The sequence below is a fragment of the Ranitomeya imitator genome, chromosome 4 (genome assembly GCF_032444005.1).
Source record: "Ranitomeya imitator isolate aRanImi1 chromosome 4, aRanImi1.pri, whole genome shotgun sequence".
Lineage (NCBI taxonomy): Eukaryota > Metazoa > Chordata > Amphibia > Anura > Dendrobatidae > Ranitomeya > Ranitomeya imitator.
The window spans coordinates 554,719,971-555,008,328 of NC_091285.1; the positions used below are offsets into that span (position 1 = coordinate 554,719,971).

The window sequence follows — 288,358 nt, forward strand, 5'->3', positions numbered from 1 at the left end:
TCTATTGCTCCAGTCCCTGACAGCAAGCAGCTTGAATGGTAAACAGATCATTCATTCTCTGAGCTGAAATATCCTGCATGTCTATTGCTCCAGTCCCTGACAGCAAGCAGCTTGAATGGTAAACAGATCATTCATTCTCTGAGCTGAAATATCCTGCATGTCTATTGCTCCAGTCCCTGACAGCAAGCAGCTTGAATGGTAAACAGATCATTCATTCTCTGAGCTGAAATATCCTGCATGTCTATTGCTCCAGTCCCTGACAGCAAGCAGCTTGAATGGTAAACAGATCATTCATTCTCTGAGCTGAAATATCCTGCATGTCTATTGCTCCAGTCCCTGACAGCAAGCAGCTTGAATGGTAAACAGATCATTCATTCTCTGAGCTGAAATATCCTGCATGTCTATTGCTCCAGTCCCTGACAGCAAGCAGCTTGAATGGTAAACAGATCATTCATTCTCTGAGCTGAAATATCCTGCATGTCTATTGCTCCAGTCCCTGACAGCAAGCAGCTTGAATGGTAAACAGATCATTCATTCTCTGAGCTGAAATATCCTGCATGTCTATTGCTCCAGTCCCTGACAGCAAGCAGCTTGAATGGTAAACAGATCATTCATTCTCTGAGCTGAAATATCCTGCATGTCTATTGCTCCAGTCCCTGACAGCAAGCAGCTTGAATGGTAAACAGATCATTCATTCTCTGAGCTGAAATATCCTGCATGTCTATTGCTCCAGTCCCTGACAGCAAGCAGCTTGAATGGTAAACAGATCATTCATTCTCTGAGCTGAAATATCCTGCATGTCTATTGCTCCAGTCCCTGACAGCAAGCAGCTTGAATGGTATCTGAGTCATTCCATCTTCGGCATTGAATCCTGCATATATCTATATATGTTAGTCATCCTATTATGCATTTTTTGTGTTTATAGATATTTAATCTGACTTTGCATGTCCTTACTCAGCGAGATCACATAACTGTTTCAAAGTGGTCTATGATCCATGTAGACCTGGACATTTGTTTATCTGATCACTACATTTATTGTGTCCTGTTGTCTCAACTGAGTTTGATTGATTGCTAACGAGCTTTAACACAAAAAAAAAAAAAAAAAAAAAAGGAAGATCTAAGGGCTAGCCTTCTATAAATGTAGACTTAGCTTGGGGAAGCATTCATGCAGGGGTGCATTCGTGCACTTGTATTCGTGTATTTTTATTCAAAGTACTTTTTTTTCTAAGTACTCGGCAGTTATAACATGGCAGAATATAATCAAGCATCTCTTCTCTCTTCATACAGGTAAACAGATCATTCATTCTCTGAGCTGAAATATCCTGCATGTCTATTGCTCCAGTCCCTGACAGCAAGCAGCTTGAATGGTAAACAGATCATTCATTCTCTGAGCTGAAATATCCTGCATGTCTATTGCTCCAGTCCCTGACAGCAAGCAGCTTGAATGGTAAACAGATCATTCATTCTCTGAGCTGAAATATCCTGCATGTCTATTGCTCCAGTCCCTGACAGCAAGCAGCTTGAATGGTAAACAGATCATTCATTCTCTGAGCTGAAATATCCTGCATGTCTATTGCTCCAGTCCCTGACAGCAAGCAGCTTGAATGGTAAACAGATCATTCATTCTCTGAGCTGAAATATCCTGCATGTCTATTGCTCCAGTCCCTGACAGCAAGCAGCTTGAATGGTAAACAGATCATTCATTCTCTGAGCTGAAATATCCTGCATGTCTATTGCTCCAGTCCCTGACAGCAAGCAGCTTGAATGGTAAACAGATCATTCATTCTCTGAGCTGAAATATCCTGCATGTCTATTGCTCCAGTCCCTGACAGCAAGCAGCTTGAATGGTAAACAGATCATTCATTCTCTGAGCTGAAATATCCTGCATGTCTATTGCTCCAGTCCCTGACAGCAAGCAGCTTGAATGGTAAACAGATCATTCATTCTCTGAGCTGAAATATCCTGCATGTCTATTGCTCCAGTCCCTGACAGCAAGCAGCTTGAATGGTAAACAGATCATTCATTCTCTGAGCTGAAATATCCTGCATGTCTATTGCTCCAGTCCCTGACAGCAAGCAGCTTGAATGGTAAACAGATCATTCATTCTCTGAGCTGAAATATCCTGCATGTCTATTGCTCCAGTCCCTGACAGCAAGCAGCTTGAATGGTAAACAGATCATTCATTCTCTGAGCTGAAATATCCTGCATGTCTATTGCTCCAGTCCCTGACAGCAAGCAGCTTGAATGGTAAACAGATCATTCATTCTCTGAGCTGAAATATCCTGCATGTCTATTGCTCCAGTCCCTGACAGCAAGCAGCTTGAATGGTAAACAGATCATTCATTCTCTGAGCTGAAATATCCTGCATGTCTATTGCTCCAGTCCCTGACAGCAAGCAGCTTGAATGGTAAACAGATCATTCATTCTCTGAGCTGAAATATCCTGCATGTCTATTGCTCCAGTCCCTGACAGCAAGCAGCTTGAATGGTAAACAGATCATTCATTCTCTGAGCTGAAATATCCTGCATGTCTATTGCTCCAGTCCCTGACAGCAAGCAGCTTGAATGGTAAACAGATCATTCATTCTCTGAGCTGAAATATCCTGCATGTCTATTGCTCCAGTCCCTGACAGCAAGCAGCTTGAATGGTATCTGAGTCATTCCATCTTCGGCATTGAATCCTGCATATATCTATATATGTTAGTCATCCTATTATGCATTTTTTGTGTTTATAGATATTTAATCTGACTTTGCATGTCCTTACTCAGCGAGATCACATAACTGTTTCAAAGTGGTCTATGATCCATGTAGACCTGGACATTTGTTTATCTGATCACTACATTTATTGTGTCCTGTTGTCTCAACTGAGTTTGATTGATTGCTAACGAGCTTTAACACAAAAAAAAAAAAAAAAAAAAAAGGAAGATCTAAGGGCTAGCCTTCTATAAATGTAGACTTAGCTTGGGGAAGCATTCATGCAGGGGTGCATTCGTGCACTTGTATTCGTGTATTTTTATTCAAAGTACTTTTTTTTCTAAGTACTCGGCAGTTATAACATGGCAGAATATAATCAAGCATCTCTTCTCTCTTCATACAGGTAAACAGATCATTCATTCTCTGAGCTGAAATATCCTGCATGTCTATTGCTCCAGTCCCTGACAGCAAGCAGCTTGAATGGTAAACAGATAATTCATTCTCTGAGCTGAAATATCCTGCATGTCTATTGCTCCAGTCCCTGACAGCAAGCAGCTTGAATGGTAAACAGATCATTCATTCTCTGAGCTGAAATATCCTGCATGTCTATTGCTCCAGTCCCTGACAGCAAGCAGCTTGAATGGTAAACAGATCATTCATTCTCTGAGCTGAAATATCCTGCATGTCTATTGCTCCAGTCCCTGACAGCAAGCAGCTTGAATGGTAAACAGATCATTCATTCTCTGAGCTGAAATATCCTGCATGTCTATTGCTCCAGTCCCTGACAGCAAGCAGCTTGAATGGTAAACAGATCATTCATTCTCTGAGCTGAAATATCCTGCATGTCTATTGCTCCAGTCCCTGACAGCAAGCAGCTTGAATGGTATCTGAGTCATTCCATCTTCGGCATTGAATCCTGCATATATCTATATATGTTAGTCATCCTATTATGCATTTTTTGTGTTTATAGATATTTAATCTGACTTTGCATGTCCTTACTCAGCGAGATCACATAACTGTTTCAAAGTGGTCTATGATCCATGTAGACCTGGACATTTGTTTATCTGATCACTACATTTATTGTGTCCTGTTGTCTCAACTGAGTTTGATTGATTGCTAACGAGCTTTAACACAAAAAAAAAAAAAAAAAAAAAAGGAAGATCTAAGGGCTAGCCTTCTATAAATGTAGACTTAGCTTGGGGAAGCATTCATGCAGGGGTGCATTCGTGCACTTGTATTCGTGTATTTTTATTCAAAGTACTTTTTTTTCTAAGTACTCGGCAGTTATAACATGGCAGAATATAATCAAGCATCTCTTCTCTCTTCATACAGGTAAACAGATCATTCATTCTCTGAGCTGAAATATCCTGCATGTCTATTGCTCCAGTCCCTGACAGCAAGCAGCTTGAATGGTAAACAGATCATTCATTCTCTGAGCTGAAATATCCTGCATGTCTATTGCTCCAGTCCCTGACAGCAAGCAGCTTGAATGGTAAACAGATCATTCATTCTCTGAGCTGAAATATCCTGCATGTCTATTGCTCCAGTCCCTGACAGCAAGCAGCTTGAATGGTAAACAGATCATTCATTCTCTGAGCTGAAATATCCTGCATGTCTATTGCTCCAGTCCCTGACAGCAAGCAGCTTGAATGGTAAACAGATCATTCATTCTCTGAGCTGAAATATCCTGCATGTCTATTGCTCCAGTCCCTGACAGCAAGCAGCTTGAATGGTAAACAGATCATTCATTCTCTGAGCTGAAATATCCTGCATGTCTATTGCTCCAGTCCCTGACAGCAAGCAGCTTGAATGGTAAACAGATCATTCATTCTCTGAGCTGAAATATCCTGCATGTCTATTGCTCCAGTCCCTGACAGCAAGCAGCTTGAATGGTAAACAGATCATTCATTCTCTGAGCTGAAATATCCTGCATGTCTATTGCTCCAGTCCCTGACAGCAAGCAGCTTGAATGGTAAACAGATCATTCATTCTCTGAGCTGAAATATCCTGCATGTCTATTGCTCCAGTCCCTGACAGCAAGCAGCTTGAATGGTAAACAGATCATTCATTCTCTGAGCTGAAATATCCTGCATGTCTATTGCTCCAGTCCCTGACAGCAAGCAGCTTGAATGGTAAACAGATCATTCATTCTCTGAGCTGAAATATCCTGCATGTCTATTGCTCCAGTCCCTGACAGCAAGCAGCTTGAATGGTAAACAGATCATTCATTCTCTGAGCTGAAATATCCTGCATGTCTATTGCTCCAGTCCCTGACAGCAAGCAGCTTGAATGGTAAACAGATCATTCATTCTCTGAGCTGAAATATCCTGCATGTCTATTGCTCCAGTCCCTGACAGCAAGCAGCTTGAATGGTAAACAGATCATTCATTCTCTGAGCTGAAATATCCTGCATGTCTATTGCTCCAGTCCCTGACAGCAAGCAGCTTGAATGGTAAACAGATCATTCATTCTCTGAGCTGAAATATCCTGCATGTCTATTGCTCCAGTCCCTGACAGCAAGCAGCTTGAATGGTAAACAGATCATTCATTCTCTGAGCTGAAATATCCTGCATGTCTATTGCTCCAGTCCCTGACAGCAAGCAGCTTGAATGGTAAACAGATCATTCATTCTCTGAGCTGAAATATCCTGCATGTCTATTGCTCCAGTCCCTGACAGCAAGCAGCTTGAATGGTAAACAGATCATTCATTCTCTGAGCTGAAATATCCTGCATGTCTATTGCTCCAGTCCCTGACAGCAAGCAGCTTGAATGGTAAACAGATCATTCATTCTCTGAGCTGAAATATCCTGCATGTCTATTGCTCCAGTCCCTGACAGCAAGCAGCTTGAATGGTAAACAGATCATTCATTCTCTGAGCTGAAATATCCTGCATGTCTATTGCTCCAGTCCCTGACAGCAAGCAGCTTGAATGGTATCTGAGTCATTCCATCTTCGGCATTGAATCCTGCATATATCTATATATGTTAGTCATCCTATTATGCATTTTTTGTGTTTATAGATATTTAATCTGACTTTGCATGTCCTTACTCAGCGAGATCACATAACTGTTTCAAAGTGGTCTATGATCCATGTAGACCTGGACATTTGTTTATCTGATCACTACATTTATTGTGTCCTGTTGTCTCAACTGAGTTTGATTGATTGCTAACGAGCTTTAACACAAAAAAAAAAAAAAAAAAAAAAGGAAGATCTAAGGGCTAGCCTTCTATAAATGTAGACTTAGCTTGGGGAAGCATTCATGCAGGGGTGCATTCGTGCACTTGTATTCGTGTATTTTTATTCAAAGTACTTTTTTTTCTAAGTACTCGGCAGTTATAACATGGCAGAATATAATCAAGCATCTCTTCTCTCTTCATACAGGTAAACAGATCATTCATTCTCTGAGCTGAAATATCCTGCATGTCTATTGCTCCAGTCCCTGACAGCAAGCAGCTTGAATGGTAAACAGATCATTCATTCTCTGAGCTGAAATATCCTGCATGTCTATTGCTCCAGTCCCTGACAGCAAGCAGCTTGAATGGTAAACAGATCATTCATTCTCTGAGCTGAAATATCCTGCATGTCTATTGCTCCAGTCCCTGACAGCAAGCAGCTTGAATGGTAAACAGATCATTCATTCTCTGAGCTGAAATATCCTGCATGTCTATTGCTCCAGTCCCTGACAGCAAGCAGCTTGAATGGTAAACAGATCATTCATTCTCTGAGCTGAAATATCCTGCATGTCTATTGCTCCAGTCCCTGACAGCAAGCAGCTTGAATGGTAAACAGATCATTCATTCTCTGAGCTGAAATATCCTGCATGTCTATTGCTCCAGTCCCTGACAGCAAGCAGCTTGAATGGTAAACAGATCATTCATTCTCTGAGCTGAAATATCCTGCATGTCTATTGCTCCAGTCCCTGACAGCAAGCAGCTTGAATGGTAAACAGATCATTCATTCTCTGAGCTGAAATATCCTGCATGTCTATTGCTCCAGTCCCTGACAGCAAGCAGCTTGAATGGTAAACAGATCATTCATTCTCTGAGCTGAAATATCCTGCATGTCTATTGCTCCAGTCCCTGACAGCAAGCAGCTTGAATGGTAAACAGATCATTCATTCTCTGAGCTGAAATATCCTGCATGTCTATTGCTCCAGTCCCTGACAGCAAGCAGCTTGAATGGTAAACAGATCATTCATTCTCTGAGCTGAAATATCCTGCATGTCTATTGCTCCAGTCCCTGACAGCAAGCAGCTTGAATGGTAAACAGATCATTCATTCTCTGAGCTGAAATATCCTGCATGTCTATTGCTCCAGTCCCTGACAGCAAGCAGCTTGAATGGTAAACAGATCATTCATTCTCTGAGCTGAAATATCCTGCATGTCTATTGCTCCAGTCCCTGACAGCAAGCAGCTTGAATGGTAAACAGATCATTCATTCTCTGAGCTGAAATATCCTGCATGTCTATTGCTCCAGTCCCTGACAGCAAGCAGCTTGAATGGTAAACAGATCATTCATTCTCTGAGCTGAAATATCCTGCATGTCTATTGCTCCAGTCCCTGACAGCAAGCAGCTTGAATGGTATCTGAGTCATTCCATCTTCGGCATTGAATCCTGCATATATCTATATATGTTAGTCATCCTATTATGCATTTTTTGTGTTTATAGATATTTAATCTGACTTTGCATGTCCTTACTCAGCGAGATCACATAACTGTTTCAAAGTGGTCTATGATCCATGTAGACCTGGACATTTGTTTATCTGATCACTACATTTATTGTGTCCTGTTGTCTCAACTGAGTTTGATTGATTGCTAACGAGCTTTAACACAAAAAAAAAAAAAAAAAAAAAAAGGAAGATCTAAGGGCTAGCCTTCTATAAATGTAGACTTAGCTTGGGGAAGCATTCATGCAGGGGTGCATTCGTGCACTTGTATTCGTGTATTTTTATTCAAAGTACTTTTTTTTCTAAGTACTCGGCAGTTATAACATGGCAGAATATAATCAAGCATCTCTTCTCTCTTCATACAGGTAAACAGATCATTCATTCTCTGAGCTGAAATATCCTGCATGTCTATTGCTCCAGTCCCTGACAGCAAGCAGCTTGAATGGTAAACAGATCATTCATTCTCTGAGCTGAAATATCCTGCATGTCTATTGCTCCAGTCCCTGACAGCAAGCAGCTTGAATGGTAAACAGATCATTCATTCTCTGAGCTGAAATATCCTGCATGTCTATTGCTCCAGTCCCTGACAGCAAGCAGCTTGAATGGTAAACAGATCATTCATTCTCTGAGCTGAAATATCCTGCATGTCTATTGCTCCAGTCCCTGACAGCAAGCAGCTTGAATGGTAAACAGATCATTCATTCTCTGAGCTGAAATATCCTGCATGTCTATTGCTCCAGTCCCTGACAGCAAGCAGCTTGAATGGTAAACAGATCATTCATTCTCTGAGCTGAAATATCCTGCATGTCTATTGCTCCAGTCCCTGACAGCAAGCAGCTTGAATGGTAAACAGATCATTCATTCTCTGAGCTGAAATATCCTGCATGTCTATTGCTCCAGTCCCTGACAGCAAGCAGCTTGAATGGTAAACAGATCATTCATTCTCTGAGCTGAAATATCCTGCATGTCTATTGCTCCAGTCCCTGACAGCAAGCAGCTTGAATGGTAAACAGATCATTCATTCTCTGAGCTGAAATATCCTGCATGTCTATTGCTCCAGTCCCTGACAGCAAGCAGCTTGAATGGTAAACAGATCATTCATTCTCTGAGCTGAAATATCCTGCATGTCTATTGCTCCAGTCCCTGACAGCAAGCAGCTTGAATGGTAAACAGATCATTCATTCTCTGAGCTGAAATATCCTGCATGTCTATTGCTCCAGTCCCTGACAGCAAGCAGCTTGAATGGTAAACAGATCATTCATTCTCTGAGCTGAAATATCCTGCATGTCTATTGCTCCAGTCCCTGACAGCAAGCAGCTTGAATGGTAAACAGATCATTCATTCTCTGAGCTGAAATATCCTGCATGTCTATTGCTCCAGTCCCTGACAGCAAGCAGCTTGAATGGTATCTGAGTCATTCCATCTTCGGCATTGAATCCTGCATATATCTATATATGTTAGTCATCCTATTATGCATTTTTTGTGTTTATAGATATTTAATCTGACTTTGCATGTCCTTACTCAGCGAGATCACATAACTGTTTCAAAGTGGTCTATGATCCATGTAGACCTGGACATTTGTTTATCTGATCACTACATTTATTGTGTCCTGTTGTCTCAACTGAGTTTGATTGATTGCTAACGAGCTTTAACACAAAAAAAAAAAAAAAAAAAAAAGGAAGATCTAAGGGCTAGCCTTCTATAAATGTAGACTTAGCTTGGGGAAGCATTCATGCAGGGGTGCATTCGTGCACTTGTATTCGTGTATTTTTATTCAAAGTACTTTTTTTTCTAAGTACTCGGCAGTTATAACATGGCAGAATATAATCAAGCATCTCTTCTCTCTTCATACAGGTAAACAGATCATTCATTCTCTGAGCTGAAATATCCTGCATGTCTATTGCTCCAGTCCCTGACAGCAAGCAGCTTGAATGGTAAACAGATCATTCATTCTCTGAGCTGAAATATCCTGCATGTCTATTGCTCCAGTCCCTGACAGCAAGCAGCTTGAATGGTATCTGAGTCATTCCATCTTCGGCATTGAATCCTGCATATATCTATATATGTTAGTCATCCTATTATGCATTTTTTGTGTTTATAGATATTTAATCTGACTTTGCATGTCCTTACTCAGCGAGATCACATAACTGTTTCAAAGTGGTCTATGATCCATGTAGACCTGGACATTTGTTTATCTGATCACTACATTTATTGTGTCCTGTTGTCTCAACTGAGTTTGATTGATTGCTAACGAGCTTTAACACAAAAAAAAAAAAAAAAAAAAAAGGAAGATCTAAGGGCTAGCCTTCTATAAATGTAGACTTAGCTTGGGGAAGCATTCATGCAGGGGTGCATTCGTGCACTTGTATTCGTGTATTTTTATTCAAAGTACTTTTTTTTCTAAGTACTCGGCAGTTATAACATGGCAGAATATAATCAAGCATCTCTTCTCTCTTCATACAGGTAAACAGATCATTCATTCTCTGAGCTGAAATATCCTGCATGTCTATTGCTCCAGTCCCTGACAGCAAGCAGCTTGAATGGTAAACAGATCATTCATTCTCTGAGCTGAAATATCCTGCATGTCTATTGCTCCAGTCCCTGACAGCAAGCAGCTTGAATGGTAAACAGATCATTCATTCTCTGAGCTGAAATATCCTGCATGTCTATTGCTCCAGTCCCTGACAGCAAGCAGCTTGAATGGTAAACAGATCATTCATTCTCTGAGCTGAAATATCCTGCATGTCTATTGCTCCAGTCCCTGACAGCAAGCAGCTTGAATGGTAAACAGATCATTCATTCTCTGAGCTGAAATATCCTGCATGTCTATTGCTCCAGTCCCTGACAGCAAGCAGCTTGAATGGTAAACAGATCATTCATTCTCTGAGCTGAAATATCCTGCATGTCTATTGCTCCAGTCCCTGACAGCAAGCAGCTTGAATGGTAAACAGATCATTCATTCTCTGAGCTGAAATATCCTGCATGTCTATTGCTCCAGTCCCTGACAGCAAGCAGCTTGAATGGTATCTGAGTCATTCCATCTTCGGCATTGAATCCTGCATATATCTATATATGTTAGTCATCCTATTATGCATTTTTTGTGTTTATAGATATTTAATCTGACTTTGCATGTCCTTACTCAGCGAGATCACATAACTGTTTCAAAGTGGTCTATGATCCATGTAGACCTGGACATTTGTTTATCTGATCACTACATTTATTGTGTCCTGTTGTCTCAACTGAGTTTGATTGATTGCTAACGAGCTTTAACACAAAAAAAAAAAAAAAAAAAAAAGGAAGATCTAAGGGCTAGCCTTCTATAAATGTAGACTTAGCTTGGGGAAGCATTCATGCAGGGGTGCATTCGTGCACTTGTATTCGTGTATTTTTATTCAAAGTACTTTTTTTTCTAAGTACTCGGCAGTTATAACATGGCAGAATATAATCAAGCATCTCTTCTCTCTTCATACAGGTAAACAGATCATTCATTCTCTGAGCTGAAATATCCTGCATGTCTATTGCTCCAGTCCCTGACAGCAAGCAGCTTGAATGGTAAACAGATCATTCATTCTCTGAGCTGAAATATCCTGCATGTCTATTGCTCCAGTCCCTGACAGCAAGCAGCTTGAATGGTATCTGAGTCATTCCATCTTCGGCATTGAATCCTGCATATATCTATATATGTTAGTCATCCTATTATGCATTTTTTGTGTTTATAGATATTTAATCTGACTTTGCATGTCCTTACTCAGCGAGATCACATAACTGTTTCAAAGTGGTCTATGATCCATGTAGACCTGGACATTTGTTTATCTGATCACTACATTTATTGTGTCCTGTTGTCTCAACTGAGTTTGATTGATTGCTAACGAGCTTTAACACAAAAAAAAAAAAAAAAAAAAAAGGAAGATCTAAGGGCTAGCCTTCTATAAATGTAGACTTAGCTTGGGGAAGCATTCATGCAGGGGTGCATTCGTGCACTTGTATTCGTGTATTTTTATTCAAAGTACTTTTTTTTCTAAGTACTCGGCAGTTATAACATGGCAGAATATAATCAAGCATCTCTTCTCTCTTCATACAGGTAAACAGATCATTCATTCTCTGAGCTGAAATATCCTGCATGTCTATTGCTCCAGTCCCTGACAGCAAGCAGCTTGAATGGTAAACAGATCATTCATTCTCTGAGCTGAAATATCCTGCATGTCTATTGCTCCAGTCCCTGACAGCAAGCAGCTTGAATGGTATCTGAGTCATTCCATCTTCGGCATTGAATCCTGCATATATCTATATATGTTAGTCATCCTATTATGCATTTTTTGTGTTTATAGATATTTAATCTGACTTTGCATGTCCTTACTCAGCGAGATCACATAACTGTTTCAAAGTGGTCTATGATCCATGTAGACCTGGACATTTGTTTATCTGATCACTACATTTATTGTGTCCTGTTGTCTCAACTGAGTTTGATTGATTGCTAACGAGCTTTAACACAAAAAAAAAAAAAAAAAAAAAAGGAAGATCTAAGGGCTAGCCTTCTATAAATGTAGACTTAGCTTGGGGAAGCATTCATGCAGGGGTGCATTCGTGCACTTGTATTCGTGTATTTTTATTCAAAGTACTTTTTTTTCTAAGTACTCGGCAGTTATAACATGGCAGAATATAATCAAGCATCTCTTCTCTCTTCATACAGGTAAACAGATCATTCATTCTCTGAGCTGAAATATCCTGCATGTCTATTGCTCCAGTCCCTGACAGCAAGCAGCTTGAATGGTAAACAGATCATTCATTCTCTGAGCTGAAATATCCTGCATGTCTATTGCTCCAGTCCCTGACAGCAAGCAGCTTGAATGGTATCTGAGTCATTCCATCTTCGGCATTGAATCCTGCATATATCTATATATGTTAGTCATCCTATTATGCATTTTTTGTGTTTATAGATATTTAATCTGACTTTGCATGTCCTTACTCAGCGAGATCACATAACTGTTTCAAAGTGGTCTATGATCCATGTAGACCTGGACATTTGTTTATCTGATCACTACATTTATTGTGTCCTGTTGTCTCAACTGAGTTTGATTGATTGCTAACGAGCTTTAACACAAAAAAAAAAAAAAAAAAAAAAGGAAGATCTAAGGGCTAGCCTTCTATAAATGTAGACTTAGCTTGGGGAAGCATTCATGCAGGGGTGCATTCGTGCACTTGTATTCGTGTATTTTTATTCAAAGTACTTTTTTTTCTAAGTACTCGGCAGTTATAACATGGCAGAATATAATCAAGCATCTCTTCTCTCTTCATACAGGTAAACAGATCATTCATTCTCTGAGCTGAAATATCCTGCATGTCTATTGCTCCAGTCCCTGACAGCAAGCAGCTTGAATGGTAAACAGATCATTCATTCTCTGAGCTGAAATATCCTGCATGTCTATTGCTCCAGTCCCTGACAGCAAGCAGCTTGAATGGTATCTGAGTCATTCCATCTTCGGCATTGAATCCTGCATATATCTATATATGTTAGTCATCCTATTATGCATTTTTTGTGTTTATAGATATTTAATCTGACTTTGCATGTCCTTACTCAGCGAGATCACATAACTGTTTCAAAGTGGTCTATGATCCATGTAGACCTGGACATTTGTTTATCTGATCACTACATTTATTGTGTCCTGTTGTCTCAACTGAGTTTGATTGATTGCTAACGAGCTTTAACACAAAAAAAAAAAAAAAAAAAAAAGGAAGATCTAAGGGCTAGCCTTCTATAAATGTAGACTTAGCTTGGGGAAGCATTCATGCAGGGGTGCATTCGTGCACTTGTATTCGTGTATTTTTATTCAAAGTACTTTTTTTTCTAAGTACTCGGCAGTTATAACATGGCAGAATATAATCAAGCATCTCTTCTCTCTTCATACAGGTAAACAGATCATTCATTCTCTGAGCTGAAATATCCTGCATGTCTATTGCTCCAGTCCCTGACAGCAAGCAGCTTGAATGGTAAACAGATCATTCATTCTCTGAGCTGAAATATCCTGCATGTCTATTGCTCCAGTCCCTGACAGCAAGCAGCTTGAATGGTATCTGAGTCATTCCATCTTCGGCATTGAATCCTGCATATATCTATATATGTTAGTCATCCTATTATGCATTTTTTGTGTTTATAGATATTTAATCTGACTTTGCATGTCCTTACTCAGCGAGATCACATAACTGTTTCAAAGTGGTCTATGATCCATGTAGACCTGGACATTTGTTTATCTGATCACTACATTTATTGTGTCCTGTTGTCTCAACTGAGTTTGATTGATTGCTAACGAGCTTTAACACAAAAAAAAAAAAAAAAAAAAAAGGAAGATCTAAGGGCTAGCCTTCTATAAATGTAGACTTAGCTTGGGGAAGCATTCATGCAGGGGTGCATTCGTGCACTTGTATTCGTGTATTTTTATTCAAAGTACTTTTTTTTCTAAGTACTCGGCAGTTATAACATGGCAGTTAGACAGGGCAGGAGACAGGTAAGAAAAACTAAATCTATTCCCTATTCACTTGAAACAACACAAATACTCACCATATTTATTTGCATATTCTATATCCTGGCTGCTGCATTCACTCACATTCACCGCCCTTGCATTAACTCTCTACACTCCATCCATATCGGCCCCTCTGTCCTTGCCTCTCCTATGTATAGCACTCATGCTCTGTTCACATTGCTTAGCAGCGCAGATCCATTCAGTCCCACCATCCAACACAAGAGACGCTCTCACAAATCACTTAACCATCTGCTCACTCTTTCGATCCTCCTCCTCCTAGTTGCTGGAGACATCTCTCCAAACCCCGGCCCCCCATGTTATAGCCAGTCAAACCTCCCAATTTCTACACCCAGAAACCCCTCTAACCTTATTAATATTCCCTGCATGCCTTCTGTCTCTTTGAATTGTGCCCTTTGGAATTCTCGCTCTGTGTGTAATAAACTCTCCTTCATCCATGACTTCTTCCTTTCTAATTCTATTAACCTCCTGGCTCTTACTGAAACCTGGATCCAGCAGTCAGACACCACCGCTGCTGCTGCTCTTTCATATGGTGCACTACACTTTTCTCATACCCCAAGATCGGACAACAGAGCAGGTGGAGGCGTTGGTCTGCTCCTTTCACCAAAATGTACTTTCCAAGTTATCCCCCAAGTACCCTCACTTGTCTTCCCTTCCTTTGAGGTCCATGTGGTCAGACTCTACGTCCCCTTCTCCATGCGAGTGGTGGTGGTGTATCGTCCTCCCGGCCCCTCTCATCAGTTCCTGGATCATTTTGCCACCTGGCTTCCACACTTTCTTTCCTGTGACACCCCCACCCTTATCATGGGTGATTTCAACATCCCTATTGCCTCTCCCCTCTCCCCATCTGCTTCTCACCTTTTGGCTCTAACCTCCTCTTTCGGCCTCTCGCAGCATACTAACTCGCCAACACATGAAGATGGAAACTCCCTTGACTTGGTCTTCTCCCGGCTTTGCTCAGTGGATGATTTCACAAACTCCCCTCTCCCACTCTCTGACCACCACCTTCTTTCATTCTCTATCAAGAACTGCCATCCCGCTCAGGTCACCCCCACTTTCCACACTTATAGAAACATACAGGCCATTAACACCCAGGAACTTATGAAGAACTTGCAGTCCTCATTGGCCCCAATCTCCTCCATCTCATGTCCTGATTCTGCTCTGAAGCATTACAATGAAACCCTGCAAAGTGCCCTGGATGAAGCTGCTCCTCCTATACATAAAACAACTCGGCACAGACGGCAACAACCGTGGCACACGCTGCAAACACGTTTCCTGCAGCGGTGCTCCAGGTGCGCAGAACGTCTGTGGAGAAAATCTAATCTACCCGAAGATTTCATCCATTATAAGTTCATGCTAAAGACATACAATTCTGCCCTTCACCTCTCCAAACAAACCTACTTCAACACCCTCATCACCTCCCTGTCCAATAACCCTAAACGTCTCTTTGACACGTTCCAGTCCCTACTCAACCCAAGAGCGCAGGCCCCAACCACGGATCTCCGTGCTGACAATCTGGCCAATTACTTCAAAGAAAAAATTGACCATATTCGACAGGAAATCATCTCCCAATCTCTTCATACCATGCACTGTCCTCCCTCCCCCACTGCATCTAGTTCACTCTCTGACTTTGAACCAGTTACAGAAGAAGAAGTAAGCAGGCTCCTTGCATCTTCTCGCCCGACCACTTGCACCAGTGACCCCATTCCGTCACATTTCCTCCAGTCCCTTTCCCCGGCTGTCACCTCTCACCTAACTAAAATATTCAACCTTTCCCTCACTTCCGGTATTTTTCCCTCCTCATTTAAGCATGCCATCATACATCCATTACTTAAAAAACCATCCCTCGACCAAAACTGTGCCGCTAATTATAGACCTGTCTCTAATCTTCCCTTCATCTCTAAACTCCTCGAACGCCTGGTCCACTCCCGTCTTACCCGCTATCTCTCAGATAACTCTCTTCTCGACCCTCTTCAATCTGGTTTCCGCTCTTTACACTCTACTGAAACTGCCCTCACTAAAGTCTCTAATGACCTACTAACAGCTAAATCTAATGGTCACTACTCCATGCTAATCCTCTTGGATCTCTCTGCAGCATTTGATACTGTGGATCATCAGCTCCTCCTCACTATGCTCCGCTCCATCGGCCTCAAGGACACCGTTCTCTCCTGGTTCTCCTCCTATCTCTCTGACCGATCCTTCACTGTATGTTTCGCTGGTTCCTCCTCCTCTCACCTTCCCCTTACTGTTGGGGTTCCTCAAGGATCAGTCCTAGGCCCCCTCCTCTTCTCTTTGTATACTGCCCCTATTGGACAAACAATCAGTAGATTTGGCTTCCAGTACCATCTCTATGCTGACGACACCCAACTATACACTTCTTCTCCTGATCTCACGCCTGCCTTATTAGAAAACACCAGTGATTGTCTTACCGCTGTCTCTAGCATCATGTCCTCCCTCTATCTGAAACTAAACCTGTCAAAAACTGAACTCCTCGTGTTTTCTCCCTCTACTAACCTACCTTTGCCTGACATTGCCATCTCCGTTTGCGGTTCCACCATTACTCCAAAGCAACATGCCCGCTGCCTTGGGGTCATCCTTGATTCTGACCTTTCATTCACCCCCCACATCCGATCACTGGCTCGCTCTTCTTACCTGCATCTCAAAAACATTTCTAGAATTCGCCCTTTTCTTACTTTCGACTCTGCAAAAACTCTTACTGTTTCACTTATTCATTCTCGTCTGGACTATTGTAACTCTCTACTAATCGGCCTCCCTCTTACCAAACTCTCCCCGCTCCAATCTGTCCTGAATGCTGCTGCCAGGATCATATTCCTCACCAACCGTTACACCGATGCCTCTACCTTGTGCCAGTCATTACACTGGTTACCCATCCACTCAAGAATCCAGTACAAAACTACTACCCTCATCCACAAAGCACTCCATGGCTCAGCACCACCCTACATCTCCTCTCTGGTCTCAGTCTACCACCCTACCCGTGCCCTCCGCTCCGCTGATGACCTCAGGTTAGCATCCTCAATAATCAGAACCTCCCACTCCCGTCTCCAAGACTTTACACGTGCTGCGCCGATTCTTTGGAATGCACTACCTAGGATAATACGATTAATCCCCAATCCCCACAGTTTTAAGCGTGCCCTAAAAACTCATTTGTTCAGACTGGCCTACCGCCTCAATGCATTAACCTAACGATCCCTGTGTGGCCTATATTAAAAAAAAAAAAAAAAATTAATTAACTGGTTCATGCAGCTTTACATGAACACCCAAGCCTTACACTATGGCTGGTCCGAATAACTATAGCAATTGTTACCATCCACCTCTCGTGTCTCCCCTTTTCCTCATAGTTTGTAAGCTTACGAGCAGGGCCCTCACTCCTCTTGGTATCTGTTTTGAACTGTATTTCTGTTATGCTGTAATGTCTATTGTATGTACAAGTCCCCTCTATAATTTGTAAAGCGCTGCGGAATATGTTGGCGCTATATAAATAAAAAATTATTATTATTATTATTATTATAAACAAGTATTGCTTGGCACTGCAAGGGTTACGTCAGCCACTGCAGTACACATGGCTCAGACATCTGCCCTTATTAGGAAACACCCTGCAGTAAATTTCATCCAATCAGCAGCCTAGGCCACGTGGCAGGAATTAGTGTGGTGTTACTGGTGTATGATGGGAGATGGGCTTGGCCTGTGCTAGGACGTGCAGTTGCTAGGTGACCGCTAAATTGGTATGCAGGGTGTGGGGGCACTTGTGTTCCACTGCAATTTCTGCTTGTTAAAATTAACTCCTTCAATGCCGATGCAGCTGGCCTTAGTGCGTTGCTGTGGTACAGGATAAAGTGGGAATAAAAAGGGCTTGTTAGATTCAGATGTAAAGGAAAAACACAAAAAATGGTTCTATGGTGATCTGTGTTGTGTCACTAGAACCCCGCGAGGTCCAGGTTTTGCATCTGTAAGGCCATGTTCACACGGTCAGTAGTTGGTCAGTATTTTACCTCAGTATTTGTAAGCCAAAACCAGGAGTGGAACAATCAGAGGAAAAGTATAATAGAGACACGTCACCACTTCTGCATTTATCACCCACTCCTGGTTTTGGCTTACACATACTGAGGTAAAATGAGCAAATGCTGAATATGTGAATGTGGTCTAACGTGGAAGCATCACCGTCATCTGAAAGCAGATTTAGATTCTCTTTTATCTATTTTATACACATACAAATTGAAAAGAATGGCTAAAAAAAAGCCAGGTATCACATCCGTATCCTTGTGACATAAGCTGGGCCAGTGAGAATTGGCTTTAGAGATGGGCAAAAAGATTCGAGCTATACTGGTCCATCGTCATGGTTTGTCCTACGTGCTAGTCAAGAGCAATGGCATCTTCTCTAATCCTATGTCACAAATCCTGAGCACCTCTGCCACTTACTAGGCCCCTGCAATGTCACCTTGGGCACCTTTGCCACCTTATGACGTTCTGCCCTGTTAACTGGCTTAAGCGCCTAGGATGTTGGACACAGAATGGCCGGCTTACAAGTGAACTCTTTACAGAGAACCAGACTGGACTCAGGACGAGTAGAATATTTGCTTACCTCTAATCAACCTATTTTCATTATTTGTGTACTGTATTGGTAACTGCTGCCCTATCATAACATACACAGTACAAGAGGTGTACACCAGGGTTGGGGAACCTCAAGCCCTCAGGCAACTTCCCGCTGCAACGCGTGCGATGAAAGATTGTGTCTGGACACCAGCCATTGTCTGAACATACTCTGTAGATGGAGTTATTGCGTGATGTGTCCTGGTCTACATAAGAAGACAGCAAGTGTCTCCTGTGATGTCTATACAATAGCCCTACAGTAGTGTCTCCTATGTCAATGCGCAGCTCCAGTGCCTCCTTTGATATATATACTGCAGTCCCAGTGTCTCCTGTGATGAATAAACTGCAGCCCCAGCGTCTCCTGTGAAATCTATACCCCAGCTCCAGCGTCTCCTGTGATGTCTATACCTCAACCCAGCGTTTCTTGTGATGTCTATACCGAAGCTCCAGCCTCTCCTGTGGTGATTATTATAGTATGTAAACATTGAATAGATTACATTGAAATTGCGTTACTGCTGTAAAAAAATAAGTTAAAAAATGAAGGTACTTGACGCATAAAATAGCCAATTCATGTGAGTCCAACAGCCATCGGCAAGGTGTATCCTCTCTGTTGGGACCCTGACCTAATATGATAAATCTACCAGGCTAAAAGCCTACAATTTTGTGGGCACGTAGCCCAGCTCTATTTAAAACCGCCATAGACTAATGGGTGAAGTGCTTACGGTGATGTCTATTTCGCAACATCTCCTGTGATGATACCGCCACCCCAGTGACTCCTGTGATGATTGTACCGCAGCCCCAGCATCTGCTGTGATGTCTATACCGCAGCCCTATGTCTCTTGTTATGTTTATACTGCAGCCCCAGCATCTCCTGGCGTTCCTGGCCCAGAGAAGATGACAACAGCAGCAGCTCCTGTGATGTCTATACCGTAATCCCAGCATCTCCTGTGATGTCTGCACCTCAGCCCCAGCATCTCCTGTGATCATTATACTGGAACCCCGGTGCAGAAACCAAAACTCCTTATTAAACTTACATGTATTCTATTCAATACCGCTGTTAGCTGTCTTTAGTGTAGGGATAGCTGATTAAGAAGGGCTAGTAGTGCATTGCAGGCCTTGATGCACAAACCTAAAACCAAAATTCCTTTTCAGGCCTACATCTATTATATTCTAGTCCCTATTAATACTGCTCTTAGTTGCATTCCTAATATAATATGCATAAAGCGTGTGGAGTGCCCCCAGACGCAGGGCCGCGGGGTTCTCGGTACCGGTCCTCTCTGTCTCGGTCATGGGGTTGACACGGTGGTTGGACCCGGTCCGTGACCCTGCTAAGGGGCGTCCAATGAAAGGTGATGAAAGTTTGTCAAGGGTTCGTAACGCCACCTGTGGCACTCGGTCAGGGTGACCGACGCTGCCTGGGGGTCCACTTGGGTGATGCCGTGGCAGCGAGATGGTATACCTTCCCACAGGTGAAGTGCTTCCCCAGGGCTTCCCAGTAGTGTAGGTGGTGATGATGTGAGGCGCGGTTAATAACGAGGACGCAGGGCCGCAGTCTCTTTACCTTTTTACTGAAGACTTCGGGATCCGCAATCCAGAGCACTGCTAACAGGGCTGGCTGTGACCGGCCGGTCCGAAGGCACGTCCAGAGTTCCCTTTGCAGGTGGAAATCAGTGCCTACCAACTAGCGCCTGTGTGTTGTAGTCCTTCCCTGCTGAGCACCACGGGATAGTCCTCACAACTTTCGTATTCATTTGTTCTCTCTCTCTCCGTCCCCCAGTTTATCTGGCTAGGACGCACCCGTATGACGAGTAGGCCTGGAGTTATTCTGGGACCCTAGAGATGCCCCTCTCCAACATTTGTCTCCTATGTCTGCGTAGGGGATTTAAGGTAGACAGCCAATCTATAATCAACTGTCCTGCCGCTGTTTGAAGTAATGCTTGAAGTCTGTTACTTCCTCGGCGTTCCGGCCACCGGCTACGCACCTCAGTAGGATGTTGCCGATCTCGGGGCACGACTCCTACTGGTTCTACCTTCTTTGTGCTGTGATCTCATTTCTCACTTCTCCATAATATACTTCGCTTCGTGTCCTTCCTTAGGATGCCGCCGCAAGGTAGTGCAGGCGCGGCTCCGTAACAATCTGTCCTTTCTGCTAGGTACCTGCCAGGAACCTACCACTGACAGGTCCTCCCTGGAGCTCTCCCAGGCTGCTTTCTGACTAACTTCCTATCCAACCCCCAGTTTTACCAGAGTGTGAGGAGTGGCCTAATACATAGAGCCTTTTGCTCCCCCTGGTGGCCGGAGTGTGAAGTGTAATGTGTGACTGTGATACCTGGTCAGGTGAACTCCTTTAGTGCAATCAGACATAACATCACTCCCCTTAGTGGCAGAGCGACATTACTGCAACGACCAGGACTCTGGGGCGCTGCACGTGCATTCAAGAATGGGGAAGTGAATGTGCTGCTGATTGTGTATGCAGAGTCCATGGGCAAGTTGAAGCTGTGCCTGCTGTGGGAGCACAACGGTCACATGCGCAGGTGGTGCACGTGGTTCGTGGACCCATTGTCCCAAGGGTCCGGGCCGACCTAGGATAGCAGTAGCTAAGTGGTCACATGAAAGGCTGATAGCCAATATGTATATACAAACAGTAACATTTAAAGTGCTAGTGGTCAAAATTAGCCGTGCTCTAGATAAGAAATTGTTATAATAAATTAAATGTGGATTACATCCGCGCTGCTGCGACAAATAATAGATCCAGATATACTTGTAAGATGTTCGGGTGGTTTATTCAAAGCGTTTCGAAGCTCATGGCTTCTTCTTCAGGAAATTTCCACACAAAGATATCTGGATCTATTATTTGTCGCAGCAGCGCGGATGTAATCCACATTTAATTTATTATAATGGTTCTCAGAGGTCGCAGCGCCGACCTGTGGATCTGCAGCAGCTGACAAACTACACGCTTGTACTGTGTACCACCAGGTGAGCAGTTCTCTCACTATTGATTAGAAACAATCCTGGGGATAAGACCCTATTTGCGCTTTTTTTGTCTCCTATTTTTCTATACTAGACAAGAAATTGGTATGACCTCACCAACGTAGTATTTACTTCCTACAGGTGAGTTGTTTCACACGAGGAAAAATGAATTCTTTCCCTTTGATATTAGACAATAGGGAATAGAAAAAAAAGAAAGGGGGCAGTATTTCTTATTTCTTTTAAAACTCTGTGTCGTGCCCCCTGCATTGCTCCTGCCAATAAAGGTTATGTAGCCTCCCAACACGGATCTCCTTCCATTAGGGGGGTACGTCAGGGGGTGGGCGGAGAATTGGTATTTTATAGCAATGTCTCTTGCAGTGGCAAGTTATACCCCACAGACTGACTGTGTCAGCGCAACTGTCTGGGGGAAAAAAAATACCTATGTGGTATTACTTGCCACTGCAAGAATCCTTTAGAGACATTGCTTTAAATAACAAATCACCCCCCACGTTGTACCCCCAAACAGAGGAAGAAACGACTAGATGGGCCAAACATCTGGGTCCACAATCAGTGTCTGTTGGTCACACCACTGTCTCTTCCACTGTACTATGTGCTTGCGAATCCACTGTCCAAGACGTAGTTGCTGATGACTCCTGCCCTGGACCTGTCGTTGGACAGTCGCAAGCACCATCAGCAACCACGTCCGCTTCCTTGTCCCAGCGCAGCATTCATCTGTCTCTACCCCAGGTCTTGAAATGCAAGTGGATATACGCAGCTACCCACCGACAGGCCCAAACACTAAACAGCCCCATTTCCAGACTGTTTGTCCTGTGCTCTGCTTTACGGCCGGCGCTGACACAGTCAGTGCGGGAAGCTGACGGCGGGGGACGTGACAGATGTCGGAATGTGAGTATGTACTGTTTTTTTTTTTTTTAACTTTTACAATGGTAACCAGGGTAAATATCGGGTTACTAAGCGTGGCCCTGCACTTAGTAACCCGATATTTACCCTGGTTAAACTGAAGACAGTTTCAACGATGCCGAAGTCGTTCCCCTGATCGTTGGTCGCTGGAGAGAGCTGTCTGTGTGACAACTCCCCAGCGACCACACAACGACTTACCAACGATCACGGCCAGGTCGTATCGCTGGTCGTGATCGTTGGTAAGTCGTTTAGTGTGATGGTACCTTTATACACATCTTGGCCAATGCTGATTAACGACTGTTCACACTTCTCGACCCATGTTACAAAGAGAACTTTCCATCTCTCCTTTCTGCAGCCAGTTCCATCAGCGTCCAGGCCCTGATACACAGGGTACTGTGACAAAGAGGGAAAAGGTTTGTAAGATGATGGAGTACCTAGCCAACTGTACCAGCCTCCTCCATGATTCCTCTGTGCCATATAACCAGGGCCGCCATCAGGGCATGACAGCCGTGACTGGCGTATGGGGCCCGGTAAGCAGAGGGGGCCCGCATCGGGCCCCGTCTCATCTGGTCACCGGGCCCCTCCCGCAGGCGCTGCGGCAGCTGCACACTATTGACGTGCGGGCCCGCGCCCGCACGTCAATAGTTAACAGCCGCCAGCCAGTCTGAGGCTGGCAGCTGAATAGGGCCGCAGTGCGCACTCGCCGGCGTCGTCGGCGTCTGACGTCATTGTCAGCCGCCGGGCCCGGCGAGTGCGTCTGTGTGGAGCCTGGGGGGATCTTCGCCCGACGCAGGAGCATGGCCAGTTAAGAAGTCGTGGTTTTTTTTTTCTTTGAGAGCTGCGATCCAGGGGGGGCCGGGGGGCAGGATGATGGACACACAAGGGCAGAAATGCTGGACACAGTGGGGCAGAAATGCTGGACACAGTGGGGCAGAATGGTGGACACACAGGGGCAGAAATGCTGGACACAGTGGGACAGAATGGTGGACACACAGTGGGGCAGAATGCTGGACACACAGGGGCAGAATGGTGGACACAGTGGGGCAGAATGCTGGACACACAGGGGCAGAAATGCTGGCCACAGTGGGGCAGAATGGTGGACACAGTGGGGCAGAATGCTGGACACAGTGGGGCAGAAATGCTGGACACAGTGGGGCAGAATGGTGGACACACAGGGGCAGAAATGCTGGACACAGTGGGGCAGAATGCTGGACACACAGGGGCGGAAATGCTGGACAGTGGGGCAGAATGGTGGACACACAGGGGCAGAAATGCTGGACACAGTGGGGCAGAAATGCTGGACACAGGGGCAGAATGGTGGACACACACAGGGGCAGAAATGCTGGACACAGTGGGACAGAATGGTGGACACACACAGGGGCAGAAATGCTGGACACAGTGGGGTAGAATGCTGGACACAGTGGGGCAGAATGCTGGACACACAGGTGCAGAAATGCTGGACACAGTGGGGCAGAATGCTGGACACACAGGGGCAGAAATGCTGGACACACAGTGGGGCAGAATGCTGGACACACAGGGGCAGAAATGCTGGACACAGTGGGACAGAATGGTGGACACAGTGGGGCAGAATGCTGGACACAGTGGGGCAGAAATGCTGGACACAGTGGGGCAGAATGGTGGACACACAGGGGCAGAAATGCTGGACACAGTGGGACAGAATGGTGGACACACAGTGGGGCAGAATGCTGGACACACAGGGGCAGAATGGTGGACACAGTGGGGCAGAATGCTGGACACACAGGGGCAGAAATGCTGGACACAGTGGGGCAGAATGGTGGACACAGTGGGGCAGAATGCTGGACACAGTGGGGCAGAAATGCTGGACACAGTGGGGCAGAATGGTGGACACACAGGGGCAGAAATGCTGGACACAGTGGGGCAGAATGCTGGACACAGTGGGGCAGAATGCTGGACACAGTGGGGCAGAATGCTGGACACACAGGGGCGAAAATGCTGGACACAGTGGGGCAGAATGGTGGACACACAGGGGCAGAAATGCTGGACACAGTGGGGCAGAAATGCTGGACACAGGGGCAGAATGGTGGACACACACAGGGGCAGAAATGCTGGATACAGTGGGACAGAATGGTGGACACACACAGGGGCAGAAATGCTGGACACAGTGGGGCAGAATGCTGGACACACAGGGGCAGAAATGCTGGACACAGTGGGGCAGAATGCTGGACACAGGGGCAGAAATGCTGGACACACAGTGGGGCAGAATGCTGGACACACAGGGGCAGAAATGCTGGACACAGTGGGACAGAATGGTGGACACAGTGGGGCAGAATGCTGGACACAGTGGGGCAGAAATGCTGGACACAGTGGGGCAGAATGGTGGACACACAGGGGCAGAAATGCTGGACACAGTGGGACAGAATGGTGGACACACAGGGGCAGAAATGCTGGACACAGTGGGGCAGAATGCTGGACACAGTGGGGCAGAATGCTGGACACAGTGGGGCAGAATGCTGGACACACAGTGGGGCAGAATGCTGGACACACAGTGGGGCAGAATGCTGGACACACAGTGGGGCAGAATGCTGGACACACAGTGGGGCAGAATGTTGGAGACAGTGGGGCAGAATGCTGGAGACAGTGGGGCAGAATGCTGGACACAGTGACAGGGGCAGAAATGCTGGACACAGTGGGGCAGAATGCTGGACACAGTGACGGGCAGAATGCTGGACACAGTGACGGGCAGAATGCTGGACACTGGGGCAGAATGCGAGACACAGTGGGGCAGAATGCTGGACACAGTGGGGCAGAATGCTGGACACAGTGGGGCAGAATGCTGGACACAGTGGGGCAGAATGCTGGACACACAGTGGGGCAGAATGCTGGACACACAGTGGGGCAGAATGCTGGACACACAGTGGGGCAGAATGCTGGACACACAGTGGGGCAGAATGCTGGAGACAGTGGGGCAGAATGCTGGACACAGTGACAGGGGCAGAATGCTGGACATTGGGGCAGAATGCTGGACATTGGGGCAGAATGCGAGACACGAGGCAGAATGGAGATACGGGGCATGATTGGAGACACGGGGCAGGATGAAAGACATGGGGGCATGACTGGAGACAGATGGGGCAGGATTGGAGACAGATGGGGCAGAATGGAGACACAGGGGGCATGATGGGAGACAAGTGTCAGGATTGCAGACATGGGGGGCATGGTTGGAGACATAGGGGGCAGAATGGAGACATGGGGCATGATTAGAGACACTGGGGGCAGAATTGGAGACAGATCGTACAGGATCATGGGGTAGGATGGATATGATGGAGACAGATGGGGCAGGATGGAGAGATCACATGGGGCGATCATATGGGGCAGGATGGGGAGATCATATGGGGCAGAATGGATACTCATGAGGGCAGGATCGGAGAACATCTAGCTGACGCCAGGAATGAGACACACGGGGCCAGGCTGGGGGATATTATTAATACCATAGGGGCTAATTTAGGGATATTATTACTGCAGTGATGTATTTATTTTATTTTTTGAGTATACTGTTTTAAATGGGGGGCGGTCCTGTTACTGTATAGAGTGATACTATGTCGCCTTCTTCATGTGGTGTAATGTAGAAGTTGTGAAAAATTAAGTAATGTGTTCTGCAAGCGGAGCTCGAGATAACTGTGTTATTTCCTGCAGAGAGAAGTCCTGGCTGGATGAAATGATGGCGGTCTGTGCTGGATGAAAGATGAAGGACTTCACCTAGAGACGTCACTGGTGAGTCAGTGTGTTACCTATACACTGACACTATACACTGTATACAGAGCTCCTGTGTATAATTTCACTAGTGATCACTATATTATCTGTACACAGACACTGCATACTAAGTACAGATATCCTGTGTATAATGGCACTTATGGTGATAGTATGGTGCTTTTTTTAAATTACTGATCAGAATTGTAGTATTCAGTCACTATGTGGTGGTAATATGTGGTCTGGACATAGTGTTGTGGTATTTGTTCCTTGTATGTGATATTATTCGATCACTGTGGTGGTAATATGTGGTCTGGTCATGGTGTTGTGGTATTTGTTCCTTGTATGTGATATTATTCGATCACTGTGGTGGTAATATGTCATCTGGTCATGGTGTTGTGGTATTTGTTCCTTCTATGTGATATTATTGGTCATCTGTTGACATCCCCACTATCATCATGGGTGATTTCAATGTCCCCATTGACACTTTCACCTCAGCTACCTCTAAACTTTTATCACTGACTGCCTCCTTTGGCCTCACTCAATGGTCCTCTGAGGCCACTCACAAAGATGGCCACACGCTGGACCTCATCTTCACCCGCCTCTGCTCCCTTACTAACCTCACTAACACACCCCTCCCCCTGTCTGACCACAACCTACTGACATTCTCGTCCCTCTCCTCTCCTAGTGTGCAACCCCCACTCCACAAACTCACTCACCCTCGCAGAAATCTCAAACATCTCAACTTACAATCACTCTCTGAGTCCCTTCTCCCTCTCACAGACATAGCCTCCCTTCATGACACAGATGCTGCTGCCACTTTTTATAACACCACAATAACAACAACACTCGATTCGGCCACCCCACTCATGCATAGTAAAACTCGTACAATTAACAGGCAGCCCTGGCTGACCAGCCTGACCAAAGAATTGAGACGGGCTTCCAGGATTGCTGAGCGGAGATGGAAGCGATCCCACTCTGCCGACCACTTCACTGCATACAAGCAGTCCCTCGCCAGCTTCAAGTCTGCGCTCACTGCCGCAAAACAAACTTACTTCTCATTCCTCATATCCTCCCTGTCCCACAACCCTAAACAGCTTTTCAACACTTTCAATTCTCTACTCCGTCCCCCCGCACCTCCTCCCTCCCCCCTCATTTCTGCTGATGACTTCGCCTCTTTCTTTAAACAGAAGATCGATACGATCAGAGAAAGCTTTGGCCCACAGCGCCCACTGCCCCTCTTAGCTGCTCAACCCTGCTCCTCCAAAACCAGCTTCTCCACCATGACAGAAGATCAGCTCTCCACCCTCCTGTCAAGATCACACCTCACCACCTGCACGCTTGACCCGCTCCCATCCCACCTCATCCCTAACCTTTCCACGGTCTTCATCCCAACCCTAACACACCTCTTCAACCTCTCACTCACAACAGGTGTCTTTCCCTCATCCTTCAAGCATGCCAAGATCACACCCATCCTCAAAAAGCCCTCCCTCGACCCATCCTCTGTGTCTAGCTATCGCCCAATATCTCTTCTCCCTTATGCCTCCAAATTGCTGGAGCAACACGTCCATCTTGAACTGTCCTCCCACTTCTCCTCCTGCTCCCTCTTTGATCGGTTACAATCAGGCTTCCGTTCCCATCACTCAACTGAAACTGCCCTAACTAAAGTCACCAATGACCTACTAACTGCCAGGAGCAAGCGACACTACTCTGTCCTCCTTCTCCTGGACTTGTCTTCTGCCTTTGACACTGTAGACCACTCCCTTTTGCTACAAATCCTCTCATCCCTTGGCATCACAGACTTGGCCCTTTCCTGGATCTCGTCATATCTGACAGACCGAACATTCAGTGTCTCCCTCCCCCACACCACCTCCTCACTTCGCCCCTTGTCAGTCGGTGTTCCTCAAGGCTCTGTTCTAGGACCCCTACTCTTCTCCATCTACACTTTCGGCCTGGGACAGCTCATAGAATCCCACGGTATGCAGTACCATCTCTACGCTGGCGACACGCAGATCTACCTCTCCGGACCTGACCTCTCCTCCTTGCTTACCAAAATCCCGCACTGTCTGTCTGCCATTTCAGCCTTCTTTTCTGCTCGCTTTCTACAACTGAACATGGACAAAACAGAATTCATCATCTTTCCCCCATCTCACTCTACCCCTCCACCAGACCTATCCATCAATGTCAATGGCTGCTCACTATCCCCAGTCCCACACGCCCGGTGCCTCGGGGTGATCCTCGACTCTGCCCTCTCTTTCAAGCCACATATCCAAGCCCTTGCCTCCTCCTGTCGTCTCAAACTCAAAAATATTTCCCGGATCCGTGCTTTCCTTGACCGCAACACTGCAAAAACGCTAGTGCATGCCCTTATCATCTCCCGCCTCGACTACTGCAACCTCCTACTCTCTGGACTCCCCTCTAGCACTCTGGCACCACTCCAATCCATCCTACACTCTGCTGCCCGACTAATCCACCTGTCCCCCCGCTATTCCCCAGCCTCTCCCCTGTGTCAAGCCCTTCACTGGCTTCCTATCGCCCAGAGACTCCAGTTCAAAACCCTCACACTGACATACAAAGCCATCCACAACCTGTCTCCTCCATACATCTGTGACATGGTCTCCCGGTACCTACCTACACGCGACCTCCGATCCTCCCAAGACCTCCTTCTCTACTCCCCTCTCATCTCTTCTTCCCATAACCGCATCCAAGACTTCTCCCGTGCTTCCCCCATACTCTGGAACTCTCTACCCCAACACATCAGACTTGCGCCTACCATAGAAACCTTCAAAAAGAACCTGAAGACTCATCTCTTCCGACAAGCCTACAGCCTGCAGTGATCCTCAACCTACTGAACAGCCGCACAGCCAGCTCTTCCCTCTCCTAGTGTATCCTCACCCACCCCCTGCAGACTGTGAGCCCTCGCGGGCAGGGTCCTCCCTCCTTATGTACTCGTGTGCCTTGTTATCTGCTCATGTTTAATGTATTTGTCTATATTTGCCCCGTATTCACATGTAAAGCGCCATGGAATAAATGGCGCTATAAAAATGTATAATAATAATAATAATAATAATAATAATTTTAAAAATTGAAAAATAAATAAAAATATACCTAAATTGTATTGCATATTTTAACAAATATTTAATAGGTTACAGTAGAGTAGGGCCCGGCCAAAAGTGTCTACCGTGTTATGGTGGCGGCTTAAAAAATCTTTTGGCCAAAACAAAAGCTGCCTGCTATGTATGTGATCTGGTGATGGGAACTGTTAATGTGTGATTGGTGAGAAGTGGAGTTTTTCCAAGAGAGAGCGGTGGGACTGTGGACAGTTCGAGGGGTGGAGCCTGGAGGCGGGGCTGGGGTGGAGCCTGGGCGGAGTCTCAAGGGGGCCCCGAAAATTTTGCCAGTATGGGGCCCTGAAATTTCTAGTGGCAGCCCTGCATATAACTATTGGGTATCCAAGTTGGACACCTGGCATGAACTGTCCCTTTACACCTTGAAGGTGCACTGCTGCTAGCGTTTTGTCAGTGTGGGTTTTTAATGCAACCGGGGGCATAATAACTGATAGGTGCGTGCACTTATGAAATGAAAAGGCTGAAAAGTTGACTCTTATCAAATTGAAATGAAAAGGCTGAAAGGCTGACTCTTATCAAAATGAACAAGAGCTGGATTAGCTCTTTTTTCTCAACCCCACCGGATGACAGCGGAACATAAAGCCAAATCAAATGATTCTTTTTTTTCTGATGTATTTTCATGCACCCCTTCCAACCCAAACATGGGTATACGGTTCATGGTTTATTCTTTTTTTGTGACCTCCTCCTCATCCATCAAATCAACAGGGTGATCATGTCATGAGACTCTCGCTCCTAAGTTTGTATGATGCCCTCCTTCATCATTTTTTGAGGCCATCCTCTAAAAATCTCATTTATATAGGGATCTCCTGCCTCCTGGCATCCTGCTCGCTGGACGGGGGCATTGCATTCCTAAAGATGGACAGTGATGTTTGCACAACTGGTTAGGCTGGTTAGTTCACACTTGCATTCGGCAGCCCTGCGTAGGGCTGCGTACTTCCTCCCTTAAGCTCCAATGCGGTGTTTGGACCTGCAGACGAACACAAGAAAATGCAGCATGATGCCTTCGGCCGCACATCAAAACGCTGCATGCGGACGCATCTGCATACAACTGCATGTCCCTGCGTACCCAATGTTAAAAATAGGTACGCAGGACGATGCAGGACGCATGCCGAAGTAGGCGGAGCTTAAGGGAGGAAGTACGCAGCCCTACGCAGGGCTGCCGAACGCAAGTGTGAACCCAGCCTTAGAAGTCAACGCTTGCCATTGCTATTAGCAGAAACAGTGTTGCCTCTATAGCAGTGAAAAATCACAGGGACAGTGAAGCCTGCAAGATCCCACCAGCTTCAGAGCATCATTTGCAAACTTTAAAACATAGAGCAAGTGTGTTCCTTTCCTAGGGAGCTGCCTACCTCTGAGACTGCAGAGGTAGCTGGTGACCTAAGCTTCAAGCAGTACACATCAAAATTCCTGTAAATAAAGAGCATTGAGAACAGAGAACATTTTGACCCTTTCACGACCTATGACGTATACGTACGTTCATAGCTTGTGTCCCTGTATTTGATGTGTGCTCCGGCGCAGAGCCCCCATCTTTCCCAGCACATGACAACTGATTTGAACAGCAATGCACTTGTGGCTGTTAATATGTTAAATGCCGCTGTCAATCTCTGACAGCAGCATTAAACTCGCGCCTCGGCGGAAGCAAGTCACAAGACACGCCCACTGTTGCCCTTGTCATGTCATGCGCTGATGGGTTGTCATGACAGCCGGGGGTTTGCAGAAGACCCCCGTACTTGTCATTGCAGATCTCCTATGATTTATCCTACACATAGCAGAGTTGAAGCCCAGTTATTTGTAGCACAAGGTATCAGATGATCACAGCTTCAAGTCTAAGGAGACTATTGCAGCAAGTAAAAAGTATAAAATATTTAAAAAATATAAACATTCTAATCACCCCCCTTTTGCCCACTTCAAAATAAAAAAACATTTAAAAAAACCTATATATTTGATACTGATGCATTCGGAAACTCCCAATATATCAAATTATAAACAAAATTAATCAGATTGGTAAACGGCGTAATGAGAAAAAATATCAAAAAGCCAGAATCATGTTTTTTGGCTGCTGCAACATTGCCAGAGATTCAATAAAAGGCAATCAAAACATAGTGTCTACCCCAAAATGGTATCAATAAAATCGTCACCTCGGCTCACAAAAAATAATCCCCATATCACAGAAAATGGAGACGCTACGGGTCTCAGAAAACGGCACCATTTTTTTTCTTAGAAATTTGGGATTTTATTTTTCACCACTTAAATAAAAAAGAAGCTATACATGCTTGGTATCTGTGTACTCGTAATGACCTGGAGAATCACAATGGGAGGTCAGTTTTACCATTTAGTGAACATGATAAATAGAAAAAAAAAACTATTGTGGAATTGTTCTTTTCTTGCACTTTCACCACAGTTTTTTTCCAGTACAATATATGGTGAAATGAATGTTGTAATTTAAAAGTAAAACTCATCCCACACAAAACCAAGCCCTCACATGGCCATATTGATGGAAAAATACAAAAGTTATGGCTCTGGGATGAGGGGGAGTGAAAAGCAAATCGGGAAAATCGCAAGGTAGTGAAGGGGGTTAAATAAGGTGTAAATGGCAAGATGAATGTTTTTAGGAGAGGAAACCTCCATAATATTTTTTTTTCTTGTTGGATTCTTCACACAATCAAAGGCAACAGGTTGTACAGAACTGTGATACTTCTATGTGCAGGAGTAATTACCGTAATATGATTTCCCATGTCATCCTACTACAAAATATCATGAAGAAATTGTGTTATAAAAAGTTGGATGCATTACTGAGTATGACCAAATTACACATATAACATAGTATGAAATATTATAATTTGAAGTCCATTATGCAAATATCATAGGAACACTATTCTTTTTAGCAAAGCACTGCAGCAATCAGGATGCCATCAAAATGACCACTGCAGCATCTCCACCTTTTCAGACTATTTATCACTGTCAGGCAAAACATTGGTCAATTATTTTAATTTTAAGTGAATAATTGATACGTTTTGCAGCTCCCTTTCAACAAGATGAGAGGTTCTGTTACCCATCCTTATGTTATTATGGTGCACCTAATTGCGGTAGTATCTTTATTACCTATGTATTTAGCTTTTTCTGACTATGGTATACTTCAAAATCAAATAAAAGTGACTGAAATATGAAAGCTGAATACAAGCCTCATGCAAACCCCAAACTGCCTAAGCTGACATGTGACAAAACACTGTGTGCAGTTCCAGCCTTATTCTTGTAATTGTTTGGGACATAGATATTTTCTTCTTTTCCCTTGATAACCTACAAAAGAGGACTGCTTTGTTATTACCTCGTCTACTGCTCTTTGGGATACCCTGAAGAGTATTGGCTTGTCATAAGCATGGGAAGAATAACTATAGTAACTGGAAACTTATTACCGTATATATACTCGAGTATACGCCGACCCCAGTATAAGCCGAGGCACCTAATTTTGCCATGGAAAACTGGGTAAGCTTATTGACTCGAGTATAAGCCGGGTATGCATTGTCCCCTCATCCCTGTCCTGCTATGTGTGGCTCCCCCAGTCTCCTAGTTGTATGCAAGGCTCAGCGTCCTCCCCATTCTCCCCCTTCTATGCATGGCTCAGTATCCTCCCCCTTCTATGCATGGCTCAGCGTCCTCCCCTTCTATGCATGGCTCAGCGTCCTTCCCTTCTATGCATGGCTCAGCGTCCTTCCCTTCTATGCATGGCTCAGCGTCCTCCCCTTCTATGCATGGCTCAGCGTCCTCCCCGTCCTCTGCCTTCTATGCATGGCTCAGCATCTTCTCCCTTCTATGCATGGCTCAGCATCCTCCCCTTCTATGCATGCCTCAGCATCCTCCCCCTTCTATGCATGGCTCAGCGTCCTCCCCTTCTATGCATGGCTCAGCATCTTCCCCCTTCTATGCATGGCTCAGCGTCCTCCCCTTCTATGCATGCCTCAGCATCCTCCCCCTTCTATGCATGGCTCAGCGTCCTTCCCTTCTATGCATGGCTCAGCGTCCTCCCTGTCCTCCCCCTTCTATGCATGGCTCAGCATCTTCTCCCTTCTATGCATGGCTCAGCATCCTCCCCTTCTATGCATGCCTCAGCATCCTCCCCCTTCTATGCATGGCTCAGCGTCCTCCCCTTCTATGCATGCCTCAGCATCCTCCCCCTTCTATGCATGGCTCAGCGTCCTCCCCCTTCTATGCATGGCTCAGCGTCCTTCCCTTCTATGCATGGCTCAGCGTCCTCCCTGTCCTTCCCCTTCTATGCATGGCTCAGCGTCCTCCCTGTCCTTCCCCTTCTATGCATGGCTCAGCGTCCTCCCTCTTCTATGCATGGCTCAGCGTCCTCCCCCTTCTATGCATGGCTCAGCGTCCTCCCCCTTCTATGCATGGCTCAGCGTCCTCCCCCTTCTATGCATGGCTCAGCGTCCTCCCCCTTCTATGCATGGCTCAGCGTCCTCCCCCTTCTATGCATGGCTCAACGTCCTCCCCCTTTTTATACATGGATCAGCATCCTCCCCTTCTATGCATGGATCAGCATCCACCCTGTCCTTCCCCTTCTATGCATGGCTCAGCGTCCTCCCTGTCCTTCCCCTTCTATGCATGGCTCAGCGTCCTCCCTGTCCTCCCCCTTCTATGCATGGCTCAGCGTCCTCCCCTTCTATGCATGGCTCAGCGTCCTCCCCGTCCTCTGCCTTCTATGCATGGCTCAGCGTCCTCCCCCTTCTATGCATGGCTCAGCGTCCACCCCCTTCTATGCATGGCTCAGCGTCCTTCCCTTCTATGCATGGCTCAGCGTCCTCCCCGTCCTCTGCCTTCTATGCATGGCTCAGCATCCTCCCTGTCCTTCCCCTTCTATGCATGGCTCAGCGTCCTCCCTCTTCTATGCATGGCTCAGCGTCCTCCCCCTTCTATGCATGGCTCAGCGTCCACCCCCTTCTATGCATGGCTCAACGTCCTCCCCCTTTTTATACATGGATCAGCATCCTCCCCTTCTATGCATGGATCAGCATCCACCCTGTCCTTCCCCTTCTATGCATGGCTCAGCGTCCTCCCTGTCCTTCCCCTTCTATGCATGGCTCAGCGTCCTCCCTGTCCTCCCCCTTCTATGCATGGCTCAGCGTCCTTCCCTTCTATGCATGGCTCAGCGTCCTCCCCGTCCTCTGCCTTCTATGCATGGCTCAGCATCCTCCCTGTCCTTCCCCTTCTATGCATGGCTCAGCGTCCTCCCTCTTCTATGCATGGCTCAGCGTCCTCCCCCTTCTATGCATGGCTCAGCGTCCACCCCCTTCTATGCATGGCTCAACGTCCTCCCCCTTTTTATACATGGATCAGCATCCTCCCCTTCTATGCATGGCTCAGCGTCCTCCCTGTCCTTCCCCTTCTATGCATGGCTCAGCGTCCTCCCTGTCCTCCCCCTTCTATGCATGGCTCAGCGTCCTTCCCTTCTATGCATGGCTCAGCGTCCTCCCCTTCTATGCATGGCTCAGCGTCCTTCCCTTCTATGCATGGCTCAGCGTCCTTCCCTTCTATGCATGGCTCAGCGTCCTCCCCTTCTATGCATGGCTTAGCGTCCTCCCCCTTCTATGCATGGCTCAGCGTCCTTCCCTTCTATGCATGGCTCAGCGTCCTCCCCTTCTATGCATGGCTCAGCGTCCTCCCTGTCCTTCCCCTTCTATGCATGGCTCAGCGTCCTCCCCTTTCTATGCATGGCTCAGCGTCCTCCCCCTTCTATGCATGGCTCAGCGTCCACCCCCTTCTATGCATGGCTCAGCATCCTCCCTGTCCTTCCCCTTCTATGCATGGCTCAGCGTCCACCCCCTTCTATGCATGGCTCAGCGTCCTCCCCTTCTATGCATGGCTCAGCGTCCTCCCCCTTTTTATACATGGATCAGCATCCTCCCCTTCTATGCATGGATCAGCATCCACCCTGTCCTTCCCCTTCTATGCATGGCTCAGCGTCCTCCCCTTTCTATGCATGGCTCAGCGTCCTTCCCTTCTATGCATGCCTCAGCATCTTCCCCCTTCTATGCATGCCTCAGCATCCTCCCCCTTCTATGCATGGCTCAGCGTCCTTCCCTTCTATGCATGGCTCAGCGTCCTCCCTGTCCTTCCCCTTCTATGCATGGCTCAGCGTCCTCCCTGTCCTTCCCCTTCTATGCATGGCTCAGCATTCTCCCTGTCCTCCCCATTCTATGCATGGCTCAGTGTCATCCCTGTCCTCCCTCTTCTATGCATGGCTCAGCGTCCTCCCCCTTCTATGCATGGCTCAGCGTCCTCCCCGTCCTCCCCCTTCTATGCATGGCTCAGCGTCCTCCCCCTTCTATGCATGGCTCAGCGTCCTCCCCGTCCTCCCCCTTCTATGCATGGCTCAGCGTGCTCCCCCTTCTATGCATGGCTCAGCGTCCACCCCCTTCTATGCATGGCTCAGCGTCCTCCCCCTTCTATGCATGGCTCAGCGTCCTCCCCGTCCTCCCCCTTCTATGCATGGCTCAGCGTGCTCCCCCTTCTATGCATGGCTCAGCGTCCACCCCCTTCTATGCATGGCTCAGCGTCCTCCCCCTTCTATGCATGGCTCAGCGTCCTCCGCCTTCTATGCATGGCTCAGCGTCCTCCCCCTTCTATGCATGGCTCAGCGTCCTCCGCCTTCTATGTATGGCTCAGCGTCCTCCCCGTTCTCCCCCTTCTATGCATGGCTCAGCGTCCTCCCTGTCCTCCTTCTTCTATGCATGGCTAAGCGTCCTCCACGTCCGCGCCCTTCTATGCATGGCTCTGCATGGCTCTCCCCCGTTCTCCCCCATCATACTCACCCACCTTGCGTGGTCCTGCACGTCCCTGCATCTCTGTTGTCCGGCGCCGGCAGCTCTCCTCGCCTCTGCTCAGCGGTCACGTGATACCGCTCATTAAGGTAATGAATATGTACACAAAGAAAAGGAACTACTACTAACTGCCACCGCCAGTTGTGTATACAGGCCGATTGGACACCCGTTACAGGTAGCATATGGCTTCAGGGGTACGGTTTACAAAGCAAGAGGAGCAGAACTATTACATTCTAGATATTTAATCCAGGAAGATAGGCAGTGTTTATAAAAAATATACAAGATTATACAAAACTAGATGGTGGCCCGATTCTAACGCATCGGGTATTCTAGAATTTGCATGAAGACGTAGTATATTGCACAGCCCACGTAGTATATTGCCCAGTCACGTAGTATATTGCCCAGCTACCTAGTATATTGCCCAGTCACAGTAGTATATTGCCCAGCCACGTAGTATATTGCCCAGCCACGTAGTATATTGCCCAGTCACATAGTATATTGCCCAGCGACGTAGTATATTGCCCAGCGACGTAGTATATTGCCCAGCCACATAGTATGTTGCCCAGTCACGTAGTATATTGCCCAGCTACGTAGTATACAGCACAGACACATAGTATATTGCCCAGCTACGTAGTGTATTGCCCATCCACGTAGTATATTGCCCAGTCACGTAGTATATTGCCCAGTCACGTAGTATATTGCCCAGCGACATAGTATACAGCACAGAGCCACGTAGTATACAGCACAGAGCCACGTAGTATACAGCACAGAGCCACGTAGTATACTGCCCAGTCATGTAATATATAGCACAGCCCACGGAGTATATAACACTGCCTATGTAGTATACAGCACAGAGCCACGCGGTATATAACACAGCCCACGTAGTATACAGCAGTGTGGGCACCATATCCCTGTTAAAAAAAATGAAAATAAAAAATAGTTATATACTCACCTCCTGGGATCCAGCGGAGCTCCGGCGAAATTACCCAGATGACTTAGCGGTCTCTGCTTTACGGCCGGCACTGACACAGTCAGTGCAGGGAAGCTGACGGCGGGGGATGTGACAGACATCAGAATGTGAGTATGTAGTGTTTTTTTTTTTTTACTTTTACAATGGCAACCAAGGTAAATATCAGGTTACTAAGCGCGGCCCTGCGCTTAGTAACCCGATATTTACCCTGGTTACCCGGGGACTTCGGCATCGTTGAAGACAGTTTCAACGATGCCGAAGTCGTTCCCCGAATCGTTGGTCGCTGGAGAGAGCTGTCTGTGTGACAGCTCCCCAGCGACCACACAACGACTTACCAACGATCACGGCCAGGTCGTATCGCTGGTCGTGATCGATGGTAAGTCGTTTAGTGTAACGGTACCTTTACCTCTGAAGGTGTTAGATTTTCCACTTATCTGCCCCCTGAATATACAAATCTCTGTGGTAATTACATGGTCACTGCAGAATGTCTCTGCTTGAAAGTTAGAGTGTCAGCTCTTCTCTAGTTATAATTAGCTTTCAATCTTCCCCATACAGTAGGTTTAATATGAATTGGGTGGGGGTGAAATACGTCCTCTCCCTGGAGATGTCTGTATTGATTTTAACTTTCTCTGACACAAACTATCCAGATTATCATCCAGATACACAGTCATATATAAAAAATCTAGGAGTTCGGCCCCTTTCACACATCGGTTTTTTGCCATCAGTCACAACCCATTGACTCGACGGATCGACTGATCCATCACAGATTGTGGAAAACTGATGCGACAGATTCGTTTTTTCGACGGATCCGACTAGCGGATCTGGCTAAATAAATCGGAGCATGCTCAGTTAAAAAAATGGAATCCGTTGCCGGAATCCATCATTTGATGGATCCGGCGCCCATAGGCTTCCATTCGAACAAACGTTCCCCGATTTTGATGATCGACCTCAAGAGGTTCAGCAAGAAATTTGTAAGTACCATCCTTTATGCAAAAATGGGTTTTTATATTGGGTTCATGATAAAAAATAAGCATGAACACATCATATGTGGTGTGTTTATGAGTGAAGTAAATGATCCATGCTCTTGGTTGAAGATGCAAAAACATTACCAAGACACACAAATATGGATGAAATGTAGTAGCTATTGTCCTTTAATATATTCCCCAAGGAATTTTATGTCCCCCTCGGCTCCTGGGCCCGTGTGTGATTGCAAACCCTGTTTGAGTTATGTGCGTGATATTTATATACCAAATGTTGTATCTTTGCAGTCAATGATGTCACTAGACGCTGGCGGAGTTGCCGTAACCAATACCGGCGTGAACGACAACTTCCTGGGCGGAGTAGTGATGCAGCCACAAAAAAAAGAAAATACCTATATTTTGATCGCCTTAATTTTCTTGCACCGGTGATAGAGCTCAGACCGTAAGTGCATGCATGTCTCAAAAAATGTGACACATCTTATTACGTGAATATGTATGTATTTTTTCTAATTAAAAATCTTTTGTGAAATACAGAACAGAGTCAAATCTGACAGAAAGGGAGACTGCATCTGACTCTGAGTTGGTGATTGACCCTGTTGGTGAAGAGGCAGAAATGGCTGGACCATCTGGGCAAACAACAGGCAGCAACCAACCACCACCACCACAACCAGCAGCAGCGTCTTCTGCCACACAGGAGGCAAATCCAGAGGTGGAGGAAGGAGCCCAGAGCAGCAGTCCAACCTTGGCTCTGGATACCTCACCACAGCCTAATACCAGACCAAACCGTGGTCGGCGCAGAAGGGTGGCTTCGAACATTGGCACCAGGAGGCAAGTGGATACAGGGGTGTTGGACTATTTGTCCAGAGCTGCCCATGACGATGGGGAGGAAGCGTACTTCCGCAGTCTTCCCGCTATTTACGGCCCATTCCACGCTCGCTAAGGCTGCGGACCAGAGGTTGTATCCAAATATTGATAGATGCAGCCACACCCCCAAACAACCCCACTGATGTTTTTAATTATCTGGAACGGTGGCAAATGTCAGCTACCAACCTTCTGGCGGTGCAAGACCTTCCACAGGACCAATCACAAACTGTCGCAGCACCAACCCCGCAACCTATAGCTCCACAACATCAGCATGCCCAAAGCACCCAACAACCCCAAAACAGGGCAATTTATGATTATCCTGCAACTGCCCAATATGACCACTTGAACAGACACATGTTTGGAGGCTGGTCCCAACATGTGTCTGCTCGACATGGCCATATTGGGGGGTCTGACCAAATGGGACAAGCCGATACCCAGGACTTGATGCCCTTCTACCCTCAACATCAAGTGTTAAGTCATACACATGATCGAAACTTGCCACAACAACCTCAATTTAGATCAACACTAACACAGGTTGACAGTCTGGTTGGTCAACCACCCAGGCAAAGTTCCGCACATGCTGGACACCCGCCATCACCATCACCACCCCCAACCTACCAGAACCTGTAATTTTGTTTAAAAATTTTTGGCCTGTCATTTTGGCTGTTGTATGGCCTAAGTTTTTTTTTACCTTGGCATGTAAATCTGTTGTTCATATGGCTCTAATTACATATGCTGATAATATGTTTGGAGAATATATAAATATATACTATGAGCAGTAAAAATTTGTTTGCAAATCGGAGTGTTATGTATTGGTCAAACTACATACATGATTTGTCAACTTAACACACTTAGCTAATTTCTGGTTGAGATACATAATACACAATAGAATCCGGAAAATTATGGTATTTATTAACTTACAATCTAATTTAACTTTACTGCAAAACAGCATTGTCTTGCCAAACAGTCGATCCCTCTGGTGACACAAAATAATTTGTTAAAACATCACGAACTTTAAGGCCTGAGGGCTGACGACGTGAAGGAAGAACACGTGTAGTTGTCAAGACAGTATTTGCAGAATCAATTTCATTGGAAGCAGATGATGGGCAATCATGGTATCTTGTAAAGTTGTGAAGAACAACACATGCTTTTATCACGCCATTTACATTGCCTTCACTCAGTTGGATTGCAGACTGAAGTACCCGCCATTTTGCACTGAGAATGCCGAATGAACACTCGACCAGACGGCGGGCACAGGTAAGACGCAAATTAAAAATTCTGCGCCGGTAGTCCAGCCCTCTTCGTGGATAGGGCCTCATGACGTTCCTTGATAATTGAAACGCCTCATCTGCTACCATCATGTAAGGCACCGCATCCAAATTAGCACCTGGTATGTGACTTGGGGGTGGGAGATCCAATTCATTGTTGCGCAGCCGCCGACCCATAATGGAAGAACTGAAGACTCTAGAGTCTCCACTTCTCAGATAGGCCCCAATGTCTACAATTATAAACCTGTAGTTGCTGTCGACTAGGGCCAACAGCACTACAGAGAAAAACTGTTTATAATTATAGAATTGGGTCACTGAACCTGGCGGCTTACGCACACGGATGTGCTTTCCGTCAAGTGCCCCAATATAGTGCGGAAACTGGCAGGTGTCCTGAAATCCTTGAGCAATATTGAACCAGTCTGCCATTTTGGGTTCTGGCATCACCTCTTGATGGAGTCTTCTCCAGATTTCCGTGCATGTATCCCGCACAATACCAGAAATTGTAGATTTGCCCAGTAGAAACTCTAAATGCAGTTCCGCATATGATAGGCCAGTGGCAAGGAAGCTAAAAGAAAACAGAGTATTCTTTAAAAATATAAAGTGAAAACAATACAGTGTCATATTTGCAACAACAAAAATGTTTAAAAAAATGGCATGCTTATTAAATCATTAAGGACATGCGATGGCTTTCATCTTTGACAAAATTAAATATTATCTAAGAAGGCCAAATGATGTTGAAGTTACCTAAACATTTAATTAGCTACTTTGAATAAGGGGGAACAACATTACAGTGTTAAATAATTTTGGACAAAGATTATTTAGACATACCGTAAGGTAAGGATAAGGCGCTCCTCTGCTGAAATAGATTTGCGCATCCTGGTGTCCTTCTTCGTGATCCCTGGTCGCAAAATATCCAACAAAATATCAAAGGTTTGAATCCTCATCCGACAATAGTTGAAGAACTTGTCCGGATTTGACCTCAGAGCAGCATACAGACGGCTGAAATGGCCTTTATTGATCCGTTGCTTTATAAGTGGATGTACCCACATCTGTCTCCGCCTCCTTGGATCTACAATAACTGGGTATGGCTGGCCAAAACGCTGGGAAAGTACCCAGTTGTAAAGCACACGCTCTGTGGTGTTAAAAGTCAGTAGATCAGACATGTTGCTCATCAATCCGAAGTGCACCAACACAAGCAGGGACTCTACTGCATAGATTAGTGTGTGGCACCTGTGTTTAGGGCCATTAAATAATGTTCTTGGTGATGATTTAAATTTTTTCAGGTGGAAAATCCGTTATATGTCCATTTTGCAAGCCTGCGAGAAAATCTCGCCATACGGATGCCATACGGATGTCACACGGATGTCAAACGGATCATTTGTTGCGAGAAAATCGCATCCTCGCACTGCACACGGATCACTGTTTTGGTAACATTTGTGCGATTCTCGTCCGACAAAAACGGACCGTTTTTTAATAAGTTGTGTGTGTCCCCGGCCTTACAGAGATACTGATGTTCGTTTTTCCATGGTGCACATCATCAAAAAGTTTACAACCCATGGCACAGTAGCTAATTTCCCTGTAGATGGATGGCTTAGAAAAATTGATGAAAGGATAGTCTGGATGGTGAATAAGCAGCCTTAACCCTTTCACGACATGCACAGTAATAGTACGGCGCATGTCGTGTCTCCCCCTTTGATGTGGGCTCCGGCGGTGAGCCTACATCAAAGTTGCGACATGTCAACTGTTTTGTACAGCTGACATGTGCGCGCAATAGCGGCGGGTGAAATCACTATTCACCCGCCGCTATTAACCTGTTAAATGCCGCTGTCAAACGCAGACAGCGGCATTTAACCGGCGCTTCCGGCCGGGCGGCCGGAAATGATGTCATCACCGACCCCCGTCACATGATCGGGGGTCTGCGATGCATCAGGAAGGTAACCATAGAGGTCCTTGAGACGTCTATGGTTACTGATGCAGGCCTGCTGTGAGCGCCCCCCTGTGGTCGGCGCTCACAGCACACCTGCATTTCTGCTACATAGCAGCGATCTGATGATCGCTGCTATGTAGCAGAGCCGATCAGGCTATGCCAGCTTCTAGCCTCCCATGGAGGCTATTGAAGCATGGCACAAGTAAAAAAAAAATGTTTTTAAAAATATGAAAAAAATATAAAAAATATAAAAGTTTAAATCACCCCCCTTTCGCCCCATCCTAAATAAAACAATAAAAAAAAAAACCTATACGTATTTGGTATCGCCGCGTTCAGAATCGCCCGATCTATCAATAAAAAAAAGCATTAACCTGATCGCTAAACAGCGTAGCGAGAAAAAAATCCGAAACGCCAGAATTAAGTTTTTTTGGTCGCTGCGACATTGCATTAAAATGCAATAACGGGCGATCAAAAGAACGTATCTGCACCGAAATGGTATCATTAAAAACGTCAGCTCGGCACACAAAAAATAAGCCCTCACCTGACCACAGATCACGAAAAATGGAGACGCTTCGGGTATCGGAAAATGGCACTTTTTTTTTTTTTTTAAGCAAAGTTTGGAATTTTTTTTCACCACTTGGATAAAAAATAACCTAGACATGTTAGGTGTCTATGAACTCGTAATGAACTAGAGAATCATAATGGCAGGTTAGTTTTAGCATTTAATGAACCTACCAAAAAAAGCCAAACAAAAAACAAGTGTGGGATTGCACTTTTTTTGCAATTTCACCGCACTTGGAATTTTTTTCCCGTTTTCTAGTAAAAGGCATGGTAAAACCAATGGTGTCGTTCAAAAGTACAACTCGTCCCGCAAAAAAAAAGCCATCACATGACCATATTGACGGAAAAATAAAAAAGTTATGGCTCTGGGAAGGAGGGAAGTGAAAAATGAAAACACAAAAACGAAAAAGGGCCGCGACTTGAAGGGGTTAATCAAGCTCCAAAGAAATTCAATCTGTCCTGAATTCTCAGGGTACATCAGTATCAGCAAGAACTATCTATTGACATATGAATGAAATTAAATGCTATGGCAGGAGACCCAAGAGGACCCCACAGCTGACACAGAGACATGAAAAAAATAGACTTCAGTTTGCCAAATGTACATGAGTAAGTCAAGATTCTTCTGGGAAAATGTCTCATGGACAGATGAGACCAATATCGAGTTTTTGGGCAAAGCACATCATTCTACTGTTTATCGAAAACAGAATGAGGCCTACAAAGAAAAGAATACAGTACCTACAGTCAAATATGGTGGAGGTTCAAAGATGTTTTGGGGTTATTTGCTGACCCTGGCACTAGGTGCCTTGACTGTGTACACGGCATCATGAAATCTGAAGATTACCAAAGGATTTTGGGTAGTAATGTAGTGCCCAGTGACAGAAAGCTGGGTTTGCATGCTAGGTCATGGGTCTTCCAGCAGGACAATGACCCCAAACCTTCAAGAAGCACCCTGAAATAAATGGAAAAAATTGCTTGGGAGATCTGAATTGGCCAGCAATGAGTCCGGATCTAAATCCCATTAATCACCTGTGGAGAGATATTAAAATTGCTGTAGGGAGAAGGCGCCCTTCAAATATGAGACCTGGACCAGTTTGCAAAAGTTAGTTGACAAAAATTCCAGTTGAAAGGTGTTAGACGCTTGCTGATGGTTACATGAAGCAATTGATTGAAGTTATTTATCCTGAAGTGTGCAACCAAATATTACGTTGAGGGTGCCAACAATTTTGTCAGGTCCACTTTGGGGGCTTTGTGTGAAATTATTTCCAATGTGCCTTTTTTTCCTCAGTTTTTTTGTGTTGTTCCAATACACACAAATGAAATAAAAATGTGTATAACTTAACATATGTAATTGCAATAAATTTCTTGAAGAAATATTTCATCTTCTGGAACACCTTCAAGGATGCCAACACTTTCGGCCATGGCTGTATGCATTACGAAATAAATAATGCTGTATGTAGTAAAAGTAGTGATGTGATCACTTTAAAGCAGTACTGAGTAACTTGTAGCCCAGAGGCTCCTGACTTTTCTATCAGACTATTTTATGTGACACAAAGCTGTATACTTGGACAGTGCTGTGAGGATTGTAAGGACTGTGTCGAATCTTGGTCAGCTAAAAGCTATTCCTCCTAACCTAGTCTCTTCTAACTCCTCCACAAACTCGGTCAAGCATATTTTCTCCAATGGAGAGGGGTATTATCCACTGCAAGTCGCAATTCACCAGGGGGGGAACTTTTTTTTTCTGCCAAGGGCCATTTGGATATTTATACGATCCTATGCAGACAAAATTATCAACCTAAGGCCGGGATCACACATGCGAGAAACACGTCCATGTCTCGCATGTGAAATCCAAGCTCTGGTGCCGGCACTCCAGAGCGGAGCGTGCGGCTCCATGTGTTCCTATGCGGCCGCACGCTCCGCTCTGGAGTGCCGGCGCCAGAGCTTGGATTTCACATGCGAGACACGGACGTGTTTCTCGCATGTGTGATCCCGGCCTAAAACATACCCTGCTATATTTGGTCAAACATTTAATTACCTCACCTCTAATGCGATGGCTTGAACTGCTTCTCTTTGGTGGGGTTGTGATGTTAGGTGGTATGGATGATGTTAGTACTTATAAATGAGATTTGTCTCAGTCTGGAGCGCAGGCGAATCTTTGTGATAAGTTTTGTAAAGAACTTGCAGCAGTGAGGCTAGGTTCACTGTTATGATCCGGTGACCTAGGAGCTGCATGAGAACTTTCACTGGAGAAAGTGGCCACTGTACTGACCGCAATCCTGAACTTAACACCGCAACTAGTAGTAGCCGTGGAGTGTACCTAACACACCTAGACACCTCGTCACAGCCGGAGAACTAAATACCCCTAAAGATGGAAATAGGAATACTATCTTGCCTCAGAGAAAATCCCCAAAGGATAGACAGCCCCCCACAAATATTGGCGGTGAGTCGGAGAGGAAAAAACATACACAGGCAGAAAAACAGGATTAGCACAGGAGGCCACTCTAGCTAGATAGGACAGGATAGGACAGAGTTCTGTGCGGTCAGTATAAAAACCCTTCAAAACATCCACAGCAGAATATACAAAAACTTCCTACATCTTTACTAAAAGATGTAGGAGCGTAAATCTGCAACTCCAGTGAATCCTACAATCAGAACAGGAATAAAACTGAAACAAGCACACTGGCAGTGTGCCACAGAAACAAAAACCAAACACTTATCTTTGCTGAAATAGGCAGCGAGCAGGAGAAGCCAGAAAATGATCCAACACTTCACAAGGAACATTGACTACTGGCAAGGGCTAAAGGATCCTGCCCACTTAAATATCCCAGTCAGAATTGTAATCATCCGATACACCTGGCCAGGTCTGTGACTCAAAGACAACTGCATTCCCACCTACAACCACTGGAGGGAACCCAAGAGCAGAATTCACAACAGTACCCCCCCCTTGAGGAGGGGTCACCGAACCCTCACCAGGGCCCCCAGGACGATCAGGACGAGCCAGATGAAAGGCATGGACCAAATCAGCAGCATGGACATCAGAGGCAAAAACCCAAGAATTATCCTCCTGGCCATAACCCTTCCATTTGACCAGGTACTGGAGCTTCCGCCTCGAAAAACGGGAATCCAAAATCTTCTCAACAACATATTCCAACTCCCCATCAACCAACACAGGGGCCGGAGGATCAACAGAGGGAACAACGGGCTCCACATATTTCCGCAACAAAGATCTATGGAAGACATTATGGATAGCAAAAGAGACCGGAAGCGCCAATCGAAAAGACACCGGATTAATAATCTCAGAAATCCTATAAGGACCAATAAACCGAGGCTTAAACTTAGGAGAAGAAACCTTCATAGGAACATGACGGGAAGACAACCAGACCAGATCCCCAACCCGAAGCCGGGAACCAACACACCGACGACGATTAGCAAAACGTTGAGCCTCCTCTTGAGACAACACCAACTTGTCCACCACATGAGCCCAAATCTGCTGCAACCTGTCCACCACAGAGTCCACACCAGGACAGTCAGAAGGCTCAACCTGCCCAGAAGAAAAACGAGGATGAAAACCAAAATTACAAAAGAAAGGCGAAACCAAGGTAGCAGAACTAGCCCGATTATTAAGGGCAAACTCGGCCAATGGCAAGAAGGCCACCCAATCATCCTGATCAGCAGACACAAAGCATCTCAAATAAGTCTCCAAGGTCTGATTAGTTCGCTCGGTCTGGCCATTTGTCTGAGGATGAAACGTGTTGTGAATTCAGCTTTTGGGCTCCCTCCAGTGGTTGTAGAGGGTAATGCAGTTGTGCCTGGACTGCAGGAGTGGACATGTGTATCTACTAATTGCAAAACTGACTGGGGTTTGTGGCTTTGCAGGACTCTTTAGTCGGTGCCAGTTGTTCATTGTTTTTGCAGGATTCACTTCCCTGCTGGTCTCTCCAGTTTGCTGTGCTTTTCTACAAAGATAAGTCCTGGCTTTGTTTTTGCTGTCCACCTGCTGTGGACCTTATAGTTCTGTGCATATTGATGTTTTTTTGTCTTGTGCAGTTTTGTCTGTGAAGGATTTTTTGCAGTCTAGCTATTTCTCTGGAGATGCAGATATACCCCCCATGTCTTTAGTCAGATGTGGTGATTCGTATTTTCTGTGGTGGATATTTTCTAGTGTTTTTTTACTGACCGCATAGTACTCTGTTCTATTCTTTCTTTTTAGCTAGTATGGCCTCCTATGCTAAAATCTGATTTCATATCTGCGTATGTTATTTCCCTCTCCTCTCACAGTCAATATTTGTGGGGGGCTATCTATCCTTTGGGGATTTTCTCTAAGGCAAGATAGGTTTCCTGTTTCTGTCTTTAGGGGTAGTTAGATCTTAGGCTGTGCCGAGGGGTCTAGGGAGTGTTAGGTACCCCCCACGGCTACTTCTAGTTGCGCTGCTAGGTTCAGGGTTTGCGGTCAGTACAGTGACCACCTTCTCCAGAGTCCATCTCATGTGGCTCCTAGGCCACCAGATCATAACAGAAACGCAGAAGAAAAAGACAAATCAATGCCCAGTCTAGCACAAAAGGCCCGCCAAAACCTAGAAACAAACTGGGAACCTCTGTCGGACACAATATTCTCCGGAATACCATGCAAACGAAAACCACATGCTGAAAGAACAACAGAACCAAATCTGAAGAGGAAGGCAATTTAGGTAAGGGCACCAAATGAACCTTCTTAGAGAACCGGTCACAAACAACCCAGATAACAGACATCTTCTGGGAGACCGGAAGATCAGAAATAAAATCCATCGAAATATGCGTCCGGGGCCTCTCAGGGACTGGCAATGGCAAAAGCAACCCACTAGCACAGGAACAACAAGGCTTGGCCCGCGCACAAGTCCCACAGGACTGCACAAAAGAACGCACATCACGTGACAATGAAGGCCACCAAAAGGACCTACCAACCAAATCTCTGGTACCAAAAATGCCAGGATGACCGGCCAACACGGAACAGTGAACCTCAGAAATCACTCTACTCGTCCATCTGTCAGGAATAAACAATTTCGCCACAGGACAGCGGTCAGGTTTGTCAGCCTGAAATTCCTGACGAACCCGTCGTAAATCAGGGGAAATGGCAGAAAGGACCACCCCCTCTTTCAGAATACCGACCGGCTCTAAGACCTCAGGAGAATCAGGCAAAAAACTCCTAGAGAGGGCATCAGCCTTAATATTCTTAGAACCCGGAAGGTACGAGACCACAAAATCAAAACGGGAAAAAAACAAGGACCATCGAGCCTGTCTAGGATTCAGCCGTTTAGCTGACTCGAGGTAAATCAAATTCTTATGATCGGTCAAGACCACAAGACGGTGCTTAGCTCCCTCAAGCCAATGTCGCCACTCCTCAAACGCCCACTTCATAGCCAACAACTCTCAATTGCCGACATCATAATTGCGTTCAGCAGGCGAAAACTTACGGGAAAAGAAGGCACACGGTTTCATTAAGGAACCAACAGGATCCCTCTGAGACAAAACGGCCCCTGCCCCAATCTCAGAAGGGTCAACCTCAACCTGAAACGGAAGAGAAACATCCGGTTGGCGCAACACTGGAGCAGAAGTAAATCGACGTTTAAGCTCCTGAAAGGCAGAGACAGCCGCAGAGGACCAATTCGCCACATCAGCGCCTTTCTTCATCAAATCGGTCAAGGGTTCAACCACGCTGGAAAAATTAGCAATGAAACAGCGATAAAAATTTGCAAAACCCAAAAATTTCTGAAGGCTCTTCACAGATGTGGGCTGAATCCAATCATGAATGGCCTGAACCTTAACCGGATCCATCTCTATAGACGAAGGAGAAGCCCAAAAAAGAGACTTTCTGCACCCCAAAGAGACACTTAGACCCTTTCACAAACAGGGCATTGTCACGAAGGATCTGAAATATCATCTTGACCTGTTGCACATGAGACTCCCAATCATCGGAAAAAATCAAAATATCGTCCAAATATACAATCAAGAATTTATCAAGATAAGTCCGGAAGATATCATGCATGAAGGACTGAAAAACAGATGGAGCATTAGAGAGTCCGAATGGCATCACAAGGTATTCAAAATGGCCTTCGAGCGTATTAAACGCAGTTTTCCATTCATCACCCTGCTTAATACGAACAAGATTATATGCCCCCCAAAGGTCAATCTTCGTAAACCAACTAGCTCCCTTAATCCTAGCAAACAAATCGGAAAGCAAAGGTAAAGGGTGATTTTATTCAAGAGGCGATAATCTATACAGGGTCTCAAGGAACCATCTTTTTTAGCAACAAAAAAGAACCCCGCTCCCAACGGTGAAGAAGTTGGCTGAATATGCCCTTTCTCCAAAGACTCCTTAATATAGTTCCGCATGGCGGTATGTTCAGGCACAGATAGATTAAAAAGTCGACCCTTAGGAAACTTAGAGCCTGGAATCAAGTCAATAGCACAATCGCAGTCCCTGTGCGGTGGAAGGAAACTGGACTTGGGCTCATCGAATACATCCTGAAAATCAGACAAAAACTCTGGAATTTCAGAAGGTGAAGAAGAGGAGATTGACATCAAAGGAACATCATTATGAACCCCCTGACAACCCCAACTAGTCACAGACATGGACTTCCAGTCCAACACAGGATTATGTACCTGCAACCATGGAAAACCCAGCACGATAGCATCATGCAAGTTATGCAACACCAGGAATCGACAATCTTCCTGATGGGCTGGCGCAATGCGCATGGTCACCTGTGTCCAAAACTGGGGCTTATTTTTAGCCAAGGGTGTAGCATCAATGCCTCTTAAATGAATAGGGTTCTGCAAAGGCTGCAAGGGAAAACCACAACGCTTGGCAAACTCAAAATCCATTAAATTCAAGGCGGCGCCTGAATCCACAAACGCCATGACAGAAAATGATGACAATGAGCAGATCAAGGACACAGATAACAGAAATTTAGGTTGTACAGTACTGATGGTAATTGAACTGGCGATCCTCTTTGTCCGCTTAGGGCAGACAGAAATGACATGAGAAGCGTCACCACAATAATAACACAACCTATTTTGGCGTCTGAAACCTTGTCGTTCCGTTCTAGACAGAATCCTATCACACTGCATAGGCTCAGAAATTTGCTCTGAGGATAACGCCACAGCGCGCACAGTTCTGCGCTCCCGCAGGCGTCGGTCAATCTGAATGGCCAGAGACATAGAATCACTCAGACCGGAAGGCGTGGGAAACCCCACCATAACATCTTTAACGGATTCAGAAAGCCCCCTTCTGAAAATTGCCGCCAAAGCATCATTATTCCATTTAGTCAACACAGACCATTTTCTGAATTTCTGACAATACAATTCTGCCGCCTCTTGACCCCGAGACAGGGCCAACAAGGTTTTCTCAGCTTGATCCACAGAATTAGGTTCATCATATAATAGTCCTAAAGCCTGAAAAAAGGAGTCAATACTAAGCAAAGCCGGATTCCCAGATTCCAGGGAAAACGCCCAATCCTGCGGGTCGCCACGCAGCAGGGAGATTACGATTTTTACCTGCTGAATGGAATCACCAGAGGATCGAGGTCTCAGGTCAAAAAACAGTTTACAGTTGTTTTTAAAACTCAAAAATTTAGACCTGTCACCAGAAAACAAATCAGGAATAGGAATCTTCGGTTCTAAAGCAGGAGTTTGAACAATATAATCAGAAATACCTTGCACCCTAGCAGCAAGCTGGTCTACACGAGAAACTAATTCCTGAACATTCATGCTTGCACCAGGCTCCTCAGGCACCCAGAGACAAAGAGGGAGGAGAAGACAAAACAGACTGGAGAAAAAAAATGGCTCAAGAGCTTCCTTCCCTTCTTCTTAGATGCATTTAACTCATTGTTGGCCAGTAGTACTGTTATGATCCGGTGACCTAGGAGCTGCATGAGAACTTTCACTGGAGAAAGTGGCCACTGTACTGACCGCAATCCTGAACTTAACACCGCAACTAGAAGTAGCCGTGGAGTGTACCTAACACACCTAGACACCTCGTTACAGCCAGAGAACTAAATACCCCTAAAGATGGAAATAGGAATACTATCTTGCCTCAGAGAAAATCCCCAAAGGATAGACAGCCCCCCACAAATATTGGCAGTGAGTCGGAGAGGAAAAAACATACACAGGCAGAAAAACAGGATTAGCACAGGAGGCCACTCTAGCTAGATAGGACAGGATAGGACAGAGTTCTGTGCGGTCAGTATAAAAACCCTTCAAAACATCCACAGCAGAATATACAAAAGCTTCCTACATCTTTACTAAAAGATGTAGGAGCGTAAATCTGCAACTCCAGTGAATCCTACAATCAGAGCAGGAATAAAACTGAAACAAGCACACTGGCAGTGTGCCACAGAAACAAAAACCAAACACTTATCTTTGCTGAAATAGGCAGCGAGCAGGAGAAGCCAGAAAGTGATCCAACACTTCACAAGGAACATTGACTACTGGCAAGGGCTAAAGGATCCTTCCCACTTAAATATCCCAGTCAGAATTGTAATAATCCGATACACCTGGCCAGGTCTGTGACTTAAAGACAACTGCATTCCCACCTACAACCACTGGAGGGAACCCAAGAGCAGAATTCACAACAGTTCACATTGGCGTTTCTGTGCATAGCGTATCATCTGCATGCGCAAACGCATACAAATGCATGCTTACGCCTCCGCATCATCTTACACATGACTCAATCCCCCCCTGCGTGTGCATTTAAATGCGTTTTGGCATGCATTTGAATTAGTTATGCGCATGGTGGAGGTGTTGACATCATTTCCTGGACATGCACAGTCTGAAGTATGCATGCATATCGAACGCATGCGTACGCATGTCCTTGCGTACCAATGCGTTCTCATAGACAGTAATGCATTTTTGACGCACTCATCCGCATACGCATGATTGCGCAATATTTGATGCCTCAAAAAATGCAACATGTTGCGTTCGCCGGACACCTCCGCACACCACGAAATGACACATACGTACGCATGTTAAAGATATGTACGCATGACGCATGCGGATCTATTTGGATCATACGCTGCACACAGATACGCTAATGTGAACCCGGCCTTATTCATACTGAACATAGATGAATATTACACTGCAGGTCTCATCACAGTGGGAAATTCATTAATCAGAGATCTGCAATATAAATAACTTTTGAGACACAAAGACTGCTGTATACACATCACATAGGAGACACAGAGAGTGAATGTTTATATACATCACCAACGAGACACTGAGACTGCCATATATATCACATAGGAGACACCGAGACTGCCGTGTACATCACATAGGAGACACCAACACTGCCTTATACCTAACACAGGAGACACCGAGACAGCTATATATACATCACAGGAGACAAAGGGCTGTGGCATATACATTACAGGAAATATGGGACTGCGGCATAAACATCACAGGAGACATGGTGCTGTGGTATAGACATCACAGGAGACATGGGGCTCTGAAATAAGCATTACAGAAGACATGGGGTTGAGGTATAGGCATTCCTGGAGACATGGGTCTGCAGTATAGACTTCAAGGAAAACATGGACATTACAGGAGATATGGGTCTGTGGTATAATCATCACAGGAGAAATAGGGCTGCAGTGTAGACATTACAGGAGATGCTGGGCCTGTTGTATAATCATCACAGGAGACGCTGGGGCTGCGTTATAGCTATCACAGGAGACACTGGGTTGTGGTATAGACATCACAGGAGACGCTGGGGCTGCAGTATAGACGTCACACAAGACATGGGGCTGTGATATAGACATCACAGTAGGCATAGGGCTGTGGTATAGGCATCACAGGAGACATGGGGCTGCCGTATAGATGTTGTAGGAGACATGGGGCTGGACTACAGACATCACAGGAGACATGGTGCTGTGGCATAAACATATGTCTTAGGAGATGCTAGAGCTGTGGTATAATCATCACAGGAGAGGCTGGGACTGCGGTAGACATAATAGGAGATGCTGGGTTGCGGAAGACATCATAGTAGATGCTGGGGCTACCGTAAAGACATCACAGGAGACACGGGACTGCAGTATGGACATCATAGGAGATGCTGAAGCTGCGGTATAATCATTACAGGAAATGCTGAGGCTGCGGCACAGACATCACAGGATACATGGGGCTGTGGTATAAACATCACAGAAGATGCTTGGGCTGCGGTATAGACATCACAGGAGACATGGGGCTGCAGTAAAGATGTCACAGAAGACATGGGGCTGTGGTATAGACATCACAGGAGACATGAGGCTGCAGTATAGGCATTACAGGAGACATGGAACTGCTGTATAAGGAAAGGCAGGAGATGCTGGGCCTGCATATAGACATCACAGAGACGCTGGGTATCTCCAGTAGACATCACAGGAAATATGGGGCTGCATATAGTCATCATAGGAGATGCTGGAGATGTGGTATAATCATGAAAGGAGACGCTGGGACTGTGCCATAACTATCACAGGAGACGCTGGATCTACAGTAAAGACATCACAGGAGACATAGGGCTGCGGTATAGACACCATAGGACACGCTGGAGCTGCAGTATAATCTTCACAGGAGATGCTGAGGCTGCAGCGAAATAATCAGAGACACTGGAGCTGTGGTATAGACATCACGGGAGACGATGGGACTGTGGTACAGACATCACCGGAGACACTGGGGCTGCAGTATAATCATCACAGGAGATGTTGAGGCTGCAGTGAAATCATCAGAGACACTTGAGCTGCGGTATAGACATCACGGGAGACGCTGGTGCTGTGGTACAGACATCACAGGAGACGCTGGGGCTATGGTATAAACATCACAGGAGACGTGGGGCTGGGGTATAGACATCACAGGAGACATGGGGCTGCGCTTTAGAAGTCACGGGTGATGCTGGGACTCTAGTATAAGCATCACAGGAGATGCTGCTGCTGTAGTATAATCCCCACATGAGATGCTGGAGCTGCGTTATAGACATCACATTAGATGCTGGGTTGCAGTATACAAATCACAGGAAACACTGGGCCTGCGGTATAGACATCACAGGAGATGCTATGGCTGCGGTATAGACGTCACAGGAGACATAGAGCTGCGGTATAGACAACACAGGATATGCTGGGTCTGCGGTATAGAAGTCGTAGGAGACATGGGGTGTGGTATAGACATCACAGGAGACATGGGGCTGTGGTATATACATCACAAGAGACGTTGGGGCTGTGGTTTAGACATTGAAAGAGAAATGGGGCTGCCTAATGGAGATCACTGGAGACATGGGGCTGCAACATAAACTTCACTGGAGATGCTGGGGCTTAGACATCACAGGAGACGCTGGAGTTGTGGCTTAGGCTATGTGCACACGATGCGTTTTTAATTTTTTTTACGCGTGTAAATGGTCCAAAAATGCAATGGAATACTTATGCAAGGTAATGCAATCCTGAAGTGTTGTACACACGATCAGTAAATTTCCGTCCGTTTTTTCAGCGTTTTATTTTCTGCAGCATGTCAATTCTTTTTGCGTTTGTGCAGTGTTTTTGACTCATTGACTTCAATTGCGTCAGTCAAATCTGCAGCAAAAAAGCAGGTGTAAAAAGGTTTGCGTATTTGCGGCTTATTTGCTGTACATTTGCTGCCAAAACCGCTGCCATTTGTCAAAGGAAATGATGTCAGAAGGAGGAAGAGTGTGTGGGCGGAGAATAAGTGCGTGTGTCTCCATGTGTGAGCGGAGAACATGTATGTGTGTCTCTGTGGGTGAAGAATGTGCGTGTGTCTATGTGTGTCTGTGTGTGTGTACCCATGTGACGCGCATACCCAGGTGTCGTCTGATGGGACTACTACTCCCATCTGGCTACGTCTTTTGTCACATATAACAGACAGCATGAGCGGATGATGGGACAATAGTCTCATCATCCAGTGCCTGTGTTCAATTGTAAAAAAAAAATCTAACTATTTACATAAGTACATACATATTCACAAACAAAATACATACTCACCGAATGCCTAATCCCCGATGCCCTTGTCTCATGCAGTCATGTTGGTCAAAAATAATAAACCAACATGTACTCACCTTTCCGCCGTAGACCATTTAACACCCATGTCGATCTCACCCACCCTATCTGTTGATCTGCTCCGGTGCTCTCACTTTTGGCATCAGAGCTGATGAACTCCACTGAAGTCTCACGGTGGCGCAGTGATACACTGCGGGAGCGATTGCCTCCTGTCAGTGTATCGCTGGAGGCCGGGTAGAGCGGTCACATCTGCCATGAGATCGACGTGGGACACTCGATATTATATGGACTATGTCAGACAGGATAGTATTATATGTTGGTCCGTTTGTCTCCACATCCCTCCCTGCTGTATCACTGTATGTCCGAATAAAGGTATGACACTTCTACTCCACTCCAGTGCGCTCCACTTTTTTTGCTCTTTTCATGAACTGTTGTGGATCTCTCTTTTTGGATGCAGCACCCGGGTTGTATATGGGGAAACGTCATTACGGCTAAAAAACAGCAAAAAAAAAAGAGTTTGAGGCATTAGGGTCTAACGAATCACAGCAGTGTGAAGGTGTTTTTTTTCTCTTATTTGGTTTCAGAAGTATAGTATTATATGTTGGTATGTTGGTTTATTATTTTTTGATTGTCTGCAGGAGATGAGGGCGCTGGGGATTAGGCGTTCAGTATGGTAAATTTAGATTCAATAAAGGAGTCTGTGTGATTATTTCAAATAAAGGACTTTATTCTGTGTGTCTGTGTTTTATACAATATCACTATGGGGTTAGTAATAGATAGGTGTCTTGTAGATGCCTCTCCATAGCGTTTCACAGCGGCATTTAACTAGTTAATAGCGGCGGGTGAATCGCGATTTCACCCGCCGCTATTGCGGGCACATGTCAGCTGTTCAAAACAGCTGACATGTCCCGGCTTTGATGCGGGCTCACCGCCGCAGCCCGCATCAAAGTGGGGGTTCTGACCTCGGACGTACTATCCCGTCTGAGGTCAGAAAGTGGTTAAAGAGATGTGTTATAAAAGGTCCAATCCAATTAAGGATTCAGTCTCTGAGCTCAGTTTGTTTGTTCAAATGTTCATTTATTATATCATGCCACGTTTTTTGATGTTTATTTGTGCATGTATTTGTGTTTCTTCAGAAACTTTTGTTATACCATGCCTGAGGACAGGACCTAAGTCCCGAAAGCTTGCTTTGGAACATCATTTATTTTATTTTTGCTACCCATTAAAAAGTATCTTAAATACAAGATTATCTTGTTTTTCAGACTGAGAGCATTGTGTTTGAAGAGCACACTTAAAAACGTGGGGGCTAGGTAACAGTCCAATCATCTGAGGTAGTGCATGCCAGAGAACTGGCGCAGCACAGAAGAAGTAACATAGTAACATAGTTAGCAAGGCCAAAAAAAGACATTTGTCCATCCAGTTCAGCCTATATTCCATCAGAATAAATCCCCAGATCTACGTCCTTCTAAAGAACCTAATAACTGTAAGATACAATATTGTTACGCTCCAGGAAGACATCCAGGCCTCTCTTAAACCCCTCGACTGAGTTCGCCATCACCACCTCCTCAGGCAAGGAATTCCAGATTCTCACTGCCCTAACAGTAAAGAATCCTCTTCTATGTTGGTGGAAAAGCCTTCTCTCCTCCAGACACAGAGAATGCCCCCTTGTGACAGTCACCTTCCTTGGTATAAGCATATCCTCGGAGAGATATTTGTATTGTCCCCTTAAGTACTTATACAGTACATGGTTATTAGATCGCCTCTCAGTTGACTTTTTTCTAGACTAAATAATCCTAATTTTGCTAATCTCTCTATTGTAGTTCCCTCATCCCCTTTATTAATTTCATTGCCCTCCTTTGTACTCGCTCTAGTTCCATTATATCCTTCCTGAGCATCAGTGCCCAAAACTGTGCACAGTACTCCATGTGCGGTCTAACCAGGGATTTGTACAGAGGCAGTATAATGCTCTCATCATGTGTATCCAGACCTCTTTTAATGCACTCCATGATCCTGTTTGCCTTGGCAGCAGCTCCTTGACACTGGCTGCACCGGGTAAGTTTATCATTAACTAGGATCCCCAAGTCCTTCTCCATGTCTTGCCTGAGGAGGTGGTGATGGCGAACTCAGTCGAGGGGTTCAAGAGAGGCCTGGATGTCTTCCTGGAGCAGAACAATATTGTATCATACAATTATTAGGTTCTGTAGAAGGACGTAGATCTGGGTATTTATTATAATGGAATATAGGCTGAACTGGATGGACAAATGTCTTTTTTCGGCCTTACTAACTATGTTACTATGTTACTATGTTACATGTCAGATTTATCCAGTAATTTCCCATTCAATGTGTAATGGTGATATTGATTCCTTCTTTCCATGTGTATAACCTTACCTTTACCATGTGTATAACCTTACCTTTAACCTTTCCCTTTATTAAACCGCATCTGCCACCTTTCGGCCCAAGTTTCCAACTTATCCAAATCCATCTATAGCAGAATACTATCTTCTCTTGTATTGTGTTTTACATAGTTTTGTATCATCTGTAAATATCGACATCTTACTGTGTAAACCTTCTGCCAGATTGTTAATAAATATGTTGAAGAGAATAGGTCCCAACACCGACCCCTGCGGTACCCCCCAGGTCACAGCGACCCAGTTAGAGAATATACCTTTTATAACCACCCTCTACTTTCTGTCACTAAGCCAGTTACTTTATTATTATTATACATTTTTATAGCGCCATTTATTCCATGGCGCTTTACATGTGAAAAGGGGGCAAATATAGACAGGCTCGGACTGGCCCATCGGGAAATCGGTGGATCCCCCGGTGGGCCCCTGACTGACAGTGTCTGGCTTCTCAGCATCGCTGAATGCACGATTTAAGCCACGCCCATCCCCGCTCAACAGAAGAGGAGAGAAAAGCTGAGCCCCTGTATTGCCATGTATAACGTAGGGTGGGAATCAGAGGCTCAGCTACAGCATAGGAGTGTGCGGGCTGGATGGATCTCTTCCCTCTCTGGCTAGGATGTAGGGGGGAGGGTCAGCACAGCCATTCCCCCATCTGCACTCACTACGCTGTTCCTGGAGCTTCACAACATTAAGCCCCGCCCACCAGCACGGACTGGCCTGGGTCAGGCTGATGGAGCATGCCTGCAATCACTGCTCCTGAAGAAAGTGCTGCTGGAAGTGAATGATGACCTCTGTCTGCGGCACTGCTGTCAGCCAAGCTCTGTCGTCGGCACTATCAGGAGGGGGAGGGGAGGCTCAGGAGGAACACTGGCCTGAAGTGAGTACTGGAGCTTCCTGTTTATGTCTCTATTCTGACTTTATCCTGTCCTCCATCCCAACAAAAGCTGCTTTTTCCTGTTTGCCCCACACAGCTTTGCTCTCCCTGCCTAATCTACCCTGCCTTGTAGTTAATGATATCACAATACCTTCCTCCACTGCTATTCTGTGATAGTGACTGGGGGTTCCATCTTCTTCATGGCGCTTGCTGCCAGAGATCCATCTTCTGTGCGTAGAAGGGTATGTTTCCACGCTCAGTATTGGCAGCACTTTTGTACGCACGGTGATTCCGCATGTGTTCATTGAACCGTGCGGAATCACCGCATCTGCGCAAGCTAAATAGACATGCTGCGTTCTGGAAAGATGCGCCACATGTCCGTTTACGCAGGTAAGCCGGAGGCGTCCCTGCATGCATAGTAGAGATGAGATTTCCTAAAATCCCCTCCACTATGCTGTAACATCCGGAGGCTTTGGATATACGCAGCCTCCAACCCGCAGCATTTCCTGACCATGGAAACATACCCTAAGGTGTACAAATCGCAAATATACACTATAAAACTAAGTACAGTGTATGTCTGCAATGCATTTATGTGCATAAGTGAATGTGAATACTTGTGACATTTCTAGTGATAGTCAGACATTAAAAAGCATACATGGTTTAGTTAAAAGCGCCACAAAAAATGTACCTTTAAAAAAAAATACCTGCCATTTTTATATGCAGAATGAATAATTAATATATCTATAATGTTATGTATAGCAAAAATATAATCGGAAAAAAAATTGTCACCTCTCATGCCCCAAGAAGTTAATAAAAGTAGATAATTAAAAGGGTTGTCCCATTTCAAAAATTACTCCTCCATAAGCTCCGAGGCATAAAAAAAAAAACAACCCACAGACAACTGAGGCTATGTGCACACGCTGCGGATTTTGCTACGGATCCGCAGCAGTTTTCCATAAGTTTACAGTACCATGTAAACCTATGGAAAATAAAATCCACAGTGCACATGCTGTGGAAAAAACTGCACGGAAACTAAGCAGTTTATATTCCGCAGCATGTCAATTCTTTGTGCGGATTCCGCAGCGTTTTACATCTGCTCCTCAATAGGAATCAGCAGGTGTAAAACCGCAGGTGAAATCTGCACAAAAAACGCAGAAAATCTGCGGTAAATCCGCAGTGCGGTTTACCTGCGGATTTACTAAAATCAATGTCGAAAAATTCGCACACCATTCCGCAGCGTGTACACATACCCTGAGATTTAGGCTATGTGTACACGCTGCGGAAAGGTGTGCGGATTTTTCCACACTGATTTTGGTAAATCCGCAGGTAATCCGCACTGCGGATTTACCACGGAATTGCAGCAGATATTCTGTGCTTTTTGTATGGATTCCACCTGCAATTTTACACCTGCGGATTCCTATTGAGGAGCAGGTGTAAACCGCTGCGAAATCCGCACAAAGAATTGACATGCTGCGGAATATAAACCGTTGCATTTCCGCGTGTTTTTTTTCCACAGCATGGGCACTGCGGATTTTGTTTTCCATAGGTTTACATGGTACTGTAAAGTCATGGAAAATTGCTGCAGATCCGCAGCAAAATCCGCAGCGTGTGCACATACCCTTACTCTCTTTAGCTTTGTTGATTGGCTGCACCAGTGAAATTGTCTGCAGCGCTGCAGACAATCACTGAACCCAGTGTCTGATGTAGCCGTCACAATCCACTGAGTTCGGTGATAGATTACAGCACGGTAGACATTTTGTCTCTGTCTTTTTCAGGAGTAGTTTGCTTGGAAAACGGCTGAAAAAAAACAACAAAAAACTAAGTGATCTGCAATGTGAGGCTGCCGTCACACTAGCAGTATTTGGTCAGTATTTTACATCAGTATTTGTAAGCCAAAACCAGGAGAGGAACAATTAGGCCGGGGTCACACTAGCATATTGCATCCGATGCGAGAACATCGGATGCAATATGCTAATGACCCTCGGCTCCTGCTCGCAGCAGAGCAGGAGCCAAGGGTCATGCGTCTGTGCTCCGATTCTCTCGCACAGGGAGGATCGGAGCACAGCTGCGGAGGAGGCGGAAAAATGAATTTCTCCATCTCCTCCATTGCTGGGGTCCGCTTATAGCGCACATCACTCGGATGATATCCGAGTGGTGTGCGCTGTCTCACTCGCACCCATAGGCTTATATGGATGCGAGTGAGCCGAGAGTTTTCCTGGGTCCGAGACAATCGCAGCATGCTCCGAGGAAAACGGCCGACAAAAAGTCGGCTGGTGGGAGCGGCCCCATATGGTAACATTGGTCCGAGTGCAATGCGATTTTTTTATCGCATTGCACTCGGCCGTATTATGGTCTAGTGTGACCCCGGCCTTAGAGGAAAAGTATAATAGAAACATATGCACCACTTCTGGATTTATCACCCACTCCTGGTTTTGGCTTACAAATACTGATGTAAAATACTGACCAAATACTGATAGTGTGACGGCAGCCTAAAAGTGACTTGTACATAAGTTCACTCATTTTCAGCTTCTCCTAACCGCTTTAGGTTTTCAAAGATGTAAAATGGTTGAAAGAAGTCAGCAACAAGCTCACTATTAACCCCCGCAGTATGTATGTGTGTGTGTGTATGTATATATATATATATATATACATATATATATATCTATAGAAAAACAAAGAAAATCTTAAAAGACGCTTCAGGAAAAACATCTCTGTTGTGTTCCTGAAAATTCTTCTTATACCAAAAAGAATGTGGGCAGGCTGGCTTCTAAAAGACTGCGCACACCCTAGGAGCTCAGTTTTTGTTTTGTGTCCCTGAACCTACAGAGTACTAATCTTTTAGGCCTGTCTCACACATCCAGATAATTCCGGTACCGGAAAAATCGGTACCTGAGTTATCCGTGTCCGTGTGCTCACGTGGCACATCAGTGTGGCACACATGCGGCAGCCGTGTGCCGTCCGTGTGCCGACTGGGTACCATACAGGCCGTGCAGTAGACAGCGCTAGAGTTAAGCGCTGTCCCCTGCTTTGGGTGCTGAATCCAGAATTCATTCCTTCTTCCCAGCAGCGTTCGCTGGAGAGAAGGAATGAAAAATCAGGGGGGGGGGAATTTGTGTGTGTTTAAAATAAATATCCCGGTCAGCTCCCGCCTCCCTCCCCCTGTTCGCCCGCCTGCTGGCATTAAAATACTTACCCAGCTCCCTCGATGCTTCCTCTCAGCGTCGCAGCTTGTCCTGTATGAGCAGTCACGTGGTGCCGCACATTACAGTGATGAATATGCGGCTCCACCTCCCATAGGGGTTGAATTCTGGATTCAGCACACAAAGCAGGGGACAGCGCTTAACTCTAGCGCTGTCTCCTGCACGGTCCGGGTGGTACCCAGTCGGCACACAGACGCCACACGGACAGCATCCGTGTGCGGTACGTGTTTACACGGACCCATTGACTTTAATGGGTCCGTGTGATACGTGCGCTCCCACGAACACTGACATGTCCCCGTGTTTTTCAAACAGACACACGGTCCGTGAAATCACGCTGACATGTGCAGAGACACATTTATTTTAATGTGTCTACGTGAGTCAGTGTCTCCGGTACGTGAGGAAACTGTTACCTCACGTACCGGAGCCACTGACGTGTGAAACCGGCCTTATACAGGACAACCCATTTAAATTATATGCATCCTCTGTTGTCGGCATTGTCAAAATCAAGCCCTTATGTAAACTTAAAAATAAAAAAGATTGGTCTCTGGGAAACTAAAAAAAAAATACTGAACCTTGACGGCCTAAAAGTGAACAGGTGTAGCTAGGATCACATCAGTATGCAGGTTTTTTTTTATTTTTAATAGTAGTAAAAAAATTAAGCAAAGGCCACGTTCACACGTTCAGTATTTTACCTCAGCATTTATAAGCCAAAATCGGGAAAGGATCAATCAGAGGAGAAGTATTAATAGAAACATGGCACCACTTCTGTGTTTATCACTCACTGCTGGTTTCGGCTGCCAAATGCTGATGTAAAATACTGACAAAACACTGAACGTGGCCTTAAAGAAATGGATCTGTCACATAACAGACAAAAATGGCGACGGACAGAACCAATTAAATACAGTACTCAGGTCTTTGTTGTTTCTGTTACAGTGTCCATCTTTTTAGAGGACAAAATGTGCTTGTTGGACCTGTTTTTGTATTGTATATAAATGAAACTTACTACTGAGCCTCCTAACCAATACTACAACATAAAAATGTACCTAGCCTGAGCATTGAAATGTAGAGTGGGCCCCTGGAGTCAGTTCCACTGGTGGGCCCTAGGCACCCCAGTCCGACACTGAATATAGACAAATACATTAAACTTTAAACTTACCTATTTACAGACATTTTCCCCCAGACCCAGGATTCTCATTTTGTGTACCAACCTCTTGTGTAGCACGGTAACAAACGCTTTTGAATAATCAAGATATACCATGTCCAATGACTCACCTTGTTCCAGTATATAGCTTACCTGCTCTTAAAAACTGATTAGATTGGTTTGACAGGAGCGATTCCTCATAAACCTATGCTGATATGGAGTTAAACAGTTATTCTCATTGAGATAATCCAGAATAACATCCCTCAGAAACCCTTCAAATATTTTACCAACAATAGAGGTTAGACGTTACTGGCTTATAATTTCCAGGTTCACTTTTAGAGCCCTTTTTGAATATTGGTACCACATTTGCTATGTGCCAGTCCTCTGGAACATTTCAAAAACCTGACCGGCACATCCAAACATAGACTCAGTGTGAACAGGTGCTGAACCTAGAGTCGCCAACTCGTATATAGTTAAGTAAATAAGGCAGCACACTGCAGCGCTAGAACATACAAACTTGAAAAACGAAATTTGAACTGCATTACTGCACTAGAAATATGAAAAATGAGAGCTTTTAGCGCATAAAAATGGCCAATTTTATGTGTACCTGGTAGCCCCGTTACGGCATCTCTCTTATACCAGGTCCTAAACTTGCCTTACCTCGCTGAGAATAAACGTCTTCATCTGAATGGGTACATGTGAAAACCTCTTACTAGACTAAAATTCTCTCTCTCTGTGGAGGGGTATTGGACCTGCTGTAATTAAAACACCTGAAGCTAGGAGGCGGAGTGCACGATCAGAAGGCTAGAGAATACATTTCAAAAACCTGACCGGCACATCCAAACATAGACTCAGTGTGAACAGGTGCTGAACCTAGAGTCGCCAACTTGTATATAGTTAAGTAAATAAGGCAGCACACTGCAGCGCTAGAACATACAAACTTGAAAAACGAAATTTGAACTGCATTACTGCACTAGAAATATGAAAAATAAGAACTTTTAGCGCATAAAAATGGCCAATTTTATGTGTACCTGGTAGCCCCGTTACGGCATCTCTCTTATACCAGGTCCTAAACTTGCCTTACCTCGCTGAGAATAAACGTCTCCATCTGAATGGGTACATGTGAAAACCTCTTCCTAGACTAAAATTCTCTCTCTCTGTGGAGGGGTATTGGACCTGCTGTAATTAAAACACCTAAAGCTAGGAGGCGGAGTGTGTCATGATCCCAATGGCAGGGGATCACAAAAGGACAAGCACAAAAACAAAACAAGCTCTAGGGTGATGGAACCTGAGCTGACCGCGATCCTGAACCTAAACACACAACTAGCAGTAGCCGGGGAACGTGCCTACGATGATTCCTAGACGTCTCGCGCCAGCCGAAGGATTAACTTCCCCTATTAGAAGAAACACAGACCTCACTTGCCTCCAGAGAAACACCCCACAGAAATAGCAGCCCCCCACATGTAATAACGGTGAAATGAGAGGAAAGCACATACGTAGTTATGAAAATAGAATCAGCAAAAATGAGGCCCGCTAAAGCTAGATAGCAGAGGATACAAAAGTGAACTGCGCGGTCAGCGAAAAACCCTTCAAAAAACCATCCTGAAATTACTTGAACTCATGTGCCAACTCATGGAACATGAGGAGTAATTTCAGCCCACTAGAGCAACCAGCAGCAAGGAATCACATATCTGCAAGCTGGACAAAGACAAAAATTAAACAAAACGTGGAACAGGAAAATCAAAACTTAGCTTGTCCTGAAGATAACAGACGCAGGGAGAAGAGGTAAAAAGACACGCTGATTACATTGATAGCCGGCGAGGAAATGACAAAAAAGCCAGGTTAAATAGGAAACTCCCATAACCTGATGGAACAGGTGGACACCAGAGACCGCAGAGAACACAAGTCACCCAGTACCATCAGTAACCACCAGAGGGAGCCCAAAAACAGAACTCACAACAGTACCCACCCTTGAGGAGGGGTCACCGAACCCTCACGAGAACCACCAGGGCGACCAGGATGAGCCCTATGAAAAGCACGGACCAAATCGGCAGCATGAACATCAGAGGCAATCACCCAAGAATTATCCTCCTGACCATAACCCTTCCACTTGACCAAATACTGGAGTTTCCGTCTGGAAACACGAGAATCCAAGATCTTCTCCACAACATACTCCAATTCACCCTCCACCAGCACCAGAGCAGGAGGCTCAAGCGAAGGAACAACAGGTACCTCATACTTCCGCAACAACGACCGATGGAACACATTATGAATAGCAAACGATGCCGGGAGATCCAAACGAAACGACACAGGGTTAAGAATTTCCAAGATCCTATAGGGACCGATGAACCGAGGCTTGAACTTAGGAGAAGAGACCTTCATAGGAACAAAACGAGAAGACAACCACACCAAGTCCCCAACAAGAAGTCGAGGACCCACGCGGCGACGGCGATTAGCAAACTGCTGAGCCCTCTCCTGGGACAACTTCAAATTGTCCACCACATGACTCCAAATCCGATGCAACCTATCCACCACCATGTCCACTCCAGGACAATCAGAAGGCTCCACCTGACCAGAGGAAAAACGACGATGAAACCCCGAATTACAAAAGAAAGGAGAAACCAAGGTAGCAGAACTAGCCCGATTATTAAGGGCAAACTCGGCAAGCGGCAAAAAGGAAACCCAGTCATCTTGATCAGCAGAAACAAAACACCTTAAATAAGTTTCTAAAGTCTGATTAGTTCGTTCCGTCTGGCCATTCGTCTGGGGATGGAATGCAGACGAAAAGGACAAATCAATGCCCATCTTAGCACAGAACGTCCGCCAAAATCTAGACACAAACTGGGATCCCCTGTCAGAAACGATGTTCTCCGGAATGCCATGCAAACGGACCACGTTTTGAAAAAACAGAGGGACCAACTCAGAGGAGGAAGGTAACTTAGGCAAGGGTACCAGATGAACCATCTTAGAAAAGCGGTCACACACAACCCATATGACGGACATTTTTTGAGAGACAGGGAGATCCGAAATAAAGTCCATGGAAATGTGCGTCCAAGGCCTCTTCGGGATAGGCAAAGGTGACAACAATCCACTGGCCCGAGAACAGCAAGGCTTAGCCCGAGCGCAAACTCCACAAGACTGCACGAAAGAACGCACATCCCTCGACAAGGAAGGCCACCAAAAAGACCTGGCCACCAAGTCTCTAGTACCAAATATTCCAGGATGACCTGCCAACACAGAAGAATGGACCTCGGAGATGACTCTACTGGTCCAATTATCCGGAACAAACAGTCTTTCCGGCGGACAACGATCAGGTTTATCCGCCTGAAACTCCTGCAAAGCACGTCGCAAGTCTGGGGAGACAGCCGACAAAATCACCCCATCCCTAAGAATACCAGTGGGCTCAGAATTTCCAGGGGAGTCAGGCGCAAAACTCCTAGAAAGAGCATCCGCCTTCACATTCTTTGAACCTGGCAGGTATGAAACCACAAAATTGAAACGGGAGAAAAACAGTGACCAACGAGCCTGTCTAGGATTCAGACGCTTGGCAGACTCAAGGTACATCAGATTTTTGTGATCAGTCAAGACCACCACACGATGTCTAGCACCCTCAAGCCAATGACACCACTCCTCAAATGCCCACTTCATGGCCAAAAGCTCCCAATTACCAACATCATAATTCCGTTCAGCGGGCGAAAATTTTCTAGAAAAGAACGCACATGGCTTCATCACTGAGCCATCGGAGCTTCTCTGTGACAAAACCGCCCCCGCTCCGATCTCGGAAGCATCAACCTCAACCTGAAAAGGAAGTGACGTATCTGGCTGACGCAACACAGGAGCAGAAGAAAACCGGCGCTTAAGTTCCTGAAAGGCCTCCACAGCCGCAGGAGACCAATCAGTAACATCAGCACCCTTTTTAGTCAAATCCGTCAAAGGCTTAACAACACTAGAAAAATTAGTTATGAAGCGACGATAAAAATTAGCAAAGCCTAAGAACTTCTGTAGACTCTTAAGAGATGTAGGCTGCGTCCAGTCACAAATAGCCTGAACCTTGACGGGATCCATCTCAATAGTAGAAGGGGAAAAATATACCCCAAAAAAGAAATCTTCTGGACTCCAAAGAGGCATTTAGAACCTTTTACAAACAAAGAATTGGCCCGCAGGACCTGAAACACCTTCCTGACCTGCTGAACATGAGACTCCCAGTCATCAGAAAAAACCAAAACATCATCCAAATACACGATAATAAATTTATCCAGATATTCACGGAAAATATCGTGCATAAAAGACTGGAAGACAGAAAGAGCATTAGAAAGTCCAAAAGGCATCACCAAATAATCGAAATGGCCCTCAGGCGTATTAAATGCGGTTTTCCACTCATCACCCTGCCTTATCCGCACAAGATTATACGCACCCCGAAGATCAATCTTAGTGAACCATTTAGCCCCCTTAATGCGAGCGAACAAATCAGTCAACAATGGCAAAGGATACTGATATTTGACTGTAATCTTATTCAAAAGACGATAATCTATGCAAGGCCTCAAGGAACCATCTTTTTTGGCCACAAAAAAAAACCCTTCTCCCAAAGGGGACGAAGATGGACGGATATGTCCCTTTTCCAAGGACTCCTTAACATAATTCCGCATAGCAGTATGCTCTGGCACTGACAGCTTGAACAAACGACCTTTAGGGAATTTACTGCCAGGAATCAAATCTATAGCACAATCGCAATCCCTGTGAGGAGGAAGCGAACTGAGCTTAGGCTCCTCAATAACCTCCCGATAATCAGACAAAAATACCGGAACCTCAGAAGGAGTAGATGAAGCGATAGAAATCGGAGATGCATCATCATGAACCCCCTGACATCCCCAGCTTAACACAGACATTGTTTTCCAGTCCAGGACTGGGTTATGAGTTTGTAACCATGGCAGACCAAGCACTAAGACATCACGTAAATTATACAGTACCAGGAAGCGAATCACCTCCTGATGAACGGGAGTCATACGCATGGTCACTTGTGTCCAGTACTGAGGTTTATTCATAGCCAAAGGTGTAGAGTCAATTCCTTTCAAAGGAATAGGAACTTCCAGAGGTTCCAGACTAAACCCACAGCGATTGGCAAATGACCAATCCATAAGACTCAGGGCAGCGCCTGAATCCACATAGGCATCGACGGAAATGGATGATAATGAACAAATCAGCGTCACAGACAGAATGAACTTAGACTGTAAAGTACCAATGGCAACAGACTTATCAACTTTTTTTGTGCGTTTAGAGCATGCTGATATAACATGAGCTGAATCACCACAATAAAAACACAATCCATTTTTCCGCCTATAATTTTGCCGTTCACTTCTGGACTGAATTCTATCACATTGCATTATCTCAGGTGCCTGTTCAGAAGACACCGCCAAATGGTGCACAGGTTTGCGCTCCCGTAAACGCCGATCAATCTGAATAGCCATAGTCATGGACTCATTCAGACCTGTAGGCGCCGGGAACCCCACCATAACATCTTTAATGGCCTCAGAAAGGCCATCTCTGAATTTTGCAGCCAGAGCGCACTCATTCCACTGAGTAAGCACCGACCATTTCCGAAATTTCTGACAATATATTTCTGCTTCATCTTGCCCCTGAGAGAGAGCCAATAAAGCTTTTTCAGCCTGAATCTCTAGGTTAGGTTCCTCATAGAGCAAACCCAATGCCAGAAAAAACGCATCCACATTGAGCAACGCAGGATCCCCTGGTGCCAATGCAAATGCCCAATTCTGAGGGTCACCCCGCAGGAAAGATATAACAATCTTGACCTGCTGAGCAGGGTCTCCAGAGGAGCGAGATTTCAAGGAAAGAAACAACTTGCAATTGTTCCTAAAATTCAGAAAACTAGATCTATCTCCAGAAAAAAACTCTGGGATAGGAATTCTAGGTTCAGACATAGGCGTATGTACAACAAAATCTTGTATATTTTGAACCTTAGCAGCAAGATTATTCAGGCTGGAAGCCAAACTCTGGACGTCCATGATAAACAGCTGAGGTCAGAGCCATTCAAGGATTAAGAGGAGGAAAGAAGCAGCCAAGCTGCAATTAAGGCTAGGCAGCAAACACTGAGGAGGGGAAAAAAAAAAAAAAAAAAAACTTCCTCAGACTACTTTTCCTCCTACTTCAGCCAAAACGATGACCCATTTTTTTTTTAGGCCGGCTATACTGTCATGATCCCAATGGCAGGGGATCACAAAAGGACAAGCACAAAAACAAAACAAGCTCTAGGGTGATGGAACCTGAGCTGACCGCGATCCTGAACCTAAACACACAACTAGCAGTAGCCGGGGAACGTGCCTACGATGATTCCTAGACGTCTCGCGCCAGCCGAAGGATTAACTTCCCCTATTAGAAGAAACACAGACCTCACTTGAATCCAGAGAAACACCCCACAGAAATAGCAGCCCCCCACATGTAATAACGGTGAAATGAGAGGAAAGCACATACGTAGTTATGAAAATAGAATCAGCAAAAATGAGGCCCGCTAAAGCTAGATAGCAGAGGATACAAAAGTGAACTGCGCGGTCAGCGAAAAACCCTTCAAAAAACCATCCTGAAATTACTTGAACTCATGTGCCAACTCATGGAACATGAGGAGTAATTTCAGCCCACTAGAGCAACCAGCAGCAAGGAATCACATATCTGCAAGCTGGACAAAGACAAAAATTAAACAAAACGTGGAACAGGAAAATCAAAACTTAGCTTGTCCTGAAGATAACAGACGCAGGGAGAAGAGGTAAAAAGACATGCTGATTACATTGATAGCCGGCGAGGAAATGACAAAAAAGCCAGGTTAAATAGGAAACTCCCATAACCTGATGGAACAGGTGGACACCAGAGACCGCAGAGAACACAAGGCACCCAGTACCATCAGTAACCACCAGAGGGAGCCCAAAAACAGAACTCACAACAGGAGTGCACGATCAGAGTCTATGTTTGGATGTGCCGGTCAGGTTTTTGAAATGTATTCTCTAGCCTTCTGATCCTGCACTCCGCCTCCTAGCTTCAGGTGTTTTAATTACAGCAGGTCCAATACCCCTCCACAGAGAGAGAGAATTTTAGTCTAGTAAGAGGTTTTCACATGTACCCATTCAGATGGAGACATTTATTCTCAGCGAGGTAAGGCAAGTTTAGGACCTGGTATAAGAGAGATGCCGTAACGGGGCTACCAGGTACACATAAAATTGGCCATTTTTATGCGCTAAAAGCTCTCATTTTTCATATTTCTAGTGCAGTAATGCAGTTCAAATTTCGTTTTTCAAGTTTGTATGTTCTAGCGCTGCAGTGTGCTGCCTTATTTACTTAACTATATACGAGTTGGCGACTCTAGGTTCAGCACCTGTTCACACTGAGTCTATGTTTGGATGTGCCGGTCAGGTTTTTGAAATGTATTCTCTAGCCTTCTGATCGTGCACTCCGCCTCCTAGCTTCAGGTGTTTTAATTACAGCAGGTCCAATACCCCTCCACAGAGAGAGAGAGAGAATTTTAGTCTAGTAAGAGGTCTTCACATGTACCCATTCAGATGGAGACGTTTATTCTCAGCGAGGTAAGGCAAGTTTAGGACCTGGTATAAGAGAGATGCCGTAACGGGGCTACCAGGTACACATAAAATTGGCCATTTTTATGCGCTAAAAGCTCTCATTTTTCATATTTCTAGTGCAGTAATGCAGTTCAAATTTCGTTTTTCAAGTTTGTATGTTCTAGCGCTGCAGTGTGCTGCCTTATTTACTTAGTCCTCTGGAACAGACCCCATCGCTATAGAGTCCCCAAATATAATAAATAACGGTTTGTCTATTGCATTACTTATCTTAGGACTCGTGGGTATATGCCATCCGGACCCGGAGATTTATTAGCTGGTTTTGCACCTCTTCTTTGGTTAGATTGGTGACCCTTAATATAGGGTTTTCTTTGTCTCCTGGCATTTAACCTAGCATATTATTTTCCACTGTGAATACCGTGGAGAAGAAGGTGTTTAATATATTAGCTTTTTCCTCATCATCTACAACCATTCTTTCCTCAAAATTTTTTAAGGGGCCTACACTTTCACTTATGACTCTTCTACTATTGATAAAGTTGAAGAACAGTTTGGGATTAGCTTTACTCTCCTTAGAAATGTGCTTCTCTGTTTTCTTTTTGGCAGCTTTAATTAGTTTTTTAGATAAAGTATTTTGCTCCCTATAGTTGTTTTAGAGCTTCAACTGTGCATGCTGCTTTAGTAGTTTAAATGCTTTCTTTTTACTGTTAATTGCCAATCTTACATCTTTGTTTGGCCACATTGGGTTTTTCCTATTTCTTGTCCTTTTATTCCCATAAGGTAGAAACCGCTTACAGTGCCTATTTAGGATGTTCTTAAACATTTCCCATTTATTATCTGTATTCTTATTTCTGAGGACATTGTCCCAGTCAACCAGATTAAGGGCATCTCTAATTTGGTCAAACTTTGCCTTCCAAAAGTTAAAGGGAACCTGTCACCCCCAAAATCGATGGTGAGGTAAGCTCACCGTCATCAGGGGCTTATTTACAGCATTCTGTAATGCTGTAGATAAGCCGCCGATGTTACCTGAAAGAGGAGAAAAAGAGGTTAGATTAAACTCACCCAGGGGCAGTCCTGCTCCGATGGGTGTCTCAGGTCCGGAACAGCGCCTCCCATCTTCATTCCCTGGCGTCCTCTTCTGGTCTTCACGCCGCAGATTTGGCGCAGGCGTACTTTGTCTGTTGAGGGCAGAGCAAAGTACTGCAGTGCGCGGCCGCCGGAAAGGTCAGAGAGGCCCGTTGCCTGCGCACTGCAGTACTTTGCTCTGCCCTCAACAGGGCAGACATAGTACGCCTGCGCCGGAGCAGCGGGATGAAGACCAGAAGAGGACGTCATGGAATGAAGATAGGAGGCGCCGGAGCGGACCTGAGACACCCATTTGACCGGACTGCAGCGGGAACGCCCCTGGGTGAGTATAATCTAACCTCTTTTTCTCCTTTTTCAGGTTACATCGGGGGCTTAACTACAGCATTCCAGAAAGCTGTAGATAAGCCCCTGATGACGGTGAGCTTACCTCACCATCAATTTTGGGGGTGACAGGTTCCCTTTAATTCTTTTTGTGACTCCCTGACAAGTCCCCCTGGCGAAAGACAAGTGAAACTGTACAATATTGTGTATGTCTTGGAGACAGAGGTGCAAGGTTTGGATTTTAGAGGATGCTAGTCTTAGGTCAGTTTATACTGGGTATATTGTGCATGGGGAGCTTTGCAGATTTTCTCTGAGCCACTGAGAAGTTTGTGGATCTGTATAAAAGAATGCAGAGGTTAAAGGGGTGGTCCAAAACCAAATTTGAACTTTGCCCTAAATGTCAATTTAAAGAGGACTGGGCTAGTCCCTGATCTATTGAGCATGCGCTGGTTGTCAATTCCAATGCATGCTCTGTATGAGCTCCCTGCTCACAGTGCTGTTCCTTTGAATGCACAGTTACAGTGCACTCCCTTGCCGGCTCTAATGAGGACTGACGAACCTGCAAAAGATTGCACTGTCAGGGCGCATTGTAAAATGAGAACTTGGCAAGCAGAGAGAGGAGAGACTAGCCTAGCTACCAAAGCAGACGTCTCTGATGACAGGGCTGTGATGTTTGCGTTGGGGACTGTCTACAGTAGTCTCTGTTCTCCCTATTTTCCACGCTCTCTCCCCTTCAATGTGCACTGAGAGTGCGCTCTCTTCATTGGAATGCTGACACTGCGCATTCAAAGTAATATAGCGCTGGAAGTACATGCTGAGCATGCATTGGAGTGACAACCGTTGCTTACTCTGTAGAATAGGGACTAGCCCAGCCCCTAAAATGGATGCCACTGATGACACTTCATTTTAGGGTGGGGAAAGTTGCTGTGGCAGTGACCGCTATCCTGGTCCCCTTATAACAGTTCATTTGAGTATCCCAGCATATCCCAGTATCCTCAGTATACCTTGGAATTCTCAGACAAAATGTCTTCGGAATGGAAGTAAAACAAAAGCAGGGCTTTACAGTAGAGAGGGGAGGTAGGAAATTATTATCCAAAGAATTTTAGAAAAGTGATTAAATTAATTTAGAGATCAATCCCAAGGTAGGTGCTCTGAAAAGCTCCATCCGAATGGAGTAGAGGTTGAGCATGCGCAAATCCGATCTATTTTCAGTGTGAGTGCCAGAGCGCAAAGCAGTTTATCTACTTTATTAAATTATAAAAAATAAATTCTCTGTTTTGGTAAGTGACCAAGTTAAGCGAAAAAAAAAAAAATTGTATAAGGGTGATAATGTATGCGGACTGTTGTGGTCCATCCTTGAATTGTACACTTGTGTTTGGGGATGGTGTGTGTGCAATAGTGTGGTGTGAGGATACGTGTGGTTGCAAAGGGTTGAGTGTAAAATGATATCCTGATGTTTGGGGCATAGTTACTAAGTCTGTAAGGAATCCTGCATTACAGAATTCCATTTGCCATCTTTGTTTTAGGAACAGACAACTGGAATGAATGCGCTAAATCGATCGTTTGAATGAGGCTTATTCACATGTCCATGTGAAGAACGGTACCAGTGTATTGGATGAGTGTGAAGGGATAGCAGCCACAGGATAGTATAGGAGCATAGCCATACGGTGACGGTTCGCCCTTGTTGTGCATAGTCATGGCTTATGTATACCTGCGTCCATTCCCTACGTACCATTCCACCATCCTTGGGGTCTCGTGCTGCCATGTCAGCTCACACACTTCACCTATGGGTGCAAGCCTTCCCTTAGGCACTAGCCTTGTATACTATGGCTTGTTCTCCTTTTGTTACACCCTAGTCTGATGAAGGTCGGTCACAAACCAAAACCTCATTTTTGTGGCATTATTCCTAATTGCACCTTACCAAAGGCAGCTTTTCTCTGCTTCATACATGGTGGTCCTGGTCCCTGCACTGTGATGTGTCTTCCTACCTACTGGAGTGGGGTTTACCTCCCCCTTTTAGGAGACATTTTAGAAACCCTTTCCTCACAAAATGGCTTACTTCCTGCCCTGAGAGGAAGTGATGTATCCCAAGGACTGCAACGTTTACTGAGGCGATGGAGACAAAGGAGCCTTGTGGGCTGCAGTGTGTGTCCGGGGCAGGGTGCAGAGCCCGGTCCGGGGCCCCTCTGTGCCCCCGGGGTGCCCCTTCCTAGGGCTGTGGTGATGGTGGCGAGGAGGGGGTGGGTCCTCAGTGCATCACCTGAGTTCTGGGGTAAATGTACCGAGTGTCAATCACAGGCAGAGCTCAGAGCTGGGAAGGAGCTACAGATGGCGGCTGTGCCTTAGAGCCTCCGCTCCGCGCTTTCCCTCTCACTTCAGGGGAACTTTGTGGAACTTGTGCCCCCTCCTGGGCGCCCCCTCACCCGCCGGGACCCCGGGAAGGACCGGACTCCCCGAATTTCTGCGCTTTTCTCCTCTTTTCCCCGCCGCTCCGGAGCCGAGGAGTCTCGTTGTTTTCCAGCTCATGGCGCACCTCCATATTTGTGCGCTGTGATCGGCTGCTCCCTCCTCTGCCGCCGCCGCCGACCCCGGGATCGCGCTCTCGCCCCGCTCCCTCCTCAGCGCTCGGATTTTGCCCCGTTTTGCTCGTTCTTCAGCTTTTATATCGATTTTGTGTTAGTCTCGCGTTTTCCCGATCTCCGCAGTGTTGTCCGGAGTCCGCTCCCCCCGGTGTCGGCTCAGCCCATGTTCTGTGACCACAAATCTGCGGGCGGCCGGTGTAGATGTGCCGCCGGCCTGATGGCAGGGAGTGTATTCTCTGTGGGTCTGTGTACATGTGAGGGGCTGCGGATGAGCCCACCGTGTGCCCGGCGCTGCCGCTTCTGCACGGGGGGCAAATACCTGGGCATCCCCGTACTGGCAAGGTCGGCAGCCTGTCCCGGGCACAAAGATGATGAAGAGCACGGAGGAGGAGGACGGCGGCGGCGGCTCAGCGCGGAGCAATGCATCCAGGTAAGGGGCTGATGGGGGTCCTCTCCTGGAGCACAGCACTGCTGCCCACAAGGTGCCACATTAATTCTCCTCTAGATTTCTCTATCCCCGAGTGAAGAAACTACAACTCCCAGCATCACTAGTTGCAGACCCCTAGGTGCATTTTGTACCTTTATCCCAGCTCTGACCTTGACTCTCATTGCCACACCCTAATTCTCCTGGGCAGTATAGAGGCCCAGAGCCCCCCAGCCTGTGCCCCTCCAGGGTTCTGTTACCTGTGCAGCCATGTTTGGGGGGCTGCTGCTGCTGCTGGTTACATGACCTTGTTACATTGGTGGTCTCTGCTGCATTGCACCATTTCTTCTCAGTATTTTACCTCGTGTATTTGTGAGACAAAGCCAGGAGTGGGTGCAAAATGCATTAATGGCGACATTTCTTTGATAGGTCCACTCGTGGTTTTGGCTTCCAGACACAGGTAAAATACTGATCCAATCCTGACCGTGGCCTGGATGTTAGTACACAGCAGGCCACAGATGAAGCCTGGGACGCCGTGTATGTGGCCCGTGCAGATGAGGGCTTTCATCATTTAGTGCTGCTTATTGTCTGACATACATCCGCCTCTTCGTAAATTTACTTTTGGCTCATGTTTGAGATTTTTTTTTTTAGGACATTAAATTATCTAAATAAATCACACTAAAGTATGTGTAATTATATACAATTATATGTCTCCGATTACCCTCATTTCTAAATGTTGTAGTTTTATTTTTTCATTATATTTTGCCATAAAACATTTCATTTAGTATTTATTTGTATCTTAATATGTAGCCGAAATATAACACCGCACAGCCTTGATAAATGCCAAAGTGGTTAATCATCCAGTTCCATTTATTTTCCTTTTGCCCATGGGTACAGGGATGAGATACAGTCCTGTGTGTCTTATGGTGCATTTCTATGATATCTGCTGATAACTTTTTCTTTGAAAGAATGTATTTTTTTTTTTTCTTTAAACGAAGAAACGCTTATTTAGCTGTTCATCAAGAGTAACAGCAAGCATTTGGAGAAAAATACAATTATACGTCTCGTACATATTTAATGTGCACAAGCATGCGCATGCCCCTCAAAGAGAACACAAATTTAACCCACCACCCCCCTCAACTCCGCCGTCTGCCCCAACAAACTTCTCCCTTTCTGGTGCTCAATAATTTAATTTTTTAAGTTCATTTTATGTGAACTTAAAATATCTCCGACATACGTGTGCTCGTTTTTATGAGCGTTACTGGTGTACGTGTGAGTATTGTTATACTGCTATTATAGAGATTAGTATGTTATCAGTGTATTATGGCTGAATATTGCTATTATAGAGCTATTAGTATGTGGCGGTGGTGTATTTTATCGGTATATGGTGCCATTACATGAAGCACACAGTGACTAGCTGTGCAGCCGTGCTTCTTATGCTACAATTCCCCTAATGATATATACACTTTTATACACTGTCGCTATCGGCAGCTGTGATAAAACACCTGAGTTATTATGACAGACGTATACGGGACATATCTGAGGTAATGTTCTGTCATGGAGCCTGCACATAAAATGCTGGGCTTTCTTTCCTGCGGTGAGAGCCCTCGCCCTCCTCTGTCCTTGGCGTACATTTTGTGACTGGCAGCCATTTTAGAGAAATGCCTCAGATGAAGCTGTAGCAGTTTTCATTAAAAACATGTGTTTTCTGTGATGCATGAGGAGAAAAACAGACGTATGTGAAGGGGCATTGTTATCAGGGGACATATGTGAGAATGCACATTAAAAAATATTAGGTTTTCCTTAACATAATTCCAATATTGCCCCATTAAAAACAATACACACAAAAAATGTGCCAGTGACCAAAAGGAGCTCCGGGTAGAGCAGTAGGTAACACCTAGGGCCTATTGCTACAGAAAACTCTGTTAAAGGGAACCTGTCACCTCGTTTTTTGAGATATAAATACTGTTAAATAGGGCCTGCGCTGTGTGTTACTATAGTGTATGTAGTGTACCCCGATTCCCCACCTATGCTGAGAAATAACTTACCAAAGTCGCCGTTTTCGCCTGTCAATCAGGCTGGTCAGGTCGGGAGGGCGTGTTCACAGTGCTGGTTCTTCCTCAGCTTTACGTTGGTGGCGTAGTGGTGTGCGCCTGTTGAGGTGACTAATCCACTGTGGGCACGTGAACAAGCAGCGCGCGATCTGCGCTGTCATCCCTTTCGTCGGTGGGGGCAGCCATCTTCCTGGGGCCGCGCGTGCGCAGATCGAGTGCTCTGCTGCACGGGGCTTCAGGAAAATGGCCGCGGGATGCCGCGCGTGCGCATTAGAGATCGCGGCGGCCATTTTCCCAAAGCCGAGATGCAAACTCGGCTTTGGGAAAATGGCCGCCGCGATCTCTAATGCGCACGCGCGGCATCCCGCGGCCATTTTCCTGAAGCCCCGTGCAGCAGAGCACTCGATCTGCGCACGCGCGGCACCAGGAAGATGGCCGCCCCCACCGACGAAAGGGATGACAGCGCAGATCGCGCGCTGCTTGTTCACGTGCCCACAGTGGATTAGTCACCTCAACAGGCGCACACCACTACGCCACCAACGTAAAGCTGAGGAAGAACCAGCACTGTGAACACGCCCTCCCGACCTGACCAGCCTGATTGACAGGCGAAAACGGCGACTTTGGTAAGTTATTTCTCAGCATAGGTGGGGAATCGGGGTACACTACATACACTATAGTAACACACAGCGCAGGCCCTATTTAACAGTATTTATATCTCAATCTCAAAAAACGGGGTGACAGGTTCCCTGTAAGGCCCTAAAGATAGTCGTCCGCCTGACTGTGAACGATGGCGCTCTGTAGATGCAAATGGCGGTACGGCTCCGTGTCAAATCTCCCTCGGGGTCCCTATCGGCCCCTATGCTAGGGAAATATTCCCCTTCACTTACCAGACCAGTAGGGAAAAATACAATATATCCTAATCAATACTTGTCTGGATAATCGGAGTACTATAACGGTAATCTATCACCTGGTTTTCCCCATATATACTAGGGCCAGGACTTGTGCCTCTTCATTTACAGCACTCTAGAATATTGTATGCAAGTGCTCCTTGCGCTCTTCATAGCATAAGAGAGGGCTTTTCTTATACTCTCCTATGGCACGGTCCGATGGATGTCTCTGGTGCCTCTTCTCTTGCAATCGTGTGGATGACACATCCTACATGATTTACAGTGTTCCCCATCGAGCTCCTGGGCAGGCACACTTGTGTTTGCCCTGCCGAGGGCAGAGCAATGTATTCTAGTGCGCCGGCACGCTTTGCCTTTTCCTTGTGCATGCGCACTGCAGTACTTTGCACTACCCTCGCCAGGACAAAGAAGTGTACATACACAGGAGTGCGATGTAGGACACATCGTCTACAGGAAGCAAAAAGGAAGATGGCGATGACAAGAAGAGATTAGGCACCGGACCAAGACCAGAGATTTCAATTGAACTGTGCCTTAGGTGAGTATAATAAGAATGTATTTTGTGTTATGACAAGTGTTTTGGGCACATATACACAATACTTGTATCATGTAACAAAGGGCGTACAGGTGCTGGCTCTACTTTTAATGGGGAAAAACCTGGTGACAGATTCTCTTTAAAGGGAACCTGTCACCAGGTTTGGCCGATATAAGATACGGCCATTACCTTTCAGGGCTTATCTACAGCATTCTATAATGCTGCATATAAGCCCCCGATCTGACCTGCAAGAGAAGAAAAATAACTTTCATTATACTAACCTGTGGGGCAGTCTGGTCCGATGGGTGTCGCAGGTTCTGGTCCGGCGCCGCCCTCCTGCTTGCTTCACAGGCTCCCCGGCATCGCGCTCCTACGCAGGTGTACTTATCGGCCCTGTTGAGGGCAGAGCAAAGTACTGCAGTGCACAGGTGCTGGGAATGGTCAGAGAGGCCCTGCGCACTGCAGAACCTGCAACACCCCTTGGACCTGACTGCCCCGCAGGTGAGTATAAGTTATTGTTCTTCTCTTCCAGGTTGGATCTGGGTCTTATCTACAGTATTATAGAATGCTGTAGATAAGCCCTGAAATGTGGTGGCCTTAACTCATCAGCCAAACCTGGTGACAGGTTCCCTTTAAAGAAATTATATGATGTGGACCATATCAAGTAATCCCATCTGAGGGTATGTGCACACGTCAGGATTTTTTCCTGGCAAAATCCTGAGAATTCTGCCAGAAATCCGCGTGCTTTTTTCGCGCGGATTTCTTGCGGATTTTTTGCGTTTTTTTTTTATTTTCCGGAATGTCCTTTTTGATAGGAAATCCGCAGAAAATCCGGAAAAAGATAGAGCATGTCCGGATTTTTTGTGGTATGCGTTTTTTTTGCGGAAAAAAACGCTAACATATGCACAAAAAATACGGAATGCATTCTAAAAGATAGGATGCATAATGTTAGCGTTTTTTTACCGGATTTATAGCGTTTTTATGGCGAAATTCCGCAAAAAAAACCGCTAAAAATCCTGACGTGTGCACATAACTTAACACTTATCAGCGCCCCTTATATCCCTGAAGCCAAGATAAGTAGTATCCTGTAGCACATTGTTCATAGTGCAGTACATTTAGCACTGTGTTTTCGCTGTTCACTACTGAGGAAGATCTCGCGTAGGGGGAAACGTTGAGTAATCTGAGTACCGTTAGTGGTGCTGATTGGAACACCTATGCCATTATATATTCTCACTGTGATCTGGTGTTATATTAATACCCATGTGATTACATACTGTTACAGTGTCTCTGCCACACTGTACTGTTTATATGCTCACAATCTTCACACAGTAGCTATGGTTTAGCTATCATTATTGCTGAATCTCCTTTTTGATTTACTTAAACATGCTATTTTCAAAAAGAGACAGTATTTGACACCTTTATATAATGTGCAATTGCTGAATATCCTCTTTGGTTTATTCCATAGTGTTATCTAATACTGGTTAAGGGCATTAAGTGCTAGATGGGGTTACTTGATCTGGGCCACATTATAATATCATTTCTTTAAAGGGAATCTGTCAGTAGGATCCACCCTCCTGAGCAGTCTATCTGGGCATGTAGGGAATAACAATAATACCTTGAAGTCTGCGATCCAATGTCTTATTCCAATCATATCAACATTTTTCTCATATGTAAATGCCCTCTTCCAGGCTATTAGAATGCTGCCTGGAGGATAACTCTGCCTCCAGAGATTATTTTACATGAAGAGGTGAGTCAAGTAACTAACACAGAACAGGAGAAATTACATTTTGTTTTGTAAATTCATTTTTCCAGCTCTTGATCTCTGCTATATTACAGCACTGTCTGCCTGTGAGATAGAAGCTGAGAGGAACCTGCCGATGTGTCAGGTATAATCACACTGGTAACTCCCCCTTCATGTAAAATAAGCTCTGGAGGCAGAGTTATCTTTCAGGCAGCATCCTCCCCGGAGCCAGGAAGAGGCTTTTATATAAAGCGATAAAAGATGATTTATCAGCAACAAGGCACCTGATATGAGACACACAGGGATCATTTTCCTCAGCAGCCTATAACCTGTATGCATCTGCATATTTCCCATAAGGGATGGGGGCAGTGTTCTGGAATCACTGCGTTGAGAAACACGTGATGGTGTCTCCGCGGTGTTGGATGTTTTGTTCTCCCCGAGGCCAATCATCTGTGCCTTTATAACCTGTATGTCATTATTAATTATTATCCAGAGAAGCATTGATTAGGATATATATATATATATATATATATATATATATATATATATATATATATATATATATATATATATATATATATATTTTTTTTATTTATTTTTTTTTTTTCCCCCTCCTGGTTTGCTAAGTGAAGGGGGATATTTCCCTAGTATAGGGGCTAATCAGACCAGCAGGGATATCTGAGAAAATTAACATTGAGCGGGGGCGCCATCCTCCAAGGTCAGGCAGGCAACTATTTATAGGGCCTTAACAGTGTTTTCCGGAGCAATAGGCCCTAGCTGTTTACTCTGTATGGTTAGTCTTTGATTCGATATGTGAGAATGCCGTGATGATTTGGGCAGGAAAGCGGCTAGCTTCAGTGTTTTCTGGATTTCTATTTCAGTCACAAAATGGCTATTCCTTTGTGCTGCAGCACTGGGCTGCCATTCTGTGCTGCACTGAGCTCTCCACACGCAGGAGGAGGAAGTTGCTTTCTAGGAGTTCAAAGGCCATTTTGTGCCTGCTGCTGATGTGATTGGTTCCTGGGCCTCCTGGTAACGGAGGCGTCGGCAGTGCAGGGTCCTGCCCTCCGTGTGACGTCAGCTGTGCCCGCCTCTCCCAGCTCAGGCTGCCTGTGTCTGCAGGGTTATTACACGTACATGTATCGCAGGGACTAGTGCACACATGGTGCGTGTGTTATTATACACAAGGTATAATTGTTGCTATTCTCTATCTAGCTTTCATGACCCATGTTTGATTTTTAGATATTTTTTATTCCCTAAACGTAAGTTGTCCATGATTGTTAACCCTTACCACAGCATTAACGCTGAACATGTTTAAAGGGGTTGTCCGGTCGAAAGTGAAAAGTGTAATCAAGTGTGTGTGGCATCTAAAACGTTGCTTTCTACGGTAGAAGCAGTGTATTGGCTTTATAGAAATCCCATGCCCACTGTGCTTGTATTTACCGCTGCGTAAACTGATCTGCAGTGTGGGTTTACGAGCCGCAGCATGGCCATTTCTCCCTTGCGGGTTTTGGCCAATTGAATGGTGAATCTTGACAAACTAGTGCAGCAATTAGAACACAGCAAAAATACTCTGCGTCCAAAACGTTGCTGTTCCTAATCGTGAGGACAGAGCCTTAAGCTGAAAAACGTATCTGGACATTTACTTAATTCCGTATGCATCCCCGGGAATGCGCTTATTATGCAGCATGATGCTGCTGTGCTGCAGGCAATACTCCAACCGGTCCTAATGTCATGCAATGTGTGTTTTCACAGGGAGTGGTGGAATGAGTGACCTTGAGGCTCCATACTGAGAATGCAGTGGGAACGGACTCCAGCCTGATTCCTGACCATCTATAGCAGTAAGTTTAGAATATGTCCAGCTAACAGTCATTTTGGGCTTTGTAAAACACCGGAAATAAATGTTAATAATAAATACAGGGATATTGCACACACTGCCTCTTTGGCAGAGCGCCGTCCTCCGGGGTCATGTGATGGTGACGTCAGGGAGGCACTCTGTCATTAGCATGTTGCCGCTCTACGTTGATAAGGAGGCAGCACTGTTCGGAGAAAACAGAAGTGCTGAGGAGATGGAGGAGGATGCAGCAAGATGGAGGGTGGAGAGAAGGGCAGTAAACACAGGCACGGAGCCCCAAGTTCTCAGTGTCAGAGTGGGCGACTGGGGGTGAGGGCTCAGGAGTAGACGGTGGGGGCTGTTTGTTTAGGGGATAGTGGGATTTCACTCCCCGGCTGCCTGTGAGGCAGAGGACGGCATCACATAATGGCGCTGGAGAAGGAGGCAGCAGCCTTTGTTCACAGCTCCACGCTGGATAGCCCGGGTGCTTGGTCTGGGGGGTGAAGGCCGACCCTACCCAGAGCCCAGCCTCTTGACCCTACATATAATTCTGCACATGTCATACATGGAGGGGAGGCTGCTTTAATTTTTATGTAGTGAGGTAAGATCCAGGGGTGCCCCCCAGTTTTGTCTGGGCTCAATTACATAATAGAACCCCTAGTATCCCTGGCTCTGGGGTTGGGGGGAGGGGAGTATATCATTTTAGCCTTTGGATAATGAATTTGCTGCTTCTGTTTTAGAAGAATTATTTTATAAAGGCTGGTCCAGATTGTTCTGTTTTGTGTCTCCTATTCCTATGTCGTATATATTATTAATGTGATGATTATTGTGAGATGTTGTGTTTCTTCATTATATAGTTATAGATGGGTTGGACACTTAATATTCCAAGTATTGTATAGACGATCCCCCACCCCCAGTGCAATGTTTCTGTATTTCCTTGGACAGACCAGTGATATGTATATTTATAGGATTTTTTTTTCTGTTTTTCAGGCGGATGCACATTCCTGGTCTTTATTTATGGAAGTGAGTATGTGCTAGTTCTTACTACACCTTTTATTTCTTCTTTGGAATAAATGATTTTGGATGTCTCTGCTTGACATTAACAATGACTTCTTTATTCGCAGGTAATCAAAAAATAGATGTATGACCGTCTGCAGAGTGATGCCTGTTACCAGGTATGTCTGCGTTCTAGAAATGACAGATTATCTTTGCAATACAAAAATGTATTTTTTTATTTACATTTTATACAAGTTAATTATTTTGAAAAAATACTTTTAAACTGCTTTAATTTTTTATTAACTTAGTATAAATAAGGCTTTATTTGGTAATGTTTAAAAATGTTCAATTAGTGGTTAAAATTATTGTTCTATGTAGAAGTCTTATTACTCGCATAGTGTGTTATACAGATCCTCAGAATAGTAAGTATACATTAAGATCTGTATATTATAATAATATAATTTATAATATTTATAATTATACAGGCTACTACTGTTGGGGTTTAATTTCCACGATTATACGGGATGTCATAAGTTTAGATTTGTGTTATTTCATACAGATCTGATAGCTTACCCTTTTTTTTTAAGATATTTTCTAGAATTTATATATTAATGTACTAGGGCTTGGCATTAACATTCCCAGCAGAAACCATACGACTGCAAAATGATCCAAAGTCCAAAAACTATAGTCATTAGTTGGGGATGTGGAGCCATCGGCTGTAGTTTGTACAAAAATACCTGTAGTAAAGTGAACACATCAAAACTGGTAAAATCAATAATTGCTTTGCGTTCATGCAGACGACCACTCAATATTTGTTCATACGTGTGTGATAGAAATATATATTTTTATTATTATTATTTAGAAACATCTGTTAAGAGTTCTTGAAATATATATTGAAATGTTTGTCTCAATTCTCTAAAATGACTTTAATTGTCTTAAATATACTGTCCATTAGTGTATTAAATTATATAATGCAAATTGCCAGGCTATCCGTTGCAAAGTTAGGAGGTACAGGGGAGGGACATGAAAGGCTTCATCCATCTAACAAAAAATATTCTGATACCTCACATTGTGTAATCTGCCAGACGCCCAGTTTAATTAACAACCTTTTTTATACAAAGTGTCTCTTCAGAGAGGAAGAGGACTTGAACTGTAGAGCCACCTATTGGAAGTGCCAATCCTACAAGTCACTGTTAAGTCACCTTTAACAAGCCTTGCCATATGACTTTGGATAAAAATAAATCTTTGCAGACAGTGTTTTGCGTATTGGCGCTCTTCAGTGCAGCGTACGAGATCTGATTTGGCTGTATGCAAATTGAGATTCTGGTTTCCCTTTTATCTTTAATCATATGGCAAGGCTCATTAAAGGGTTGTAAGTGACTTTTTGGATTGCTGCTTCCCATAAAGTTTTCCTCTGAAGAGGCAATTTGCATATTTAATTTCCCAGAGGAGCATTGCAAGGCTTATAAGCCTCCTCACTTATGAGCCTCACACTCCCCTCATCGGTGTCATTATATGAATTTACTAGTGATGAGCGACTGTACTTGTTGCTCGGGTTTTCCCAAGCACGCTCGAGTGACCTCCGAGTATTTGTTAGTGTTCGGGAGATTTAGTTTTCATCACGGCAGCCTGTTTAATAGCTGTAAATCATACAGCTGAGTACATGTGGGGGTTGCCTGGTTACTAGGGAATCCCCACATGTAATCAAGCTGGCTGATAGCTGTAAATCATGCAGCGGAGGCGATGAAAACTTAGTCTCTGAGCAGTCATAAATACTCGGAGACCACCCGAGCAACAAGTACACTCGCTCAGCACTAGAATTTACCAATGTGTTTTTCCATGTATGGATCTCGCTCACACTTTATGTACCTTGCAATTATTTGCATTTTGTTTCTTTACTTTTCTAGACTACATATTTAGTTTGTATGCAACTCCAGCTAGGAACTTTAGGGACACTTGTTTCATGCGTTTATGAAGCATTACTTTGGTATTGAGTTTAAACTCTAAACTAAATACAGTAAGTGTTTAAAATACAATAAAATGTTAAAAAAAAACTTATTAAATGAAATTGTATTTCTAGACAGATCAATGTTTGCTCATTGCCTACTAAAGAATCAAATACCTGAAACCTTTTGTGAAGAATGTCCCCTATTGCCCCTGGCATAAGGCCACTAGCTGTGTTTCTCACTAATTTCACACAACAGGTTTTCATCTTGTCCAAAACTGTTGTGCCTCATTACAGTGAGTTTTGTCATAAACTCTAGCTATAGATTGTCGGGTCACGGGAGGAAGGTGGACCTTGGGAGCAGCAGTTTTTCAACCCACTAGCACCATTGTATATAAAAAGGGGGGTTAGCCTACAAATAAAAAAAAAAATTATAGATAGATATATTATATTTTTCAGTCAAAATTCTCCCCCTTTAAGCTTCATTCATCCCTCTACAATTTTGGTCTCTTCCTGTGGTGAGAACAGCTTGTCCCATGTGAACAGGAAACAGCAGAATTTCTCAGCAGTGGATTGTTCTCTTCTGCCAACTCCTGTGCTCCTGTCTTCTCATTAGAGAAAATGGTGCTCACACCGCCTCAGTGATCCCAGTAGTGAACAGTTAATCGATGTAGACGTATAGGTATTTATCTCGATACTGTAATTCTCCACCTATTATGGGCCTCTGACAGTCACATCACTGCAGCATGAGCAGGGAAGCTCCTGAGCATGTTAGTCCACCACTGTGTCCCTGCCCTCCAGACTCCGGAGAAACTGCAATACACTACTACAAATAGTAATGGATCTACAAAACCACACATTATTTATTCTTTTTGAAAAGTACTTATATTGAGATAACCACTGTAAATGAATCTAGACCTACTGCTACCATCAAGCTCTCTACGTGAGCCAGTCAACAGTATCTGGGATATCATGGAAAAAGTTGAGATTGCAATGTTTTTAAGTCTGCTCTGGTGAAATGCTGCTGCTATCAGATGGTTAAGCTGCATTAGACCTGTGCAATTTTAGATTAATGCCTCACATCAGTCCTTCTAATGTCTTCCTTTTCAAGTACCTCAATCCTTACTGTGCAAAATCTCTTGGAAATACCCATGAGATTACCAGATGCAATGAAAACGCATGAATTTGCCAAGAATCAACAGTTAAATATCATGTCTATGGCCATCTCCTAAATTCTGTAGTGGTCAGCAAAAGTGGGGAGAACCCTTTAAAACCATGAAGCTGTTAGGACTGCTATTGACAATGTTTCCTCTACCTGCTTAACCCATTGAGGCAGATTTGTCAATACTAATACTTGGATGACAGTCTTGACATGTTTCTTATCATTGTGGGTCATGCTGATGAATCTGTTTAGTGTTAGTTCACACCACTTTTAGTTAGCTTTGCACAAGAAATCTGTCACAGTTCGTCTGCGGGTTTTTTTTTTTTTGCCACATACTGGGCGGTTCTCCTCCAAGAAGTCACACCCTTTTATTTATTTTATTTCATGCTGAAAGTGTGTAAACCATAGCAAATGTAGTGCAAGTCCTAAAATAAGGGGCTGTTAAAGTAAAAAGTGATATTTTTTATTTTCTTTGTAAAAAAAAAAAAGCATAAGTTCAAATTACCTTCCTCTTAAAATTAAAGCAAACCAAAAAAAATACAAATGCACAGTTGGTATCACTGCTTTTTGTAAAAGTCTGATCTATCAAAGTATAAAATAATTTAATCAAATCGGTAAATTGCGTAATGAAAAAAAGAAATCAGAATAGCCAGTTATGTGTTTTTTTGTTTTTTTTTGCCGACTCAGCGTTGCAGTAAGATCGCAAATGCCATCAGTAAAAAAAGTCAGCTCAGGGTGCAAAAAATATGCAGTCACACAGCCCTGTATCCTGAAAAATTAAAACGTCAAGGGTCTCTGAAAATGACAATAAAATAAAACATTTTTTTTTTTACAAATTTCTCAACTTTTTTTCACCCCTTGAATTTGAAGAAAAAAACAACCAAACTGTTTGTTTTTTACGTACTCGGACTGATGTGCAGAATCATATTAGCAGGTCCGCTTTACCATATAGTGAATATGGTAAAAGAAAACAATGTTGGAATTGAAATTTCAGCTAACTTGGAATTATTTTCCCGCTTTCCAGTGCATCATGTGATAAAATGAATTGAATCCAAAAGTACAACTCGTCCTGCAATTAACAAGCTCTCATATGGCTATGGGGACAGAAAAATATAGTTGACTTTTCAGAGAAGGGGAGAGAAACTGGAAATTGCCATGACTTGAATGGGTTAATAGCAGCGTGCGATGTCTTCAGCACCAGACTTGTGAATGTCATGACTGCCAAGGTCAGGAGCAGAGGAGATGCAGTGGCTAAATGTCGCCATAAAGAGCAATAGTTAATATAGGATAGGTAGGAAAGCATTACCCCTGGATAATCAGTTGTGGAGATTTGGCAGTTATGTACTCTAAATTTTTCAGGAAAGTTTTTTTTTTTTTTTTTTACTTTTTCCTGCACCATTTAGATATTCATGACCGTGCAGGGCCTGTTCCCACACACGTGGCTTGCTGTATGTCGGTGCAGATGAATACATGCCAGTATTCTGCAGAGCTCCATGCAATCTAATCTTCAGGCTGAATTCAGACCAGTGATATACACGTCTGAATGAGGCCTTGGTGTTTTCACTTTGGGAAAAAAATTATTTGTGCTCATCTGACAAGTATCAATAGTTGGTTCCTTGCTCCCTTCTAGCTTTAAAGGGAACATGTCACATGATAAACACTGTTGATCTGCAGGTTAATGGCGTTCTGAACCTGCCCGCTGGCACTTAGCTCCCTGCTGCCGTGAGGAAACGAACTCCACCCCTACCAGTAGTGTTCAGGCTGGAGTCACGGGGGTGGCGCTGGCGCGATTTCAGTCACCCCTCTGTGTATAGTGAGCAGCTGCTGTAACTGCACCTCAGTATTAGTCATGCTGGGTGTCGTTACTGTCGGGCTGAAAGGTGGCAGATGAGGTTTAACAATGATAAATGTAAGGTTATACACATGGGAAGAAGGAATCAATATCACCATTACACACTGAATGGGAAACCACTGGGTAAATCTGACAGGGAGAAGGACTTGGGGATCCTAGTTAATGATAAACTTACCTGGAGCAGCCAGTGCCAGGCAGCAGCTGCCAAGGCAAACAGGATCATGGGGTGCATTAAAAGAGGTATGGATACACATGATGAGAGCATTATACTGCCTCTGTACAAATCCCTAGTTAGACCGCACATGGAGTACTGTGTCCAGTTTTGGGCACCGGTGCTCAGGAAGGATATAATGGAACTAGAGAGAGTACAAAGGAGGGCAACAAAATTAATAAAGGGGATGGGAGAACTACAATACCCAGAAAGATTAGCGAAATTAGGATTATTTAGTCTAGAAAAAAGACGACTGAGGGGCGATCTAATAACCATGTATAAGTATATAAGGGGACAATACAAATATCTCACTGAGGATCTGTTTATACCAAGGAAGGTGACGGGCACAAGGGGGCATTCTTTGCGTCTGGAGGAGAGAAGGTTTTTCCACCAACATAGAAGAGGATTCTTTACTGTTAGGGCAGTGAGAATCTGGAATTGCTTGCCTGAGGAGGTGGTGATGGCGAACTCAGTCGAGGGGTTCAAGAGAGGCCTGGATGTCTTCCTGGAGCAGAACAATATTGTATCATACAATTATTAGGTTCTGTAGAAGGACGTAGATCTGGGGATTTATTATGATGGAATATGGGCTGAACTGGATGGACAAATGTCTTTTTTCGGCCTTACTAACTATGTTACTATGTTACATCCGCCACTCTATACATAGAGCGGTGACTGAACCCTTGTTGGTGCCGCCTCCATGACTGAAACCCGAAAGCTACCGGGAGGAGTAACGTTCATTTCCTCCTGGCAGTGGGAGTCTACGTGCCGGCACCAGACAGATTGAAATAGTTTGCACACAGCTTATCACTTGTGATTCTTTAGGTTCACAATTGCGTAGGGCAGAGCTGCTGAGGGCGGTGTAGTTCCTCCGCTAAGCTCCGCCTATGTCGGCATGCGTCCTGCATACCTATCTTTAACACTGGGTACGCAGGCCATGCGAATGTATGTGGATGCCTGTGCATGAGTCATTTGGCGCTACGGAGGCATCCGCATACATTCGCATGGCCTGCGTACCCAGTGTTAAAGATAGGTATGCAGGACACATGCCGACGAAGTCAGAGCTGAATGGAAGAGGTGTGGCAGTGGGCGGGGCTTAACGAAGGAACTACACAGCCCTCCGCAGCTCTACCCTACGCAAATGTGAAGCCAGCCATATTTTCATTGCTTCACCACACTGAATAAAATTGCTGTGTTCTAATGGTCATGTTTCTAACTTTTTTTTTTTTTTTCCTCTCCCCCCTCATTAGACAAACGTGGATCCTCTTATATTTCGGTGAGTTTCATTTTCTTGTCTACAGTTTTATAAGTTGCTGTCTGTGTTTTTGAGCTGTGACTTCCTTTTTTACCAGTAACTTGAATATTGGGGCAGATTTAGACTAACTCCTCAGAATGTGACATTGTCTCTTCTTGCATTGTTCTTCCTTCTACATGTTGTGTCCAGCCCCTACACTGCAGCAGCTGGGGCGATGTTACCCCTCCCCATATGGCAGCAATTGTCCTTGTACTCTACCTTTATGACCTTTCTGCTAATCAGGGCGTTGGTTAGCACGCTCCGTCTTGTGACTAAAAGGCCCTGGTTGAATGGGAGAGACTCAAATTGGAAATGAAATCCTTGTTTGTTTCCAGGCTCATGATGTATCCATCCCCTCACTCTTGGTGTAATTGGGGTCCACTAAGTAATACGTTGTAATGGAGTTGTTCTTTGACCACATGCCTCGATACATAATCTACGATTTCTATGTTAGATTGCTGTAGCATTGAAATATCCTCTATTGTAGCGTGAGTAAGGGCTGCCTATCGTTTCACTACACAATCATGGTTGAAGATGATTTCACCAAATGCAAATGAAGCTGGAGTCGTTGAGCTCAGCAATAGGTTGGTCTGATATGTAGAGTCCATGCTGAACTGTGTGATCGGGAGTCCTTTCAGTTCTGTTACTAACCACAAGCTCCAGGAGAACTGGCCTGTGCTGGCAGCTGCTGCTCTGCAGTTTACTAGCTCCGGCTTCTCATGTGAATCCCTGGGCCCTTGCTCCAGGTTGTCAACAGCATAGTGGTAGTGTGATGCCTAGTTACCCTTTTGCTTTTGTATGTCTCCTAACGGAGAATTGGCCAAGGTACTTAAAACTTTATGTAGTGCCGGCATACTCTGCAGAGTTTACAGACTGTCCCCAGTGGGGACTCACAAGTTCTGTATTGTGTGCAGAGTGGGGCCACGTGTCAGACACATGATTCTTCCAAGCATCTTCCTGTACTTGGGTTCTGGTTTGCCTTATATTTTGCTAATAATGTTAGTGCCTGTGAAATGCAGGCAATTGAGAACTGAAAACTAGCAGTGAGCTGTTGGTGGCTAAATGCCATAGACTGGCAAATACTCAATTTATATGGGCGCTAAAGCTGCAGTGTGCGCCCTTGACTCTACAGACACCAAAGGTGCCCAACACACTGATAACTTATGGGTACTGCCAAGGTGCCCGACAGACTTTCATGGAGCCGATATGACTAGTGTCTTACAAAATCCACTGTGTAGGCTCAAAGTTCTTGTGAGTTCTTCAAAGGACTGGGGACTTCTTAATGTGGCAGTGATTGAGGCAGATGTTATCATTTTCTCTGACACATTGCCACTTCTGATCTCTCATGTTGTAGTAACTCTTCTAAATTGTAAAGGAACTGGGAGGAAAATGATCCCAGCAGCTCCTCATCCTCCTGTTATCTCATCCTGCCTAGTATTTCAGTTAACTTTGAGAAATCTATTTTATATGTCCCAGGAGTCTGGTTCTTTCCTCCAGTCCTTCACAAACATGAGATAAGAATTGGTAGTGCAAAACCTGCACCTCCACTGCTAATCTGAACAAAGCCCACCAAAAATGGAGGTTTAATGTTACCCTAGTGTCCTGTAGAAAGACTTTTTTTTTTTCCTAGATATGCAATTTACCTTTAGCCTCCTTCAAGCCTGAAATGGATGTGTTCAGAGAACAGCAGACGCATTTATGTGCACAGGCGAAAGGGTTAAAATATACCTTCTTTAGAGTTGACAGCCATTTAATTTGTGCTCTTTGTGAGTTTTGGCATATGTGGATTTTTGGATGTTCTATGGTTTCTACTACATTCGTGACAAGATCAAACTTTGGTTTCTTATATAATTGTTGGTGAGCCTAAAGATTTTTGCCTTGTAAATATTGGTCAGCCATGGTTATGCAGTCCTTTCTTTTAGAAGGTAGCTTGCTACATTTTCCTAAAATTTAATTGAAAAGACCAATGTAACCTGAAGTTGATTTCCTATAAATATCCCACGTGCGGGCTCATGTTCTCGCAGCATTTCCCATAGTTTGTGTGCACACAGTGACTCCAATGGGGAGATGTGTCCTTGTGTCCCATTCTTAGACTATCTGAATGTCAGTGGTTTGTGCTATTTAAGAAATCTGTCTGATTTTAAGACTGCTCAGTATGGTTTTGTACCATATGTTTCCGTGCGGTCACCGCACACCACAAATCGCTGAATGCGGACACATCTGCCTACAAAGCATGTCCCTGTCTACCCAATGTTAAAGATGGGTATGCAGGGCAACGCATGGAGAAGTAGGTGGAGCTTCAGGGAGGAAGTACGCTACCGTCCGCAGCCCTCCCGGATGCAAATGTGAAACTAGCCTTACTTTGTGCCAGAAATGTGCACCACAATTTTGGCGCATGGTATAGCACATTAAGCCAGGCCCCCTAGGGAGAAACTTTCAAGTGTCTAAAACCCCTCATAAATATGTTGCATGTCATTGAAAGTTGTTGTGTTTTTTTTTATTTTTGTGTGCAGCTTTATCAATGTGTATTACTATACCAAGAAACTGCAGCCATGCAAGTTCTTAAAGGGGTTGTCCACTGCTAGGACAACCCCTTCTCTCTATTTGGCCCTGTTAGAAGAAAAACACCCATACTCCCCTCCTGTTCTGGTGATGTCGGCACTCGCATTCCCGATGCTCCCGTGAGGTTATTACGTGAGCCCTGCCTCCAATCAGCACCAGCTTCACTATCCAGGCCTTCTGACGTGTTGAACATCAACAGGAGATCAGGGCTGAGGCCGCTCACGCTTCCTCTTGATGATCGATTTGTCTGAAGGCGGAGATGGTGACGACCGTGCTGATTGGGCGCAGGGCTCATGTGACATAAGTTCACTTCATCCCCGAGAGAGCGAGTGCCGACATTACTGGGCTAGCGCCGTGTTGTTTTTATTTTTTTGTACAGGGCCAAAGATGAAGAATGAGAAGGGGTTGTGTCCTAGCAGTGGACAACCCCTTGAATTGTTTGGCTGCATTGTCTTGTAGGTTGCTAGAGTTTGAAAACTGGTTGCTTTCATGGCTACCTGTGTGCTCATATCTTTAGTACTTTGGCAAGATATTTTCAGAGTTCCTGTCTACAGCTATAATCGTTGTTCGGTTCATAGAAATTTCAAAGCAACATGAAGTGGCGCAGTCATAGGACAATATTCACGATACTGCTAGCTGGAAGAACCAGATGTTGGCATTAAAGGCGCTACACATTTTAGTGGTTCAGAAGCTGTTGTTTCAGCATGAATGATGTTTTTGGCCCTCCAGGATACTGTAGTTTGAATGTTCATGGGGGGAGGGGATGTGGGTGAAATAGTGGGTCTGTTGGATTTCATACTCTTCAGGTGTATGTGTCTCTTCACAGTACTGTGATTGGCATCACCAGGAATGTTCTTGGCAGTGCTGCTTGCTTGGCATTTTCCTGCTTGATATCCCCCCCCCAGATGGATACCTGGTTCTGTTTTTGTGTAGTGGTTTTGAAAATGCAAGTTTAACTCGTAGTGTGCATTGTATGAAAGCTTTGCCTTATGAACTTCCAGTGTTCTGCCTGGTGAGGTCTTTTTGGAGCATATTGGTTGCAACATTCACACTTTAATGCAGATTTTGTCCGTGAGGCCATTGCAAGGCTAGCAGTTAGGCTACGTTCACATTTGCGTTGTGCGGCGCTGCGTCGGCGACGCAACGCACAACGCAAATATGAACGCATGCACAAACGCTGCGTTTTGCGACGCATGCGTCGCTTTTTGCATGGTTTTGGACGCAGGAAAAACTGCATCATGCAGCGTTCCCTGCGCCCTGACGCATGCGCTGCAGCGACGCATGCGTCGCAAAACGCAAATGCAACGCATGTCCATGCGCCCCCATGTTAAATATAGGGGCGCATGGCACGTGCGTCGCCGCGGCTGCGCCCGACGCAGCCGGCGCAAATGTGAACGTAGCCAGGCTGAACCCTCTTCCAACCGTAATGATGCGTATTCAGCCGGCTTACGAATCAGCTTGTGCGGGGCACGCATCGCCTTCATTGAACACATCTCTAGCATGTTTTGTGCTCCATTTTGAGGTTACCATGACTGCTAGTCTCCAAGATACATGCATATATCTGCATCTAGCTAAACGGCTTGTTTGGTTTATTGTTACACATTTATCTTATTCCAATACACAAATATAGTAGCATTAAAGTTTTAAGACGTAATTTATACCAATGACATTTTATGGAGCTGGTGCATTGTAGTTGGACCTTCAGTTGAGAATGTTCTGTACTACTGATTACATGGCTGCCTCACTGGCTGTGGATTGGTGCCATGGGTATTCCTGTGCCCACACTGGGTTGTGTGGAGTTGCAGTCTTGTACTGGATCACCCCCCAGCCTCTTGTGTAGATGCGCTCCTGCATACTCTCCTCTTTATTGATGAGTGAATATACTCGTTACTCAAGATTTCCCGAGCACGCTTAGGTGTCCTCCGAGTATGTGTTAGTGCTCGGAGATTTAGTTTTCATCACTACAGCTGAATGATTTACATCTTTTTAGCCAGCACAAGTACATGTGGGGGTTGCTTGGTTGCTAGGGAATCCCCACATGTGATCAAGCTGGCTAACAGATGTAAATCATCCAGCTGCGGCGATGAAAACTAAATCTCCGAGCACTAAAAAATACTCGGAGGACACCCGAGCGTGCTTGGGAAATCTCGAGTAACGAGTATATTCACTCATCACTACTCATCTTCAGTTCAGTACATTTTAGCTCAATAGTTCCTAAAGCTACGTACACGCATTGTTTTTGCTGCGTTTTTTTTTTTTTTTCTTCCATACAGGTTTGTCACCATGCCTAAAGTAGTCCCTGATGCCAGCAAAGTGAATGACAATCCTGACGTCTCATGCACATTTTACAAATTTGTGACTTGCCGATTTTGGTGCTGTTTTTAAATCTACCACATATCGATTCTTTTAGCATTTTTTGCTGCTGATTTTGCCCATACTAATGAGTGGGGAAAAATTTGCATCAAAAACACAAGTAAAACGCAGCAAAATCACACATTTTTGCCGCTGGTTTTTTTTCTTGCCAAGAGATGCAGCAAATTCTGCACCAAATAGTGTACGCACATACCCTAGTAGTCAATGTGGTCACCGATGACTTGGAAAACTGCTGCCAGAGCTTTGGAAACAATGATGGGTGTGTGATAGAGCTGAACTCTGTTGTGCCAACTTGCTGTCAGCTGATCTCTGTTCAGGACCCCCACCACATATACCTGAGTGGGGGTCACGACAGGAAGGCGGCTGCTATTTTCCCTGCCCTTCAGCAAGCTAAATATTTACATTGTTTCAGCAGGAGAGCAAAACAAGGTGCTAATAGGCATTGTCCTGTCCACAAAGTCCTGTCCACTTCTCACAATTATTATTTTTAGATTACTCTGGTAATGGTATTCTTGTTTGAGATTCGGGCATTGTTAGCCTGCAAAAGTCTTTGTATGGAATGTGCATTAGTTTGAGAGTAAATCCTATTCCTTGGCCCAATATCTAATTCCTGGCCTTGTGTTGTGGTCAGATTGTATACACCTAAAGGGGTTGTGCAAGGTTGGAGAAACATGGCTGACCTTCTCCAGAAACTGCACCGCACCTGTGCATGGCAGATCAGTCATACAACCTGTGGACAAATGTGCCACTATTTGTCAACCAACATTTCTGTTCAGTTTATATTCTTTAAATGCCTCTAGACTGTTGGAAGAGCGTTTTTTAGCTTGTGCATTTGTTTGTCCGTTAAGGATGAAAAATAAATATTACAGAAGATTTAAAAAAAAAAAAAAAATCTCTTGTGCCATGTGTTCATGGACTGTGTCTGATATTGCAACTCTGCATCAATTATGCTGTATGGTGATTTATTACATTAGAGCTATATAGATGATTTCTGAAGGCAAGAACTACACTGCTAGGTTTTAGGTTTGGCTTTGCCATATGAAACCTGACTACCACTGTGTATGTTCCATATTCACTTGCCTCTTACGTTTTATTAATATTGTATTTAAAAGCGTTAACTTATACTGACCAGACACGTGGCCTGCCGAGAACACATTTGCCATCTTTGGCTGATAAAAAAAAAAAAAAAAGGTCTCCACACTGGATCCACAAAATAAATATTCCGGCTGACTGAGCCATTTCCAATGTTCTGGACTGAGGATGTGAATGCTTTAATAACAGGTAGAAATGTATGGACAAACTCTCCATAAGTTTAGGTAGAGTATTCCGGCCATCTGACTGCTCTTGTAAGTTTTATTCTTGGCTGCAGTCCTCATGTCACCCCAACAGGTCATGATTTACCCTGTCCCACAGGTACATTAGGGGCAGTTATTTGTGCACTGATTTTATATTCCCAGTGCGATCTTACGGAAGTGCTAAACACGGGACTTGCTCATCTTAATAATTATATAGCCTAGAAAGTGTACACTTTTTTTTTAACCAATCATGATCGGAATTCTTCTTCTGTAGCTGAAAACTATGTATTAAAGACAGGCTGGACAGTGGCCAAATTGCTAAAGATTCAGCTTCATTTTGACAGAAAATAACACCAAAATCTGGGTGGACCTCAATGGATGCTGCAAAAAGAATAACATTATAGACCACACCCCTAATTTTCACTTCCAGAATGGAGGGTCCTGAGACCCACATCTGTGGCCTAAAACAGATCTGAATGGTGCTCCTGTAGGCGTGCACAGAGCAGTGTATAGGGCTCGTCCATCGCTCTGTGCGTGTGCTTATGTAGGAACTTGGCACTTCTGCTTACTGAGTAGCATGCACCAGAAAAGTTTTAGAATTCTAGAATGATCAGTGGGCGTCTCAGGTCCAGGACTCTTGATCCGCTGCTCATGTGAGGAGAGATTGATATATAAAGAAGCACTTCAATCAAAGTTTTTAATACATTGCAATCGTCATATTATATGGCATTGTGTGCTTACAATTGCTCATTTTGCTTTTCTACCCAGTAGATACTCCTCTTTTCTCAGCGCTATGTAGAGACAGGAAGTCTCTTTTCCCTGCAGAAATCATTCCCCTCTTCGACTCCTGACCCAGCTGCCTCCCACCCCCACCCCTTGCCAGGGACCTTTGCAGTGACTCATGCAGGGAAAATAGACCTCCTGTATCTGCTTAGAAGGATTCAGGTCACTTTCTAATCACATGATGTCATAGACCTAATGCAAAAGAGAAGAATTAACTGGGTAGAAAAGCAAAATGAGCAATTGTAAGTACACAGTGCTATAAAATACAATCACTGCACTATATTAAGAGGCTACAAACTTTGGTGGGAGGAGGAGTGCTTCTTTAATGTACTTGCTTTGTTACATCTTTAAAGGGTATCTGTGATTGGTATAGGTACCGTAATGTAACTTAGGAGAAACTTCCTAATGTGTTGAATTCCAACTCTACTGTACATTAGTTTTTGGATAATCAGTTATCAAATTTCGGCAGTTAAATCTACAACTTGAGCATTCATCTTTAAGGGTTGCTCCGGTGCTGATTATATCTCAATAATGGATGTATGCATGGTTGGCTCCTGTCCAATTAGACTGTTGGTGGGATGCCGTCCGCAAAGCTCATCCCTTGATGCTGAAGAAAGCCACTGCGAAGCATACCCTCTAATGCTGCATATACCAGTTATATGGCTTCTTACACTGATTGCCAGGAGGGTATGGTATATTTCAGCAGCATGGACAAAACTAATTCTTGTAAGACTTCTTCTGGAATACATTTCTGTGCTTCACTTACACTTGTCTGATGGCTGAACAGACAGGCATGTTGAGCCAATAACCGTCTGCTGTTGTTGGAGCTAGCTATAGTCGTGATCCATCACCTGTCATCACCCCTGCTATATCGCATTTATTGCAGGTGGATATATCACAGCTAGTATCATGGATTCAGGGCTTCATTCATTCATTCATTCATTCATTCATTCATTCATGTAATGAAATCACTTTTATTTGTGACCTATATGGGATTGCTTGGTTTTGGTTTTCTACTGTTTTGTTTTTTTCCATGTACAGTGTTTGATTTCTAACTGAAGGTGTGGCCTAAATCTGGCTGTAAATATGAAGCATGCTGTTGAGGGTCTCTTGCAGAGTAGTGTCTTCCCCAGTAGGGAGCATTTATGGCACAAGTTTTCGTTTACTAATGCCCCAGGGCAGATGGAAAAGACTGAGGACCAAGGCTTAACCAGTTTCTGAAAGTTTCCATTTTCTTGAGCTGCCTATAGGTACTAACTTATATTCAGCTGGAAGCCCAGAGGTGTAATGAAGCTTCTGGCCCCCAATGCAACATCTGTACCTGTCCCTACAATGCATCATTTATAGACAATGTATTGGCTGATGAGCTTTTAGGATTAGGCCCGGGAGAAACAGAAAGCCTTGCACCCCTTTTATATAGCTACACTACTCTTGAGTGCTTCAAAGATGGCCTGTTGTCTTAATGGCGTTGTTTGGTGCCACTCCCGCATCAGGAGGTGAGTGTCCCCACTTACCTCCCAGGACACTTATGATTGCTGCTCTTCTATGTGGAAATGAGTGCCACTTGGAAGGTGCAGAGAGGCAGGTCTTACAGGGGGTCTGACTGCAACCCAAAGAAATGTCTGAAACTGTCCTATGAGTTACTTGTCCAAGGTAATACCCACATGCCAATGGCCTTTCTCTTTTTGATTTTTAAAGACCTCCGAGTCCGTGTGCAGTTGTGGAGTCTACTGATGAGACGTGAAGGACTTGTACTTGGGTCAGCTCCTTGGGACTAAATGGACTCCATAAACTCCAAGACAAAGTGAGCTTCTCTGCCGAAGTGCCAAGAAGGTGGAGACCTGGGCCAATAATACCTGCCAGGACCTTATGTTGTAAACACTTTCTTTTTGTTATTGCTGACTGTCATGACTGTTCAATAAAGAGAAACTTAATTCACCGTAGCTGTCTGGTCTCTTTGTTGGAATGCGTGCGTTGGCCAGTGTTGGACACCATTACTACATTGGTCTTCAGTGGGTCAGTCTTGGTTTTAGGGCACAATGTCTTAATTGGTGCACTAATTTAGAAGTTATGTGGGAATAGATGGGCACTGAGCATCTCATGGGTGTAGACAAACTGTGGCCAGTAATGTTCAGTTCTACCGCAAAACATTGGGGAGCAAGAACCAGGTGACCGCATGCGAGCGTGTGAAACGTCTGAACGTGCTGCCTGTGTCTTCAGGAGGCACCAGTACCATCGGCCTCCTGAGAAGATGAACCTGTACTGCCCCACGTTGGCACCTTGTGCCAATCCTCAACCTACTGTGGTCAACTTCATTGGATGTGGCCATTACTGGTTTTCCAGGGTCTCCTCACAGATTGGGTTGGTGGCAGAACTATTTCGATGTTCTTCAAGGTGGGCGCTGCTCCATTAGTATGGCTCTGCAGTACCCCATGGGATGGCTGCCCATTGTGGCTTGACCACCCTACCACACTGGCCCAGCATGACTGGGGGGTGGTTATAGCTCCTCCCACTGGTGCCCATTCTATACCCATGCCCCATCCATTACCTGGAGTGGGGTTTACCTTCCCCTTTAAGGAGACATTTTAGAAACCCTTTCCTCACAAAATGGCTTACTTCCTGCCCTGAGAGGAAGTGATTTATCCCAAGGACTGCAACGTTTACTGAGGCGATGGAGACAAAGGAGCCTTGTGGGCTGCAGTGTGTGTCCGGGGCAGGGTGCAGAGCCCGGTCCGGGGCCCCTCTGTGCCCCCGGGGTGCCCCTTCCTAGGGCTGTGGTGATGGTGGCGAGGAGGGGGTGGGTCCTCAGTGCATCACCTGAGTTCTGGGGTAAATGTACCGAGTGTCAATCACAGGCAGAGCTCAGAGCTGGGAAGGAGCTACAGATGGCGGCTGTGCCTTAGAGCCTCCGCTCCGCGCTTTCCCTCTCACTTCAGGGGAACTTTGTGGAACTTGTGCCCCCTCCTGGGCGCCCCCTCACCCGCCGGGACCCCGGGAAGGACCTGACTCCCCGAATTTCTGCGCTTTTCTCCTCTTTTCCCCGCCGCTCCGGAGCCGAGGAGTCTCGTTGTTTTCCAGCTCATGGCGCACCTCCATATTTGTGCGCTGTGATCGGCTGCTCCCTCCTCTGCCGCCGCCGCCGACCCCGGGATCGCGCTCTCGCCCCGCTCCCTCCTCAGCGCTCGGATTTTGCCCCTTTTTTACTCGTTTTTCCCCTTTTATTTCGGTTTTGTATTTTTCTCCCGTTTTCCCGATCTCCGGAGTCCGCTCCCCCCGGTGTCGGATCAGCCCATGGAATAGACAGGTGAGCGTCCGATCGCTGCTGCCGCTGGGAATCGCTCATTTCTGCACATTTTGGGCGATTTTCTGGCTTTTTTCTCACTGTTCCGTGTGATGACGTAATCGCAAATCTCCTCTCCGGGCGGACGGGCGAGGCGGCCGGTGTAGATGTGCCGCTGGCCTGTGGTGCCCGGTGCCCGGCCTGCTGGTGTTTCCCATCGCAGGGAGTGTATTCTCTGTGGGTCTGTGTACATGTGAGGGGCTGCGGATGAGCCCACCGTGTGCCCGGCGCCGCTACTGCTGCTGCACGGGGAGACTTCACCTTTTCTTCAACTTTTGACAGCAAATACCTGGGCATCCCTGTACTGGCAAGGCCGGCAGCCTGTCCCGGGCACAAAGATGATGAAGAGCACGGAGGAGGAGGACGGCGGCGGCGGCTCAGCGCGGAGCAATGCATCCAGGTAAGGGGCTGATGGGGGGCCTCTCCTGGAGCACAGCACTGCTGCCCACAAGGTGCCACATTAATTCTCCTCTAGATTTCTCTATCCCCGAGTGAAGAAACTACAACTCCCAGCATCACTAGTTGCAGACCCCTAGGTGCATTTTGTACCTTTATCCCAGCTCTGACCTTGACTCTCATTGCCACACCCTAATTCTCCTGGGCAGTATAGAGGCCCAGAGCCCCCCAGCCTGTGCCCCTCCAGGGTTCTGTTACCTGTGCAGCCATGTTTGGGGGGCTGCTGCTGCTGCTGGATACATGACCTTGTTACATTGGTGGTCTCTGCTGCATTGCACCATTTCTTCTCAGTACACGTTCTAGACGTTACTACACACCAGGCCACAGATAAAGCCTGGGTGTAAAGTAGCTGCTAACCCAGGCCCTGCCCTGTCTCCTGGGAGCGTCGTGTACCTCCATCTCCTCCCGGGGCTGACACTCTACCTGCCTGCATGTGGCCTGTGCAGTGGAGGGTTTTATTGTTATTAATGCTGCTTATTGTCATTTTTGCACATATTGTGATGGCATTGACATGCATACATACATACATACATACATACAGCTTGTGTTATATTTACTTCTGCTTCATAATTGAGGGTTGTTTTTTATTTGAGAACATGGAAATAATATATAAATGAATCACACTACGTATGTTTGTGTGTATATATAATATTTGGATTTGTGTATATCATTTTCATGTTCTCAAATAGAGTACACACAACATTTTAGTCTTTATGTCCTGAATATATATGTGTATGTACTCCGCGTGATGTTTATTAATGTACGGTAGTTATACACATCTCCCGTTACCCCTATTTCTAAATGTTTTGTTTTTCATGTATAATATTTTCAGCGTTTATAGTATTTATTTGTATGTTATTTTGTAGACTGTAAATATAACACTGCACATCCCCGACAGTGTTTATCAAGGCTTTTGGCCCAAATACAAACATGATTAACCATCCAGTTCCATTAACTATTTATTTTCCTTTTGCCCAAGGATGAGATGCGCAGTCCTGTGGGTCTTATGGTACATTTTTATTATCTCAGCTGCTTCTTTTTTCTTTGAAAATAGCTTTATATTAAAAATGAAGTTAATTTCCTGTGATCCCAAAGTATCTCCAACGTACATGTGCTCTTTGTAATAGTTATCGGTGTAAGTGTTATTGACATAGGCCTGAATATTGTATATTATAGCGCTTAGGTGGTATTGTATTTATATTAAAAGCGCCATTAATTCCAGGGTGCTGTACATGTCTTGCATTATGGTCATAAAGTAAAACGGACAGACCGGTACTGAGGTAAGAAGTAATATACACTTGGGGCACGGTCAGTATTTGACCTCAGTATTTGACTTCAGTATGTGTAAGCCACACAGAAGTGGTGACGTGTTTCTATTATACTTTTCCTCTGATTGTTCCTCTCATGGCTTTGGCTTACAAATACTGATGTAAAAAACAAACCAAATAACTTGTGAGCGTAGTCTAACGCTGAATATTGTACTGCTATTTTATAGATTAGTGCGATATTGGTGTAATAATGGTATATATTGGTATATTATACTGCTTTTATAGAGGTGATAATGTGTTACTGGTGAAGTAATGCTGCTAGTGGTTGTTACACGTATACATATGTAATGTTAGTATGTACGTGTTACATGTGTAATATTGGTGTATGGTTGAGTATTGTAGATTATAGCGCTATCAGTATGTTGTTGATGTAATATGGCTAAATACTGTTGTTATACTGCTATTATGGGGATATTAGTTTGTGGACCTGGTGTATTATGGCTGAATATTGTTACTATACCGCTATTCTAAGGATATTAGTATGTTATCGGTGTATTATGGCTGAATATTGTTACTATACCGCTGTTCTAAGGATATTAGTATGTTATCGGTGTATTATGGCTGAATATTGTTACTATACCGCTATTCTAAGGATATTAGTATGTTATCGGTGTATTATGGCTGAATATTGTTACTATACCGCTATTCTAAGGATATTAGTATGTTATCGGTGTATTATGGCTGAATATTGTTACTATACCGCTATTCTAAGGATATTAGTATGTTATCGGTGTATTATGGCTGAATATTGTTACTATACCGATATTCTAAGGATATTAATATGTTATCAGTGTATTATGGCTGAATATTGTTACTATACCGCTATTCTAAGGATATTAGTATGTAATTGGTGTATTATGGCTGAATATTGTTACTATACCGCTATTCTAAGGATATTAGTATGTTATCGGTGTATTATGGCTGAATATTGTTACTATACCGCTGTTCTAAGGATATTAGTATGTTATCAGTGTATTATGGCTGAATATTGTTACTATACCGATATTCTAAGGATATTAATATGTTATCGGTGTATTATGGCTGAATATTGTTACTATACCGCTATTCTAAGGATATTAGTATGTAATTGGTGTATTATGGCTGAATATTTTACATTATACCGCTATTCTAGAGATACTCGTGTCTGGCAGTGGTGTATTTTGGCTGAATATCGGTATATGGAGCCGCCATTACATGAAGCACACAGTGACTAGCTGTGCAGCCGTGCTTCTTATGCTACAATTCCCCTAATGATATATACACTTTTATACACTGTCGCTATCGGCAGCTGTGATAAAACACCTGAGTTATTATGACAGACGTATACGGGACGTATCTGAGGTAATGTTCTGTCATGGAGCCTGCACATAAAATGCTGGGCTTTCTTTCCTGCGGTGAGAGCCCTCGCCCTCCTCTGTCCTTGGCGTACATTTTGTGACTGGCAGCCATTTTAGAGAAATGCCTCAGATGAAGCTGTAGCAGTTTTCATTAAAAACATGTGTTTTCTGTGATGCATGAGGAGAATAACAGACGTATGTGAAGGGGCATTGTTATCAGGGGACATATGTGAGAATGCCGTGATGATTTGGGCAGGAAAGCGGCTAGTTTCGGTGTTTTCTGGATTTCTATTTCAGTCACAAAATGGCTATTCCTTTGTGCTGCAGCACTGGGCTGCCATTCTGTGCTGCACTGAGCTCTCCACACGCAGGAGGAGGAAGTTGCTTTCTAGGAGTTCAAAGGCCATTTTGTGCCTGCTGCTGATGTGATTGGTTCCTGGGCCTCCTGGTAACGGAGGCGTCGGCAGTGCAGGGTCCTGCCCTCCGTGTGACGTCAGCTGTGCCCGCCTCTCCCAGCTCAGTCAGCCAGCCGGGAGGGAGGCAGCCGGTGGGCGCTGCCTGTGTCTGCAGGGTTATTACACGTACATGTGGTGCTTGTGTTATTATACACAAGGAATAATTATTTTTCCGAATCTAACTTTCATGACCCATTTTACATTTAGAGATTTTTTTTCCTTACCGTACCGTACCCATGACTGTTAACCCTTCCCTCCGTTAACCAGGTGCAGGCTAATGCTGACCGGCTGCTATGATTTTCTCTATTTCCTGTGTGACACGACTTCCGTTTCCTAGAAAGCATTCTCCATTTGCATCTGGTTTAGTATAAATTAACCCATTAACCTCTTTGTTTTCACTCACTTTAACCCTTGAACTGAACCCATTTCCTCACGTGTGCAATTCCATTTTTTCCCCACACTGAATTGAGGGTTTGTTTTTTTGCAGCATTTTTTTAATTTACCTTTTGATAAATCATAAAACGAATTCAATTATTTCTGAGACTCAAACTAGCACTGAAGTTAGGCGAAGCCAAGAAAAACCAGGTGTAATTTGTGATAGACTAAACGTAGCGTTTGCAGCTTGGCTCTGTCAGTAGTGGGCGACCAGCGCACATCGCCCACGGTATGTACGGGCACACAAAGGTAGGTACGGGCACAGTCTGTCAGTATTCCAAGAGAAGATGCCTCAGAACACATCAGCATTTTAGGCTTGAAATTTAACTTTTTGCTTGTTTCTTAAATGCTGGTTTATTATTTTTGACTGGCGTTTTTGCTAGCAAATTTCCATAGTTTTTATTTTGTAGTGTTTTTTTTTTTTTTTCTCTCTTTGCATTTTTGCTTGCATTCTCTGGCCCTTTTTGTTTTCTCCATTCAGCATTTTAAGAAACTGGTAGGGGGTTCTGAATCGAAATCTCTCTCTAAAAAAAAAAAATAATAAAAATGTATGGGTGTCTTCTGAGCGGAGACGCCTAAAGAATACCCGCTCTCTTTCTGTATCTGCTTGGTATAATTTGCAGATTATTATTATTTATTATTCTAGCGCCAATTATTTCATGGTGCTTTACATGTGAAAAGGGGTGTACATAAAAAACAAGTAGAATAATTTTAAACATTACAAGTCACTGACTAGTACAGGAAAAGAGGACCCTGCCTGCGAGGGCTCCCAGTCTACAGGGGATGGGTGGTGAGGATACAGTAGGTGAGGGTGGAACAAGGGTTAATGCAGCTTCTAGGCTTGTCAGAAGAGGTAGGTCTTAAGGTTCTTTTGAAGGTTTCCAGATGCACAGCAAGTCGTTTACACTTAGAACTGCTGCATATGTTCATTCTTTTGAGTGTTTTACGAGCAGATTTTGGCCTCGTTTACAGAGGGAGTCCACCTGTATATGATTGTGGGAAGAGGAGATAATAGGGGAGTAGAGAAGGAGATCTTGTGAGGATCGGAGGTTGCGTGCAGGAAAGTACCGGGAGACGAGGTCACAGATGTATGGAGGAGACAGGTTGTGGATGGCTTTGTATGTCATGGTTAGGCTTTTGTACAGGAGTCTGGGTAATGGGGAGCCAGTGAAGGGATTGACAGAGGGGAGAGGCCGGGTAATTGCGGGGGGACAGGTGGATTAGTCGGGCAGCAGAATTTAGAATAGATTGGAGGGGTGCGAGAGTGTTCGAGGGGAGGCCACAGAGCAGGAGGTTACAGTAGTCGAGGCGAGAGTTGATGAGGGCATGGACTAGGGTTTTTGCAGATTCTTGGTTTAGGAATGTATGGATCCGTGAAATATTTTTGAGTTGAAGGCGGCAGGAAGTGGAAAGGGCTTGGATATGCGGTTTGAAGGAGAGATCAGTGTCAAGGATTACTCCGAGGCAGCAAGCTTGTGGGACTGGGGAGAGTGGGCAGCCGTTTACTGTAATGGATAGGTTCATGGGGGGGGTTCGCGTGAGATGGGGGGAAAGACCATGAATATCTACATGAAGCATCAAAACATCACTAAACAGGATGTGTTTAGGTTTCCTGGTCCAAATTTGTTTTCTTTGGAACTACTGCTCTTGGGGGCTTTGAAGTTTTCATTGAGGTGCTTGAACCCTCTACTGCCGTCTGATATAGGTACAGGTAAGCATGCAGACAGTGATGGCATTATGCATGGTCTGGGCTCTTTTCTCCAGTCTCTAACCCCTTGTGCATATTTGGTATTGCCGCGTTCAGAATCGCCTGATCTATCAAGATATAAAAATAATTTATCCGATCGGTAAACGGCATAGCGAAAAAGTCAAAATGCTAGAATTACGTTCTTTGGTCGCCGCAACATTGCATTAAAATGCAGTAGCGGGCGATCAAACAAATGTATCCACACCAAAATGGTATAATTAAAAACGTCAGACACTCAAAAATTAGCTCTCACCCCGGATTCCGAAAAATGGAGGCGTACTTGGAAAATGATGCATTTTGTTAAACTCAATTTTTTTTAACCACTTACGGTAAATAAAAAAAGAACCTATACATGTTTGGTATCTACAAACTGGAGAATCATAATGGCAGGTCAGTTTTAGCATTTGGTGAACATGGTAAAAAAAAACGGTGTGGAATTGCACTTTTTTAAAAATCTTCAACACACTTTGATTTTTTTTTTCCCGTTATCCAGTACACTATATGGTAAAACCAATGGTGCCGTTTAGAAGTAAACATTTCTGACATGCAAAAGCAAAATTTGTGCTCAATATAGCCACCTTTCTTTATGATGACACTCAACAGCCTTCCATCCATAGTCAGTTGCTTGATCTGTTTACGATCAACATTGCGTGCAGCAGCCACCATAGCCTCCCAGACATTTTTCCGAGAGGTTTAAGGCCCCATCACACATAGCGAGATCGCTGCTGAGTCACAAGTTTTGTGACGCAACAGCGATCTCAGTAGCGATCTCGCTATGTGTGACACGTACCAGCGATCAGGCCCCTGCTGTGAGATCGCTGGTCGTGTCGGAATGGCCTGGGCCATTTTTTGATCGTTGAGGTCCCGCTGACATCGCTGAATCGGCGTGTGTGACGCCGATTCAGCGATGTCTTCGCTGGTAACCAGGGTAAACATCGGGTAACTAAGCGCAGGGCCGCGCTTAGTAACCCGATGTTTACCCTGGTTACCATCGTTAAAGTAAAAAAAACAAACGCTACATACTTACCTACCGCTGTCTGTCCCCGGCGCTCTGCTTCTCTGGTCTGGCTGTGAGCGCCGGTCAGCCGGAAAGCAGAGCGGTGACGTCACCGCTCTGCTTTCCGGCCGCTGTGCTCACAGCCAGACCAGAGAAGCAGAGCGCCGAGGACAGACAGCGGTAGGTAAGTATGTAGCGTTTGTTTTTTTTACTTTAACGATGGTAACCAGGGTAAACATCGGGTTACTAAGCGCGGCCCTGCGCTTAGTTACCCGATGTTTACCCTGGTTACCGGGGACCTCGGGATCGTTGGTCGCTGGAGAGCTGTCTGTGTGACAGCTCTCCAGCGACCAAACAGCGACGCTGCAGCGATCCGGATCGTTGTCGGTATCGCTGCAGCGTCGCTATGTGTGACGGGGCCTTTACTGTTTTCCATCCCTGTAGATCTCACATTTTGAGAGACCACAGGTTCTCTATGGGGTTCAGATCAGGTGAACAAGCGGGCCATGTCATTATTTTTTCTTCTTTGAGACCTTTACTGGCCAGCCACGCTGTGGAGTGGTTGGAGGCATGTGATGGAGCATTGTCCTGCATGAAAATCCTGTTTTTCTTGAACTATACAGACTTCTTCCTGTACCACTGCTTGAAGAAGTTGTCTTCCAGAAACTAGCAGTAGGTTTGGGAGTTGAGCTTCACTCCATCCTCAACCCGAAAAGTTCACACAAGTTCATCTTTGATGATCCCAGCCCACACCAGTACCCTACCTCCACCTTGCTGGCATCTGAGTCGGAATGGAGCTCTCTGCCCTTTACTGATCCAGCCTCTGGCCCATCAAGAGTCACTCTCATTTCATCAGTCCATAAAACCTTTGAAAAGTCAGTCTTAAGATATTTCTTGGCCCAGTCTTGACGTTTTATCTTACTTTTCTTGTTCAAAGGTGGTCGTTTTTCAGTCTTCCTTACCTTGGCCATGTCCCTGAGTATCGCACACCTTGTGCTTTTTGTTACTCCAGTAACGTTGCAGCTCTGAAATATGGCAAAACTGGTGGCAAATGACATCTTGGCAGCTTCACGCTTGATTTTCCTCATTTCATGGGCAGTTATTTTGCGCCTTTTTTGCCCAACACGCTTCTTGCGACCCTGTTGGCTATTTGCCATGAAATGCTTGATAGGTGATTGTTACGGAGACGCGGGGTCAGTGGGTGCTCTTGTCCGCTGGCCCGGCTGTCTTTAGCAAGACTGCATGGACCACGGCTCATACCACTGAACGCCCGCTCTATCTCCCAGTGGGCAATGCACTACACAGACAACACAGGGTTAAGGTAAAACAGTGCGGCGATACTTTATTGAACCACAGCACACAATAGCGGACGCTGGCTGGAATCGCTTGGTTACATGGGCGCATATAAAAGATCACTGCGTCTCCACGTGTTTCCAGTATGACATGTCAGAGCTCCCAGGGTCGCTACTCCATCTGTGGATGAACGCACAGAGAAGGGGCAACGATAAGCATAGGGAGATGACTAAGAACTGTCCATAGAGTCCATACAAGGTCCAAAGCCAGTTGACACAAGAGTCACCACCTGTCTTATCGGACCAGCTCCATGGAACCAGGCGACCAGCGGGTCCCAACCCTGGCTTTCTACAAACATATCCATGGTGCAGAGATGGTCACTGGATCCGATCTGTGTCCTTTCAACCGGAGCCGAAAACCCCTAGGTTGTATCCTATAGAATCCTAGATCAGTGTCCCTCGTGATGGTGCCATGATGAATTGCTGCAGTACGTTCTCTTGTCTGTTGGGTGGTTTGCAGAATGTCCGGCTGGTAGCTCTGTTACTTCAGTCTTCCAGGATGTGATCTCTGAGTCAATTTATGCCCAAGGCATGTAAGCTATTTTTAGAATTGCCCAGTGTCCTTTAGTTCAACATCAAGATATGGAAAACAATGGTGATGAGATTAAGTAGCACTATTAGTATATAAGCACACATCATTAAACAAAGCTTAACCCACTCAATGTACAGTCTCTATTACAGACTTAAAGGGAACCTGTCACCCCAAAAATCGCGGGTGAGGTAAGCCCACTGGCATCAGGGGCTTATCTACAGCATTCTGTAATGCTGTAGTTAAGCCCCCGATGTTACCTGAAAGAGGAGAAAAAGACGTTATATTATACTCACCCAGGGGCGGTCCCGCTGGGCGTCTCTGGTCCGCTGCGGCGCCTCCCATCTTCATTCCATGACGTCCTGTTCTGATCTTCAGCCACGGCTCCGGTGCAGGCGTACTTTGTCTGCCCTGTTGAGGGCAGAACAAAGTACTGCAGTGCGCAGGCGCCGGAAAGGTCAGAGAGGCCCGGCGCCTGCGCACTGCAGTACTTTGTTCTGCCCTTAACAGGGCAGACAAAGTACTCCTGCGCCGGAGCCGTGGCTGAAGATCAGAACAGGACGTCATGGAATGAAGATGGGAGGCGCCACAGCGGACCAGAGACTCCCATCCGACCGGACCAGCAGCGGGACCGCCCCTGGGTGAGTATAATATAACGTCTTTTTCTCCTCTTTCAGGTAACATCGGGGGCTTAACTACAGCATTACAGAATGCTGTAGATAAGCCCCTGATGCCGGTGGGCTTACCTCACCCGCGATTTTCGGGGTGACAGGTTCCCTTTAAGGTACCGTCACATTTAGCGACGCTGCAGCGATCTAGACAACGATCCCGATCGCTGCAGTGTCGCTGTGTGGTCGCTGGAGAGCTGTCACACAGACAGCTCTCCAGCGACCAACTATACGAAGTCCCCTGGTAACCAGGGTAAACATCGGGTTACTAAGCGCAGGGCCGCGCTTAGTAACCCGATGTTTATCCTGGTTACCAGCGTAAACGTAAAAACAAACAAACACTACATACTTACATTCCGGTGTCTGTCCCCCGGCGTTCTGCTTCTCTGCACTGTGAGCGCCGGCCGGAAAGCAGAGCACAGCGGTGACGTCACCGCTGTGCTTTCCGGCTGGCGCTCACAGTCAGTGCAGAGAAGCACAGCGCCGGGGGACAGACACCAGAATGTAAGTATGTAGTGTTTTTTTTTTTTTTTACGTTTACGCTGGTAACCAGGGTAAACATCGGGTTACTAAGCGCGGCCCTGCGCTTAGTAACCCGATGTTTACCCTGGTTACCAGTGAAGACATCGCTGAATCTGCGTCACACACGCCGATTCAGCGATGTCTGCGGGAGTCCAGCGACGAAATAAAGTTCTGGATTTTTTGCTCCGACCAACGATGGCACAGCAGGATCCTGATCTCTGCTGCCTGTCAAACTCAACGATATCGCTATCCAGGACGCTGCAACGTCACGGATCGCTAGCGATATCGTTCAGTGTGACGGTACCTTTACACAGTATGTTAGATAGTATATCAGTGGGCAGTCTGTCTTTTTGACCCACCAGACATAAACACTTAAAGGGACACTGTCACCTGAATTTGGAGGGAACAATCTTCAGCCATGGAGGCGGGGTTTTTGGGTGTTTGATTCACCCTTTCCTTACCCGCTGGCTGCAATATTGGATTGAAGTTCATTCTCTGTCCTCCATAGTACACGCCTGCACAAAGCAATCTTGCCTTGCGCAGGCGTGTACTACGGAGGACAGAGAATGAACTTCAATCCAATATTGCAGCCAGCATGCAGCCAGCAGGTAAGGAAAGGGTGAATCAAACACCCAAAAACCCCGCCTCCATAGCTGAAGATTGTTCCCTCCAAATTCAGGTGACAGTGTCCCTTTAAATTCACAAGCCAATATACAGATAAAAAAAACAGTTCTTTTGTTTATGCAAAAACGTAGCTGTCTGGGTAATTAAGATACAATCTGGTTTCTTCACAGTGATCATGCTTCAAAAGTTTGGCAATTTCAAGAATGCTGCATCCCTCTGCAAGACATCTCACAATTTTGGACTTTTCAGAGCCTGTCAAATCTCTTTTCTGACCTATTTTGCCAAAGGAAAGGAAGTTGCCTAATAATTAAGCACACCTTATATAGGGTTTTGATATCATAAGACAACACCCCTCCTCAATACAGAGATGCACATCACCTGCTTTACTTAATTGGTAGTTGGCTCTCAAGCCTGAACAGCTTGGAGTAGGACAACATGTATAAAAAGTATCATGGGATCAAAATACAACTTGCCTAATAATTCTGCGCACCGTGTACAAGGACAGCTAAGGGGGGAGCCACGCATACCAGAACAGCTACGGAGGGAGCCACGCATTCAAGGACAGGATGGGGGAGCCACGCATACAAGGACAGCTGGAGGAGCCACGCATACCAGAACAGCTACGTTCTTTTCCCTCTCCTCTCCTAGTGCGCAACCCCCACTACACAAACTAACTCACCCTCGCAGAAATCTCAAACACCTCAATTTACAATCACTCTCTTGAGTCCCTTCTCCCTCTTACAGACATAGCTTCCCTTCATGACACAGATGCTGCTGCCACTTTTTAAAACACCACAATAACAGCGACACTCGAATCGGCCGCCTCCCTCTTAAATAGCAAAACTCGCACAATCAACAGACAGCCGTGGCTGACCAGCCTGACCAAAGAACTGAGACCGGCTTCCAGGGTCGCTGAGCGGAGATGGAAGAGATCCCACTCTGCCGAGCACTTCATCGCATACAAGTAGTCCCTCGCCAGCTTCAAGTCCGCGCTCACTGCCACAAAACAAACTTCTCATCTCTCATATCCTCCGTCTCACAACCCTAAACAGCTTTTCAACACTTTCAATTCACTACTCTGTCCCCCAGCACCTCCTCCCTCCCCTCTCATTTCTGCTGTAGACTTTGCCTCTTTCTTTAAACAGAAGATAGTTACTACCAGAGAAAGCTTTGGCCCACAGCGCCCAATGCCCCTCTAAGGCCTCTTTCACACTTACATCTTTTAGCTCCTGTCATAATCAGTTGATTTTTTAAAAAACATGATCCTACAAATTTTTCTGCAGGATCCTGTTTCTCTCTCGATCTCTCTCGATCTCTCTCGATCTCTCTCGATCTCTCTCGATCTCTCTCGATCTCTCTCGATCTCTCTCGATCTCTCTCGATCTCTCTCGATCTCTCTCGATCTCTCTCTCTCTCTCGATTCTATATTCTCTTGGAATCACAGACTTGGCCCTATCCTGGATCTCCTCATATCTAACAGACCGAACATTCAAGTGTCTCCCACACCACCTTCTCACCTCGCCCCTTGTCTGTGGATGTTCCTCAAGGTTCAGTTCTAGGACCCCCACTGTTCTCCATCTACACCTTCGGCCTGGGACAGCTCCTAGAATCCCACGGTTTGCAGTATCATCTCTAAGCCAATGACACACAGATCTACCTATCCGGACCTGACCTCACCTCCTTACTCGCCAAAATCCCACAGAGTCTGTCTGCTATCTCGGCCTTCTTTTCTGCTCGCTTTCTAAAACTGAACATGGACAAACAGAATTCCTCATCTTTTCCCCTTCACTCTCACTCTACACCTCCACCAGACCTATCAATCAATGTGAATGGCTGCTCAATTTCCCCAGTCCCACATGCTCGGTGTGATTCTCAACTCTGCCCTCTCTTTCAAGCCACATATCCAAGCCTTTGCCTCCTGCCGTCTCAAACTCAAAAATATTTCCCAGATCCGCGCATTCAGTGACCACGAAACCACAAAAATACTAGTGCACTACTGCAACCTCCTACTCTCTGGCCTCCCCTCCATCACTCTGGCACCATTCCAATCCGTCCTTCACTCTGCTGCCCAACTAATCTGCCTGTCTCCCTGCTATTCCCCAGCCTCCCCCCTATACCAAGCCCTTCACTGGCTTCCTATCGTCCAGACACTCCAGTTCAAAACCCTTACTATGACATACAAAGCCATCCACAACCAGTCTCCTCCATACATCTGTGACATGGTCTCCGAGTACTTATCCCCACGCAACCTTCGATCCTCTCAAGATCTCCTTCTCTATTCCCCTTTTATCTCTTCTTCCCACAACTGCATACAAGACTTCTCCTGTGCTTCCCCCATACTCTGGAACTCTCTACCCCAACACATCAGCCTCTCGCCTACAATAGAAACCTTCAAAAAGAACCTGAGGACCCACCTCTTCTGACAAGCCTACAATGTTCCTCAACCTACTGAACTGCCGCACAACCAGCTCTTCCCTCTCCTACTGTATCCTCACTCATCCACTGTGGACTGTGAGCCCTCGCGGGCAGGGTCCTCCCTCCTTCTGTACCTGTATGTGCCTTGTCTTTTATGTTTATTGTATTTGTCTAGATTTGCCCCCTTTTTCACAAGTAAAGCTACAGGGTCCAGTATAAACTCATCTCTCACCCACAAAGCCCTCCACAATTCTGCACCGCCTTATATTTCCTCTCTCATCTCTGTCTTATCACCCTACACCTGCCCTCCATTCTACAAATGACCCAAGACTAACATCCCCTGTAATCCGAACCTCACACCTCCATCTCCAAGACTTCTCCCTTGCTGCGCCAGCTCTCTGGAATGCACTTCCCCAGGCGATCAGACTGATACCTAGCCCTGAGCTATTCAAGCGCGCTTTAAAAACCCATCTCTTCAAACAAGCCTACCACATCAACTACTCAGTAAACCAACTTTGCCCTGTTCCCTCCTTCCAAATATTATTCTGAATCTGCACCCTACTATTCAACTGCACTTGATACTTGACTATTGCACTTAAACACACGAGCTGATGACCGGATCATGCAGCTTTGTATGAAAATCCCTATTTATTATAATTGCCAGACCTGAAATAGCAATCACTTTTCACCTATTGTGTCCCCCCATTTCCTTGTAGATTGTAAGCTTGCGAGCAAGGACCTCACCCCTAATGTCACTGTTTAAATTGTCTACTGTTAGGGCATGTTAGGGTAGGCTATGGGTTGAACTAGATGGACTTAGTCTTCCTTCAACCTTAATAACTGTTACTATGTTAACTTGTATTGAATTTGTCTGTACATGTCCACGCTTAATTTTAAAGTGCTGCGGAATATGTTGGCACTATATAAATAAAAATTATTTATTATTATAATAATAATAATAATAAATGCACCTTTACATTCTGACGTTGGGTTGTGATTGAACCTGAAAACACACTGCATGTTTTGCTACAATTTCCTGCAGTTTTCAAAGTTTGAGTTTTTCTGAGTGAAGCATTAATTTTACATTAAAACTTGATGTTTTTTTCTTTCATGCAATTTTTTTTTTTCAACTACACCTCATCGTCTGAATATACTCCAAAATTTCTCACACAGCCAGGTTATTTCCATACCTCAACGCTCCCTATCTCTATTCTCTTTATTCCTCTCTGAGTTTTATTTAAGGCCAGAGCTGCAAATGCTGCAATCATCGCATTTAGTGCCAAGTGTGACAACATAAATAATAGTATTGCATACGGACAAATTAATTTTCTTAGAGAACAGTTTGCATTCTGTAAGGCCCCTTTCACACATCAGTTTTTTGGCGTCATGCACACTCCGGCAAAATTTTTTCTCATAGACTTGTATTGGCGACGGATAGCCTCACGTTTCATCCGTTTTTTGCTGGATCAGTCTGAAATCCGTTTTCTGGCGGCTGGAGAAAACTGACATAGAGAGGTTTTTTCTGTCCGTTGAATAAATGGCCAGTGATGGATCCGGCAAAAAACTCCCTCTCCCCCTCACAATGGTAGATAACTACCGTATTTTCCGGCGTATAAGACGACTTTTTGACCCCTAAAAATTGTCCCAAAAGTCGGTGGTCGTCTTATACGCCGGGTACTGCGTGTGCAGGGAGCGATTCTGCATGTCGGCGTGTGGTTCCCAGGGTCTGGAGGAGAGGAGACTCTCCTTCAGGCCCTGCGATCCATATTCATGTAAAAAATAAAGAATAAAAATAAAAAACATGGATATATTCACCCTTTGATGGCCCCTGGCTCACAGCGCTGCTAGCGTCTCCCTCCGTTCCTAAGGAATGCAGTGAGTGAAGGACCTTCGATGGCGTCGCGGTCACATGAACGGTCAGGTGACCGGTCACTTCACCGTGACGTCATCGAAGGTCCTTCACTCACTGCATTCCTTAGGAACGGAGGGAGACGCTAGCAGCACTGAGGGTGAGTATATCCATGTTTTTTATTCTTTATTTTTTACATGAATATGGATCCCAGGGCCTGAAGGAGAGTCTCCTCTCCTCCAGACCCTGGGAACCACACGCTGTATATGATGACTGGGCGAATAAGATGACCCCCGTCTTATACGGCGGGCATATCCCAAATTCCATATTTTATATGGAAAAGTTGGGGGTCGTCTTATACGCCCAGTTGTCTTATACGCCAGAAAATACGGTAGTTGTCACTGAGTTGTCACTGGTTATTTGTGTCCCTATCAGATTTGATAGCTTACCTGCAGGTTCAAAAGATCTGTCTGCAACTTTTCAAAGGCATTATCCAGTGTGATCTACAGGTAAGTTTCTCTGAAGTCAATCTGAAGATGGATCCTAAAGGATATTGTTTTAAAATCTTCTGAAACTGGCCTCAGGGCAGTCCCACACGTCCAGACAATTCCGGTACCGGAAAAAATCGGTACCGGAATTATCCGTGTGCCCCTGCGTTTCTGTGGCACATCAGTGTGGCACACGTGTGCCGCCCGTGTGCCCACTGGGTACCACACGGAGCGTGCAGTAGACAGCGCTAAAGTTTAGCGCTGTCCCCTGCATCGTGCTGAAACCGCGATTCATATCTTCTGTGCAGCAGCGTTTGCTGCAGAGAAGATATGAATAATCTCCCATAGGGGTGGAGCCGCATATTCATTACTGTAAATGAGCGGCCCCACGTGACCGCATACAGTAGAAGGTGCGGCCTGGAGCGGAAGCAGCGACAGCCAATGAGGGAGCTGGGTGAGTATTTTCAGAGCAGCGGGGTGGGGACATGGACCTTTATTTTATACACGATAAACTTAAAAAAAAGGATTATTCATATCTTCTCTGCAGCAAACGCTGCTGCACAGAAGATATGAATCGCGGTTTCAGCATCATGTGGGGGGGACAGCGCTTACTGGAGCGCTGTCCCCTGCACGACACACGGACTGCACACGGACAACGTGTTTTACACAGACCCATTGACTTTAATGGGTCCGTGTAATACGTGCGCTCCCACGAACACTGACATGTCTCCGTGTTTGGCACACGGAGACACGGTCCGCAAAAAATCAATGACATCTGCACAGATGCATTGATTTTAATGCGTCTACGTGTGTCAGTGGCTCCGGTACGTGAGGAAACTGTCACCTCACGTACCGGAGCCACTGACGTGTGAAACCGGCCTAAGGCTGTGTTTGACATGTTTGGGCAGTAGAGTTGCCCATCCGATATATGGGAAGTGTTAGTGTATAGCACTCACATTTCATGCACAGTTAGGCTACGTTTACACGTTGCGTTTTTTTTTTTTCTGCAGGCAAAACCTGCTCTCTTGGCAATAAAGAAGTTGCTTTAAAAAAGTAGGTTTTGCGTTTTTGCTGCATTTTTGTTCCTTAGTTTTCTGCCACCAAAACGCAGCAAAAAGTGATGACTGCGCTTTTTTTTTTCTGCTTTTTTGCACTTACTGCTTTCTATGGGTGTAAAAACGCTGCAAAAATGCTGAAAGTGACATGCTGCAGTTTTAAAAAAACGCAGCAATTTTCCAATTCAGTCAGGAAAAACAAAAAATCTATGTGCTTGAGATTTCTGATATCTCATTGGTTTTTGCTGGTACTTTAAAACACAGCTTTTAATTTGCATAAAAAAAGCAGCAAAAACACAACTCGTGAACATAACCTTAGGCAATGTTCAAACATATTCAGCATTTGCTCAGTATTTTACCTCAGTATTTATGAGCCGAAACCAGGAGTGCGTGAAAATGCAGATTTGGTGACGTGTTTCTATTATACTTTTCCTCTGATTGCTCCACTCTTGACTTTGGCTTACAAATACTGAGGTAAAAAAAACTCCCCAAATACTGAGCGTGTGTACGTGGCCTCGGAGTACTTGCACATGGAGGTTACTTACGGTAGGTGGTATTGGCTGCAGGTCCGCTCTAAAAGCCCTAAAAATTACTTGTTAGAATGACTCTTCCTATTTAGGTAATTTCTGTTGTAAAACTGCTTTGTTGGTGACGTGTTCAGTCTTTGAAGTGTTCTTTTTCATTTATGGTTTTGATAAACACCTGGTGTCAGAAAAGAAGGTGCCCATCACTTCTTTGAAGGATCTGCTGAAGAAAAACGCTCTAAACTAGGTGCAGCCCAATCAAAAGGCTGCAAATCTACTGAGGAAAAAAAACCTGCAAAACGCTTCAAAATGTCTTTGAAATCCCTTCAGGAGATTAAAACAAAACCAAAAACTCCACGAAGATGGAATGTTTCCAGAAATTGTTTTTGTTTAAAAAAAACCTACTGTTTTTGACCACCACAAAAAAAATCTCCACATTCACATACCCTTATGTTGCACAGAGCTTTTGATGGAGAAAAAAAAGTCCACAAATAATCTGGTTGTGTACTGCCAATCAAGTATGTGACACAAATTTATAAATATGTGATTATTCAGAATTGTAGTCTTTGCCTGATGAAAGGACCTGTGTAGTCTCGAAATCTTGCAATTTGTTACCATCTTTTCAGTTAGCCATTAAAAGGTATCAACCACTGAGGACTCTCAATTCTAAATATTTTCCTATCCACTGGCTAACACACTACCATGATATATATCTTTCCTATAAAGAGAAAAATCATACAAACTGAACATTTTGCACTGGTCTCTTAATTTTTGCCAGAGCTGTATTTTTTATATATCATAAATGTCTCTAATAGCAATGCCTTTTTTTTTTTTTTTTGTGAGCCTTGGAAGTAGTTCAATCTAACTATGTGACCCTCAGATTACAAAAGGTTATGCAATGCTGGAATATACCGGTATTGTGACAACAAACATTAGGAGGAGTTGTGTGTGCTCAATATATTTCCTTCTAAGTCATCAAGACAGTCATTCCCATCTGAGCTGAACGCGTCTCCTCAATTTTACAGAAGTTTTTTTAACTGGATACTCTGGTCAGTATTTCACGTCATTGATATCTCAGTGAAGATCTGGAGCGGTGGACACTCATTCCTGTGTAAACCGCTACAAGTGGAAGAAATGATACAGGCAGGAATTTAATATGAGGATAAAGGTAGAAGTCATTGGTGAGCACATAACACAAATGGTTGGTAGATGGACTGGAGATGTAAGGCGAGGGTTGATTACGGCCAGGTTTAGTTTTAGTGCTGAAACTAGAAGAAAAAATGGATAGTGCTTTATGCTAAAGGAACATGAAGTGGCAAACATATTTGGAGATCTTCAGTAAAACAGGTTCACCTGTTGCCACATATTAAGTGCTAAAATCATTAAGTTTTACTTTTTGGTAATAGTTTTTAAAAGTTTTTCCTATATGAACTACCCTTTGAAGTCCAAAGTATAAAAGTAGTAAAATAGGGTGCGCTCTATATTAATTATACAGGCAGCCCGTCATCTGAGTGGATAGCTTTCCTGAGGAGGCATGCAGTCCATTCCCTAAACATGCCCCTCCTGGCTTGTTTGACATATCGCACGCCATGATATGCAAGTCAGAGCGCCATCTGACACGAGTGGTGATGAAGCTGAGACTAATTATTATTTTATTATTATTTATATAGCACCATTGATTCCATGGTGTTGTACATGAGAAGGGGTTACATACAAATCACAGATATCGCTTACAGTAGGCAAACTTAACAATGACACACTGATGTAGAGGGGCGAGGACCCTGCCCTTGCGAGCTTACATTCTACAGGATGGCGGGGAAGGAGACAGTAGGTGGGGGGGTTGCATCATCTCCGATGTTGGTGAGGCGGTAGCTCAGATTGTGGTGAGGAGGCATCGGGGTCAGTGCAGACTGTAGGCTTTCCTGAAGAGGTGGGTTTTCAGTTTCCGTCTGAAGGATCCTAATGTGGTTGATAGTCGGACGTGTTGGGGCAAAGAATTCCAGAAGATGGGGGATATTTGGGAGAAGTTTTGGAGGCTGTTGGGAGAGGAGCGAAGTGTAGAGGAGAGAAGGAAGTTTTGGGAGGACCGGAGATTACGTAAGGGGAGATTAGTTCAGAGATGTGTGGAGGAGACAGGTTATGGATGGCTTTGTGGGTCAGTATTAACGATACAGGAATTAGTCAGTATTAGTAATTTGGACTGGATACGCTGAGGGATTGGGAGCCAGTGAAGAGATTTGCAGAGGTGGGGAAGCTGTGGAGTAGCGAGGAGAGAGATGAATTAGTCGGGCAGCAGAGTTAAGGATGGATTGGAGAGATGCAACGGTGTTAGCAGGAAGGCCACAGAAAAGGATGTTGCAGTAGTCGAGGCAGGAGATGTTGAGGGCATGCACAAGCATTTTAGTAGATTGAAGGTTGAGGAAAGGACGGGTTCTGGAGATATTTTTGAGCTGGAGGTGACAGGAGGTGGAAAGAGCTTGATGTGCAGTTTGAAGGACAGGGCAGAGTCAAGGGTTACTCCGAGGCAGCGGACTTCCGGTACGGGGGAAAGCATGATGTCGTTAATTGCGATAGATAGGTCTGGTAAGGAAGATCTATGAGATGGAGGAAAGATGATGAGTTCAGATTTGTCCACATTGAATTTGAGGAAGCGAGAAGAGTAGGAGGAGGATATGGCTGATAGACACTCCGGGAATCTGGACAGCAGAGAGGTGACGTCTGGGCCAGAGAGGTAGATCTGAGTGTCATCAGCATACGGGCTCATACTCACTTGCGAGAAACTCGGATGAGTCTCTGACGGCAATACCTGGCACTCAGGAGTGGAGCGTGCTGCTGCATGTATTCCTATGCGGCCGCACGCTCCGATCTGAGTGCCGGCAGAAGCGCCAGGTATTAACATGCGAGACTCATCAGAGTTTCTCGAAAGGGAGTATGAGCCCTAAAGGTGGTACAGGAATCATGGGACTTTATGAGACTAATATACCAGTTGGGTACTTCCTTACCTAGATTGTAAAGGCAGGGTTCCCAATTCATCAAAGTATTTTTGCCTTTGAAAGGTCACAAAAGCGGTGCACAACTTGAAATTTGCACAAAAATGTTGAAACTTTTGGCATTTCCACACCTAAGGCTGGTTTCACATTTGCGTCTTTGTGCGCAGCGTTTGATCCACATGCGTATATATATTTAACATTGTGTACGCATGGACATGTGTTTGCATGCTTTTGCTTATGCATGCATTGTTTCGCGGTGGGGCACGGCGAACACATGTTGCATCTTTTGGAGGCGTCAAAAATCCGTCAAATATGCGCAGGCATGCGCATAAGTGCGTAAAAAATGCATTACTGCTTATTTGAATGAATGCGCACGCAAGGACATGCGTTTGATGCGCTTGCGTACTTCGGACTGCGCATGTCCAGGAACTGTTTTGAAACGCCCTCCTGGAAATATCAAACGAATGCGCGTAAACAACGCAAACGCAGGCAAAACGCATACAAACGCATGCGCACACAGTGCTTTTTTCTTTTTTGCCGTCATGCGTAAGCTGATGCAGATAAGAAACGCTGCGTAAACATGCATTTGCATGTGTTTTGGCATACGTATGCAGATGATACGCTGCCCACATGTACACAAATGTGAACTTAGCCGAAGTAAGCACGACATGGCTGGGCCTCGCAAACCCCACACTACAATTCCTTAAACGTTACCCCACAGATGTTGCTAAGTGGTCCCAAGTACTTTTTTCTGATGAAAGCAAATTTTGCATGTCATTCGGAAATCAAGGTGCCAGAGTCTGGAGGAAGACTGGGGAGAAGGAAATGCCAAAATGCCTGAAGTCCAGTGTCAAGTACCCACAGTCAGTGATGGTGTGGGGTGCCATGTCAGCTGCTGGTGTTGGTCCACTGTGTTTTATCAAGGGCAGGGTCAATGCAGCTAGCTATCAGGAGATTTTGGAGCACTTCATGCTTCCATCGGCTGAAATGCTTTATGGAGATGAAGATTTCATTTTTCAGCACGACCTGGCACCTGCTCACAGTGCCAAAACCACTGGTAAATGGTTTACTGACCATGGTATTACTGTGCTCAATTGGCCTGCCAACTCTCCTGACCTGAACCCCATAGAGAATCTGTGGGATATTGTGAAGAGAAAGTTGAGAGACGCAAGACCCAACACTCTGGATGAGCTTAAGGCCGCTATTGAAGCATCCTGGGCCTCCATAACATCTCAGCAGTGTCACAGGCTGATTGCCTCCATGCCACGCCGCATTGAAGCAGTCATTTCTGCCAAAGGATTCCCGACCAAGTATTGAGTGCATAACTGAACATTATTATTTGATGGTTTTTTTGTTTGTTATTAAAAAACACTTTTATTTGATTGGATGGGTGAAATATGCTAATTTATTGAGACAGGTTTTTTGGGTTATCAGGAGTTGTATGCCAAAATCATCAGTATTAAAACAATAAAAGACCTGACAAATTTCAGTTGGTGGATAATGAATCTATAATATATGAAAGTTTAATTGTAATCATTACATTATGGTAAATAATGAAATTTAACACTATATGCTAATTTTTTGAGAAGGACCTGTATATTGGCTCATCACTATTGAAAAGTACTGGTTGGTCGATAGCCCTCCATCAGTAGACTAGGCAGGTTGGTGTCTGAATTACATAATATTAATGGAATAAAAGATTTAAATGAAAAGGAGAGCATATGGGCAGCACGGTGGCGCAGTGGTTAGCACAGCAGCCTTGCAGCGCTGGAGTCCTGGGTTCAAGCCCCACTAAGGACAACATCTGCAAAGAGTTTGTATGTTCTCTCCGTGTTTGCGTGGGTTTCCTCCGGGCACTCCGGTTTCCTCCCACATTCCAAAGACATACTGACAGGGAATTTAGATTGTGAGCCCCAATGGGGACAGCAATGATAATGTGTGTAAAGCGCTGCGGAATATGTTAGCGCTATATAAAAATAAAGATTATTATTATTATTAATGGCTAAATTTGGTAAATTATGGGGTAAATGGACTGGATATCCATTAGTTTTATCTAAGGAGCTGGCAAAAGATGGAGTTTTCAACCAATTAATACTTGGCTAAAAACAGCCTGTTTGGTGGATTGCACACCAGGAGTAGGAGGGTGGGGTGTAGTTGGAGGGAGGGAAAGTTGCTTATTGTAAGACATTATTTTGATAGGAAAACTTGTATGATATTTGAAAACTCATGTATATGTGCTGTATAATGATCATGATTGTTATAAATCATGTAATTTTAATTAGTTCAATAAAAGTTTACTGATTTAAAAAAAAAAACTTGGTGTATTTGTCAATAAAAGTGTAAAAAGATCTAAAAACATTGAAGCAGCAAACTTTGTGAAAACCAAAATTTGTCAGTCTCTAAACCTCTGGCCACAGTTGTACACATGGGTCCATATGCATTATGCGATGCGGAGCATTAAACAATAGCCGTTTAATAATCTGTTTCTATAGGTCAGCGATGCAGAACATATTTTGATCTAATGGCCACATTTCTATACTGAACCTATACAAGGGGACGCAAAAAAAATGTACAGGGGTACTTGCATGAATACAACACTAGAACCACCATCAGTACATTAATACAACACTACAATCACTGTGATGAGGGAACAGCCGCCATCTTGGAACAGGCATACTAACAGATTGGCTTGACTCTATTTTGTCTCCTGGTCACAGGTCTGCAGCGAGTGCTTCTGGCCCCCACCTTTTCTAATGAATAAAGTTCCTATTAGTATGCTAACGGGCTGAGCTCAGTGTAAACTGTAGACGGTATTTCAAAGCTCAATGAGGAAACCACGCCAGCAGGGGGCTTGGAAATGCTTGGGGGCTTAATTAAAACACGCATGCCAAGTGGCCACTGGATACACATCTATTATGGCAGCCCAGTCGAACCGTCTCCAACATGGAATTGTGAATTATGGATGCATCGTCCGAGGTACAGGCTCATAAAAAATATTCTGCTCGCCCTAAAGAAATTGTGCATCTAACAGTGCGACTCCCATGGCGGTGGGAGGTCTGAAACCCGAGATATAGGGATCAGCCTCCCACAGGGACCGAATGGGTCCAGGTTTGATCCCAGTACGACCGGCAGAACAAACCACAGGCGCTGGTACTGCCCGTGTGCTGATCCGATCATCCTGAGGGAAGTTATCCCATTTATTAGAAATTGGAATAAATCTTGCAGGAAGGCAGAGGGGGTGGAGATTGCTAAGCCCACCCAGCTGCAGGCAGGGGGCCTCAGCCATATTTAAGAAGAGCTAAGGTCTCTGGGAGAGTCTCACTCCACAGAAGAAGATGATGATATCTTTTGGAACAGGGTATGCCAGCCAGAGGGGAGCAAGCACACGCTTTCTGGGGGCTGCCCGGCAACTAAGATTTGGACCTGCGGAATGCTGCGCACCCCCGGCTTCCACAAGCGACCTTCAACCTGGTAAATTGACCTCCAGCTTTATACCTTTAAGCCTTGTATTATTGTTGTTATATTGTACTCTGACTGTAACTCTTGATATATTGTGATTGTATATTTCTTGTAATTATCTAGTGCGCCCTTAAGGCAATTAAATCATAAATTAATTTTGGGCTGATCCTTTTACTCTGATTGCGAATCTTAGAATACCCAGTGTGGGTAACAGGGCAGTCTCCCCGGCGGCCATTTGCTCTAGGTGCAGTTCCTTTACTGACCTGAGAGACAAAGGGGGCGCCGGAGAGCTGGGCCTGTGTAGTGACGTGTGAAACCGGCCTTAGTGTGGGATTGCTACTCAGGTGCACTGTGAGGCCCTTCAGTGCAGGCAAAAAATGTAAACAGTTCTTGACAAAGTCTGTTTAGTGCCAGTCCTGGTCACACAGGCTCAGCATGGAGATAAAACACAGGAGGCCTTTTCCTCCACTCACACACACCAGGTGTCAAACAACAGACTCTATTTTAACATGTGAACCACACCCAGAGGTGGGGAATGTGGTCAGCCAGACCCATCCATCCCTAAGGCTGCCGGTAAAACCTGGCCCAGATGCATCAAACAAGCCACTTAGGCTGGTTTCACATTTGCGGTTGTGTCTGCAGCGTTTCTGACGCATACGTCCCCATGCTTCTTGATTTCTTTTTTTTTTTTTTAACATTGTAGATGCAGGTGCATGTGTTTGCCCGCGTTTGCGTTTTTTCGCGGGGCACGGCTATCACACCATTTTGGAATTTTTGAGGCTGCAAATTTCCATCAAATATGCGTAGGCATGCGGATGAGTGCGTTAAGAAAACGCATTACTGTCTATGGGAGTGCATGCGTTCGATGTGCTTGCATACTTTGGACTGCGCATGTCCAGGAACTTATTGAGTCACGCCCTCCTGGAAATATCAAACCCATGCGCATAAAAAGCGCAAACATGTAAAAAAAGCATACAAACGCATGCAAACGCTGCTTTTTTTGCCATCATGCGTATGGCTAAGTTCACTTTGCTTTAAAGCAGCCCGTTCAACACATGCGTTAAACGGGCTGAGTTAACACAAGTGCCGAAATGTGATCATGCTAGCGCAGATAGAGCTAGCAGATGCTCTATCTGCGCTAGCGGTGACAGACCTGGAATCGCTGCAGCCCGCAGAGGTGTTTCCTCTGGTCTTCCATGCTGTCTGAAGTTACAGTATATACTGGCTTATGGCTGTCTACACCCAGGACAAACAGTACCTCTGTGGCTGTCATACGTGTTCCCTGGAAATGCTTTCTGTGTTACGGGTGTGAAAGATGGCACCAGAGAAATCATGCAGAATCCCACCACTGACTGCCAACACCTGTAAAAGATGGCATTAGCGAGATCACATAGAATCCCACCGCTGCCACCACATGTGACAAACTCACACCTGGCCACCCACCTGACGTCATTATTACATCAGATGGATCACTTAATGTTGTCTTCCCACTATCGCCACTGTGACTTTCTGCACCCCCCTGGGGACACGTATGGTCAGCTTGGTACATTTTTACACAGCAGAACTCTATATGGTAAGCAGGCCTTTCTCCTGCTCTGAGCTGGTCAAGGTGTGAGATTTGTCACAGCCTTTGAGGCTTGGTCCCCCTGCTGAGCCAGCTGCACACTGAAGGGGGTCTATGTGTATGTGTTCTGTTACAGCTGCACATTGAAGGTTTTTTTTTTAATCCTGTGCCACATAGGATAGAAATGATTGACATGAAATTATATCATAATCGATCCCGCTCTCTATTTCACACCAAGCAAAAGGTAGCGGGATCGATGCTCACATTCTCCATCAATTATGGGATTGCTACTCACTTGGGTGTGTCGTGAGGCAACACACGGAAGTGTTTCCATTTAAATGTTTATGCTGGTATATTGGTGGTTCATCAACATGCCACAAGCAAAGGAAAAATAAACGGCCTTTCAGTGCAGGCAAAACAAAGTATATGGTTCTTCAAAGTCTGTTTAGAGCCAGTCCTGGTTACACAGGCTGGATAGCATCCAGTATACCGGCTCTTACTGGAGATGACACACAGAAGGCCTTCTTCCGCCACACACAAACCATTTTAACATGTGAACCACACCCAGAGATGGGGTATGTGGGCAGCAAGACATTCCCATCTCTGGGGCCGCCTGTAAAACATAACGACGATGCACCAAACAAGTACTATGTGCACAAGAGCAATACTCCAGGTTTGCATCACAGAGGACAATCACGTCTGTCATACGTACCTCCCATCAACTATGTGTCTGGTAGCCACCTTACAATATACACACACACTGCACACATTTGTAATTGACTTCTGAGATGTCTAGTATTTTAATTACTGTTGGAGTTTTTCTCCATTTTGAGAGAAGCAGCAGCTGGAGCAGAATCGTCTTGTGGATTATGTTCCAAAATGGTGTCTGTGTCTGATGTCCCCTGCTCCCTCATGTAACCTCTAGCGTGCTTCTCCTGCCACCTGCTGGCGGTAAGCTGTACAGCGGAGCTGATCACACCATACTGGTGTGGGGCCTTAGTCATTATGTGAATAATACTGTTTTCTGCACAAATCTTCATCTGTCGCGCAGTTTGCCGACAGTCGCCTTTTCAAAAAACCTGCTTGTTGTACAACTGTTCATAGGTTGTTTGAGGAGTGTTTGCTCAGAAAAATGAAACATGCCTCCCGACGGAGGCAGCCTATACGAGGAAGGAATGAATGAATCCATGTTCTTACAATCGTATTAGTTGTTGGCGATTAAACGTTTAATGTAAAAGGCTAGAAGCTACTTACAGTCCGACAAAAATACATCTGTTTACTGGTAAAGGATTGTTTCCATCCTATAAATAATGGCTTATGGCTAGATCATGGCTTTACTTTATAATAGCAGAGGTCTGACTTCTGGGGCGCTCATTGATCCTCAGACTAGAAGAGATCCGGAGCTCCCTGATTAAACGAGTATTCGGGATACACATACAACTTGATCCTAGGGTGTGCATACTGGGCCTTCTGGGGATGGGGGGAGATGTAAGGTCCCCTGTGACTACCGCCATTCTGAGAACACTGTTTCTGGCCAGGAAATTGTTAACATTGCACTGTTTCGACCGTAATCCCCCAACATTGGAGGAATTAAAAGCCAAATTTCAGACCATATGCCTGGAGAGATGTACGTACATTAAAAGGAACTCAATAAAAAAGTTTATAAATATATGGGATTGGTGGCTGGTCACCCCTGAGGTGGCTTCTGTGGACCTACTCAGCATAACTGTACTAGACCAGTTGGCTATTTCGGCTTTTTAAATATTGTATGTTGAAGACTCATAAATACCAATTATTTTCTGTTCGTAAACATGTTGTTAGTGAACATACAACCAATACTAGGTTTGGTATAATCCCTGTATTTAAATAACTTGTCTCCAGTCTTTGGGAAAATCTTCATTTGGACAAAATTGATAACTTTGTTTGGCATGGACTACCTTGGCAGGTACAGAACTATATAAAGTTTCAGGGTTAAACTTGTTTATTAGGTTTATTGTGTTTGTACTATAATGTATGATGTATGTAACGGTTTATAAAATTATATAATCAATAAAAATGATCTGATTTAAAAAAAAAAAAAAAAGAGATCCAGAGCTATGAGAGTATAGCTGTGCTGGGACATGTAGCCAGCCCCCTTAGACAGGGCTACATGGCCGTACCCCATTCAGAAGGTGGCCAGGATGCTACTCTGTGCTACCCCAGAGCAGAGTCCCCTTCATTCTCCCAGAGGACAGACCTCCTGTCTGTAGTGATACAGTTATATACCATCACTTTGTTGGATAGGAATAAGCCTTTGAATACGATAATGTTGTAAAAATTTTTCGCTGTTGGAGTTTTCAACTCAAAAAACTTAGTTCCCCATTGTATTATTATCTCCTGTTACCTATATTGAGCTGACATATTCCATGGCGCTGTACCATGCAGTGAGTGGATTGTCATCCACATAAGTCCCTGCCGCCTAGCACCAATTCTCTTTTGGTTATATGTTCAGAATATGAGTTTAAGCATCCCGAAAATCTCAGGGAGAGGAGTGTCGTGCTCCAATAGGGTGATGTGCTCCAATAGGGTGATGTGCACATGGCATCTTAAAGAAGGCAAAGCCTCTTTGGGAAACCGTCGGCAGGTGTTTTTCTGAAGCGTCTTTGCCGGTGTGTTATCGGCCATTATCGCAGCTAAGCCGTTACTGGATGCTTTCATACATAGAGAGCGCCGCTGCTCTAGTCATCACTTATTGGCTGTAGCCAGCGCTGCGGCCTATCACTGAGCTCAGCGGTTCTGCCGACATAGACGGTAGTGATGGGCTGCAGCGGTGACGTCACATCTACAGCTCTGCAGGCTATCACTGAGCTCAGCGGTTCTGCCGACATAGACGGTAGTGATAGCCTGCAGCGGTGACGTCACATCTACAGCTCTGCAGGCTATCACTGAGCTCAGCGGTTCTGCCGACATAGACGGTAGTGATAGCCTGCAGCGGTGATGTCACATCTACAGCTCTGCAGGCTATCACTGAGCTCAGCGGTTCTGCCAACATAGATGGTATAAAACCAATATCGAAGTGAACATAAACCAAAATAACCGAAAAAGTATATAAAAGATAAAATTTTATTGAAAATAAAAAATAAAAATTACAAAAAAGGAAAAAACAACCAAGTGAAAAAGCCACTTTGGCGAAACGTACGTTGGAGTCGGAGTCCTTGAGGGTCACAGATCATCTCCACACTGGTACTAGTATTTTTCCAGAGCTTTATGCACTTATTTTGTCTAGGTTAGACTATTTATGATGGATGCATATGCACTTTACTGAGATGGATGACTTATTTTTTTTGGGTCATCTACTTTGTCTCATTTTGTTGCACTTTGGAGGGTTATATGTTTTAGTATATACTTTTTTTGTATCTTTTATATTATATGGATCTGGTCTCCTCATTCAAAATATCCTTTGTTACATGTTGTAGTATTATTGGTTGTTTTTTCCTTTTTTGTAATTTTTATTTTTTATTTTCAATAAAATTATATCTTTTATATACTTTTTCGGTTATTTTGGTTTATGTTCACTTCGATATTGGTTTTATATTTGCTGGTGGACATTAATTCACTAGGGTGAATTGTGTTGTTTATTCAACATAGACGGTAGTGATAGGCTGCAGCAGTGACGTCACATCTACAGCTCTGCAGGCTATCACTGAACTCAGCGGTTCTGCCGACAGACGGTAGTGATAGCCTGCAGAGCTGTAGATGTGACATCACCGCTGCAGCCTATCACTGAGCTCAGCGGTTCTGCTGACATAGACGGTAGTGATAGGCTGCAGCGGTGAAGTCACATCTACAGCTCTGCAGCCTATCACTGAGCTCAGCGGTTCTGCTGACATAGACGGTAGTGATAGCCTGCAGAGCTGTAGATGTGACGTCACCGCTGCAGCCTATCACTGAGCTCAGCGGTTCTGCTGACATAGACGGTAGTGATAGTCTGCAGAGCTGTAGATGTGACGTCACCGCTGCAGCCTATCACTGAGCTCAGCGGTTCTGCTGACATAGACGGTAGTGATAGCCTGCAGAGCTGTAGCTGTGACGTCACTTGGGCAGAGACTGAGGGTTGGCTCAGGATCAGGAAGGATAAGAGTCGGACGATTTTCTTATTTTTATCATGGCAAGCATTATTTTCTTTTTCTCCAAAACATGAAAGGGACAGCCCCTCTAAAGTTGTGTTAATGTCCCCCTTGAATAGACTAAACCACAGTGAGTCCATGCAGAGTTAGGCTAGGGGTACACATACCTTGGAGCTTCTGTTACGAATCTGTCGAAAGTTCTATAATTTTTTTTTTGCTAGAAGTAAAAGCTGAACCTGACGGCATCCCAAACTGAATCCAAGCGGTCCCTACTGCAGTGAGTGGGGTCTGACTACATTTGTATCTGTCACGGTTGAAGAAAAACCACACCAAACACTAGCGTGACTCTCGCCTGACATACGTATTTTCCAGATATCTGTGTAGATTCGTATTCTCTTAATTCCCAGTCAGTCTTACGTATACATTTCACTTCCTAATCTAGCCATTCAGCATCGGAAGAGTCCAATCACTCTGTGACAGAGTCAGGCAGCCAATCAGAGAGTGAGCAGGCGAGTGAGCAGGCCAGCGGCGAATCCAACAGCAGCTCCGAGTCCTCCGAGAGCCAGTCTGAATCCGAGTGCGAATCCAATGGATCCAAAACACAGGAACTGCTCTCCGATGCCAAAGAAAAGTCTGTGCCCAAGAAGGAGAGGCTGGCCGATGTGAAAAAGGTAAGATCTGTGGGGGTGGGAAGAAAAGTGTTGTGCTGCTGGACCACTAAGAAATGTAATTTATGATATCTGGCATGATGCCCTTTCCGTCTTTGCTTTGCCACCATGTTCCCTTCGGTTCCAGTGGAAAGAGCACATCTTAACTAGTGTTGAGCATTCCGATACCGCAAGTATCGGGTATCGGCCGATACTTGCGGTATCGGAATTCCGATACCGAGATCCGATACTTTTGTGGTATCGGGTATCGGTATCGGATACATAGAGATGTGTAAAATAAAGAATTAAAATAAAAAATATTGATATATCTACCTCTCCGGCGGCCCCTGGACTCAGCGCGGGTAACCGGCAGGCTTCGTTGTTCAAAATCAGCGCTTTTAGGACCTGAGAATCACGTCCCGGCTTCTGATTGGTCGCGGGCCGCCCATGTGACCGCCACGCGACCAATCACAAGCCGCGACGTCATTCGCAGGTCCTTAACGCGCTCATTTTTTAAAAATGAGCACGTTAATGGCTTTCAAAGACGTAGCGGCTTGTGATTGGTCGCGGCCACGCGACCAATCACAAGCCGCTACGTCTTTGAAAGTCATTAACGCGCTCATTTTTAAAAATGAGCGCGTTAATAGCTTGCGGTGACGTCGCGGCTTGTGATTGGTCGCGTGGCCGCGACCAATCACAAGCCGCTACGTCTTTGAAAGCCATTAACGCGCTCATTTTTAAAAATGAGCGCGTTAATAGCTTGCGGTGACGTCGCGGCTTGTGATTGGTCGCGTGGCCGCGACCAATCACAAGCCGCTACGTCTTTGAAAGTCATTACCGCGCTCATTTTTAAAAAATGAGCGCGTTAAGGACCTGCGAATGACGTCACGGCTTGTGATTGGTCGCGTGGCGGTCACATGGGCGGCCCGCGACCAATCAGAAGCCGGGACGTGATTCTCAGGTCCTAAAAGCGCTGATTTTGAACAAAGAAGCCTGCCGGTTACCCGCGCTGAGTTCAGGGGCCGCCGGAGAGGTAAATATATCAATATTTTTTATTTTAATTCTTTATTTTACACATCCCTATGGATCCCAGGGCCTGAAGGAGAGTTTCCTCTCCTTCAGACCCTGGGAACCATGAGAATACCTTCCGATACTTGATGTCCCATTGACTTGTATTGGTATCGGATATCGGTATCGGCGATATCCGATATTTTTCGGGTATCGGCCGATACTATCCGATACCGATACTTTCAAGTATCGGACGGTATCGCTCAACACTAATCTTAACAAAAATTTTTTATAGAGGTTGTTTGAGGTAACTGTTCTTGAACTGCTTCTTTACGAGAAAGTAATGACATAGGCACCTATATTAATACATGATTTTACCACACTTTTTACAATAGTCCTGTATATATTAAGTTTTATTAGACTTGACATCAGCACTTGTGGATTGATGTTCTGTATAATTGGACGATTATTTGGAAAAATAAGTTACTTGTAATGTTAGATCAATTTGAGTAAATCAGGCAAGAATATAACATTTACGATATTGTCTTTTATGCCCTCGTATTAGTAACTGTATGATGTGGTTCTGAGATGGAAGCAAATTCTTGAATATCACATCCAGAAAAACCAAGCTCTAGTCGTTGGTATTTGTCCATTGGTAGCATTAGGCAGTATAATAACTATCAGATCATCGTCCCATTATTTTCTTTAGATGTGGGAAGAATACCCTGATGTGTATGGTGTAAGAAGGTCTAACAGGAGCCGACAAGAGCCTTCAAGATTCAACATTAAGGCAGAGGTAAGCAGCGACATCGCAGGCAAGGAAGAAAATGCAGAGTAATTCTCCATTATATAAACTGTGTGAGTAAATGATTTCCTTACACAGAGGCAGATAATTTAGGATTTGTGTTTAGGCATACAAGGGGTGCAGACTAGTGATGAGCGAGTGTACTCGTTGCTTGGGTTTCCCGAGCATGCTCATGTGGTCTCCGAGTATTTGTAAGTGCTCAGAGATTTGGTTTTTGTTGATGCAGCTTTATGATTTACAGCTGCTAGCCAGTCTGAGTACATGTGGGGGTTGCCTGGTTGTATTCAAGCTGTCTAGCAGCTGTAAGTCATTCCGCTGCAAAGAAAACTAAATCTCCGAACACTAACAATTACTCGGAGACCACCCGAGCGTGCTCGGGAAAAGCCGAGCAACGAGTATACTCGCTCATCAGTAATGCAGACCTTTCCATCATACCTTTTTTGTGTTCCTTCCAATCCTGGATTTGACTTGATATACTAATATAAAGCACTGACCAAGATACTGGTGTGTGAAAGTAGAGTTAACAAAATTAAATGTCGGCTGACAATGGAAGGTTGTAGGTCAGGTAGAAATATATTGATTTTTGAGAGCAGTGTACCTTTTCCAAACCTTAACCCTCGGAGCTTTTTTCGGTTTTGCGTTTTCGTTTTTCCCGCACCTTCTTCCCAGCGCCATAACTTTTTTTTTTCCCATCAATATGGCCATGTGAAGGCTTGTGTTTTTGGAGAATGAGTTGTACTTTTGAATAACACAATTGGTTTACCATGTTGTGTACTAGAAAACAGGAAAAAAATTCCAAGTGCGTTTAAATTGTCCGGAAGCACGATTTAAATGCCGCTGTCAGAGTTTGACAGTGGCATTTAACTGGTTAAAGGCCGCAGATGGATCCTGATTCCGCCCGCGGATATTGCGGGCACATGTCAGCTGTTCAAAACAGCTGACATGTACCCGGAAAGATGTGGGCTTACTGTCGGAGCCCATATCAAAGGGAGGGAGACCAACATCGGCATTAATGTATGCCCGATGTAGGTAAGGGGTTAAAGGGAACGTGTCATGTAAAATAATGCTATTACCTGCAGATATGGAGTTAATCTGCAGGTTAAAAGCGTTCTGACACTGCGGCTCCGGATCTGTCCTGGACCCAGTGGTGTTCAGCATTTTTATAAATGATCTAGATAAGGGAACTGAAGGTAAACTAATCAAATTTTCAGCCTATGCAAAGCTAGGAGGGTAGCTAACACTAGAGAAAACATAGAAAGAAAGGATTCAGAAGGATCCAGATACGCTTGAATAATGGGTAGTGACTAGTAGAATGGTATTTAACAGGGACAAAATGCAAGATTCTAGAGCTGGACAAGAAAAACAAAAATGACATCTACAGAATGGGAGGAATATGGCTAAGCAACAGCACGTGTGAAAAAGACTTGAGTATACTAATAGATCACAGACTACACATGAGTCAGCAGTGTGATGCAGCAGCAAAAAAGGCAAATGCAATTCTGGGATGTATTAACAGAAGCATATAGTCTAGATCACGTGAAGTCATTATTGCCCTCTACTCCTCCTTGGTCAGACCTCATCTGTAATACTGTGTACAGCTCTGGGCACCACATTTTAACCCCTTCATGACCTTGGGATTTTTCGTTTTTCCGTGTTCGTTTTTCACTCCCCTCCTTCCCAGAGCCATAACTTTTTTATTTTTCTGTCAATTTGGCCATGTGAGGGCTTATTTTTTGCGGGACGAGTTGTACTTTTGACATCATTGGTTTTAGCATGTCGTGTACTAGAAAACGGGAAAAAAATTCCAAGTGCGGTGAAATTGCAAAAAAAGTGCAGTCCCACACTTGTTTTTTGTTTGGCTTTTTTGCTAGGTTCACTAAATGCTAAAACTGACTTGACATTATGATTCTCCAGGTCAGTACGAGTTCGTAGACACCTAACATGACTAGGCTATTTTTTATCTAAGTGGTGAAAAAAAATTCCAAACTTTGCTAAAAAAATTGCGCCATTTTCCGATACTCATAGCGTCTCCAATTTTCGTGATCTGGGGGTCAGTTGAGGGCTTATTTTTTGCGTGCCGAGATGACGTTTTTAATGATAGCATTTCGGTGCAGATTCGTTCTTTTGATCGGCCGTTATTGCATTTTAATGCAATGTCGCGGTGACCTAAATAACTTAATTCTGGCGTTTCTAATTTTTTTCTCGCTACGCCGTTTAGCGATCAGGTTAATGCTTTTTTTTAATTGATCGGGCTATTCTGAGCGCGGTGATACCAAATATGTGTAGATTTGATTTTTTTTTTATTGATTTATTTTGATTGGGGCGAAAGGGGGGTGATTTAAACTTTTATATTTTTTTTTATTTTTTTCACATTTTTTTAAACTTTTTTTTTTTACTTTTGCCATGCTTCAATAGCCTCCATGGGAGGCTAGAAGCAGGCACAACTCGATCGCCTCTGCTACATAGCAGCGATCTGCTGATCGCTGCTATGTAGCAGAAATGGAGGTGTGCTGTGAGCACCGACCACAGGGTGGCGCTCACAGCCACCGGTGATCAGTAACCATAGAGGTCTCAAGGACCTCTATGGTTACCATCCTGACGCATCGCCGACGCCCGATCATGTGACGGGGGTCGGCAATGACGTCATTTCCGGCCGCCCGGCCGGAAGCGGTAGTTAAATGCCGCTGTCTGCGTTTGACAGCGGCATTTAACTAGTTAATAGGTGCGGGCAGATTGCGATTCTGCCCGCGCCTATTACGGGCACATGTCAGCTGTTCAAAACAGCTGACATGTCCTGGCTTTGATGCGGGCTCACCGCAGAGCCCTGCATCAAAGCAGGGGATCTGACCTTGGACATACTATTCCGTCCAAGGTCAGAAAGGGGTTAAAAAAGACATTGAAAAACTGGAGCAAGTTTGGAGAATCGCTCCCAGGTTGGTGAGCGGACTGCAAACTGTCGAAAAGGACCGTTAAAGGATCTGGGAATGTTTAGCTTGCAAAATAGAAGGCTAAGAGAAGACTTAACAGCTGTCTACAAATATCTGAAGGGATGTCCGTGTAGAGGGATCATCATTATTCTCATTTGTACATGGAAACACGAGAAGCAATGGAATGAAACTGACAGGGAGACGATACAGATTAGATATTAGAAAAAGAAATTTGACAGTGAGGGTGATCAGTGAGTGGAACAGGCTGCCATAAGAGGTTGCAAGTTCTCCTTCATGGAACGGTTGGACATGATGACCCTGGAGGTCCCTTCCAACGCTAACATTCTATGATTCTACTAATTATGCAGTGTGCCCAAACTTTATGTATGTAAATGTATGCATGTGTGTACATATAGATATACAGTATATATATATATATATATATATATATATATATATATACAGGTCCTTCTCAAAAAATTAGCATATAGTGTTAAATTTCATTATTTACCATAATGTAATGATTACAATTAAACTTTCATATATTATAGATTCATTATCCACCAACTGAAATTTGTCAGGTCTTTTATTGTTTTAATACTGATGATTTTGGCATACAACTCCTGATAATCCAAAAAACCTGTCTCAATAAATTAGCATATTTCACCCATCCAATCAAATAAAAGTGTTTTTTAATAACAAACAAAAAAACCAACAAATAATAATGTTCAGTTATGCACTCAATACTTGGTCGGGAATCCTTTGGCAGAAATGACTGCTTCAATGCGGCGTGGCATGGAGGCAATCAGCCTGTGACACTGCTGAGATGTTATGGAGGCCCAGGATGCTTCAATAGCGGCCTTAAGCTCATCCAGAGTGTTGGGTCTTGCGTCTCTCAACTTTCTCTTCACAATATCCCACAGATTCTCTATGGGGTTCAGGTCAGGAGAGTTGGCAGGCCAATTGAGCACAGTAATACCATGGTCAGTAAACCATTTACCAGTGGTTTTGGCACTGTGAGCAGGTGCCAGGTCGTGCTGAAAAATGAAATCTTCATCTCCATAAAGCATTTCAGCCGATGGAAGCATGAAGTGCTCCAAAATCTCCTGATAGCTAGCTGCATTGACCCTGCCCTTGATGAAACACAGTGGACCAACACCAGCAGCTGACATGGCACCCCACACCATCACTGACTGTGGGTACTTGACACTGGACTTCAGGCATTTTGGCATTTCCTTCTCCCCAGTCTTCCTCCAGACTCTGGCACCTTGATTTCCGAATGACATGCAAAATTTGCTTTCATCAGAAAAAAGTACTTGGGACCACTTAGCAACAGTCCAGTGCTGCTTCTCTGTAGCTCAAAAGTGGCTTTACCTGGGGAATGCGGCACCTGTAGCCCATTTCCTGCACACGCCTGTGCACGGTGGCTCTGGATGTTTCCACACCAGACTCAGTCCACTGCTTCCTCAGGTTCCCCAAGGTCTGGAATCGGTCCTTCTCCACAATCTTCCTCAGGGTCCGGTCTCCTCTTCTCGTTGTACAGCGTTTTCTGCCACATTGTTTCCTTCCAACAGACTTACCATTGAGGTGCCTTGATACAGCACTCTGGGAACAGCCTATTTGTTGAGAAATTTCTTTCTGGGTCTTACCCTCTTGCTTGAGGGTGTCAATGATGGCCTTCTTGACATCTGTCAGGTCGCTAGTCTTACCCATGATGGGGGTTTTGAGTAATGAACCAGGCAGGGAGTTTATAAAAGCCTCAGGTATCTTTTGCATGTGTTTAGAGTTAATTAGTTGATTCAGAAGATTAGGGTAATAGGTCGTTTAGAGAACCTTTTCTTGATATGCTAATTTATTGAGACAGGTTTTTTGGGTTATCAGGAGTTGTATGCCAAAATCATCAGTATTAAAACAATAAAAGACCTGACAAATTTCAGTTGGTGGATAATGAATCTATAATATATGAAAGTTTAATTGTAATCATTACATTATGGTAAATAATGAAATTTAACACTATATGCTAATTTTTTGAGAAGGACCTGTATATATATACACCCCCTTTGAAACAGTATGATTGTAATCAATACCTCACCGAACACATGAACAGTTAACAAGATTTGGACAAAACAAGAGTTTCATAGTACAGTTTTTTAATTCATGACATAAAAGTAAGGTTAATAATATACGGTAACTTTCATTACAAAATCTTCAGTTTTGCTTAAATTAGTTGATTCGGTAATGAATGCACCTCACATCGTAAACTGCTACATCTAATTTTTCGTATGAACCCCATGACTTTTAAGTACAGCACCAAGGCTTATAGGTATGGAATGAACAAGTTGGTGACATATTGCGACATCTCTCTTCTTCAATTCTACAAGAACGGCCTCTTTTAGAGCCTGGATGCTGGATGGAGACTGATGCTTGATTTGTGTCTTCAGAATTCCCCATAGGTGTTTCGGGTGGGTTCAGATCAGGAGACATAATGTTGTGTGATAAAAAAAAATGGAAGCAGAATTCTCAAAACATCTCAAATTATTCAATATAGAGTATGAGCACTAAGGCAGAAATACACATACTTACACGTTTTTGCTGCTATTAATGAGGTTATTAATGGTTAATCTACATATGGGGACCTCAGTGCGAATTAACCCCTGAGCCCAAAGAAGAGAACCAAAGGATACCCATAAAATATCTTAGTTTATTACCAAAAATTAAAAAAGAACAGGTATGGTACATACAATGCAAAAAATACCCAGGGGACCAGAACAACACCCTTAATCATATTACATAAATATATGCCAAAAAACACAGCAGAAGAGGAGAATTTAATGCTTATTAGGGTTAGCAAATGCTATGAGCCACTCAAATACTACCTGATCTGCGAAATACATGAGATAAGAATTAATCATTCAGCAGTGCCCTGACCAGGCATACATCGTAAATCATACTCATATACAGGCACAGATCCTAGAGCGTATATTATCTCGCAGCTGTGAACACGTGGATTTGTTAGGGCAGTAAATCAGATGGTATCGGGTGATTCCGTACTCCCCTGTCGCCACGACGCGTGTTTCGCCCCTGGCTTTTGTCCTTTGCTTGTTACAGCGATTTTGTGAACAAGGCCACGGGTTGGCCGAAACGTCAATTCGCCAAGTACCTCTTTCCACTGATTCAAATTTAATAAACTTTTTGATTAATGCAATTGGAAACCATACGAGTGCAGTGATTATTCTGACTTGATGTCCCAAATGTGGTAGATGAGAGGCAAGTCCCATCCAGAGGCCATGGTAGCGCATTATGTCTACGTAGGCTGCTCACAGAAGCATCGCAACATGTGGCCTGGTGTTGTCTTGTTGATAAAATGGCTTATGGGACACTTTGCACTTTGGAGAAATGGCCATACCTCTTGTTATATGACCAAATCAATATAACTCTGACCTGTTAGCACATCTGAAATGAAGACTAGAGGGGTCAAGCTGCCTTACATTTTGCTAACCCACAGCAATCCTAGGAGTCGGACTGTTGTGACATTACCTAGTGAAGCCTTCTTGAGTGCATTGCCCACATGGTTTTGTCAGATTTAAAGAATGGCGTGTAATGATCCTTGTGTATTGAAAGTGAAATTATGTCAGATTAGGTGTCTACACAAACCACCATAAGGCATGTGCATGACATTGGGCCAGATCTCCAGCTACAAGTGTTCAAGTAACTTCACGGCACCGCTCTGAAAGGCTATCATGGTGCATAGCAAGATGGTAATGGAGGCTGAAAATGGATCTATCCTCTTCAGAGACACGCTTTTCTCTTGGATTCCATATTAGCCGAGATTGGTCTGGAGGCTGTAGTCAACTTCTTGAAGAAGTGCTCACAAGGGATTGTGAAAGTGTCTCAGGAACCATTTTTCAACATGAGAACACTAGGCTGCATGTTGCTTGTGCAATTGTGAGCAGCCTGTGTGGGCTAATGGCGCTACCATGGCCTACAACATAAGTGAGTATATTTCTGCCCATCGCGATACTAAATGAATGGAGATGTTCTGAAAATGTTTTTTCATCAATTGCATATAGGTAAAATGTCTTTCAATCCCGTGGTTTCATTATTCCATTGCTTTTCCCTCTTTGTGTTGCAATTTCAAAGATAAAACGTGGCTGTTTATACTCCATGTATGTGCCTATTATTTTCTTTGGGCTGTTTTTTAGACTACAGATTCTGAAAGTGAAAGCCCAAGGAGGAGGAGTACAAGATCAACCTGCAAGAAGTGAGTATTTCTGAACCCCAACCATGTGGCAGGTATAGCTGCCTTCACAATTCCATTTTTAATCTCTCTTTGTCTTTTTAAATTAAAGTTAATATTAAGTTTATATTTGTGTTATGTTCACAGGGAGAAGAAAAAAGTTTCAGATGAAGATGATGATGATGATGAAGACGATGATGATGCTAGCAGTGGCGAAAGTGACTTTGATCTGCCAAAATCTAGATCCAGACAAGTGCCATGTAGAAGGTATGTTTGACTATTTTATGGTTTCCAATGACTTCGTCTGATATGAAGTTAGAGAAATTGTCCCTAGGACAGACCTCTTTACATTACAACCAAAATAAAACTATACTTGTAGATGGAACAGTCGGAGGAGGTATAATTCATCTAGGGGTTATAGTTATAGCCACTACATTGGGGTAGGGATAGTAGGGATGTTGTCATGTTTATGGATCTGACACTTGTCTTATTTGTCACCAAGATATATTTTATACAGTAATTACAATTGTATCAGTTTATAGGTGTAAGACAGCTCTTACTGAGTGTGTTGGGGGACACTCACTTGACCGCGATATTCAGGCACACAGGAACGGGTTTCTCACACAAACAGTCCATGTGGCTTATTTTTATGTAGCATAAACTGGGTCATGCACAGTTCATTATATACATTTTAACTCTTATAATTCATATACGGCTTTAACTCACAGTTCAAACACTACACCCGCGAGTCCTCCTCTGACTAGTTCCCGGGGGTGTCCGTTCACCATATCGACGTCTACTCACATAGCATCACGACATGAGATTGCAGTCTCTAAACACGCTGGTCCTCTGACCAGTGACGGTGGGTGACCGCACAGTTCATAGAAACCCCTTTATCTGGAGTTACCTTGCTGCAGCTCCTACTCCACACGCTGTCTCCTTGTCAGTCCACACTCCTGGGAAGCAGCCTAATGGGGATCACTGTCCTTGTGACCCGGGCACTCATAACTGTCCAGACCCTCCGGAGGTCAGTAGCTCCGCAATGCAGTGCCGTCACTGACCCACTTGGGACCGTCCAACACACAGGCCTCTCCGTGTGCTATTCAGGACATCCGTCCCCACTTGGGACCGTCCAACACACAGGCCACCAGGTCCCAAAGCCTCACCACGTGCTCTTCAGTGAGATAGCACTCCCAACACATAAGCTTTTCCAGGACCTTGCACACAGACCATACAGATCCAAAACACTCTCCACCATGTGACCACACCATGGTCACATTATGTACCTGTAACCCCTCCCCTGGGTGGGAGGTGTATATGGTTAGTCAGACCCGCCCAGCTCTCCAACTAACCCTGTAAGCCTCCCTTTACAACTATAGGTCCCAAAACAACAACATTACTGGCATACAGCACAGATTTCCTCTGCGACACATACCGGCCATATACAATAATGCCAGTCACTATCTCATTATCACCATTACAGTTATGCCTCCATGCGTATCCTGAGGAGCACATACAGCGCCCCCTAGCTGTAGCATGGGTCACTACATCACATAGGTTACTTATTCTTGAAAAGTACTAAGTTAAATTTATTTTTTCTTTTCTTTTAAAAGATCATTAAGAGGTCGAAACGTAAGGAAACCACAGAGGGGAAAGAGGAGAAAGGCCGATTCCAGCGAGGAAGATGATGATGATGATGAGGATGATGATGCTCCGAAAAGACAGACACGACGAAGCACAGCCAAAAATGTTAGGTGGGTACACCTATTTAAATGTCTGCCTATAACTTGGTTTACGTGTTTACTAAGCAGAGTCAGATACACCTGGAGTTAGCTATGGATATGTGATAGCTGTGGATTCTACAGACAGCCACAGATACCAATGATGGGATACAGATAAAAGGCTGCCAGACTCCCTGGGGACAAAATGGATGGACTGCACTTGCTAAAATACAACCTGTTCCTCTCTAATTTCTGTCAGGCAGTCTATATAGGCATACTCATGGTGGAATGGGTCATCATCTTTGGTGTATGCTGTTGTAAAAGACTTAATTTAGGTATGCTTTAACACGTACTGTGCGTGACTGTTACTTGGAGGAACACTGTACAGTGTTGCATAACAGGAACAGACTTTGCACACAGCAAAGTTGGATCTATATGGGCGCCAGCATGTATAAAATAAAAAATATATTTATTGCATTACAGACAATGCAAAAGCGTTTCAGAACCAGCCTACATGTATCCAATGTCGGAGACTACAAAATTGACGTTCGCATTTATTCTCAAACTAGCTGCTTGCCTATTAGAAACATCAGTAACAATAAAACCATACTGACGTTACATAAAATGTATAAAATAGGCACAAAACGTAAAATAATATACTCATGCATGGTTTTATTACAGCCTTAAAAGGAATTTGTCAGTAGGATCAACCCTCCTATTCTATTTGTGCTTACAGGTCAAAGAAAGTAGAATACAATGATACCTTAACATCTGCATCCAATATCTTATTGCAAACAAATCCACGCTTTTCTTGCATGTAAATGAGCTGTTAAGATCTATGGGCTGGACATAGATCTCTCTGAGATTCTGCTTCCAGAGCTTATGTTAACTTAAAGGGAGAATTACTAGTGTGAGACATGTAATGACAGACACATTTCTCTCACTATCACACACAGCTCTACAGTGAGATCAGAACTAACAGTACAGCAGAAATGAACTCATTGCAAATATTTGCAGCACCACTTGTACTCTTATAGTGCTGTGCCTGATTATAACCATCACAGTGCAGCAGAGTTAAACCTTGTCTCATTGCAAACACATTCGCAGTGATGTTCGCTCTCTGCACTGCTCCTCCCCCACACTGGCTGCCAGTGGGATGGAAGCTGGGAGCACTATGAGAGGTCACCTGCAGTGCAAATGTGTCAGTACAACAGAAGTGAACTTCGTCTTATTACAGTGTTAGCTCTTTTGTATGTAGAGCCTGAATATATGAAATGTGTGGATTTCTCTCGAATAAGACATTCGATCGCAGATATAAAGTTAATATTTTATTCAGCTTTCTGTGAGTTACATGCCCATATAGTCGGCTTTACAAGGTTGGTTCTACTGACAGAGTTCCCTTTAACAACATTTACTGTATGTTAATAGCATTTACGGTAGTTAATTTAATTTGAGACACAAACATTTGTATTAATTTACTAATGTTATACTTCTAATATTACAGCTACAAGGAAGATGATGACTTTGAAACAGATTCTGATGATCTGATCGAAATGGCAGGAGAGGAAGTAGAGGAGCAAGAAGATAACCATGAGACTATTGAAAAAGTATTGGAATCCAAGACTGGGAAGAAAGGAGGTATATTTAGCAAGCAGAAGACACTTCTAGGAGGAGTACTGCTTCTTTCTATTTGTGCCCTGCATTTAAAGAGACGCCAAGGAGGAGAACTTCTGATTTCTAATTGTGCTCTGTGTTTACAAGACACACCTAGGAGGAGCACTGCTGCTTTCTATTTGTGCCCTGCATTTACAAGGCACGCCTAGGAGGAACACTGCTGCTTTCTATTTGTGCCCTGCATTTACAAGACACACCTAGGAGGAGCACTGCTGCTTTCTATTTGTGCCCTGCATTTACAAGACACACCTAGGAGGAGCACTGCTGCTTTCTATTTGTGCCCTGCATTTACAAGACACACCTAGGAGGATCACTGCTGCTTTCTATTTATGCACTGCATTTACAAGACACACCTAGGAGGAGCACTGCTGCTTTCTATTTGTGCCCTGCATTTACAAGACACACCTAGGAGGAGCACTGCTGCTTTCTATTTGTGTCCTGCATTTACAAGACACACCTAGGAGGAGCACTGCTGCTCTGCATTTGTGCATTTAAAGAGACACATCTAGAAGGATCACTCTGTTTTTCTGTGCTCTTCAATTACTGTTTTGTTCTTCCAGAGAATTAAGCCAATTCAATGTTTAATTTCAGTTACTGGAGACCCTACAACTGTGTATGCAGTGGAAGCAAATGGGGACCCCTGTGCTGACTTTAATCCTGAAACTGATGAAGGAGAACATCAGTTTCTTATAAAGTGGAAAGGCTGGTCTTACATCCACAGCACTTGGGAGAGCGAGGAGTCCTTACAGCAACAAAAGGTTAAAGGCCTGAAGAAGCTGGAGAACTTTAAGAAGAAAGAGGATGAAATTAAACAATGGTAAATTTGGATAAGTCTATAAACGTTTGATGCAGCATCTTTCTTGTGATATTGATTTTGTGTGCAGCCTTTTTTGCTTCTTCATTGACTGATACATAATCTTGCCAGGGTCGATGTAGCATGGTATTGTTTTCCAAATGAACTTAATGGATAAACTAGTCACCACTAGATTAGAGTATGGTAAGTTACTTTACAGCTACATTTGGTGTATACAGTGGGGCATCTTTATGAATATACGGTAAGTCTAATTCATAGACATCGCAATCTTACACTTGACAGTCTTCAAACACATCAGATTTATAATATGGTACAACTTTGACATTTTGGCTCAATTTTTGATGGACGCTGGGACATACCTCCTTTATAGTAAAGCCACACTTGTAATATGCACATAACAAATATGAAGTCATGAAAGTAATTTGCAGCAGATTCCTGGCGTATTTTGCTTAATAGCTGTAGTTTCCAAAATGGGGTCACTTGTGGGGGGTTTCCACTGTTCAGGCACATCAGGGGCTCTCCAAATGCGACATGGCGCTCGCAGACCATTCCATCAAAATCTGCATTCCAAAACATCACTCTTTTCCTTCTGAGCCCTGCCGTGCACCCAAACAGTAGTTTTCCCCCACATATGGGTATCGCCGTACTCGGGAAATTGCACAACAAATTTTATGGTCCATTTTCTTCAGTTACCCTAAAGGAACAATTTTGTGGAAAATGTAACATTTTTGTTTTTTCCTTCCACATTTCTTTAATTCCTGTGAAGCAGGATCAGATTTTAAAATTGTGTTTCATTTGGGTATTATGTGTCACGTGGGCCCCTCAAAGTGGCTCCTCAAAGTCACTTCAAATGTGATGTGGTCCCTAAAAATATTGTTTTTGTAAATTTTGATGCAAAAATGAGAAATTGCTGATAAAATTTTGACCCTTCAAACTTTGACAAAAAAAAAGTTTATAATAATGTTGCTGATGTGAAGTAGACATTTGGCAAGTGTGTTTATTAACTATTTGTTAACTATTTTGTATGATATAACTCTGGCTTAACGGCAAGAAAAAGGAAAAGTTTGAAAATTGTGAAATTTTTGCCAAAATTCTGATATTTTTACAACTAAATGCAAAAAATATTGATCTTAATTTGCAACTATCATGAAGTACAGTATGTCACGAAAAACTGTCTCTGTATCACTGGGATATATTGAGGCATTCCAGAGTTATTACTCCATAAATTGACACTGGTCAAAATTGAAAAAATTGGACTGCTTGGGAAGGTGAAAACAGGCTCGAGGGTGAAGGGGTGAAGTGATGATATAACTGATCTCTGCTGTCTAACTTTGTGGTTGCCCAATTAAGGCTACTTTCACACTAGTGTTGTTTTCAATACGTCGCAATGCGTCGTTTAGGGGAAAAAACGCATCCTGCAAATTTGTTTGCAGGATGCGTTTTTGCCCCATAGATTAACATTAGCGAAGCATTGCGACGCATTGACACTTGTCGCAACCGTCGTATGACGGTTGCGCCGTGTTGTGGCGGACTGCCGGGAGCAAAAAACGTTACATGTAACATTTTTTGCTGCCGACGGACCGCTTTTTCTGACCGCGCATGCGCGGCCGGAACTCCGCCCCCACCTCCCCGCACCTCACAATGGGGCAGCGGATGCGATGAAAATCTGCATCCGCTGCACCCGTTGTGCGGCGCAAACAACGCTAGCGTCGTTGCCTCTGCACATCGCATCGCGACGTGCAGCGCACGACGCTAGTGTGAAAGTAGCCTAACGCTGCATTCAACAGTTGGGACCAAGAGGCACGATCCACGTTTTGTATGTATCAAAAGTAGCACCTGCATAAAGTACACATCCCCACAGAGCAAATTCTTGTCCAGCTACATCAAAAAAACATTTAAAGTTAGACTGCAAATAGAAAACAGTAAAGAAACGTTTTCTCTGGTCCTTAAGGGGTTAAACAGCAGGTCCAAATGTTTAAAATCCATATCTATGTTTTATTGCTAGGATAGCAAAGATTTCTCCTGAAGATCTGGAGTATTACAATTGCCAGCAGGAGCTAGCCCTGGAACTGAACAAGCAGTACCAGATAGTTGAGCGGGTCATTGGTAAGTGTGTTTCTACTAGCGACAATAGTGTCACTGCTATGGGGCCCTTTATGAGGGGGAGGCCCAGCAATGAGCTCCCTTTTTTTGGTTGCTGACATGCATCCGTAGCATTTTCCAGAAATCACCACTAGGGGGGGGGGGGGGGGGGGGTGTAAAAAAAATGCTACGTATGGAGCTGCCCCTAGTGGTGACTGTGGGTGGACAGTGTTATTATATGGCAGTAGTTTATGGGAGAGATAATGAGGGCCGCTCCTATAGACGCGCCTGTTAACACACAAGTTGTATATAGTGGGTGAGGTGGAGAACTTCTTCTTCATGTAATATAAAATCCTCCAGTTTTAAGGTCAGGCCGGGTATTGTTAGCTGAGCCAGAGCTATCAGCAGGGTGTTCCAGCTACTTGTGGCACATTACCGGGGGATACCGGGCACCCCTTGTACTGTGCATTAGGATAGCACATCTGTACAGTTAGGCTGTGGTGTTGCATTTTTGCTGCGTTTTTTAATGCAAATTTTAAGCTGTGTTTTACAGTACCAGCAAAAGCTGTAAGATTTCAGAAATCTCATGCGCACGCATTGTGTTTTTTTCCTGACTGAATTGGAAAACTGCGTTTTTGCAAGTTGCAGCATGTCCCTTCTTTCAGCAGTTTTGCACCCATGGAAAGCAATGAATAAGTTCAAAAATGCCCGTATCGAAGTTTTTGGTGCATAAACCTAAGGAGTTTGCCTCATTTTTTCAGGGGGGGGGGGGGGGGTTGGGGGCCGCTAAACTTTATCAGCAGACACAAGAGACAATAAAAACGCAGGTTTTTGTAAGCAGGTTCTTTACTGCCAAGAGAGCAGGTTTTGCCTGCAGAAAAAAATGCAGCAAAAATGCAATATGCGAACTTAGCCTTACAGTGATCCTTTACCCTAATACAAATGCAGATTTATCTAACTTCTAACGGGGGCAACCGAAGAGTTTTATATTCTGAGGCCTGGACTGCAATAAGTAACGCTCTGTATATTGCTTTACAGCTGTGAAGACCGGTAAATCTGCCTCTGGACACTCTGACTTCCCAGGTAATATATTCTACCCCAGCATATAGTACGTACACAATACCATCTGGTACTGATTTTATTATCTTTCTCTGCTGTATGTGTTTTCTTTCATTTCCGGTATTTGGGAGTATTTTATACTTGTGCTTCTTCCTTCATTTGGCTGCAGCTTTCCGTGTTTTCCTTCTATTTTGCATGTATTTGCTAATTATATTTTGTTACGATTTTAACACGTTCTTTTTATTCTGTTTTTCATGTCATTTTGTTTGCTGATCTAATTTATAAAATGACATAAAAAAGTCTAACTGTGTGAAATTGTGTTTTGTGTGAGTAGCAGAGCTACAGCCTTGGCGGATTAAACACTGGTAAATTGTGTTGCAGTTCACAGCAGGAAGAATTCGTCCTCCAACGAGCCGGACTACCTCTGCAAGTGGATGGGCCTTCCTTATGCTGAGTGCAGCTGGGAGGATGGCGCACTCATAGGAAAGAAATTCCAGCACTGTATTGATGGCTTCAATAGCCGGAATAACTCAAAAACCACCCCTGTGAAAGATTGTAAGGTGGGCACAGTATTACACTGACCGCTGTCTCATTGTAAACCATCTTCTAGTCCCAGCCAGTGGATGCTGGCTGTGTTGTACAGCTGGCACCTGCCTCTGACAGTAGTGACTGGAGTTTGCTCCAATTGCTGCTGTTCAACCAATGACATCAATGTTTAAATGGATCCTTACTGCCTGCCCAACAGGATCCTGATGTACCAATGCTGTACTCTTATGAAAACCAGTCACCTTTTCCAAATACAAAAATGAAGAAGTTAAAAAATATATTTGATGTCACCGTCTGAAAAAGTTAAATCTATAAAAATATAAAATTCACTCATGCTGCAAATGCCATAAAAAGTAAGCTCCAGAATTGCTGTTTTTTTGCTCACTGCATGTCCGCTAAAAAATCCAATAAAATGTGATCAAAACATCATATGTATCCTAAAATGGTACTAATAAAAACTAAAGCCCTGCAAAAAACGGCTCTTAGAAAAAGGGGGGGGAAAAGTAAGAAGCACAAAAATGTATTGCTGTTGAAGGGGCTAATAAGAATGTTTATTGAATTTCTAGATCTAATATTAATTTCTCTCTATTTTGGGCAGGTCCTAAGACAGAGACCACGGTTTGTGACATTGAAAAAGCAGCCCACCTATATTGGTGGTGAAGGCCTGGAACTCCGTGACTACCAACTCGAGGGTCTCAACTGGCTGGCGCATTCTTGGTGCAAGTATGTGTCAGTCTTCAGCCTTGCAAATATGTGCTAAGTTTCTATGGACGCCTGAGATCATAGTGTGGTTTTAATTGAAGCTAGAATTGTATGTGAGAAAGAAAAAATACACGACTTTCCTGTATAATTTTCCACTGTTTTGATATTTAACCACTCCACTTCCAGACCATTTTTCGTTTTTTTCCTTCCCTTCTTCCAAGAGCCATAACTTTTTAATTTTTCCATCAATATACCCATATGTGGGCTTGTTTTGTGCGTAGTGTACTAGAAAATTGGAAAAAAACAATCCAAGTGCTGCAACAAAAGTGCAATTCCACAATTGTTTTTTTTTTTTTTACTTACCATGTTCACAATATAGTAAAACCGACCTGGCAATATGATTCCACAGGTCAGTACGAGTACACAGATGCCAAGCATGTATAAATATTTTTTTTATTTACCATATATACTCGAGTATAAGCCGACCCGAGTATAAGCCGACCCCCCTAATTTTGCCACAAAAAACTGGGAAAACTTAATGACTTGAGTATAAGCCTAGGGTGGAAAATGCAGCAGCTACCGGTGAATTTCAAAAATAAAAATAGATACCAATAAAAGTAAAATTAACTGAGACATCAGTAGGTTGTGTTTTTGAATATCCATATTGAATCAGGAGCCCCATATAATGCTCCATACAGTTTATGATGGGCTCCATATTAAAATATGCCCTATATAATGCTGCACAAATGTTGATTATGAACCTATAAGATGCTCCATACAGACATTTGCCCCGTATAAGATGCTCCATACAGATAACTCCCCCATATAATTCTGCACATGGCCCCATAAGATGCTCCATACAGATAACTCCCCCATATAATGCTGCACATGGCCCCATAAGATGCTCCATACAGATAACTCCCCCATATAATGCTGCAAATGGCCCCATAAGATGCTCCATACAGATATTTGCCCCATATAATGCTGCACATGGCCACATAAGATGCTCCATACACACAACTGCCCCATATAATGCTACACATGGCCACATAAGATTCTCCATACAGACATTTGCCCCCATATAATGCTGCACATGGCCACATAAGATGCCCCATACAGATATTTGCCCCATATAATGCTGCACATGGCCACATAACATGCTCCATACAGATATTTGGCCCAAAACTGTTGCTGCGATAAAAAAAATGACATACTCACCTTTCCCGTTCCACTGCTGACCGCCGCTGTTTCTTCCCATCCTCTGCACTGACGATCAGAAAGAGGGCGGCACGCACTAATGGCGTCACTGTGCCCTCTGACCTGAGCGTCACTGCAGAGGACGCGGAAGACAGCGGCGCCGCCGATGGCATGAGGAGCAGGTGAGTATCGCGCACTGCCCCCCATCATACGTACCTGCTCCTGGTGCCGTCACTGCAGGTCTGTTCCCCGGCGCCGCATTTTCTTCCTGTAGTGAACGGTCACCGTTACCGCTCATTACAGTAATGAATATGCGGCTCCACCTCTATGGGAGGTGGAGCCGCATATTCATTACTGTAATGAGCGGTACCATGTGACCGCTCAGTAAAGGAAGAAACTGCAGCGCTGGAAGAAGCAGGGACCACGCCTGGAGTAGGTAAGTATAATTACACAGCTCCCCCTCCCCTGCCGACCCCTGCATATGACTCGAGTATAAGCCGAGAGGGGGACTTTCAGCCCAAAAAAGTGCGCTGAAAATCTCGGCTTATACTCAAGTATATACGGTAAGTGGTGAAAGAAATTTGCGTGAAAATTATTTTTTGCTGTTGTCGCCAGTTTTCAAAACCCGTAGGGTTTTTTTTTTGTGCCCTGAGCTGATACCATTTTGGAGTAGATACAATGTTTTGATCGCCTCTAATTGCAAAATGTGGGTGATTTGACCTTTTTTGTGTTTTTTTTTTTCGTTCAAAAAACTTTTTTTTTTTTTTTTTTTACTTTTTACTGTATTTAACTTGAAGCTTCGATCATCCAATCTCTAGTGCTATACATAGCAGAGCTTCATCCCTGCTTTGTCCAACATAAACCATGATCTCCTATGTCACAGGATAATTGTAACGACAGGCAACAGCGGTCATGACAACCCATCGGCTCCTCACGATCACGTCACTGGCCTGTCTATGTGAGTGTGGAATGACGAGCACCCCTGTCGGCAAGTGTTAAATCTCACTGTCAGAGATTGATAGTGAGATTTAACAATTTAACAGCCATGGGCAAAGCATTGCTCCACCCGCAACTGTTAAAGGCGCATGATGGCTGATTAAATCATCCGTCATATACGGGGAAAAAAAAAGCGGGCTCAGCATGTGAGCCCGCAATAAAGACAGTGACACGACATATAATGTAAATATATGTCGTGAAGGGGTTGTTCTAGCATTTTTTTCTAAGACTGAATGTTTGCTGTTTGGCATACGCCTTAGCTGTAACTGATTATTTTCTATAAAAGCCATGAATTTCAAGAGGTTGTCCACTACTTTTTCATTGATGGACAATTTTCAAGATAGGCTATCTGTATCTGATCGGTGGGGGGGGGCACAGCACTGTTGCCAGCAGTGGCCAGAAGTTCTCAGATCCCCACGAAACACAGCAGTTCTGTCACTTCTTTAGTGTCCGCAGATTAGCCTTCAATAAAGTAGTGGCCAACCCCATTTAAATACAGCATTAAGTCTATTTGCATGTTTAACCCCGCCATGACATGCTCCGTGCCTGTCCAGCGCTAAATGTATTGGGCAGGCTCACGAGATGAGCTCGCTTCATACCTGGCAGATCATGGCTGTGTGTTACTCTGACAGTGGAATTTAACAAGTGGCAGCATAGAGGCGTGTCATGTCATGAGCCCATTGGCATGCCTGTGACATGATTGAGGGTTGCTGGTGGGTTGCTATGACAGCCAGGGGTCTGCTGAAGACTACTATGCTTGTCATTATGGAGCACCCTTGAAATCTTTTTTTGTGGCCAGGCTTCAAACGAGGACTTTTACTAAAGGCAATAATGCTGTGGCATCGCAGCATAAAGCCCAAGTGATCAGACGATCGCAGCTTCGTAGCGTCTCTTAAAGGGAACATGTCACCCCGAAAATCGCGGGTGAGGTAAGCCCACCGGCATCAGGGGCTTATCTGCAGCATTCTGTAATGCTGTAGATAAGCCCCCGATGTTACCTGAAAGAGGAGAAAAAGACGTTATATTATACTCACCCAGGGGCGGTCCCGCTGCTGGTCAGGTCGGATGGGTGTCTCCGGTCCGCTGCGGCGCCTCCCATCTTCATTACAAGACGTCCTCTTCTGATCTTCAGCCACGGCTTCGGCGCAGACGTACTTTGCTCTGCCCTGTTGAGGGCAGACAAAGTACTGCAGTGCGCAGGCGCCGGGCCTCTGACCTTTCCGGCGCCTGCGCACTGCAGTACTATCCTCTGCCCTCAAGAGGGCAGAGCAAAGTACGCCTGCGCCGGAGCCGTGGCTGAAGATCAGAAGAGGACGTCTTGTAATGAAGATGGGAGGCACCGCAGCGGACCAGAGACGCCCATCTGACCTGACCAGCAGCGGGATCGCCCCTGGGTGAGTATAATATTACGTCTTTTTCTCCTTTTTCAAGTAACATCGGGGGCTTATCTACAGCATTACAGAATGCTGCAGATAAGCCCCTGACGCCGGTGGGCTTACCTCACCCGCAATTTTCGGGGTGACAGGTTCCCTTTAAGGGGGACTATTAAGAACAGTATAAAGTAAAAAATAAAAAAAAGTAAAATTTTAAATCACCCCTGGTCTTTTCCCCATTAAAAATAAAGATATGAAAAACAAATTCACAAATGTGTTTGGTCTATCAAAATATAAAACACCAATCTGTATACACCATAACTGAATAAAAATCAAGAATGATAAAATAAAAATTTGTTGGTTGCTGCAATTCTGCAAAAAATGCTGTAATAAGCAATCAAAACTTCACATCTATCGAAAATGGCATCAATAAAAACTTCTATTCTCCATCAACAGAAAAATAAAAAGGTTACGGAAAATGGCGACACACTTTTTTTTGCAAACTGCTGATTTTTTTTTCACCACTAAAATAAGAAAAAAACATTGGACATGTTTGGTATCGCCGTAATCATACTGATTAGCAAGAACCATATTGCAAGGTCATTGTTATCACAAAATGTACACTGTAAATACAATTTCCAAAAAACAATGTCAGAATTGATTTTTTTTCACAATTTCTTTCCCATTCGAAATTTTTCGCTGTTCTCCAGTACACTATATGGTAAAATGAATGGTGTCATTCAAAAGTACAACTTGTCCCACAAAAAACAAGCCCTCGTATGTCTATGAAGAGGTGTGGCTCTTGGTAGAAGGGGAGGAAAAAACAAAAATTCGCTACTCCGTCCCCCAGCACCTCCTCCCTCTCCTCTCATTTCTGCTGAAGACTTTGCCTCTTTCTTTAAACAGAAGATCGATACGATCAGAGAAAGCTTTGGCTCACAGCACCCAATGCCCCTCTTAGCTGCTCAACCCTTTTCCTCCAAAACCAGCTTCTCCACTATGACAGAAGATCAGCTCTCCATCCTCCTGTCAAGATCACACCTCACCACTTGCACGCTTGACCTCCTCTCGTCTCACCTCATCCCTAACCTCGCCACAGTCTTCATCCCAACTCTAACACACCTCTTCAACCTCTCACTCACAACTGGTGTCTTCCCCTCATCCTTCAAACATGCAAAGATCACACTTCTCCTCAAAAATCCCCCCCTCAACCCATCCTCTGTGTCTAGCTATCACCCGATATCCCTTCTCCCTTATGCCTCAAAACTACTGGAACAGCATGTACATCTTGAACTGTCCTCCAACCTCTCCTCCTGCTTCCTCTTTGATCGGTTACAATCTGGCTTCCGACCCTATCACTCAACTGAAACTGCCCTAACTAAAGTCATCAATGACCTACTAACTGCCAAGAGCAAGCGATACTACTCTGTCCTCCTTCTCCTGGACCTGTCTTCTGCCTTTGACACTGTGGACCACTCACTCCTGCTACAGATTCTCTCATCTCTTGGCATCACTCTTGGCCCTATCCTGGATCTCATCATATCTAACACACCGAACATTCAGTGTCTCCCTCTCCCACACCACCTCCTCACCTCGCCTCTTGTCTGTCGGTGTTCCTCAAGGCTCAGTTCTAGGACCCCTACTCTCCTACATCTACACCTTCGGCCTGGGACAGCTCATAGATTCCCACAGTTTGCAGTATCATCTCTACGCCAATGACTCGCAGATCTACCTCTCCGGACCTGACCTCATCTCCTTACTCACCAAAATCCCACACTGTCTGTCTGCTATCTCGGCCTTCTTTTCTGCTTGCCTTCTAAAACTGAACATGGACAATACAGAATTCATCATCTTTCCTCCATCTCACTCTACCCCTCCACCAGATCTATCCATCAATGTCAATGGCTGCTCACCTTCCCCAGTCCCGCATGCTCAGTGCCTCGGAATGATCCTCGACTCTGCCCTCTCTTTTAAGCCACATATCCAAGCCCTTGCCTCCTCCTGCCGTCTCAAACTCAAAAATATTTCCCGGATCCGCACATTCCTGGACCACGAAACCACAAAAACACAAGTGCACGCCCTTATCATCTCTCGCCTTGACTACTGCAACCGCCTACTCTTTGGTACCACTCCAATCCATCCTACACTCTGCTGCCCGACTAATCTACCTGTCTCCCTGCTATTCCCCAGCCTCTCCCCTATGCCAAGCCCTTCACTGGCTTCCTATCGTCCAGAGACTCCAGTTCAAAACCCTTACTATCACATACAAAGCCATCCACAACCTGTCTCCTCCATACATCTGTGACATGGTCTCCCAGTACTTACCTACACGCAACCTTCGATCCTCATAAGATCTCCTTCTCTACTCCCCTCTTATCTCCTCTTCCCACAACCGCATCCAAGACTTCTCCCGTGCTTCCCCCAAACTCTGGAACTCTCTACCCCAACACATCAGACTCTCGCCTACCGTTGAAACCTTCAAAAAGAACCTGAGGACCCACCTCTTCCGACAAGCCTACAGCCTGCAGTGATCCTCAACCTACTGAACCGCTGCACGACCAGCTCTACCCTCTCCTAGTGTATACCCTCCCATCCCCTGCAGACTGAGCCCTTGCGGGCAGGGTCGTCCCTTCTTCTGTACCTGTTAGTTCCTTGTCTTTTGCTCATGTTTATTGTGTTTGTCCATATTTGCCCCCTTTTTCACATGTAAAGCGCCATGAAATAAATGGCGCTATAATAAAATGTATAATAATAATAAAATGTTAATTGGTCCCTTCGTGAAAGGTTTAATGCCTGAAAATAAATGCATTTTTTTCCTTTTTTAACCACAGGAATAACAGTGTAATCCTAGCGGATGAGATGGGCCTGGGAAAAACTATTCAGACAATTTCCTTCCTCTCCTACCTGTTTCACCAGCATTTGCTTTACGGCCCATTTCTTTTAGTGGTGCCCTTATCTACTCTAACATCCTGGCAAAGAGAATTTGAGGCCTGGGCTCCTGAAATAAATGTGGTGGTTTATATAGGAGATGTTGGGAGTAGAAATACAGTAAGTAATGAACCGCACTAAAGAATACTTCTGTCCGTAATATGTGTCTCGGTGAATCAACCAATGTAACCGTCTTTTCCCTGATGTAGATAAGGGAGTATGAGTGGGTTCATCAACAGAGCAAGAAGATGAAGTTTAATGCACTACTAACAACATATGAAATTTTACTGAAGGATAAGGTGAGCAGTGCTGACACTTCTATCATTCCTGGAGTCATGGCTTCAGCCATCTGAAACGTCAATGTGCATTTGATAGATTGATCTGTTTGATGGCTTTTGGCAATTGATGTAAGGCCCTCATACACATTAGAATGCTGTTCACAGAACGATGTTTTGTACGATTCTCCGGGAGCCATCTCAGTTGAACGATTGCTCTTGTGTTTTGTATGTCGGCCGGTGGCTTATTTCCTGGAGAACAATATGGTTGGGAGTCTAAAATCGGACAAAAAGCGGCGCTCCCTTATTCATTAGACTGGTGGCTGTACACTTCATTATTGGCGGGTTCAGCCGACATTAGTCTAATAATGTGTATGGGGACATTTAGGCCTCATTATGTGTGATTGGTCATCTGCGTTTTTCATGGATTTCACACGTATCCAATTATAGTCTATGGGGATAAATCCAAAGGAAGAAGAAAGCAGCAACATTTCCGTTATGTGACGAAGAAACCTTAGTCCTTTATTTCCAATATAAATTCATGGACAAGGTAATAAGAGCAGGGACAGTGCAAATAAAAGGACGACAGCCGTTTCGCGTTATGCACGCTTCCACGGGTCCAGATAAATTAGATCTGATTTGCAGATTAAGGTCGAACATTCAGGGGAATTGATCGATCAGAAAACGGACAGAACTTGGATACCATCTGTGTATCATGAATGTTGTTTGTTTTTTTCTGTCAAATGGGTAGGAGACTCTTATACATTTTTTTTTTGCTTGTTATAAAAACAAATCCTACATGGATGGTAAAAATGGGCACACAGACGGAAAATAGATGAAAATAAGATCCAGAAGCACGGTCTGCCATGTCTTACGTGCAAAAAAAAAAAAAAGACTTCTGAATGAGGCCTACTCATGAGTTTCAGACTGCAGCACACAATGCTAATTTAGGTGTCAAAGAGCAACGGCGTAGCATAACAGATGAACAGATCCAATGTTGTTTGTGATATAACTCCTTTTTTTTTCTCTGAAGGCTGTTCTGAGCAGTATTAATTGGGCTTTTCTTGGCGTTGATGAAGCACATCGGTTGAAGAATGATGACTCCCTATTGTACAAGACTCTCATAGACTTCAAGTCAAACCATAGATTGCTGATTACTGGAACGCCCCTCCAAAATTCTTTGAAGGAACTCTGGTCACTCCTGCACTTTATTATGCCAGAAAAGTAAGAACTGCATCTTGTCCATGAGCCCTACCTCGCAGCACTCAAACTGCCAATTTGTAATGGCATCCTCTAAACATTTTGCAGTTCTTGTACTCTTTGTAAAACTGTCCATTTGTTAGCTAAATTTGGGAGGATGAGGGGTCTAGTTATAAAATATACAGTGCACCTTTCAATTTATTATCTAGCTAGCTGGCAATGGGTCCTGGCTCTTCTTCACATGTGTATGAAGTGGCCATTACCTCTTTAGTGACTGTTCGTCGGATTTGTGCACTTACTATATGGACCAGAGTCAAGACCTGAAACCACTCTATACAGTGTGGGTGATGGCTGTGTTATACAGCTGGCACCCCAAAGTAACTCCTGCAATCGGAGCTAGCTCCAAATACAACAGTCAAACCTTGACAGTAACATTCACAGTGACATTTTTAATGTTAGGAACAGATAGATGGGGGTTATTGCTCTTGGAGGGTGAGGTGAAAAGAAGAATGCAAAAAAATGGCTGTGTTTCTAAGGAGTATAACAATTCTTCTATATTTTCAGGTTTGAATATTGGGAAGACTTTGAGGATGAACATGGAAAAGGGAGAGAAAATGGCTATCAAAGTCTCCACAAAGTTCTGGAACCATTTTTGTTGCGAAGAGTTAAGAAAGATGTAGAAAAGTCTCTTCCAGCTAAAGTAGAGCAGATCCTCCGGGTAGAGATGTGTGCTCTGCAGAAACAGTATTACAAGTGAGTTCTTACCTGAAATCTTTTGTGGCACTGTGCCATCTTCATCCTGCTGACAGCACATCTTTCCATGTTTTCATGAAGGTGGATCTTAACAAGAAATTACAAGGCTTTGTCTAAGGGAACAAGAGGTAGCACATCTGGCTTCCTTAACATTGTGATGGAACTAAAAAAATGCTGCAATCACTGCTTCCTTATCAAATTCCCAGAAGATACAGAAAAAGAGACCAAGCTTGAAGGTCTTCAGGTCCGTGAATTATGATGTGTAGTGCATGCCTGCTATAGTAAACTGATGACCTGCTCCTCTTTAGGCCTTCAGTTTGTGTTGTCAAATCTGAAGACAGATTTTATTTTTAAATATCCATGCAAAAAAAATAAAAAAATAAAAAAAAATATATATATATATATATATATATATATATATATAGATATATCTCTCTCTCTCTCTCTCTCTCTCTATATATATATATATTATAGCTTACTGATTAAAAGGATTTATTACATATTATTTTTAATGAGATTTAAGGGAGCCACATTTTTCTTTTAAGCTGTTTTGAGGTGAGATATGAAGGTACCCTGCACCAGGGAATAGGATGCGCCTATTTATGTTCCATAGTACTGTAAACTGACTGTTCACTATTCTACCGCCTGTGCTGAAGAGAGTGCAAAGCAGAGGTGGGCAACCTGCGCATCTCAAGACGTGCACGGAGTCCTTGGGAAAATTGTCACAGCATTTTTTGGTACTTTCTATAAATCCTTTTCTCATAGCCTTTACTGGTAGACACATGAAATTATGGGTGTATACTGAAAGTTGCTGTAGGAAGAAAGGAAGATACTGGATGGGAGACCACCTCATCTCGGAGAAAGACAAAAAACGGAGAGCGACAGGAGAGAGACGCCAGCTGGAATCTGGTCTAATGGAAGTAATTGCTACCAGGAATGCAACTTACCAGAGACGCATGAGCAAGGAGATGTTCTGGATCGGTCAAAGGAGAGGCCTATAAGGTGTCAAGACCAGTATGAGATCCCATTGCTCCAAGAATGACTAGTAAAGAGGAACCGAGTGAGCTACACAATGAAGGAAAGACCTGATTAGGAACTTGGGAAAACAGATGCTTCTAAAAAGAAACAGACACCAAAAATTCATCCCTTGTGGAAACTGAGAACCAGGTCAAACTCAAGACCCAGCCGCATGAAAACTAGAAGACCCAGTAGACAGAAGGGCATAGAGGCGACATGGTTGGACACACACCAATGAAAAAGATGTTCCAAGTATGAAGATGGGAATAAGACAAGGAGGGCATCCTTACTTTAGTACTAGTTAGAATGACTGGAGAAAAACTGAAGACTTCACAACTATGTCTTCAACAGCCATGTCGTTACAGTGAACGACTGCAAACATGAGTAGAAGACAGGTCCTTGTAAATGTAGGTCTAGATGATCCAAAGATCCCCACGGAACATCTGTGGGAAGGTTGATTACTTCCTCTCACCAGGATCTTCTGGAATAGTCTGGGGCGATGAGGATGACATGAACACCTCCCAACTTGATGTTCTTGACCTTCAACAATTTGCTTCAGTCTAAATGGCATCAGATAGACATCTGCAGGAAGACATCCAGGTGAAGAGACCACTTTCCCACGGATAGCTCTTCGTGACTTAGGCAGTCTGCATCATAGTAGTCTACTTTGGGTATGCTGAGATTGCTGGAATTTTTCACTTTGCCAAGACAAAATCATAGCTCTTTGCCATGGCTGAATACCCTGAAAAGTGGACTCCCGGAAGATTGTTCACCTGGGAAGACTGGCGTCAGTCATCGTCATCTACCAAAGATAAGAAAAAGAGCAACCAAAGCAATGGAGGGGGAAAGACCTACCACCGAAACAGAGAGTGCCTTATGCTAAGCAGGAGGAGAATTGGATGTTCCAAAGAGACTACGGTCTTGTGTGCACCAGTACCTGCAAGCCAACTGTATCAGTAAAGGTTCCTGCCATCTAGATGGATGAGGATACCGCCTTCGCAATTACAGACTTTGTTCTCCATCATTAGTCAGAATTAAAAGGTCAATTCCAATCTGTTTCCTTAATCTAAAGGGGAAAAGAGAAAAATATTAGAAAGAAAAAGCATTGTTGGGCAGACAGGTCTGAGGGTCCAGGCCTGTGTCTGCCTCCTAAGTGACACTAAGCCAGGGATGCCAAATTCAAATACACAGAGGGACAAAATTAAATGTTTGGACAAAGTCGCTGGTCAACCATAGCCCTCCATACAGTATAATGGCCCCAAATAGTCCTCCATACAGTATAATGGCTCCACATAGTGCTCCATATAGTATAATGGGCCCCACATAGTTCTCCATAAAGTATAATGACCACGCATAGTACTCCATACAGTCTAATGGCCCCACATAGCATTCCATACAGTATAATGGCCCCACATAGCGTTCCATACCTTATAATGGCCCCACATAATGTTCCATACAGTATAATGGCCCCACATAGCGTTCCATACAGTATAATGGCCCCACATAGCGTTCCATACAGTATAATGGCCCCACATAGCGTTCCATACAGTATAATGGCCCCACATAGTGTATCATACAGTATAATGGAAAATGTTGGGCAGGGGGGCCCGCCTGGTGTAGCAAGCCAAATATACTCACCCTGTGAGCCAGATTTGGCCTGTGGACCAGAGTTTTACATATGTTCCCTAAGTTACAGTAAATTAGTTTATTCTGATGTCTGCAGGTGGGTGCAATCTGCAGGGAAAGAGCTAACTTTTTCTTTAAGTGTAATTCATAGTGTCAGCCTCCTGGTGGCAGCAGCATACACCCATGGTTTATTATTATTATTTATTGTTATAGCGGCATTTATTCCATGGCGCTTTACATGTGAGGAGGGGTATACATAATAAAAACAAGTACAATAATCTTAAACAATACAAGTCATAACTGGTACAGGAGGAGAAAGGACCCTGCCCGCGAGGGATCACAATCTACAAGGGATGGGTGAGGATACAGTAGGTGAGGATAGAGCTGGTCATGCAGTGGTTTGGTCGATCGGTGGTTACTGCAGGTTGTAGGATTGTCGGAAGAGGTGGATCTTCAGGCTCTTTTTGAAGGTTTCGATGGTAGGTGAGAGTCTGATATGTTGTGGTAGAGGGTTCCAGAGTAGGGGTGATACGCGAGAGAAATCTTGTATACGATTGTGGGAAGAGGAGATAAGAGGGGAGTAGAGAAGGAGATCTTTCCTGTGTTCTCCAATGAAGTGACTGAGAAAACTCACTTTTTGTCCCATAATCTAAAAACATTTATTTAATTACTAGGTGGTGGCCCGATTCTAACACATCGGGTATTCTAGAATATGTATGTATATAGCAGCCACATAGTATATAGCACAGGCCACGTAGTATATAACAGACAATTACTACGTGGCCTGTGCTATATACTATGTGGCTGCTATATACATATTGTAGAATACCTGATGCGTTAATACAGGCCACGCAATATATAACAGTGGCCACGCAGTATATAACACAGCCCAAACAGTATATAACACAGCCCACGAACTATATAAAACAGCCCACGCAGTATATAGCAGCCACGCTGTATATAACACAGGCAACGTAGTATACAACACAGGCCACGCAGTATATAACACTGGCCACGTAATATATAGCACAGCCCACGCAGTACATAACACAGCCCACATAGTATCTAACACTGGCCACGTAGTATATAGCAGCCACGCGTTATATTACAGCCCACGTAGTATACAGCAGTGTGGGCATCATATCCCTATTAAAAAATATAATTAAAATAAAAAAATTGTTATATACTCACCCGCCGGGATCCAGCGACGCTCTGCCGCCATCTTCAGTTTCCAGGATGCATTGCGAAATTACCCAGATGACTTGGCGGTCTCGCGAAACCGCTAAGTCTTCTGGGTAATTTCGCAATGCATCTCTGGGAACGGAAGATTGCGCGAGCGCATCGTCGGACGACGGAGGGTGAGAATAGCAGGGTTTTTTATTTTTTTTTTTTTTATTTTTAACATGACATCTTTTTACTATTGATGCTGCATAGGCAGCATCAATAGTAAAAAGTTGGGGACACACAGGGTTAATTGCAGCGTTAACCCTGTGCGTTACCCGCGGCATAACGCGGTCCGTTACCGCTGGCATTAACCCTGTGTGAGCGGTGACTGGAGGGGAGTATGCGGGCGTCTGGCACTGATTGCAGGGGAGTAGGGAGGGACTAATCGGACTGTGCCCGTCGCAGATTGTTCGCGGCAGCCATGACAGGCAGCTGCCGAGACCAATCATAAACATGGGATTTCCGTTACGGAAGTTGCAGACAGAAGGATGGAAGTACCCCTTAGACAATTATATATAGAGATAAATGTGGTTTAAACAATGTCTTATTTTACTGATACATTCCCTTTAAGACTACAATATAGAGTCAAGAATTGGGCATATGCACTGTTAGGCACCAATAAACTTTAGTGATTACGTTTTCTAAAAGTTTTTTTATGAAAATATCTGATAATAAGCTGAGTTTTTTTTTTCTTACAGTCCTTGATCAGGAGCAGTGGGAAACTCATCCTTTTAGACAAGCTGCTGACGCGACTGCGTGAAAGAGGCAACCGAGTGCTGATCTTCTCTCAGATGGTGCGCATGTTGGATATCCTGGCTGAATACCTCACCATTAAACACTACCCTTTTCAGGTACGGCAGCAAGGAAAACACTTGTAAACCCATTTGACATTTGTGAGACTTGTCTGTTGTTCAACCTGAAGAACATTTGCATGGCTGTATTGGGAAGTCCTATAACAGTGGGGGTGGTCCTCACACGCAGAATCGGCCCACTACCGATAGTAATGGCTGTGGCACCAGGCAGGAGGGGAGCTCATGAGACCACCGATGTTGAGGTTCCACCCATCACTTCTCCTGGCTGTTACAGCAGGAGCTCGGCTGTCATTTTTGGCGGATGTTAAGACCTTGATAATTGCAAGCAGAGATCTGGCAAAATCATGGGGAATAGATACAGTAAGAATATTAGAAAATGGTAGAAGTTTTCATTGTACAAAATAAATCTTTTTATTTTCTGTAACCATAGTGCCCTATAAATGCCAAGTAAATTGTTTTGTTTTGTGTGCAACAAATAAAAACGCTTAATTCTCCCATTATCTTCCCCATTTCATTTAAATTGCGTACCTCCTGCTATTGCCGCTGTTCCACTGATCCTGGAACAGTTCTTCTTTGCCCCCGACGTTCCAAAGTCATGTTCCCCGGTAATAAAGGTGGAAAATTCCCTTCAACCAACTGGGTATATATCCCAGAACTTCACTGACGGCGTTAGCCTTCTCACCTCAGATGCTGGCCAATCAGAGCATGACCACGCCCACAGAGAACCTCCATGGTACACGCCCTGTGGGTTGAAAGGAAAACTAGCGCCTTTATTACAAGAGGCACAACTTTGGAACGGAGGGGCACAGAAGAAAAAGAAAACCTGTTCCAGAATCAGGGCAGCAGCACTAATTGGAGAAGGTAATCATATTAAATGTTATAAATCCAGTGTAAAGTCCCCTTTAAGGGCAGTCTTACTCTGTTGGGGTGTGGGAAATAAGCGGTTAGCTGATGCTTGTTTCACACAAAATATTCTACCTGCCTGGTCTGTCCTCCCACTTGTGATTAGAGGCGAGGGCTGGATTTATACAAGTGAAACAAACTGGTAATAGAAGAAAAGTTGAATTCTGACAGATCACATACTGAATTAACCCTATGTGAGGCCGGTCGATCGGAGCAGAGTCAGGAGCTAGTTGCCCAACAGCCTGTAAGCTGATCTGTGGTCACAGGGTGTCTATCTCCGCACCCAGCACCCAGGTTATTTTTACCCCTTCAGTATGATACGCTGGCATTGCAGCGCTCCTGTCATCCTCACATTTTTGTTTGTTTGCAGAGACTGGACGGCTCCATAAAGGGAGAGCTTCGTAAGCAGGCACTGGACCACTTTAATGCCGAAGGCTCTGAGGTTAGAGAGTGTTTTATGTTCTCCCTGATCTGTGCCTGTAACACGGCGGGCAGCAGCATTCTGCCATTCTGTGTCGGGCAGCTCCTGTCTTGTGCTGTAGTAAAGTAACAGTAAAATCCCACAATGTAATAACAGCGTCTCTCTTTAATACTTAGGATTTTTGTTTTTTGCTGTCTACTCGCGCTGGTGGGCTTGGAATAAACTTGGCTTCTGCTGACACTGTAGTTATCTTCGACTCCGACTGGAATCCTCAAAATGACTTGCAGGCCCAGGCCAGAGCACACAGGATTGGCCAGAAGAAACAGGTAGCCACCTGCCACATTCTGCAAAAGATGCCATGTCAAAGTGCAATTTCTTGACACCATAAAAATGGAAAAGAAAAAAAAATCCCATAACGGTTTGAGATTACATACGAGCTAATGAACTTAATAAGATGGAGATCCCTGATTCGTTTTCACCTTTTGGGAAGGAACGAGGGAAAGCCTATTCGAACACTGTTGTGAATGATTTGTCCAGCAGAGGGCACTGGTTAGCTATGTGGAGATGATACAAGGCTTGGTAGTTCTCATAGTCTGAATCAAGGGGGCGCTAACTAGGACATGAAGATCCACACTAATAATATGGGTGGTATATTATCTTCAGGTTTTAAAGTGTCGTGGATTAGTTATACTGGCAATTTCTTTACTGCTACAACACTTTGTTGTGAGCAGCAACAGTAAAGAAAATTAATTTGCCCCTAATGACCTCAGATCCATAATAACAAGGTAACACATCGCACTGTGTGACATCCAACACCATGGACACTTCTATGCATGGTTCAGGCAGTATCACAACTTTAAAGTCGTCCGCTACTCGGACATCCCCTTCTTAATCGGCATGTTTGCCCCCAGTAAAATAACAATACTTCTGCTCATCTCTGGTGCTGACGCCGTTACAGTTGTGTCTGCACTGGCTCGCCCGGGGCTCACATGACATGTCACAGCAGCCCTGCAGCCAATCAGTGCTGGCTTCACTTTACCGCCTTCACATGAATCAAACTGAAGAAAAAGTGGGCAGCCAGCCGCAGTCTAGGTTTCGTTTTGATATCTGAAAGCAAGGAGAGACAAGCCAGCGCTGATTGGCTGCAAGGCTCCCATGACATTACAATGTGATGCGATCCCTGAGAGAGAGGTACTGGAGGATAGGGTAAGTGGTGTTATTCTACTGGGGGCAAACATGCTGATAGAGAGCAGGCTGCCAAAGTGGTGGGCAACCCCTTTAAAGAGAACCTATCACACATTGTACTTGCAGCCCAAACACTGTGGTCAGAATTGTATGGAAAATGAGACGTTGAGCTATACTGTGTGTGTGTGTGTATATATATATATATATATATATATCTTAAATATATAATGTAACTTGTCTTTTATTCATTGTAATACCTGATGTTTGTATGAATCAGAGGTTAGTGGGCGGTCCTATCCATGATTGACAGCTATGTCTGCATGCACAGTCATACAGGGCAGACGGTCAGTCACTAATAGGACCCCTCACTGGACTCATGCATACAAACAGCAGGGAATTTAAGGAATAAAATTGCAAGTTTTACTGAAACTTTTCTCTATGACATCCTGCCTACAAATCTGCATCATTTTAAAGGGCGTCTGTCAACACAAAAAGACTGTTCAAACCAATCACTGAGCCTTATAAAGGACATAGCCCTAGTAAAACCTGTACCTTTAGTGTCCAAGTCCATTATTGTGTTTGCCAAACATCGTTTTTTATTCAGATATGCGAATGAGGTGATCTATGCGCTTGGGGTGTTGCCAAGAAGTTTGGTGCACCTTTCACCTACTTATTTTATCTATCTCTGTGCTACTCTAACAGCTGTAAATCCAGAGCTGTCAAACAAGGGCGAAGATACATCTTTCACATGCAGGTGGGAAGATGCACTGAACTGATCAGCCACACCCAGAGTGCATCAAGTGCCTCATTAGCATATTTGACTAAAGGACGATTCCTGCCAAATACAGCTTTGGATTTAGACGGTTGTTGTTAGTCCTTTCTCTCCTACAATGTGCTGTGTTTGATGTGAATAGTCATTATGTGCTGACAGACTCCCTGTAAGATAAGGCCTATTATTCACCCAGGACTAGTGATGGGCGAAAGTGCTCGGATATGGTGTTATCCAACCACGCTCGTGTGTCTTCAGCGTGGTCTAATGCTAATTTCGAGTCTCCGCAGCTGCATGTTTTGCGGATGTTCAACAGCCACATCACACGCAGGGATTACCTGTTTGTTAGCCAACCCCTGCATGTGTTGTGCCTGTCGAACATCCGCGAAACGAGCAGCCGCGGGGACTCGAACATAGTATTGGAGCACGCTGAAGACGCTCTATTTGCACGCTCGCTCATCACTACTCAGGACCTCTAATCGTAGATCCCAATGATCAAATTGTGGCTGAATAATAATGACTGGTACATCCCATTTATCCTTGTGTTCTGATGTATGGTATCACAGTATACAGCTGCCTATCCTCAATAGATTGCTGTACTTTCCAGTGTCCCTAGCCACCTAGGCCTGTACAGCGGCTGGTGCAGTGTGCGAGACGTGTGGGGCGGACAGCCATCCCACATGGATTAGGTTAGCCAAGAGAGAATAGGGTCTAATTCACATGTGGGTTTTTGTGTACCAGAAAAAACGGTCCACTTTTCATTAGTATTCTTTATTGGATCTGTATCCATTTTTGGTCTCTACATACATTTTTAACATCAGTGTGGAATTAGGTTTTTTTTGGGTGCAAAAAAGAATCCACTGTTCTACGCAATAAATAGTAAAAATAATTCAGTGGTCAGATGACATGCCATTTTTTCATGGATAAATTCACTTGAACAGACAAGTTTGATGTGCCAATAGGATTGAAAGGGCACATATCTCTGTTTTCCATTTGTTTTTTTGTAGATATTTAATTTCCAAAATGCAGATGTGTGAACATGCCCCATAGACTTTAATGGGTACTTGTTTTGTACATGAAAGACTGACATCTGCATCAGGACCCCAGCGTTTGCCGATTGTGTTTCCTTGCCCAGTATAGGGCTATTATGCATGTACTAGTCTAGTTCTCTTATGACACAAGTGCAGTGTTTCACTAGTGGGTTTAGATCTGTTTTAATGTCACTTAGCTGTTCCTATAGGCACTAACAATATGTAATTCTCTTACTGTACAGGTGAATATTTACCGCCTTGTAACAAAGGGAACAGTAGAAGAAGAAATCATAGAAAGAGCGAAAAAAAAGATGGTTCTTGACCACCTTGTAATCCAACGTATGGACACCACTGGTCGGACTGTACTGGAAAATAACTCTGGAAGTTCAAAGTAAGTACACCCCAACCTTGTGAGATCTGGTCGGCATTCTGTGTTCTCTTTCTGCGTGTGGTAGCCATCTATGTATTAGCCATCAAATGACAGTGGTTCTTTGTTCTAGCGCCAACCCATTTAACAAGGAGGAGTTAGCTGCTATTCTTAAGTTTGGAGCAGCAGACCTCTTTAAGGAACCAGAAGGCGAGGAATCAGAGCCCCAGGTTAGCGTCACTTACTGTTTGTGTTCGACGTCCATGGGCTGATGTGTTTTCCTAGTAATGCTTATACAAGCCCAGTCAAGATAGCACAGATATCATCACTATGCGCAGAGGTCCAGAAAGTCACGTGGAAGTCTGATATGTGCCAATTTATGCACTGTATCAGGAAGTAAAGCTACCACAAAGTATAGCCCATACTTTATTTGGTGGTGCTAGTATGAATTGGGCCGTATTGTGTGCATAATCTAGTCATTTCCGATCAGTGTAAAATCAGAATTCAGAAAATCAGAAGGGTTGTGGGATCTTGGCTTGCAAAGTGGACAGTCACAATATTCTGCAGCCTCTCCCTTTGCTTCCAAAGAGCGAGATCTCGCGCTTTGCTCTAGCCCAGTTCTGCCGCGTACATCCAACGGTAGCCTTATTAGAGCAGTTATCGTTCAGTGACATCTTAGAAAAGTATGCGGCAGAAGTCTGTTAGTGTAAAGAGTGCAATCTTGCTCTTTCATTGTGAAAAGGGCCTCTGAGAATTGTGTAATCCTATTCTGCACTTCGGAATCCCACTACCCAGATGTTCAGGCCCGACTTTTGCTACAAAGTCAGGGGGGCAATAAGGTTACTTTTGAACACTTGACAGTAACTTATATTTAGAAAAATTTCAACAAGTCTGGGTCTGCCCACTGGTCTATTAAATAAAAATTGCAGCTACAGACGGGTGATTGGTACTCTAACATATACAGTGGATATAAAAAGTCTATACACCCCTGTAAAAATGCCAGGTTTTTCTCATGTACAAAAAAACATACCAAGAAGAATCATTTCAGAACTTTTTCCACTCTTAGTGTAACCCATGATGTGTACGAAACCATTGGAAAACAAACTCATATCTTTGAGTAGAAAAATAACAAAACTAAAATAATGTGGTTGAAAACGTGTGCACACCGTCTTAGAATTGAGGATGAGGATTTGGTTGTGTTCAGAATTGGCCAATCACATTTATATTGTTGTTACATAATAGTCCAAACTACCACTGTTTACAGTGATTCTGATTAATCCCCATATAAAGTTTAGCTTCTAGTAGGATTTTCCAGGCATAGTATGCATTTTACTGCAAAAGCCATGGCCTGTAAACAGCTTACAACACAACAAAGGGATCTCGTTGTTGAAAGTTATCAGTCAGGAGAATATTGCAGTAAAAATTCCAAGGAATTAGATATACTATAGAACACTGTGAAGTGAATTAAATTTGACACAACATGACCGTACTTGCAACTGGAAATCCCAAAAACTTGATGAAAACACCAGAAGAAAATTGGTCCGGGACAGTTCCAAGAGACCATCAGCAACATTAAAGGAGCTGCAGAAATTTCTAGGAAGTACTGGTTGTATACTGCATGTTATTATTATTATTATACATTTTTATAGCACCATTTATTCCTTGGCGCTTTACATTCGAATACGGGGCAAATATAGACATACATTAAACATGAGTAAAAAACAAGGCACACAGGTACATAAGGAGGGAGGACCCTGCCCACGAGGGCTCACAGTCTGCAGGGGATGGGTGAGGATACACTAGGAGAGGGTAGAGCTGGTTGTGCAGCGGTTCAGTAGGTTGAGGATCACTGCAAGCTGTAGGCTTGTCGGAACATGTGAGTCTTCAGGTTCTTTTTGAAAGTTTCTATGGTAGGCGAGAGTCTGATGTGTTGGGGTAGAGAGTTCCAGAGTATGGGGGAAGCAGGGGAGAAGTCTTGGATGCGGTTGTGGGAAGAAGAGATGAGAGGGGGAGTAGAGAAGGAGGTCTTGAGAGAATCGGAGCTTGCATGTAGGTAAGTACCGGGAGACCATGTCACAGATGTCTGGAGGAGATAGGTTGTGGATTGCTTTGTATGTCATTGTGAGGGTTTTGAACTGGAGTCTCTGGGCAATAGGAAGCCAGTGAAGGGCTTGGCTTAGGGGACAGGCTGGGGAATAGCAGGGAGACAGGTAGATTAGTCGGGCAGCAGAGTGTAGGATGGATTGGAGTGGTGCCAGGGAGCTAGAGGGGAATCCATAGAGTAGGAGGTTGCAGTAGTCAAGGCAGGAGATGATAAGGGCATGCACTAGTGTTTTTATGGTGTCGCGGTCAAGGAATAAGCGGATCCGGGAAATATTTTTGAGTTTGAGATGACAGGAGGAGGCAAGGACTTGGATATGTGGCTTGAGTCAAGGATCACCCCGAGGCACCGGGCGTGTGGGACTGGGGAAAGTGAGCAGCCACTGACTGATGGATAGGTCTGGTGGAGGGGTAGAGTGAGATGGGGGAAAGATGATGAATTCTGTTTTGTCCATGTTCAGTTTTAGAAAACGAGCAGAAAAGAAGCTGAAATAGCAGACAGTGCAGGATTTTGGTAAGTAAGGAGGTGAGGTCAGGTCCGAATAGGTAGATCTGCGTGTCATCGGCGTAGAGATAGTACTGCATACCGTGGGATTCTATGAGCTGTCCAAGGCCGAAGGTGTAGATGGAGAAGAGTAGGGGTCCTAGAACTGAGCCTTGAGGAACAGCGACTGACAAGGGGCGAAGTGAGGAGGTGGTGTGGGGGAGGGAGACACTGAATGTTCAGTCTGTCAGATATGACGAGATCCAGGATACGGCCAAGTCTGTGATGCCAAGATCTGAAAGGATCTGTAGCAGAAGGGAGTAGTCCACAGTGTCGAAGGCAGAAGACAGGTCCAGGAGGAGGACAGAGTAGTGTCGCTTGCTCCTGGCAGTTAGTAGGTCATTGGTGACTTTAGTTAGGGCAGTTTCAGTTGAGTGATGGGGTTGGAAGCCAGATTGTAACCGATCAAAGAGGGAGCAGGTGGAGAGGTGGGAGGACAGTTCAAGATGGACATGTTGCTCAAGTAATTTGGAGGCATAAGCGAGAAGAGATATCGAGCCAGAGCTAGACACAGAGGATGGGTCGAGGGAGGGCTTTTTGAGGATGGGTGTGATCTTGGCATGCTTGAAGGATGAGGGGAGGACACCTGTTGTGAGTGAGAGGTTGAAGAGGTGCGTTAGGGTTGGGATGAAGACCGTGGAAAGGTTAGGGATGAGGTGGGATGGGAGCGGGTCGAGCGTGCATGTGATGAAAATCTCCCATATTCTTCATATATCTTATCTCTGGGGTACGGTAGCATGAAAGAAGGCTTTTCTTACAAAGAAAAACATCCAAGCGCAGATATGTTTTGCAAAATCTTCAAGTCTGTCCAAAGAATGTGGGAAAACGACTTATAATCTGATGAGACCAAGGTAGAATTTTTTGGCCATAATTCCAAATGATATGTTTGGTGCAGAGCCAACACTGCATATCGCCAAAAAAACATCATACCCACAGTGAAGGATGGTGGAGGCAGCATTATGCTTTTTCGACTGCTGGAACTGAGACTTTAGTAAAATTGAAGAGAATTATGAACAGTACAAATGTCAGACAATTTTCCACAAAACGTTCAGACCTACACTAAAACGCTGAAGATGAAGAGAAACTTCACCTTTCAGCACGTTAACGACCCTAAACATACTTATAAATCAACAAAAGAATGTATTCTCCATAAGAAAATCTAAATTTTAGAGTGGCCCAGACCTGAATCCAATTGAAAATTTCTGGGAAATCTAAAGGGGCGACATACACAGGAAATGCCCTAACAATCTGTCAGATACGGGTCGCCCCTGCAAGGAGCAGTGTGCAAAGACTGGCAATTCTAGATGTGTAATGCTGATTGACTCCTACCCAAAAAAAACCCTGGCTTTTTAACAGGACTGTGTAGACTTTTTATATTCACTGTACACATGATAAAGATTGGTTAGAGTAAAGAAAGTATGCTGAAAAACATTGGGGGTGTGGGGACACATGGATTCGTTCTATGTGCGATGACTCTTCCCTGTGCATTTATCAAATGTGAAGTAAAGACGAGATGTACAAACGTAATTTTTACTATACAGCACTGGATCTAGTGTGAATGACATGATATTGCAATCTCTCCAGTGTATATCTTCTGTCATCTAATCCACATTTTTATGATTCCTCTTGTTTTCTCTTAATCACAAATAGGAAATGGATATTGATGAAATTTTACGTCTCGCAGAGACCAGAGAGAACGAGCCTAGTTCTAGTGCAACCGATGAGCTGCTGTCTCAGTTCAAGGTAAGCTGCGACTGCAGTGCGCCAGCATCGATTGATGGGAATAATGTCTACTGAACCACGCATATACGGCCATTGTGATAAGAACTCATTCTGCGTCCTATTTCAGGTGGCTAACTTTGCAACCATGGAAGAAGTAGAGAAGGTGCCTGAAAACCAAGGGCAGATAGATTGGGAGAATATCATTCCTGAGGAGCAGAGGAAAAAAGTAGAAGAGGAAGCCCGGCAAAAAGAGCTGGAAGAAATCTACATGCTTCCTAGGATTCGAAGCTTAAACAAAAAGGTAGAATCTGGACTAAAGTTCTTAACCTTTTCACAACTAGGCGATTTTTCATTTATTCGCTTTCTTCCAAGAGCCATAACTTTTTTTATTTTCCTTTGGCGACATAGACGTAATTGGCCTGACAAGTTGAGAGTTTTGAAAGACAATATTCACTGAAACAGTTCACTGAAGTGGGTTAAAATGGTAAAACAAAAATAATAATTACACCAGGAGTTTTGGGTTTTGTGTTTCCATCATTCATAATACAGTAAAAAAAAAATAACCTGGCAGTGATGAATGTTTAAATAAAATCCAGAAGTTTGAGAAAAGAAAATAATTTGGTTTATGTCGTCATTTCTGAGTACCGTCACATTTTTTACGGGTTTGTCGATGTAGCTGTGTGAAGGTTTTATTGGTGCTATGTTGGGGTACAGACATGTTTTGATCGCTTTTTATTGCATATTTGGGGGAAGGTGGTAGGAAAATTGCAATTCTGATGTTTTTTGTTTTATATTTTTTTCAGTGTTTATTGTATGGTATAATTCATTTTATAGTTTCACAGATTGCACTTTTTAAGGACACGTTAATGCCAAATATGAAAAGCCTATATTTCTTTATTTTTATTCGGAAAAGCGAGTGACTTTTCTTTTTAATGTGCTTTAAAGCCTTTTTCTAATGTGTGAGTAACCTGTATGAAATGTAATAAAGCAGTCTAGTTCAGCCCAATTGATACCGATGTATTTATAGGCCCAAGCAAATGAAAGCGAGTCTGATCAGGAGTCCAAGCAGAAAGCCCAGCGATCCTCTGGCTCCGAGAGTGATTCTGACGACTCGGATGATGACAGAAAGCCCAAACGCAGAGGACGTCCCCGCAGTGTTCGGAAGGACACCGTGGAGGGTTTTACTGATGCAGAGATTAGGAGGTATCAAGCCTTTATTTACTGCGCTGAGCTGACCTATCTGCAAATATGATTTCCCATTTTACATTCTTGATTTTTTTCTGTTAGGTTTATAAAAGCCTATAAAAAGTTCCCCACTCCGCTTGAAAGGTACGTTGCTTATTTCTGCATCCAGCATCTTTAAAGTTGGTATATGTCACTTTCCATGGCGCTAAGCTGATTTTTTTTAATGTCTGTTAAGGCTTGAGTGCATTGCACGAGATGCAGAACTCGTGGAGAAATCGGTGGCAGATCTGAAGAGATTGGGAGATCTTTTACACTCAAGCTGTGCTTCAGCCATGCAGGAGTTCGGAGAACAATTGAAAGAGAATCCCACTGATGGTAGGCGGCTCCCTAATGGATGGAGAAATGTATTATTAACGGTGGATATAGTCCGCGGCAGCCAATAGCATCACGTTTCACTTTCTAACATGAAAAATGAAAGATGATTGGGGGTTTGCACAGACCTGATTCACTTTGTGGCACTAGTTTTTTTTTCTTTCCCTAAAGTGTATAAAAATTTCAATTAGTATTAGTCTTTAACCCCTTCACCACCTTGGGATTTTTTGCTCCCCTCCTTCCCAGATCCATAGTTTTTTTTTCTGTCAATATGGCCATGTGAGGGCTTGTTTTTTGCGAGACGAGTTGTACTTTTGAACGACGGCATTGATTTTAAAACATAGTGTACTGGAAAATGGGGGAAAAAAATCCAAGTGATGTGAAAGTGGAAAAAAAAGTGCAATTCCACAATTGTTTTTTTTTTTTTTGTGGGGTGGGTGGGGGTTAGCCATTTTTACTAAATCCTAAAAAAAATGACCTGACATTGTGATTCTCCAGGTCATTGTGAGTTTGATACCAAACATGTCTAGGTTCTTTTTTATTTAAGTGTTGAAAAAAATACAAAGTTTGTTTGAAAAAAAAGCAGGGCCATTTTGTGAGACCTGTAGCGTCTCAATTTTTCTGGATCCAGGGCTGGGTGAGGTTTTACATTTTGCGTGCCGAGCTGAATGTTTTTATTGATAACATTTTGGTGTAGATATGATCTTTTGATCACTTGCATTTTATTGCAATGTTACAGCGACCCCAAAAAAACGTAATTCTGGCTTTTTGATTTTATTTGCTCATTACACAGTCTACCAATTTGATTAATTTTATATTTTCATTGATTGGGCTTTTCTGAACACAGCAATACCAAATATATGTACTTGTATATGTATTTTTGAATTTTGTTTTTTAATTTTTATTTTGAATAGAGCAAAAGGTGGGGGTGGGGTGATTTTAACTTTTTATGTATTTTTTAAAACATTTTTTACTTTTTTTACTTTTCACTTCAATAGTGTCCTTAGGATACTTGAAGCGGCGATGATAGCAGATCCGCAATGAAAAGCACAGGTGTCTCCTGCAGACCCCCCAGTTGTCATGCCAATCCATCGGCCACCGGTGTGACCGGCTCCGATGGCCGAGGTTTTTGATGCGCTCATGTTAGATGCAGCTTTCAGAGATTGAGAGCGTCATTTAACATGTTAACGGCTGCAGTTGAATCACTATTCCACCCATGGCTGTTAGAGCTAATTTGGTCAGCTGTCATGTGCCGAGATAGATGCGGGCTCAGCGTCGGAGCCCTCATCAAAGGGAGGGGAGGCGACGTATTAAAATATATAGGCACGTCATAGGTCGTTAATGAGTTAAAGCACCACTGAAGAGTTGGACATGTCATTACAGTCTAAGGCTGAATTCAGACATCCGTGAAAACACGATCCATGTATGGAACTGATGTATAACTGGCCGCGAGTCTCTTTTCCTGAGCTCCGCATTCTCCTAGGCGTATACGGTATAACGCTGTTGAGTTTGGGTTGGGAGACCCGTGACCAGCCTGTCCATGGTGGTTTGTACACGGACCGTGTTTTTCAGACATCTCAATTCGATCTAACTTTTATTCGCAAAGTCCAAAATGTATTTGAAAAAATTGCAACTTGAGACTTGTAGCCATCATAATTCAGCAAAAACCCCATTGACTTGCAGATTATTAATAAATACTAAAAATTGTATTTACATATATATTGCAAACATATTCCACAAAACTTTACAATTAAGCAGAGACATGTACAAACAATAAGGACAGTGTAAAGTAACACATTATTGAACAATTACAGGAGGAGTGAGGGTCCTGCTCACAAGTTCAAACTCTATATGGAAATGGGGGACACAATAGGCAGCGCGTGCTTGTTATGTACGGTCCAGTCATCATTATGAATAGGGCATTTCAATATGCTGCATGATGCGGTCATCAGCCAGGATCTGTCTAATTAGATTAATACCATTTTCATATCGTACAGATTCTCTGTCCAGATTCAGTGGATTATATCAGCCGCAAAGTGAATGAGATTTATAAAACTCGCACACAATCTAGGCATAATTTCAGTGCGGAAATTGACCTGTGCTGTGGAGTTTTAAGGCTATGTTCACACGCAGTGTTTTTGCTCCATTGTTTTTCTGCAGCCAAAACCTGCTCTCTTGGCAGTTCACAATGCCTGTTTTTCAGCACTTTGGGTGCGGATTACATGTGTGCTTTGTGTGTATAGTACATGTTTAATATTGTTAGTTTTATTCACAAAAAAACTCAGCTAAAAATGCTGTTATTTTTTTTGCATCCTTTTTTTTCTGCAAAAAGGTTGAATGTGAACCGAGCCTCATGGTAGGTTCACACAACTGATTTCTCCACATACGTGAAAAACAGACCAATTATTCTGATCAAACCTTTGGTCAGAGTTTGATCAGAGTGGCATCTGTTTTTCTCGTAAGTAGAATAAAGTTTCTCCTTCTTGTCCTTTCTGTCAGTCCATTAAAATCATGACATCCGTGAGCGGTCTGATTCTCTTCACAGTCTCATAAAATTGCATTGTCAATTTTGATCCTCCCCATCGGATCATAATTGGACGTCTTCAATTTTTTCAGTGGACAACCTGGTCCGAAGAAAAAGTTAGACATGTGCAGAGCCCCATAGAGTATCATAGAGTACTGTCCGTGAAAACCACAGATGGCGCTCGTATGAGAAAAGCGGTCATGAGTCCTAGATCTGCATCTGCATCTTTGTGCAGGTTGTGACTGGATTTCACCCTTTACAATGCAGAGAATGAGATCCACACCAAATTAACATTTTTGTCACAGATCTGCACCAAAATCCGGAACATAATATACACTTTTTCAGTCATATGTGATCATACCCTTAATGCTACTTTGCAGCTTCACCCGCAAATTTGCCAGGATATTAAAAAAACAAAAATATAATACGAAAATGTAGTTTTGTGATACAACCCCATAGTATTGACTGCACCACTTAGCCCAGTTTTGGAGGATAATTTAGAGCTGATCAGGGAGTTTCAGAAGACATCTACTATATTAAGCTGAATGTGTGTATGTGTGTGTGTATGTGTGTATGTCCGGGATTGGCATCTGCACCGTCGCAGCTACAGCCACAAAATTTTGCACAGTCACATGTCTGGACCCTGAGAGCGTCATAGGCTACGTTGTGAGGCGAAATTTTAACCCTGCGTGTTCCAATTCACCAAACAATTTTGCCCCTATCTACATAATGGGGAAAAAAGTGAAAGGAAAAGTGTTGGAGGCGTCGCAGCTACAGAAACAAAATTTTGCACAGTCACACGTCTGGACCCCGAGAGCGTCTTAGGCTATGTTGTGAGGTGAAATTTTAACTCCGCGCTTTCCAATTCACCAAACTATTTTTCCCCTATCTACATAATGGGGAAAAGTGAAATGAAAAGTGTTGGAGGCAAATTGACAGCTGCCAGATGTGAACAAGGTGGACTTAAAGAGTGAGAGCGATGGCGCCAAAGAGTATATACCGTACAGTTGCTAAGGTGGGACCCCGACATGGGATACTCACCACACACGGGGATATGAACACACACACAAAATGCGCCACACACTACCACGTGCTTGAACACATATACCACCCTCAGCACACATTTCACCACACATACACCAACCTCGCCACATAAAAGTCGAAACACAAAAGTCGCCGCTCAAAACTCACCACGCGCAAAACTCGCCACATGCAAAAAATAGGCTCACGCAAAACTCGCCACAAGTGCAAAACTCACCTCATGGAAAACTCGCCACACGCAAAACTTGCACATGCGGAAAAATTGCCACATGCACAAAATTTGCAACACATGCAAAAGTCGCCTCACACAAAACTTGCACATACTCAAAAGGCACCAGACATAAAACTCACCACGCGCAAAACTCGCCATGCGCAAAACTTGCTGCACACAACTTGCTACACTAACCTGTCACATGGAACTCGACACACAAAAAGTTGCTACACGCATGTTGCCACACAAAACTCATCTCACAAAAGTCGATACATGCATGTCGCCACACACAACTCAACACACACAACTTGACAAACGAAACTCGCCCTAAAACACACACAAGTCTGGTATTAGCCTTCAAAAATAAAAATCTGATTAATAAGCAGACAAACTACAAGAGCAACAAATGTACCATATAGGAAATACGGCAGCTATCAGTCACATGACCTGTCTATTATGTGTATGTGTGAGCTAATATATACTGCCAGGGGGAGGGCTTCCTGTTGGCTGGGGATTTATCAGGCTGCCAATTTATCTTACAAATACTGAGGTAAAAATACTGAGCAAATAACGTGTTAACGAGGTCTAATACAGGAGATCACACAGGTATACACTATATACAGGGGAGATGACACACAGATATATACTATATACAGGAGAGATGACACACAGGTATATACTATATAAATGAGGAGATGACATACAGGTACATACTATATACAGGAGGAGATGACATACAGGTATATACTATATACAGGAGCAGATTACCTACAGGTATATACTATATACAGGAGGAGATGACATACAGGTATATGCTATATATAGAAGATGACATACAGGTATATACTATATACAGGAGGAGATGACACACAGATATATACTATATAGAGGGGAGATGACACACAGGTATATACTATATACAGGAGGAAATGACATACAGGTATATACTATATATAGAAGGAGATGACATACAGGTATATACTATATATAGGAGGAGATGACATACAGGTATATACTATATATAGGAGGAGATGACATACAGGTATATACTATATATAGGAGGAGATGACATACAGGTATATACTATATACAGGGGAGATGACATACAGGTATATACTATATACAGGAGATGACATACAGGTGTATACTATATATAAGGGAGATGACAAACATGTATATACTGAGGTGAAAATGAGAGGTGTGAGGTGAAAATGAAAAGGTGTGAGTGCAAAATGAGAGGAGTGAGGGAAAATAGTGTAGTGATCGGAAAATGACAGATGTGAGGTCGAAATGACAAGTGTTAGGCGGGAATGAGAGGAGTGAGGGAGAAAATGAGAGATGTGAGGGGGAAAATGAGAGATGTGATTGGGAAAATGAGAGGCGTGATGGGAAAATAAGAGAAGTGAGGTGCTATAACTAACCACAGATATTTACTATGCCCAGGCAACGCCGGGCTCTTCAGCTAGTTATGAATATAATTAATTTCTAGCTGCTTTTTATGTATTTGCTCTAGGTAAAGGCCCTGGTAAAAGAAGGGGTCCAACGATTAAAATTTCTGGTGTTCAAGTGAATGTAAAGGCTATTATTCAACATGAGGAAGACTTTGAAATCCTTAGTAAATCAATTCCTAAAGATTCAGAGGAAAAGAAAAAGTGAGTGGTGTTTTTCACATTGATTTTCATTTTATGTGAACAGGATGTTCAGGTGTGTTTGTAATTTGTTGTGACTGCTAGCCTATAAACTACAGTATTGTGCAAACGTTTCAGGCAGCTATTGGGAGAAAATCTGCAAAGTAACGATGCTTTGTTTATTTATATCAATTAACAAAATGATTTCAACAAAAGAGAAATCTAAGTCAAATCGATATTTGATGTGAGCATATTTTGCCTTCAAAACAGAATCAGTTGTCTTGGATACACTTGTACACAGTAATTGGAGAAACCCTCCAGGGAGGTTGTGCTAAAAAGCTTTAAAACTAGCCACAGATCTCAGTGATGTTGAGACCAGGGCATCACTTCCGGTAGTCCTTGTTCTTCTTTGATGTCACAGGCCATGCACCATGGCAAGTCTGAGCATAGTAACATGACATAAGGTAGTTATACTGCATCCACAAGGTCTCTCCCAGGCAAGCATTTCAAAGCAGACTGGTTTCAAGATGTGCTGTTCAAGCTGTTTTGAAGAAGCACCAAGAAATGGGCAACAATAAGGACCGTAAACACAACAGCCCTTCAAGGAAACTTATTGCAGCAGATGAAAGACATATCTTTACTTCCCTTTGAAAAAGGAAGATGTCCAGAAGTTCCATTAGTTTAGCACTGGCAGCAACTAATGGGACGTCTGGCAATAAGTGGTCTTCGTGGAAGAATTGTTGCCAAAAAGTCATATCTTTGACATGGAAGGAAGGCCAACCAACTAAGGCTACTTTCACACTTACGTTGTTAGGCGTACGTCGCAATGCGTCGTTTTGGTGAAAAAACGCATCCTGCAAATGTGCTCGCAGGATGCGTTTTTTCTCCATATATTTGTATTACCGACGCATTGCGACCTATGGCCACACGTCGCATCCGTCGTGCAACGGATGCGTCGTTTTTTTGGCGGCCGCAACGCCCAAAAAAAGTTCATTGTAACGTTTTTTGTGCGTCGTGTCTGCCATTTTCGACCATGCATGCTAGGACAAAACTCCGCCCCCTCCTCCCCGCTCATCGCAGTGGGCAGCGGATGTGTTGTACATCGGGCCGACGCAAGTGTGAAAGTAGCCTAAAATATGGACAAAAGCATAGGAACTTGTGAAAAATGGTAGCAAAAATGTTGAATGTCTGCATGCAACATTGAAGCATGGTTGGAGGTTCCTTGTAAGTTTGGGTCTGCATTTCATCAGATGGAGTTGGGGATTTGGTCTGGATTAATGGTGTCTTCAATGGTGAGAAATGCAGGCAGATACCTATCCATCATGTAAGACCATCAGAGAGGAATCTGATTGGCTCCAAATTTGTTCTGCAGCAGGATAATGACCCTAAACATACAGCCGATGCCATTAAGAGCTATATTTAGCATAAATAAGAATGAGTCCTAGAAGTGATAATATGGCCCCCACAGAACCCTTATTTCAGCATTACAGGAAAAGATAGAAGTATTTGCATGAGCCTACATCCACAGAAGATCAGTTGTTGGCTCTCCAAGACGTTTGGAACAACCTCCCTGCAGAGTTCCTTCAAAAAATGTGTGCTAGTGTACCCAGAGGAAATAGGCGAAAAGTGTTCACACCAAATATTGATTTGATTTGGATTTATCTTTTGCTCATCAATTTCTTAATTGATAAAAATAAACTATTTACACTTCTATTTTAGAACACATTCTTACTTTGCAGTATTTTTTCCACACCTGGAACAGTACTGTATCTAGAGTATGGGGAGCTTTTGGGAAGCAGAGCATGCTTCTGATCAGTACCATACTCATAGATTGTTCATAAAAAACGGAGGCCAACATAAAAATTGTATTTCCATGTCTTCTCCCTTTTATCATCTCAGGTTCCAGTTATCTAGTCGGGTTAAAGCTGCTCATTTTGATGTGGATTGGGGTGTAGAAGATGACTCCCATTTGCTCTTGGGAATTGTTGAACATGGCTACGGAAACTGGGAGCTTATGAAAAGTGATGCAGATTTGAAGCTGACAGATAAGGTAATAGTTTTTGCCTTTTTCTTTGCAAACTTTCCTTATGGATTCTTACATGATCTTGAGAGTTTATGTACCACAGTTAATCGCATTTTAGCAAACCATGGAGCACATTTTTATGGTTTTGCTGCTACCTGTCCATAACCTGCCCATATGCCCTATTCAGCTGTATGGATATCATAGAAAGGGTCTGATGAACAAGAGCCATCCTTGTATTACATGAACAGCAATTCAATTGCCCACCACGTAATACTTAATTGCCACAGTAGATGAATTGCCTGGCTGGCAGCAGGAGCCCAGGCTGTGGCAATCATAGACCCAGCTGCTGTACTTTGAGATGGGTGGTCTATGATGAAACAGCCCATTAAAATAGTTGCAGTGGTGTCAATCACAGCAATGAAATTCAGTGGAGTAAGTGTTCATAAAATCCGAGAGCTGCTGCACCCAGTCGTGGGACTGGTTCTTTGCGGCTAATCCTAGCCATATCCCCATTTACAATGTTGGCAGTGCTGATCGTAGCTAAACAATCTGTATATATTCGGGTATATTGTGTGGCAGCATGATTCCAGTAACTGAAGTACATTGCATTAATACAGCAAAGGGTTTCCCATCTAAATTAATGACCTGTCATAGTAATAAGCCAAACTTTACAATATAGGAAAATCCCTTTCAAATCATGTGCTAACTATTATTATTAAAAAAAAATCTACATGTGCTCGATGTATGAATTCTGCAAATATTAATAGCAGTCTTCTGTGGTTAGATCTTACCTGTGGAAACCGACAAAAAGCCTCAAGGGAAACACTTGCAGACCAGAGCAGACTATCTCCTGAAACTCCTTAAGAAAGAAGCGGAAAAAAAAGAAGGAGGTCCGACGGAAGAGGTGAGAGCGTTTGCAGTCAGTTTATTTTCGTATGTCATGTTGTGTGTGTGTGTATATGTATTTATATGGTTGCTAGAAGTTTAGGCATATTTGTCTATTTAATAGGCAAAAAAGAGAAGAAGGCCACGTGCAAAGAGAGATAGTGCAGGCAAAGTGAAGGATGAGCATGGCAATGAGATCTCTTCACCTAGGCTTTCTGACCACCCATCAGAAGATGCCGAAACCAAGGTGTGTACACTTTTTTGCTGTCAAAGTTGCACATAGGCATAACTTGAGACAAGCATGTTCCCCCAACACACAAATTCTCCAGACTCTGCTGCGGGGATTGCTGTCCCTTCAGTCACAGGGTGAGGTTGGCTACTAATACTGAGTGGTTAGGTTGGGCGCTCAGACAACATCTCCGTTCATCTTATAGCTATCTAATCTGAGGTCAGTGCACGGTGCAGGATAGTGAAGTTCTCACACAAAAAAAATAAATTTAAATTTGTTTTCCCAAACTGTTACCATGAAGCTGGGAGCACACTGCTCTCTAGAATCTTTGCCATCAATGTGTAGCAATAGGATTTCCTTTAAGACTAGTGCAGAGCAAAAAGTGGTGCTTCGGTATATAGTGTGTCTGCCCCTGTCCTTCCTAGTATTTGGTGCTGTAGACTAGCACTGCATGTTATAATTTAGTTTGTATAGATAATAACACCCAAATTATTTTCCCTTGTAGACTGATGGAATAGTGATAAATCCAGGATGTAAATAGCAGGTCTTTTGTCCTATTGCTCCCTATGTAGCCAGTTAATCAGGACACCCTGTAGGGGTATTCTCATCCGGTACAGTGTCATCTCCTGTGAGGATGCATTGGCTGAACATGCTGATCAGACGAGGTGCTAACACTTCTGGATATGTGGTGTATGTAGGTCACCTATGAGCCTTTCCGCTGCGTGCAGCTTTTGTCTGTACCCGGCAGTCAGCGCTCTGTCTCCATGCTATTAGACTAATGTAAGCCTTTCTTTTCTCCAGGACGACGGCTCTCTAAAGAGTCCAAACAAGAAGAAACAAAAGAAAAAAGACAACAAGGAAAATAAGGACAAACAGAACCAAAAAAAAGATGGCACCAAAGAGAAGAGGAAGCCAAAGGAAAAGGTATACTTTATGGTAACAATTTGCTGCCACTTTTAAGCCCCCCTCTCCAGCCATACACATTAGACACTATGGCTGGGTTTGGCTGACAGTCTCATGTGTGCAGGAGCTGAGATAATTTATTGTTAGGGAAAATATCGATCGGGCGTGTCTGATTTCGAACTGCCGATTTCATTGCCTCTTGAAGATAAGCCTCCACCAGTCTTGTCTGACAGCGGCTTTCTTATAGAGAACGCAGGAGCTCTTGTTCATCTGAAATGGCTGCTGCCTGACTTATTGGCAGCCATCTAATTTGTATGGCGAACGTTACTGTCCACCATCCCACAAGGTATCTCACAAATGATTGACAAGACCGTGACAGTCATTGCCTTCATCAATGAGATACCGAAGACTTACACTGCAGGTTTACAGCAGAGATTATGAAAATAGCAGAACAAGGCGAAGTACAACCTGCATCTGTGCACTTAGTCTACATTATATGTCCAGAGATTTTTTTGACATATACTCTAATGTTCACATACACCCCCGTTCACTGGACAGAGGCCAAGAGTGTTCCTTCAGCCTCTCTGGCCTGTATACATCTGTATAACATTTGGTGTAGTGAACAGGAGGCTGCAGCAGTCTGTGCTTTCCGAAATAGAAAGCCGGTACATTTTCTCCTTCGCCTCATTGGAGGACACAGATCGTGAGTGTATGCTGCTGCCACCAGGAGGCTGACACTAAGTGATACAAAGAAAGTTCGCTCCTCCCCTGCAGTATACACCCTCCTGCTGGGTCTCAGCTCCTCCCCTGCAGTATACACCCTCCTGCTGGCTCTCAGCTCCTCTCTGCAGTATACACCCTCCTGCTGCCTCTCAGCTCCTCCCCTGCAGTATACACCCTCCTGCTGGCTCTCAGCTCCTCCCTGCAGTGTACACCCTCCTGCTGGCTCTCAGCTCCTCCCTGCAGTATACACCCTCCTGCTGGCTCTCAGCTCCTCCCCTGCAGTATACACCCTCCTGCAGGCTCTCAGCTCCTCCCCTGCAGTATACACCCTCCTGCTGGCTCTCAGCTCCTCCCTGCAGTGTACACCCTCCTGCTGGCTCTCAGCTCCTCCCTGCAGTATACACCCTCCTGCTGGCTCTCAGCTCCTCCCCTGCAGTATACACCCTCCTGCAAGCTCTCAGCTCCTCCCCTGCAGTATACACCCTCCTGCTGGCTCTCAGCTCCTCCCCTGCAGTATACACCCTCCTGCAAGCTCTCAGCTCCTCCCCTGCAGTATACACTCTCCTGCAGGCTCTCAGCTCCTCCCCTGCAGTATACACCCTCCTGCTGGATCACAGCTCCTCCCCTGTAGTATACACCCTCCTGCTGGCTCTCAGCTCCTCCCCTGCAGTGTACACCCGCCTGCTGGCTCTCAGCTCCTCCCCTGCAGTATACACCCTCCTGCTGGCTCTCAGCTCCTCCCCTGCAGTATACACCCTCCTGCTGGCTCTCAGCTCCTCTCTGCAGTATACACCCTCCTGCAGGCTCTCAGCTCCTCCCCTGCAGTATACACCCTCCTGCTGGCTCTCAGCTCCTCCCTGCAGTGTACACCCTCCTGCTGGCTCTCAGCTCCTCCCTGCAGTATACACCCTCCTGCTGGCTCTCAGCTCCTCCCCTGCAGTATACACCCTCCTGCAGGCTCTCAGCTCCTCCCCTGCAGTATACACCCTCCTGCTGGCTCTCAGCTCCTCCCCTGCAGTATACACTCTCCTGCAGGCTCTCAGCTCCTCCCCTGCAGTATACACCCTCCTGCTGGATCACAGCTCCTCCCCTGTAGTATACACCCTCCTGCTGGCTCTCAGCTCCTCCCTGCAGTGTACACCCTCCTGCTGGCTCTCAGCTCCTCCCTGCAGTATACACCCTCCTGCTGGCTCTCAGCTCCTCCCCTGCAGTATACACCCTCCTGCTGGCTCTCAGCTCCTCCCCTGCAGTATACACCCTCCTGCTGGCTCTCAGCTCCTCCCTGCAGTGTACACCCTTCTGCTGGCTCTCAGCTCCTCCCCTGCAGTATACACCCTCCTGCTGGCTCACAGCTCCTCCCCTGCAGTATACACCCTCCTGCTGGATCTCAGCTCCTCCCCTGCAGTATACACCCTCCTGCAGGCTCTCAGCTCCTCCCCTGCAGTATACACCCTCCTGCTGGCTCTCAGCTCCTCCCCTGCAGTATACACCCTCCTGCTGGCTCTCAGCTCCTCCCCTGCAGTATACACTCTCCTGCAGGCTCTCAGCTCCTCCCCTGCAGTATACACACTCCTGCTGGATCTCAGCTCCTCCCCTGTAGTATACACCCTCCTGCTGGCTCTCAGCTCCTCCCCTGCAGTGTACACCCTCCTGCTGCCTCTCAGCTCCTCCCCTGTAGTATACACCCTCCTGCTGGCTCTCAGCTAAGTTCTTGCTTAGTGTCTGTAGGAGGCACAGGGTCTGGTTCAGACCCCAACGTTTTTATTTTACTTTTAACTTTTTTGTAAATTTTTATTTTTTAATTAACAGAGTGAAGGGGCGACAGATCCTTTCAAGGTTCCGATCTCCCCCGAATCATCAACAGGCGAGCATGGCGAGTATACCCTCTCCTGCGACGTGGGAAGCCATGCCTGAGCTCACTTCAGGGGCGACGGTTCCTTTACGGTCCCAATCTCCCCACACAAGCAACAGGCGAGCACATGGAGTGTCGCCTCCATGTATCCTCTCCTGGAGCCAGGCCTAATGCCGGACAACTGGCCCTGTTCACCCGGACTGAACTCCGTGGATGCACAGAGGCCCCTCTCTATGGCGTCCGAGCAGCCCCCACTGTCCCGCCACTGTGAAAGTGGATGGCACAAGGAGGCGGACGGCTCCTCTCCACCTCCCTAACAAAGGGATGATGGATTGAAGTTTATCCCTGCACCGTCCATGCTGCGCAGAATAGCGCTGAAACCCACATCCGCGGCGGCTCCATGCCGGGACACGCACCGATGGTGGGTGGATCCATCTGCAGCGGGATATCCACATGCTGACAGGCAGCCTCAGCCACTTCCCGTGGCCCACCTCCCTGAGGTAACTCTCCGGCCAACTGCAAAAATGTAGTCCCTGGTTTCGGCCGATGTGTAGGCCGCATCCCGGAAGCCGCGCCCGCACTATGGTGCTAAGGCGGCTCCGCCCGCTTTTCTGGTGCTTCTCGCCTGGCGACAACTCCCCTCACTTCTACCACTGGTGTTGCCAGCCGGCTGCACAAATTTAGGCCCTGGCTTGGGCCTATTCAACATCGTATCCGTGGCTCCGCCCCCCGAATTGGCGCTTCTCGCTCTCTGCGAGATTTTACCAACTTTGCAACTCCCGGTGGCCATCTTGGTCCACCCGGCCGGCTCAACACCGGCGACGGTTTTTGCATTAAAGGGGCACATCGACTCTACATCAGTACCAGTGTAAGGAAGTACCTGACCTAAAGCCACACGCCCTGGTCTTAAAAGCACATGACCAGTATTCCCTGGTCTTAAAGGCACATGACCAGTATTCCCTGGTCTTAAAGGCGCATGACCAGTATTCCCTGGTCTTTAAGGCGTATGTCCAGTATTCCTTGGTCTTAAAGGTGCATGACCAGTATTTCCTGGTCTTAAGGGTGCATGATCAATCCGAGGAGCCCTCCGCCGCTGACCCCAGCTTATCCCAGAGTACCTAGTTCTCCTCAGTGAACTTCGTCAATGACCGCAATCCATGGTTCTCTGACCAAGAGATTGAATCCCTTTGTGTACCCTCTGTGGCTCGGAGTGCTCGCAGGACCGATATACATGGTCCCTATCCTACATGGGAGCCGTGGGCTAGCAGGGGCCGCAAGTATTCTAGAGACGTACAGGCGTCTAGGAACATACAGGCATCTAGAAAACGGAAGTTTTCGTTTCCTGCTCCCTCACCAATGATTTGATGGCAACAAGGCTCTGTATATGGATCAGATATTGCCTGGACTTGCCAGAGCTTCAGAAAAAGATGACTCGCCTATTTATATTTATCAACCAATCTCGGTACATTGACGAGGACTCTGGTTCTGCTATAAACTACGCAGTGTCCCTCATAAGGAGACTAAACTCCCTCATAGAGCATTTGCTATTCAGTCCAGATAAGCGATTCACTGGACAGAAGCCTCTACGTGGGATGCCATGCCTGGTCTGATTTTAGCGGATGATGCAAGAAGGCAGACAATTCCTCTCCACTTCCCTGTTAAGAGGTTGATGGATCGAGGGTTCCTAATTTTTATTTCTCTGATCGCCCATGACGGCACCACGGAGAGAGGGGATCCGCCCACCAAGGACAGGAAACCTACGGATAAAAAGGCGGTACCACTCTCCTGCATCAGTTGGTTTCCTGTCCTTGATGGGAGACCTACGGACTTACCAGTCGTCGTTGGAATTCCGGGGCCAACCAGTCCGATTCAGGCAGCTGGGGTCCCTCTGCCTCGGCTAGGGTGGTGACCCGAAGCGCCACCGCTGGGAGCCAGTGGGCCGAAAGGGTGTGCGGGGGAGGTGACAAGGAGTTCGCGGTCACCTCCCCAGGTAAGATGCAGCAGCGGCAACATCCAGGGGGGTCCCTCTGTGGTTGCGGGAGGTGCAGCGCGACCCTCCCTAAAACAAGCATAAGTCTGCACGCTGCACCGCCATCGGGCGTGCAGAGTAACGCGCTATAGGGACTGCATAGGACCGGGGGCGCCGGTCAGCAGCGCCATATCTGCTTCCCGGGCGCCATCTTGAAAGTTCGGCGCATGCCCGGGATCTAAGCTGGTCTCGCGAGAGGCGCCGATGCGCTCGTGCGCCGGTATGCGCAGGCGCCGGCGGGGCTTCCGGCCGGGCGCTTGGTGCGCTTTGCGCAGGCGCCGGCGGGTCTTCCGGCCGGGCGCCTGGTGCGCTCTGCGCAGGCGCCGGCGGGGCTCCGGCCGGGCGCTTGGCGCGGTCTGTGCAGGCGCCGGCGGGATGGCCGCTAGAGCGCTTTTGGCACAGTGTATGACACAGAGTTACTGCGCAGGCGCCGGCGTTCGGCGCTCCTCTATGGGAGCGGTCGCTACTGCGCAGGTGCGGGGAGCGGCGGGAGGGTTCAAATAGTAGAATCCATATCCTCCCAGTGGCTCTGCAGTAATAAGCAGGAGCCTTAAGAGAATAGGAGCGCCAGCTTAGCCAAGTCTCAAGGCAGCATCCGCAGACCAGCAGCAGTATGAGCGACCCGGCATCACCTTTGCCCGAATCACCTCCACTTGTAGCATCGCCACAGCAGCAGCAACAAAAAAGGCGACAGCAGAAAGGGCACCAGGACACCAGCAAAGAACGCCAAAGGTCTCAACACAGTAAGGAGTCCAGTACGGCGTCGGGGAGAAAGCCAGAGGCAGAGAACCCCCAACCGGTATTTATGGGTCCTGGAGGTGGTAAGTGGATCTTCGTGAATGTCAGAGACAGTAAGAGTGTTATTTGTCTCTTTTAGGGGAGGAAAAGCGTAGCTAAAACTAAGCACAAAAGTTGCGCCATCTGTAGAGAGGATCTTCCACCTACATGGGATAAGAGACTATGCAATACTTGCATTCAGCAGACTGTATCTGAAAACCTTCCAGGGTTTGCAACAGGTCTTAAAAGCCTAATTAAAGAGCAAGTGGAGGACACCTTTAGGTCACTAAAAAGTGGGAAAAAAAGGAGAAAGACTAAACACAGGTCCCCATCTCCAGTCTCAAAATCCGAAAGTGATAGTGAGAGTTCAACGTCCTCCGTCTCCTCCGACTCATCTGCATCATCTACTTCTTCCTCAGGGGGACATAACTGTTTCCCTCTAGAGGATACTGATGGCCTCATAAAGGCGGTGAGAAGTACCATGGGGTTGGTAGACTCCCATCCTAAAAAAACAGTACAAGACATCATGTTTGGGGGCCTAGAACAGAAAAAGAGAAGAGCTTTTCCGCTTAACGAAGCAATCGCAGCCTTAATTAAGAAGGAATGGAAGAAGCCCATGAGGAAGACTCTCTTAACGCCAAAAAGGAAATACCCCTTTGAGGAAGAATCGTGCTCCTTTTGGGAAAAGGCCCCCAAATTAGATGTAGCAATTGCCAAAGCCTCAAAGAAATTCGCCCTCCCGTTTGAGGACATGGGGGTTCTAAAAGACCCCATGGACAAGAAGGCAGATGCCTTTCTCAAGGGTTCCTGGGAGGCAGCAGGAGGAGGCCTGAAGCCGGCAGTTGCAGCAGCATGTACTTCACGCTCGCTGATGATCTGGCTGAACCAACTAGAGGGTCAATTAAAGGGGAAAACTTCCCGGGACTCAATTCTGAACACATTACCCGTAATGAGAGGGGCCGCGGCTTTCCTAGCTGACGCCTCGGCCGACTCCATCAGGCTATCCGCCAGAGCAGCAGTGTTTGCTAATGCGGCCAGGCGCGCCCTCTGGCTTAAGAATTGGCCAGGCGACCTGCAGACGAAAACGAAACTGTGTACCATCCCTTGTGAAGGAGAGTTTCTGTCGGGTCGACTCTAGATGACATCCTGGAAAAAGCAGGGGACAAGAAAAAGTCCTTCCCCTCTCTGGGTCTCCCCGCTTATAGGAAGCCCTTTCGGAACAAGAGGTTTTTCCGTAAGAACCCAGGGAGAGGCCAGGGGAAGTGGGAAGATAAGAAGAGCAAGAATAAAGGATTCATCTTCAACAAAAACCTCAATGACAGCAAGAAACCTCCACAATGAAGGTTCGCCCCAGGTGGGAGGGAGATTATCTCTCTTTCTCCCAGCCTGGGAAAAGATTACCTCCAGTCAATGGATCTTAAACATCATAAAATCAGGACTGAGGTTAACATTCAAGAGGTACCCTCGTCCCTCTTTCAAGATAACATCTACAAGATCCTCGGCAGAAGAGCAGTTAACACTAGAGAACGAGATTGTGGGGTTAGTAAAAAAAGGAGTACTCATGGAAGTTCCCCCTCAAGAAAGAGGGCAAGGGTACTATTCCCCTCTATTCCTGAGAAAGAAACCAGATGGTTCCTTCAGGACTATTATCAATTTGAGGAACCTAAACAATTACCTAGAGGTTCAAGCATTCAAGATGGAAACGATAAAGTCATCAATCAAAATGCTGTTTCCTCAATGCTTCATGGTGGTCCTGGACCTGAAGGACGCATATTATCACGTCCCAATACACAAGGATCACCAAAGATTCCTCAGAATGGCAATCCACATCAAGGGAGTCCTAAGCCACTTCCAGTTCACAGCCCTACCATTTGGCCTAGCAATAGCCCCGAGGGTTTTTACAAAGCTGGTCGCGGAGGTAATGGCTCACCTCAGGGAAGAAAACACCCTGATCGTACCACATCTGGACGATTTTCTGGTGATAGGCTCCTCTCCGTAACATTGCAAGAATCAACTAGATTTAGTGATTCATTCTCTAAAAGACCTGGGCTGGCTAATAAACCTAGAGAAATCCAGATTGGTGCCTTCTCAGGTTCAGGAGTACCTAGGTCTCACTCTAGACTCCAGGGAAATGGAATGCCGGCTCCCAGAGAGCAAAATACAAAAGATAATGAGCTTAGCGTCAACACACAGTACAATCTCTCCCCTCTATAACTCTCCGTCAGGGCATGTCCCTGTTAGGCTCTATGACCTCTTGCATCCCTGCGGTCCAGTGGGCCCAACTACATTCAAGAGATCTCCGATGGCAGCTACTATCAGAGCAAATCCTCCTAGGAGAGCATTTAGACGGGCGGTTAACATTATCTCCTCGCACCAATCACTCTCTGACTTGGTGGACGTTGCAAGAAAATCTTTCCCAGGGAGTCCCATGGGTAATCCCGATATCAAAGGTCCTAACCACGGACGCAAGCCCCTCAGGGTGGGGGGCTCATCTGGACGACCTGGTAGCTCAGGGCATGTGGTCTCCTTCCCTTGCAAACAATTCCTCCAATATGAAGGAACTCCTGGCAGTAAAATTTGCCCTTCAAGAATTCTCGGGAGTCCTTCAATCTCACCATGTAAGGGTGATGTCGGACAATCGGGTGGTAGTGTCTTACATAAACCATCAGGGGGGTACCCGTTCCAAAAGCCTAATGGAAGTGGCCAACTCGATCCTTCAATTAGCCGAGAACAACCTTCTATCCCTGACAAGCCTACACATAAAGGGGGTAGACGATTACAAGGCAGACTTTCTCAGTCGATCCAGCCTAAAACAGGGGGAATGGGAACTAAATCCAGAGATATTTACCCAGATCACGCAAAAATGGTGTGTTCCCAAAATAGATCTCTTCGCGAGCCATTTAAACAAAAAAGTAGCCTCCTTTTGCTCCCTATCTCCCCTGGGGAACCCAGTAGCTGTGGACGCGTTCCTGATTCCTTGGGGTCACCATCTGGTCTATGCCTTTCCTCCCCTCATTCTGATTCCAGCAGTGCTGAGGAAGATTCGGGAGGACGGGGCGCTAGTCATTTTAATTGCCCCGTTCTGGCCGAAGAGACCTTGGTTCTCATGGATGAGGAAGATGTCAATATCCGACCCTTGGGTATTACCAGACCTCCAGGATCTGTTGTCACAGGGCCCAATCTGTCATCCACGAGTCAAGAACTTGCACTTGACAGCCTGGCTCTTGAGAGGAAAATATTAGAAAGCAGAGGGTTCTCTTCGGGGTTAATCTCAACTCTGTTAAAAAGTAGGAAGCCGGTTACAACAAAACAGTACGGCAAAACATGGAAAAAGTTTCTGTCCTTTTCAGGTGCAAAAATAGGGAAAGAGATCCCCCTTAATTCCATATTAGAGTTCCTTCAAAACGGGTTGGATATGGGTTTAGCCACCAGTACCCTAAAAGTTCACGTGGCAGCATTAGGAGCCCTATTTAATTTTGACTTAGCTTCAAATAGGTGGGTCTCTAGATTCATTAAGGCAGCAGGAAGATCGAGGCCTCTGCCAGTAAAAGTGGTTCCTCAATGGGACTTAAACTTGGTCCTTAAAGCCCTGACTAGTCCTCCATTCGAACCATTACATGAATCTACAATAAAAACGCTATCTCTCAAAACAGCTCTATTAGTCGCCCTCACTTCTGCCCGTAGGGTCAGCGACTTACAGGCTCTTTCAGCCAACCCTCCTCACACACAATTTCTAGAGGACAGGGTTGTTCTAAAAACAGACCCAGCATATCTCCCGAAAGTGGCTTCAAAATTTCACAGGTCTCAAGAGATATCTCTTCCCTCCTTCTGCCCCAACCCTAAGAACAAGGAGGAACAAACACTACATACACTAGATGTAAGAAGATGTCTCTTACACTACCTAGAAGTCACTAGAGAGAATAGGGAGGATTCCTCTCTGTGTGTTTCCAGGGTCCCCGGAAGGGGAAAAAAGCATCTAAAGCCACCATAGCAAGATGGATCACAGACGCCATCAGTCTATCATATTCAGCAAGTGGGATGTCCGTTCCCGGGGAGGTTAAGGCTCACTCAACGAGGGCAGTAGCAACTTCCTGGGCGGAGAAGGCCGGAGCTTCCATAGACCAGATATGTAGAGCTGCTACCTGGTCATCACCATCCACATTCTATAGGCACTATAGATTGGACCTAATCTCCTCTTCAGACCTTACTTTTGGTAAAAGGGTTCTGGAGGCGGTGGTCCCCCCCTGAATGTACTATCTATGCAATTCTCTCCGTGGTGCCGTCATGGGCGATCAGAGAAAAATATAGTTCTTACCGATAACGGTATTTCTCTGAGCCCATGACGGCACCCGTACATTCCCTCCCTTCACTTATGGGTGCACACATTAAAATAGTGCCATAGTCCATTTATAGTTTAAAGTCACGCGGTATCTTGTTATGCTAAACAGTTAAAATTTTACAAATGTCTTAAGTAGTCTCCCATAGTTTTCTATGTAAACAACTGATGCAGGAGAGTGGTACCGCCTTTTTATCCGTAGGTTTCCTGTCCTTGGTGGGCGGATCCCCTCTCTCTGTGGTGCCGTCATGGGCTCAGAGAAATACCGTTATCGGTAAGAACTATATTTTTCTGCACCGTCAAAAGAGAGCGGCGATGGCAAGAGACTATGACCTGCTGGATGCAGCCGCGCATTCTGCTGCTTGGCAGATTAACCGGGTAGAATCTCCTGTGGTATACCTACCAGTATCCCTGCCCGATGTATCATCAGTTAAAAATACCACGGACTGTCAGATAGAAAATCTGGTTCGTTCCGTCTTGCAGCTTCGGGTTCAGCGCTCTATGCTCCCTGTTATGAACAGGTGATTCAGAACCACAATGGACCTAGTGGTTAAGAGCACACAAAGTGACCTGATAGTTACTAACATAGGACGAGCTCTGAGATGTGGGAACTCTGCTGACCGCAATCCCTAATCCTATCATACCACACTAGAGGTAGCCGTGGATTGCGCCTAACGCTCCCTATGCAACTCGGCACAGCCTGAGAAACTAGCTAGCCCTGAAGATAGAAAAATAAGCCTACCTTGCCTCAGAGAAATTCCCCAAAGGAAAAGGCAGCCCCCCACATATAATGACTGTGAGTAAAGATATGAAAATACAAGTCTTGAGGGTCGCCACGTAATAAAGAGATAATGATCTTAACTTGTTGAACTGGGTCACCAGAGGAGCGGGGTTTCAAAGCCAGAAACAGTTTACAATTATTCTTAAAACTCAGAAACTTAGCTCTATCTCCAGAAAACAAATCAGGAATAGGAATTCTTGGCTCTAACATAGAATTCTGAACCACAAAGTCTTGAATATTTTGTACTCTTGCAGTGAGATGATCCACACAAAAAGACAGATCTTTAATGTCCATCACTACACCTGTGTCCTGAACCACCCAAATGTCTAGGGGAAAAGAAAGACAAAACACAGTACAGAGAAAAAAAAATGGTCTCAGAACTTCTCTTTTCCCTCTATTGAGAAGCATTAGTACTTTGGGCCTCCAGTACTGTTATGAACAGGTGATTCAGAACCACAATGGACCTAGTGGTTAAGAGCACACAAAGTGACCTGATAGTTACTAACATAGGACGAGCTCTGAGACGTGGGAACTCTGCTGACCGCAATACCTAATCCTATCATACCACACTAGAGGTAGCCGTGGATTGCGCCTAACGCTCCCTATGCAACTCAGCACAGCCTGAGAAACTAGCTAGCCCTGAAGATAGAAAAATAAGCCTACCTTGCCTCAGAGAAATTCCCCAAAGGAAAAGGCAGCACCCCACATATAATGACTGTGAGTTAAGATGAAAATACCAACACAGAGATGAAATAGACTTTAGCAAAGCGAGGCCCGACTTACTGAATAGACCGAGGATAGGAAAGATAGCTTTGCGGTCAGCACAAAAACCTACAAACAACCACGCAGAGGGGGGCAAAAAGACCCTCCGCACCGACTAACGGTACGGAGGTGCTCCCTCTGCGTCTCAGAGCTTCCAGCAAGAAAAACCAATATAGCAAGCTGGACAGAAAATATAGCAACAAAAGTGACACAAGCAAAACTTAGCTTATGCAGGGCAGACAGGCCACAAGAACGATCCAGGAGAAAGCAAGACCAATACTGGAACATTGACTGGAGGCCAGGAACAAAGAACTAGGTGGAGTTAAATAGAGCAGCACCTAACGACTTAACCTCGTCACCTGAGGAAGGAAACTCAGAAGCCGCAGCCCCACTCACATCCACCAGAGGAAGCTCATAGACAGAACCAGCCGAAGTACCACTCATGACCACAGGAGGGAGCTTGACCACAGAATTCACAACAGTACCCCCCCCCCCCCTTGAGGAGGGGTCACCGAACCCTCACCAGAGCCCCCAGGCCGACCAGGATGAGCCAAATGAAAGGCACGAACCAGATAGGCAGCATGAACATCAGAGGCAAAGACCCAGGAATTATCTTCCTGACCATAACCCTTCCACTTAACCAGGTACTGGAGTTTCCGTCTCGAAATACGAGAATCCAAAATCTTCTCCACTATATACTCCAACTCCCCCTCAACCAAAACCGGGGCAGGAGGATCAACGGATGGAACCACAGGTACCACGTATCTCCGCAACAGTGACCTATGGAATACGTTATGGATGGAAAAAGAAGCTGGAAGGGTCAAACGAAAAGACACAGGATTAAGAACCTCAGAAATCCTATACGGACCAATAAAACGATGCTTAAACTTAGGAGAGGAAACTTTCATAGGAATATAACGAGATGACAACCAAACCAAATCCCCAACACGAAGTCGGGGACCCACACAGCGCCTGCGGTTAGCGAAACGTTGAGCCTTCTCCTGAGACAATGTCAAATTGTCCACCACATGAGTCCAAATCTGCTGCAACCTATCCACCACAGTATCCACACCAGGACAGTCAGAAGACTCAACCTGCCCTGAAGAGAAACGATGGAAACCAGAATTGCAGAAAAACGGCGAAACCAAAGTAGCCGAGCTGGCCCGATTATTAAGGGCGAACTCAGCCAAAGGCAAAAAGGACACCCAATCATCCTGATCGGCAGAAACAAAACATCTCAGATATGTTTCCAAGGTCTGATTGGTTCGTTCAGTCTGGCCATTTGTCTGAGGATGGAAAGCCGAAAAAAAAGACAAATCAATGCCCATCCTAGCACAAAAGGCTCGCCAAAACCTCGAAACAAACTGGGAACCTCTGTCAGAAACGATGTTCTCCGGAATGCCGTGTAAACGAACCACATGCTGGAAGAACAGTGGCACCAAATCAGAGGAGGAAGGCAATTTAGACAAGGGTACCAAATGGACCATCTTCGAGAAGCGATCACAAACAACCCAAATGACCGACATTTTTTGAGAGACAGGGAGATCCGAAATAAAATCCATAGAGATATGTGTCCAGGGCCTCTTCGGGACTGGCAAGGGCAAAAGCAACCCACTGGCACGAGAACAGCAGGGCTTAGCCCGAGCACAAATCCCACAGGACTGCACAAACGAACGCACATCCCGTGACAGAGACGGCCACCAAAAGGATCTAGCCACTAAATCTCTGGTACCAAAGATTCCAGGATGACCAGCCAACACCGAACAATGAACCTCAGAGATAACTCTACTTGTCCATTTATCAGGGACAAACAGTTTCTCCGCTGGGCAACGGTCAGGTCTATTAGCCTGAAATTTTTGCAGCACCCGCCGCAAATCAGGGGAGATGGCAGACAAAATTACCCCCTCTTTGAGAATACCCGCCGGCTCAGACAAACCCGGAGAGTCGGGCACAAAACTCCTAGACAGGGCATCCGCCTTCACATTTTTAGAGCCCGGAAGGTACGAAACCACAAAGTCAAAACGGGAGAAAAACAGCGACCAACGAGCCTGTCTAGGATTCAACCGTTTGGCAGACTCGAGATAAGTCAAGTTCTTGTGATCAGTCAAGACCACCACGCGATGCTTAGCTCCTTCAAGCCAATGACGCCACTCCTCGAATGCCCACTTCATGGCCAGCAACTCTCGATTGCCAACATCATAATTACGCTCAGCAGGCGAAAACTTCCTGGAAAAGAAGGCGCATGGTTTCATCACCGAGCCATCAGAACTTCTTTGCGACAAAACAGCCCCTGCTCCAATCTCAGAAGCATCAACCTCGACCTGGAACGGGAGCGAAACATCTGGTTGGCACAACACAGGGGCAGAAGAAAAACGACGCTTCAACTCTTGAAAAGCTTCCACAGCAGCAGAAGACCAATTGACCACATCAGCACCCTTCTTGGTTAACTCCGTCAACGGTTTAGCAATACTAGAAAAATTATTGATGAAGCGACGATAAAAATTAGCAAAGCCCAGGAACTTTTGCAGACTCTTCAGAGATGTCGGCTGAGTCCAATCATAAATGGCCTGGACCTTAACAGGGTCCATCTCGATATTAGAAGGGGAAAAAATGAACCCCAAAAATGAAACCTTCTGAACACCAAAGAGACACTTTGACCCCTTCACAAACAAAGAATTCGCACGCAGAACCTGGAACACCATTCTGACCTGCTTCACGTGAGACTCCCAATCATCCGAGAAGACCAAAATATCATCCAAGTATACAATCAGGAATTTATCCAGGTACTCTCGGAAGATGTCATGCATAAAGGACTGAAACACTGATGGAGCATTAGAAAGCCCGAATGGCATAACCAGGTACTCAAAATGGCCCTCGGGCGTATTAAATGCTGTTTTCCATTCATCGCCCTGTTTAATACGCACAAGATTATAAGCACCACGAAGATCTATCTTGGTGAACCAACTAGCCCCCTTAATCCGAGCAAACAAATCAGACAGCAGCGGCAAGGGGTACTGAAATTTGACCGTGATTTTATTTAGAAGGCGGTAATCAATACAAGGTCTCAGCGAACCATCCTTCTTGGCCATAAAAAAGAACCCTGCTCCCAATGGCGACGACGACGGGCGAATATGACCCTTCTCCAAGGATTCCTTTACGTAACTCCGCATAGCGGCGTGCTCAGGCACAGACAAATTAAACAGTCGACCTTTAGGAAACTTACTACCAGGAATCAAATCAATAGCACAATCACAATCCCTATGCGGAGGTAGGGCACTGGACTTGGGCCCATCAAATACATCCCGGTAATCCGACAAGAACTCTGGGACCTCAGAAGGGGTGGATGATGAAATAGACAGAAAAGGAACATCACCATGTACCCCCTGACAACCCCAGCTGGACACAGACATTGATTTCCAATCCAATACTGGGTTATGGACTTGTAGCCATGGCAACCCCAACACGACCACATCATGCAGATTATGCAACACCAAAAAGCGAATTTCCTCCTGATGCGCAGGAGCCATGCACATGGTCAGCTGGGTCCAGTACTGAGGCTTATTCTTGGCCAAAGGCGTAGCATCAATTCCTCTCAATGGAATAGGATACTGCAAGGGCTCCAAGAAAAACCCACAGCGCCTAGCATACTCCAAGTCCATCAAATTCAGGGCAGCGCCTGAATCCACAAATGCCATGACAGAAAAGGATGACAAAGAGCAGATCAAAGTAACGGACAAAAGAAATTTCGACTGTACCATACCAATGGTGGCAGACCTAGCGAACCGCTTAGTGCGTTTAGGACAATCGGAGATAGCATGAGTGGAATCACCACAGTAAAAACACAGCCAATTCTGACGTCTGTGTTCTTGCCGTTCAGCTCTGGTCAAAGTCCTATCGCACTGCATAGGCTCAGGTCCATGCTCAGATAATACCGCCAAATGGTGCACAGTTTTACGCTCACGCAAGCGGCGACCGATCTGAATGGCCAAAGACATAGACTCACTCAGACCAACAAGCATAGGAAATCCCACCATGACATCCTTAAGGGCTTCAGAGACCTTTTCTGAAAATTGCTGCCAGCGCACATTCATTCCATTGAGTCAGCACAGACCTCTTCCTAAACTTCTGACAATATATCTCTACCTCATCCTGACCCTGAGACAGAGCCAGCAAATTTATCTCTGCCTGATCCACTGAATTAGGTTCATCATACAGCAATCCGAGCGCCAGAAAAAACTCATCAATATTACATAATGCAGGATCTCCTGGCGCAAGGGAAAATGCCCAGTCTTGAGGGTCGCCACGTAATAAAGAGATAATGATCTTAACTTGTTGAACTGGGTCACCAGAGGAGCGGGGTTTCAAAGCCAGAAACAGTTTACAATTATTCTTAAAACTCAGAAACTTAGCTCTATCTCCAGAAAACAAATCAGGAATAGGAATTCTTGGCTCTAACATAGAATTCTGAACCACAAAGTCTTGAATATTTTGTACTCTTGCAGTGAGATGATCCACACAAAAAGACAGATCTTTAATGTCCATCACTACACCTGTGTCCTGAACCACCCAAATGTCTAGGGGAAAAGAAAGACAAAACACAGTACAGAGAAAAAAAAATGGTCTCAGAACTTCTCTTTTCCCTCTATTGAGAAGCATTAGTACTTTGGGCCTCCAGTACTGTTATGAACAGGTGATTCAGAACCACAATGGACCTAGTGGTTAAGAGCACACAAAGTGACCTGATAGTTACTAACATAGGACGAGCTCTGAGACGTGGGAACTCTGCTGACCGCAATCCCTAATCCTATCATACCACACTAGAGGTAGCCGTGGATTGCGCCTAACGCTCCCTATGCAACTTGGCACAGCCTGAGAAACTAGCTAGCCCTGAAGATAGAAAAATAAGCCTACCTTGCCTCAGAGAATTTCCCCAAAGGAAAAGGCAGCCCCCCACATATAATGACTGTGAGTTAAGATGAAAATACCAACACAGAGATGAAATAGACTTTAGCAAAGCGAGGCCGACTTACTGAATAGACCGAGGATAGGAAAGATAGCTTTGCGGTCAGCACAAAAACCTACAAACAACCACGCAGAGGGGGGCAAAAAGACCCTCCGCACCGACTAACGGTACGGAGGTGCTCCCTCTGCGTCTCAGAGCTTCCAGCAAGCAAGAAAAACCAATATAGCAAGCTGGACAGAAAATATAGCAACAAAAGTAACGCAAGCAAAACTTAGCTTATGCAGGGCAGACAGGCCACAAGAACGATCCAGGAGAAAGCAAGACCAATACTGGAACATTGACTGGAGGCCAGGAACAAAGAACTAGGTGGAGTTAAATAGAGCAGCACCTAACGACTTAACCTCGTCACCTGAGGAAGGAAACTCAGAAGCCGCAGCCCCACTCACATCCACCAGAGGAAGCTCATAGACAGAACCAGCCGAAGTACCACTCATGACCACAGGAGGGAGCTTGACCACAGAATTCACAACAGCTCCCTAGCCGCCGCATGGATTGCTAGAGCAATGGTCTCCTGGCTGGAGACCTTAACTACCTTGATTCACACCAGTAACCTTTTCCCAAAGACAGTGCAACTGGCCAATCAAATCTTTTGAGCGGGAGACTGACAAAGGATTGTATAAGGGTTGTGCAGGAAAGTCTAGATCTAAGGGATCTTGGTTCCAAAAAGGGGAATGAAAAGTAAGACCGATCCTGGACCTCAAATTTCTAACAACCTTTGACAAGGTCCTCCTTTTTGAGGATGATCCTGCACACTTCCAGAAGAATGGTAATTCTCCCTCGAGACAAGGTCATGGCCCTTCGACAGGGAGCTCGCGCACTTGATTACTCATCCCCTCATTTCATTCGATTTGCTAGGAGGGTTCTGAGGAAAAATGGTGACGACAGTGCATGCGGTTTCCTCCGCTCCGCTCGTTTTCAGCAAGTCAAGCAGACGATAGTCTCTAAGCGCCTTCTTCATCCAGGGCCTTTCTTCCGGTTCAATGGTTATTAGTAACTACCAATGCCAGTCTTCTACCTCTCATTGCTCTGGAGATCCGAACGGTAGTCCTACAGCAGGTCCACCATCTTCTGGCGGGTCACCCCATCCGAATTCAATTGGATAATGCCACGGCGGTGCAATACGTCAATCGTCTAGCAGGTACCCACGGTCAGGCACCATGGCCGAGGTACCTCATTCTCTGATGGGCCGAGATCTATCATTCGGTGATCTCGGCAGTATTAAAATAAATCCCAGGAGTAGAACTCGCACGGCAAACAAATTCATCCGTCAGGGTTCTGCCTCTAGTCAGTGGGAACTTCACCCCGAAGTCTTCCATCAGATCTGCCTTCACTGGGGCTCTCCAGTTGTAGATCGGATGGCGTCCAGACTGAATGCCAATGTACTCGAGTTCGTGGTTCGGCCTCGAGATCCAAGAGCCATCGCACGGCATGCTCTGGTTCTTCCGGGGTACCAGTTTCCATAACTCCCCTTCCACTACTTCCGAAAGCCTTTCGGAAGCAGAAAGGGGCCCAGTGATCCTCCGAGATCCGCACTGACCACGTCCGTTTTTGTTTGCGGAGCTAGTATCTTTTCGCCTTATTGCAGCAAGACTGCAAGTAGGGACTTTCTCACAGGGAGTTTTCACACGTAGTTCTTCCCTATCGCATACCGGTAGATCATTGGGACATTACTGGTCCTAGGAGTCTTACAGTAGACTCCTTTTCATCCAGGCAGACTTTACTATCAGGGAAGGTAACCCTTTTTTCTCTGCGATATCCTCACCCTGACGAGTCTTCGGAGCTAGCTGCTCTGTTCTTTCAGATTATTTTCCCCTTATTACCTTCAAGGCAAGGTTGTCCTCAGGCCATCCCCATCCCTTGTTACCAAGGTGGTATTGTATTACCACTGTTATGAGGGCATAGTTCTTCCCTCATCTCTTTCGGCACCAGTCCACAAAATGGAATGAGTTCCCCATATTCTGGACGAAGTGAGTGCTCTGAGTAGATACGTCTCGAGGACGGCGTCTTTCCGAAGGTTGGACGCTTTATTTGGGCTTCCTGACGGTAAGAAGGCTTCCTGACGTTTTCAGGAAGGGTTTAGCCGTTTCATCGGCCATGTTAGCCTGGTGGATTCGTTTCACCATCCAGGAGTCCTTCCGTGCTAGATGTCAGCCTATCTCTCTGTCTATCGAGGGTTCTAGGCACTAGGCGTCGGCAAGGCACGCCTGCAAGCTTGCGGATTCATCCAGTCCGCATGCATTCTTGAAGCACTATAATGCCCACACTTCCACAGATGTGAGTCTGGGCAGGCGGACTCTGCAGGCAGCGGTGGCGCACTTGTAAGTAGCGGTTACACAGGGCCTGATCAGATGTTGTCCATACCCAGGGACTGCTTTGGGACGTCCCACGGTCTGTGTCCCCCAATGAGGTGAAGGAGAAGTAGGGATTTTTGTGTAGTCACCGTAAAATCCTTTTCTCCAAGCTATTTATTAAGGCCCTCACATTAAGCGACGCTGCAGCGATACCGACAACGATCCGGATCGCTGCAGCGTCGCTGTTTGGTCGCTGGAGAGCTGTCACACAGACCGCTCTCCAGCGACCAACGATGCCGGTAACCAGGGTAAACATCGGGTAACTAAGCGCAGGGCCGCGCTTAGTAACCCGATGTTTACCCTGGTTACCATCCTAAAAGTAAAAAAAACAAACACTACATACTTACCTACCGCTGTCTGTCCCCGGTGCTCTGCTTCTCTGCACTCCTCCTGTACTGGCTGTGAGCACAGCGGCCGGAAAGCAGAGCGGTGACGTCACCGCTCTGCTTTCCGGCTGACCGACACTCACAGCCAGTACAGGAGGAGTGCAGAGCACAGCGCCGAGGACAGACAGCGGTAGGTAAGTATGTAGTGTTTGTTTTTTTTACTTTTAGGATGGTAACCAGGGTAAACATCGGGTTACTAAGCGCGGCCCTGCGCTTAGTTACCCGATGTTTACCCTGGTTACCAGTGAAGACATCGCTGGATCGGTGTCACACACGCCGATCCAGCGATGTCCACGGGAGATCCAGTGACGAAATAAAGTTCTGGACTTTGTTCAGCGACCAACGATGGCACAGCAGGGGCCTGATCGTTGGTCGCTGTCACACATAGCGATTTCCTTAACGATATCGTTGCAACATCACCAAAAGCAACGATATCGTTAACGATATCGTTATGTGTGAAGGTACCTTTAGGGGACACAGCTCCCACCCTGTTATTAGCTTATGTTTGTTTTTATAATCTGACATGCTATACTCTCCTATATAATATGACATGCTATACGCTCATATGTTGTTATTGATCTCCTACTGCTTTTGTACCGAACTGGTTAGCTGAGAGCCAGCAGGAGGGTGTATACTGCAGGGGAGGAGCTAATTTTCTTTGTATCACTGAGTGTCAGCCACCTAGTGGCAGCAGCATACACCCACGGTCTGTGTCCCCCAATGAATGGCTCGGAGAAAAGGATTTTACAGTGAGTACACAAAAATCCATATTTTATTTTTATGATGCGTCCCGATGGTGGACATATGCCTAGGCCTCCACCCTGATTGGCCACTGTCAGATGTATGTCTCCTGAGTGTATGTGCCCAACAGTGGGATCAGACGCAGTGTGTACCTAGCTTTAGTAGCGAAAATCCCATATAGCTTGTATGATGATAAAAAACTAGTTGGAGCTACAGATAGTCCGCAGTGGAGAATGTGCTGTAAGTTATGGTTAATGTTCTACCTGGTCATTTATTTAACCTTACTAACGTTAGTTTTAATGACTGTCCACTAATGCATTTTTAATTTTTCTCCTTCAATATAGTTGAAGCGGGCTGATACCAAGGGTGGTGCCCGGAGTAGAAAGAACCAGGGACCCGTCCACATTACGGCCGGGAATGATCCTGTCCCCATTGGGGAAGAGGAGGAGGATGATCTTGATCAGGAAACCTTCAGCATTGTAAGGATTTTTGTATTTGAGATCTGTAATCTTGTAATTTGTACTACTAGCTAATAACTAGGTAAGGACGTTAGAGGTGACGTTTCCCACTATAGTCGTAGAGTCCACTCTTTAGTGGATACTTCTCTGGGTGCAATGTCTAGGAGGCCGCCATTCCTTCACAAAACAGAAAGCCAGATGCAGCTGACACATTGCTTGTGTCACATTTCTGGTGAGATGGATGATTCAGTCAAGTGACGTTGACACGTGTTCACACAACTTTGCAGCATAAAGGAGCTGTTTAATGCATGTGTATGCCATCGTAGAATAAATGAAAAGCTGCACTCACCAGGTTCTGCCGTTAAAGGTCCTTTAATCTCGGGAGCAAGACAGTCGGAGCAGTAGGCAGGGGATGTGCAGAAGAGGGGAGAATAGGACGATGGCTGTCTCACGCTACAACAGATCTGGCCCCGTAGAAGCGCGGTTGTATCGCAAAACAGACGTTGTCGTCCCCTCTCCCACACAGGGGTCTTGTGCCTGCGCAGCTTCACAGAATTCATAATACATCTGTATGGGTTTTTTTCTTAAACTAAATGTGGAGGACTGGATCAATCTGCATAGGGTTGCCTTTTGGAGTATTTCTTGCATCTTTTTTTTAAACTTGTTTTATTGAAGATTATACAACGTAACAAGGTTACATCAAAGAACAAACAGTGTTTGTCATTGCTCATTAATACTATCTGGTAAAGTTAACCTTGCCCTTAAGCATACCATGGGTCCAATATCTTAACCATAAGACACTGAGAATACTCCTCATTGCCTTGGGACTAATGTGGGTCAAAGGGGAATCAAACCATGGCTTCCATACCTTATCAAATGAAGATTCTCTGAGTATAAACTCATGAGGACCTTTGACACACTCAGTGCAGGAATGAGTGTTTCTCGTGGATTTGTGTCTTTTTGCATCGAATAAGGAATTTGCTCTTCGGACCTTCTAGGGTCATCACGGCATAGAGCCAGACCAATTCAGAGGACCATAGAACATTAAGACTTCCTTATCTATGAACAGTTTCAATATATGTCTATCCCTCTCACATAATGATAGTTCTGCTTCACGTCACTTGTCTTATCTATTGCCTTCTTTCTCTCTGTGCTGTGTTGTATATAAGTATGTGATTCTTCAGAATTTGCTTTAGTCTGTGCCTGATGATGGGACCTTTGTAGTCTCGAAAGCTTGCAATTTACCATATTTTCAGTTAGCCATTAAAAGGTATCAACCACTGAGGACTCTCACGTCTAAATAATTTTCAAAATTTTTCAGGACAGTGTCTATTTTTATATGCTGCAGTATTTACCATATTGACCCAGTGTGAAATTCATGGGGGTCTTCTATCCATCCATGTCATGGCGATATCCCTGCAAGCCAAAAATGATGTTTCTCTGAGAAGAGTGTGAGGGTGGGTGAGGCCAGGTCTCCTCATCAGGGATTCCTAATAACCACACCTTAAGGGTGGTTTCACACTTGCGTTTTTGTCTGCAGCGTTTTTTTTTTTTTTTTCAAAAAAACGCATGCGTTTTTTTCCCTATCTTTAACATTGAAAACGCATGCGTTTTTTTGTGTTCGCGTTTGGTCGCGTTTTTTGACGCATGCATTTTTTTTACTGCATGCGTTCATTTTCTGAAATGCTACTTGTAGTATTTTTAGAAGCATTTTTTGGACCAAAAAAAACCGCATGCGTTTTCATGCGTTTTTTTTGGGTCAAAAAATACATTGGAGTCAATGGGGACGCATGCGTTTTTTGGTGCATGCGTTTTTTGCGGTAAAAAACGCATGCGTTTTTTTATTAAAAAAACAGAAAACACACTGATATGCCACCCCCCAACATAAAGGTGATAAAGGGAACCTAACCCTACCCCTAACCCTAAGGGATCCTAACCCTACCCCTAACCCTACCCCTAACCATAAAGGGATTAGGGTTAGGGTTAGGATCCCTTAGGGTTAGGGGTAGGGTTAGGGTTAGGATCCCTTAGGGGTAGGGTTATGGTTAGGGGTAGGGTTAGGATCCCTTAGGGGTAGGGTTAGGGTTAGGATCCCTTAGGGTTAGGGGTAGGATCCCTTTAGGGTTAGGGTTATGATCCCTACCCCTAACCCGAACTGTTTCTGTTTATAGTGGGTTTTTTACTTTTTTTTGATGATTGGCAGCTGTCACACATTTCTCAGCATGCATTTAAAAAACGCAAACGCATGTAAAAACGCATGTAAACGCGTCAAAACGCCGCGTTTTTTTCACCACATGCAAAAACGCATGCGTCAAAAAAACGCAGCGTTTACATGCGTTTTTTCACCATGCGGTTTTTTGCGTTTTTTACCGCAAAAACGCACCCAAAAAAACGCCAATGTGAAACCAGCCTAAGGCAGAGTGGTACAGGGGCTGTATGATCTCCATGAGGAAAGCTATGACTTCTTTCCCAAAGTCTGCAATAGGATGGTAATACCACATCAGGTGTATAAAATCTGCCGCCTCCTCCCCACCCATCTGGAAATCCTCAGTGGTGGATCTACCCATTTTATTTAACCTGCTAGGAGTCAGGTATCATTGATGGACAATATTACATTTGGACTAGCTTGTTATTAATTGCTAGTAAAACATATTGTGGTAAAGGACAAGGCCTCGCTCCAATCTTCCTTTGATAGGGAGGGTATTATCCATTTGACCTCAAACAATGGCGATGAGGAGCATCGGCTCCTTAGAATCCCAGTCGGGGGTATGAGGATATGAGAGAATTTCCCAATATCTGGGAACTGGGTATTTAGGGCATGCCTTAGTTGCAGATACCTAATGAAAGCATGCTTGATAGAGTTGTTAACATTGATAAGAGGAAACAAGAACACCCATGATATATAGCTACACCAGTGTCTTGACCCCTAAATTCAACCAAAACTGAGCATCTTGGGAATGTAGCAATTCTGGAAGAGCACTGTTATGCTATTAGGGGGACTCGGCTACTGTGTCCTTGAACTGAAAAATCTTTTTGGTGGCTCGACACTTGAACCACAAAAGAATATTCCACAAGGTTAAATTGCATCAAGATGTTTCCATTCAAGACGTTGTTTGGTCCAAAACCAAAAAGCATGCGCTTCTTCAATCCCCCATTTCAATTCTGATGCTTTTACAGTCTCCTGGAGGTTTAGGCTATGTGCACATGTTGCGGATTCGTGTGCGGATTCTTCCCCACTGTTTTTGCAAAATCCGCAGGTAAAACGCAATGCGTTTTACCTGCGGATTTTCTGCTGTTTTTGTGCGGCTTTCACCTGCGCTTTTACTCCTGCGGATTCCTTTTGAGGAGCAGGTGTAAGCCACTGCAGAATCCGCACAAAAGAATTGACATACTGCGGAAAATACAACACAGCGTATTCGCGCGGTATTTTCTGCAGCATGGGCACTGCCGATTTGGTTTTCCATAGGTTTACATGGTACTGTAAACCACTTGGAAAGCAGCTGCCAATCCGCAGCCAAATCCGCAACGTGTGCACATACCCTTATATTTACAGATTACTTGTGATCTAGTTGCCTTAGCGGACACATATTGTACTACTGGCACATTTTGGCTTTTTTTTTTTTTACCTTTTTGACATTTTTCTAAACTATTCTTTAATTCTTTATTTTAGTGCAAGGAGAGAATGAGGCCTGTGAAGAAAGCCCTGAAACAACTGGATAAACCTGACAAAGGCCTGACTGTCCAAGAACAGCTAGAACACACAAGGACTTGCTTACTGAAAATCGGAGATCGCATCTCTGAGTGCCTTAAATCATACTCTGATCAAGAGCAAATTAAGTTGTGGAGGCGGTAAGTGTAACGTCTGCTGCTTACTGCAGGCTGCACATTTGTTAGAAGTGTTTTTGTTTTTTTTATGTTTTTTTTTTTTTTACTTTATTTTGAACTGAACCCCTAGGAAGGTCTGGTGGTTTTCAGTGTTGATTTATTAGATTTTCCATCCATAGTAAATAATAAAAACTCTACAGAAGATCTATTTCCACCTACTAGGCTCGATGTACCCAGCATCACTAGATATAACCCTGTGACGGATCCAGTTATAGCGCAGGACTTGCCTTGGCCCTTACTGCATGGTATACAATATGGTAGCAGAGCAGACTCTCATAATAGATTAGATAAGGTTTATGAAGTTTTTTTCATGCCAGTGTGTTCTGTCGGGTCAATGTTACGTGATGGGATGAAGAAGAGATCTTGTGATCACAGAATTGGGCCCTCCAGTTTTTTTTAGTATTTTGGGGATTAGTTTGTCAGTTTTTCATCATGTTGCAATGTGTACAGTAGTGCCTTGTGTAATATCAATATTGGGATGGTGGTGGCAAATTGCGATCACAGCAAGAAATTACAAGCACTTTCCGACTGGTTAAAGGATTGCTAGTGACCCACTATTAAGTAACCTGACTTGAAAGATATTTCCATTACTGGTTTCTCTAATGAAATCTGTGAATTGCTTATTTAATCAGATTTCTTTCTAATTTTTCTTGATAGGAATCTCTGGATTTTTGTTTCGAAATTCACTGAATTTGGTGCCAGAAAGCTGCACAAGCTGTACAAGATGGCTCATAAAAAGAGGTCACAGGAGGAGGAGGTAATTACTAAATGCAGAGTATAGATTTCCTTAAATATCTGCATGCTTGGACTCTTGTGCGTCTTTTGTCTGCAGCTTTCGGATGTGCGGTGTCCTACATGGGGCCATTCTTGCTTCTGATAGACCTAGAGGCAACAATGTCTCCAAGCCTTCCAGCTGTAAATGACATTTTCACAATATTGTTAACCGCTATGATCAGTGTAGTTTTCAGTTACTGATTTTTCCTAGACATTGGGCTATGACCGGCATCCCTGTAGGGTTGAATGGGAATGCTGGTCAATGTGACTTTGTATGGCGGCTTTACAGATGTAAATATGCTTCATGCCATTGAATGGCCCTAAGGTACAGAAGCAGCAGGTATATGTAAGTGTTCACACGTCCATTGTGTCTGGCCATTGTTATGCAGATGAAGGGCTCCATAGAGAATGCATAGTCTGTTTTGTGACTGAGGTCCCTGTACCAGTGGTGGCTCGGTGTTAAGTGTTTCACCTATGGTGTCCACAGACCAGAGTTCGATTCCCCAGTAAGACGTGGCAGGCTTTGCATTGTTGCATTAATTGTCGGTTTAATGTGACTTCAGTCTGCCACGTAAATGAAATGGTTCCTGCCGACAGGGCTTGTATAGACATCGGGCTTCCTGTGCGATGGCTCCAGACATAGAAATTTAAGTCTTTCCATTTTTTAATCTACAGATTATTCATGTTCAGTTTTGCAAATGAAATGTGGTGTATTATTATATTATTAATTTATATAGCACCATTGATTGCAAGGTGCTGTACATGAGAAGGGGTTACATACAAATTACAGATATCACTTACAGTAAGCAAACTAACAATTACAGACTGATACAGAGGGGAGAGGACTCTGCCCTTGCGGGCTTACATTCTACAGCAGTGTTCCCCAACTCCGGTCCTCAAGAGCTACCAACAGGTCATGTTTTCAGGATTTGCTCAGTATTGCACAGGTGATTAAATGCTTGCCTGTCCAATTGCAATTATCACCTGTGCAATACTAAGGAAATCCTGAAAACATGACCTGTTGGTGGCTCTTGAGGACCGGAGTTGGAGAACACTGTTCTACAGGATGGTGGGGAAGAAGACAATAGGTTGAGGGTTGCAGGAGCTCCGGTGTTGGTGAGGCGGTAGCTTCAGTAGTGGTGAGTAGGCAGCGGGGTCAGTGCAGGCTGTAAGCTTTCCTGAAGAGGTGGGTTTTCAGGTTCCATCTGAAGGATCCGAATGTGGTTGATAGTCGGATGTGTTGGGGCAAAGAATTCTAAAGGATGGGGGATATTCGGGAGAAGTCTTGGAAGCGGTTGGGTGAGGAGCGAATAAGTGTGGAGGAAAGAAGGAGGTCTTAGGAGGGCCGGAGATTACGTGAGTGAAGATATCGGGAGATTAGTTCAGAGACATATGGAGGAGACAGGTTATGGATGACTTTGTAGGTCAATATTAGTCATGTGAACTGGATACGCTGAGGGAATGGGAGCCAATGAAGAGATTTGCGGAGGAGTAGCAAGGAGAGAGATGAATTAGTCGGGCAGCAGAGTTAAGGATGGACTGGAGAGGTGCAAGGGAGTTAGCAGGGAGGCCACAGAAAATGGGTATTAGACCTAACGGTAATTCAGTTTCCAGGAGTCCATCCTGACAGCACCCTGGAGGACGACCTCCTCCTCCTTGCAGGGACAGGAAATACACACGAGAGGTTAAAAGGTCCCACTCCTCCCCTTCTCTTCAGTGTTTTGACAAGTACCACACCATGGATAGACGCAACAAAATACATTTTTAATTTAACCAAATCATATTACAGCATATGAAACGGTATACTTAAGGAGGGAAAGTAACGGTGCTGTCAGGATGGACTCCTGGAAACCGAATTACCGGTAGGTCTAATACTCATTTTCCAGGACGTCTTCCTGACAGCACCCTGGAGAATACCAAAGAAAACTCCCTTAGGGTGGGACTACTGCTTGGAGAAGTTTTCTCCCAAATTACGTCTGCTGGCCTGCATATCTGTTCTACAGATGCTCCTGCTCGTTCGGTCCATGATGCTGAAATGGCCTTAGTAGAATGTGCTTTATTCCTACTGGGCAGTCTACCCCTTCTGATGTATAGGTTTTAGCAATTAATGTTGTGATCCATCTAGCTATAGATGTTTTGGAAGCTTTTTTGCCTCTATTTTTCCCCCCAAATAGAATAAATATATTAGGGTCCTTTCTCCAGGTACTAGTGGCTTCTAAATAGTCGATAACTGCCCGTCTAACATCCAGGGAATGCAAGGACTGCTCCTTTGCATTTGATGCATTTTCGCAAAGGGAGGGTAGAATTATCTCTTGGTTCCGATTTTGTACCGAAGCTATCTTGGGGATAAAAGACGGGTCTAGTTTTAAAATTATGTGGTCATCGCGAATTTGCAGATAAGGGTCCCTAATTGATAGGGCCTGAATCTCCCCCACCCTTTTAGCTGTCGTACTGGCCACTAGGAAAGCTGTCTTCCATGTAAGGACAGAAATAGGCATGTTTTCATGAAGGGCATAAGGTTCTTTACACAGATCCCTGAGGACCAAGGAAGGGTTAATTGCCTAATAGTGGGGCGCAATCTCTGGATGGCTTTGACAAATCTAATTACCCACGGGTGAGAGGCCAAAGGGTAATCTAAAAAGTGCTGAGGGCCGAAATCTGTACCTTAAGGGTGCTAGATCTAAAGGCACCTTCACACTGAGCAACTTTAGAACGATAGCGATCCGTGACATTGCAGCGTCCTGGATAGCGATATCATTGTGTTTGACACGCAGCAGCGATCAGGATCCTGCTGTGACATCGCTTGTCGGAGCTAGAAGGCCAGAATTTTATTTCGTCCCTGGATCACCCACTGACATCGCTGAACCGGCGTGTGTGACGCCGATCCAGCGATGTGTTCACTTGTAACCAGGGTAAACATCGGGTTACCAAGCACAGGGCCGCGCTTAGTAACCCGATATTTACCCTGGTTACCATTGTAAATGTAAAAAAAAAAAAAACACTACATACTTATATTCCGGTGTCTATCGCGTCCCCCGGCGTCAGCTTCCCTGCACTGTGTCAGCGCCGGCCGGCCGTAAAGCAGAGCACAGCAGTGACTTCACCGCTCTGCTTTACGGCCGGCGCTGACACAGTGCAGGGAAGCTGATGCCGGGGGACGCGACAGACACCGGAATGTAAGTATGTAGTGTTTTTTTTTTTTTTTTAACATTTACAATGGTAACCAGGGTAAACATCGGGTTACTAAGATCTTGTAGTAGATTGCCGAGGTTACAGGTTTCCTGCTAGCTTGAATGGTTGAAATGACTTCCTCTGATAAGCCCCGAGCTTTTAAAATGTCCCTTTCAGGATCCATGCTGACAGGTGTAACTATTCCGGGCTTTGATGTAAGACAGGACCTTGATAGACGATGTCCTTCCACAGAGGAAGCTCGATTGGATTCTCTGTAGCCATGAATCCCAGCAACGGGAACCAACTTCTTTTTGGCCAGAACGGAACAATAATCAGAACTCTTGCCCTGTCTCCCTGGATTTTTCTGAGTACCATCGGAATGAGTACCAGCGGGGGAAAGGCATAGGAGAGTGGTTCATTCCATGCCTGTCTTAAGGAGTCGACTGCTTCTGGCATGTCTAGTCTAAAGGATTTATGGAATAGAATCTGGGCACTTTCGAATTTTTTCTTGCGGCAAACAAATCTATTCTGGGAGTTCCCCAATGGTGGCACAACAGTTGGAAAACTTCGTGGTTTAGTTCCCACTCTGTTGGATGGACTTTTCTTCTGCTCAAGTAGGTGGCCAGAATATTTTGAGACCCTTTCAAGTGCACCGCTGTAATTGAAAGGACCGTATTTTCTGCCCAAACAAATATCTTTTGCACTAGATCTTGTAGCTCTCTGTGTTTGGGACCTCCTTAGTGTCTTAGGAATGATACTGCAGTCATGTCCGTTAAAATCTTCACGTTTGTTCTTTAACCTTGAACGGTTTCTTTTCAGAGTCTCACAGACTGCATAAAGTTCTCTGAGGTTTGATGATTTGTGGCTGATGTCTTTGGGCCACCTGCCCTGAAAGAAATTTCCTTGCAGGTGCGCTCCCCATCCCCACTGACTGGCGTCCATGGTGATTACCACACAAGGGGACGGGATCCATGAGACCCGTATTCAGGTTGCTGGATTGGGTCCACCACCCTAAAGATCTTCTTACTCCTGTTGATAGTCTCATCGGCCTGTCCAGAGACATCTGGCTGCGATCCCATACTGAGAGAACCTGCCTCTGTAATAGTCTTGAATGGGCCTGAGCGCACCGGACACATGATGTCATGATTCCTAAAATCTTCATGGCTGATCTTATAGTAACTCGATGTTTCAGAAACTTCGCGACCATCTTCCTTACTGACTCCTGTTTTTCTTTTGGTAGAAAGGTGGAGTCCAGAAGCACCCCAAGGAATACTTTCCGAGTTTCGGGTTTTAAGTGTGACTTCTTTCGATTCACCACCCAGCCAAGGTGTTCCATCACCGTAATAGTCCGATCCCTGTGTAGGAGTAGGGTCTCTGCTGATCGGGCCACTAGGAGAAAATCGTCCAAATAAGGTATTATTGTAACTCCCTGGCTTCTCAGGTAGACCACTACCTCTGCGACCACTTTGTAAATATTCTGGGAGCTGAGGCCAAGCCGAATGGGAGGCATTGAAACTGGAGGTGGCAGGTTTGGTCTGGTAGACTTATTCAGAACCTTAGAAGTTCCTGAGAGGTTGGATGGATTGGAACCTGATAATAGGCACTCTTCAGGTCGAGAATGCACATTACCGAATTTTTGTCTGAGATGGATGGTTGATCTTACAGATTCCATCCTGAACCTTTTGTATTTGACCCATTCATTTAACAGCTTTAAGTTTATGATGGTGCGCGTTTCCCCTGACTGTTTTGGGATTGAGAATAGGGAAGAGTAGTGACTTCTGCCTATCTCTGATGAGGGGACTCGAATTATGACCTTGGAGCTGACAAGCTCCTGAAGGTCTGTGAACATTGAGGAATTGGCTGCAATGGTGGTCGGCGTGATATACCTTTGAGGCGAGGCAGATATGAGTTCTATTCTGTAGCCCTCTGATATTATATTTAAGACGTATTTGTTTTTTGTGATCTGATCCAGTTGTTCACAAAAAGACTGAGTCTGCCGCCTATACCTATGTCGTCATTGTCTTCTAGACCTAGAGCTTGATCCAAAAAGGGGATTTTTTTCCCCTTCTGCTTTGAGCATAGGAACGCCTATATGTTCCTCTGTTGGATCTCCATTGCTCTCTATAGTCAGGTTGTTTGCGAGTGGGTGGCCTTTTCCGAAAGGGCTGAAATTTTTTGGGTTTATCTTCGGGAAAACCTTTTTTATTATCAGACGCAAACTCTAATATGTCATCTAACGCCTGTCCAAACACCCTAGTGTACAATAGGGAGAGATGAAATTATTTCAGCTCTTGGGGTCTTATTAACTAAATGTTCTTCTAACTGCCGCATCTATAAGAACATGGACCTGGCCACCGAAGTGGCCGCAATATTAGTCCGAATCAGGGCTGCAGACGCTTCCCAAGCTCGGCGTAAAAGAATATCTGCCTTGCGGTCCATGGCATCTCTGAGGCTTGACGAGTCCTCAAATGGAATTGATGTTTTCTTTGTGACCTTGGCCACTAATGCATGGACTTTAGGGATTTCTACCCATGTTTTGATGTCATCTGTGTCAAATAGTAGGCGGCCCTTAAAGTCCTGGGACATCACTAGTCTGCGTTCTGCTTTCTTCCATTCTTGTAATATCATAAGCCGGATATATTCGCTTACAGGGAACTCTGTCTGCCTCTGAGATGCAAGACCTCCGAACATTAGGTCCTGTCTGGACTGTGGACGCGGAACCTCCTTCATCTGCATAGTATTTCTCACCGCCTGTACCAGATCTTCCGTATCCTCTACTGGAAAGAGATACTTTCTTCCTTGATCCTGATCCTCCATTGGAAGTTCACCCTCTTCATGGTCTGAGCCCCCAAAGTCTGATCCCTCATCCGAGGATAGATCAAGATATCTCTGCTCTGGATCCCATCTAGGTCTCTTACGGCTGGGTCCTGGACGGAAGGGCGCTGTTGTGTTATATATAGTAGCCAAGAAGGCTTGAACTTCCTCCCGGATTAAACTCCTCATTTCAGATAGGTGGGTTGGTTGTTCTTCCTGTACCACTTTAGAGATACAGGCGTTGCAGTGCTTTTTCCATCTGGAAGTTTAACGTGACATATGGAGCAACGTTTACTCTTTGCCGAGGCCTTGCCTGGCTTTTTGACCGTTGGGAGGGGTGTCTGTGGGATATCCTTATCCTAGATGACACAAGAGCAGGTGCTTTTTGCGCTATGCGCACTTACCCCTGCATCTTCATCCATATCCTCCTTTGTTTCAGGCATCTAGGAATCCTTGCAAGATGCACTCCTAGCGTAAACCCCGCAACGCAGAATACAAGACACTGAGTCCTGCTTTACCCAAGTGGACGCCCACCAGATCGAGCACACACCTTATCAAAATTGCCGCTTGTTTTACCAACCCCTTCCGCGTCTCACAATGTGGAACGCAGGCCGGAAGCAGCGCTGACGTCATCGGTGCTCGTCCCACGCTGTGGAACGCAGGCCGGATCCAGCGTTGACGTCACCGGAAGTGACGCTTGGGGCTTGTGCCAGCCGCCGACCCCTCCGTGTTCCTGGATGGAACACATGGTTCCGGGCGCTTCTTCTCCCAAGATGGCGCCTGAGGCGAGAGCCTCCCACCGGGAGGAGCAGCTCTTACCCAGGAGCCCGTCCGCTCACTGGTCTTTGGAGCAGAGGGACTCCCCACCGGGAAGTTTCTGCCCTGGGCCACTTGACAAGGGGAAGGATATTGGACCAGCCGCACGATCCCCCTGAGCCCTCCGGTAAGCCGTCGCTCGCTGTGCTCTCTTGTGTGTCCCTCCATGCAGGAACAGGAAAAACACTTAAGAGAAGGGGAGGAGTGGGACCTTTTAACCTCTCGTGTATTTCCTGTCCCTGCAAGGAGGAGGAGGACGTCCTCCAGGGTGTTGTTAGGGGGATGTCCTGGAAAAGGATGTTGCAGTAGTCAAGGTGGGAGATGATGAGGGCATGCACAAGCATTTTAGTAGATTTACGGTTGAGGAAAGGACGGATTCTGGAAAAATATTTGAGCTGGAGGCGACAGTAGGTGGAAAGAGCTTGGATTTGCGGTTTGAAGGACAGGGCAGAGTCAAGGGTTACTCCGAGGCAGTGGACTTCCGGTACGGGGGAAAGCGTTATGTCGTTAATTGCGATAGAAAGGTCAGGTAAGGAAGATCTATGAGATGGAGGAAAGATGATGAGTTCAGATTTGTCCACATTGAGTTTGAGAAAGCGAGAGGAGAAGGAGGATATGGCTGATAGACACTCCAGGATTCTGGACAGCAGAGAGGTGACGTCTGGGCCAGAAAGGTAGATCTGAGTGTCATCAGCATAAAGGTGGTACTGGATGAGCCATGAGATTTTATGAGTTGTCCCAGGCCAAGTATATAGAATAAGAAGAGTAGGGGTCCTAGAACAGAGCCTTGGGGGAATCCAACAGAGAGAGAGGGTTGGGATGAGGAGGTAGTGGGGGAGTGGGAGACGCTGAATGTGCAGTTGGAAAGGTATGAGGACATCCAGGATAGGGCGAGGTCTTTGATGCCAAAGGAGGAGAGGATCTGTAGTAGGAGGCAGTGATCAACTGTGTGGAAAGTAGAGACATCCAGCAGAAGGAGTCTAGAAGGAGTACAGAGTATTGTCCAGTAGCTTTGGCTGTAAGTAGGTCGTTAGTGATTTTGGTCAGGGCTGTCTCAGTTGAGTGATGGGGGCGGAAACCAGATTGTAGATTGTCAAAGAGCAAGTTATATGAGAGGTGGGAGGAAAGTTGAGCGTGGATGTGCTGCTCCGGGAGTTTGGAAGCAAATGGGAGCAGCGATATTGGGCGATAGCTGGACATAGCGGTTGGTGTATGGCACGAGAGATAAAACCTGTGCTGACCAAAGGGGGGAAATAAAATATAAAATTGGCTTCACGTGTATTATGCCCAGGGAAGGAAGAACCGCTGGCCACATCCTTCGCTACGTGAAATCCCTCACATCCAAACCCCATTTTCCCTAATGAAATTATGTCCTCTGGGCTCTGGTAACACTTCTAGATGTCAGAGTTCTGCCGATGACTGGTTCCAGGACCAAAGTCTTGTGTTTATGCTTAAAGGGGTTGTCCATTATATTTATATTGGTGATCTATCCTTAGAATACTGTAGATCATCATTACCAGATCAGTGGGGCTGTGACACTTGGCACCCGACGATCAGCTGTTCCCAGTGCTGGTCATGTTCCAATGCTCTTAGTTGCTGACCGAAACAGCACAGCTCCATCAGCTGTATAGTGGCCACAAGGAGTACTGCACAGCCACCTCTTTCTTTTAAATGTTGTGCAGTTGACTTTGCTGTCCTGTGCAGCTTCTCGACTGATCACCGCCGGCCAGCACTGGGAACAGCTGAATGGTGGGGTGTTTGGTGTCACATCCCCACCTGAGGGTGCTGGGTGTCACATCCCCACCTGAGGGTGCTGGGTGTCACATCCCCACCTGAGGGTGTTGGGTGTCGCATGCCCACCTGAGGGTGCTGGGTGTCGCATCCCCACCTGAGGGTGCTGGGTGTCGCATCCCCACCTGAGGGTGCTGGATGTCGCATCCCCACCTGAGGGTGTTGGGTGTCGCATCCCCACCTGAGGGTGCTGGATGTCGCATGCCCACCTGAGGGTGTTGGGTGTAGCATGCCCACCTGAGGGTGCAGGGTCTCGCATCCCCACCTGAAGGTGCTGGGTGTCGCATGCGCACCTGAGGGTGCTGGGTGTCACATGCCCACCCGAGGGTGCTGGGTGTCGCATGCGCACCTGAGGGTGCTGGGTGTCGCATGCCCACCTGAGGGTGCTGGGTGTCGCATGCCCACCTGAGGGTGCTGGGTGTCGCATGCCCACCTGAGGGTGCTGGGTGTCGCATGCCCACCTGAAGGTGCTGGGTGTCGCATGCGCACCTGAGGGTGCTGGGTGTCACATGCCCACCCGAGGGTGCTGGGTGTCGCATGCGCACCTGAGGGTGCTGGGTCTCGCATGCCCACCTGAGGGTGCTGGGTCTCACATGCCCACCTGAGGGTGCTGGGTGTCGCATCCCCATCAGTCTGGTATTTTAAGACCTATCCTAGGATAGGTAATGGATGTAATGCTATCGGTTAACTCCACTAATGCAGTTTACTAATGATGCACAGCTCTTCCTACTCGGGTAACTCACTATTGTACTGACGTTAGTCTAAAAGCTGACGATACAGGAGTACCTGACGGTAATATACCTGGAGCTGTATTTTGATGGATTTTTACTCTACTTTGTTTCCAAGGAACAGAAGAAAAGAGATACACCACCAAGCAAGAAACTTTTCCGACCAGAGCCATCCAGCTCCAGCCATGACTCTGTGACCTCGCAGCCCCATGGTCTCCATATGCAACACAAGCCTCACGTCATTCTTCCACCACCACCCCAGATGCACGGGCACCAAAGAGAGAGCTACGGCAACCCTAACAAAAGGCCGTTCAATAACGCAGGTGAGTGACAGCTGCTCGTACGCCGCTGACTGTTGGCGTTTCAGCGCTTTTCAGCAATGACATTTGTTTTTAACCCCTTCACAAGAAAATCAATTTCAATTTTTGCTTTTATTTTTTTCCTCCCCTTCATCCCAGGGCAATACCGCTTTTATTTTTCTGTCCACACTGAAGGCTTGTTTTTTGCAGGACGAGTTGTACTTTTGAATGACACCATTAATGTTACCACATAATGTACTGGAATGGGAATGGGTAAAAAAATCCAAGTGGAGAGAAATTGGTAAATAACGCAATTCCGACATTGTTTTTTGGGACTTGTATTTATGGTGTACATTTTGTGGTAACAACGACCTTGCGATATGGTTCTGCTTATCAGTAAAATTCAAAAATTATAAAAGTATCAAACATGTCTACTTTTTATATTATTTTAATGGTGAAAAAATGTGAAGTTTGCAAAAAAAAAATGTTGAGTTGTATCGCCATTTTCCAAAAACAGTAACGATTTTATATTTCTGTCGATGGAGCCGTGTCACAGCTTATTTTTTGCAGGGCAAGACGATGTTTTATTGATACCATTTTGGGATAATGTTTTGATCGCTTCTTACAGCATTTTTTGTGGACCCTCCAAAAAACTAAATTTTGCCGTTCTTTAGTTTTTTCAGCTTTACAGTGTTTACTGATCGGGCTAATTATTTTCTTTATTTTTAATGGAGGGATAGCAAGTGATTTGAACTTTTAGTGTTTTTTCATATTTTTTTTTTTTAAACTTTTTTCCTTCAACTTTTCACTGTTCTTAATAGTCTCCTTTACAGTGATGCCACAGCAGTTCCCCCGGCTATCATAGCAACCTATCGGTGACCCGCCATCACTTCATGGGGGTGCCAATGGGATGTCAATCTCTGACACACCCGCAATTGTTAGATGCAGGTCCTGGCTGTAACGGGACATGAATCTTTTGTGTCTTATTCTCAATTATGGTCACGATTGCAATCTGAGAGTTGGACATAATTATTTTTCTCTGATTTATTTAATTTTTGATACCCATTTTCTATTGTTCAGATCGAGGCGAGTGGAGAGATCGGAAATTTAATTATGGGGGTAATAATAACCAGCAATGGAGTGGGGACCGTCACCACCAGTATGAGCAGCACCGATACAAGGATCATCACTACTCTGACCGGCGCCCCCCTGGGGATCCTCGGAGGAATGCTGCCAACTACAGGCCAAACACTGCATCTCGTAAAAGGCCCTATGAGCAGTATAATAATGAGCGAGATCACCGAGGTCACAGGGAATATTACGACAGGTATTGAACATTGATATACTGTAGTATTTCACTTTAAGGCGTTCGCTGGAAGAAACAAGTTCTCACTTATTCACCCAAAAGGTGATAACTTGTTGATCGGTGGGTGTTCAACATTTGGAAATTGCACCAATCGGCTGAACAGGGAACTTTTATCACATGACTGACCACTACTCCATTACTCGTTATGGGGCTACTGAACGTTGTGCTCAGCTTCTCCCAGCCGCCCCATACAGAATGAATGGAGCAGCAGTCAGGGAAGCCATTTTGTAACTGGAGATAAAAGTTCCCTGTCGAGAATAGAAATTCCCCGTCATGTTAATCTGTATAGCTCCCAGTGCTCGGACCCCCACAAATCAATAAGTTATCACTTATTTTGTGACTAGATGATAACTTGTTTTAACCGGAGAACCCGTTTATGTATTTGCTTGATTTTCACAGTACCATCTCTAGGAATAAGAACTACAAAGTGTCTGAAAACAATGACTATTATTTGCTGACATTGGATTTGTTTCCACAGACATCACCATGACAATAAGCGCAGGCGAGCAGATGAATTTCGGGGTCAAGGTTATCATCAGCAGGACTTTAGACGAATGGGGTCTGACCACAGGCCACCTATGGGATACCATGGCCAAGGACCTTCTGACCACTACCGGTCATTTCATCCAGACAAATCTGGAGATTATAAAGGTTCTTCCCAGCAGTCATCATCTCTTTCAGACCCTCGATCTCCTCCTGTTCAGAGAACCCCTCATGATGCGAAACCTCCATTGGACAGATCCTTAGAGCAGAAGGGCACAGACTACAATTGGAATTCCCGGAGAACATAGGAAAGACTTCTATTACAAGCCCACAATGGCCACTTGCTAATGGTGGACCTAGCTGCTATAGACTGTGCTCTGAGAGTCCGGAGTCCTGGTGTACTGACATGTGGCATATGGCTTCCTCTTCAGGAGATGCCACCTGTGCCGAGCATATGAAGTGAACAGATACATTTCACATGTTAGCTTTTCCATCATTTCAGTTCGGTTTCCCCTCGGGTGCTTAGGTGGTGTATCAGACTCCTACATTATAAAGTATTCCTTGAAGAATAGGCGGCGCGGTCAGCAGAATGGGATTCCTGTTGGTGTCATGTAGTTCAGGGCCGTGAAGACTTGTCCATGAATGAAGTTATGGACACAGCAAGTGTTTATCTGTCAACTATACTTGTGCACAAAGTGCTCACATCGTCGCGCTTTCTAATAGGTGCGAATACAGTGAAGACAAAACACAACATGGCGAAAGCAAAGAAATGCTGCAGACCAGGCAGCAAACATCTTTTACCCATCCAACACAGTAGTATCCTCCCCCCCCCTAAGATTTTAGGCTTCTTAGAAGGTTTTTTGGACTCCACTGATACCTTCACACATTACGCTCCCACATCATATCTACTTACCACCTCAGTATTTTCTACAATACGGACCAGGTAGCCATACTTCTGTATCCATCACCTTGTGTGCAGCCCCCGATGAAGCTGTACACTTCCTATAACCTGGCCATATAGCTTTGCTACAGCTCTGCAGTATCGCCTTAGTATGGCCCTTCCTTATAGGAGGTACCAAATATGGAAGAATATGTGGCCGTCCCTTTTGCTTAGACACGTCTGTGGCACCTTTCATTGAAAGTGAAAACGTTCAAAATATCTATTTCTAATAAATTATGTACTGAAATCCCACGTATAGAGAATATATAATCTGCAAGGGATTATCCAGTATTAGAAAAACGTGGCTGCTATCTTCCAGAAACAGCGCCACACTTGTCCTCAGGTTCTGTGTGGTATTACAGCTTGGATCCACTTAAGAGAATGGGGCCGAGCAGCTATACCAGACACAATCTGTGGACAGGCGCAGTACTGTTTCTGGAAGCAATCAGCCATGTTTCTCTAATCCTGAACAACCCCTTTAGTAGCATTGCAGTATTAGGAGGCTGCTATTACCAGACATGGATGTGTGAGCCCGTGGGTTCCCAAGTCATGCTGAATGTCGGCGTAATCTGGATTAAACGTGGCGTATTTTCTATTATTACTTTCCATATTAATTACCTTTCATTTAACTTTAGTTGCTAGAATCGTTTTCAGCAATGGCGAAATGGAAAATAGTTTTGTGTTTCAGCTTCTGCCAAAACATGAAGGTAAAATAGAAGAGTCCGTCGGGTATGATCCTACAGAACTGTAACTGGACGATTCCGATATTAGGGGAACAGCATTGTGGGTACAGTTATCAGCCTCGCGTTACAGAAAGATGCCATATTGGTGCAGATTTTCAATCCACAATGTCCATTTTGTTACAGATTTTAAACATTGGATTTGACCCCCTTTAATGAGCAAGGTGAAATCCAATGTGAATCCGCAGCAAAAAAGAATAAAAATCTGCATGTAACGCTTGTCATTAACTTCCAGTCTTCTGCACCATTTTTCATTACTTTCATCTAACTGGGGCTGAAATTCTGTTCCAATATAATTTCTTATTAGATCTATGTTCTAATGATAAATTGCTGGTACTTGCATCTGCCACTAGAGGGAGCCTACTGCATACTGTGTTAGTGTGGAGTTCATTGCTCCCTCTAGTGGACACTGCTGGTAGCCAGCATGTTATTCTTCAATTCTAAATTTCTAGAGAAGTGAATTAAAACTACGGTAAGTGATAAATTTGTGTGGTTCAGGAGCATTTCTAATTAAATATTCTAAGCTATTCTACCTGAATAGACCAGAAGATTTAAGTAGAGGCACGTCTTCTTAATTAAATTGGATTGCAGGCTCAAGACTATTTTTTGTGTGTGTGTGTTCATCTTTGCACTATTTGTATTCGTTGACTATATCTAGTGCACATTTGTATAAGAAATCTGTTAGACAATTATGCCATGCTAATATTCCACCAATTTTCATCTGTTTAAATGACAGTAGGATACATCCTACGTTGGACTGTCAGATTGAGGGACAGCACACTTTAAATGCAGGTGGAGCAGACCTCAGCTGGATCTAATGCAGGGTGAGAGGTTGCAACCCCCAAATAATGTCACGTAATATACTGTAATATAATACAGTACATGCAATCTCTTGGATTCTGACATATGAGTACATAGAAATTAATGGGAGTTTCAGAATAAAAAAGCCAATGAGCAAACCTCAAACAGTAGACGGTTACTTAGGCTAGGTTCCCATTGCGTTAATGGGACCGCGCTAACGGACAGCGTTGCACGGCGAAATTAACGCCGTGCAACGCGTCCGTTAGCGCGCCCATTAACAGCAATGGGGACGCGCATCTCTAGAGCGTGCCATTTTCGGCACGCGCTAGCGATGTGCCGGTGTTTTGTGGCGCGCCGCGGACACTGCTTGCAGCGTCCGAGGCGCGCCCGCGGTCCATTCCCCGCTCTCGCAGATCGGAGATCTGCGAGAGCGGGGACGTTTAATGTGACCCCTTTACAACACATTGCGTTAGCGCAATCCACTAGCGCTAGGCGCTAAACGGATTGCACTAACGCAATCTGAACCTAGCCTTAGGCTTTTTTGATGCTTGTTTAGATTTGTTTTAAATCTGTTTGCTTCCAGAAGCAGCTCCACCTTCTTTGACTGATATTTCAACTCACCCCATTGACTTGAACTGGGGTGACACTGTCTCTGGCACCTTCCGTAGTATGCTGCTATGTTCCACTAACGTATAAAAAACCGTGAATTAATGGATTATAATCAAGACTTAACTGTGTGTCATCCTTGTATAATTTGCACTCATTAGTATTAGGCTATAATAATTCAAAAATAAATGATTAATATTCTCCCACTTGTCAACTGCAGCAATAAAAAATACTAGAGATTGTATTAATGAGATACTCCAACATGGCCCGGTATTAATCTGAAAATGTGCCTTAGTAATCGTGTCATACCACTCTGCTGTAGAGAAGCCATGACCTGCTGCCATGTTCACCGCTCATCTTGTGTTCTTGTGCTGTAATCTGTATGATCATAAAGAATCTTCTTCACACCAAGTATTTTAAGTAATCTGTATTTTAAGGGAACTTTGTATTTTCACATGATCACTGCATGTTTGCTTTGCTGTAAAAAAAAAATTAAAAAGGGATCTGGTATATTGTGAAGGCCGTGCCAGTGTACCAGTGTTCAGCATTAAGAAGGCAGTGCCGGTGTACCAGTGTCCAGCGTTGTGAAGGCCGTGCCGGTGTACCTGTGTTCAGCGTTGTGAAGGCCGTGCCGGTGTACCAGTGTCCAACATTAAGAAGGCCGTGCCGGTGTACCAGTGTCCAGCGTTGTGAAGGCCGTACCAGTGTCCAGCATTGTGAAGGCCGTGCCGGTGTACCCGTGTCCAGCATTGTGAAGGCCGTGCCGGTGTACCAGTGTCAAGCATTGTGAAGGCCGTGCCGGTGTACCAGTGTCCAGCATTGTGAAGGCCGTGCCGGTGTACCAGTGTCCAGCATTGTGAAGGGCGTGCCGGTGTACCCGTGTCCAGCGTTGTGACGGCGTGCCGGTGTACCAGTGTCCAGCATTGTGAAGGCCGTGCCGGTATACCAGTGTCCAGCATTGTGAAGGCCGTGCCGGTGTACCAGTGTCCAGCATTGTGAAGGCCGTGCCGGTGTACCAGTATCCAGCATTGTGAAGGCCGTGCCGGTGTACCAGTGTCCAGCATTGTGAAGGCCGTGCCGGTGTACCAGTGTCCAGCATTGTGAAGGCCGTGCCGGTGTACCAGTGTCCAGCATTGTGAAGGCCGTGCCGGTGTACCAGTGTCCAGCATTGTGAAGGCCGTGCCGGTGTACCAGTATCCAGCATTGTGAAGGCCGTGCCGGTGTACCAGTGTCCAGCATTGTGAAGGCCTTGCCGGTGTACCAGTGTCCAGCATTGTGAAGGCCGTGCCGGTGTACCAGTGTCCAGCATTGTGAAGGCCGTGCCGGTGTACCAGTGTCCAGCATTGTGAAGGCCGTGCCGGTGTACCAGTGTCCAGCATTGTGAAGGCCGTGCCGGTGTACCAGTGTCCAGCAGTACTTTCAGGGATTGTCGCTATTGTGGTTGGAATGTAGCTGAATGCCCTGATTCCATTGCTTGCTATGGGCAACGAACGGTTGGACTTTTTTGTCTGCAGCTTTAATAAACGGCGTTCAGTATATCATTTTTTTTTTTTTTCGTGACTTATTCAAACATGGTGATTATTGAAAAATCCTAAATGATGGGATAACGAAATGCAAAAACATTTGATATTTATCTTTCTTCTGAACTGAATGAGAGCTATAACAGACTGATAAAGGCCTCCGAGAAACTCTCAAACATGTCTATGACCTGACGTGGTAAAATCAGTCTGAACCCCCCTTAAACCCTAAGACCATACATAAACCCATTCAGAAATCAGATGTAAACCTTTGTGCACTATGCTGCATGGAGTTTATGTATTTGCAGGATCTTGGTCCATCAGCCAAGTCTGTAGTCCACAGTCACCGGATCTGAGCCTGAACATCCTGCCAGCATCCCCGGTACTTGTGCTAATTAGTAGGCCCGACATGACATGCGTTTATAACTCCACAACGATAACATCTTGCTGGGAATACTAATCAGATGATGATGCCAGCAAGGACTAGGTCTGGTCATAATCTACTGAAGTATCTGCTGGACCAGGGTTTTCGGAATCATCTTTCTCCGCTCTAATTTACATATAAATTCAGAACTTTAGTTGTACATCAGATGAGCGCTCCGCACCACTTTTGACAGCTGTAGCAGATTTTACCCTGATTTTTTACCAAACCAGTCTTGGATGTAACGGAAAAGTTCCCTTTGTATCCAATCCTGGGTTTTGAAAAAAAAAAACACAGGTTGATCACTATGGTCCATGGTTTTACTGATGTTATATCACCTTAAACGCGTCTAGTGATCCAAGTCCAGTTTAGTACAACTGCAGGAGGTGTTGCAGTAAATGACATACATATTACAGCCGTGTAAAATAGGCCTTAAAAACACTAAGGTCCAGAAAAGATTAACTCATTTATTCACAAAAATGAAGTATTTGAAACCTATGATAAACCTAGACTTCGTCTTAGCGCCCTCTCTAAATACAGACACGACTAGTAAGGTATGTTGTTAATTTATATTTGTGAAATGGCCATTTTCTTTGTGTTTCCTGTGTAAATAGATTGTTTATATAGTATGTATTAAATTTTCCTACATTGTAAACTGCTGTACATTTCATTCTTGTATATTAAAATGTGATTGAAGTTTTTTCACGTTTGAGTTTTACTTGTCTTGCTGCTTTGTTTTTATGTAATGATGCAAATGGTCACATCTTGAAAAGCATTATAGCAGTCCGACCAAGGAGAAACTTGAATAACCTGTCTCAAATTTGCCCACTGCCATTCATTGTGGGCAGAAGTATCAGTCAAGCAGCTCAAAAGTGAGCCTTGTCCTTGTTTTAGAAAAAAGGCATTATTTTTATTCTTTGAACAGCTTCACAGAGGGGATATAAATTTATGACAACTTTTATCAATGCAATAAATGAGGAATTCTATGGTTGAGTCCGCTCTGCCTAAGGTACAACCACAAATGCTGTTTTTTATGTCAACGTGTTTCAAAGTTATCAAACCTATTCATCAGGACCAAACCACAATGATATCAATAGTCCTGATGAAGAGGTTTGAAAACCTTGAAACGTGATGACATAAACCGCATTCATTCTAAATCTTCTATAGAAGTTGTGACTTTCACAACCCTATCTGGTGAGCGTACCTATAAAACTTTTATCAGTTTAGACCCTATTTTCGCTTTTCGTCTCCAGTTTTAACATTTGCCTCAACCTTTATCAATGACAATTGTAAAGGTTCATGTAAGGCACCTCAGTTCAGTCTTCAAACTAGGGCTTCTCAATCCTTTTTTACTGAGGCCTCACTAGATAAGATAATGCCTTACACTGGACAAACCAAGAGGATGATTGAAAATATGAGCAAATCGATTTGCAGGGTTCAAATCCAGTGACGACTGAATTATCCCCGGTCAGATCCATCCTTGATCTGGAGAGGTTCAACAGATTTGTGTGGGTCTGAAAATTATGCATGGAATCCTGGTCTGTAGTTGTCACGAGCTAAGAGAATTTCTCTCTTCAGTAGTTATGTGCAACATGCCTTCATTGCGAAGTCCCAACAGCATTTCTGTGATAAATTATCTGGTCAGTCTATGGTCTTTCTCTTCTTTCCTCTCAATCTTCTGCTCTGTGTTCTCAAGTGAGTCAAAATAGAGGGTGTTCCATTGAACCTAATAGCATCAGACTTGCCGAGCATGGTACTATGATCTAATTCAGCTGTGACACTGAGTCACTTCTCACGGACTTGATGTTTTTGAATGACAGCCAAACCCTATTCCCAACCTTAAAAACAGGACCCACCAAATGTCTTCTATCGGCCTTCCGTTTTGGCGAATCTGAGCGGTCCCAATATTCTTTTGAACTTCCCTCCAGACATCCCCAAGTCTCTGCATAACAACTTCCACCCAAGGACATTCAGAACTAATCCCGGAAAACTCACCAGAATGGGGATGAAAACCATAATTACAGAAAAATGGCAAGGTTCCTTTAGACTGATTAACCCGATTGTTAAAGGCAAACTCAGTGAGCGGTAAAAACAAAGACCGATCCTCCTATAAAGCACCTTAAAATTTGTTCAAAAGAACGATTTGTCCTCTTGGTCTGACCATTGGTTTCAGGGTGGTAGGCAAAGGAAAATGACACATCAATCCACAATTTCATCAATACATAGATACACCAAGCAAAAATAACCAGTTTCAGCCAAAAGCATCACTGTAGTTGCTTCTCCAGTACTATATAGTATCAGGAATAGTGGACAAACCAATATTACTACCAAAATATAAGTGCATAAAAGCACTTACAGACCATTATGACACATTAAAATAAAATCAATAAAGTATATTGAAACAAAATCTTAAAACAATACAAAAATACCATGTGAGGATGAGGAAAAAAGACTCAGACAGATTTACATATTTAGGCAGCAAGAAAATATCAAAATATTTTAGGACAAGCATACCGGTATCATATTTGTAAATAGGGTCATGCAAAAAAAAAAAAAGGCCTATACAAATCCTCTAAGGTCCTAGTCTCATTTATATCGACCCGGATAATGGGAATCCAATTGCACTAGACACCTATCGACCAGTAATAAATAAAGTGCTTACCCATAGTGAGTACTGCTGCAGAATTGCCCCGACGCGCGTTTCGCCGATGATGTGCTTTCTCAAGGGGAGTGTATACTTTGCCCCCACCTTACCTCATTAAATACCCCCTGCAGGTGCCCGTTGGCCAATCATATGTCGCATGCGAGGACGCACCACCCCGACACCATGTGCGTCAAATTCGGTACTCCAATCCAGCGCGTGTTAGAGGAAAAACCTCATAGACGTCATTGAACACGCGCCGGAAATTGTAGGAGACCTTCATTAATGCACGGGACAAGGTGCGCGAACACGCATGCGCACACCGGCGCCATTTTCAGGAAGCCCATAAAGGGCTACCATCATTCCGTGTCCTAAAGCTGATCAACTGCGCATGCGCACCCAAGCGCTGTCTCGTACAAAAAGAATAAGTGTATGTGCGTATGTCAACGCTATACAAAAGCACCTCATTTTCTCCAAAAAGCTGACAGCTATTTAATCAAATGCGCCCCTACATATATGTATGCAAGGTGCGCGACCACGCATGCGCACACCGGCGCCATTTTTATTTTTAAGAAGCCCATAAGAGGCTACCATCATTCCGTGTCCTAAGCTGATCAACTGCGCATGCGCACCCGAGCGCTGTCTCATACCCAAAAAATAAATGTACGTGCGTATGTCGGCGCTATACAGGAGCACCTAATATTCCCCAAAATGCTGACAGCTATTTAATCAAATGTGCCCCCTAGTATATATATGCAATCATAGAAGACAACACTCAAATTAAATACCAGACAGAGAGCTCAAGCACGCATGCGCATGTCAGCATCATTTAAGGAAGCCTATAAAGAGCTGCCATCATCCCTTGTCTCAAGTTGGTGAGCTTGTGACTGCATACCCGAGTATCTTCATGCATATGATACTATATATGATTTAAAATAAACGAATGCGCATGCGTATATCCACGCCATTCTTATGCAGTCCACCAAAACTCACCATCATTCCTAAGATCATAATCATACTTAACAAGATGTACTTTGTGCATGTATATATGGTCCTAGGAAATGATGTTATCTAATCTACGGGGAAAGCAGTTCGTGAAAAATAGATGTCTCAACGTGTATCAGATTATCCAATATAATCCAGTACAATCAATTACCTCGTGTCCCGCTGTGCAAGAAGCTCTCATAAGCACAATATATATGATATCGTGTAAAAATCACCTAACAGTGCATACATAATATTTACTATCAAAAAGTATTATGTCAATAATAAAATATACAAAAAATAATAACATACACTAATCTTAGAATATTAATATTGTGCATCCACACTGTCCGTATCTACCAAAGGGTAGTTACGCTGTGTAATAAGCACGGACATCCCTCCCAGAGTACATACGGGCAGAGGAAATAAAGTGCCGTGTTGAAAAATAAAATAAAAATAATATGAAAAAATAAACATTAAGCCAGAAAATTAATCCTTGACAAAGAGATGACCAGATACTCCATTCCGAACATCATCAAGTCCTTACGATGTTCACATAAGTATGTAAAGTCTTTCAAAAGAATCCATACTGTTAATATACACGATGATTCTGACAAGGCTTGACACGAAGCATAACCGCAGGAGGTAAAGAGGTTGGGGGTAAATCTTCTTTTAAGCCAGAGTAGAAACAGAAGTGGCCTAAATCTCACAAGAGATGATATTAGTGCTATAAAAACATATAAGAAAGAAGAAAATTAAAAACACACAAAGACACACATACTTAAAAAAACAGGGATCACAAGAAAGGTACAAAACTAACATTTTCGTTTAACCCGTCAGGAGACATGGTTCCCAACTCAACAATCCACTTGGATTCCAATTGGGCTAAGGCTTTTTTGGTGTTACCTCCCCTAATGCCACAATGAAGCCTATCAATACCGATAACTTTAAAACCTCTTGGATCAGAGTTATGAAGAGCTCTGAAATGTTTCGGTATAGTCTTCAATGCTGAAAGGTCATCCACCTCTCCTGCCGCAACAATATCTCTCACATGCTCCCTAGTCCTGATGCGTAACTCTCTTGATGTTAGTCCAATATAGACCTTACGGCAAGGGCAGATTGCATGATATATGACATAGGTCGTGCTACATGATATATAGCTGGTGACCGCAAAGGACCGAGTCCCATCCACTGAAGAGAAGGAGTTCCCTCTTACAATATTGCCCCTATTGCATGCAAGGCAATCGCCACATGGGAAACATCCCCATTTTTGTTTTCCAGCCCCAAATAGATTTTTCGATTTAACCGTATAGTGGCTCCTAACCAGATGATCTTTTAGGTTTTTGCTACGTCTTGCTGTCATTAATGGAGCCGAAGAAATCTCTTTTTGTAACACTGGATCGGTCATCAAGACTGGCCAATGCTTAGTGAGAATTGTTCGGATAGAGTGCCAACGACAATTAAACGTTGAGATGAATCTGGTCTTAAAATCCTCCTCTTTCACCTTCCTAGTTGTAACTAGGAGTTTCTCCCTAGAGGTGTTTTTAGCCCTATAATATCCATGTTTAATCATCCTATGACTGTAGCCTCTATCTAAGAACCTTTCCTTCAGGTCCAGGGCCTGTGCTTCAAATTTCCCTTCAGTAGAGCATGTACGTTTTGCCCTTAAGTACTGACCGATAGGGATTGCTTTTTTGGTTGCCTGTGTATGAGAAGATGATGCATGCAGCACCGAGTTCACTGATGTCTTTTTGCGGAAAATATCCGTTTGAATTGTCCCATCATGATCTACGGATATTAAGATGTCTAAAAAGTCTATAACGCTTTTTTCAATTTTGTATGTTAGTTTGATATTATATGGATTCTGATTCAATTCAGTAAAAAACTTTTCAAGCTCGATCTTAGGCCCATTCCAAAAAATCAAAAGATCGTCGATATAACGGAGCCAGCACTGCACATGGTCAGCGGCACACGCGCCGTCACAATGCACAACCTCCCTCTCCCAAAATCCGAGAAAAAGGTTGGCATACGACGGCGCGCATGCCGCACCCATGGCAGTGCCGCGCTCCTGTAAATAAAAACGATCCTTAAAAGTAAAAAAATTATGTCTTAAAACAAAATCCAATAATTCCAAAATCAACTCAATTAACAACCTATCCAAGTTGCTCATTTCAAGAAAAAAACGGACAGCTCTTATTCCGTCCTCATGACCAATAGAAGTGTATAGAGACTCGACGTCTGCGGTCACCAGCCATACATCAGGTTCCAGGACAATTCCATCCACCCTCACCAGGACGTCCGAAGAGTCTCTGACATAGGAGGGTAAGGTCTCAACTAATGGTTTTAGATAATAGTCAATAAATTTACAGACCGGATCACATAACCCTCCCATGCCAGAGACTATCGGACGCCCCGGTGGGTCCACAGGATTTTTGTGGATTTTTGGAAGCATATATAAAGTCGGAATCTTGGGAAATTTAACCACCAGTCCGTCCAGCACTTTCTTCGGAATTATGCCCATTTCAAAGGCCCGCTGCAATATATCATACAATCCTTCAGCAAATCCTTGCAATGGGTTTTTAGGTAGTATAGAGTTAAGGTACCTTCACACATAACGATATTGTTAACGATATCGTTGCTATTTGTGACGTAGCAACGATATCGTTAATGAAATCGTTATGTGTGACAGCGACCAACGATCAGGCCCCTGCTGGGAGATCGTTGGTCGCTGAATAAAGTCCAGAACTTTATTTCGTCGCTGGATCTCCCGTGGACATCGCTGGATCGGCGTGTGTGACACCGATCCAGCGATGTCTTCACTGGTAACCAGGGTAAACATCGGGTAACTAAGCGCAGGGCCGCGCTTAGTAACCCGATGTTTACCCTGGTTACCATGCTAAAAGTAAAAAAAAACAAACAGTACATACTTACCTACAGCTGTCTGTCCTCCAGCGCTGTGCTCTGCTCTCCTCCTGTACTGGCTGTGAGCCGGAAAGCAGAGCGGTGACGTCACCGCTCTGCTTTCCGGCTCCCAGACAGTACAGGAGGAGAGCAGAGAAGCAGAGCGCAGCGCTGGAGGACAGACGGCTGTAGGTAAGTATGTACTGTTTGTTTTTTTTTACTTTTAGCATGGTAACCAGGGTAAACATCGGGTTACTAAGCGCGGCCCTGCGCTTAGTTACCCGATGTTTACCCTGGTTACCGGCATCGTTGGTCGCTGGAGAGCGGTCTGTGTGACAGCTCTCCAGCGACCAAACAGCGACGCTGCAGCGATCCGGATCGTTGTCGGTATCGCTGCAGCGTCGCTAAATGTGAAGGGGCCTTAACTCTCCCTATTTCTCAGCTGTCTAAATACTTCTCGTTCGTATTGCTCTACTGGCCAGATCACCACGTTCCCTCCCTTGTCGGCCGCCTTGACGACAATGTCATCAAGAGCTTTAAGTTCTTTAAGAGCCCGTCTTTGAATACCGTTCAAGTTGTCATTTCGAATATATCGCGGTATCTTTTTAAAATCTTTCATGACCAATTTACAAAAAATCTCAACCTGCGGGCAGACCGACAAAGGAGGGAAGGTTAGTGATCTGGGCAGAATAGAAGTGGGAAATTTACCCACCATAGTTGTTCCCTGTTCCTCTAGTAGCTCCTCCAATATGGTAAGAGTCTCTTGTTCTGTGATGGTGGCAACGTCATTAACCCTTTCATGTCGGTGGTGTAGCTTTTTCAGGACTAGATTGCCTTGCATGCAATAGGGGCAATATTGTAAGAGGGAACTCCTTCTCTTCAGTGGATGGGACTCGGTCCTTTGCGGTCACCAGCTATATATCATGTAGCACAACCTATGTCATATATCATGCAATCTGCCCTTGCCGTAAGGTCTATATTGGACTAACATCAAGAGAGTTACGCATCAGGACTAGGGAGCATGTGAGAGATATTGTTGCGGCAGGAGAGGTGGATGACCTTTCAGCATTGAAGACTATACCGAAACATTTCAGAGCTCTTCATAACTCTGATCCAAGAGGTTTTAAAGTTATCGGTATTGATAGGCTTCATTGTGGCATTAGGGGAGGTAACACCAAAAAAGCCTTAGCCCAATTGGAATCCAAGTGGATTGTTGAGTTGGGAACCATGTCTCCTGACGGGTTAAACGAAAATGTTAGTTTTGTACCTTTCTTGTGATCCCTGTTTTTTTAAGTATGTGTGTCTTTGTGTGTTTTTAATTTTCTTCTTTCTTATATGTTTTTATAGCACTAATATCATCTCTTGTGAGATTTAGGCCACTTCTGTTTCTACTCTGGCTTAAAAGAAGATTTACCCCCAACCTCTTTACCTCCTGCGGTTATGCTTCGTGTCAAGCCTTGTCAGAATCATCGTGTATATTAACAGTATGGATTCTTTTGAAAGACTTTACATACTTATGTGAACATCGTAAGGACTTGATGATGTTCGGAATGGAGTATCTGGTCATCTCTTTGTCAAGGATGAATTTTCTGGCTTAATGTTTATTTTTTCATATTATTTTTATTTTTTATTTTGTTTATTTTTCAACACGGCACTTTATTTCCTCTGCCCGTATGTACTCTGGGAGGGATGTCCGTGCTTATTACACAGCGTAACTACCCTTTGGTAGATACGGACAGTCTGGATGCACAATATTAATATTCTAAGATTAGTGTATGTTATTATTTTTTGTATATTTTATTATTGACATAATACTTTTTGATAGTAAATATTATGTATGCACTGTTAGGTGATTTTTACACGATATCATATATATTGTACTTATGAGAGCTTCTTGCACAGCGGGACACGAGGTAATTGATTGTACTGGATTATATTGGATAATCTGATACACGTTGAGACATCTATTTTTCACGAACTGCTTTCCCCGTAGATTAGATAACATCATTTCCTAGGACCATATATACATGCACAAAGTACATCTTGTTAAGTATGATTATGATCTTAGGAATGATGGTGAGTTTTGGTGGACTGCATAAGAATGGCGTGGATATACGCATGCGCATTCGTTTATTTTAAATCATATATAGTATCATATGCATGAAGATACTCGGGTATGCAGTCACAAGCTCACCAACTTGAGACAAGGGATGATGGCAGCTCTTTATAGGCTTCCTTAAATGATGCTGACATGCGCATGCGTGCTTGAGCTCTCTGTCTGGTATTTAATTTGAGTGTTGTCTTCTATGATTGCATATATATACTAGGGGGTACATTTGATTAAATAGCTGTCAGCATTTTGGGGAATATTAGGTGCTCCTGTATAGCGCCGACATACGCACGTACATTTATTTTTTGGGTATGAGACAGCGCTCGGGTGCGCATGCGCAGTTGATCAGCTTAGGACACAGAATGATGGTAGCCTCTTATGGGCTTCTTAAAAATGGCGCCGGTGTGCGCATGCGTGGTCGCGCACCTTGCATACATATATGTAGGGGCGCATTTGATTAAATAGCTGTCAGCTTTTTGGAGAAAATGAGGTGCTTTTGTATAGCGTTGACATACGCACATACACTTATTCTTTTTGTACGAGACAGCGCTTGGGTGCGCATGCGCAGTTGATCAGCTTTAGGACACGGAATGATGGTAGCCCTTTATGGGCTTCCTGAAAATGGCGCCGGTGTGCGCATGCGTGTTCGCGCACCTTGTCCCGTGCATTAATGAAGGTCTCCTACAATTTCCGGCGCGTGTTCAATGACGTCTATGAGGTTTTTCCTCTAACACGCGCTGGATTGGAGTACCGAATTTGACGCACATGGTGTCGGGGTGGTGCGTCCTCGCATGCGACATATGATTGGCCAACGGGCACCTGCAGGGGGTATTTAATGAGGTAAGGTGGGGGCAAAGTATACACTCCCCTTGAGAAAGCACATCATCGGCGAAACGCGCGTCGGGGAAATTCTGCAGCAGTACTCACTATGGGTAAGCACTTTATTTATTACTGGTCGATAGGTGTCTAGTGCAATTGGATTCCCATTATCCGGGTCGATATAAATGAGACTAGGACCTTAGAGGATTTGTATAGGAGGCCTTTTTTTTTTTTTTTTTTTTTTTTTTGCATGACCCTATTTACAAATATGATACCGGTATGCTTGTCCTAAAATATTTTGATATTTTCTTGCTGCCTAAATATGTAAATCTGTCTGAGTCTTTTTTCCTCATCCTCACATGGTATTTTTGTATTGTTTTAAGATTTTGTTTCAATAAACTTTATTGATTTTATTTTAATGTGTCATAGTGGTCTGTAAGTGCTTTTATGCACTTATATTTTGGTAGTAGTATCAATCCACAATTTACAGTAAAAAGTTCTCCAGAATATAGAGACTAGGGTTGAGCGACCTTGACCTTTTTAGAGTCGAGTCGGGTTTCGCGAAACCCGACTATCTCAAAAGTCGAGTCGAGTGGAATCGGCTGATTATCGCGAAAAGTCGGGGATCGACCGAAACACGAAACCCAATGCAAGTCAATGGGGGAGCATAGTTGGCAGTGAGAAGAGGCCAGGAAAACATGTACAGAGCCCATTTTAATGGCAAAAACATCCATTCTTGTTCCTGAAGCTTGTCAATCTTAATTTAGCTTATAATAATTGTAAGGCATTTGAAATTGGGGGTCATTTGGCTAAAGTTATGGGGGGTAGGGCTGGTTCAAGTAATTAGTGGGCCCAGTAAATCTAGACCACGTCATGGCAGTGGAGCAGGGAGAGGTAAGTATTTCAACTTTGCAAGTGCTGTGATCCTGAGCAAGCAGGGGGGGCCCACTCGTTGGCACTGGCACAGGGCCCCTCAAAGTACAGCGGTGTGTTTGCACGGCGGGGGCGCCTCCCACCGGCAGCAACACTTGCGTACTATGAGGGGCCCTGTGCCAGTGACGTCGCCAACGAGTATTCCTCCCCCCACCAGATGAAGGAACCTGCACCTTCATCTGCACCTTCCTCTTTGTCCCCGTGTAAGGTGGTATGGTATGCGGGAAGGGGAACCTGACTTTCAGCAGGGTCACAATCTTGCAGTGTAGCGTGCACGGGGAATGTTTTGTTATGGGTCAATGTACCAGCAGACTCACCTATCACTGGCTGGGCAATGGGCAGGATGAGGGGGAAACAGATATGGGCCCAAAGAATAAAGTGGGCTAAATGCAGTTCAAAATTGGTAACAGGACTAACCAGGGGGCATTGCTTTGTTCAGTGGAGGACAACTGGAATGAGAGGCTGACACAGAGAGTAGGCCCAAATCAGTAAGTAGTCTAAATGCAGTTAAAAATTGGCAACAGTAGTAAACAGGCGGCACAGCTTTGTTCACTGGAGAACAGCAAGGAGCGGCAGACACCGATAGAAGGCCCCAACCCAACTAGTAGGCCCACTGCAGTTTTAAAATCCCGATAGGCTGAAAACCAGATAATTGTAGGTCATTTTTTGTAAAGAGGACAGCTGTATTGAGTGGGGCAGGCAGACACTACAAGTAGGCCTTGAACCACAAAGTTGGCTCGACGCAGGTTTAAAAAAGGTTACATGGGTACACGGTCTGCATTGTTGTGTTCAGTGGAGGACAATTGGAAGGAGGGACCGCAGAAAGACTTTGTAGGCGTAAAATTACAAAATAGGCTCTATGCAGCTTCGATTATGTGGCAACCTGGAGAACACCTTGGAGCGGCAGACACCGTCTTTACAACCCAGACCCAACTTGTAGGCCTAATGCAGTGTTGTTTTAAACAACTACTAAACGAGAGCTTTAAGATTAAAGCAATGGAGAGGAAACCTGGAGAACACCTTGGAGCGGAAGACACCGTCTCTACAACCCAGACCCAACTTGTAGGCCTAATGCAGTGTTGTTTTCAACAACTACTAAATGAGAGCTTTAAGATTGAAGCAATGGAGAGGAAACCTGGAGAACACCTTGGAGCGGAAGACACCGTCTCTACAACCCAGACCCAACTTGTAGGCCTAATGCAGTGTTGTTTTCAACAACTACTAAACGAGAGCTAGAAGCTCGAAGCTATGGAGAGGAAACCTGGGGAACACCTTGGAGTGGAAGACACCGTCTCTACAACCCAGACCCAACTTGTAGGCGTAATGCAGTGTTGTTTTCAACAACTACTAAACGAGAGCTTTAAGATTGAAGCAATGAAGAGGAAACCTGGAGAACACCTTGGAGCGGAAGACACCGTCTCTACAACCCAGACCCAAAGTGTAGGCCTAATGCAGTGTTGTTTTCAACAACTACTAAACGAGAGCTTTAAGATTAAAGCAATGGAGAGGAAACCTGGAGAACACCTTGGAGCGGAAGACACCGTCTCTACAACCCAGACCCAACTTGTAGGCCTAATGCAGTGTTGTTTTCAACAACTACTAAACAAGAGCTTTAAGATTGAAGCTATGGAGAGGAAAGCTGGAGAACACCTTGGAGCGGAAGACACCGTCTCTACAACCCAGACCCAACTTGTAGGCCTAATGCAGTGTTGTTTTCAACAACTACTAAATGAGAGCTTTAAGATTGAAGCAATGGAGAGGAAAGCTGGCGAACACCTTGGAGCGGAAGACACCGTCTCTACAACCCAGACCCAACTTGTAGGCCTAATGCAGTGTTGTTTTCAACAACTACTAAACGAGAGCTTTAAGATTGAGGCAATGGAGAGGAAACCTGGAGAACACCTTGGAGCGGAAGACACCGTCTCTACAACCCAGACCCAACTTGTAGGCCTAATGCAGTGTTGTTTTCAACAACTACTAAACGAGAGCTAGAAGCTCGAAGCTATGGAAAGGAGACCTGGGGAACACCTTGGAGTGGAAGACACCGTCTCTACAACCCAGACCCAACTTGTAGGCGTAATGCAGTGTTGTTTTCAACAACTACTAAACGAGAGCTTTAAGATTGAAGCAATGGAGAGGAAACCTGGAGAACACCTTGGAGCGGAAGACACCGTCTCTACAACCCAGACCCAAAGTGTAGGCCTAATGCAGTGTTGTTTTCAACAACTACTAAACGAGAGCTTTAAGATTGAAGCAATGGAGAGGAAACCTGGAGAACACCTTGGAGTGGAAGACACAGTCTCTACAACCCAGACCCAACTTGTAGGCCTAATGCAGTGTTGTTTTCAACAACTACTAAACGAGAGCTAGAAGCTCGAAGCTATGGAGAGGAAACCTGGGGAACACCTTGGAGTGGAAGACACCGTCTCTAAAACCCAGACCCATGTTGTAGGCCTAATGCAGTGTTGTTTTCAACAACTACTAAACAAGAGCTTTAAGATTGAAGCTATGGAGAGGAAACCTGGGGAACACCTTGAAGCGGAAGACACCGTCTCTACAACCCAGACCCAACTTGTAGGCCTAATGCAGTGTTGTTTTCAACAACTAAACGAGAGCTAGAAGCTCGAAGCTATGGAGAGGAAACCTGGGGAACACCTTGGAGTGGAAGACACCGTCTCTACAACCCAGACCCAACTTGTAGGCCTAATGCAGTGTTGTTTTCAACAACTACTTAAGAAGTGCTAGAAGATCGAAGCAATCGAGAGGCAACCTGGGGAACACCTTGGAGTGGAACACACCGTCTCTACACCCCAGACCCAACTTGTAGGCCGAATGCAGTGTTGTTTTCAACAACTACTTAAGAAGAGGCAGAAGATCGAAGCAATGGAGAGGAAACCTGGGGAACACCTTGGAGTGGAAGACACCGTCTCTCTACACCCCAGACCCAACTTGTAGGCCTAATGCAGTGTTGTTTTCAACAACTACTAAACGAGAGCCAGAAGATCGAAGCAATGGAGAGGCAACCTGGGGAACACCTTGGAGTGGAACACACCGTCTCTACACCCCAGACCCAACTTGTAGGCCTAATGCAGTGTTGTTTTCAACAACTACTAAACGAGAGCCAGAAGATCGAAGCAATGGAGAGGCAACCTGGTGAACACCTTGGAGTGGAACACACCATCTCTACACCCCAGACCCAACTAGTAGGCCTAATGCGGTGTTGTTTTCACCAACTACTAAACGAGAGGATGAAGATTGAAGCAATGGAGAGGCAACCTGGTGAACACCTTGGAGTGGAACACACCGTCTCTATACCCCAGACCCAACTAGTAGGCCTAATGCGGTGTTGTTTTCACCAACTACTAAACGAGAGGATGAAGATTGAAGCAATGGCGAGGAAACCTGGGGAACACCTTGGAGCGGAAGACACCGTTAGTAGGCCGTAGCAAAGTAGTAGCCCCAATGCAGTTGTCAAATTCCTATAGGCTGAAAACCAGACTATTGACGCTCAGCTTTTTTAAAAGGAGGACAGCTGTATTGAGTGGCGCAGAGAGACACAGGTAGTAGGCCTTAAAAAAATTGCCTCAATGCAGTTTAAAAAAGGTTCCAGGGGTACACGGGCAGCAGTGGTCAGGTCAGTGGAGGACTAATGGAAGGAGGGAACGCAGACAGGCGTAGTAGGCGTAACATAACAACATTTGGCTGTAGGCACTTTAAAATTGGCTCCAGGGGTACACGGGCAGCAGTGGACAGGTCACTGGAGGACTAGTGGAAGGAGGGACCGCAGACAGGCGTAGTAGGCCTAACAACAAAATTTGGCTGTAGGCACTTTAAAATTGGTTCCAGGGGTACACGGGCAGCAGTAGACAGGACACCGAAGGACTAGTGGAAGGAGGGACCGCAGACAGGCGTAGTAGGCCTAACATAACAAAATTTGGCTGTAGGCACTTTAAAATTGGTTCCAGGGGTACACAGGCAGCAGTGGACAGGTCACTGGAGGACTAGTGGAAGGAGGGACCTCAGACAGGCGTAGTAGGCCTAATATAACAAAATTTGGCTGTAGGCACTTTTAAATTGGTTTCAGGGGTACACGGGCAGCAGTGGTCTGGTCAGTGGAGGACTAGTGGAAGGAGGGACCGCAGACAGGCGTAGTAGGCCTAACATAACAAAATTTGGCTGTAGGCACTTTAAAATTGGTTCCAGGGGTACACGGGCAGCAGTGGTCTGGTCAGTGGAGGACTAGTGTAAGGAGGGACCGCAGACAGGCGTAGTAGGCCTAACATAACAAAATTTGGCTGTAGGCACTTTAAAATTGGTTCCAGGGGTACAAGGGCAGCAGTAGACAGGACACTGGAGGACTAGTGGAAGGAGGGACCGCAGACAGGCGTAGTAGGCCTAACATAACAAAATTTGGCTGTAGGCACTTTAAAATTGGTTCCAGGGGTACACGGGCAGCAGTGGACAGGTCACTGGAGGACTAGTGGAAGGAGGGACCGCAGACAGGCGTAGTAGGCGTAACAACAAAATTTGGCTGTAGGCACTTTTAAATTGGTTCCAGGGGTACACGGGCAGCAGTGGTCTGGTCAGTGGAGGACTAGTGGAAGGAGGGACCGCAGACAGGCGTAGTAGGCCTAACATAACAAAATTCGGCTTTAGGCACTTGCAATTCTCTTGCAGGGGTACACAGGCAGCATTGGTGTTGTCAGCGGAGGCCGATTGTAATGAGTGTCTGCCAGTTAGTACTCCAAAAAAATAAATAGATGTTAATGTCTCGCATTACAACAAAACCAAAACACAAAAGGGTGGAATACTTAGGCACAGGGCTGGGCTCCTCTACTGAGTTTTATTCCTAGTAATTTGGCGCTAATTATTTACTGGTGTAAATATAGGACACTGCCCCTGACTATGTTAAGTACCATCATACATGTCAACACAATGGTATTGTCAGTGCCAGGCATTGAATGATGTCAGCGCATAGACTAAACATTGGTGGAACTGTGAGAGATAATTGTGCAAGTGGTAGAGCAATGTTTGAGCTGGGGGGGGGACTCTCTTGTGGCCGGCGGTACAGGCCCAGGGCCCCTCATGTTACCACAGTGTGTCTGACGTTGGGTGCGCACCACCACCGCCAGAGACACTTTATTGTACTATGAGGGACCCAGTGGCAGTGCCATCGACTGAAAGCGGGCACACCCACCAAGTGGCGAGACCACGGCCCCGTGGGGGGAGTTTGGCCATTTAGGGAGGTGTAAACATGTCGTATGCTGGACAATCAGCTGCTGCAAGTTACGCGATTGGAAAAGTCAGTCAGAGTAGTCCACAAGCAAGACCTTTTCATAGGAAAGCTAGGTGTCAGCCGGGCAAGGTGGGGCAAAAGAATTCGAAATCCAGTTGTTCATTTTAATGACGGTTAGATCATCAACATTTTGGGTAGCCAGACGAGTCCTTTTTTCGGTTAATATTGAACCTGCAGCACTGAATACTCTTTCTGATAGGACACTAGCTGCCGGGCAAGCAAGCTCCTGCAATGCATATTCTGCCAATTCTGGCCAGGTGTCTAATTTGGATGCCCAGTAATCAAATGGGAATCACGGTTGAGGGAGAACATTGATAAGGGATGAAAAATAGTAACCATACTGGACAAATGTTGTCTCCTGTCACTTTGAATTTATGCTGTAGTACCTGTCCTGTTTGCGGTCATAGCAAAATCACTCCACAACCTGGTCAGAAAACCCCTCTGTCCAACGCCACTTCTGATTTCTGCACCTCTAACACCTATGGTCTGCTGCCCCCTGCAGCTCGTGTGAGAACGATCACGGGCGCTGTGTGATGGGAATGCCTGAAGCAAACGGTCAACAAGAGTTGATTGTTTGGTTGCTAATATTAGTTCCAAGTTCTCATGTGGCATAATATTTTGCAATTTGCCTTTATAGCGAGGATCAAGGAGGCAGGCCAACCAGTAATCGTCATGGTTCATCATTTTAGTAATGCGTGTGTCCCTTTTGAGGATACGTAAGGCATAATCCGCCATGTGGGCCAAAGTTCCAGTTGTCAAATCTGCGGTTGTGCTGGGTTGAGGGGCTGTTTCAGGCAAATCTACGTCACTTGTGTCCCTCAAAAAACCAGAACCCGGCCTTGCCATGCCACCAATTTCCAGTGGCCCCGGAAAAGCTTCCTCATTAAAAAAATACTCATCCCCATCATCCTCCTCGTCCTCCTCCTCCTGTTCGCCCGCTACCTCGTCCTGTACACTGCCCTGACCAGACAATCGCTGACTGTCATCAAGGCTTTCCTCTTCCTCTGCTGCAGACGCCTGCTCCTTTATGTGCGTCAAACTTTGCATCAGCAGACGCATTAGGGGGATGCTCATGCTTATTATGGCGTTGTCTGCACTAACCAGCCGTGTGCATGCCTCAAAACACTGAAGGACTTGACACATGTCTTGTATCTTCGACCACTGCACACCTGACAACTCCATGTCTGCCATCCTACTGCCTCCCCGTGTATGTGTATCCTCCCACAAATACATAACAGCACGCCTCTGTTCGCACAGTCTCTGACGCATGTGCAGTGTTGAGTTCCACCTTGTTGCAACGTCTATGATTAGGCGATGCTGGGGAAGGTTCAATGACCGCTGATAGATCTGCATACGGATGGAGTGTACGGGCGAACGGCGGATATGCGAGCAAAGTCCGCGCACTTTGAGGAGCAGGTCGGATAACCCCGGATAACTTTTCAGGAAGCACTGCACCACCAGGTTTAAGGTGTGGTGTGAGCCAGGCAAGGAATGTGTTTCAGTTGGGAAAGGGAGAAGGCAGCCATGAAATTCCTTCCGTTATCACTCACTACCTTGCCTGCCTCAAGATCTACAGTGCCCAGCCACGACTGCGTTTCTTTCTGCAAGAACTCGGACAGAACTTCCACGGTGTGTCTGTTGTCGCCCAAACACTTCATAGCCAATACAGCCTGCTGACGCTTGCCAGTAGCTGCCCCATAATGGGACAACTGGTGTGCAACAGTGGCAGCTGCAGATGGAGTGGTTGGGCGACTGCGGTCTGTGGACGAGCTCTCGCTTCTGCAGGAGGACGAGGAGGAAGGGGTGCAAATGGCTACAGCCAACTGTTTCCTAGACCGTGGGCTAGGCAGAACTGTCCCAAAATTGCTGTCCCCTGTGGACCCTGCATCCACCACATTCACCCAGTGTGCCGTGATGGACACGTAACGTCCCTGGCCATGCCTACTGGTCTATGCATCTGTTGTCAGGTGCACCTTTGTACTCACAGATTGAGTGCATGGACGATGCGCTCTTTAACATGCTGGTGGAGGGCTGGGATGGCTTTTCTCGAAAAGAAGTGTCGACTGGGTAGCTCGTAGCGTGGTACAGCGTAGTCCATCAGGGCTTTGAAAGCTTCACTTTCAACTAACCGGTAGGGCATCATCTCTAACGAGATTAGTCTAGCAATGTGGGCGTTCAAACCCTGTGTACGCGGATGCGAGGCTAAGTACTTCCTTTTTCTAACCAGAGTCTCATGTAGGGTGAGCTGGACTGGAGAGCTGGAGATCGTGGAACTAGCGGGGGTGCCGGTGGACATGGCAGACTGAGAGACGGTTGGAGACGGTATTGTTGCCGCCGGTGCCCTAGATGCAGTGTTTCCTACTACGAAACTGGTGATTCCCTGACCCTGACTGCTTTGGCCTGGCAAAGAAACCTGCACAGATACTGCAGGTGGTGCGGAAAATGGTGGCCTTACAGTGAAGGAAGGGATGTAGCGTTGCTGACTAGCTTCATTGGCCGAGGGTGCTACAACCTTAAGGGACGTTTGGTAGTTAGTCCAGGCTTGCAAATGCATGGTGGTTAAATGTCTATGCATGCAACTTGTATTTAGACTTTTCAGATTCTGACCTCTGCTTAAGGTAGTTGAACATTTTTGACAGATGACTTTGCGCTGATCAATTGGATGTTGTTTAAAAAAATGCCAGACTGCACTCTTTCTAGCATCGGATCCCTTTTCAGGCATTGCAGACTGAGCTTTAACCGGATGGCCACGCTGTCCTCCAACAGGTTTTGGCTTTGCCACGCGTTTTAGGCCAGTTACAGGCCCGGCAGATGGAACCTGTTGCGATGTTGATGCCTGCTGCGGCCCCTCCTCCTCCGCTTCAGAATTACTGCCGCCTGCACCCTGTTCCCCCAATGGCTGCCAATCGGGGTCAACAACTGGGTCATCTATAACCTCCTCTTCTAGCTCGTGTGCAACTTCGTCTGTGTCACCGTGTAAGTCGGTGGTATAGCGTTCGTGACTGGGCACCATAGTCTCATCAGGGTCTGATTCTGGATCAGTACCCTGCGAGGGCAATGTTGTGGTCTGAGTCAAAGGACCAGTATAGTAGTCTGGCTGTGGCTGTGCATCAGTGCACTCCATGTCAGATTCAACTTGTAATGGGCATGGCCTGTTAACTGTTTCACTTTCTAAGCCAGGGACGGTATGTGTAAAGAGCTCCATGGAGTAACCCGTTGTGTCGCCTGCTGCATCCTTTTTTGTTGCTGTTTTTGCTGAAGAGGACAAGAAAGCGACTTGTCCCTGACCGTGAACATCCACTAACGACGCGCTGCTTTTACATTTAGCAGTTTCAGAAGAGGAGGCAAAAGAGCTAGAGGCTGAGTCAGCAAGGTAAGCTAAAACTTGCTCTTGCTGCTCCGGCTTTAAAAGCGGTTTTCCTACTCCCAGAAAAGGGAGCGTTCGAGGCCTTGTGTAGCCAGACGACGAACCTGGCTCCACAGCTCGAGACTTAGGTGCTATATTGTTTTTCCCACGTCCACCCGATGCTCCACTACCACTACCATCATTACCAGCTGGCAATGAACGCCCACGGCCACGACCTCTTCCACCAGACTTCCTCATTGTTTTAAAAATGTCACCAAACACGGTATTTGTTACTGTCAAACAACTTACAAGGTGAACTATAACTTCTGTATGATTTAGATATCCCTTTATAGGTGGGTGAGACCGCAAGGAAAATCAGGCACGATGTTACACACTCTGTTTTCTGTGGCACCAAATGAGAGAGATGCCACACACGCAGGACTGTCACTCAAGCACAAAGGCCAATATTAATCTCCCACTGTTTTTTTTTTTTCAGGGAGAATTTAGATACCAAATTTAAAAAAAAAAAAAAAACACTAGGCTTTCTATGGCCCACTATTTAAGAGAGACGGCACACTCAGGACTGGCACACAACCAGAAAGGCCAATATTAACCCCTTTCTGCCATTAGACGTACTATTGCGTCCATGTGGGGTGGGCTTTACTTCCCAAGGACGCAATAGTACGTCATATGCGATCGGCAGCGCTCACGGGGGGAGCGCCGCCGATCGCGGCCGGGTGTCAGCTGTTTATCGCAGCTGACATCCGGCACTATGTGCCAGGAGCGGTCACGGACCGCCCCCGGCACATTAACCCCCGGCACACCGCGATCAAAGATGATCGCGATGTGCCGGCGGTACAGGGAAGCACCGCGCAGGGAGGGGGCTCCCTGCGGGCTTCCCTGAGCCCCCCGCAGCAACGCGATGTGATCGCGTTGCTGCGAGGGTCTCACCTCCCTCCCTGCTCCCTCCAGCCCCGGATCCAAGATGGCCGCGGATCCGGGTCCTGCAGGGAGGGAGGTGGCTTCACAGAGCCTGCTCAGAGCAGGCACTGTGAAGCAGCCTGCACTCCTATCAGATCAGTGATCTGACAGAGTGCTGTGCAAACTGTCAGATCACTGATCTGTGATGTCCCCCCCTGGGACAAAGTAAAAAAGTAAAAAAAAAAAATTTCAAATGTGTAAAAAAAAATAAAAAAAAATATTCCAAAATAATGAAAAAAAAAAAAAAAAAATTATTCCCATAAATACATTTCTTTATCTAAATAAAAAAAAAAAAACAATAAAAGTACACATATTTAGTATCGCCGCGTCCGTAACGGCCCGACCTATAAAACTGGCCCACTAGTTAACCCCTTCAGTAAACACCGTAAGAAAAAAAAAAAAAAAACGAGGCAAAAAACAACGCTTTATTATCATACCGCCGAACAAAAAGTGGAATAACACGCGATCAAAAAGACAGATATAACTAACCATGGTACCGCTGAAAACGTCATCTTGTCCCGCAAAAAACGAGCCGCCATACAGCATCATCAGCAAAAAAATAAAAAAGTTATAGTCCTGAGAATAAAGCGATGCAAAAATAATTATTTTTTCTATAAAATAGTTTTTATCGTATAAAAGCGCCAAAACATAAAAAAATGATATAAATGAGGTGTCGCTGTAATCGTACTGACCCGAAGAATAAAACTGCTTCATCAATTTTACCAAACGCGGAACGGTATAAACGCCTCCCCCAAAAGAAATTCATGAATAGCTGGTTTTTGGTCATTCTGCCTCACAAAAATCGGAATAAAAAGCGATCAAAAAATGTCACGTGCCCGAAAATGTTACCAATAAAAACATCAACTCGTCCCGCAAAAACCAAGACTTCACATGACTCTGTGGACCAGAATATAGAAAAATTATAGCTCTCAAAATGTGGTAACGCAAAAAATATTTTTTGCAATAAAAAGCGTCTCTCAGTGTGTGACGGCTGCCAATCATAAAAATCCGCTAAAAAACCCGCTATAAAAGTAAATCAAACCCCCCTTCATCACCCCCTTAGTTAGGGAAAAATTAAAAAAATGTATTTATTTCCATTTTCCCATTAGGGCTAGGGTTAGAGTTAGGGCTAGGGTTAGGGCTAGGGTTAGGGCTAGGGTTAGGGCTAGGGCTAGGGCTAGGGTTAGGGCTAGGGCTAGGGTTAGGGTTAGGGCTAGGGCTAGGGTTAGGGCTAGGGTTAGGGCTAGGGTTAGGGCTAGGGCTACAGTTTGGGTTGGGGCTAAAGTTACAGTTAGGGTTTAGATTACATTTACGGTTGGGAATAGGGTTGGGATTAGGGTTAGGGGTGTGTCAGGGTTAGAGGTGTGGTTAGGGTTACTGTTGGGATTAGGGTTAGGGATGTGTTTGGATTAGGGTTTCAGTTATAATTGGGGGGTTTCCACTGTTTAGGCACATCAGGGGCTCTCCAAACGCGACATGGCGTCCGATCTCAATTCCAGCCAATTCTGCGTTGAAAAAGTAAAACAGTGCTTCTTCCCTTCCGAGCTCTCCCGTGTGCCCAAACAGGGGTTTACCCCAACATATGGGGTATCAGCGTACTCAGGACAAATAGGACAACAACTTTTGGGGTCCAATTTCTCCTGCTACCCTTGGGAAAATACAAAACTCGGGGCTAAAACATATTTTTTGTGGGAAAAAAAAAGATTTTTTATTTTCACGGCTCTGCGTTACAAACTGTAGTGAAACACTTGGGGGTTCAAAGTTCTCACAACACATCTAGATTAGTTCCCTGGGGGGTCTAGTTTCCAATATGGGGTCACTTGTGGGGGGTTTCTACTGTTTAGGTACATTAGGGGTTCTGCAAACGCAATGTGACGTCTGCAGACCATTCCATCTAAGTCTGCATTCCAAATGGCGCTCCTTCCCTTCCGAGCTCTGCCATGCGCTCAAACGTTGGTTTCCCCCAACATACGGGGTATCAGCGTACTCAGGACAAATTGGACAACAACTTTTGGGGTCGAATTTCTCCTCTTACCCTCGGGAAAATACAAAACTGGGGGCTAAAAAATAATTTTGGGGGGAAAGATTTTTTTTTTTAATTTTCACGGCTCTGCGTTACAAACTGTAGTGAAACACTTGGGGGTTCAAAGCTATCACAACACATCTAGATGAGTTCCTTAGGGGGTCTAGTTTCCAAAATGGTGTCACTTGTGGGAGGTTTCTACTGTTTAGGTACATTAGGGGCTCTGCAAATGCAATGTGACACCTGCAGACCATTCCATCTAAGTCCTCATTCCAAATGGAGCTCCTTCCCTTCCGAGCCCTCCCATGCGCCCAAACAGTGGTTCCCCCCCACATATGGGGTATCAGCGCACTCAGGACAAATTGGACAACAACTTTTGGGGTCGAATTTCTCCTCTTACCCTCGGGAAAATACAAAACTGGGGGCTAAAAAATAATTTTGGGGGGAAAGATTTTTTTTTTTAATTTTCACGGCTCTGCGTTACAAACTGTAGTGAAACACTTGGGGGTTCAAAGCTATCACAACACATCTAGATGAGTTCCTTAGGGGGTCTAGTTTCCAAAATGGTGTCACTTGTGGGAGGTTTCTACTGTTTAGGTACATTAGAGGCTCTGCAAATGCAATGTGACACCTGCAGACCATTCCATCTAAGTCCTCATTCCAAATGGAGCTCCTTCCCTTCCGAGCCCTCCCATGCGCCCAAACAGTGGTTCCCCCCCACATATGGGGTATCAGCGCACTCAGGACAAATTGGACAACAAATTGTGGGGTCGAATTTCTCCTTTTACCCTCGGGAAAATACAAAACTGGGGGCTAAAAAATAATTTTTGTGGGAAAAAATTTTTGTTTTATTTTTACGGCTCTCCATTATAAACTTCTGTGAAGCCCTTGGTGGGTCAAAGCGCTCAGCACACATCTAGATAAGTTCCTAAGGGGGTCTACTTTCCAAAATGGTGTCACTTGTGGGGGGTTTCTACTGTTTAGGTACATTAGGGGCTCTGCAAACGCAATGTGACACCTGCAGACCATTCCATCTAAGTCTGCATTCAAATGGCACTCCTTCCCTTCTGAGCCCTCCCATGTGCCCAAACAGTGGTTCCCCCCACATATGGTGTATCATCGCACTCAGGACAAATTGGGCAACAAATTTTGGGGTCCAATTTCTCCTGTTACCCTCAGGAAAATACAAAACTGGGGGCTAAAAAAATAATTTTTGTGGGAAAAAAATTTTGTTTTATTTTTACGGCTCTGCATTATAAACTTCTGTGAAGCACTTGGTGGGTCAAAGTGCTCACCACACCTCTAGATAAGTTCCTTAGGGGGTCTACTTTCCAAAATGGTGTCATTTGTGGGGGGTTTCAATGTTTAGGCACATCAGTGGCTCTTCAAACGCAACATGGCGTCCCATCTCAATTCCTGTCAATTTTGCTTTGAAAAGTCAAACGGCGCTCCTTCCCTTCCGAGCTCTCCCATCCACCCAAACAGTGGTTTACCCCCACATATGGGGTATCCGCGTACTCAGGACAAATTGTACAACAACTTTTGGGGTCCAATTTCTTCTCTTACCCTTGGGAAAATAAAAAATTGGGGGCAAAAAGATAATTTTTGTGAAAAAATATGATTTTTTATTTTTACGGTTCTACATTATAAACTTCTGTGAAGCACTTGGTGGGTCAAAGTGCTCACCACACCTCTAGATAAGTTCCTTAGGGGGTCTACTTTCCAAAATGGTGTCACTTGTGGGGGGTTTCAATGTTTAGGCACATCAGTGGCTCTTCAAACGCAACATGACGTCCCATCTCAATTCCTGTCAATTTTGCATTGAAAAGTCAAACGGCGCTCCTTCCCTTCCGAGCTCTCCCATCCGCCCAAACAGTGGTTTACCCCCACATATGGGCTATCAGCGTACTCAGGACAAATTGTACAACAACTTTTGGGGTCCAATTTCTTCTCTTACCCTTGGGAAAATAAAAAATTGGGGGCAAAAAGATAATTTTTGTGAAAAAATATGATTTTTTATTTTTACGGTTCTACATTATAAACTTCTGTGAAGCACTTGTTGGGTCAAAGTGCTCACCACACCTCTAGATAAGTTCCTTAGGGGGTCTACTTTCCAAAATGGTGTCACTTGTGGGGGGTTTCAATGTTTAGCCACATCAGGGGCTCTCCAAACGAAACATGGCGTCCCATCTCAATTCCAGTCAATTTTGCATTGAAAAGTCAAATGGCACTCCTTCGCTTCCGAGCTCTGCCATGCGCCCAAACAGTGGTTTACCCCCACATGTGGGGTATTGGCATACTCAGGACAAATTGTACAACAATGTTTGGGGTCCATTTTCTCCTGTTACCCTTGGTAAAATAAAACAAATTGGAGCTGAATTACATTTTTTGTGAAAAAAAGTTAAATGTTCATTTTTATTTAAACATTCAAAAAATTCCTGTGAAGCACCAGAAGGGTTAATAAACTTCTTGAATATGGTTTTGAGCACCTTGAGGGGTGTAGTTTTTAGAATGGTGTCACACTTGGGTATTTTCTATCATATAGACCCCTCAAAATGACTTCAAATGAGATGTGGTCCCTAAAATAAAATGGTGTTGTAGAAATGAGAAATTGCTGGTCAACTTTTAACCCTTATAACTCCCTAACAAAAAAAAATTTTGGTTCCAAAATTGTGCTGATGTAAAGTAGACATGTGGGAAATGTTACTTATTAAGTATTTTGTGTGACATATCTCTGTGATTTAATTGCATAAAAATTCAAAGTTGGAAAATTGCGAAATTTTCATAATTTTCGCCAAATTTCCGTTTTTTTCACAAATAAACGCAGGTTATATCAAATAATTTTTACCATTGTCATGAAGTACAATATGTCACGAGAAAACAATGTCAGAATCACCAGGATCCATTGAAGCGTTCCAGAGTTATAACCTCATAAAGGGACAGTGGTCAGAATTGTAAAAATTGGCCCGGTCATTAACGTGCAAACCACCCTTGGGGGTAAAGGGGTTAATCTCCCACTGTTTTTTTTTTTTTCAGGGAGAATTTAGAAACCAAATTAAAAAAAAAAAACACTAGGCTTTCTATGGCCCACTATTTAAGAGAGATGGCACACTCAGGACTGGCACACAAGCAGAAAGGCCAATATTAATCTCCCACTGGTTTTTTTTTTCAGGGAGAATTTAGATACCAAATTTAAAAAAAAAACACTAGGCTTTCTATGGCCCACTAGGGTTGAGCGACTTTTACTTTTTTAGGTTCAAGTCAGGTTTCGCGAAACCCGACTATCTCTAAAGTCGAGTCGAGTGAAATCGGCCGATTATGGCGAAAAGTCGGGGATCGACCGAAACACGAAACTCAATGCAAAGTCAATGGGAATTTTTTTTTTCTCTCTCTCTCCCCCCTCTGTCCCTGGACAGAAAAGCTGGTGTTACACATTTCAAATCGCTACAGCGCACAAGCGACAAGATGACCTATGTCATCACTCTGCCCACGCTCCTTCATTGGCTGAAAAAATGGCGCCAAGCGCGTCATACGAAACGCGACTTTGGCGCGAAAGTCGCGTACCGCATGGCCGACCCCACACAGGGATCGGGTCGGGTTTCATGAAACCCGACTTTGCCAAAAGTCGGCGACTTTTGAAAATGAATGATCCGTTTCGCTCAACCCTATGGCCCACTATTTAAGAGAGATGGCACACTCAGGACTGGCACACAAGCAGAAAGGCCAATATTAATCTCCCACTGTTTTTTTTATTTTTTCAGGGAGAAGTTAGAAACCAAATTTTTTTTTTTTAAAAAGCACGGGGCTTTTATGGCCCACTATTTAAGAGAGATGGCACACTCAGGACTGGCACACAAGCAGAAAGGCCAATATTAATCTCCCACTGTTTTTATTTTTTCAGGGAGAATTTAGATACCAAATTTAAAAAAAATCACTAGGCTTTCTATGGCCCACTATTTAAGGGAGATGGCACACTCAGGACTGGCACACAAGCAGAAAGGCCAATATTAATCTCCCACTGTTTTTTTTTTTTCAGGGAGAATTTAGATACCAAATTTAAAAAAAAAAAAGGCTTTCTATGGCCCACTATTTAAGAGAGATGGCACACTCAGGACTGGCACACAAGCAGAAAGGCAAATATTAATCTCCCACTGTTTTTTTTTTCAGGGAGAATTTAGATACCAAATTTAAAAAAAAAAAAAGGCTTTCTATGGCCCACTATTTAAGAGAGATGGCACACTCATGACTGGCACACAAGCAGAAAGGCCAATATTAATCTCCCACTGTTTTTTTTATTTTTTCAGGGAGAATTTAGAAACCAAATTAAAAAAGAAAAAAAACACTAGGCTTTCTATGGCCCACTATTTAAGAGAGATGTCACACTCAGGACTGGCACACAAGCAGAAAGGCCAATATTTATCTCCCACTGTTTTTTTAATTTTTTCAGAGAGAAGTTAGAAACCAAATTAAAAAAAAAACACTAGGCTTTCTATGGCCCACTATTTAAGAGAGATGGCACACTCAGGACTGGCACACAAGCAGAAAGGCCAATATTATTCTCCCACGGTTTTTTTTATTTTTTCAGGGAGAATTTAGAAACCAAATTTAAAAAAAAAAACACTAGGCTTTCTATGGCCCACTATTTAAGAGAGATGGCACACTCAGGACTGGCACACAAGCAGAAAGGGCAATATTAATCTCCCACTGTTTTTTTTATTTTTTCAGGGAGAATTTAGATACCAAATTTAAAAAAAAACCACTAGGCTTTCTATGGCCCACTATTTAAGAGAGATGGCACACTCAGGACTGGCACACAAGCAGAAAGGCCAATATTAATCTCCCACTGTTTTTTTTATTTTTTCAGGGAGAATTTAGATACCAAATTTAAAAAAAAAACACTACGCTTTCTATGGCCCACTATTTAAGAGAGATGGCACACTCAGGACTGGCACACAAGCACAAAGGCCAATATTAATCTCCCACTGTTTTTTTTGGTCAGGGAGAATTTATAAACCAAATTTAAAAAAAAAGGCTTTCTATGGCCCACTATTTGAGAGAGATGGCACACACAGGGATGGCACTCTAGCATAAATGCCAATCTTAATCTCCCACAACTTATTTTTTTAGGGAGAATTAAAAAAAAAAAAAAAGAAAAAGGGACTGTCCTACAATTACTATCTCCCTGCAGTAATCTCAGCCAGGTATGGCAGGCAGCAATAAGAAGGAGTGGACTGCTGCACAAATTAAATCAAAAGTGTGGACAAACAAAAAAGATAGCTGTGCAGAAAGGAAGGAACAACAGGATTTGTGCTTTGAAAAAAGCAGTTGGTTTGCACAGCGGCGTACACACAGCAATGCAGCTATCAGGGAGCCTTCTAGGACAGCCCAATGAGCTACAGCGCTGAGGAAAAAAAATGTAGCTTCCACTGTCCCTGCAAACAAAAGGTGGTGTTGGACAGTGGAAATCGCTACAGCACAAGCGGTTTGGTGGTTAATGGACCCTGCCTAACGCTATCCCTGCTTCTGACGAAGCGGCTGCAACCTCTCCCTATGCTCAGATCAGCAGCAGTAACATGGCGGTCGGCGGGAACGCCTCTTTATAGCCCCTGTGACGCCGCAGACAGCAAGCCAATCACTGCAATGCCCTTCTCTAAGATGGTGGGGACCAGGACCTATGTCATCACGCTGCCCACACTCTGCGTCCACCTTCATTGGCTGAGAAATAGCGCTTTTAGCATCATTGAAACGTGACTTTGGCGCGAAAGTCGCGTACCGCATGGCCGACCCCACACAGGGGTCGGGTCGGGTTTCGTGAAACCCGACTGTGCCAAAAGTCGGCGACTTTTGAAAATGAACGATCCGTTTCGCTCAACCCTAATAGAGACAAATTGCACTCCCATATCAGACATAATGTTAAGCAGGACCCCATCTAACCTTAAGGTACCGTCACACAACGATATCGTTAACGATATCATTGCTTTTTGTGACGTAGCAACGATATCGTTAAGGAAATTGTTATGTGTGACAGCGACCAACGATCAGGCCCCTGCTGGGAGATCGTTGGTCGCTGAGGAAAGTCCAGAACTTTATTTCGTTGCTGGATCGGCGTGTGTGACACCGATCCAGCGATGTCTTCACTGGTAACCAGGGTAAACATCGGGTTACTAAGTGCAGGGCCGCGCTTAGTAACCCAATGTTTACCCTGGTTACCAGCGTAAACGTTAAAAAAACAAACACTACATACTTACCTTCAGCTGTCTGTCCCTGGTGCTGTGCTTCTCTACACTCCTCCTGCATCCTGTGTCAGTGCAGAGGAAAGCAGAGCACCGGAGGACAGACAGCTGAAGGTAAGTATGTAGTGTTTGTTTTTTTAACGTTTACGCTGGTAACCAGGGTAAACATCGGGTTACTAAGCTTGGCCCTGCGCTTAGTAACCTGATGTTTACCCTGGTTACCGGGGACCTCGGGATCGTTGGTCGCTGGAGAGCTGTCTGTGTGACAGCTCTCCAGGACCAAACAGTGACGCTGCAGCTATCGACATCGTTGTCGGTATCGCTGCAGCGTCGCTTAGTGTGACGGTACCTTTACAATATAAGAAATAAACCTAGAGAATGTCTCCGCATTTGGTAATCCTGACATAGGAACACAATGAGCTTGTTGTCTGAATCGATCAACTACCACCCAAACAGTAGTTTTCCCTCTATACAGAAGCAAATCCGTGATGAAGTCAGATGAGTCCATGTTTCTGGAATTAGCAATGGAGCCAATTTCCCGGCCGGTCGGCTATGACTGCAGCGCTTGTGCAGAATTAACAAGCGGATACAAAATCTTTAATATCATTGTGCATGGATGGCCACCAATAAAGTCTAGTAATAGCTTTCTGTTTATCAGAAACCCCAGGATGACCTCTCAAGACTGAATCATGAAACTCCTGTAACAGATGCAATTTTAGGTACACAAGCACAACTAATTTGGATCCTGGAGTAGCAAAAGGAGCCAATGACTTGACTTTTACGGATTGAGAACATCAGAGACAGTTTAGTGGACAACCCCCAGAGCCCTTCCAACTACCCGGCCCTCCACCTCCAAAACCAACTTTTCCACCATTACAGAAGATCGACTCTCCACTTCACTCTCAAGATCGCATCTCACTACATGTGCACTTGACTCGATCCCATCCCACTTCATCCCAAACCTCGCCACAGTCTTCATCCCAACCCTAACGCATCTCTTCAACCTATCACTAACAACTGGTGTTTTCCCCTCAAGCTTTAAACATGCCTCAATCACACCTATCCTCAAAAAGCTCTCTCTTGACCCATCCTATGTATCTAGCTATCGCCTTATATCACTTCTCCCCTATGCCTCAAAACAACTGGAACAACACGTCCATCTTGAACTGTCCTCCCATCTATTTTCCTGCTCCCTCTTTGACCGCTTACAATCAGGATTCTGGTCACACCACTCCACTGAAACTGCCTTAACTAAGGTCACCAATGACCTATTAACCGCCAAGAGCAAGCGACACTACTCTATCCTCCTCCTGGACCTGTCCTCTGCCTTTGACACTGGACCATTCTCTGTTGCTGTGGACCCTCTCATCCGTTGGCATCACAGACTTGGCCCTATCCTGGATCTCGTCATACCTAACTGACCAGACATTCAGTGTCTCCCACTCACACACCACCTCCTCACCTCGCCCCCTATCTGTCGGAGTCCCGCAAGGTTCAGTTCTAGGGTCCCTGTTCTCCATCTACACCTTTGGCCTGGGACAGCTCATAGAATCTCACGGCTTTCAGTATCATCTCTATGCTGATGACACACAGATTTACATCTTTGGACCAGATATCACCACCCTACTAACCAGAATCCCTCAATGTCCGCTATTTCATCCTTCTCCGCTAGATTTCTAAAACTTAACATGAACAAAACAGAATTCATCATCTTTCCCCCATCTCACGCGACCCCCCCCCCAACGAACCTATCCATTACAGTAAATGGCTGCCCACTATCCCCATTCCCACAAGCTCGCTGTCTTGGGGTAATACTTGACACTGATCTCTCCTTCAAACCACATATTCAAGCCCTTTCCACTTCCTGCCGCCTTCAACTCAAAAATATTTCACGGATCCGTACATTCTTAAACCAAGAATCTGCAAAAACCCTAGTCCATGCCCTCATCATCTCCCACCTCGACTACTGTAACCTGCTCTGTGGCCTCCCCTCTAACACTCTCGCACCCCTCCAATCTATTCTAAACTCTGCTGCCCGACTAGTCCAACTGTCCCTCCGCTATTCCCCGGCCTCTCCCCTCTGTCAATCCCTTTACTGGCTCCCCGTTACCCAGAGACTCCAGTACAAAAGCCTAACCATGACATACAAAGCCATCCACAACCTGTCTCCTCTATACATCTGTTACCTCCTCTATACATCTGTTACCGCCTCTCCCTGTACTTTCCTGCACGCAACCTCCGATCCTCACAAGATCTCCTTCTCTACTCCCCTCTTATCTCCCCTTCCCACAATCGCATACAAGAATTCTCTCGCGCATCACCCCTACTCTGGAACTCTACCACAACAGACTCTCGCCTACCATCGAAACCTTCAAAAAGAACCTGAAGACCCACCTCTTCCAACAAGCCTACAACCTGCAGTAACCACCGATCGACCAAACCTCTGCAAAACCAGCTCTACCCTCACCTACTGTATCCTCACCCATCCTTTGTAGATTGTGAGCCTTCGCGGGCAGGGTCCTCTCTCCTTCTGTACCAGTTGTGACTTGTACTGTTCAAGATTATTGTACTTGTTTTTATTATGCATATCCTTCCTCACATTCAAAGCGCCATGGAACAAATGGCGCTATAATAATACCGAGGTTGTTATATAAACCACAATACCCTATGGAGAAGGGAGGTTCTGGAGGAGAAACTGCATCGAGACTGGGTGATAACATGTCAGCACACACATTCTTAGAACCCTGCCTGAAAGTGATAGAGAAATTAAACCTAGAGAAAAACTAGGACAATCTGGCCTGTCTGGGGGTTATTTGTTTAGCTGGTTCAATGTAAGCTAGATTCTTGTCATCAGTGACCACAGTAACTTGATGAACCGCCCCTCCAAAAAATGCCTCCATTCCTCAAAGGCCAATTTAACTGCAAGTAATTAACGATTCCCAACATCATAGTTTTTCTCCGCAGATGAGAATTTTTTGGATAAAAAAAAGCACATGGACGTAGATTAGTCATAGTTCTGGCCCCCGAAGCAACCACCTCCACAATGAAAGGTTCTTGGAGATAGGGTTGGACTAGAATGGGAGCAGGTATGAAATACCAATTTAATTTTTCAAAGGCCTTTATAGCATCCAGTGACCAAATCTTGAAATTCGCCCCTTACATGTAATGTCACTAAGAGATTTAGCAATTTGAGAAAAATTCTTGATAAATTTCCTATAATAGTTGGCGAATCCAACAAAACGTTGTAAAGGTTTTAAGGTTACAAGGTTGAACCCAATCATTTATGGTCTGAACCTTCACAGGGTCCATCTTAAACTCTTCTGCTGAGAAGATAAATCCCAAGAATGAAATTTCCTAAACAGAAAAAACACATTTCTCTAATTTCACAGGTGCTTCTCACAAAACTAGAATATCAAAAAGATAATTTATTTCAGTTCTTCAATACAAAACATGAACCTCATCTAACACTGCAGCTATGCAGGTAACTGCAACTTCCACTAGATGGCAATAGAGTGGAAGGATAGTAACAAGTCTGCAAGGGCAGACCTGCAGTGCTGCAGCAAAACTACCACCAGGTGGAAGCAGAATAGTCAAACAAGCCGAGTCAAAACCTAGACCGTCACGCAGTACAAAGAGAAAAAACAAGCACAAAGTCAGTGGAAAGCCAAAGGGTCAATACCGGACAAAAGGCACAAGTACCAGTGACCAGAGGCAAAGTCAATTCAGTGTCAAAGCCTAGTCAAACAGCGGGAAATCCAAAAGCAATCAGGAAACACTATGAAAGGATGGGCAGGGAAGGAGGAATAGACACAGGCAAGGTCAGAAAGCACAGCAGGACCAATCAGGGTATTACCAGAGCCAGATACGCCTCAGGCAGAAAATATAACTGACACTGCCTGCAGGATGCAGCGGAGCTAAATAACAAACCTGAGTCCAGAATGAAGCAGAGCAAAGTTAACCCTTGAAATGATCAGCCTGGGAAAAGGGCAGACAGGACTCAAAACCTGGACTGGATCATGACAGAGTCTTTACAAACTGAGTGATCTATTTCAAGTGTTTATTTCTGTTAATGTTGATGATTATGGCTTACAGCCAATGAAAGCACTAAAGTCATTATCTCAGTAAATTAGAATAATTACCAAAAAACACCTGCAAAGGCTTCCTGAGCATTTAAAAAGGTAGTCATTGACACACTCCACAAGGAGGTTAAGCCTTAAATAGTCATTGCTAAAGAAGCTGGCTGTTCACAGAATGATGTATCCAAGCATTTTAATGGAAAGTTGAGTGGAAGGAAAAAGTGTGGTAGAAAAAGGTGCTCACCCAGGATAACCGCAGCCTTGAAAGGATTGTTAAGAAAAGGCCTTTGAAAATTTTGGGAGTGATTTACAAGGAGTGGACTGCTGCTGGAGTCATTGCTTCAAGAGCTACCACACACAGACGTATCCAGGACATGGGCTACAAGTGTTGCATTCCTTATGTTAAGCCACTCATGACCAATAGACAACACCAGAAGAATCTTACCTGGACCAAGGAGAAAAAGAACTGGACTGTTGCTCAGTGATCCAATGTGTTGTTTTCCGATGAATGTAAATTTTGCATTTCATTTGAAAATCAAGGTCTCAGAGTCTGGAAAAAGAATGGAGAGGAACACAAACCAAGCTGCTTGAGGTCTAGTGTGAAGTTTTCACAATTCGTGATGGTTTGGGGAGTCATATCATCTGCTGGTGTATGTCCATTGTGTATTATCAAGACCAAAGTCAGCGCAGTCGTCTACCAGGAAATTTTAGATCACTACATACTTCCCTCTGTCGACAAGCTTTTTAGAGGTGGAAAATTTTTTCTCCAGCATGACTTGGCACCTGTTCCCACTGCCAAAAGTACAAATACCTGGTTTAAAAATAACAGTATCACTGTGCTTGATTGGCCAGCAAACTCGCATGACCTTGACCCCATAGAGAATCTATGGTGTATTGTCAAGAAGAAGATGAGAGACACCAGACCCAACAATGTAGATGAGCTGAAGGCTGCTAACAAAGCAACCTGGACTTCCATAACGCCTCAGCAGTGCCTCAGGCTGATCGCTTCCATGCCACGACGCATTGATGCAGTAGTTGATGCAAAAGGAGCTCCGACCAAGTATTGAGTGCATATACTGAACATAGATTTCAGTAGGCCAACATTTCGGATTTCAAAATCATTTTTCAAGCTGGTGTTATAAAGTATTCTAATTTATTGAGATGACTTTTTGGGTTTTCATTGGCTGTAAGCCATAATCATCAACATTAACAGAATAAACTGTTTGTAATGACTCTATATAAATGTATGAGTTTCACTTTTTGTACTGAAGAACTGAAATAAATAAATTTTTTGATGATATTCTAATTTTGTTAGAAGCACCTTGTGTTCTCTCTCAACCTTTGTAATACCACACTGACATGTTTCTGGTGAGAGTCCAAATTGAGTGAGAAAATTAGAATATCATACAGGTAAATCACAAGAAATTGGAGTTTCACGGGGAAAAAAAATGTTAAGAAGTATTATTTCATGTACAATGACATGTACAGTGGGGGGAAATACCGTATATACTCGAGTATAAGCTGACCAAAGTATAAGCCGACCCCCCTAATTTTGCCACAAAAAACTGGGAAAACATAATGACTCGAGTATAAGCCTAGGGTGGGAAATGCAGGAGCTACCGGTAAATGTCAAAAGTAAAAATAGATACCAATAAAAGTAAAATTAATTGAGACATCAGTAGGTTAAGTGTTTTTGAATATCCATATTGAATCAGGAGCCCCAAATAATGCTCCACAAAGTTTATGATGGCCCCATAAGATGCTCCATATTAAAATATGCCCCATATAATCCTGCATAAAGGTTAATAATGGCCCCATAAGATGCTCCATAGACACATTTGCCCAATATAATGCTGCACAAACGTTAATAATGGCCCCATAAGATGCTCCATAAAGATCTTTGCCCCATATAGTGCTGCACAAACGTTGATTATGGCCCCATAAGATGCTCCATACAGACACTTGCCAGTTATGATCTGGTGGTTTAGGAACTACATGAGACAAGCTCTGAAGGAGGTGGTATCTGTACTGACCGCAAACCCTGAACCTAGCAGCGCAACTAAAAATAGCCGTGGGGGGTACCTGACGCTCCCTAGACCCCTCGGCACAGCCTAAGATCTAACTTCCCCTAAAGATGGAAACAGGAAACCTATCTTGCCTCAGAGAAAATCCCCAAAGGAAAGATAGTCCCCCACAAATATTGATGGTGAGAGGAGGGAAAAATAACATACACAGAAATGAAATCAGATTTTAGCATAGGAGGCCAGTCTAGCTTGATAGATAGGACAGGAAAGGATACTGTGCGGTCAGTATAAAAACTGCAAAACAATCCACACAGAGTTTACAAAATCTCCACACCTGACTAAAGGTGTGGAGGGTAAATCTGCTTCCCAGAGCTTCCAGCTAACAGAAATAATCCATACTGACAAGTTGGACAAATATAGAATGCACAGAACAATAAGTCCACAACATGTGGACTGAAATGAGCAAAGCCAGAACTTATCTTTGCAGAACTGGTCAGGAAACCAGGAGAATCCAAGCAGAGATGTGAATCCAGCCAGGAAACATTGACAAGTGGGACAGGCTGAAGAAAGAGCCAGACTTAAATAGCGGATGATAAGTGGAGGCAGCTGATGACAGCTAACTCCAAGGAGCAGCCATACCACTAGAAACCACAAGAGGGAGCCCAAGAGCAGAACTCACAAAAGTGCCACTTACAACCACCGGAGGGAGCCCAAGAGCGGAATTCACAACAGTACCCCCCCTTGAGGAGGGGTCACCGAACCCTCACCAGAGCCCCCAGGCCGATCAGGACGAGCCAAGTGAAAAGCACAAACCAAATCGGTAGCATGGACATCGGAGGCAACAACCCAAGAATTATCCTCCTGGCCATAACCCTTCCACTTGACAAGATACTGAAGCCTCCGCCTCGAAAAACGAGAATCCAAAATCTTCTCAACCTCATATTCCAACTCTCCCTCAACCAACACCGGGGCAGGAGGGTCAACCGAAGGAACAACGGGCACCACATATCTCTGCAACAAAGATCTATGGAAAACATCATGAATGGCAAAAGAGGCAGGAAGAGCCAAACGAAAAGACACCGTATTAATAATTTCAGAAATTTTATAAGGACCAATAAACCGAGGCTTAAACTTAGAAGAAGAAACCTTCATAGGAACATGACGAGAAGACAACCAAACCAAATCCCCCACACGAAGCCGGGGACCAACACGGCGACGGCGGTTAGCAAAACGTTGAGCCCTTTCCTGAGACAACCTCAAATTGTCCACCACATGAGTCCAAATCTGCTGCAGCCTGTCCACCACAGAATCAACACCAGGACAATCAGAAGGCTCAACCTGCCCAGAAGAAAAACGAGGATGAAAACCAAAATTACAAAAGAAAGGTGAAACCAAAGTAGCCGAACTAGCCCGATTATTAAGGGCAAACTCGGCCAACGGCAAGAAAGACACCCAATCATCCTGATCAGCAGACACAAAGCATCTCAAATAGGTCTCCAAGATCTGATTAGTTCGCTCAGTTTGGCCATTAGTCTGAGGATGAAACGCCGAAGAAAAAGATAAATCAATGCCCATCCTAGCACAAAAGGCCCGCCAAAATCTAGAGACAAACTGAGAACCTCTGTCAGACACAATATTCTCCGGAATGCCATGCAAACGAACCACATGCTGAAAAAACAATGGAACCAGATCTGAGGAGGAAGGCAACTTAGGCAAAGGTACCAGATGGACCATTTTAGAGAACCGGTCACAAACAACCCAGATAACAGACATCTTCTGGGAAACAGGAAGATCCGAAATAAAATCCATGGAAATATGCGTCCAGGGCCTCTCAGGGACCGGCAAAGGCAAAAGCAACCCACTAGCGCGGGAACAGCAAGGCTTGGCCCGGGCGCAAGTCCCACAGGACTGCACAAAAGCACGCATATCGTGAGACAAGGAAGGCCACCAAAAGGACCTAGCAACCAAATCTCTGGTACCAAAAATCCCAGGATGACCAGCCAACACTGAACAATGAACCTCAGATATTACCTTACTTGTCCATCTATCAGGAACAAACAGCTTCCCCACTGGACAGCGGTCAGGCCTATCAGCCTGAAATTCCTGAAGCACCCACCGCAAATCAGGGGAGATAGCAGAAAGAATCACCCCTTCCTTAAGAATGCCAACCGGCTCGAGGACTCCAGGAGAATCCGGCGAAAAACTCCTAGAGAGGGCATCAGCCTTAACATTCTTAGATCCCGGAAGATACGAGACCACAAAATCAAAACGGGAGAAAAACAGGGACCATCGAGCCTGTCTAGGATTCAGCCGCTTGGCCGACTCGAGGTAAATCAGATTCTTATGATTGGTCAGGACCACAACACGGTGTTTAGCTCCCTCAAGCCAATGTCGCCACTCCTCAAACGCCCACTTCATAGCCAAAAACTCCCGATTGCCGACATCATAATTGCGTTCCGCAGGCGAAAACTTTCTGGAAAAAAAAGCACACTGGTTCATCAAAGAACCATCAGACTCCCTCTGAGACAAAACGGCCCCTGCCCCAATCTCAGAAGCGTCGACCTCAACCTGAAAAGGAAGAGAAACATCCGGTTGACGCAACACAGGGGCTGAAGTAAATCGGCGTTTAAGCTCCTGAAAGGCCTCAACAGCCTCAGAGGACCAATTCGTCACATCAGCGCCTTTCTTTGTCAAATCAGTAAGGGGCTTAACCACACTGGAAAAGTTGGCAATGAAACGGCGATAGAAATTAGCAAAGCCCAAAAATGTTTGAAGTCCCTTCACAGATGTGGGTTGGATTCAGTCATGAATAGCTTGGACCTTAACAGGATCCATTTCTATAGACGAGGGAGAAAAAATAAAACCCAAAAAAGAGACCTTCTGAACTCCGAATAGGCACTTTGACCCCTTCACAAATAAAGCATTATCACGAAGGATCTGGAACACCATCCTGACCTGCTTCACATGAGACTCCCAATCATTGGAAAAAATCAAAATATCATCCAAATATACGACCATGAATTTATCAAGATAATTGCGGAAAATATCATGCATGAAAGACTGGAACACAGATGGAGCATTAGAGAGCCCAAATGGCATCACAAGGTATTCAAAATGGCCTTTGTTCATATTAAATGCAGTTTTCCATTTGTCACCCTGTTTAATACGAACAAGATTATATGCCCCTCGGAGGTCAATCTTAGTAAACCAACTAGCCCCCTTAATCTGAGCAAACAAATCAGTAAGCAAAGGCAAGGGGTATTGGAATTTGACCGTGATCTTATTAAGAAGACGATAATCAATACAGGGTCTCAAGGAGCCATCCTTCTTAGCAACAAAAAAGAAACCCGCTCCCAATAGTGACGAAGAGGGCCGAATATGCCCTTTCTCCAAAGATTCCTTAACATAGCTCCGCATGGCGGCATGCTCTGGCACGGACAGATTGAAAAGTCAGCCCTTAGGGAACTTACAACCAGGAATCAAGTTAGTAGCACAATCACAGTCCCTATGTGGAGGAAGGGAACTGGACTTGGGCTCATCAAATACATCCTGGAAATCCGACAAAAACTCAGGGACCTCAGAAGAGGGGGAAGAGGAAATTGACATCAAAGGAACGTCACTATGTACTCCTCGACAACCCCAACTAGTCACCGACATAGTTTTCCAATCCAGCATCGGATTATGTTCCTGTAACCATGGAAATCCCAGCACAACAACATCATGCAGGTTATGCAACACCAGAAAACGGCAATCTTCCTGATGTGCAGGAGCCATGTACATAGTCATCTGTGTCCAGTACTGAGGTTTATCCTTGGCCAAGGGTGTAGCATCAATGCCCCTCAAAGGAATAGGGCTCTGCAAAGGCTGCAAGGAAAAACCACAGCGCCTGGCGAATTCTAAGTCCATTAAGTTCAGGGCAGCGCCTGAATCCACAAATGCCATGACAGAAAAGGACGACAATGAGCAAATCAGGGTTACAGATAAGAGAAATTTAGGCTGCATAGTACTAATGGTAACAGACCTAGCGACTCTCTTAGTACGCTTAGGGCAATCAGAGATAACATGAGCCGAATCACCACAGTAAAAACACAGCCTATTCTGACGTCTGAATTCCTGCCGTTCTGTTCTAGTCAAAATCCTATCACATTGCATAGGTTCAGGACTATGCTCAGAGGATACTGCCATATGGTGCACAGCTTTGCGCTCGCGCAAACGCCGATCAATCTGAATGGCTAGAGACATAGATTCACTCAAACCGGCAGGCGTAGGAAAGCCCACCATAACATCTTTAAGGGTTTCAGAAAGACCTTTTCTGAAAATAGCAGCCAGAGCCTCTTCATTCCATTTTGTGAGCACAGACCATTTTCTAAATTTCTGGCAGTATAACTCTGCCTCTTTCTGACCTTGAAACAAGGCCAACAGGGTTTTTTCTGCATGATCCACAGAATTAGGTTCGTCATACAATAATCCGAGCGCTTGAAAAAATGCATCTACATTCAATAATGCCGGATCCCCTGTTTCAAGAGAAAAAGCCCAGTCTTGAGGGTCACAACGCAGCAAGGATATGATGATTTTCACCTGCTGAATGGGATCACCAGAAGAACGGGGTTTCAAAGCAAAAAACAATTTGCAGTTATTTTTAAAGTTCAAAAACTTGGATCTGTCCCCAAAAAACAAATCAGGAGTAGGAATTCTGGGCTCTAAAGCCGGAGTCTGGACAACATAGTCCTGGATACTCTGTACTCTTGCAGCAAGTTGATCCACATGAGAAAACAAACCCTGAACATCCATGCCAAAACAAATATCCTGAACCACCCAGATATCAAGAGGAAAAAAAAATACAAACCAAAGCACAGAAAAAAAAATGGTTCAGAACTTTCTTTTCCTTGTTTTGAGATACATTTAATTCATTTGTGGCCACTTGTACTGTTATGATCTGGTGGTTTAGGAACAACATGAGACAAGCTCTGAAGGAGGTGGTATCTGTACTGACCGCAAACCCTGAACCTAGCACCGCAACTAAAAATAGCCGTGGGGGGTACCTGACGCTCCCTAGACCCCTCGGCACAGCCTAAGATCTAACTTCCCCTAAAGATGGAAACAGGAAACCTATCTTGCCTCAGAGAAAATCCCCAAAGGAAAGATAGCCCCCCACAAATATTGACGGTGAGAGGAGGGGAAAATAACATACGCAGAAATGAAATCAGATTTTAGCATAGGAGGCCAGTCTAGCTTGATAGATAGGACAGGAAAGGATACTGTGCGGTCAGTATAAAAACTACAAAACAATCCACACAGAGTTTACAAAATCTCCACACCTGACTAAAGGTGTGGAGGGTAAATCTGCTTCCCAGAGCTTCCAGCTAACAGAAAAAATCCATACTGACAAGCTGGACAAATATAGAATGCATAGAACAATAAGTCCACAACATGTGGACTGAAATGAGCAAAGCCAGAACTTATCTTTGCAGAACTGGTCAGGAAACCAGGAGAATCCAAGCAGAGATGTGAATCCAGCCAGGAAACATTGACAAGTGGCACAGGCTGAAGAAAGAGCCAGACTTAAATAGCGGATGATAAGTGGAGGCAGCTGATGACAGCTAACTCCAAGGAGCAGCCATACCACTAGAAACCACAAGAGGGAGCCCAAGAGCAGAACTCACAAAAGTGCCACTTACAACCACCGGAGGGAGCCCAAGAGCGGAATTCACAACACTTGCCCCATATAGTGCTGCACAAACGATGATTATGGCTCCATACAGACACTTGCCCCATATAATCCTGCACAAACGTTGATTATGGCCCCATACAGACACTTGCCCCATGTAGTGCTGCACAAACGATGATTATGGCTCCATACAGACACTTGCCCCATATAATCCTGCACAAACGTTGATTATGGCCCCATACAGACACTTGCCCCATGTAGTGCTGCACAAACGTTGATTATGGCCCCATACAGACACTTGCCCCATATAGTACTGCACAAACTTTAATTATGGCCCCATAAGATACTCCATACAGACACTTGCCCCATTTGCTGTTGCTGCGATAATAAAAAAAAATCACATACTCACCTTTCCGTCGCTCAGGCCCCTGGCACTTTCAATATTCACCTGACTTTGTTCCGGCGCCGCTCCATCTTCAGCGTCTTCTTCACTGACGTTCAGGCAGAGGGCGCACACTAACCACGTCACCGTGCTCTCTGACCTGAGCATCACTGCAGAAGATGCTGAAGACTGAGTGGCGCCGGAACGGGGAGCAGGTGAATATCACGCAGGGCTGCGCTCCCCCTCCTTGTTACACTCACCTGCTCCTGGCGTGGTGCAGTCCCTGCTTCCCCTGTGCTGGTAGCTTCTTCCTGTACTGAGCGGTCACCGTTACCGCTCATTACAGTAATGAGTATGCAGCTCCACCCCTATGGGAGGTGGAGCAGCATATTCATTACTGTAATGAGCGATACCATGTGACCGCTCAGTACAGGAAGAAGCTGGGGAGCCAGGGACCTACAGGGACCGCGCCAGGAGCAGGTGACTATTATTAGACAGCCCCCTCTCCCCCTCCCCTGCCGACCCCTGGGTATGACTCGAGTATAAGCTGAGAGGGGGACTTTCAGCCCAAAAAAATGGGCTGAAAATCTCGGCTTATACTCGAGTATATACGGTAAATATTTGAATCCTTTCTGATTTTGTAAGTTTGCCCATTGACAAAGGCTGGGTTCACATTAGCATTTCTCTGTGCAGCATATGATCCGCATACATCCGCATGCATCATGTGTACATATCTTTAACATGGTGTGCGCAGGGACATGCTTTTGAATGCGTTCGCATGCGGATGCGTCATTTTGCGGTGTATGGCGGTGTCTGGCAAACGCAACATGTTGCATTTTTTGAGGCGTCAAATATTGCGCAATTGTCCGCATGCAGATGATTGCATCAAAAAAGCACATGACTATGGGAACGCATTGGTACTCAAGGACATGCGTACACATGCGTTCGATACACATGCGTACTTTAGACTGCGCATGTCCAGAAAATGATGTCACCGCCTCCACCATGCGCATAAAAACGCAACCGCATGACAAAAAGCATTAAAATGCATGCACACGCAGCGTTTTTGTTTGCATCATGCACAAGATGATGCGCAGGCGTAAGCATGCTTTTGCATGCATTTTGGCATGCGTTTGCACATACAGATGATACGCTAATGTGAACTTAGCCAAAGACATGAACAGTCTATAATTTTAAGGGTAGGTTAATTTTAAGATTGAGAGATAGAGTATCAAAAATAAAATCCAGAAAATCACATTGTATAAATTATATAAATTTATTTGCATTTTGCAGTGAGAAATAAGTACCGTATTTTCAGGCATATAATATGACTTTTTAACCCCTGCAAATCCCAAAAGTCGGGGTCATCTTATACGCCAGGTACGACATGTGCAGGGAGCATTCCCGGATGGTTCCCAGGGTCTGGAGAACCATTCGGGACCGCTCTCTGCACACGCCGTATAAGACGACACCCGGTGTATAAGATGATCCCCGAAAAGTTGGGGGTTGTCTTATACGCCCAGTCGTTTTATACGCTGAAAAATATGGTATTTGACCCCTCTGGAAAGCAAAACTTAATACTTGGTGGCAAAACTCTTGTTGGCAAGCACAGCAGAGCAGTAGACATTTTTCGTAGTTGATGATGAGGTTTGCCAACATGTCAGGAGGAATATATAAACATAAACGTCAGTACAATACTTATACGGCGACTCTGTACTAAGATCATATATACTGGAGAAACATGAGTCAAAAAGTTGGCCAAAAAGTTACAAAAAATCTATGAGCAATGCATTGGACCCATTAGTACTCAGGTGTAGATAATTTGTACCCTATGTTAACACTTGATTTACCTGTGTTCTGTTTGATTTTCCTGGACTATTGGTTGCATCTAAGGATTTAGTCACAGCGTAATTTTTTGTGCACTGTTATCTACCATACAATTTATGTATGTTTTTAGATGTATACGATATACATTTTCTATACATGAATAAATGATTTTTTGTAACTTTTTGGCCAACTTTTGACTCATGTTTCTTCAGTATATATGATGTCAGGAGGAATGTTGGTTCACTCCTCTTTGCAAATCATGTCTAAATCATTAAGATTTTGAGGCTGTCACTTGGCAACTCGGAGCTTCAACTCTCTCCATAAGTATGGGATTATGGTCTGGAGACTGGCTAAGGCTACGTTCACATTTGCGTTGTTGTGTGTTGCGTCGGCGACGCAATGCACAACGCATGCAAAAACGCATGGTTTAGTGACGCATGCGTCCATTTTTGGCTTGCTTTTGGATGCAAAAAAATTGCAACTTGCTGCGTCCTCTGCACCCTGACGTTTGCGCCAAAAATGACGCATGCATCACAAAACGCAAGACAACGCATGTCCATGCACCCCCATGTTAAATATAGGGGCGCATGACGCATGCGTCGCCGCAGCTGCGCCCGACGCAACGCTAATGTGAACATGGCCTAAGCCACTCCAAGACCTTAATGTGCTTCTTTTTGAGCCAAATTAGATGGAAATGGAAGAGGGCCTCAGATGCACCCTGTATTAGATATAAAGGAGAGCCTCATGCACATTAAGTTCAAATTGTCATGTAGTGGTACGTGTAGACTCATAAAGGCTGTGCACTAAGTTCAAAGCCTGCCAAAAATTACAAGCAGGGACATCCATACACTTTTGAAGGCACCAACTGTAGTGCCTCATTCAAGTATTGTGAACCAAGTGTAGTTGTGATACTCCCACTCTCATAAAAGCTCTGCCCATAATGCAAAGCCTGCATGCAATTACAAGCAGGGTCATCTATACAATCTTGAAGGCACCAAGTGAAGCACCTCATAAAAAAATTAGCAAAGTGTATTCATGGTACTCCTACACTCAAAAGCTATGCACATAGTGCAAAACCTGCATAAAATTACAAGAAGGGTCATCAATACATCTTTGAAAGCACCAAGTGGAGAGCCTCATAAAAAAATTACAACGTCCTCTTGATGTACTCCTACACTCAAAGTCCAAAACCTGGAAAAAATTATAAGGAGGGTCATCCAGTCATCCCTGACCTACTGTCTCCTTCCCCGCAATCCTGTAGAATGTAAGCCTGCAAGGGCAGGGTCATCTCCCCTCTGTATCAGTCTGTCATTGTTAGTTTTGTTTACTGTAAGTGATATTTGTATTTTGAAGTAACATCATCTCGTGTACAGCACCATGGAATCAATGGTGCTATATAAATAAATAATAATACATAGAACCTTGAAGGCAACAACTGGAGGGCCTCATTCAAATATTAAAGTTTAAAAACACTTTATGTGCTACTGTTATCTGCTGGTCTGGAAAAGTTGGGGCTAATCCAGGCTTTATCATGTTTTGACAGAGTAAGCGTGTCAGCATTTTCTGTTCACAGTCGAAAGTACCGGTCTGTTGTGACCTCCCAGGCGATACTAAAAACACACTCAGACAAGACGCTAGCAGCAGGGCAGCACAAAACCTCCAACTCTAAGGGTACCGTCACACTATAACATTTCGATCGCTACGACGGTACGATTCGTGACGTTCCAGCGATATCGTTACGATATCGCTGTGTCTGACACGCAGCAGCGATCAGGGATCCTGCTGAGAATCGTACGTCGTAGCAGATCGTTTGGAACTTTGTTTCATCGCTGGATCTCCCGCTGTCATCGCTAGATCGGTGTGTGTGACACCAATCTAGCGATCTAGCGATGCGATCCAGCGATGCGTTCGCTTGTAACCAGGGTAAACATCGGGTAACTAAGCGCAGGACCGTGCTTAGTTACCCGATGTTTACCCTGGTTACAAGCGTTAAACTAAAAAAAAACAAACAGCACATACTTACATTCTGGTGTCTGTCAGGTCCCTTGCTGTCTCTGCTTCCCGCACTGTGACTGCCGGCCGTAAAGTGAAAGCAGAGCACAGCGGCTGTGCTTTCACTTTCACTTTACGGCCGGCAGTCACTGAGTGCGGGAACCAGACTGCAAGGGACCTGACGGACACCAGAATGTAAGTATGTGCTGTTTGTTTTTTTTTAGTTTAACGCTTGTAACCAGGGTAAACATCGGGTAACTAAGCGCGGTCCTGCGCTTAGTTACCCGATGTTTACCCTGGTTACCCAGGGACCTCGGCATCGTTGGTCGCTGGAGAGCTGTCTGTGTGACAGCTCCCCAGCGACCACACTACGATTTACCTACGATCACGGCCAGGTCATATCGCTGGTCGTGATCGTAGGTAAATCGTATAGTGTGACGGTACCCTAAGAGACAGCTCATGCAAGGTTTCCAGCTGTGAGACCCAATAGTTGAAGGCTGCAGATGAATTAGGGAGTACACTGGTTTTGTCGACCAGGTATTGCTTGACCACCTTTAGAAACTTTTCCCCCCTTGTCAAGAATACCTGATCATCAGGGCCTGGTTACTGGTAGGGTGTCATGAAATTAGCCCAGGCTTTTGACAGTGTGCCTCTGCTGTAAATGATGTGTCTCACTCGCCTCTCCTCCTTAGTTGGGGAACTAAACTTGCTCCCTTCCGCTAGCACCAATTTAGTAGACCTTTCTGCCTCAAGATAGAGAGATGCAAGGTTCTCCTTGTAGCATGGGTCTTACAGGGTAAACAACCAGCACTCTTTTTTTTCTAAGATGAATATAAAGCAAGGGTCACGGGAAATCCAGCCATACATGAAATCGGTCATATGTGCCAAGCTCCCTACAGCCAACACTTCCTTGCCTCCACCATGATGACTACTCTCCATCTTTTCCTCCTCTTTCCCCTTTTCAGCATATCCATGTAGGAGAGATGGTATGAAGCTTGTGTTTGTACTAACCTCTGTTGCGCTAGCAACCAGCTCCTGTTCATCCTCCTCAGCTTCCACCTCCTTATTGTTACCCAATGTGCGCTGAGCAAATGAGATGAGGCTGGGCTGAGTAGTATTTCCCTGTCTCATGTCTTCCTCCATCTCCATCTGGTACGCATACAAAGCTTCAGCTTTATTTATGATCAGTGACTTTTTATGTAGGCACAGAAGTGGGATCATTGCTCTGATTATGACGTCATCGCTGCTCAACATCTTTGTGGAGTCCTCAAAGTCTTGGAGAATCACACAAATGTCAGACATCCACGCCCACTCTTCAGTTGTTATGTGTGGTGGATGCCCAGAATATTGACGGGCATTTTGGAGCTGGTATTCAACAACTGGACTCAGCTGCTAACAATGCCTTGCCAGCATGTGCAGTGTGAAATTCCAGCGGCGGTCACATTGAACCCGAGTCCGTGAGCATGCACTTGCATGCGCTGCCGCAACACTGCCAGAACAGCGGCAGCTGTAGCCGACTTGCAGAAAAAGGGGCTGATGTGGTGTATCTTGACCAGAAGCACTGGATTGGGAAGCACCTGGCACAGAGTAAGAGGCAATGGTACTTGTGGACTTTCTCCTCGGATGATACATTTATCCGTTTCACAATATGAATTTTTCATTGAGTCATGTTTTTACTGATGGAAAAAGTTTGGAATAAAGTTTTGCATTTTATCTGAAGTGCTGGATCAATGTTCTTCTCTTTATGGACTGCCTTTCCATAGATTTTGGATCCTGTGCACTCATGGATGGGTGAGTTGATCATACCACTTTTTCTATAGACTTAACAACAACCTGACTCATTGGCAACTGTGTCTCATCATCATCTACCTCCCTAGACAAAATTTGTCGTTCCCCGCAGTCATCTTCAAGGCTGCGATTGATCTAAAGTTTATGCATCACTAAAAAGCATCTCCTTCTGCCCATCTTGGAACATTCAGGGTGAGCATACCTTACGCATTTTCTAATTGCTAGGTCTCTGGAAACTAAGTTTATTTTTAATAAAACAAAATTGGTCACCTGTAGCAGGCAAACCATATTTTTAATTTAATAACAAATTGAATCCAGACAAATTTTGGAACACTTTTTTGGAGTGTTATATACCACCGAAATGTAAAACACAGCATGTAATACTGTACGGATGACAAATTCAATCCAGAAAAATTGTTGAACTAATTTTTGGAGAGTTACATACCATCGAAATGTAAAACAGTAAAACAAAGCAAAGAGTACTCTATGGATGACTAATATAATCCAGAAAAAATAATGAACTTTTTTTTTGAGTGTTATATACTATCGAACTGTGACACAAAGCACATAATACTCTATGAATAACAAACTCAATACCACAAAAAATTTTAACAGTTTTTTTGAGTTTTGTATACCACCGAAATTTAACCCCTTAGTGAGGGAGCAAAATTTTTGAAATCTGACCAGTGTCACTTTATGTGGTATTAACTCTGGAACGCTTCAACAAATCCCAGTGATTTTTTTTGTGACACATTATACTTTATGAATATGGTAAATGTAGGCTGATATATTTTGTGTTTATTTATAAAAAAATATCAGAAATTTGAGAAAAATGTTAAAAAATTAGCAATTTTCAAACTTTGAATGCTTATTCCTTTAATCCAGATAGTCATACCACAGCAAAACATTAATAAATCACATTTCCCACATGCCTGCTTTACATCAGCACCATTTGTAAAATGTTATTTTATTTTGTTTGGGGAGCATTTGGGGAGGTTTGAAAATGTAGCAGTAATTTTTTATTTTTTCAAGGAAATTTACTAATTTATTTTTTAAGGGTCCTATCCATTTTGAATTGACTTTAAGGGTCCTATATATTGGAAAACCTCCAAAAGTTATACCATTTTAAAAACAGCACCCCCTGACATACTGAAAACTGCAGTCAGGTAGTTTATTAATCCTTCAGGTGATTTTCAGAAAATAATGCAAAGTGGCATGACAGAAATGAAAATGTGTATTTTTACCACCTAAATTCCACTAACATCTGAACAGGTTACAACAGCTATCAGACTCTAAGGCCGCTATTTCAACGTGAATTGCCATGGCAAACAACAGGACCACACAATCATGATCTGAGGGCACAGATTGGGATAAAGAGGAAGCCCCCACACTCTGTTAACCATTTATATGATGTAGTCACTGTTGGCACTCAGCATCTAAGGGGTTCAACAGATTTGGATGGTGCAAACACTGATCGTGGCTGATGCAGCAAGTTGTCAGCTATAGTGTACAGCCGACAGCTGCTGGATTGTCTCCTGTATGGGGAGGCTATTCTCTTATATCTCAGGTCAGTTAAAAGGCGTATTGGTTGTCATTAAGGGGATAAAATAAAGCATGTATTACGCTATAGATGACTATTTGAAGCCAGAAAAATTTTAGACATTTTTTTGGATACAACCCTAATGAAAAATAAAGCATGTAATACACTATGGATGACAATACAGTTAATTTTCACCCAAAAAAGAATGTGGTCACGTGCAACAGCTATATATTTACGACGGATTGCAAAGCCCTAAACCCTACATAAAGGCTGTATTATGCCACTTTCCCTGCTGTCCCTATTCTAAATGCAGAATGTATCTGATACAAACAGCAAAGTAGAAGATTAGCCCTTAGAAGAACTGTTAGGCCGGCGTCACACACAGCGTAAAACAATACGGTCCGTATATTACGGCCGTAATACGCTGAAAAGTCCCCAAAAAAATGGTCCGTTGCTCCTCCGTAGGCAGGCTGTGTCAGCGTTTTTTGCGCATGGCATCCTCCGTATGTAATCCGTATGGCATCCGTACTGCGTGGTTTTCTCGCAGGCTTGCAAAACCAACATACCGCTATAGAAGTGATCCATGTGTCCCAAAAAGAAAAGAATATATATATATATATATATGTCAGTAGACACATATATGTATATATATTAATACTTATTCCAGCGCTATACAGCTTGAAAGCCGGTAATTCAATTACCGGCTTTTTCTTTCTCCTTCATAAAACCCGACATGATTTGAGACATGGTTTACATACAGTAAACCATGTCTTCTCTCCATTTTTTTTGCAGATTCCACACTACTAATGTCAGTAGTGTGTATCTGCAAAATTTGGCCGTTCTAGCTCTTAAAATAAAGGGTTAACTGGCGGAAAAAATTGGCGTGGGCTCCCGCGCAATTTTCTCCGCCAGAGTAGTAAAGCCAGTGACTGAGGGCAGATATTAATAGCCTGGAGAGGGTCCACGGTTATTGGCCCCCCCCTGGCTAAAAATATCTGCCCCCAGCCACCCCAGAACAGGCACATCTGGAAGATGCGCCTATTCTGGCACTTGGCCACTCTCTTCCCATTCCCGTGTAGCGGTGGGATATGGGGTAATGAAGGGTTAATGCCACCTTGCTATTGTAAGGTGACATTAAGCCTAATTAATAATGGAGAGGCGTCAATTATGACACCTATCCATTATTAATCCAATTGTAGTGAAGGGTTAAATAAAACACAAACACATTCTTTAAAATTATTTTAATGAAATAAAAACAATGGTTGTTGTAGTATTTTATTCAACGCCCAATCCAGTCACTGAAGACCCTCGTTCTGTGAGTAAAGAAACATAATAAACCAACAATATACTTACCCTCCGCAGATCTGTAACGTCCAACGATGTAAATCCTTCTGAAGGGGTTAAAACATTTTGCAGCAAGGAGCTGTGCTAATGCAGGCTGCTCCTCGCTGCAAAACCCCAGGGAATGAGGCTAAAAATAGATCAATGATCTATATTTAGCATCATTTGCGGTGAGGCGCCCTCTGCTGGCTGTTCATAGATCGTGGGAAATTACCTAGAAAGCTCCCTGGCTCCCTGGCTTTCTAGGTAATTTCCCACGATCTATGAACAGCCAGCAGAGGGCGCCTCACCGCAAATGATGCTAAATATAGATCATTGATCTATTTTTAGCCTCATTCCCTGGGGTTTTGCAGCGAGGAGCAGCCTGCATTAGCACAGCTCCTTGCTGCAAAATGTTTTAACCCCTTCAGAAGGATTTACATCGTTGGACGTTACAGATCTGCGGAGGGTAAGTATATTGTTGGTTTATTATGTTTCTTTACTCACAGAACGAGGGTCTTCAGTGACTGGATTGGGCGTTGAATAAAATACTACAACAACCATTGTTTTTATTTCATTAAAATAATTTTAAAGAATGTGTTTGTGTTTTATTTAACCCTTCACTACAATTGGATTAATAATGGATAGGTGTCATAATTGACGCCTCTCCATTATTAATTAGGCTTAATGTCACCTTACAATAGCAAGGTGGCATTAACCCTTCATTACCCCATATCCCACCACTACACGGGAATGGGAAGAGAGTGGCCAAGTGCCAGAATAGGCGCATCTTCCAGATGTGCCTGTTCTGGGGTGGCTGGGGGCAGATATTTTTAGCCAGGGGGGGCCAATAACCGTGGACCCTCTCCAGGCTATTAATATCTGCCCTCAGTCACTGGCTTTACTACTCTGGCGGAGAAAATTGCGCGGGAGCCCACGCCAATTTTTTCCGCCAGTTAACCCTTTATTTTAAGAGCTAGAACAGCCAAATTTTGCAGATACACACTACTGACATTAGTAGTGTGGAATCTGCAAAAAAAATGGAGAGAAGACATGGTTTACTGTATGTAAACCATGTCTCAAATCATGTCGGGTTTTATGAAGGAGAAAGAAAAAGCCGGTAATTGAATTACCGGCTTTCAAGCTGTATAGCGCTGGAATAAATATTAATATATATACATATATGTGTCTCACTGACATATATATATATATATACCTATTCTATGTGTACACATTTATTATATCTATTGGACTGGAAGCTGTCAGTGTGATTTTACTGTACACCGCACTGAATTACCGGCTTTTCTCTCTAACAGCGCTGCGTATTTCTCGCAAGTCACACTGCTTGTCCGTGTGTAATCCGTATTTTTCACGCTTCCATAGACTTTCATTGGCGTATTTCTTGCGCAGTACGGTGACAAACGCAGCATGCTGCGATTTTGTATGGCCGTAGAAAGCCGTATAATACTGATCAGTAAAATACGGCAAATAGGAGCAGGGGCATAGAGAATAATTGTGCCGTATTTTTTGCGAGTTTTACGGACGTAGATTCTGCGCTCTTACGTCCGTAAAACTCGCATGTGTGACGGCGGCCTTAGTATGATGGTTCAGCATGAACAACAGTATCGACACTAGAGGACTCTGATTAGTTAAACTGTGCACGCACAGGCCTGCATAACAGCTCTTTACCTCCAATCAGAACTATCCATGAGCCGAGCACGGTGACGCTAGTCCTATTATAACCTCTGATGAGGCAATATGGCCAGCCAATCACAGTAATGTCATTACCAAGATGGCTCCGGCATTACAGTGACTGGCAGGAATTGCCCGCATGCTTATTTTCTGTGTAACAGTTGCCAAGCATGCAGGGCCGGAATTCAAGCTTCAAATCCGAGTACCAGCCAATGCTCGCTGATTGCCGTGCACTTCTGAGCACCCAGATACTCGAGTGATACCCGAGTATCACCGAGCACGTTCGCTCATACATAGTTAAGACCTTCCTTCAGGAAATGTCTCATTAAGCCACTTCTTACAGTCACCCTTGGGACCTCAATCTTGTTCTGTCTGTGTACCCACAAGAGTTTTGCTTTGAGCCTCTTCACAGATTCTCCCCAAGGTTCCATTTGTGAAGGGTAACATTTTTGATGGCCATTTGCAAGGTGTCTCAGCTTGCTGTTCCTTCTTGGACAGTTCCCTTTACAATACCATCAAAATGCCCTCACTTGCAGTCACTCCGAGCAAGCTTGGTGAAATTTCTCTGCTCTAGAGAAGGCTCAGCATTTCATGTACAGTGGGGAAAATAAGCATTTGATACCCTGCCGGTTTTGCAAGTTTTCCCACCTATAAAGAATGGAGAGGTCTGTAATTTTTATCGTAGGTACACTTCAACTGCAAGAGACAGAATATTAAAAAAAAATCCAGAAAATCACATTTTATGATTTTTACATAATTAATTTGCATTCTATTGCATAAAATAAGTATTTGGTACAATAGAGAAACAGAACTTAATATTTGGTATAAAAATCTTTCTTTGCAATTACAGAAGTCAGACGTTTCCTGTAATTCTTGACCAAGTTTACATACACTGGTGCAGGGATTTTGGCTGGCAGCTCCATACAGATCTTCTCCAGATCTTTCAGTTTCAGGGCTGTCGCTGGGCAACATTGAGTTTCAGCTCCCTCCAAAGATTTTCTATTGGGTTCATGTATGGAGACTGGCTAGGCCACTCCAAGATCTTGAATTGCTTCTTATGGAGCCACTCCTTAGCTGCCCTGTCTGTGTGTTTTGGGTCATTGTCATGTTGGAAGACCAAGTCTCGACCCATCTTCAATGCTCTTACTGAGGGAATGAGATTGTTGGCCAAAATCTCGCGATATATGACACCATCCATCCTCCCTTCAATACGGTGCAGTCGTTCTGTCCCATTTGCAGAAAAACACCCCAAAAGTATGGTGTTTCCCCCACCATGCTTCACAGTTGGGACGAAGTTCTTGGGGTTGTATGCATCCTTCTTCTTCTTCCAAACATGGCGAGTGGAATTGATGCCAAAAGTTCTGTTTTGGTCTCATCTGACCACATGACCATCTCCCATGCCTCCTCTGGATCATCCAGATTGTCATTGGTGAACTTCAAATGTGCCTAGTCATGTGCTGGCATGAGCAGGGGACCTTGTGTGCCCTGCAGGATTTTAATCCATGATGGCGTAGTGTGTTAGGAGTCGAGTTCCTGCCTCTGCACAGGGGGAATCTCGGGCTATCTCCACTGCGGTCTCCCATTCTTCTCCTGCCGCAGTGGAGCTTGCTCAGCAGAGACGTCGATCCCAGCGTCTCGCTCAGTCTGACTCTGTGCTTAGAGTTACTGCTGCGTTTCCTGCTTCTCCCATTGAAGTCAGTGCTGGGCAGCGGCGAGCGGACGCTTCTGGGGCTAAGTCCTGCTTTTCACATTCTGAGCATGCCCAGAGTAAGATCTCTCAGTGGAGATCGAGGGTCACATGATCAGATACTGCAGCTAAGGTCCTTGTAGCTGCTAGGACTAAATCCTGCTTTGCACTCTGAGCATGCCCAGGGCGAGATCTCTCAGTGGAGATCCAGGGTCACATGCTCAGGTGCTGCAGCACTCCATTGGTCCTTCTTTGGAAGGTCCTAAACATGCTGCAGCTATTTAAGCCTCGCATGGCCGCACGGCCATGCGCTAGTATTGTCTTTTGTAAATGTGTGTGTGTTGTGAGTGAAAGTCGTTCTTTAAAATCCCCTCCCTATTGTATGACTGCTCGCGGAAGGTGGGTGATTGCTACCTAGCGCCCGACTTAGCCATCAGCACGGTACACACATTACAGCGTCTTATTGCTGTGACCGCCAGTGCGGCGCCGTGCGCTTTCTCTGAGCTTTTCTAACCCAAGCCTGGGTGGATAGTGGCGTCCGCCAGTGCGGCACCGCACGCACTCTCGTGCCTCTAAAATATATTCTCTTGGTGCGGTACCGCGGCACTGTGACTCAACAGGGTTCGCTTCCTTCACACTGGGTGAAGTTAACCCAAGTGTGTATTCATATTGTACCGCCATCTCGTCCGTCTCTACTAGCAGCAGGGTTTTCACCTGCACGGTGGACCTCGGACGGCGAACGCACCTAATACCATTACACCTTATACTTGGTGCGTTCCGCCAGTCCTAACATAATACTAGCGCCAAGGTCTGGCTAGTAATGATGGACGATCAGCGTTCACAGCGGTACATCCAGCAGCTGGAGGGAAGGTTGGCGGCTCTTGAGCGTTCAACCTCAGCTGTGGATGTTACTGCTGTCGCTGTTCAGGCTGCAAGTGTGGCTGCAGCTACCTTGTCCACTGCCGCCCCTGTACCGACGCTATCTCGTCTCCCGCTACCAGAGAAATTTTCTGGTGACAGTAAGTCCTGTAGGGGTTTCGTGAGTCAGTGCTCAATACATCTCGAGCTTCTGGCCTCTCGTTTCCCTACAGAGCGGGCTAAGGTGGGCTTTATCATATCTTTATTGTCAGACAGGGCGTTGTAGTGGGCTACGCCGCTGTGGGAGCGTGGCGATCATGTGGTGCAGAGTGCTCCGTTATTCCTGAGCACTCTGAAACAGGTCTTTTTAGGACCTCGTGTCCCCCATGATACGGCGCTCCAACTGTTGGCATTGACTCAGGGCTCGTCCTTGGTCAGTCATTTTGCCGTCCACTTCCGCACCCTAGCATCTGAGCTGGAGTGGTCGGATAAGGCCCTTATTCCTATATTTTGGAGGGGGCTGGCTGACCATGTTAAGGACGCCCTGGCCACTAGGGAGATTCCCGCCACACTGGAAGAGTTAATAACAGTGTCTACTCGTATTGACCTCCGTTTTCACGAGCGGAGGTTAGAGCGAGCCCAGTGTAGGCTGAGGTTTCGCCTGGCTCCCACCTTCGCCAAACCTTTAGAGTCTCCAGTCCAGGCTCCTGAGTCCCATGAGCCTATGGTAGTGTCACGAGCGGGATCTAAGTCCCGGACCGCTCGTGCACTCCAGGTTTGTCATGTTTGCCAACAGTCAGGACATCTTGCCACCAGATGTCTCCAGCGGTCGAGGAAACGTCAGCGTCTAGTGGTAGTAGGTGGAGGTCCTTTAAGGGGACAATAACATTAGGCTTTTCCTCCCACTCGGTAGAGCTCTGCATGGATTCTGGGGCGGAGGGCAATTTTATGTCTTCTGCCTTCGCCCAACGTCACGCAATACCCCTGGTTATGCTACCTCAACCAGTAACGGTACGAGTGGTGAATGGGTCGACACTGCCCGCACAGATAACACATCAGACCATCCCTTTTACTCTGTCCATGTCACCATCCCATCAGGAGATGATATCTCTGCTCATCATTCCTGAGGGGATTGATGAGGTCTTGTTGGGGATACCTTGGTTACGGTACCACTCTCCTCACATCGAGTGGTCCTCAGGCAGAATTCTGGGATGGGGTGAATCATGTGGGGGTAGGTGTCACCGAGAGTGCGTTCAGGTTGCTACTACGGAGGTATCCGCAGATCTATCCTCTCTCCCCAAGCAATATTGGTCGTATGCAGACGTGTTCTCCAAAAAGGCGGCGGAGACCCTTCCGCCCCATCGCCCCTATGACTGTCCGATTGATCTCTTGCCTGGTGCTGAGCCTCCCCGGGGTCGAGTCTATCCATTATCTCTCCCGGAGACGGAGGCAATGTCTCAGTACATTCAAGAGAATCTGGCAAGAGGGTTCATCAGGAAGTCAGTGTCACCTGCTGGGGCAGGGTTCTTTTTCGTGCAGAAGAAGATTGGGGAACTACGTCCATGCATAGACTACAGGGGTCTTAACGCTATCACCGTTAAGAACAAGTATCCTTTGCCCTTGATATCTGAGCTTTTCGATAGGCTTCGGGGAGCAAGGGTGTTTACCAAACTAGATCTGCGGGGTGCTTACAACCTGATTCGCATCCGTGAGGGGGACGAATGGAAAACGGCGTTTAACACCAGAGATGGGCACTATGAGTATTTGGTGATGCCCTTTGGGCTCTGTAATGCCCCAGCCGTTTTCCAAGACTTTGTCAACGACATCTTCCGGGATATGCTTTCCACCTCGGTTGTAGTCTATCTGGATGATATTCTCATCTTTTCTCCAGATATTGACTCCCACCGGAGAGATGTTGGCAGAGTCTTCGACCTCCTACGGGCAAACTCTCTTTATGCTAAGTTGGAGAAGTGTATGTTTGAGCAGGAGTCTTTACCGTTCCTGGGCTATATCATCTCCGCCCAGGGATTGGCTATGGATCCTGCAAAACTACAGGCTGTGATGGACTGGCAAGAGCCCCATTCTCTTAAGGCGGTGCAGCGCTTTATGGGGTTCATTAATTATTACCGCCAGTTCATTCCCCACTTCTCAACTCTGGTAGCTCCCTTGGTAGCCCTCACCAAGAAGGGAGCAAATCCCAAAGTGTGGTCTGAAGAGGTCTCCAGGGCCTTTTCTTCTACTAAGTCTCATTTTGCTAGCGCTCCCATCCTACATCGTCCTGATGTCGATAAGCCGTTTATAATGGAGGTGGATGCCTCTTCCATTGGTGCTGGAGCAGTCCTCTTCCAAAAGGATGCTCAAGGTCGGAAGCATCCGTGCTTCTTCTTCTCCAAGACCTTCACACCAGCGGAGAGGAATTATTCCATCGGGGACAGGGAGTTGCTAGCGATGAAATTGGCTTTCTCAGAGTGGAGACATCTCTTGGAGGGGGCTCGTTTTCCCTTTCAAGTTTTCACAGACCACAAAAATTTGCTATATTTGCAAACAGCCCAGCGGCTAAATTCTCGCCAGGCCAGATGGTCCTTATTCTTCTCCCGATTCCACTTCACCCTCCATTATCTCGCTGGGGAGAAGAACATTCGAGCTGATGCCCTTTCTCGCTCTGTTGTGTCATCTGAGGAGGAGGAAGGAGAGCCTCGGCTTATTGTTCCTTCTGAGAGCTTGAGAACCGTGGCTCCGGTGTCGCTTGAGTCTGTGCCTCCGGGCAAGACTTTTGTGCCCATAAATTTGCGACCGGAGGTTCTCCCTTGGGCTCATTCCTCCAGGGTGGGTGGACACTTTGGGACAAAAAGGACATCTGAGCTGCTGGCGAGGACGTACTGGTGGCCGCATATGCTCCGAGATGTCAGAGATTACGTTCTGGCGTGTGTCTCATGCGCCAAAAATAAGTCTCCTCGACAACGGCCGTCTGGGTTACTCTATCCCTTGCGGGATCCCTTACGGTGGCAGACAGGCCCTGGGAGATGGTCGGGATGGACTTTGTAGTGGGTTTGCCCAAGTCTCGCGGCTGTACCGTCATTTGGGTTATTACCGATCATTTCTCGAAAATGGTGCATTTGGTGCCGCTCCCACGGTTACCTTCTGCACGGGCCTTGGCAGCGTTGTTCATAAGACACATCTTCCGCCTACACGGCATGCCAGACAAAATTGTCAGTGACCGGGGTCCCCAGTTTGCGTCTCGGTTCTGGAGAGAGCTTTGTCGTCTTCTCAGCATTGAGTTGAATCTCTCTTCCGCATATCATCCCGAGACGAATGGGTTGGTAGAGAGGGCCAATCAGACTCTGGTCACATATCTACGACATTTTGTTTCTGCCAGGCAGGATGACTGGGCATCTTTATTACCATGGGCAGAGTTCGCCCTTAATAACGCTGTAGCCGACTCCACTGGTCAGACTCCTTTCCTCCTTAATTACGGCCAGCATCCGCGGGTTCCTGTGCCTATGCCCGTGTCCTCTGCTGACTCCAGGGTCGCAGACTGGGCAGTGGAGGCACGGGACATTTGGGACCGCACTCAGGATGCCATTCGGGCCTCAAAGGAGAGAATGAGGTCCTCTGCCGATGCACATCGGCGCCCTGCCCCGACCTTTGCTCCTGGCGATTTAGTGTGGCTCTCCGCCCGTAACATCAGGCTGCGTGTAGAGTCCACTAAGTTTGCACCTCGCTACTTGGGTCCCTTCAAGGTCCTCGAACAGGTTAATCCTGTGGTCTACCGTCTGGCCCTTCCTCCACGCCTTGGTATCACCGACACCTTTCATGTGTCCCTCCTTAAGCCCGTATACATGTCCCGGTTTTCTGAGTCATCTGCCGGGACATCGGGTTCGTCTACGGATGATTACGAGGTGAACGCTATTTTGGGGTACAAGGTGGTACGTGGTAAAAAATTCTATTTGGTGGATTGGAAGGGTTATGGCCCTGAGGACAGGTCCTGGGAGCCTGCTGAGCACATTCGGGCTCCGCAGCTCATTGCTGCCTTCGAACGTAGCGAGGCCCAAGGAGGGGGGGGAGGCCCTAGGGTGGGGGTAATGTTAGGGGTCGAGTTCCTGCCTCTGCACAGGGGGAATCTCAGGCCATCTCCACTGCGGTCTCCCATTCTTCTCCTGCCGCAGTGGAGCTTGCTCAGCGGAGACGTCGATCCCAGCGTCTCGCTCAGTCTGACTCTGTGCTTAGAGTTACTGCTGCGTTTCCTGCTTCTCCCATTGAAGTCAGTGCTGGGCAGCGGCGAGCGGACGCTTCTGGGGCTAAGTCCTGCTATTCATATTCTGAGCATGCCCAGAGTAAGATCTCTCAGTGGAGATCGAGGGTCACATGATCAGATACTGCAGCTAAGGTCCTTGTAGCTGCTAGGACTAAATCCTGCTTTGCACTCTGAGCATGCCCAGGGCGAGATCTCTCAGTGGAGATCCAGGGTCACATGTTCAGGTGCTGCAGCACTCCATTGGTCCTTCTTTGGAAGGTCCTAAACATGCTGCAGCTATTTAAGCCTCGCATGGCCGCACGGCCATGCGCTAGTATTGTCTTTTGTAAATGTGTGTGTGTTGTGAGTGAAAGTCGTTCTTTAAAATCCCCTCCCTATTGTATGACTGCTCGCGGAAGGTGGGTGATTGCTACCTAGCGCCCGACTTAGCCATCAGCACGGTACACACATTACAGCGTCTTATTGCTGTGACCGCCAGTGTGGCGCCGTGCGCTTTCTCTGAGCTTTCCTAACCCAAGCCTGGGTGGATAGTGGCGTCCGCCAGTGCAGCACCGCACGCACTCTCGTGCCTCTAAAATATATTCTCTTGGTGCAGTACCGCGGCCCTGTGACTCAACAGGGTTCGCTTCCTTCACACTGGGTGAAGTTAACCCAAGTGTGTATTGATATTGTACCGCCATCTCGTCCGTCTCTACTAGCAGCAGGGTTTTCACCTGCACGGTGGACCTCGGACGGCGAACGCACCTAATACCATTACATCTTATACTTGGTGCGTTCCGCCAGTCCTAACAGTAAGAGTAATGTTTTAGACTATGGCTTTCTTCAAGTCATTGATCAGGTCATGTCATGTAGTTCTGGGCTGATTTCTGATCTTTCTCAGAATCATCCTTAACCCATGAGGTGAGATTTTGCACGGAGCCCCACACCAACGAAGATGGACAGACATCTTGTGCTTCTTCCATTTTCTAATAATTGTGCCAGCAGTTGGTGCCTTCTTACGAAGTTGCTTGCCTATTATCCTGCAGCCCATCCCAGTCTTGTGCAGGTCTACAATTTTGTCCTTGGTATCCTTAGACCGGTCTTTGGTCTTGGCCATGGTGGAGAGGTTGGAGTGTGATTGAGTGCGTGGACAGGTGTCTTTTATACTGGTAACAATTTCAATCAGGTGCAATTAATACAGGTAATGAGTGCAGATTACAAGGGCTTCTTAATGAAAAACTAACAGGTCTTTGAGAGCCAGAATTCTTGCTGGTTGGTAGGTGATCAAATACTTATTTTATGCAATAAAATGCAATTTAATTATTTAAATGCAATGTGATTTTCTAACTTTCATTTTTACCTTCTGCCTCTCACAGTTGACGTGTACCTACGATAAAAACTACAGACCTCTCCATTCTTTGTAGGTGGGAAAACGTGAAAAAAATCGTCAGTGTGTCAAATGCTTATTTCCCCCACTGTATTAGCTAAATGCTTTGTATTAAATTGTCTATAGTGTTGGAAAAAAGAATGCAGGTTTGCTCATGAACTACATGTTAGCCATCCATGCCAACTCGGGCCTGATGCACTGACAATATTGATGTTACTTGTGCAAAACATTTTATATTTGTATATGGTTAGTTCTATTTTTATATGCACAATAACACAAGAAAGATAATTGTTGGATACAAGTCAGTTCCAAAGTTTTTTTATTTTTGTTTTACACAAAAGCAGTTTTAGGAATATTTTGTTGGATGTTATCATAATATCAATGCAAGACATAGTTTGTCCACCAGGGGGAAACATAGCTATTCAGTTTTTTAACTTTTCCCCACTCCAGAAGAGATGACTAATAAGTAGTCCAAAGGTATGATTAGTGTGATGTTACTGATACAAGATAGGAAAAGCTACGGGTATTTATAAGTCTGGATGAAGTTAAGGTCCTGTAAACAAAGCATTTTAAAAGTAATTTTTAAAAATAAACACACTTTTTTTTTACACTAAGTAAATTTTATTGCACAAAGCCCCAAAAGATAAATTTATATACATCCATTTAGTAAAAAAAAAAAATATGAAGTTTAGCAAGATTGCATTTTTTTTTATAAACTACCGCAATCTTTATGTACTAAAAATGGCACCTTGTGCCATAATAAATCACAGCCTCACACAACAACATTGAATTAAAAATTAAGAACTGACTGAAATAACAGGAAAAATATCACAAATTACTCATGCCCTGAAAGGGGAACCTGTCACCATTTTTTTCCAGTATAAAGTACGGCCACCACCATTAGGGGCTTTTTTTAACAGCATACTGGAATGCTGTTAATAATTCCATAATCCAGGTTGCAGATCCCCAAAAAAGAGCTTTTATTTTACTCACATGAACTGCGGTCCGGTCTGAAGGGCGTCTCTGGTGTAGATCTGGCATCTTCTGGTTATCGCTGTCCTCCTTCACTAATTCGTGTGGATGACGTATCCTACGTCATCCCCACAGTGTCCTCCAAGGCCCTAATGGTGGTGGCTGTACTGCATATGGGGAAAACATGGTGACAGTGCCCCTTTAAAACCTTGAAGAAAAGCAGTTAAGAGCAATAAAATAAATACCTACAAATTATGATTATTTTATTATTTATTATAATACATTTTTTTATAGCTCCATTTATTCCATGGCGCTTTACATGTGAAAAGGGGGCAAATATAGGCAAATACAATAAACATGAGCATGCAAGGCACTAACAGGTACAGAGGGAGGGAGGACCCTGCCTCACAGTCTGCAAGGGATGGGTGAGGATACACTAGGAGAGGGTAAGTTGCTCTCATTTCCTACCATTCAGTTTATTGGGAAAAAAAAGTGGTTAATAGAACAAATAGTTAAGCCCACAGACTGATGCTGAACATTTTGTGTTTTGATCTTTTTGCTCATTTCTACAATTTTCTGTATGGAATCAGACATATAAAATGTGCAATCCACCACCAGGGTTTGTGATGTGGGGGAAAAAGTGGCAACGCTGCTTGCAAAGTTTGAGCATTGCACATCAGCTATACAACTGTGTATCTACCATTAAAAGATTGGAGCAAACAATGTTTGGAAATACTTTGGGGCCAAAGTTTGTGAAGAGGAAATCAAATAAAGTAACTAGGAAGTATCCACATGGTAAACAATTCGGAGGGAATTTCCCTCAAAGAACAATGGTGATTGTCAGAAGGATACATGTAAGAGACCTGAACATACTAAATTGTCTACCAAGTGGCCATTTACACAAACCGACTGCCGACCAGCTAAATTGTAAGCCAATTGGCAGTGGTTTAATGGCCTGCTTATCCTGTACAGGATGACTACACTTCTCTGTGTACATCATTAAAGAAGCACTTCCATAAAATGTTTTATCTTCTTAACATATTGCAGTAATCATCTTGTTCGGTAATTGTCTGCATGCTTAAGTCGATAATTGGAAAAGAAGCATTCCTAATGGGCCTCAACCCCTTCTTGACATCAGACATATAGATTCATCCCATATCAGGTCTCCAGAAGCTGAGCCTGCATCATACCCAACAGGTGATGACTAGAGTTGAGCGACTTTTACTTTTTTTAGGATCAAGTCAGGTTTCGCGAAACCCGACTTTCTCAAAAGTCGGGTCGGGTGAACTTGGCCGATTATTGCTAAAAGTCGGGGGCCGACCGAAACACGAAACCCAATGCAATTGTGACGCCCAGGAGACCGGGATACCCAGCACCGGACCAATGGAGTCTGTCTCTTGAGGGGGATGTCACAGGTGGCTTGACCCGGTGCTGTGGCCTCAGGCAATGCACAGTGTAAGGGGTATCATGAGGGGACAGGCACTTACTTGATCAGCAGCAGGTTCTCCCAGCGGTGACGATCCCGATCCTGGATAGATGGCTATTGTCCAAATGAAAGACTGAGGCACTGAAACGTTTAACCAGTTTACTTTAACATAAAAGGATTCACAACCAGTCCTGTCACCGGAGTCTGTATGGGAACTCTGAGTTACTTTGACCCTGCCGGGGTCTTCGCCTCTTATTGTGCGCAATTTCTGTGTGGCCCTGCTGCTGTATGTGAACTGGCTGCCGGCCCAATCTGTCCCCTCCGGGTCCTGGTTCGACGGGCAACCCGAGTCCTTTTATCGGTTTACCCCCTCTGGGAGTACCGCTGAACTGTGTGTCTGTTGCTGCGTCCGGCCCTAGTGAAGCTGATATCACCTCACGTTTTTCCGGTTGCTGTATTATATATAATGAATACAGCCACGGATCCGGTATCCGTCTTTGCGCCTGTTCTGGGTAGTGATTAATGCTACCCGGTTCTCACAATGTCCTTTTTCTCTATCCCTCTTCTCCTCAGGCCGGTGATTTAGGCCTGGTAACAGTCACAGGGCTGTTAGAGATTCAATTGTATGACCTCTCACTTTCAGCTCCTTAGCCCAACTGCCATTTCTTCTCTCAGACCAGAATGGATCAAGGGGAGTCTCTGGAGCTCCCCCTTCTGGCCGGAGGTGGTAGTGCAGTCTTGCTATTTTAGTATTTGTACTTACTGTCAGTAACTATTTTTGTGGCAAATACCCCTAGGGGTGCCACATTCCCCCTTAGTTAAGAACAGTACTCCGGGACTGTGGGACAATAACATTTTGAAATAACAATTAATATGTACAGAGTCTTAAAAATGAAAAGTTACAAAAACCACTCAAGGAAACAAAAATAGAGTTCTGTAAAAAGTCACTTCAAATAGCGTCCATTAATACAGTTCTATCCTTGAAGGTATTAGGAACGGCACTGTACTTAGTGTCCAGGAATTTAGTTCCATTTTTCCAACGGAGTTATCAATATAAAGTCTAAAGAAAGTTCAAAAAGAGCAAAAAGCAAAGTTCAAAAAGCAGTCTTTCCGGAGCTTTGATTTAATGCCTCCGGGCTGATAAAAAGTTCAAGAATATGCAATAAGTTCATACAGACAAGTCTCTGTAGGCACTGGGCTTAAACGTTGCAGACTGATAGCAATGACTATACTACATTTTCTGTTTAACTATATACGGCATAACATATATACAATTCACATTATGAGCTTTATAGTTGGTAATCTGCATACCTGGCCGGTAATTGACCCTGGGTACTACGCTGTGATCTACGTAATAGCGGTGTCTCTTCATGTGGTGTACTACTGTCTACTGCGGATGTAGTATCTGCCCGCTCTGCTAAAGATAATTCCACGACTATGGAGTTGGCAAGTCCACCGTGAATGGGATTACTCTGACCAGGAATCTGTTCTTCCTGGCCTGGAACCTCCTGTAGTACGGGGTCAGCCTCTTCCTGTCTTGGGACTTCTGGTATTGGGTTCGGTGTTGGGTAAAAGGCCACCATGGGAACCACTACTGCACCATGGTATGTTAGTAGAGTTTTGGGAAAGTCTCCTATACAGGTGTGATACACTTCCTCTTCTTTTTCCTTTACTGGTTGAACCTGTATGGGTTGAATAACTTCTGGTTCTGGCTGGACAACGTCTGGCTCTTTCAATGCTTCCGGACATAATTTAAGATTGTCTCTTGACACTAGTACAGATGATAAGCCTCCGTTTTTGCTAATGAGACACATTTTAGGATTATCCACTCTTGTTGGTAAAACTGTGTAGGGTACGGCTTCCCACTGATTGTCCAGTTTATTGGTTCGACGATTTCTCTTGAGCACTTGGTCACCCGGTCTTAATGGGGTCGCTAGAGCATTCTGGTTGAAAGTTCGCTCTTGTCTTTCTCTAGTTTGCTGAAGGCTTCTTTCCACACTCTCTTGCACTTGGCGATACTGCTTTTGCCGTATGATATCCCAATTGGAGTCTTGAACTTCTGCGTCTGGTTTCAGAATTCCCATTTCTAGATCGATTGGTAATTGGCCGGGTCTTGCACGCATAAGGTAAGCTGGGGTGCAGTTGGTGGAGCTCACCGGGACATGATTATACAGATCCACCAAGTCAGGCAATTTCTCTGGCCATTGATTCCTTTCTGTCTCAGGTAAAGTCTTTAGTAGGTCTATTACAATATGGTTCATCTTCTCGCATAAGCCGTTTGTTTGTGGATGATAGGCCGTCGTCCGGATCTTTTTGCAACCATACATATTACAGAATTCTCTGAAGATCTCTGATTCAAAGGCTGTACCTTGGTCGGTGAGAACCTGTTCCGGATATCCATGGGGTCTACAAAAGTACGTTTGGAACGCTTTGGCTGCTGTTTTTGCTGTCAGATCTTTTATGGGTACTACTACCAAGAAGCGTGAATAATGGTCCACGATGGTCAAGGCATAGACATAGCCGGACCGGCTTGGTGTCAACTTCACATGGTCCATGGCTACAAGTTCAAGTGGTTGTTTGGTGATTATGGGCTGCAGTGGTGCTCTTTGGTTCTTTTGATCGTTTCTTCTGAGGTTGCACGGGCCACAATTTCTGCACCACTGTTCGATTGATTTTCTCATCCCGACCCAATAAAATCTTTCTCTTAGAAGTACTTCTAACTTTTTCCAACCGAAGTGACCAGCACCATTATGGTAAGCTTCGAGGACCATCTTCACATCTTGTTTAGGCACAATAATCTGCCAAACCAATTCATGTGTTTTCGGATTGGTGTATCTTCTACAGAGCTTCCCTTGATACAGGAACATTTTGCCTCTCTCTTTCCAGAGTTGATGCGTCTCTTCTGGGGCATCCTCATCGGGATATGCACTTTGCTCAGTCAACAGTTCTTTCACCAACTTCACAGCCGGATTGCTGTCTTGGGTGTCAGCCCATCTATGGTGTGCTAACGGATTAAAATTCACCTCTTGTTGTTTCTGATAGGTACTTGACTGATGATGTTTTGCCTTGGGACGATGGAAGGCTGGTAGTTCAATTTCTTCAAGCTCCCCCGTTTCCTCTTCTACATCTCTCAAGTGTGGCATCCGGGATAGGGCATCGGCATTTCCATTCTTGCGACCTGCTCGATACTTGATTATGAAGTTGTAATTAGATAACCGGGCTATCCATCGCTGTTCTAACGCACCTAATTTGGCTGTGTCCAGGTGGGTCAACGGATTGTTGTCAGTATAGACAATAAATTCTGCAGCGGCCAGATAGTGTTTGAAACGCTCCGTCACAGCCCAAACTACTGCCAGTAGTTCCAATTTGAAGGAGCTGTAATTTTCTGAATTTCTTTCAGTAGGCCGGAGCTTTCTACTTGCAAAGGCGATGACTTTCTCCCGACCTTCTTGCTTTTGTGACAGCACCGCTCCTAGTCCCACATTACTGGCATCGGTGTAGAGGATGAAAGGTTTATGGTAATCTGGGTATGCCAGAACCTCTTCTCCGGTTAGTGCCTTCTTTAGTTGTTCAAAGGAGTCTTCCCTTTCGTCGTTCCACTGAAAAGGAGGGTTTCGGTTTGAAGGTTTCTTCGTCTGCCCTACCAAGGTGTCTTGCAAGGGTGCTGCCAACTTGGTAAATCCTTTTATAAATCTGCGATAGTAACCCACCAATCCCAGGAATTGTCTCACTTCTTTTGCGCTGGTAGGTCTTGGCCAATCCCTTATGGCGCTTATTTTCTCGGGATCTGGTGCTACTCCCTCCGAACTCACGATGTGTCCCAGGTACTGTACCTTTGGCTTGAGAAGGTGACATTTGGATGGCTTGACTTTCATGCCATACCTGGATAAGGCTTCGAACACTTCTGCCAGGTCTATTAAGTGTTGTTCGTAAGTCTTTGAGTAGACGATCACATCATCTAGGTACAGGAGGACGGTCTCGAAGTTCTTGTGTCCGAGGCAGCATTCCATCAGCCGCTGGAAGGTACCGGATGCGTTGCAGAGTCCGAACGGCATGCGATTAAATTCACATAGACCCATTGGTGTGGTGAATGCCGTCTTTTCCTTATCTCTCTCAGCCACAGGGACTTGCCAATACCCGCTTGTTAAGTCTAAGGTGGAAAAATAATTAGCAGATTTCAAAGCAGTTAAGGACTCTTCTATCCAAGGCAAGGGGTAGGCGTCTTTATGGGTGATGTTATTAATCTTCCGGTAGTCTACGCACATTCTCATGGTTCCGTCCTTTTTTTTGACAATCACTAGAGGGGCCGCCCAGGGGCTACAGCTGTCTCTTATTACCCCGGCCTGTTTCATTTCCCTCAGCATATCTTTTGCACATTGATAGTGAGCGGGCGGTATGGGTCTATATCTTTCTTTTATTGGGGGATGGTCACCTGTGGGGATTGTGTGTTCTACCCCTTCTATCCGTCCGAAGTCCAATGGGTGTTTACTGAAGACTTGTTCATATTCCGTCACTAGCCTATACACCCCTTGTTTTTGATGGGTAGGTGTTGAATTTATGCCCACGTGTAGCTGTTGGCACCAATCCTCCATTTCTCCATCTGAGCCATTGCCTTCCACCTGACAGGTTGGTTCTAAGGGCTCAATGGTTGTAATGGCATTGTTGTCAACAGTATATAGCTTTGCCATTGTAGCATACCTTGGCAAAGTGACCTCTTCCTCTCCACAGTTCAAAAGTCGTACCGGCACTCGTCCCCGGTGTACCTCGACTATCCCTCGTGCTGTGAGTATAGTGGGCCTGCTGTCGGTGTACACTGGTTCTATTAAGGCTTGATAATCTCGTCCCTTAGTACCAATGGCTGCTCTACACCATACCAGCATTTCTGTTTTTGGTGGGATTACAATAGACGTTGGATCACTTACCCTCACACTGCCGATTTCTCCACCTGCAACTTCTACCTGTTGCCTTAACATCAATACTTTTATTTCCCTTTGGAGAACTCTCTGCTGGCAGGATTGGGCAGTTTCAGCAATTTGCTGTAAGACAGAAATGACTTCGGAAAAGCAGTTCTCTAACACATTCATTCCTATCAATACAGTTGGTTCACAGTTCCGCCGGTCAACATCAACAACAATTATACCCTGTTTCTTCAGTTCTACTTTACCAATCTTTATGGTCATCTCCCTGAATCCTAGTTTCGGTACCAACTTACCATTACTGGCCCATATATCTAGTTCAACATCAGAGGGCCCTTTATCAATATCTGCATCAGCCCAGTACCTCTTATAAAGGATATACGGTATAGATGAAATCTGGGAACCTGTGTCCAGCAAAGCGTTGAGGGGAATTCCGTCCAGCACGATCGGGATAATGGGTCGTCCTCCGATGTACCTGTCGTGCCAGGGTGTTGGGCCTTGAAAGTTCATTCCTGCGAAGCGGCCCGCATTCCCAGGGGATTCCCGTTTAAATCACAATCTCGTGCAAAGTGGCCTGGCTGCTGGCAACGGCGGCAAATGGGCTGTCCAACCGGTTGGTAGCGGTCGCGGGGTCGTCCTCTCCATGTCGGGTATCTCCGGGGTCTCATCCATGGAACATCCTCTCTACAGTTTGCCAACTCCATCTTGTGTCCTCTCATCTCCTGCATGGTTTTAGCCATTGAAGCAACAACATCAGCTAAAGAGTCAAGCTTTTGTTGAAGAGCCTCATTAGTACTGGGCCCCAGGGGCTTAGCAATGGCCCCAGACATAGCTGATGTCACTGGCACTCCCTGTTGTTGAGGTGCCTCTGCCATGGGTTGCGCAGGATCCTGATCCCGAGGTGCCTCTGCCAGCTGGAGACGCATAGCGCTCTCCTTTAATTGGGCAAATGTCAATTCAGGGTTCTTAAAAACAAGCATGCTCACATGCTCCCGGTGAGAAGGGGTGTAGAGTCCCTCAATAAATTGATCTCTTAGCAGTTTATCCGCTCCGGTGTTAAAAATGGGTTCAGCCAGTGTAAGTGATTTAAGGGCTTCCTGCAGGTTTAACGCAAAGTCTCTCACGCCCTCATTAGCTTTTTGTTTGCAATTAAAGAATCGTATTTTAGCTTTGCTGCTGGCCGTGGTTTCAAATGTAGCTTTTAATCCAGCAAATATGCGTTCAACAGTGCC

General features: G+C 44.9%; 2 protein-coding genes, 1 long non-coding RNA gene and 1 other non-coding gene across 6 annotated transcripts; all 4 read left to right on the forward strand.

The window, feature by feature from the left end:
• Positions 1-36,063: 36,063 nt before the first annotated feature.
• On the forward strand, positions 36,064-39,495 carry LOC138674257 (uncharacterized). Its single transcript, XR_011320556.1, has 3 exons — positions 36,064-36,161; positions 38,311-38,464; positions 38,557-39,495. It is a non-coding gene; the product is annotated as an uncharacterized lncRNA (long non-coding RNA).
• An 18,341-nt stretch (positions 39,496-57,836) lies between these two features.
• LOC138674595 (uncharacterized) lies at positions 57,837-97,732 on the forward strand. The gene is made up of 6 exons (XM_069762410.1): positions 57,837-57,929; positions 73,595-74,260; positions 82,311-82,343; positions 82,445-82,495; positions 88,737-88,762; positions 97,492-97,732. The coding sequence occupies exons 1-4, from the start codon at positions 57,837-57,839 to the stop codon at positions 82,457-82,459; spliced, it is 807 nt and encodes a 268-aa protein (XP_069618511.1). The 3' UTR covers positions 82,460-82,495; positions 88,737-88,762; positions 97,492-97,732.
• A 726-nt stretch (positions 97,733-98,458) lies between these two features.
• Positions 98,459-221,771, forward strand: CHD2 (chromodomain helicase DNA binding protein 2). Of its 3 annotated transcripts, none has more exons than XM_069766265.1 (39): positions 98,459-99,097; positions 99,416-99,533; positions 128,476-128,704; positions 130,398-130,484; positions 137,623-137,681; positions 137,805-137,924; positions 139,271-139,411; positions 140,883-141,016; positions 141,644-141,869; positions 143,872-143,972; positions 144,987-145,031; positions 145,389-145,567; positions 146,152-146,276; positions 152,653-152,869; positions 152,959-153,048; positions 154,058-154,248; positions 154,789-154,977; positions 155,059-155,221; positions 159,543-159,695; positions 160,930-161,001; positions 161,157-161,306; positions 164,208-164,356; positions 164,466-164,562; positions 168,627-168,719; positions 168,826-168,999; positions 169,726-169,901; positions 169,986-170,027; positions 170,119-170,258; positions 175,545-175,683; positions 177,559-177,709; positions 178,467-178,586; positions 178,692-178,814; positions 179,598-179,720; positions 199,805-199,939; positions 203,589-203,767; positions 204,461-204,560; positions 214,016-214,220; positions 215,277-215,523; positions 216,041-221,771. In XM_069766265.1, the coding sequence occupies exons 2-39, from the start codon at positions 99,472-99,474 to the stop codon at positions 216,351-216,353; spliced, it is 5,439 nt and encodes a 1,812-aa protein (XP_069622366.1). In that variant the 5' UTR covers positions 98,459-99,097; positions 99,416-99,471; the 3' UTR covers positions 216,354-221,771. The 3 variants fall into 3 exon arrangements, with proteins under 3 accessions (XP_069622366.1, XP_069622367.1, XP_069622368.1); XM_069766267.1 differs by having other exon boundaries at positions 98,480-98,738; positions 216,041-221,370; XM_069766266.1 differs by lacking the exon at positions 178,692-178,814.
• LOC138677751 (small Cajal body-specific RNA 14) lies at positions 205,091-205,219 on the forward strand. The gene has a single exon (XR_011321144.1). It is a non-coding gene; the product is annotated as a small Cajal body-specific RNA 14 (non-coding RNA).
• Positions 221,772-288,358: the final 66,587 nt, after the last annotated feature.

Bases quoted from the DNA above. Each gene is read 5' to 3' on its own strand.
- CHD2 (XM_069766267.1), top strand. From the start codon at position 98,627: ATGTACCGAGTGTCAATCACAGGCAGAGCTCAGAGCTGGGAAGGAGCT. The intron at 139,412-140,882 runs GTGGGTACACCT...CTAATATTACAG, and splicing joins AGCACAGCCAAAAATGTTAG to CTACAAGGAAGATGATGACT. The intron at 159,696-160,929 runs GTACGGCAGCAA...GTTTGTTTGCAG, and splicing joins TTAAACACTACCCTTTTCAG to AGACTGGACGGCTCCATAAA.
- LOC138674595 (XM_069762410.1), top strand. From the start codon at position 57,837: ATGACCTCTGTCTGCGGCACTGCTGTCAGCCAAGCTCTGTCGTCGGCA. The intron at 57,930-73,594 runs GTGAGTACTGGA...GCTGTGCCTTAG, and splicing joins AGGAGGAACACTGGCCTGAA to AGCCTCCGCTCCGCGCTTTC. The intron at 74,261-82,310 runs GTAAGGGGCTGA...TCTGTTTTTCAG, and splicing joins GCGCGGAGCAATGCATCCAG to GCGGATGCACATTCCTGGTC.